Consider the following 285,881-nt stretch of genomic DNA (forward strand, 5'->3'; position numbering starts at 1 on the left):
TTTTAGAGAAAGTAAGAGTTCGAGAGATCCAATCTATTTGAAGGTTGTATTTTTTTAACCATGATAAACCTAAAATGATTAGATTAGAAGGAGATCTAATGATATTAAATACTACAAAGCTATTATGACCATTGATTATTACTTCTATAGGAAGGGTTTTGTGAGTAATATCTCCAGAAGACAATGGACGACCATCTATGACTTCTACATGAATATGTTTAGTTTTCTTTACTAAAGATATGCTATGTCTTTTAGTAAATTCTTCATCTAAGAAACACACTGAGGCTCCCAAATCTAACAAGGCAAAGGATTTGTAATATTTAGGTCTTAAAATAACATTTAATGTAAAACAAGGAGAAGACTCTGAGGAGAGAATAAGACCTTTATTAGATATTGTGCAAGGTTACAGCCGCGCGGTCTCTATTGTAGCTGGATAAACTCGTTTTTGAACATATTGTCTTCTTTCACAGCCATACTCCTCATTTTGTGGTTGCGTCGTTTCTTTGAACAATGTTAAACAGTGTGTTTTTATTCTCTACAATATAAATATAATCCTTCTTGATGACGACGAGTCTTTTCTTGCTCAATAAGAGGTTTGAAACGTACTGCATCAATTTACATATCCTATACTTCCGAATGTATGTATTGAAGAAGTGTTGATGTTGCCATCGAATTATAGTAATGTTGAGGTTCACTTGTACGGTTCTCAAATCAAAATTTAAAAAGACGATTGTCGCACTTCACAGCAAAGTCAATTGCTTGACTCAATGTTTGAGGATCAAGTAAGTTGAGCATTAATTTTTTTATCTCATATTGTAATCCGTAGAGAAATTGGCTAATAAGTGCAGCATCATCCCACTTGATATCAGTTGCAAGTTGTCAAAATTATGAAGCGTACAACGTTACTGATCGATTGCCTTGTAATAAAATATTGGTTGCAATACGAATTGCATCATGTTTTCCATATATTAATCGAAACTCCACCAGAAAAGCCTCTAGATTATCCAATATTGGATCTTGTCATTCAAAAAAAGATGAAAACCACGATAGTGCTGAACCTGAAAGAAGCATACCAATAAATCTAACTTGCGATCCTGGAGTTGGATAGCTTTGGAGTTGAAGTTCAATCACAAGTTACACTTGCTTGATAAATCCTCGAAACTTGGATCTGGTGCCATCAAACCTCTTGCGTAGGATAATTCTTGCTCCTCTAACACTGGAAGGGCATTCCACCATAGGAAAAAGGACATGGTTTGGTACAGATGTTGAAGCAGCTCCAACCATTTCTATATCTTCACTTCCTACTAATCTTGTTGCTCCTTGTGGTGGTAAATTGAGTTGATGCATCGCAAGCATTAACTCCCTCAATCGCTCTTGCATTTGTGCCATTGCACTCTTCATTTCAACAAGTTCTGCCATGATAATACTTAGAAAAGAGAAGATGTCTAATATCACTCAAGACAAATAGAAGAGAGGACTTGAGAACAAAGAAAATACTAAGGACAATATCAGTTTAGAAGAGGGTAATCCGTAACTTCTAATATGTTTATATCTTATCAAGAAAAAGGGATAATCTACTCTTAATGAAGATTAGACAAAGCTTTGATATTGTAGGTGTACTCTTGTCAATCTGTTAAGGACAAGAACTCGATGAAAAAACAATTCAGATAAGTGAGCCTTCACTCAAAGAAAGATAACAAAATATAAATAAATAAGTATGTATATTGAAAGAGAAATTGGAATGGCTATTGCCAAAAGACAAGAATACTAGAGACCCTTGAAACTAAACTGGAAGCAAGAAAGGAGTTGACAAGAGTGAAGAAGGCTTCACTTTTGTCTCTATATATACTATCTAACTAGGGGCTACGTTATCGTATTACGTGATTTCTTGCTCGAGAACGCATCAAGTGTGTGGCTGTAGAAGGTAGTATGGAGATTCGCTAATATTCAAGCAGTCTATCAGTTTTTTGATTGTTGAAATATAGACGATTGCAAGAATATGCCGTAAATCTATACGGATGTCCTTTGACTGCTCGCCAAAATCCTTATTGTCCCAGCCGATAGATCTCTAGACGTTACAGAGAACCCCAAACAACCCGATCTACTAATCTCCGATGCCGCTTTATACTCACGACCTTGTATCCACTGACTGTCTTATTAGATTAACCCAAAAATTATCATTCACTCCGCATACGCAATCCTATAGATATTCTTTTAATTCTTCAATTACAGACGTAACTTTGATTTCACAAAACAGTCAAGAGTAATCACACCCACTTCATTAAAACCTCAATTCACCAGTACAACATATCGACTATTCAGCAACGATTGCCTCAGTCTTCTCAAAACCCTATGAAGAAAAAAAAAACCCCAATTCTCTGTCTTTTTTCTCTCTCTCTCTCTCCTCCCTCCCCCCCCCCCCTCTCCTCCCCCGAAGCATGAAGCTAGCTCTCCAACCCTTAAAACTTTGATTCTCCTCCCTTCATTTCTTAACCTATCCTCCCCTTTAAACCTAATTCTCTCCTCTTTCAAATCCTAGCCTCTGAATTTCTTCAATCTTCCGTCTTTGATCCGGAATTGGCTCCACCGTCAGAGCTTTCTTCTCCATTTTTTGCCTTTTAAAAGGTTCTTTTTTCGGAAACAATGTTCCCTGAAATAGCACAGAGAACAGGACAGCCTAAAACGGAATCGAAACCCCTATAATCGGGACCACATTGAGTCACCCAACCAAATCAGGTCTCATATTGGCTAAGAGGCCCATAATAAGACATGGATGTTCCTGTAATTGGATCAAATTGGTCCTTCATGTCAGGCTCGCTCAGTCATCGATTTAGTCCTTTCGATTCTATTGACTCCCACTATTGGACTCGAACGGAGTATTTCGTTACTGGTAAGTATGCCCTGACCGACTGTGACGGGGTCTCTGAAACTGGCCCTTGAATATTGGCACTGGAATCGATCGTTGCTTCCAATATTCGAGGTAACTGAACATTAATAAAAGTCCCCTTTCTTTATATTTTCACGGTATACTCGTGTTACAACACGACAATGTGGCGACGTTTTATAAGACTTCCAATAAGTGTTGACTTTGTAGAACACATGCTTTGACTTACAAGGCAAGCTTTTCTACGTGTGGACCACATAGTTAGCTTGTTCTTCAAGCTAAGAACATATGTGGCACATGGTCAACTTGTTGACCACGTTTCTAATCCAAAAAGTCAATTAAAGAAACCTATGAAGTCAAAGCAACATCTATGAAGCTTCTAGGAAGCTTCAATATCAAATACTATAGAATTAATTTACTTTTACCTACTTTTATTTACTTCTACTTATTTTTATATATAATTACTAGCTTACATGAGTATGTCCGTGAGAGCAATGCTATTTTGTTTTAAAATACAAGTTGTTATTAATTGAAGTTGTATTCTATAAATTAATAAGTACATATCAAATTTAGAAGAGAGATATTTTCTTCCTTAATTGGATATTTTTATTTTATTTTATAGCCAATTTATATTTTAGTCCATATATGAAAGATTTTAAAGAGTTTAAAGTATTTATTTTATTTATTTATTTATCTTTTTAAAAAAAACAAAATATTATATAATAAAAATAATTTTTAATAAATGCTACATAATATTTAAATCTTCAAAATTTTGGAATGGCTACTTGTCCACTTAGATCTAAATGTAGTAGCTCAAGATATTACAAGGCTCAAAAAATAAAAAAAATTGGAATTTTTGTAATAGTTTGTTTGTTGTAAAGGCAAGTTGAATATACATGAGTTAGAATGTACTAAGTGGTAGTTCTATAACGGCTATTTATTGAGCTAATTATTTCAATCTTTGTATATTAATATAGCTAAGATAGTAATGCCATTGTTACAAAAATATTATATAAGAGACCAAACAAGAAGTTGAATAGAAGAATTTCAACAAAAATATTTACAAGAACTTGATTAAACTAGATGACTATAAGATTAACAATAAGAGAAATGAGCTAGAGCTCTAAGAGATGTGTTGTTGAGACTAAGGATCTCTTTAGCTTCAACTCTAATATATAGTAAGTATTAAGAAGCTTCTTGAGAAGTTTTCATATTGCTTGAAGATGAAGCAACTCTAAGAAGCTTCTTAGACAACTTCTTTAATCTTCCTAGAACTTTATAAAATCTATTAGAATATTCTAAAAATCTTTTAAAATAATCTAAAATATTTTTAAAATATTCCTAAAATCTTCTAATTGAATGTATATAATATTATCTCTCCTTCTAACTTTGAATTCTATAAGGAGCATTGGTTCCATATTTAATTTCTTCATTATATATAATATCCTAGCAATAACTTCATAAAAAGATCATCTTAAAATAGATTTAGATTTTTGAAGATAGCATTGATAAAATTCTTGCATCTTTTCGAATGCATTAATTAGATTTTTTTTCTAGTTCTTACACATGCTCATTGATATTGTAGTTTCACCAATAAATAAAATATTCTAACTTATCTCTTCTTTGCTAAGAATCAAGGCTCTTTTCTACTTCATATTTTATATATTTCCTTTATTTCAATGCAAGGTGGTGATGGTTGTATTCTTTATAGAATAGTTGATTTTGTATAAGCCTCTAAGAGATAAATATAAAAGATTAGATGTATCTTCATAGATGTGGGTAATTTCAACCAATAAACCACTATTAATTAGCTTTTGAATACAAAATGGCTATAATATTTGATAGTTTAACTTATTGTAAGACTGAAGGATTGTGATATTTTTTCAAAGAAGCCATATTTTATCTTCAACTTGAAAAGTAAGTAATTATTTTCTAAATTTATCTAAAAATGATTTATAAGAATCTTGAGCTATTTGTAAATAAAGCTTCAAAGTTGTGTAGAGCTATGACAATTATTTTGTAAGATCTTCAGTTGCTAGATTTTCATCTTTTGATATACCTAATAAATCAAGCTTCAAATGATAACCTTAATTGGCATAAAATGATATTTTTTGAATCAAAGTATAAAAAATATTATTATAAGAAAACTTTGCCAAAGATAAATATCAGGTTCAATCATCTTATTGATAGTTAATAATACATTCCAAATACTATTCCAAAACTTGATTGATTTGTTTTGTTTGATCATTTATTTGAAGATAAAAAGTAAAGAAAAATTTGATATCCATCTTTAATAATTCAAAAAAAGATTTTTAAAACTATAATATAAATTGAGGTCCTCAATTAGAAATGATGTCATCAAATAGGCCATAATGTAAATATATATTATCAAAAAAGAACCTTACCATTTCTTCTCCAAAAAATTTCTTTTTGCATAAGACAAAATGTTCATCTTTGTAAGTCAATCAACAATAACGTAGATAGTATCAAATATAGCTGATGGTAGCAAATCAGTGATAAAATCCATTAACGTTGAAGATTACAGACGCTTCAAGATTGATAGTGGTTGTAGAAGTCTACAAAGATAGGGGAATTCTTAGGTTTTGAATACATTTCACACACTGGAGCAAAGTCTTTCATGATCTTCTATATTTAAGATAATTAGAAATCTTGAGAGATAAGCTCTAATGTTTTATTAAATCCAAAATATTGTGTAGCTAAAAAATCATGAAAAGTTTAAAGAATACAAAGTTGCATCGATTTTCTTAAAAAATATAGATAATTTTAAAAATATAAAAGATCTTCTACAAATTTGAACTTATTATTATCAAAGCATTATTTGATATTATAAACTAATGAGTTCTTAATTCATGATGTATAAATTTATTTAAGAAAAATTGAATTAACAAGTGTAATTATAGAAGTAATACACAAATGAAATTATCCTAGCTTCAAAAGAGTGGTACATTGTTCATCAAATGCTGCTTCTCCAGTCTTTGGAATAAGATATGATCTCTTTGATAAAGCATTTGATAATTCTTGCTTCTTTTTTAGTTGATATATAATCAAAAAATCAAAAAAAGATAATGATTTATTATAATGAGCTTGGTGGCAATTCAAAACTTAAATTGATATGAAATACTTCAAATTTTTATCATATGTATATACAATCATAGGATATATAGTACCTTCCAATAAATTATGCTATTCTTAGAAAGTATCTATAATTATAAGAAGTTCTTTATTACGAATCTCATAATTAATTTCCATAGCTTAAAACTTTTTAGTATAAAAGGCGATTGAATAGAGCTTTCTATTTTTTCCTATCTACAATAATACAACTTCTAATGCAAAGTCAAAAGCATCAGTTCTCAAATACAAGGCATTTATGAAATCTAAATACATTAAGATTAGATTTGTAGTAAAAATTACCTTCAAAACTTGAAAAGTCTTTTGTGCTTGAAGTCTCTATTTTAATTTATCTTTAAAGGTCAATTAAGTGAGAAGAACATCAACTTTAGAGTAATTCTTCATAAATATCTAATAGAAATTAATAAATTTAAAGAAACATTATACATCATGTATTATCTTAAGATTTGATTATTCTACTATGTCTTGAACTTTCTTTGGATCCATCAATAGGCCTTTATCAGATATAATGTATTCAAGAAATTCTACTTTTGATTATTGGAATACACAATTTTTTAATTTGATATATAACTATGCATTCTAAACTTTTATAAGACTAACTGCACATGTTCTTTATATTCTTTAAGAAACTTAGAATAAATTAAGATATCATCAAGTTAACAAAGAATAAACTTGTTTAAGAATTTTAAAAAAATATTATTCATTAAATATTGGAATATAGTTAGAATAATTGTCAATCCAAAAGGCATAACATTATATTCAAAATATTTGTATTATATCCAAAATAGTATCTTCTATTTATTTCTTTTTTTAATTCATACCAAATTATATGCTCCATAGAGATCTATTTTAATATAGATCTTAGCTTTACTAAGTTACTCCAAAAGCCTTCATATCAACAATAATGGATAATTATTAATATATTGAGGCCACAATAATCAACACACATTTGCATAGATCCATCTTTTTTCTTCACAAAAAAATATTGGTGCATTTGCTAGAGATTTGGAATATTGAATAAAGTTCTTTATAAGATTTTCATTGATATAATCCTTCAATGCTAAAATCTCATTCTGTAATAGATTGTAGATTAGGCCAAATGGTAGTTGAAGATCTTTTTGAAGATTAATGGCACAATCATATGGTTGATGCTCTCACAATATGTCATCATTTTTTTTTTCAAAGACATCTTGAAACTCTTTATATTGCTTTGGAATAGCTATTAGTAAGCTGGTTTCTTCATGAGCTAGAGCTATATAAATAATAGATGATATTTCTTTCTTAGATTTTTTTATAAAAGCCCTTGCTCTTAAAAATAAAGACTTTATTGTTGATGACTTCTTGATATGTTTTGCTTAAAAGAATTCTATAGGAAATTCAATCTTATGACACTTCAAATCTATAAATGGATTATATCTTTTTGATTACAAAAATTATAGAATGATAAAATTGGATGAAATTCTAATAATATTCAATACTATTTTTTTTAATATGGCCTTCAAATGATATTTCTAGTAGTATGATTTCATGAGTAACATTGCCTAAAGATAAAGGTCGACTATTTATTACTTCTATATATACAATTTTTGACTTTTGTACCTAAAAAATCTTATGAAGTTTGAAAAAAATTTCATGTAAAAAATAAGAATATGCTTCTAAATTGAATAAAATATTTGTTTGAAATTTTTGTAGACCAATAGATAAAGATATAATAAAACAACAAGCAAGTTGAATAGAGAGTGACCTTGATGAAATTGAAGTATTGAAATTTTCAGCCACATGGTCCCTATTGTAATTAGGCCTCTTTATTTTCCTAAATAATTACATTCCTAATTCTAATTGTATATTGTTTATTTGGATAATTTTTAGATTTACAACCTTTTATAATACAATATAGATATAAGCCTTTTTCAAATCAATGATTCTTTTCTTTTACTATGAGTGGTTTGAATTGTATTGCATCAATTTGCATATCTTTAGGTCTATAGTATAGAAGTAATATATTGGTTGAAGCAATGAAGTAGAAATTTTTAATGTATTTTTTTATTAAAATCTACAAGCATTGGTCTTGATGATGATGAAATAATCAATTATTACTTTTCATAGCTTGATTGATAGCTTCATTGATCATTTGAGGATTAGGTAATGATAGTAATAAGTCTTTTACATCATTCCTTAGTTTCTAATAGAATTTGCTTATAAGAGTTTGTTCATCCCAATTGATGTTATAAGCCAATTGCCTAAAATTAAATATATAAATTGATGTACAATATGACCCTTGATGTAATGAATGAATCTTTGTTGTTGTTCATCTAACCTTATTATGCTCTCCAAATGCCTTTGCAAATACTTCTAAGAAAGCTTCAAAGTTGCTTAAGATTGGAGATTTCTTTTCAAATAATAAAATAAACTAAAAAAAATCTTATTCTATCAACAAGATTCTAACTAAATCAACTCGTGACTCTTTTGTTGGATAGTACTCAAGTTGTAGAAAATTTATCAATGAAATTTGGATAATAAATCCTTGGAACTTCAAGCATGTGCCATCAAATTTTTTAAGATTAATCTGAGGCTCTTTATATTATTAAATAGGTAAATTATTTTTGTTAAGATACAAGTGCCACCACTTCTTTAGATATAGAAGTATAAGAAAGTGGTTGCATGACAAGCTAATCTGCTCTAAGTTTTGCATGATTATAAAATCTTATAACAAATCCTTCAATTTTAGCAATTCTATAAGGTGAAGCATTATTGTATTATAATTTGGCTCTCATATGAAAATAATGCATATGTATATTCAATATAAAATTTATTATACAATATAGTGAGTGCCATATTATTAGATTTTAGTTGGTTATAAAATGTCATTAGATTGTTATTCTAAAGTAGTTAATTTAAAAAGATTATTATTGAAATTAATTTTATATTAATAATAGTTTTTATATATATAGAGCTATCTTTATTAGGCATAAGTGACTCTTAAAATCTTATTTTATTACTTTTATTTGATGTTTAGGACACATATTATATAAAAATTATTAAAAAAAGATTAAAAAAAGATTTTTATATAAAAAAGAATAGTTAAGTCAATTCTATAGATGAATGGAGATGGATGATAAAAATCTCCATTCCTATTGGCCAAAAGTCATGCCAAATAGGCTTCAAGGAGGTTGCTTAAGGCCTTATTAAGAATTAAGGTTATTCTTTTGATACCATTCAAATACCAAAGGTTAAGATTATCAAGTTTTGGATTTTGGGTATGGTTTTGGTAAAATTTTGTGTGATTTGGAGTTTCTATGAAAGAAATATAGGCACTCAAAATTAAGGTGTCAATTTTTTACCTACTATCATTTTTTGGGGCATAATGCATGCATATAAAGGGTTTTGAAGATCGGATTGTGTAATTAAAAAGTTGGTTTAAAGGGCTATAATTTGCATGCAAAAAATAAAAGATTTGGAATTGATATGGAAGAGCAATAATTCCTTGAATATAATACTTTCAAATTGAAATTAAGCATAAATGCTACATTATTTAGAAATTTTAAAAAAACTAAATTATTGAATCAAGAGATATAAAATTATAAAATTTGGAAAAAAAAAATCTCTCATGAGAGAAAATATTTAAAAAAAGGTTTTATTATAATTTGAGCATTTTATGCAAAATAAAAAGGATTTTTGGGAGCCAAGACTTCATATATATATATATATATATATATATATATATATTAAAGATGGAGATCTGGAGCTATAACAAAATTATGATATATAGATGAATATTTAAAAAAATATTATGGATTTTTTTTAAAAAAATTATTGAAAATATAACTTATTGGAAAATGTTTAGTTATGATTTGGTATAGTAAAGGATATTAGGAAATTTCTAGATGCTCTAGAACACCTTATATACAAACTTATTAAATATAAAAGATTTTTACTAATAAAGTATCTTTAGATATTGTTATATTTATGTATCTTTTATAATAAAAATATATTATTTAAAGATACCTAGTATATTTTCAAATTATAAATTATGCCATATGACAACATTCAGTGTATTTATAATAACATCTAACTTGAACTTAGGAGACTCAACTATACTAATATTTTTACCTCTAGCCATCCTAAAAAAAAAAAAATTAAAAATTCTAAAACAATATCAATTTAGAAGAGAATACTTTGCAACCTCTAAAGTACTTAGATGTCTTCAAGAAGAGGAATAATCTACTCTCTATCAAAAAAATCAAGCTCTAATATTGATAAGAAGGTAGTTTTAACAAACTATCACAAATATATTATATATATGACCAAACATGAAGCTGAATCAAAAAGTTTCAATATAAAAGCTAAAAAAAACTTGATTAAACCAGATGAATATAAGATCAATACTAAGAAAGTGAATTAGAGCTCTAAGACATATATTATCAAGATTGAGGATTTTTTTAGCTTTGATTCTTATATATACTAAATATTAAAAAACTTTTCAAGAAGTTTCCATGTTGCTTGAAAATGAGGCAACCTTAAGAAGCATCACAAGAAGTTTTTATCTTCCTTGAAGATAAAACAATCCTAGAAAGCTTCTTGAATAATTTTTTTAAATTCTCTTAGAACTTTTTAAAATTTTCTAGAATATTTTAAAAATATTTTAAAAACTTTTAAGAATCTTTTAAAAATACTTCTAAAATCTTTTGAAATCTTTTAGAACCTAATAAAATATTTTAAAAATATTCTTAGAATTTTCTTGTTTGATGTCCATAATAGCTAGTAGTCAATAACATAACTCAAATATTATTCTAAAACTTCATTTATCTATTCTATTTGTCCATCAATTTTAAAAAGTAAAGCAAAAAATAGTTTTAGATCTACATTTAAAATTTTAAAAAAAAAAATTCTAAAATCTTGATACAAATTGAGTCTCTCTATTTAATATAAAATCCTTTACTAACCTATGATAGTCATAGATGTTATCAAGAAAAAACTTTGTTGTTTCTTTATTTGTAATAGATTTTGTACATAGTATATAATATGCCATTTTGGTGAAATAATCCAGTATTATAAATATACGGTCATAAAAATCTAAGACTGGAAGATCTATGATAAAAGACCATGGTTGTATTAAAATAGGTAATAATTAAAAAAAATTATAAGATTGATGACAAGGAATTTTTGATCTTCAACAAATGTCAAATGATTGAATAAAGTCTTTAACTACGTTCTATATTTGAGGCCACCAAAAATCTTTAGATATTAGCTCTGAAGACTTATTGTATCCAAATTGTTATACAATTGGAAAATCATAACGAGCCTAAAAAACATACAATTGTGCTTTATTTTTTGTAATATATAATTACCTTTCAAAAAAAAGTAGATTATTTTTGAACTCAAACTTAGAAATATGAAAAGACTTAAAAAAATTATTATTAATATCATAAATAAGAGAATTAGAAGACATACTTAATTGAACTTACTTAAAAAAGATTAATTCAATAATTAATGTTGATTTTATTACTCAAAGATGAAAATACTTTGATTTTAAGAAAATTATTCTTTTATATTCAAAATCTATATTTTTTTCTTTTAGTAGAAGATAAATATATATAAAAAGAAAATTTGATAAATCTTGTAATATTTTTTACTTAATAAATGATTTTAAAATCAAAACTTAACAAAGACATATTCTAGTAGGTTTGGCAATAATTCAAAACATATATCAATATAAAATATTTAAGATTCTTGTAATCCATATATGTAATGATTGGATTAAAAGTGCCATCTAGATAATGATATTATTCTCAAAATGAATCTACAATTTGAATATGTTCTTTATTGTGGATCTTGTAATTGGTCTTGATTGTTAAAAAAATTTTGGAATGGAAAGTTATTAGATGGAATTTTTTATCTATTCTACTTTAATAATAATATTACATCTAAAGCAAAGCCCAATGCATTTTTTTCTAAAAAGAATGTCTTAGAGAAGTTGATATAATATAGGATTGATGTAGAAATAAAAGATTTTTTTAAAACTTTAAAAGATGCTTTAGCTTCCATGCTCCACTTAAGTTTATCTTTACATGTCAGATGTATAAGAAGAGCTACAACTTGAGAAAATTTCTTAATAAAAATATGATAATAATTGATAAATTATAAAAAAATATTATATATTTTTTACTATTTTTAGAATCTTCTAATTATAATAGTTTGAATCCTCTTAGAATCTATCATTAAGTTACCATTTGAAATGATATATCCTAAGAAATCAACTTGAGTAGTATAAAATACATATTTTTCCATCTTGGCATATAGTCCTATATATCTAAGGTTTTATAATACACAACAAACATAAAGTTCATGTTCTTTTTTATTCTTAGAATAAATTAAAATATCATTTAGATAATAAATAAAAAAATCATTAAGAAATTATCAAAAAATATCATTTATTAGATGTTAAAAAGCAATTGGTATATTTATGAGTCCAAAAAGCATGAAATTGTATTTGAAATATCTATACCTAGTTTGAAATAAAATCTTTCATTCATCTATTTTTTTAAATGCTCCTCATAGATTTATTTTTGTATACTTTTTTGTTTAATTGAATTGATCAATAAGTTCTAAAATTAAAGAAAAAAATTACTTATTCTTAATGGTGATCTTGTTGAATCTTTAATAGTTCACACACATTTGCATAGATGTATCTCATTTCTTTACAAATAAGATAGAAGCTCTTGCTAGAGATTTAGAATAGCATATGAAGTTCTTAGCCAAGTTCTTATCAATATATTCCTTTATTGCAACTAACTTGTTTTGTGATAAGCTATAGATTGATCTAAATGGTGATTGAGCTTCTTCTTGAAGATCAATTGAATAAACATAGGAATAATATTTTCAAAGAATATTTGCATTTTTCTTCTCAAAAACATATTGATGATCTAGATTTTGGCTTTGAGTATTACTAGAAATCTTTCCACAATAAAAAAATGGATGTAGTTTATATAACAAAAAATGATCTTTCTTTTGTAGCATACATGAAAGTTCTTGCACCTATCAATAAAGATTTGGTTGTATTCGATTTATAGATTTTTATTTGATTTTTAGAATTTTGAATTAAATTATAAGAAAAATCAAGTTTTTAAGATATCTAGTATATTTAAAGGTTATATTTTTTTAGCCACAATAATCCTAAAATAATTAAATTAAAAGAAAATTTAATCATATTAAATATTATTAAACTATTATGATTTTTAGTTGTTACATTCAAAAAAATAAGTTTATAGATGATATCTCCAGAAGACAATGAATGAATATCTATAATTTCTATGTACATGGATTTATTTTTCTTAACTAAAAATATTTTTTGCTTTTTAATGAAATCTTTGTTTATAAAACAAACTAAGGCTCTTAAATCTAATAAAGCAAAAACTTTGTGATTTTTTGGTCCTAAACAAACTTCTATTGTAAAACAAGGTGAAGAATCTAATAAAAGAATATATCCTTTACTATGTGTTATACAAGATTCTAGCTGCATAATTCCTATTAAAGCTTAAAAAACTTATTTTTTAACATATTGTCATCTTTGACAACCATGCTCTTCATTTTGTAGTTAGGTTTTTTTTTTAAACAATGTTGAATAATATACTTAGGTTTCCTTCAATATAAGCACAAAATTTTCTAATAATGTTGAATTTTTTTTTATTCAATAAGAGATTTGAAATATATTAAGTCATAGATTTTGGCCTTGAGGAATAAACTTTTGAAAACTTAAAAGTTATTGCTATAACTTGACTTGTACCTCTTCAACCAAACCTTTTTTCTTACCATCTTTCAAAGAGTTGATTATTGCATGCAATAGCTTGAGCAATAAATTGTAAATAAGGCTTTAGAATTTAGTAGCATATGGTGGCTAAATGTGATCATTGTTGAAAGGATAGAAATTTGGTCTTTATTAACATTTCTTAATTATTTTCTCTAAATATGGCTGTAAATACTTTTAAGAATGGATTTAGATCATTAAAGAGTCTTGAATCATTTTCCATCAAATGTGAAAACTGAAAAAAAAAAAAAAAAAAAAAAAAAATGATAGAAATGCATATATAAATCTAATTGGAGTAAATCCATCAAGATATTGAGAATGTTGCAATCTTATATAAAGCTTTACTTATTGTAGAAATTCTCAAAACTTTGATCATGTATAATTATTATTACCTCCCTTACACTCATAGTAATAAGATTTCTTAGATTAAGTTGTAAATTTAATCTACTTGCTTCTGTCAATTATAAAACTTTTTAGTATAAACTTTAAATTTTATTATTGATTTATTCTATAGGTATAGAAATAATACTTCCATGATTGACATTAAAAATATGTGAAATTTCCATCTTAAGAGTGTTGACAAGCTTAGCAATATTTGCAATAGTTGCAAATCTATTTTCATTTTGGTGAAGAATGGCACTTATAATTATTTCTTTTATTATCAATTCAATCATGTTATAGAATTACTACTATAAAAAAAAGTTACTGTATTTTTAATTTGATATTGTCAGCTGAAATATGTTCAATAATCCGATTCTTTGGCACCTCCTGAAGTCCACAACATGCCAACAAACCATGAATCCTTTACTCACAAGTTATTTTAAAGGACAATTTTACAATTGCTCAAATCATAAACTTCGACATTTCTCTACACTGTACTAGTAAAGACCCATCATCTCCATGCAGGAAACAATGCTCAAAACATAAACAAACTTCTTCACAACATGAGTAAGTGAGCTTCTCCTTATGTACACTGCAAAGGTATGACTGGAAATAAGCACTGCACGCAAACAATGAGCTTAAACAAACTGCGATGGTGGTGGTGTTGCTGCTGGAGGCCTAGAGACAAAGACAAGTATTAGCATGAGGACATTGCTAAATGCACAGCTAGCCTTACTGGATCACTCTTTAGCTACAGGAGCAACCGCAGCAGCATCTTCTCCGCCATCTACTTCGTCGTCTTCGTCTTATGCTGTTCCCCCACCCATGTTTGACCCATACCGAAATTTGCAACTGCCTGGCATACCTGTGTCTTCCTCCCTCGCCCTTTCCACATCACTGTTACAAGCTGCAGGCTCACTTGAAGCTTTGTCGTATTTGCAACGAACAAAGACAGGAACCCACAGCCCCGCAAGCGTAACGCAGTCTGCACATGTCCAAAGCCCTAAAAACTTTGATGTATCGAAAAGGAATTGCAATGACCACAACAGCAGACGGGCAAGGCAATCACATGGTACTAAAACCTCCGGAATAGGAGAGGATTTTGGAGAGGAAATGCCTTCGGAATCCAGAAAATACCCTTCCCCGCATGAACATGATGATTTCAATCGCAAGAATGTTGAGGATACAGCGTTGAACCTGGAGAAGATCGAGCATAGGGCGAAGGCGTCCATCGAGAAATTGAGGCATATTCTTCTTCGCGTCAAAACCAGATCACCGAAGGATTCAAGCTCTCCGACTGAGAGTCCTCGTGCGACGTGTGAAGATGGTATATTCTAATTTCCGTCATATGCCTACGAAATTAATTGATTGAGTACAACCGTTCGAGACAGTTATTGTGATAATTTGCATGACCATCTCCCGATGAATAGTTCGATAATATGTAAGTAACCGCAATTTCCATTTCTATTATTCCTCTCTTTTTCATAGGTCAAGAACAAACAATTGAAACATCAAATGGAGGCATTATTCAAAACAACACATGCTGTGGAACCCCGCCTCCTTCACTAGGAGTTGGCCAAAATGGAAATGAAACGAACTTGGAAAAATCGACGCCGAATGGACAAGAAATCAGAGCCCCAGCTCTTCAAAATCCTTACGATACACAATACGACGCAGTCACGTACACGAAATCAACAGTGAAGTTCAACAAGGACACGAACACGGGAATCGTGACGCTGGTGGCAACGGTGAAAGGGGATGTGTTGGACCCGAGCGAGTACATGAAGGAGAAGACCATCATCTTGGCGGCGCAGGCACTTTCCTGCGTGTGCGCATCACTGGAGGCCAAGGCCAGTAGCCTTTCTTCACCTCAGAGTACTACGGAGACAGACGGCTGCTCAACCAGGATGCGTCCGTGGCGCATGCCATCTTCAAGCCTTACAACGCCACGGACACCCACCGCTACTCCTCCGCCTCGCCCGACTGGGTCGCATACCAAGTGTGTGCCTAACTCTCAGTGCCTCTCGTGTGCCTGACTGTCTGATGCTTTGAGGCTCGTCTGTCTCCGTAGTACTCTGTCTTCTCTAGTGAGAAGGTTTTAGTCGTATAGCCATCAGTGCCCCTTGTTTTCATTCTCCAAGTGTTTACACACATACCTAGAATTGAGTAATATGGATGACTTTTTGTGCACTTTTTACAGTGTTTTTGTAGATGAAGAGCTTGATGGGTGTTAATATTATTATTATGGGATGTGTTATTTTATTTTGAAAAAAGGACTGGAGTTTTGTTGGAAGGTGATTTGTTGTGAGGTTGATGGTTTAGTGCGTGATTTGTGGTGTAGTTAGGACTATTTTTGGACACAGATATGGTTCCTCCCGCAGTGATGCGCCAGAATGTTCAAGTGGGAGGCATTTTATTTGTTTTGGGAACAGTGATTCATTTTGTGCCCAACGTCAAAACATTAACTCGTGTAGGCCCTCAGGTTCTAGTTTACTCCCAAAGTAAATAAAGCATATCTCTTTAAAAGTATCATTCTGGTCTCTTTTCATTACATGAATAAAAAATTTAATTTTAAAAATCTTGAACTCAAATGTGATGTATTGCATTGTAAAAGCCACAAACTACCACATCAATTGTCAAAAGTTGATTCCAAGACTGGCTTTCAAGCTCATATCCAATGTCTAGTATAAAATTCTATGCTCATAATTGAGAAGAAGATTTTCTTCCATGTTATAGCCGACTCAAAAAAATCATTTCTTTTGTGGGTGAAAAATGTTTTTGTACTATTTACAGTTTATTTGTTTCCAGACTATATCAAAAATATAACTTTAAAAATGTTTTTATTTTTCTCTGATAGGAATGGGGTGCAGAATCATCAGTATATTTGGTAAGTAATGTTCATGTGTTGGATGCTCTTGTGGGATCCATTCCACGAGAAAGAAGATATTTCATGGAAGGCTTACATTGGGTGTGGCATGGAAAGCGGTGCCCAATGCTATTGGACCACCCTCATGGTAGTGTAGGAAATGAAAAACTTCATCCCATGTGGAACCCTAGGAGCTCTTCAAGGGGTGTTCAAGTACAACTCACAATTCATCTCTCATCTTCTTACTCTTCTTTTTCCAACACATATATATATATATATATATATATGATTTCAACGAACAAAAAGAAAAAGCATCACATAATTACCTTTTAAGTGTAATCTTGTGTATGTGTTGCATAATTTGATAGAAAACATTCTCAAAAAATGCTAGTATATGAAGATATATTTTTATGCTCATAGTATGTATTTGTACAATTTCAACTTTTTATTTTTATTTTTTGGGGATTCTTTGAAATAATTTTGAGCAGTTCAAAAGAATGGATAAACTGTGATTATGTATTGATGTTTAGATAATGGGTGAACAATGCAGAAAGTATCGCTCAAGACAATAGTGGCACTTCAAGGTTTAGAAATGTCCATCTTACAAGAAAAGCTTGGATCCCATCTCTCTGTGGAAGAGATGGAGAAAATATTGCATAGGCGAGATCAGGTGGTAAATTATTTCCACACCATTTCCAAAAATATACCAGCTCTTATTGTTTGATCATCTATACATTATCTTAATTTTTTGGATTTTCATTTTCATTTTTATTTCAATAATATAGTCCTCATAAATTGCAAGATGAGGTTTGGATTAACTTGATAGCACAAATGGTGCCTTCAATCCTTTGAATTTTCATTCTTCATATATAAATTTGTCCATACATGTCTCATTTGAGGATCAAATTCATATCTTAAATAAATTTCAAACAAAAAATTTACATTCCATATGTTTTGGAATTAAATGTATGTATTATAATAAAATTCTAAAACCTTTCAAACACTGTCTCTTATTTTGCAATCAGCACTAATAAAAATAATAAAAATAATAATGAGAGAGTGCTAATGTTGCAAATGTAACCAAAAAAATCAATATCTTCAGTCGATATTTAAAAAATGTACATATTTATTTACTAAGTTTACAAGAATTGTGCTCAATTATGATCAAGATTACAAAATGCATTGTCACTATCCGGAATAGAAATTCAAACCTAAAAACTGAACCTATTATTTTGTAATTTAATAAACGCCTTTAATCAGTTGGTTGATAAGATGATGTGGCTATTCAGACACATTGTGCCTTTTCAACATAGAACTTCATTGGTTGCAATGAAATGTGCCCCATTAAGATCTTTATTCTCATGTTTCCAACTCATTCTTTGCCCTAAAACACCTCTTTGGTGTGGTGACGACAAAAGAGCTTTTCTTTTGACCTAATTTCAACCTAAAGAATTGGTATATGCTCTCAAATCTTTAGCTTTACAAATAAGTTAAAATATTCAAGAATACCATTAATTGAATCAATTCTAAGTCTGTATCACTTATGCAATCTAAGTGCGTATTACTTGCGGAAATATTAACAAGAGCAATTGCAAAACGGGGGCAACAATATGTGCTTCATGACTTGACAAAAGGAAAAATATTCCTTCATGTATTAATGTGGTTGTTCAAATGTTTATGTTGATTGTGGAAGTTTCTAAATCAAAAATGTAAAGGTTATTTCATCTAAAATAGAGGAAATTGTAATTCACTTAAGGAATATTCTATAAAAATATGTTTTAAGAAATAAGTAAAAAAATTATGTTTTCAAATTGGAGATAATTTTTTTTTAAAAAAAAACATCATTTTGACTAGAAAAGAGAAAAGAAAAGAAGGTGGAACAATATGTGGAATAACAAATCTTGGCATCTATAAGCTATATTATTGAGCTCAATAATATTAAAATTAATTTAATTCTCTCTCTCTCTCTCTCTCTCTCGATATATATATATATATATATATATATATTCACCCGATTGGAGGCGATTTATAAAATTTATGCTGTGACAAAAGAACGAAGAAATATTTTAAAACTGGTGAAAGAAGAAACTCGAAACAGAGGAGGAACGGGAACGGGAACGGGATAGGGAACGAGAAATAAAATAAAAAATAAAATAAAAAATTGGCCACAGATGCATCCATGTGGCTATGATCGAATTCAACCCAACAGCAACGTTCCCATGTCTGTTCCCATCGCACCACCAGAACCTTCTCCGCCCGGGGTCATGCACTCCCGCCACGGTCATGAGGTGTGGCCGCCCATGGGCACCTCATCACCGTGTAGATTCATCGCCCAGGGCAGTAGTGGAGCCGCCACGGGATTGGGTCCGCGTGCGGTGTCGGTGCGGCCACCGCGAAAGCGGCCTCGCCTGGCCCGTTGGAACGCGGCGCCATACCTCCCGCGTCGGTCGCTGGAGGCCATGGCCACCGGGCAGGGAGCCTCGCCTCGATACGGCGACGAAGGCACCGCGGACGTCATCCTTATGCTCAGGCCCCTCCAAGGGCCCCCTCTACCGCCACTCTTGCTGCATTCGCAAGCGTTGCGACGCAGCGAGTTTTTCGAAGCTCGCTTGAGTGAGAGGTGGTCGGTGATGAGCCAAGGCCAGCCGTTAGAAATCACCTTGGATAAGTGCGTCAATCCGAGCACCTATGTCCGATGCTTACAGCTGCTGTATGTCCCCAATCGTATCAAGCACACAGCATTTGACGACGTGCAAGATGCGCTCGGGATCCTGGAAGTGGCGGCCGAGTTGTTGTTCCATGACTGCGTGGGCGCGTGCATGCGGTACTTGGAAGCCGTTCCTTGGACGGTCGAGAACGAGACGGCGATCCGTGAATGCGTCGCGAGCCTGCACTTGCAATCGTCCCCAGATCTGGCAGCCAGGTTGTGTGCGCCCGAGGGAGCCATGCGGAAGCCAGTCGACGTGATGAAGGACGTGCTTGGAGAGCTTCTGGCTTTGGTTACGAATGGTGCGCCTTCGAAAGCGCGCGATATCACGGAGCGTGTGCTTCTTGCCAATGTCCACCCTTCTGCGTCGTCTGCCTTCGGTGGAGTTAATGAACTGGCCTTGCTTAAAGAGTTCCAGGGGAATTTGGGTCAATTGAAATCTCAATTGCGGAAGTTTGCGAACTTCTTTTCCTGGAATGCTCATCAGGTGATTTGTTTTGAATTTATGTTTATATTTACTTTTCATTACTAAATGAATTCAAAATTTATTTCACTTTCCAGGATACTGTTATTTCGAAACATGCAAATTGATACCATATGATCTCACAGACTATTTGAAACATATATAAGATGATACACTGGAGTTACTTTTGATGTTTATCTAGAATATGAATACTATTTATAAGATGTTTGCACACATATACTGATTCTTTTCATGTATTCAATGTTTGCTATCATTTCATCCTATTTGTACTACAGGTCTATTTTTATTACAATTCACTCTATATGTACATTACTGTCACAACTATGTTAAAATTTCATGGTTAAGGCACTAAGTTCTTTTTTCCACTTCGAATATGAATTAAATACTTACGTCCGGTTCACATTGCACAAATCAACAGGTGACCCTTGCCTGTTCAGCATTGAGATGGCTAATTGATGAGTTGTTCTCTCTTCAAATTGCCGACATGTCCATAAAGATATTCTCTGAAGAGCAAGAGCTTGCCCAACTAATGGTTTCAAGAGTATATCAAAACCCTTTCACAGAGACTTTGTTTCAAATTTTGGTCCGTATGTTGCAAGCTCTTCACAAAGGAGAGGTCATTGCACCTAGAAGTGTGCGATTAGCCCTCATCTCAACATGGTTGCCTATTATCGCAAAGCTCGGCAACGATCACAACGACAATTTTGGGAGAACCTACGAGATACGACGGAACGTTGAGCTGAGTTTTGGTGCGGTGGTTGAAACACTTCCTATGCTGGACCAAGAAGCCGTGTTCAAAATATGGGTTGGAGCGTGTTTGAAATGTCGTAAGGCATGGCCAGATTTGAGCGATGCTTTTGATGCTTGGTGCAGTAAGCTTCGAGCCGCTCAACGCGAAAGCGACTTAGAATTGGGTACAGCGCCGTTGATATCCGAGGTGTGTTCATCGTGAGAATATGTCCATCAAAACAAATGCGAATAAATAATAAAAATAAATAGTTAACTTTCTTGGTAGGGGTTGTATGATTTTGTGTGGTACATTACTAATGGTATAAGTATGGTGTAGCTTATAGCTTCAGTTTATTAGTCTTTGTAAGAAAACATTGAAGAAGTTGATGAGATTAAGAAAAGAACTTTAGAATTAGACAAATAGTTGTCTTATCAGATCATTTCTTCAGGAAGAAATATTTTGATGTTTAAAAGATAACAAAAAATGAATGTAAATGTTCTAAGAGCCTTGTCTTGAAGTTACAGGATAACTCTTATTACATACCTTTGATAGTGCCACACTTTTCTCTATCTTCCTATTCTATCTTCCCATTGCAACTCTTTTCTACTTTTATTTTTAGTTTTTTTCTTGTGTTTTTGTTTTCTTTTATTTTATTTTATTTTAACAAAAAAATAAGATATACCCAATGCATTAATAAATAAATAAATAAATACTTGGAGGTGGAACTAAGAATACTATGAATATAGAATAGCTACTAAAGCAAGTTCATTTATACTTTTGTATATGATCACATCACACTAAGGTATTTTAGAGTTTTATTTAATTACTTTATCATTTCCAGAATCAATTATGCATTTGTCATCCCTGAGTTATGCCATCTCTTTAATAGAAAAGACTCATGTTGTAGATGCTTTGTTAATTTTTTTCAACAAATTTCCAAAAAAAATTGTCCATATTTAATAAGACCTTTTCAAACTAAGCTTCTAGTTTGGATTGTACTCCATACTTCATTTTTAAAGACAAATTGGTTTTTTTGATATCCAAATAGTCCATAGACAAAGATCCTTAAATAAGGACCATATCTTACAAAAATATTTGAAAGTAAAGAGAAGAATTTTAGGAAAAATAGTTTATTGCCAAGTAAAGGATTTCTATGGGCCTCAATCCAAAGAATTGGATGTCAGTTTATATAAGAGAGAGGTGACCCAATTCCATATATTACAAGCTTGATGACACTCCCAAAACTTATAAAGAATAGATTTGGGTATTTAGAGTTGACACATAACATAGTAAATATAAATAATAGGATTGAGTTTTAATTTCAAGTATTAGCCGCTATAGCTTTGTGCTACATAAGCCAAATAAACAGAACCTTTTTATAGAAACAATGATAAGATTAAATATCTTCTTAATAAAATGAAATATTTCAGTTACATACTACTATTAGGAAAAGATGTATTGTTTATAAGTAACATTGTTATGTTCTTTGCATCTTTGTTTATGTTGAATTTCTTTCTCTTAAACTCCATCTTCTACACTGAAAACCGAGGTTTAAGAATACTGAAACAATGTAAGGTGGTAGGCTTGTTTAGTAGAAAGATTATAAAGCAAAAAACCAAAAAGATTAATCATCAAAAAAAGGATAAGTTCAATTTTGCATCTCATAGTCTTCATTTGAAAAATAAAAGTTTGTTTTCTAAAAATTGTAGAAATAGAATTTATATATTTTTTACTTTTTACTCTTGAAAAGTTTTAGTATATTTTGTAAAATTATTATAATTCTGTACGAGGATTCAAAGAAGCTCTACAATGACATGGACAATTCCAAGAGGTACCAACATTCAAAATTTGACATTTACTGTGTTCTAATTTGATAAAGCACATGATGCAATTTTGAAATATGATTCTTTTATTAATTTAATATAATAATTATATATCAAAATGGTTGAAATTGTCGTGATGAACTATTTAGGTAAATGTTTTAGAGTTGAATGTAGTAAAAAAATAAATTGAATACATTGACTTGGAATAAAATTTTAAACAGTTTTTCAAAGCTACCTGATAAGTACAAATTCCAGAAATAAATAATTAAATAAGATTTTTACAAAATTTGAGAACAAAAAAAAACAAAAAAAACAAAAACAAAAACAAAATGATATTGGATGACGATTGGATTGTGTGCTTTTATTGTGTGCTTTTATAGAGAATTAAATACAAGAACGGTCAATATGGCCATTTCTAATTATTTAGTGATTTTTTAAGAAAAGCACTAGATAATAATAATAGAAAATTAAAGAATAAATTTCTAATTAGTGCATGTCTTCACAAGAAAAAGAAAAAGAAAATCATATCTTTTAAAATTAAAAAACTAAATAAAAACATGTTATTGAGAAACCTTAACAAGTTTGAAACAATTTCAAATTATCAAAAGAGTGAAGAAGCCACCGGCGGAATGTTTGTGAAGCCTTACGACTCTGGATTCTACGAAGCTTACAAAGTGTTAGCCAGAATCAAGCCTGTTTTCCAGCCAGATTCGACTTCTAGGCACATAAAATTGAGCATTGAGGGCGATCATTTTGCCGAAGGCGAGAGTCTTTGGTCCGAAAGCATCTGAGGTTGTCGTCGTGAGTGCTAAACTGGTTTTGTGCGTTTTATTATCAGGGTGCGAAGCTAATTCCTGGTTGATTCGTCAAGATGGTGAGGGATAAAAAGCATCATGTCGTAGTTGAGGTAACAGTCGAGGCTACACGAACCGAAATGGAGAACGCCTGTTGTGACGAGGCTGTTATTCAAATGTTGTTCAGTAGCAATGCTTTTGTAGAGTATATTGGTGAGGTATAATCCTGTTTTCATCATTTTATCTACATTTGTGTTTACTCTAAAAGTTCGAAGTGTAAGTAGAGTCAAGATCATCTCTGTAAGACTGGTTTCACACCAGAATTGATGTGGTGGTGAAAACCAATCTTTATTTGTTTTTATTAGTAAGGCGGAAGCAGTTAAGTGTAGACACCCTCGCTATTTTTTTCCCCATAACAGAAGAGTTTCAGTTGTGTGATGGGTAGCTGCATTGTCAATAGAAGTTCAAATTTAAGTGGAAGCTGCTGCTGAGAACTAACACGGTGAAAGGTTGCCTGCTCCCTTCGTTCAGTGCAGTATTTACCCTCTATACTGTTAAATTTGCCCCTCGTGGCGTTGCTTCTTGTGGCAGTTGTCAATGCCTGGAATGGACATTAGTGGTGGTAATCTACCAATATATGTAGGGCAATTCCAAGCAAAATTGAAGGTGGTCACCTCCTCCTTGTTTGAAAGCTTCGTCTTGCTAATCAACTTGTTGTGTAGTGCCTATTTGACACTAGTTTGTGATTGTTCTCTGGTTTGACAATCACAATCTTCTACACCTATGTCAGTGGGGACAAGCTGAAATTTGTTGAGTCGGCCACAGGAGAGAGGGAAAGACTGAAGGACTCTGGTAGGTTCAAGAGCTGGTTTCAAGTTCTCTTTCGTTTTGTTGCTGTTGGCGTCTGATATCTGTCTTCCTGTTGGCGCTTGTTCGATTCTACAAAATCAGGATGTGAGTTGGAGATGTGGTAAATAGGTAGGCGGTATGTTTTGCTCTAAAGCTGGGCCTGGTGCAGGTTTTGGAGTACCAATGCTGCAGACAATTGGATACGTGTATGGGAGGCAGGATGCGAAAGAGCTTGGGAAGAGCGTTTACTCTCTGGGAGTGCCATTCGCGGCAGAGTGGTTTCGTAGCAAAGCCCATTCTATCGAAATCCATGTCACCGATGACTCAGGTTTTACTTTACAAATATAGTTTTGGCCGAAGACCATGTGCATTGAAAGAGAGATTAGCTTAGAGAACTCACATGATTGGTTACTAACGGGGATCTTGATGTCGTTATTGTTATTTTGAAAGTTCCATGTTTAAAGAAGGTTTTGGTGACTCGTGTTGAAATGGGCTTGGATTGGTTTCTTCGCCATAAATTCTGGGACAGTATACACCTCATTAAGCTATTTTGTTTGAAGCACGTTGAAGAAGCAAATGCAGTTTTTGTTCTATGATCAGCGCGAGTGTTTCGCCCCCACTTCAATTCCACTTAGAAGTGATGCGGTTCGCGTGCAGGTGCTATTCAGTCAATGCAGCTGAAAGAGTACATAGAAAACAAATCGAGGGTGCTCAGATGGAGCAGGAAGTCGAGGCGTTCCTCGAGTCCAACACAGATGCTGTTGTTAAGAATGCGTGCGAACTTAATGTTGAGATTTAGATGGGCAGAGTAGCTTTTCGAGTACTTCCAGAAGCCATTGCAGTGGACAGCCATATAGTTTAAAATTCGTTATAAGTTCTTCCCCTAAGTTTCTGGATGCGAGACGGCTGCAAGTGCCTTGGCAAATGCCTTGAGCTCCTCGAGTGCCTCGGCAAATATTTTCTTTTCACAAATGTTTTCTGTTTACAAACGTTTTCTGTTACCATGTATACATGTAAAGCATGAAATTTATAATCCATTCATACATGTAAAGCATTTAAAATAAAACATAAATCAACCATCTTTGAGCTTGAATAACTCTTTCTTCTGAAAGAACATCACAGTAGTGCAGATTTCGATTCCTTTCTTAAGTATTTCAACTATGTCTCTCATACTGTGCACAAAAAAAACACACACTGATACTCATGCCACGCCAGTATCCATTTCATTTCATCACCGAAACTTTCCATTCAAGATATGATAGCAAATTCTACTGCAAAGGCCTATCTCTACTGCGTAAACAGCTACTGCTGCGTCAAACTAAGTATAAACCTCCGAGAGTGAGCTCATTTCATACAAGATATTCCTGCAATTAGGACCAAAATTTAATACAACAAGGGCAAGATAGCAGTATTGTAATCTTGTCTGAGTAATAACCAGTTTTAAAAAGAATGAAAATCCTATCACTCTCTTTTTCTTGCCTTCGTCAATGATAATCTGTGTAAGAGTGATAATAAAATATACATAAAGAGTCGGGAAAACAATGATCTAGTCTTGAAGATGGCCGAACTCTTCCTTCCAACGCTGCGACGCCTCTTCAGGGGTTCGGAATTTCCAAATGTGAGGTTTTTGTTTCCCTCTTTCTTCCAGTATAACCTGTAAGAAAATTAGTCGCTTAGACTCATTTACAGCATCATGTAGGACAGATTTGGAGGGAAGTCTAGAATTATGAATCCAGTGATGGAATCTTGCCCCAATGCCCGCACAGGAAAATTTCAACAAAATGAACCCTAAGCTCTAATGCGTAATTCTTGGTTTAGGTGGTTTGGTTCGTTACTAAAGACCTTATACAATTCCATCAGATTCATACCTTGATCTCATCAGCCCGCTTAGTTTTGAGAGAGATGCAGTCGAATAGTTCGGACCATTTTCTGCGACAATTATCAAACGTACCCTCCCGATAATACTCCGTCATCTGGTACACAGGAGCTGCGCAACAGTCTCACGATTGTCAGAATGGAGGAAGAGCCGAAAATCAAAGAATAGATCTGAATCGGCAGCCAAGCATACGGTCACGATTCAACAAATAACGATACAGCTATTACACAGCAACCTTCCCATAACGTGTTCACAGATCCCTAAATTCTAGCCTTTTCCGCTGCTAATGTGTCTAACTTCACACAAGGGCTGAGATGAGATAGTGTGACCAAGTAAGGGACAGTGGGATGATACCGAGAAAGTCCTATATCATAAACGGGAAACCATCCATACACAAGCACTGTGAATTCTTACGACATAACTCCTCACAGCAAGTATACAATTAGCAGGTGTACATAACGTGCATCTAGCTGTGGCATTTGAATGAAAGGCAGAGAAAAACACGAATGTTTCCGGCAACGGACCCGACCGAACCGCTAAATCTTATTGCAACCTAATCGGCGAGGTTGAGTATCAAGAGAAAGAGACTCACAGTAACAGAACCAGAGAGAATCCAACTTGGACGTGCAGGAAACACGAGCAGGCTTGGACTCCTCATGCTGCTCCTGCTGTTGCTGCAATGGCAGCCCTGCTGACTGCATCATAGCCAGCAAATTCCTCGACAACCCAGCTGCGAAAATGCAACTATCGCTCTTCCCAAACCCTAAAACTGAAAATGCTCGCCTCATTTGTGTGAATACAAATTCGGCATTCCTTCTATGGCATCCAGACCCACCCACGAAGATGCTGGTTTACATCCAACTCTTTTCATCCCGAATTTGAACATTACATTATTAAATACAAAAACAAATATGGAAATCAATGTAATTCTTTGTTCTTACTTTCTTGTGAAGCAATCAATAATTTCTATTTGATTTTATTTATATTTTTAATTTCAAATATCTAAGTATCATATAATGAATGACCATAAACAAGAAAACTACATTCAAACTTCCATCCTTTACTACTACTTTATATAATCTATTTTATTTTTTAATCTTGCATCTTTGAGATTTTATACATAAAACAAAGAATTTAGAAATAATAAATTATTAAAGAGCCAAATCCAAGATACATATATATATGATTTAAAAATGATGATTATATATTTTTAATTTTTAATATAAGCTTAATATTAATATTTAAAATATTATATAAATATATTAACAAATTCTAAAGTTTAACATTATTGTTGGCTTTGAGATGGCATCTTTGTTTGATCATTTAATAAATTGTTAAGATAATATATCACAAGTTAAATATGTATATTTTTAAAACTAAAAATAATAGATTTTAACATCTTTAAATAAATATTTTAGTAAAAAGAAGATGTATAAAATTAATTTCTTAAACCTTAAAGAACAATTTTTTAAACTTTGAAGTAATACAAATTGAGGAAATCAATGTTTTTTTTATTTATACAATTTTTTCTTTAATTCTTATTCAACATGTGATTCAAATGTATTCTTTAGACATAGATTTCTTTTTGGTCATTTTGCCCTATTGTAATACAATCAATACTTTATTTTTTTAATTTTATTTTTAATTTTAAATATTAATTTAAATAAATGATATTTCTATCTAATGTTATTAAGAAACACTACTTTAAAATATATTATTTCCAAAGATTTACTAGAAGTATCTTATAAAATTCAAGTGCATAATTTTTTTACTATTTTCACCTTATTTAAGAAGTCAAATATATCTTAATATTAACACATGAGTTTATTTAGTTTGCAAATCATAATTAAAATATATTATTATGGAATAGTTGAATTGACAATAATATCAATACTTTCAACTAGCCATGAGTTCAAATGTAGAAGGATCTTTCCTGATTAAGCTCAATCTATGATTTGTTACACTATTTAGATAATTATATGTCCAAGGTATTATTGGATTTTGGAGTTACATGTTTGAAGGCATGTTATCAAGCTACTACAACATCATAGCTTCATACTAGACATGCTAGGAAGAAAATTGTGCTTGAATCACATACTATCTTTTTTGTAACAAATTTGTAGTCAAAATAGTGGTTGTTCTCCATTCTTTAATATCCAATATTTATGAAAGTCATTGACATTGAATGCTTAATTTTGCTAAAAATAACTCCAGATTTTGTAAGCGCAAAGAAGCCCCCAAATGTGCATATAGAATTAAAAAGAGGCATCCAAAGGATCTTCATCACTAACTTAGTTTGCCTTCAAATACCACTTGAGTACATTCATTTTTGCAAAAGTTGAAACTTTAGTAATAATATTGCAAAAGAAAGAAACATTTAGTATGTAACAAATCCACAACTTATTAAAATCTATCTTTTTTGTTATTTCCTTGACCTAATTCTATATACTTAGTCAAGCCATTGGCATGGCACGCATAGATTGCTAGTCAAAACTTGTAAGTATTATTTGATATTTGCATGTGTCTCATCTACCTTTGAAGTTATTGCATTGCCAAAATGTATGTCACAGTTTCACCAAGCACATACAAAGTCTTATTTCAACTAAATACATTTTTGTTTGATATAGACCACTACACAATACCCTGCAAATTATATTTGGAGTTATTGTCAATTGTTGTAGAATACTTCTTTGGTCTTTGATTGCACCATACTAATCCAACATTTTAAAAAAGCATGCCATACTTTGTTGGTGGTAAAATGGCTTTGATTGTTGCTTAAAACATTCTTTTTGATGTGCCACATGCAAAGAAGCAGCGGAGCATTTGAAAATATGACAACAAAAGCAAGTATCAAGGCCAATTCACAATTCTAGATGTCTCTACATACAAGATTGCAATTTGATGCATAACTCACTTGTAATCCTCTTATTTTTTAACTACACAAATACAAACCATGAGGAAGAAGTAGTGTTACAAGTTGTCATGCCAATTACATAGACCGGTGGCATTTTGAACTTGTTGGTATTATGTATAGTCAATCAATAATACCACATTATTCTTTTTGATCACCTCAATTGATAATTTTTTTACAAAAAAAAAGATGAGTGATTCAACCAATTTTGTCATATTTTAGTGATGTATGTATTTGTCACATTCCAACTCTTCAAGAACGGCTTGAATTTGTATCTTGCCATTCAAAATTTGTTGCTTAATTTTTGCATCCATTTTATATATAATTCAAGTAGTTGCTACAATGCTTATATTTTGTTTTGGAAAGGTTGTCAAGATCTCAACTAGTCAAATTTCTAATGCCAACATTTGTCAAACTTGTTCTAGCTTCTTTGCAACATGTTAGCAACATATGAAATGTCCAAACATCACCTACAAAGCATTGTGGTTGTGATTTCTATTTCTTACTACTAGTTACTATAAATTGAGAGTTTTTTGTTGCAAATGAATTGAAAAGGACAATGAATTAAATGACTATTTATATATCATAGGCACATGTTTTTTGTCAAATTAAGGCAATTTTGATAGTGCCAATATTTATCATAGGCTTCATGACTTCCAAATTGATTTGCAACAAGAAGATGAAGTAGCATTGTTATTGTTAGAAAGAGAATACCATTGGCAAAGTGCTACCTTCAAAAGTACAAACAAGAAGTTGTAGAAGAGCAAGCAGTGCAAGAAGCTCACCATAACAAGTATCAACATGTACTTGATTCAAATAAAATTAGTTAACTAAATCAAGTAAGAATATTAAATTGATATTTGCTATCCAACTTTCAAAAATTATGCAAGTAGTTACTTGCCATTAAGATTGTTGGATTAAATAAAAAGAATCTTAAATTTTAAGAATAATATATACTTTAATTGGAATACTTACTAAATTATCTACAAAAATACTTTTTTAAATAAATTATAATCTCTACCATACACTAACAATATGTGGCATAAGGTAGATGAGAATTACATATTCAATACTACAAACTAAATGTCAAAAGGTGACATCATCAAGTAATTTAGCACAATATGGTAAGCAATGTGGCACGTAAGAAAGATAGTATAATCATATATGATTCACAATTACATTTAAAAAACCTAGATTAAAATAAAGTAGTGGGCAACTTTAATAACTCTAATAGCTTCTCAAATAAGGTGCAAGTAGTGAAAAAATAGTTACATAAAATACATGAAGTTCTTCCAATAAATCTTTAGAAATAATATATTTTGGAATGATACTAGTAAAAACATGAGGTGGAAGTATCATTTTTATAATTTAAAATTTTATTTAATAAAATATATCTTTTATATCAAATAAAAGTATTATAATTTATTTAATTAAAGTTTAATAATTTTTTTTAATACAATACATATTGTCAAGAATCAATTTTATTTACAAAAATTAAAATCTTTTAGTAATTCTTGTATTTTTAAAATATCACTAATGCTTATCATATAAAAAATAAATATTTTTTTATAAAATATAAATCACAACACATATATATATATATATATATATATATATATATATTCTATTCTATTTCTTTATAATAAGCTAAACAATCAAATTATGTTCTATTACATATTTTTTTGTTGATTAAATTTAAATACTACTTACAATTTATTGATTATTACAGTAAAAAAAAATCTAAAAATTGAAAAATATATATTAAATTAAAAACATATAAAATAATATTTAAAAGTTTATATAAATATTTGTTAAATTTATGATTTATTTTATATTTCTTAAAGTATATTATATTTTTATTAAATTTTAATAATAATAGATATATTTTGATAATTTTTAATTTTAATTATTTTAATATATTTATTAAAATATTAATAAATATAAATTTTGAAGGTGTGTATTTTTCTAAATAATTTAGTAGCTGAATATATTTATGTTTCTCTACACCAACTTAAAAAGAATACACCATCCAAATTATAAGATGAATTTAAATACCGTTAGAACCAATTCATAATTTAGAAGAAAAAAAAATTCAAGGAATATATTATTTATAAAAAATTGCTAATAAATTTATTTAATATTTATGTGTAGATATTATCTTGTTTTTTCATTATTGATCTTCAGAGTTTTATGTACCAATAAGTTGATTTCTTCTTACCTTTTATTCTTCTAAGTTGTCACTCTGTCAAACATAAGGCTACTTCTAAACATTAAAAGAAGAATTTCTTTTTTCTTGTATCTTTAGTGTTGTTGCTCACAAATCTTTTGAAAAAGATCAATCTATCTTTGCTTAATTTCTAATCAATATTTGTCTTCAACTAGCATAATTTAATATCAATAGCTCCATTGAAATATTTTTATTTTTATTATAACCTAAAATTTTAATTTAATACAAATTCAATGCATTTAATTATATATATTTGTTACCTTTCATCTCCTTATATTTTTAATTCAAGAATCAAATATAATCTATTTTAAATCTTTAGGTTCAATATAAATATGATTCTTATTTGTATTAATCATAGAAATACTATTTCAATCAAATCTTCAACTAGAATCAAATCTCTTTACTTAACTGTATGAATCTCTAAGAAATCTAATGTAATAAAAACTTGTCTCATGTACCCAAGAAAAAAAAAATACACTCAGAAATTTTATCTTTCACAAAATATTAAAACGTGAATATTTTAAAATATTATATTTCACAAAAAGAATTTTTGCCTTGCAATGCACTCAATAATTTCCTTCTTCTTTGCTAATGATTTTTACGTTTTTATATTTCTTTATATATATTCTTTAGGTTTCTAAGTACTTTTTTCTTAAATCCTATTTAGTTGTTGATATCCACCTCATGTTAGTATTAATACCAATTCAACTAAGTAGATTCAAATCTATTGGTTGTTTTAACTCATTTAAGTTAAATCTTTCAAAATTCTCTTAGTTGGAAAAATTATCATGTTAACATTTGACATTAAAATGCCATGCTAGTATAATATTTTTATCTTTGAAAATAAATAAATAAATAAAATATATTTGTAAATGGATGAAAATTATTATAGACTCAAAAACTTAACAATAAAAAATTGCTATTCTATGCATTTGCTACGAATACTTTTTGAATAACTAAATGAAGGTAAGATCTGTACAGAAATAGATTCATAAGAAACATACATTGTGGTATATATTTTTTAAATGCATAAATAAAGAGGAATGTTATTTAGGGGAATGTTAAAGTGACCCAGGTTTTTGTTAAATTGACCCACGCTCCCCGTTCCCCACGTTCCCAGCCCCTCGTCCTCTGTCCCCACCTCCCCCCGTCTAAGGGCCTCTCGCGGGGCAGCCACAGAGCCTCGGAGTCCCGCTCATGGGACCCCGCAAGGCCACTATCACACCGTGTGATAGTATGGGGTATGCCTCTTGTCGCAAACTGCCGCGAACTGTGAGTTCAATTGAGCTAGTGTGCTTCTGAATTCTGTCAAATTTCTAAGCGTCTGGGGAATCGCGCCAGTGATGTGGTTGTTCGTCATGTTCAGCGTCACCAAGCTGACGATGTCCCCGAGTGCCGTTAGAATCTCCCATGTCAACTCATCGCTACTGACCCTATTCCTTGAGAAATCATGAGCTTCGGTGAGTCCGGAAGTTGCCCACTGACTCTTTTCCTGGAGAAAACATGAGCTTCAGTGAGCCCGAAAGTTGCCCACTGAGCTTATTGAAGGCGACATCGAGAACCTCGAGCTTGGTGCAGTTTTTCAGGGACGTCGGAATGGAGCCATTGATCCCGACGTTAGGAAAATTCATTGTGCCAAGGTTTTTCAACTGGCCGAAGGATTCTGGGATAGTTCTTGAAAAATCATTCCCGCCCAGATCCAACTTCTTCAGGGTGTTGAGAATGTTTAGAATGACACAAGAGTAATAGTAAGTCACACACACACGAGTAGTAGTAAGTCATACACACACAAGGGTTTCTAAGGAGAGAGAGCTTCACACACACACAAAAGTCTATTGATCTGGTTGTGTCTCGTACATAAGAAGAGAGAAGATAAGAGGATGAACAGTACTTCTCTACTAGACTCTAAATACTGTAGCTACAGTAATTACTATAGTCTACAGTAAACATTATAGAGAGCGTCAGTTACAATTAATGATCTCAACACTCCTCCTCGCTCATCATAATATTTACATAATATAAAATTTATATAGATTTATGATCTATACTTTTCTGTGATCTTGTAAGATCAAGAATTGTTGCCTCATTAAAACCTTATCTAGGAAAACCTTATTTTATTTAAGGACAAAACCATAGATGAAGGAAAAAGAGTACAACATGATTTTTTTTAATTATTTAAAGAGCTTATTAAATTTCTTATTCAAGAAAAGCAAGTCGCTTCATACCAATGCCATAAGTAAGTCGACGATGATTGCTTAATGGGAGAGCTTTGGTGAAGAGATCAGCAAGGTTATTTGTAGATTCAATTTTCTTAATTATAAGTACTTGATCAGTAATCAAGTCATGAGTATAACTAAAATACTTTGGATCAATATGCTTTGTCCTATCGCCTTTAATGAAACCAACTTGCATCTGTGCAATACAAGTACTATTATCTTCATGCAAGATAGTTGGAGAATCATCATATGAAAATCCACAGGTTGTTTGAATGAATTTATCAATTGTTCACAACCAAATACATTCTCGAGATGCTTCATGTAAGGCAATAATTTCTGCCTGGTTGGATGAAGTTGCAGCTATTGTTTGTTTCACTGATTTCCATGATATTGCGGCTCCATGTCTTAAAAATACATATCCTGTTTGAGATTTAGCTGTTGCAATATCAGATTTATATCATGCATCACAATATCCAACCAATTTTGGATCTGCAGATTTTGTGTAATATAAGCCCAAGTCTTTAGTACCTTTTAAATAATATAATAAATGTTTGATGCCATTCCAATGTTGTAGTATTGGACGTGCACTATGTCTTGCAAGAACACTAACTGCAAATGCAATATCTGGTCTTATAGATGTAGCTAAATACAAAAGTGCTCCAACTGCTGTGAGGTATGGATAGTGGTCTCCCAATATTTCCTCCTCCTCCTCGCATGGACGGTATGAATCATGACCATTATGACCACGTTCAACCATTGGTGTGGACAATGGATAAGCATCATTCATTTTAAATCTTTGCAAAATTCGTCTAATATACGTTAGTTGGTAGAGAAAAATGCTACCATCTGTAAGATGCATAATCTGAAGAGCAATGCAGAAAGTTATTTTTCCTAGCATTTTCATCTCAAATTCACGTATAAGTAAGTTTGTAGCTGTAACACATGCAGATGTAGTGCCCACTAAGTTAAGATCATCAACATATACATCGATGATCACAAAACCAGTTTTATCTCGTTTGATAAACAAACAAGGTATTAATGGATCACTTATAAAATTATTTTTAATTAAATAATCTCGAAGATGTTGATACCACATTCATCCGGATTATTTTAAGCCATACAAGGCGTTACATAATTTAATACCATGATATTTTCCTAGAGCGGGTTGATTTGGAATTCCTGTTTCTAAGCCAGGTGGAACTTTCATATAAATATTTGTATCAAGAGAACCATATAGATATGCAGTAACTACATCCATCAAATGCATCTCAAGGGTGGCATGAACTGTCATTCCAATAATATATCGAAATGTAATTGAATCCATGACTGGAGAATATGTGGATTCATAATCAATGCCAAATCGTTGAGAAAATCCTTGAGTAACAAGACGAGTTTTATAGCATGTTATTTGGCCTTGAGCATCTCGCTTGCATATTAATACCATTTTATATCCCACAGGGCGAGATGTAAGAGTGTCTACAATTGGACCAAAGACTTTTCTCTTACGTAGAGAGGCATACTCTTCCTCAATAGCAGTTTTTCATTTTGACCAATTAGAGCGATGCATTGTCTCTTCAATGGTTTGAGGTTCAGGATCGTCTTCCTCGTAAGAAAGGGCTTCTATAATCATATATGCAAATGATTCATCTACCATAATGGATGGTCTATCCCAAATATCATCTGTAGCACAATACAAAATAGATAATTCTTTACTCAACTTGTTCTTATTCCTTCCACTTCCAAGATTGTTTTTCATAGGAATTGAAGGTACATTATGCATGGATATATCATCATGAATTGGTAGTCTTGCAAGATGAGTGGCAATTTCTTGAGAAATAATACCAAGATTAGTCAATTTTATAGCTTTCTTCTTATGTGATTGCTTAACTGATCCACGAGTTCTTTTAGTTGTTGTTGTTATAATTTGAGGTATTGTAGTCAATGGCATTGCAATCTGAGCAAGTGCATTTTGAGCCTCATTAATAGGAACTCTTGTAATTCTAGGTGCATCATTGAAGCCATCAAGTGTTTCATTCGTGATTCGTTTTAAATGCAAAATCTTAGCAACTTCAGTTTCTGCCAAAGATGTCCTAGGATCAGGATTCATTGTAAATGTTTCTGGTGCTTCAAATATGAGTACTTTATTTCTTTGTTGATTGGATACTCTTCCTTGAAGAGATGGGAATACAGTTTCTTCAAAACGGCAATTTTACAAACGTGCACGTAATAATGTGCCAGTTGATGGATCAACAATACGAATAATGCTTGGTGAATCAAAACCAACATATATGTCTTCTTGTCGATGAGCTCCAATGGTACGCCATTGAGGTTTTGGTATTGGAATCCAAGTACGGCAACCAAATACTTGTAAGTGAGATACATTTGGAACATGACCCGAAATGAGCTCATGTGGTGAAATAGTTTCAAGAGAAGAAGGGCGGAGGCATATTAATGCTACAACATGTAAAACTGCATGACCCCACATAGATGAAGGTAGATTTGCGTGAAGGAGGAGTGGCCGCATAATGAGTTGTATACGCTTTATAAATGAATCTGCAAGTCCATTTTGAGCATGTTCATATGGAACACAATATGTCAATTCGATTCCTGTTGCAGTACAATAGTCTTCAAAAGACTTTGATGCAAATTCTTTTGCATTATCCATATACAATGTTTTTATAGGATAATCAGGAAAATGTGCCCGAAAGCGAATAAGCATAGATATAAGATTGGCAAACACCATGTTTCGAGTTGATAATAATGAAACATATGATTGTTTACCTGATGTATCAACAAGGACCAAAAAATAACGAAATGGTCCTGATATTGGATTAATAGGACCACAAATATCACCATGCAATCTTTCAAGCATTGGTGGTAATTCTTGTGGAAGTTTCCAAATTGAAGGTCGAGTAATCATTTTACCTTGGACACATGCACGACATAATTCCATAGAGTCTACATCTACAGGCTTTAAATTGTGCCCAGTTATACATCGAATGATCTTTCTAAATAATGTGGATCTTGGATGTCCCAATCGTCCATGCCAGAGAGAAACACGACTCTCTGAGATAGATGATGCAAAATTAAATATAATGGGAGGCCGAATTGCAATTCGGTATAAACCATTTTCTGTAGCAAAAGCTTTTTCAACAATTTCATGATTCTTTGCAAGGACCAAAACTTCTTTTCTATTTAAAGTGACGGTCGAGAGGTGATAACCATTAATACGTACATCTCGGTAGGTGATCAGACTTCGAGGTGTTGAGGGTGCAAACATCCCATGTTTACATTTTATGATGGAACCCGCAGGTAATTTTACCATCACTGTGCCCTCTTGGAAACAAAACGCATTTGCTCCAGCCATAGTCATCATATTTTTAGTTTGTCAAGTTGAAGATTTTTCAATAAAAAATCGTCTATCTCGCAAGATAGTATGTGTTGTTGCAGAATCAATGAGCGCATCATTTGATTCATCATTAGAGGTTCTATCAGTCATATAAGCCTCTAAGTCATCAACACCAATTGAATCCATGGACGCATCCATGGTATGAACTTCACGAACCTCAGCTCGTAATTTCTTATTTTCTTGGAATATTTTAATAAAATATTTTGAAATACGGCACACATGTGCTAAATGTCCAATCATTCCACACTTATGGTAAGAACGCATCTCTGATTTTTATTTTCTACTATAATTAATAGTAAAACGTTTATTCTTTCCATATGGATAGAAATGGTCTTGACTATGACTACCTTGATACTTATAAGCACGTTTCCCATGTTTATATAATTTCTTCTTAAACTTTGAAATATTAAGTGCATGAGATTCAGGAACTGTAGTTCCAATAGGACGAGCTTCTGCATTGCGCAAGAGTAATTCATTTTGCTTCTCCACAAGAAGTAGATAGGACATGAGATTAGAATGACTCTGAAATTTCATGTTCCTGTGTTGTTGTGCAAGTACAGCAAATGCAAGAGGAAATGTAGAGAGAGTTTTCTCAATCATTTCTTCTTCGGATATGCTTTGTCTTTATAATCGTAATTGTGAGACAATACTATACATTTCACTATTGAAAGCATTTAAGTTTGGAAAATCCAAGACACGTAAATGTGTCCAATTATGACGTGCACGTGGAAGAAAAATGATCTTTTGATGATCGAACTTAGATTTAGGATTCTTCCAAAGTTCTATAAGATCTTCCATTTCCAAATATTGATGTTGTAATGCAGGTACAAGATGACGACGAAGGAGAAGAAGTGCTTTCCAACGAATAGCAAGAGATATAGAAATATTTGTTGTAGGAGATTCTTCAAACATAATGGCATCCGAGAGTTGTTCTGCAAATAAATTTGTTTTTGCCATTTTTGCCCATAATAGATAATTGTTTCCATCCACAATCAATGGTGGAAATAAAAGAGCTTGAAAATGTTGGGATGCACTGATAATAGTAGGAACCATAGTAGAAGCAGTTGAAGATGTTGAAGCACTCATTATAAATAAATCTATAAAAAAAATACAAGATCAAGTAGAAAAGTTGAGTAAAACGTACCTTAAAATATAAAGTCAAATAAAATGATAAACTTGAACTTGAAAAAAACTAAAATATATATATATATATATAAATATATATATATATATATATATTTGAAGGAGAAAGAGTTGTAGATTAAAGCAGCAGAACAGCAATAAAATGGCGGCAGCAGGTAGCGGTAGGGCGGCAGCGGCGGGCAGCGGCGGCTGGTAACGGCGGGCAATGGTGGGCGGCAGCGACGGCGGCGGCGTTAGAGCGGCGACGGCGACGGGCGGCAGCGGCGAATTCGGCGTCTGTTCGGCGTCTGCTCGGCGGCAGTTCGGCGTCTGTTTGGCGGAGCAGGGAGCAAGCAGAGGGTGGAGTTGGGCTGGATCAAGTATTCAGAGCAAGCAAAGCAGAGAGTGGAACAAGTGCTCTAAACAAGCAGCAAGAAGAACAAGATCCTGACCCGATCCTGACCCAGACACTAAGCAAGGGTAGCAAAGAGTCAAAGACTAGAGCAAAAAAAATTATGATAGTGTGTAGAAGAGAATCGTGATAACCTGTTGAGAATGTTTAGCAATGTATTTCAAAAGCTCCCCCGGAATAAGCCCGCTGAAATTGCAAGCTCTCCAGATTGACCAATTTGCCGATTTCGGACAAAGATGGTGCTTTTGAATCCGATTTCACACAGGGAAACATTCGTGACTTGACCGAGACTGTTCCAAGTGATTCCTACCCACGAGCATGGAGAGGACGCCGAGGGGTTCTAGTCGGGGAACATCTCTGGGGAGAAGTTGGTGATGCTTGCTTTAAAATTAAGCAGCGCTTTCAAGTCTGTCTTGCTTGACTGGGCGGAGGCATGGGGACACAATGATGCAAGGGCAATGACAAGTAGAATGACAAGTATCGGAATGAGGATGGGAACAAGGCGACTGGGGCCGGTGGCAAGGAGAAGCTGGAGAAGAAAAAGAGCGCCGCAAGTGCAGGCGTGGATGAGACGAAGTAGGCGGTTTCCTCGCGCGCCAACAATGTCAAGGCCGGTACCGCAAGTGGGATCAACTGGATCAAGCAGAAGGTCCAGAAAAAACCCCAGCAGCTCGAGCCCTGGACTCCTCCTCGTGTTATCCACCACGGAGATTCCAAATTGAAGTATGACATTCTCGGCCAGGATCACGTGAAGCTCGAGTATTAATTCAGTTGATTTGGAGCGTTTCTGAGGGCAAACGTGTCTGTGGATGATGGAGATGACGGATTTCCGACTGCCGAAGGTGTATCGAACCGATCCATCTACCGCACTTGAACATTGAAATAGTTAATTGTTTCAATGTTTGTAGTTCAAAATCAACATGAAGATTGTTACTTAAGACTTTTAATTTTAAAAAAATAGATGGTAAGAGACAATAAATATAGTATTAGAACCATTAAATAGAATCTTTGTGGTTGGTAATATAATTAGAAGTGGAAGTTGTACTTAATGGTATTTCAAATGTATCATTTGTGGTTATGAATGCACCAATGAAGATAAAACAATATAGTAATCTTCTTGTCTAAGTATAAGAATTTATAATTGGCTTAAAAGACAAATTATCTAATGTAGTGCAAAGCAAAGATTACAGTTTGTAACAAAGATTATTTTTGAATCTTGATCTATATCAACTTATATAACAACTTAATCTCTCTCTGTAAAACTTGTCTTTAAGATTAGAAGTAATATTATAAATATATTTGTTATCTAAGTAAATAGATGTAAATAACATGAAATAGAAATAGGTTCAAATTTCTTACATATTATCTTAGAAACAGCTTCTTTAAATATATATATATATATATATATATATTCTTTTAAATATGTTACATAGCTACAAAAACTTTTTGAAGAAGTTTCCTATCTTTAAAAAATTAACATAAAAGCATCTCACAATTAGGATGTTTAATATATAATCTTTGTTGTTCTTAAGAACCTTTCACATTACTTTATTGTTAGCTAGTATATATGAAAGTAAGATTAGAATCATCTTCAATCTTATTAAGATTTTTCTCATATTCATATTTCAATTCAAGTTTCTCAAGTTTCTTTGAATTTAGTCATAGTCACTCAAGTTAACTTCTTCCCCACATCTACACATCTTCTTCACTTACTTCTTTTTTTTAGTGGTGTATACAATTTAGATTTATAAATGCCAAGTGGAAAAAAGTAATACACTTAAACTTTGAGTCTTAAAATTTCAACCACAATATTAATTTATGCCATGTGCATTATGTCATGTCATCATTTCATAGAATAGACCACCTTGTTAAAACACCTTTAAAAGAACCTTGACCTTTGCTTCTGGTGATGACATGGTACTGAATTCCCTGGCAGAGTAAGTGGCATGCTATTGCACATGCTGCTGCAACTGCTACTTTGACGAGGAACGAAGAATGACTCGAGATTTAAGATCAGATTGTGCAAGAGCGTAACAGAGCGGAGAGATCGTCATCACAGGTATCTGTACATTGCGACAGGCCTGGAGATCGATACAAAACCACTATCCAAGCAATGGCTCAATGAAACATGAACGAGTATTCGTCTGCTCAACTATCAGACACTTTCGTAATAACCAGTTCGCAGAACAGCTCTAGGACCCGTGAAGAATGTTAGCAAAAGCAATCAAATATGCTGGTATTCAAAGTCAAACCATATTGAGCAGACATCGAACTTCATTGTAATTTGGAACTTTCCCACCTATAATCACTGCACCTAATTCTCCAGTAGGCTGTTCTAGTTTTCAACCTCATGCTTAGCACCCCAAGAATTGAAGAGGTGACTAAACATCCACTTAAAGTTGCCGCCTTTGCTACAATATCCCTATCTTGAATAATGTGAATAATGTCCACTATTTACCTGCATAGAGATCAAAAATAGATGTGATCTATGTCTCCTCAAACTTTCAAAAACTCTCCGATAAGAGCCAGAGTTGCTGAGTGCTTGTAGAAATGCAACAAGCATCAGCTCCAAAAGAAAACTGCTTCAAACACTGGCAACACAGAACACAACCCAGACGATTACTTGATAGACACTACGACAGAAACGTTAAATCCTCAGGGCACTTCGGCCCACAACTAGAAAACAGTTTCGTAAAATTTCAGCAACTCCTTATGACCTCGTTCAGCTTTCTACTGTAGCGTTGGTTCAAAATTAAAAAATTATTAGAAACTCAACTACTAAAACTTGATGCACACATCAAAACCAACTAACACACACACACACACACCCCTCCCCCCCCCCAAAAAATATATATATATATATAATAATAATAATAATAATAATAATAAAAAAGAGGAGAAAAAGGAAGGATAGAGAAAGAGAAATATTATTTCCTCGGAGTAGCACTCACCACGACAACTTCACGGAGAAGCAACGGTCCGCGAAGAGCTTCTCTCGGCTTCGAAACCATACAAAGCATTTTTACCCAACATCTAATCTGGTTTAAACCACCAGAAAAGTCTTGAAAAGACCTGGCGTCATCCACTGCCTTCAGCAACAGCTGGCTCAGGCTCTGCATATTCTTCCCCAGAAAACTCTTCAATAAGTTGTCGTTGCCTCTGTGTGATATTTCTGTTTTAGATTCAGCCAACCCTCAAAATCAGTTTTCGCCACAAATAATTAGTAGAAAGGAAACCGAACAATAATTAAGAGCATGCGATCAGCAATTGAAACTGAGGGTTGAATTACATACGTAGGTATAGTCACGTTAATTAGCACGTATTGGTCACCATAGTGTCTCGAATTCAAAACTTTTACACCTGCCCAAAATATGCAGAGGTCAGTCTAACAGGAAACTGCCAAGAAAATCTATCACATCCCCAAATAGCAGTAGATAACAGAAACAGACAAAACTTTTACCAGTAAATTACACCAATATTAATCAGAATTCATCATCCAGCACTAGCACAGGATACCTTTGCCCCTCATAACTTGCTTGTGTCCTGGCTGTGTACCTGGCCGAATCTGCAAAACGAGAACCACAACTAGCATGAATGAGATGCTGAAGAAATTTACCAAACTGCAGACTCAAACTTCGTTCAATCTTTTGCACATCAGCCTATGTACAATACGACAGGAACATGATGAAAATAAAGAAATGAAAATGAAAATTCCCAGTACCAATAAAAATTAGGAAAAAACAGAGGGTAAAGACAGCTAACCTTAAGTAACACATCGCCAGTCAACGTAGGGACTTGAACTGAACCACCCAAGATAGCATGAGTGAAAGAAATTGGAACATCCACATAAAGGTTTGCTCCTTCTCTTCTGAACACCTTGTCAGGTTGTACCTTCGCAAGATCAAAGTGATTTATTAACTGTCTTTAGAGACGACGCTTCAGGGGCTATATTTAAACTCTTCATTCTGTCAAACTCGTTTCACATAGAAGATAAAAAAAAGTAAAAGAAAAAGTACTCGATGCTTACTCTAATTTGCAACATAAGATTCCCAGGTCGGCCACCTTTGGGTCCCTCTCCACCCTCCCCATGCACTTTCAAAGTTGTGCCACTTTCCACTCCTGATACCCAAGACAATTACCGTACCAAAGTTACGCCAAATTTTCATCGTATCACTGAATAGGATAGAGATGAAAACGAAAGCAACCTACGACGTAGACTACTAAATCACTTTGCCATACTCAAATAACTACATAGGTTAGTCTTTGAAAGATCCAGATTATTCTCTATAATAAATAAAATCAGGCTAAACTAAGAGTGTTTATAATGAGCTTACCCGCAGGAATATCTACTCTGACTTCTCTGTGTCCCTTGACAACTCCGGCCCCATCGCAGTTACGACAATGATCCTACACAAGGTACCCAATTCAACAAGATACGACCAATACATATACAGTAACAAGAAATACCACCTGGCTCAAAATGAACGTTAGTTCTGTACACCTAATTCATCCGAAAAGATAGTAAAGATGACCTGTAAAAACCTCATTAGAATTATTTTTAACAAGCAATATATTAACTGTTATACAGTTAGTACCTTGACCATCTGACCAGAACCACCACATTTTGAGCAAGTTGATTCAAAGGCGAAGAAGGCTTGCTGCATCACAACCTGCACATGTAAGGTAAGGACAATGATCCCTCTGTAAAAGCAGCGTCCGAAACAACACGTCTGATCAGAGGAACTTCCAACACTCTTTGGTAATGATAACCTACTCCTCAGTTCATTCAAAACAACGTTACAATTATAGCATGGCGTAGATTTCGTAAAAGCTTTCTAACAAGAGTACATGCGACACAGATACTTGAATATGCATTTCACAGGAACTCACTCTGCCACGCCCTCTGCAAGTTTTACATGTCTGGGGTTTCACTCCTGGGGGCAAACCACTTCCACCTGCAGAAACCGTGACCCAATCAAAGAATAAAACCAGAGGTTATGTTATATACAAGATCGTCAGAACTCTCGAGAAAGACACAACCATGTACATTCAGGGCTGACGTAGTGTTAAATGAAGTACCAATACATCAACTAACAGCAAGTATCTTAATCCGGCAAGGAGGTAACATTTAGTCATTGGCAGAAAGTAAGCAGTCCATGTTGAGTCATGTGTAAACAGAATTATTACACTTTTCATAACAAAGGTAACGACTAAATTGGGACTTCAGATGTGGAAGCAGCAACAACAAGGACAGGAAAACGACAGAACAACTTAGAGTTCAAGTAAGAAAAATCACAGTGACTTACTGCATGGTTGACATCGCACAGTTGTCTGAAAATTCACCGCTTTCGAACAACCTTGGACAGCCTCTCGGAAAGTCAGATCCAACTGAACCTGACAGGACCAAGAAAAAACCACTGTCAGCGATGTCAAATTTCGTTTTCGAAAATGAACAACACTAACGTATCACGAACAAAGAAGATCATGTTAGTAATAGCACATAGCGGGAATGGTGCTTCAAGTCACTTTTGTCTCAACTATATAGAAAAGCAGAACGCTAACCTGTACATGAGGTCGACTCTCCCTGCCTCCTCCAAATATTCCATTAAACATCTGTCCACGGGCAACATCCAATGATCACATTATATGAATCAGTAAGAAAATGGAACACTGAGCTTGCATACAACAAAACACGCTGTACTTCCGGGTAAAGGCATCGCTTACTACTAGGTAAATACACGAATCAGCTGCAACATTACCTCGTCCATGCCTCCGCCAAAAGCATCACCAAAGATGGTTTCATCGAACCCTCCAAATCCGGCACCCCCACCGGGAGCACCCCCCGCAGCTGCTTGCTCAAATGCATCGTGCCCAACCTGAGGTAGCAGAGGGCGAGACTCAAAAGATACTCAAGAGCAGAGAGTGAGTACCAAACTAGTATGGATGAGATTCGAGTCAATGGCCAGAACATGAAATGTGGAAACAACAATACCGAAGAACAAATATTTGAAAGTAAGTATTTGAGTTAACTATATGAACAATCCCAGCAAGACTGAATCCAACAAAATTATAATGTACAGATTCCCAGTTATGAAAAGATGAAAATGAAAAAGAAAACTCACTTGATCATACATGGCTCGTTTCTCATCATCCTTCAAAACCTACAAAGTTGCAAGAAATACTGCATCAGTTAAATGAGATTTTTCAAGGAGAGTACGCACAGAAGTCTAAACGAATGTAAAATCAATCTTACCTAGAATGTGACTGAAACAAATTGCAAGTCTAGATCAGGATCTTTTTTCCCACTAAAATTTTATTTCATCACGTACTGCGTCAACTAAGAAGTCCCTGTATCCACGATGTCATACACGTTTCATGTCAAATCTGCTCACTAAATACATGACAACAAAGTTGAAACCTCGTATGCTTGTTGTATTTCTTGAAATTTCCTCTCCGCTTCAGCATTTCCTTTGTTCACATCTGGATGCCACCGTTTTGCCAACTGCAGCAAAGAAAATTCAAATACAACAAACATTTAAATACTTGCAAATTATAGTCAAGAAAGGAGATCTTCCTTTCAAAAAGAATACGAGTATATGGAAAGGTCCTGGTTTATCTACTTCAAATTAAAAAGATATCACCCATTCCGCACCAGGAAGGATTATGGCAGTAACTATTACTAGCGTCCTGTTAAGGATAGGTACCTCATAATACGCAGATTTGATCTCCTTCGGATTTGCACCTCTTTGCAACCCTAATGTTTCATAAAAGTTCTGCCGAGCCATATGTTGAACACCTGCAGCCCTCAAACACGTATATTTGCATAAATAGTAAACTATGCATTACTACAGTTAGATTCTGATGTCGTAAAATAATAGTTGTTGAAGTGCACTTTTTGACCCAAAACACAGTGAACGAAAAGAAGTCAATAGATCCTACGGAGGGGATAAATCCATGAGAGAATCTGAAGAGGACACCTTACTGTAATTTAATTCCAGTGTTATACCTGTTGCATGAAAGCCTCGCCTGCCAGTCGTCTGAAGCCATTCGTCACCGATCCGGACACCATAGGAATGATTGCAACCACCTGAGAAATCAATATAGCAATGACTTAATTCTAAGATCCACTTCCAGCTCCAAACCCTGGAATTTTGATTGCACGTAACGCTATTTCTTATTACAAAAAAATATTTAAAAATTAAAATCAGAATAATGGTTTGTATTGTACGAAGATACTGACGCGACATATTTTCACAGGATTGATTATGATAACATTTCTATGAAACGTTACACGAAAATACTGAACTCCACGAGCTCGAGAGCATCAATAATATTCAGCTGGTAAAACAATGGCCACTACCAGTCAAAAATTTTAAGATCCTCTGTCATGTTGAAGTCCTATCAACTACTGCGATAAACTCAAGCGAGAAGTGCCAGCTACACACGCACTCATGAACACGCAATAATAATCTTAAAAAAATCTGCACCTGAATGTCCATGCAGCGCACCTGCTCCGGCACGAAAAAATTGATCTCGAGAGAGAAAATGAGCTTCCCTCGTCAAAAAATTAAATGACGATTCATTGCGCAACTCTTCCTGCACAGACCAGGTATTAGATTAAAGGCCTCACCCAAAAAATACCGCGAATGGATCAAAAGCACAACCACTCTGCAGTGCAACTCGTACCTTGTGCACAAATCCTACTGCAAACAGAATAACGCGCAAATACCTCGAAAACTACTTCAATTATGCACAATCGCCAAAATTCCAGATGAAAACTCAACGAATTTGAAGCCTTCTGGCCAAATCGTTCAGAAAAATGAACCAGCAGCACACCAAAACCAGCACCCTACAATCGGGAATGATAATGTAATGATGTAGTTTCAAGCTTTTGAACAAAATTGCCACACCTTAAATTTCCTAAACGACACGAATCACACGAACACAACCATCAAAAAATCCATGGAACTCAAACCGTGCCCTCTCTTCCTCTCAGCGACAACACTCTTGCCCAGGTCCAAAACACACCATCCCTGCAGCGCGACCCAAAAACCCTAATTCCAAATGCCCTGCACGGAAAAACCCAGTTCCACTTGCAACCCACGAATTCGCACGTACAGGGAAGGCAGCAGCGGGGCGAGCAGGCGCAAGCAATGAGCGGCGGAGCAACTTCAGCGTGAGGTGGCGAGGTATACGCGCCATGCTAATGACCCACCACAGCTCTCACTCAAAACTCACAATGCTGGCGGCTGCTTGACTCCAAGAATGTCCTGGTAGTTCGCCCTTCTGCCCTTCCACCCCCTCGCCGGGTAATCTCCTGCGCAGTAGATTCTCACTGCAGGAAAAAAAAATTGCCGATTCATGCGCTTCCCAGCGCAAGATATGACCGAAGCACTGGGGTGGGAGACGAAAACTGAAGGAGGGTACCGTTGAATGGAGTGAGTAGTCCAGGAGATTGGTGGAGAAGAGCTTGCAATGCAATGGCTGAGTGAGTAAGTGGCTGCGAAGCTGATCGATTCTTCGCGGCGTGCCTTTCCCAGTTTCGTTGCATTCCATTTCCTTACTTCCTTCGCTGCGTGTTGTCGGAGGCGCCTCCTCTCGCGCGCCGCGCTTCCCTCTGCCCTCCCTTCCGAAACTGCGATCCTTTCTTCTACTTTTACTTTTACTTTCTGTTTTGTGTTCTCATTTACTTTTCTCTTTTTCTTTTTCTTTTTTCCCTTACGGCTTTGTTTGAATTGGATTCCTTTCTCCGGACCTTTGCCTGCAATGTTGAGAAGCAATATTTAAGAATGTTGAGACTACTTAAGATGCTCGGATGGTTCACAAGAAGACAAAAGAAGGATCATGAATCAAAACATTAACGTGATTAATCATCACTAAAAGATAGAATGGGTTTAATTTCTTTTAAATGCAAATCCTTTTGCAAATCTAAAAGTTTGTCATCCAAAAATCATAGAGTTTTTCTTTTCTTTTCTTTTCTTTTTATTATTTTTAATCTTTAAATATCTTAAGAATATTTTAAAATAAACCTGTAGAAGCTTTTAAAGAAGCTTTTAAGAAGATGTGAAATATTCTAAGATAAACCAAAATTTTAAAGTTTAAACATTTAATGTCACCTAATTTAATAGAATACTTACTAACTTTTTTAGATATGGTACTTTTGGTTAATTCTTATAATATATGTATATATATATATATATATATATATATATGAATATTATAGCATTAGAATCTCTTGATTTATTTTGAAAGTAATATATTCAAGCAATAAAATCTCAAAGAGATTAATTGTTGAATAAATTTGTTTTTAAAAATAACATCACAACAAAATAAGAATAAGAACTTACTAAGAGTAATAATTGTGAGTAGATAAGACTATATAAAATAATATAATATATTAAATAAATAATCTTTTAAAATAAAAACATTAACTTCTTATTATTTATTGGAAGTTTTTAATTGGTCTTCTTATTCTAATTAATTATTATTAGATATTTATAAATAAAATATATATATATATATATATATATATATAATTTATCAAAAATTTTAGAATACCAAAGATAATGCATTAAATTTGTATGAAATATTCATGATTAATTTAATAGAATTATAAATATTATTCTAACATGTTTAAAAAAGAGGCTTAAAATTATTTAAATTAGTTTATAACATTGGCAATTATATCTTGATTTTACCAAAGATCCTTGTAAATATATTTCTTTATTTACTATTATTCTTACTATATAAAAAATATGCAATCTATTCCTATTAGGAGCTTTCAATAGTATATAACTAAAAACAATGCCATCAAAGAAGATCATACTGCTTGGCAATAATAGAAGTACATGATATATAAGGAATAATTTAAAATTATGTAATATAAAGAATTTAATATTTTTTTAATATGTATTATATTTGAGCTATTTTTGTCCATTGATAGTTCTAGTCTAAAGTAGGTTTGAAAGAATATTAGACTTTTTTGAAGGAGTTATATAGTTTTCAATATTATATTATATTTCTATCTTCTTTTTTCAACCATTTATTCTAATTAATTATGAAAATAGACAATCAAGTCAAAAAATAATTAAATAATAATATACTTTAATTTTTTTAATATATATTCAATAATTTTAATTTTGTTTATCTTGGTAATTTTGAAATAATAATAAAATCTATACTACATGTCTTTTTAGAATATACTACAATTACAATAAGTATGTTGATGTACTAAATTACAAGCCTTAAAAATTAAGACCCAATTGAGACCTTTGTCTACAACTTCAATAATATCTGCAAAGTTCTAATTTTAAGAAAAATTTAAAATTATTGCAATTATTAATAAAATGAAAACCATATACATTGGTATCTGCTTAGAAGAAAAATACTTAGGAGAAAAAAATGGATAAGAGCATTGTCTCATTTTTTTTTGTGCTTATCCATGTTTTTCATGAATTAGTAAGAGAAAAGTCTAGTTAGGGTCAATACTCCATTATGAATAAGTACTACTTCAATCAATACAATGCATAACACATCTCATTAATAACAACTTTTTGCTCCTCTATGCAAATGCCATTGTTCTCAATCACTAGTGGGCCAAGCTTGTACTTAGAAGCCCATACTAATATTTGAAAAGATTGCAAGATGATGCTTGAGCAAAAGTTAGGAGTTGTATTGGAGTAAATATTGCCATTGTACAAAATAAAAATAAAATTGCAACTTTGAGCTTAAAATAGGCAATGCCACTATCAACAATAACACACTATAGCTTCTTGAGCTTTATTGATAATAAACTTCCAAAGACGTGGAGAATGGTGTAGTGTTTGGTTATGAGAAATGTCTATGTGAGAAAAAAGCTTTTCCTTGTCCCAAAGAATTTCTCTTAACCAAATACCACTTTATGTAAAACCAATAATCATACTTGTTATATATTATTCTAAGTTCACATTAAATATAATACATTAAAAAATACACTTAATTTAATTTAATCTAAAGAAATTTTCTAAACATAAATTAGAGTTTTAGATTCTTACAGACATGTCACATAGTTATTGAATCTTGTCCTATAAGTTTCTTACTTTTACAAAGCCAAACTTGACACTCATACTTCAAGTTTTATAATATTTGACAAGCTTCTATAAGGCCTTTTTGGTAGCTAATATATCTGTAGATAAGAATCATGCTATCTTCAATCTTATTAATGCATTTCTTATATTCATGTTTTAATTTAAGATTTGATAATTTCTTTATATATAGCAATAGCCATTCTAAGTCTTTTTCTATTTTGAACTTTTTATTTTTAATTTTTTTTTCTTGATGTTTAATATAAGTATTATACCTTACATAAAATATAACAAAGGTATCTTAACCTAATAAATTCTAATGTGCATATTGATGCAGTTGGAGTTGTTAATAATACAAATAGCTTGATGGTGTTGGTGATGAGGCACCTTAATGCTTGTACAACTTCCAATTTTTTTTTTAGCAACATAGAGCATCCTTTTCTATTTTTTTTTTTATTTTTATTCATGTCTTATTAGTTTGTTGATTGTATCAAAAGTTTGTGCACAAATGCATGATATCAAGAAATATAAATTGAAGTGGATTACTAACAAGCAGTCCATGTATATTATCACATTTTTACCCAATTATTTTTATGTTGTCAAAATCACTATGAGAGTGCATTAGCAATATTTATTATATATATCTAATTTTTCTATAGGTTGTTGTAGTGACTAGTTGATGCACATAAATTATTCTTAAAATATCTAGACATTTCTTACATGTAGAGGATTTTAAGATTTATATGTTTGTATCATCCATGGAGGAGCAAATATATTTTAGATAATGCTCAACGTAAGACTTCAAACCATTTGATGTTTTTGTCGAATTATTGATGGTGTAGACTTGCCTTTCAAATGAAATTTAAATTATGTTGTCTATACTTTTTGTGTGTATATGAACTAATTTTATTATTTTTTTGCAACATCAAAGATGAGAGTTGGAAATTGTATTACCTCAACATTGTTTATTTTTGTTTTGTTTTGTTTTGTTTTTTTTTTTTTTTGTAAATGGAGATGGTTGTATTGAAGGTTGTTGATGGATATGATACTATGCTACACAAGTGAATATGATTGCATACAATACTATTGAATATGGTTCCAAAATTTGACTTTAGTACATCCTAGAATGACTTAGCTCAATTTTTGCTTTTTCATGGTTAAACTTTAGGAGTAATTCCTTGGACAAAATTAACTAATTTTTTGCATATTTTCAGTGACAACAACACATGATCAACTAGTTTAATATTATAAAATCTCCAGGCAAGCTTATTATGTTAAAATTAACACGATTCATAAAAAATAATCCTCAAATAGATTAGATAATTTAAGGTATTAATTTTTTTTCTTACCTTATTTAAAATAAAATAAAATAATTAATTTTATAACTAAAAACTTAAGCGTCTATTTGTAGAACCCAAGGCATTTGTGCAAGCCCCAACAGAAGGGGATCATCCACTCCTAACAAAACACCACAACTCAGAACAACTTTGGCCACCAGTCCACGTCGACGGTGCCGCAGCTCCAACAGTGAATACAAACAGCCGTCAACAACAGCTGCAATATTGCCAGAGAACAACACCAAGTTCACAAAGGACCGAGCAGCAACACGAATAGGAGCTCTAGCAGCGGAACTCGGCACTATGGAAGTTTCCTGCGAGAAGAAGAAGAAGAAAAAAAAAAACACTAGAACCAGTGTATTTCGTCGACACCACCACGACGCCACTGAATTCTCACGCAAACAAGACGACAAGTACACCGGAATGAAGACGATGGTGGACTTGCAGCGACGTCAAGCCGCACCGCCACGGAAACATCAACGAGAGGAAAAAATAGAAAGAAATTTTGTCGACCATTACCAGTGGTCGGCGGCGCAACAATAGAACAGTAGCAGCAAACAGAGGATTCGATGCTTCCACCGCGAAACCACTAGCGAAAGAGAAACACACGAAGCCGCCGCAACCCCCGCTCGGAGAAAGACTTCTTAGCGTGCACACTGCATCTAACCACCGAAAAGACCAACACCAGTGAACGGCATAGCGTCAACCACCACCGACGACGCGATTCAAAACAAAACAATAATGCGAGGAAGAAAAAACAAGGGACGGCGCAAAAACAATCCGCCTCACGCCACACGACAAGAATAACAGAGAGCGAGAGGGAGAAAATCCCAGAGCACACAAAAACTCAAACCACATTCCACGACTCCGAGGAATCTGAATCTTCTTAGCCGCAGCCGTCATCCTTGGAAGACAAAGACTTATTTACTCTGCAACCTCTTCCTCCTTTTGAATATCCTTCTCCATTGCCACGACATCCCCGTTTCACAAAACCTACCGCAGACCATCACAAGCGAGCAATTAAAAACGGACGATGGAGGAGGGTTGTCAAGGGCGAACAAAATCATGTCCACCAAGATAGCCTTGTCCGCAGCATCCTTCTCACTGTCCGGCGCGTCAATCAGATTCACGCCCGTTCTCTGGCATCATTCGCAAACCTTCTTGGGAAAGCGATTAATATCACCGTACACAGAGAACATAGTGACAACTCCAACATGAGGGTGCTCCCGCAAAGTAATCCTGATATTGCCAGCAACACAACATTCACTTCCCTTGACATAGGACAATTTTCAATATCCCACTGAATAACTACAGGACACGAATTGGGATTCACCGGAGCTGCAGCTCGAATCTGTTGCTGCATGATATTCGCTCGAGCAATTGCAGCACTGTCCGTCCCCGGTGTCTGTCTAGACGGCGTCAAAGATCGAGAATAAGTCGCCATTGTGTAATGCAGAAGCTCCGACAGAGTGATATGAAAGCCCCCTTGATATGATTCCAGCAAGAATTACCAGTTGGTTCAAAAGTTCGGGACATTTACTATGCACCGAACCCACCAAATAACCGACACACGGAGTGATCAATTAATCCCACTTTCACCTGTTATACATGTTGACGGGTATATTCAGAGCAAATCATCTCTGGTCTAAGAGACAGAAAGAGGAGCGAAATTCTCATTTTTCAGAGAAGCAGAACGAATGGCAGGTTGGGTTCAAATGAGCAACAAACACGAAAATAAGTTTCTCTTGGCACAAGATCAAACATCGGCGCATGATCTTAAGTAACGATGACTCGTACGAAGAGGGAATAGAGAAACCACAGTGACAACAGCGCAAAAATGTGTGAACAAGGAAACATCGACCCAACATGCAGAAGTTTTGCCCAGCAAAAGTACCATAACAACACATGATAGTAGTGAAACAGGTAACGCTAGCAAATATCGAAAAAGAGACGCCTGTCTAAAAAGAATGAGTTACATAGTTATTCACAATCAACTGAGAAATAATCACCAAAAGTTGGTAAAGATCGCACCCAAGCTTCTGGTTGGTTTCCTCTAGGGAGAATTCATAAAAAGCAAGCGTCTCCATATACCAGATCCCAACTACGCAAAATTGTACCAAAATCCAAAAATTGAAATTGAAAATAAAAAACAAACAAACAAACAGCTCGGAACTCTTTCCCCAACTCACCGATCGCACCAAGACTTCCAAACGCCCAACACAAACCATTCAAACCCATAACAAACCCACCAACTGCATTCACTAATTAATTCCCACTCAATCATCACTCTGATTCCATAGAATTCGACTCTAACATCCTCTTCGATACCCTTAATCGACCTACATCTCTGATCTCCGAGCATCATGGTTACCGTTGGACCCCCTGATGAAACGCTTCAAAAACTCATTAACCAACCTTATCTCACACACATTTTTCTGAAGAATCTTGCGGATTTTTTTGTTTCATCCTATTTGCTGATTCTCCCCTAGCGTACGATTGATTAAACAGTTGGAGTTGCAATGAAGATACTTATTTGATCAGCTTCGAGGATTATTGGTGGGGTCTATGCACCTTTAATACAGATGAGCCTAGATGTCATTGCACTCGAATCTTTTCACGTCATCGCTGCTGGCCTGGTGGTTTCTGTTGTCTGCCATCAGGAATAGAAATGAGCACAATTGGTTTCGATGACCGCAAAAACGGCACGTCACAGATATAGTATCCCTTCCTCTCCAGCTGAATGATTTCTCCACGCTGTAAGTTCCGCATGTTAGAGTCTCCAACTGCAGCAGATTCAATGCGGGTTACAGGATTGAGGACAGACACGAAGTCGTCATTCTCCTCTAGCTTTTTCTTGACGATGAGGTGGTCTAAGTCGACGAGAGTCAGGGGAACCAGCTCTGAAGTCTTAGGAAGCCACGTCAATTTTAGTTTCGTGGTCTTCACTGATCCCTCAACATGAAATTCTCCCTGAAGACGAGTAATAAGACCATATTGGTCGCGTTCAATTTTCCTGATGAAACAATTACCCCAGTCCATAAGAGTAACTTCCTCTCCCTCAGACACAGCAGTGGCATCTGCATGATCGAGCCATATTTTCTTTGTGAAAACGGTGGCCTTCTTTCCGGCAGGCACATACTTCTTGTGACGCAGGATTACCCGAGTGAAAGGAGTCTCCGGACCATTGCTTGGATCAAGCAGAACTTTACCCTCGGAAAGAACAGCTGTGTGCCTAGGACAAACAGGGTCGATAATCTTCTTGTTGATATTCCACAGCTTGTCCCACTCCATTAAGTTCAGATTCTTTGATGCACCCTGTAATGCACAAAGTGAACACACTTGCTTGAGAACCACTACTGTTAAAATCAAATTAGAGTATCAACGAAGGAGAGTTAATAACACGCGATGTAATAAGTTTTCGCAAATGCAGCACCTGAGATAAGATAAATTGCTTGAGAGCCTCGATTGTGAGTCCCCTACGGATAATGCCTTGAACAATCGGAAAACGAGGATCGTACCGACCTTCCACTCGCCCATTGTCCACGAACCACTGTAACTTGCGCTTGCTAAGAAGAGTATATACGAAAATAAGACGGCTGAAATCCCATACATGAACCTTCCTTAGTTGCATGTCTTCCAGGACTCTGGTCATTCCGATCATGGTACTCACTTGACCGAAGGGCATGAGTAACACCTTCAATGCTGTCCACGAAAGGGCATGCGAAGTCATATGTGGGGTAGACCTTGTACTTAGAACCCACACGGTGGTGAGGAGTCGGATTGCAGTGGTAGTAAACAGGGTCTCGCAGAGATGCATTAGGGTTACTCATGTCCATCTTAGCACGAACACAACACTGAACACCTCTTGTTGAGCCAGCAATCATTTCCTTCCAAAGCTTCAGGTTCTCCTCAACAGTTTGGTTTCGATACTTCGACTCAATCATAGCTTCCCTCTCTAGCTGCATTTGCTCCCGCTCTGTGTCACTCACATATGCTTTCCCCTCCTTGATCAACTTTTCACATCTCCATAAGCTGTGGAAAGTAATCAGAGGTGTACGTTATCACATCGCCCTTCACGCCTAACGTGTCCAGATCTTGCAAGATACTCTCTACAAACTCATCCTTCTCTTTCGCCGGATTTGTGTCATCGAACCGAATAATAAGCCGTCCTTTGTACTTTTGAGCGAAAAATTGGTTCAGAAGAACTGCCTCAGCATGCCCGATGTGAAGGTAACCACTTGGCTCGGGCGGAAACCGTGTGCATACTTTACCCATCTCTGCACCAGGCAAATCCACTTCAAATGAGCCATCCACCGTCTCCTTTGCCTCAGCAGAAACCGCTGTAGCAGAGCTGGACTTCGAAACCTCTGGAGCGGGCTTTCCCGCGCCACGCGAAGGCAGGACATTCGCAATCGCAGGATACTGCACAAGAATGCAATTGTACCATTGTACAAGATTCGGGAATTTGGCAGACTTTCTGAAACTTTCCCATCTCGGCCCTGCCTTTGCTAGGTAAGCAACAATGGTAATATCTGCTACAGTGAGATCATTGCCAACAAAGTAGGTGCGCAAGGAGAGGTAGTTGTTCGCATGCGCACAAGCCCCCTCGAACTCAGACCGCACACCAAAGCTAGATGCATAACTAAGCCACTCATCTACCTGCAAAACAACGAGGGTAAGGGTTTAGGGTTTGGTCCTTGACAAACTTCAGTGCAGCTCTAAACATAAACTTTCAACAATCCAACAAAAAATACATCGACAGGCGACCTTCAGCCCTTCAGATTTCCATGACCGACAATATGGTGCTCCAAGCAAGGCACTGCAGGATCTGTCATACCGAGCTTGAGTGGGACGGAGAACTGCGTCGGCTATGTGCAGTATACCCTCGTATCCGTGAAGACCCTTCGCCGCTCTCTAAACTGAACTGGGTGGGCCTTAAAATTGAACTGTAGCCAGAAACCTAACTCAACTACGGTACAATACACCACCACAATCAACAACCTTGCTTACTTACCTCAGAGGGGTTGCCAACAAGCGCATGACCTTCGCTACTCTTGAAAGTATCGATGATCAAACTCAGCAACTGCTTCACCTCAGCCATCGCTCCTATGTCTCGCTACACTCTCACGCCTTCAAAAAGTTCTGGAGCTTTAACTTACATGTAGCAGGTGATCTTGTGAATTCTAGGACTTGGGAAGCAAGGCAGAGGGAGAATCATCATCCATCCATCAGCATTCAATCTTTTATGTTTATATTCCCAATCAAGTTTGGGTGCAAATTTAAGCGTCAAAATATATGCTGCAAATCAAGTACAAGTTATTGGAAACACTCTAAACTCCGAATAAGCTTAACTACGCTCCGACAAGTTTAGTGGAATGTGATGTGGGTTCAAAACGAGCATATGTTCCATCACGTTCCAAAAAGTCTAGAACCTCCCCTCCTGACCCACAAATAACGGAGGAAGGTGAATCCAACACGGGGTGCCAACGACATCTCTTTGCTTTACATCAGACCATTTGTAACACTCCCAGGCCTCTTCATTCCTCTTGACCTTCATGTATCCAGCAAATACAATCGAAATTGCATCGGAATTTGTGAAATGGAGCGACTGCCGCGACTGAGCGGTTGTCGCAACACAAAGCTTAGATATGGGCGCCATACCTGCCATGGCCATGGGAAAGCTTCTTAATCCACGTCTCACTTCCTCCTTCCATTCCCCCTTCTATTTGTCTCCCTCAAGTTATTTTCCACAATGCTTCACAATCAGCTCTTCTTTCTGCACTTTTCAATTGAAAGGTGGCGCCCGGCTGATGCGCTTTGCTTCCAATGTGGTGACCGTAATGGGTGGATCTGTCGTGGAGAATCCTCGCAAGTTGTGTGGGCTGTTGGAATATAGGAAGGCAACCACAAAGCATCGTTAGTTTACGTAGGATAGATGACGTCAAGCAACCGCATCTATCTGGCCCCTGTAGTGAATCAATTCAGTTAATTGGAGTTAAAATTGTAAACTGACATTGTTCACAGAACTAATCAAATCATTTTTATGAATGGACTCCACTGTTTGTTTCAAGTTGTGTTCACTTTCATGGTATCAGAGCAAGGTAGCAAGTCCATAGTTCTTCCCGATAGTACCATGGCTAGAGGAAAATTCCAGTTGAGTATAGGGGAAGCCAATAAGCTAGAAGGAGAGAGTAATTATTATGTTTGGAATCTGAAAATGAAAGCACTTCTGCTTTGAGAGGATACGTGGCACATCGTAGAATCCAAAGTCATACCTGATTCTTTTCCTACTACGGTTAATGGTCAAGTTCTGAGTGAAGTAGTATTCAGAAAAACACAAACATAAGGCTCACGCAGGAATCCTCATGTCCATCAAAGATGAGCTCATAGACAGCGTAGCAGAAAAAACAGATCCTGCCGATGCCTGGGCAATGCTACAGAGCATGATTCAGAGTGGTGACCAATCGCAAATCCTCTTGTTAACAAATAAGCTTCATTCTATGCAACTGAAGGAAGGCGGAGATGTAGAAACATATCTGCGAAATGCGGGAGAGTTGCGCAATAAATTAGCTACCATCGGAGAAAAGATACCCAAAACAATGAAGATTAATATTGTCATGAACGGATTTCCCCGCACATTTGAAGGTTTGATTATGACCATTAACACCTTGTCAACTCTTCCGTCTTTGATCAAGTAGTTGGAAAAATAATCAACGAACATCACCAACTTCAACTACGAGCGTTGCAACTAGGCGATATCGCCGAGGAAGCACTTGTTGTCACTCAGTGATATCAACCACCATATGGAGGAAGAGGAAGCTACTCAAATTGCGGCCGGCTAGGACGCAACAACTTTTGTAGCAATATAAGTTATAATTCCACTATTGACAAGAAATCCAAATCTACTCTTTTGTCTGCGGCAAATGAGGGCATGTGGCCCGAAACTGTTTCCATCGGAAGGGACCACCAACTTCTCAATCAGTTAATTTAATGACAAAAGATTCAGATATTGAGATTTCAATTGAAGCCAATAGTCTCGAAGTAGATTTAGCAGAATTTCAGAACTCTACAGAATGGTATATGGATTCAGGCTGCAGCATTCATGTTACAGGACAGAAACAACTCTTCGAGCATGTCAAGCCTGTCGAAGAGAAAACAGTGGCCACCGCTGGAGGTGAGACTCACACAATCCTTGGACAAGGCAACATTCTGTTTAAAACCGGTAATGATGAAATAAAAGTTACCAATGTTTTCTATTCACCGTCTATCAAACAAAATCTAATATCAGTAGGTTCTCTCATTGATACGGGAAAAGTTGTAATGTTCATTGCGAGTCACGTATACATACTGGATAATATGTTCAGGGGGGAAGTTATCGCACTCCGGGAACGAGTCAACGTAATGGATTGTATTCATTTGGTGACTGCGAGCTATCAAATCAACAAATAAATTACACGACCGTAACTGATTTGTTGGAAGTGTGGCTGCAAAGGTACGAACATCTGAACTATTCTGCCACGTACCACTTATCACGTCAAAACCTTGTGAAAAGTTTACCCGCTCTACCGCACAACAAGATAGTATGCCATGAATGCTTGGCAGGGGGACAGCATTGCAGAACCTTTCCCAAATTTTCTAAAAACAAAGCTACGGAGATCAACGAGATCATCCATGCCAACCAAGTAGGGCCAATATATGTTACGTCTTTGAATACATCACGTTATTTTGTTGTTTTTCCTGATGATAAAACACGAAAAAGTTAGGTATATTTCATGAGATCAAAATCAGAAACATTCCTAAAGTTTAAGGTTTTTAAAACAATGACAGATGCGGCGGTTGGAAAGAAAATTAGAATTCTGCGAACTGACAGAGGAGGGAAATTTTTTTCACAATCCTTTGCCGATTTCTTGGAATTATATGGCATTAGACGACACTTGACTCAAGCAAAAACACCCGCCTAGAACGGGGTTGCTGCACGTCAGAATCGTTCATTGATTGAAAAGGCACGAAGCTTATTACATAAAAGCAGATTACCTATATTCCTTTGGATTGAACTAGTCAATACGGCAAATTACTTGAACCAAAGTCCTACATAGCCAAACAATGGCCTCACCCCAGTATACAAATATACAAAATACAAACCGTATGTGAGTCATCTCAGCATTATAGGCAATTTTGTATTTGTTCATGTTTGGAAGGATGATCGAAGGACACTAGATTCGAAAATTATCAAGTGCATTCTAGTTGGGTACTATGAACAAAGGTCTATCGTTTATACAATCCAACCAATAAAAAAATTATTGTGAGTCTAGATGTTAAGTAGAGTTGGCTACAAAACAGGTCACACCCTCTAGCAAACAAGATCTTGATATTTTCTATCTTTTTTCTACATCAATCTGAAATTCAGAATTAAGAAGAGCAAAGTCAACAAGAAGCAGAAAGTCAAGCATGGTACATTAAGAATATCAAATCTATTCAACTAAGGACACAAGCTCAATATTATCTCTTGACACAATACCATGAGCAAACAACAAAAAAGTCAATAAACCAAGAGTACATGTCATGGACATATACATTTATTCTAATAGTTACTTATATGATTAGGTAGAAGTACGTAAATATAGATTAATTTCATAAAGTCTTTTAGAGTAACTTCTTAGAAGCTTCGTAGATGGGGTTTTGCTTTAGATGTGTTTATAGGTTAGAAACTTGGCCAACAAGTGAACCATGTATTGATAGCTTGTGGAACAAGTTAATTCTGTATAATAGCTTGTGGAACAAGCTTACTACATGGCGCATACATAGATAACTTATTTTGCAAGTTAAAACATGTGGCTAACAAAGCCAACACATGAAACTATTCTTGTAAAATTAGTTCAGAGTCTATGGCAAGAAGTTGTACAGTTGAAAGAAACAAGTAGATCGACTTCACAACCAAATCCAAAGAGTTTTGCTTCTACAAATATGATGGGGATAAGGATTAATATGCTTGAGAAGTTTGATGGAACAAGATCAAAATTTCAAGGATTTTTGTAATAAATCAAATTCTATCTAAGGTTGCACTCTTTCCAATATCCCAATGGATTTATTCAAGTCAAATTCTAAGGTGTATTTCTATCACGAAGTGCTCTCTTTTAGTTTGCACCTTTAATAGAAAAAGAATTGCAATTCCTTTATGATTTGAATTCATTCTTTGAAGTATTTACAGCCACCTTCAGAGAAAGTGATTAAAAAAGAATGGCAGAGATCAAGCTCTTATTTTTATAGCAAAGATTATGGTCAGTCACCATATATACTGATGAATTCCAAAACCTTGCTTGCGATGTGGACTAGAATGACAAAACCCTTATTAATCATTTTTGATATGGATTAAAGAATAATGTAAAAAACTCGTTACTGACAATGCTAAAGATATAATCTTTGGAACAATTTATTGTTCAAGCCATTGCATGTGATAATCAATTATTTGAAAGATGTCAAGAACAAAGATATAGCTAGAAAGAAACAAATCAAATAATGTTGGTAACTCTTAAGTTTTCAAAAACTTATTTATGAAAGCCAGAACCAATGCAAATTGATATGGTACATTTTAAATCCCTCACATAGTAGGAAAAAAGTCGATGATGTCAAAAAGGCTTATACTTATATTATGGAGAAGCTAAACATATTGCTTAACATTATCTAAAGAAACAATGCAATTACAAAATGAGAAGCATGATTGCCAAAGAAGACAATGTATCGAAAAACAAGTTACTCCAACTCCAATAGGGACTGTGCGGTTGGAATCATGTACAACATCTAGCAAAGGTCTTATTCTCTCATCTGATCCTTCATCTTGTTTTACAATAGAAGTCTATTTTGGACCAAAAAAATACAAAATATTAGCCTTGTTGGATTCAAGAGCCTCAACCTATTTTATAAATGAAGACTATATCAAAAAATAAGATATATTTTTAATTAAGAAAATCAAACCTATGCATGTAGAAGTAATATATGGATGTTCATTATCTTTTGGGCATGTTACACATGAAACTATTCTTGTAAAATTAGCAATTAAAGGTCAGAATAGTTTATTAATATTTAATGTGATTAAATCTCCCTCTAATGTAGTCATTTTAGAATTATCATGATTAGAAAGATATAACTCTCAAATAGATTGGATTTCTTGTAATCTTGAATTTTTCCATAGTTTAGTCTAAGGTCTTGCTAGGCAAGTAGAAATCTATAAGTTTAGTATATCCAAACTCTTATTAGTAGGTGCAAAAGCTTTTACATATGCCACAAATGAAGGGCCATCTTTTGCTCTATATGCCATGCCCATTATTCATAGTGAGAAGATATCAAGTAGTCTTCCTTGCCAATATCAAGATTTATAGGACGTTTCTAAAAAGAAGAATACAAATATTCTTCTAAAGTATTGTCCTTATGATTGTACCAAAAATCTTCAAGAATGAATTCAACCACCATTTGGACCAATCTATAGCCTATCACAAAATGAATTAACTGCACTCAAAGAGTACAATAATGAGAACTTGGCTAAGAACTTTATATGCCATTCTAAATCTCTAGCTAGAGCTTCTATCTTATTTGTGAAAAAAAAGATGGATCTGTGCGGATATGTGTAGATTATCGAGGACTTAATAAGATCACCATCAAGAATATGTATCCTCTACTTTTGATTTTAGAATTTTTTGATCAATTAAATCAAGAAAAAATCTATACAAAAATAGATTTATGAAAAGCATATAACTTCATCCGCATCAAAGAATGAGATGAATGAAAGACTACTTTTAAAACTAGGTATGGACATGTTGAATATAATGTCATGACTTTTGGACTCATGAATGCATTAGCTACTTTTCAACATCTAATAAATGATGTCTTTTGTAAGTTTCTTGATGATTTTGTTGTCTATTATTTGAACAACATTTTAATCTATTCTAAGAATATAGAAGAGCATGAAGTTCATGTTCATTATATATTACAAAAACTAAGAGATATAAGATTATACGCAAAGATGGAAAAGTATGTATTCCATATTATTCAAGTTGACTTTTTGGGATATATGATTTCCACTGAAGGCCTTAAAATGGATCTAAAGAAGGTCCAAACCATCATAGATTAGAAGATCCCAAAAATAGTGAGAGATGTGTAATGTTTTTTGGGCTTTGTCAATTATTACCAAATCTTTATCAAGAACTTTTTTCAAGTTGCAGTCCTACTTACACGTTTGACTTATAAAGACAAACTTGAGTGGAATAAAGAAGCCAAAGCATTGTTTGTTGTTTTGAATAAAGAATTTACTTCTACACCAATTTTATATCACATCAATTTTTCTAAGACATTCTTTATGGAAATAGATGCATCAGACTTGGCATTAGGTGTAGTATTTTCATAAATGGGAACAGATAATAAACTCCATCTACTAGCTTTCTATTCTAGAAAATTTTCAGTAGTCAAGATTAATTATGAGATCCATGACAAAGAACTTCTTGCAATTGTAGATTCATTTCAAGAATGACATCATTATCTAGAAGGTGCTTCAAGTCCACTCACAATATATACAAATCACAAGAACCTTGAGTATTTTATGTTGGAACTTAGTTTGAATCATTGCCAAGCCTGTTGGAGCATGCCATTATCAAGATTTGATTTCAAGATCACATATTGACTTAAAAAATAACAAGGTTTATTAAATATTTTTTCTAGACGCTTTTAACTTATACCAAAAGAAGAAGACATATCTTTTAATTAACAAAGAACAATCTTCTTGAAGCCAAAGCATTTTCATCTTCAAGCAATGAAATCGACATTGACTTTTGATTCAACCTTTGTCAAACAAATTCAATCAAGTATGTTTTCTGATCTTTTTATTCATGATATTAAGAATCTTTCTTCTAAGTCTTATGATGTTTCAAAGTTAGAGTTCAAAAACAACCTACTCTATTTCAAAGAATACCTATATGTTCCAAAAAGAGAAGTACATTTATGTGTTCTTCAAGCATGTCATTACTTTCCAACAGCAGGATATTTTTGATATAATAAGACTTTAGAGCTTATATCCAAAGATTTTTAGTGGTTGCAAATGTAGAAGGTGGTAAAACACTTTGTTCAATCATGTGATGTTTGTTGAAGATCAAAAACTCCTTATCATTGATCCTATAGACTTCTCCAACCATTTTCTATATCCAAACAACCATGGTCTTCCATTTCTATGGATTTTATTACAAATCTTCTAAGTTCAAGTTTATATTAGTTTATATTTATAATTGTTGATCACTTCACTAAAATGGTATATTTTGTATTATGTACAAAATCTATTTTAAGTCAAGAAATAGCTAAGCTTTTCATTGACAATATCTATTACTATCATAGATTGTCAAAGTATATTGTATCAGATAGGGGGACTCAATTTGTATCAAGATTTTAGAAAATCCTATTTAAGATTCCAAAGGTAGATATAAAGCTCTTTTCAACTTTTCATCCTCAAATTGATAGACAAACGGAATAAGTGAATCAAGTTCTTGAGCAGTATTTGAAATATATCATCAATTATTATGAAGATGATTAGACAATTTTTTTGCCATTGGTAGAGTTTACATACATTCTTCTACTCAACAAACAATTTTTTTTGCTAATTATGGTTATCATCCTCGACTTGATACTTTTGACTTTTTAAAAGTTGTTAATCTTTTAGCAAAAGATTTGGCAAATCATTTGTCAGAGTTATATGCAACAATAAAGATACAATTAAAAAAAACTCAAGAATGACAAAAGACCAATGAAGATGCCTATTGCAAGAAGCAACAAAATTCAATGTGGATGATAAGGTATGATTACTTTATTGCAATATCAAGACTATTCGTCATTGTGATAAATTAGACTATCGTAGGCTGGGACTTTTTTGCTTTTGTGAACAAATCAAACCTATTGCTTATCGATTATATCTACCAAAGTCTATGAAGACTTCATTTATCTCTTTTTGAGCCATATAAGACAATGAATATCTTAAGAAGAAGACAAATGCCACCTCTTCCTATAGAAATTGATAATAATTAAAAATTTGAGGTGGAAGAAGTCTAAGTTTCAAAGCAACCTTGAAATATGTTAGAATATCTTATTCATTGGTATGGATATAATATTAGCAAATGCACATGGCAGCCAAAAAAGAATCTTATAAATGCAACAAAGAAGGTTGAGGCCTTTCATTAATGACATCCATCAAAATCAAGATGAAGAATAGTGAAGATCCATAAAAGATGATCACTACTCCTCGTGGAATTCATCTCTAGAAAGAAGGGTAATATCACGGACATATATATTTACCTCAATAATTACTTATATAATTAGGTAGAAGTAGGTAAATATTGATTAATTTCATAAAGTCTTTTAGAGAAGCTTTCTAAAAGCTTTATAGATGCAGTTTTGACTTTAGGTGTGTTTATACGTTAGAAACTTGGCCAATAAGTTAACCATGTATTGATAGCTTGTGAAACAAGATAACTACATGGCACATACATAGATAACTTGCTTTACAAGTTAAAACATATGGCTAGCAAAGTCAACACATATTGGAGGTCCTATAGAATATCGCCACATAGCTTTTAGTTTGAGATTATATATGGAGGCAAGAGTGAAGCCTTCTTCATTCTTGTCAACATCTTTCTAGTCTTTAGTCTTGTTGCAAGACTTTCTAGTCTTTTTATTTTTGGCAATAGCCATTTTAGTCCAATATTATATCATCTTTAAGTGACTATGTAATTCCTTTTAGTGACAAAAGAGTATATTGAGGATTTTTTTCTTCGAGATTCATGTCCTTGATAGTACAAGATCATTAGTTTTGACAAATTTTGTGAGTAGTTTGTAGATCAAACAAAAATTAAAAATTAAACAAGAACTTAAATGATTATATTTTATCAAACATATATATAGACTGAGAACCGCAATCTTATGAGAAAGTCATTTTATATCTAGATTGAAAATCTTCCATTCAGCAAGAAATTAATGCAATAAATAAAAATTATACATGAAAATTAGTCAAGAGACCACATAGTGTACACACTATCCACTCTTGGTGGATTTTAAAATCAAAATAAAACATACTAGTAAAAAATCTAAGCTAAAAGCACAAATAGTTGTCTTAGGTGATAAACAAGTATTTGAGATTGACTACTTCCCAATATTTTTATATTGAAAATAAGTTTTAAAATAATTTTAAGAAATTCGATTTGAAGGATGATTTTCTATATTATAAAAGATATTTATGTATTCTAAAAGGTTTAAGGTAATTATATGTATTTAAGCATAATATGATTTTTTGAGTACTAGGATATTTTGGATGTAACAAAATTTTAGACCTTATTTTAAAAGTTTTTTGGTAGCTTTAAATGTAAAATATTATCAAAGCATTTGTTTATTCTTGGGATACTTGATCTTTAGAAAACACTCCATATTTTTAATTATATATACTTTTTAAAACTTCTACTTATTTATAAATAATTTTTATCATTTTTTAAAATAACCTTTATAACAAATATTTTTAATTTTTTGCAAATCTTTTTTTATAATAGTAGATTTTTTAACCAAACTAATATATTTTGTGGCTTTTTAAAAATATAATTACTATTAAAGAAATAACTAAAAAAAGTTAGATAATATTTTTTGATATCATAGACTTCCAAGTAATATTATATTTATTTTACAACTATACTTTGAATCAAGGTTTTAGATTAGAAAATTCAACATATTTTAGGTCAATATTCAAAAAAAATCATTTTTTATAAAAAAATGGATAAATAAAAAGTATAAATTTAATATTTGAATAATATTTATACTATACCATCAACTATTATCAAGATACTTAGCCAACTTTCTTACCAATAATAAAAAAATTCATATAACAAGACAATACAACTTTTATTTAATAAACTTTATTTTTTGCTAACTATGAATATCATCCACAATTTAATATCTTTGTCTTTTCAAAAGTTACAAATTTTGTAACAAAAATATTGACAAGTAGAATGATAGATCTTAAGTCAACAATAAAGATACAACTAAATAAGGCTCAAGAACAACAAAAAAATAAGTAAATTTTGTTTTAAGATAAAACAACATCTATACAAAGTTGATAATAAGATATACTCTTACTTTGTTATATTATAAAGACTAATTGATCTTGTGATATGTTGTATTATCAATAACTTAGTCTTTTTGTTATTCAAAAATAAATAAATGCAAGAGTATGTTAATTATAATTTCCATAATCAATAATAGTTTTCTATATGTTCTATTCATTGCTATTAAATCTTATTCATTGATCAACATACTAAGAAGAGAACAATTGCCACTATTTTTTTTTTTATTGAAATAGATAATAATCAAGAGTTAAAAAAAAAAAAAAAAAAAAAAAACTTGGATTAAAGGCAGCATCAAAATAAATTGGAATATCTTATAAATTTGTGCAAATATGATATTAATAAACATATGTGAGAGCCATGTAATAATATTATATATATATGACCAAATTTGATTTGATTTGATTTTTTTTTACAACATGCAATGAATAAGAATTTAAGTCCTAAAGCAACTGAAGTAGTAAAAATATTCTTAATAAGAATAGCCATATTTATAGAGATTGAAGTGTATTTGAATTTAATAAACCATGAAGACATATTGCTCATAGCATGTAACCACGACTTACAATTTATAATCACCATTTGCAAAAACCCATGCAATTAAATTCTTTTAATAACCATCAATGATTTTTGTAAAATATTTTTTTCTTTGAATTTTCAATTTTCAATTTTTTTTTATAAAACATGAATATTTAAAACATATGATTAATATAAAATAAAATCGATTTTTTAATTGTACGATATAAAGCCATTTTGTACCCTTTTTTGTTACAGTGGCTCACTTTAAATATATATACACGTACACTTCCTATATTTTCTTCTTTAGAAAATCAACCAAAAGTTTTTGAAAACTTTCCATCATGTTCATAGAATCACACAGCAAGAGCAAAGTTTGACAATTCATACAAAAACAAGAACAAAACAAAAAAATGTTATTGTTAAATCTTAACAAGTCCGGAAATCTTAACAAGTCTGGAACGACCACAAACTACCAAAGGATTGCAACAAACAATAAAAAGGCCTGAAAACATGAGCTAAAAAATTTGACAACTTGAACCTGGGTCACAGGAAGCTCCACCCAAGTTCATAAAATTGAGTACGAAGACACCGAAGGGCAACAGAAAAACAGAAGAAAGAAAGAAAAGAAAAGAAAAAGAAAAAGAAAAATAGACAAACAAACGCTGCCCATTTTACCTCTGGAAGTAAACAAGTTGGAGGGAGCCCACAATCCAAAATCCAACGAAGGTAAGAACAGCAACAACAATAACAACAACAACTATGTCTCGGAATAAAACAGCCAGGAACAATAAGGACGCAACGTGGTCCGCCTCGCGGCGAGCATCCCCACGAGACAGCAGGGAGATTGAGAAGCTCACCGATGAAAACAAACACACACACACTAATGGAGGAATGAATGGGTGGTGAGATGAATGAAGAGAGAATCTTCTTAATCCACCCAACACCTAACTCCTGATGCTAATTTTACCATTGCTAATACCGCGCTTGTATCAAGGAAAGCTTCATAACTTTATGACAGGTGGTGATGTCTGCAGTTCTCTCACTCAGTGCATATGTAGAAGGAGCGTGCCCCTGGGTTTGATCTTCCACTAGTTTCGCTTCCCGGCATAGGGAGCTTGTTGCGTAACAAGTCTGTCTGTGGAACTCGGGTGGGGGGAACTGTAGTAGCCAGCTAAAGGTTGCAGTTTTGCGCACGAGTGTGTGGGTTTTTTTGTTTTTTCTTCAGTTAGGAAGCTTCCATCGTCGTGGTGAGTGCTGAACTGGTCCGGTGGTTGCGCGTGGGTGGTTACGCGTTCGCTGGTCGGTGGATTGTTTTGTGCTTGATGGCCTGGGAGGGGGCAGGTGTGATTGCGCGATGCAGTGGAGAGAGAGAGAGAGAGAGAGAGAGAGAGATATGCTGTTGATAACTCGGGTTGTGTGTGTGTTTTTTTTCTGTGCTCTGATTGACGATGTGTGCGGGGTTTTTAGCTTGTCCACTGTCGGCTGAAGTGTTATTTAGTCGTGGGTTTGTAGCGAGCTGCAACTTCTAGTCCGAATCTTGGTCCTGAGTGGGTTGTAGTGGTTTTAACTGCGTTCCAGGTAATGATTTGGATTCGTCTTTGAGGAGTGTTAGTGCTCGCGTTTGCAAACTGGCATCTGGAGTCCTTTTGCGTTAAAGAGTTTGAAGTTGGTAAATTTGGAAACGAGCAAGCCAACACCGACGCATCACACCTAACTCTAGGCCTTGGATTAGGGCATACTGTGATTGAGCGTGGTCTTCAAACATTGACGCATGTATGCTGTGTATTTCCAGGGTGCGAAGCTAGAATTGGAGTTCATCTAAAAGTTGGTTGATTCGTCAAGATGGTGAAGGATAAGGAGTACTATAATGTTCTCGGAGTATCACCCGAGGCTACACCGGCCGAAATCAAAAAAGCCTATTATGTGAAGGTTGTTTCCAACGTCTTTGTATTCTCTTGTAAAGCGGTTTTCTAGTATGCAATGTTCTTGACCCTTAATATTCCTGTGCAATGCCCATTAAGAAACGGACATATCTCACTATCTTGTAGACAACTATAGTCGTTGTCAAATGATTGTCAAGTTTACTTTCTCGTGTGACATGTAGAAATCCAGAAGGATTCAAGTCTGTATTTTTTACCAGTTTTTCGTTGTTCGTCTTGGAACAGGCAAGACTGGTGCATCCCGATAAGAATCCCAACAATCCTGAAGCTGCTAAGAACTTCCAGGTATTTTCCAACGCAAACAATATCGAATTGTGAGACTATGCATACAATACCAAATTATACTGTGGCGAAAGTTGTGGATACTGTCAAAGGGGCAGGTTCAAATACTTTTGCTTGAAAGATATCATGGCAGTGTAGCTAAGAGCTGAGAGTTTTCAGTGCACCTGATTCTTCAAATTATGAGCATTTGAAGCCAATCCACAAACAAGTCTTTTGATGCAGAAGTCAATTATCGGAGTATTATCTGAAATGGCCCACCGGGGATTCCTTCAAATTATGGTTTCTAGTGATGTTAACTGACGAGACTCTTGTCTATTGTAGATCTTGGGTGAGGCATACCAAATCCTCAGTGACCCAGAGAAAAGAGCGTCTTACGACAAGCTTGGGAAAGTGGGCGTGTCTCAGTACGTTCCTCTTCAATAAACAATCGCTCCTACCATAATTAAAAAAATTGAACTAGAACGATTTTCTGATGCCAACTGTCAAATTAATATCGTGCCGCACTCAGTGATAATCACGTGTAGCCATTGGCAGTGCATGACCTGAATTCTTGCATTCTGGAATAATGTAGGTCTTGGTTTGACGCCCCTGGCTGCAATTTCTGTATGAAAAGTGGGATAATGTTGTGAGCTTAGCGGGGCTTTTGGTGTGTTGCAGAGAGGCGATGGTAGATCCAGCAGCAATTTTTGGCATGCTGTTTGGTAGCGATGCTTTTGAAGAGTATATTGGTCAGGTATAATCTTATTCTCATCATGTTATCTCAATCTGTGTGTGCTCTAGGAGTTCACAATATAAGTAGGGTGAAGCTCATCTGGAAAAGACTGGTTTGGCGTAAGATTTGATGTGGTATTACAAATGAATCTTCCTTGTTCTTGATTTTCTAAGCCGAAGCAGTTGAGTGAAGACACCCTCACTCTTTTCCCCTATAACAGAAGAGTTTGAGTTGTGTAATGGTTATCTGCATTGCACATAAAAGTAAATCGAGATTTAGTAGAAGCTTGCGCTGTACTGATTGTTTGCCCCTCGTGGTGTTGCTTCTTGCGGCAGTTGGCAATCGCGGCAATGACTGGAATGGAAATGGGTGGTGGTAGTCAACCGGTAGATGTAGGGCAACTCCAAGCTAAGTTTAAGGTGATTACCTACTTCTTGTTTGAAAGCTTCGTCTTGCTTATCAACGGGTTGTGTAGTGCCAAGTTGACAATAGTGTGTGATTGTTCTCTGGTTTGACAATCGCAGTCTTCTTCAACAACATTCGTTCGGTTTGTGTCTTATGCAGGGGATTCAAAAAGAGAGAGAGGATAAGCTTGTCCAGAATTTGCTTCAGCGACTTGAAACCTATGTCAGTGGGGACAAGCTGGAATTTGTCGAGCGGGCCACAAAAGAGAGGGAAAGGCTTAAAGAGAATTGTAAGTTCAAGAGCTGGTGTTAAATACTCTTTATATTAGTTGCTGTTGGCGTCTGTCATCTGTCTCCATGCTACGCTTGGTCAATTCTACGAAATCAGAATGTGAGTTGGAAATGTGGTAAATAGTGACGTGGGTCTGGTGCAGCTTTTGGAGAACCCATGTTGCAGACAATTGGATATGTGTATCAGAGGCAAGCTGCTAAAGAGCTTGGGAAGAACGTTTACTTCTTGGGAGTGCCATTCTTGACGGAGTGGTTTCGTAGCAAAGGCCATTTCATCAAATCTCATGTTACCGCTGCCTCAGGTTTTAATTTACAACCCTACTTTAGACCTAGGATTGTGTGTATTGAAGGAGATATTAGCTTAGAGAACTCATGTGATTGGAATGAAACGGGGCTTTTATTGCATTTGCTATTTTGAAAGTTCCGTGTTTACACAAGGTTTTTGTGACTCTTGTTGAAATGAGCTTGGTTTGGTTTCTTCGTCATAAATTCTTGAATAGTGCACATCTCATTAACCAATTTTCTGCGAGGCACGTTGAAGACGCAAGTGCAGTTTTTGTTCGATGATCAGTACGAGTGTTAGGCCCCCACTTCAACATCACCTAAAATGTTGCGGTTCGCGTGCAGGTGCTGTTCATTTAATGCAGTTACAAACGAACTTGAAAAGACAAATTGAGGAAGGAAAGATGGAGCAGGGAGTCGAGGCGTATCTTGAATCTAACAAAGATGTGATGGTTGATAATTTGTGGAAGCTTAATGTAGCTGATATCGAGAATACGCTTACACGCGTATGCCAACGGGTACCTACTTGCCTCAAGCACCGCTTATCAAGTTTATGTGTATGATGGATGCAGCGGGTTTTAATTGATGTGGTGAGTACTTTTAAAGCGGAGTAGTCTGATGGGATACAAGCTGAAAGAAATGGGCACTTCTCTGCCTCCGCTAAATTGCGCAATTCCATCAATTTACCAACCGTGTAAATCTCATTATCAAATGAGAATACTGACTTCTCATTTATGTGCGCAGGTTTTGCACGATCCACTTGTACCCAGGGAGGTTGCCCTGAACCGTGCAAAGGCGCTCAAGAAGTTGGGAGCAATTTTTCAGGTGAGTGAGAATACTCGGATCAGATGATTTCTGCAATCGAGCCGATCTATCTATTCGGTGCCAGTGATAATTTTAGTCAACAGGGGAATATGGAAGCTGTTCAAATCTTATCTTGGGTCGATATTACGAACAGGTTTAACCATTCGGCACATATTGTATTCTCGAATGGTTCAAATTGTTCCCTGTTTGAGTGCGGCAAGATGTGTGAATGTGGCTACAATCTCCAAACTGTAGTTCGTCGAAGTATTTAACACAAGTTCTGTTCTTGCTGATTAAAAATCGTGTGTGAGCAGGGGTCAAAGCCGCAAAAACTTGTTGCTCAAACAGGAGATCAGAGTGGTTCCCCAAGGACTGTCAATAGTCCTCCCGGTGATCATGCAGACAATACAAGATCTTATTCCAAGTTCTTTTCCAAACCTTCTGGATATGCTTCCACTACGAATCCCAGCTTGAATACTTGGGTACGTCATTAGACTTGGCGTGTACTCCGCACCACAGCTTGCCTCTTGAATTTTTGAATGACTCAAATTTGCACTTGATTTGTATTACTCTTTTTAGGTCATAAATCGATTGATTATTACACGTGTTTTTGTCTCTTTTGCATCAGCCTACCCCAGCAGCTCCTGCAGGAGTGAAGCCTGGACCATCGTCTGGAGCGGGACCTCTTTGAGTCTACGTAGTGTTCTGTAATCTTGTTGGTAGAGGTACTGTGAATAATTTTAACGTTTTATTAAACTCAGATTATTCAGTTTGGGCTAAAAATCAAGGCGTTCTGTAGAAGCATGACGCATGTACTCTGTAAACATATGCATTTCTATTACCTGGTTCACTCCTTTGTCTTATCTTTGTCGTATCCGAGGGTCACACTTAAGCAGTAAAGACGACTATTTTTGTGAAGAATTTTTTTGTCGAGATGCATGCGAGGAGTAATCGCAAAGTCAGAACGTGATTTAGGCGACAGCCATACTGTATTCTGTTATTGATGATATACGAGTTTGTATGCTCAACGTCATATAAGATGTGTAATAATGCAAGCACCACTGTCTTCAGCTCTAATTTTTGCAGTTACGCTGCCCATGTCGTTTCTATATCAAATGGCTTGTGAAGTCGGAGTTTTTGTGTTGTAAAATTGCGTTGCTTGGCCATACTCATTCCTTCCCATCGTCGTCAATTGTACTATCCATCTCTCCATTCAACATTCAAACCCTTCACGTTCTAAACCTCCGGAATCGTTTATGTAGAAACACATGCACAACCAGATCATACTTTTGGATTATTTGTTGACCATTCTCATGTTCAAAATCTCCACAAGCTTCTGCAAATGGAGATTGGACCGCATATCGCAACCGCGTAGAGACCTTCTGGCGCCAATTGTAAACGAGTCCAGCAGAAGGGAGTGTAGTTCACCTTTTATGTGAGGTGATTGTTGTTAAACACGTGGTGGGTTTGGTCCCCTTCACATTTTGCCCACCGCTTTCTCTCCTGCACCGCACCTTTTGCCAAACTTGAGGCCGGATATAAAGCTACGAGAATGACTATTTCAATCAATCCCCAGCAGGCAGTTCCATGAGCTCGTTTACAGTTCCCGGTATTCATTGTGTATTACTGCGCGTCCCACATATTGATTCAGGTGGGTAGGTTTTACCATCTCTTCGCCTTTGCTCCACCTCAGTTTTTGTTTCGTCGCCCTATTCGTCCATGTGGTTGCATTTTGTTCCACACTCCAATTTGTTGGAATTAAAATTTAGCGACCATCTGTGCATTGAGTTGTCTCTTGCCTTTGCAAATTAGAAGAATGTTTTGAACGAATTCTGGTTCAGTGTTGAATTATGCTGGACGGGGAAGGAAATTAGTGGTAAACCTAAGAAGCAATATAGGTGTTTACTCTGCGCGTTTGATTCGAGCGTCCATTCTGCAGGCAGCGATTGCACCATTGCATTGCACCACGTAAATTGAGTTGAGTCGAACCAAGGGGGGAAGGAATGGAGACGATGCAGTGCGCAACTGCGACGACAACGGGCATTGGGAGCCTGTTACTCCGCGGAGCTGCTAAAGGTAGGTCTTCGCGTTCACGAGGGAACCACATGCGAGTGGTGATGAGGAGCGGCACTACAGCCAATAGCAATCGTCTCTCGTTGCTGCAGGCTCTTTCTCAAACGGCTGCTGTGCAGTCTCAACGCTGTAAGCTCTTCTCCTCTGTTACTTTCTACATTTCTTGCGAACATACTCTACCTCGCACGGGTGGGGTGGGAATAGCGATATGCAGAGGTGATTTACCCAAATTTGCAGCCAGTTTGCTTCTGAATCTGATCCTTCTCTGGTTCTCAAACAGCTCTACAGAGCCTGATTTCGGATATTACTAAATACGTCAATCCCCAAATGTCTAAGGACGCAAGGAACTTGGAGGAGGCTCTGATGAGTGGTAAGCAGCTACACAACGCTTCATAATGGTTTCCTGGCTTTTTTAGTTGGTGTTGCTGTGAAGCACGTACTAATTAAAAAAATTCTTCAAGTTGCGGCTCCTATTATACAACTTATCTCGTAATAATTGGCTTTGTAGTTATTTATCTGCTTGCCTTTATTTCGAAACCATAATCTGTAACAAATCGTCAACCTTTGTAATTTCATTATCTTATTTATCTATCTTGAGATCCCGTGGGCTTTGTTCCAGTGCCTGATTTGGAGACCATACCCTATGATCTCGTTCGGCGTGAAGCAGACTATGAAATCCGAGATGTTAGGGTAAACCATCATCGCTTCCCAAAAGTGGTTCTACATCGTTGCCTCACCTATAACAATCTTCTTCTTCTTCTTTTTTAATAATATGACCGGGGATTAATTTGATAAGGAAGAAGCTCGTAAATTAGTATTGTGTTGACGGGGGATTTCTGGTGCATGTGCTCGGGGTGATTCTGGTCAGCCACATGTAGTCGCCGAGACAACAATGTCTGGGCGTAGTGGCTTTGATTTCGCCAGCTCTGGTCAAGCCTTCAACACACTCGCGGCTTATCTCTTTGGCAAGGTATAGATACATTTGAAGTAGCTTACCCTTAAATGAGTAATACCTTCTTCATGTGAATTCCTGGAACTGCAAGATAACTCTATTGACTCAATGTTGATTTTGGAGTAATAAAATTCTACAAGTGGTAAGAATTCAAAGTAATTGTCAAGTTCGGCAGTTTATTTTCCCAAGCATGTTGATAAGTATAGTTGTATAACGCAGAATTCAAGGCGGTCCGAGATGTCAATGACAACACCTGTGATTACGAACAGAGGTCAGTCGAGAGGAGAGAAAATGGAAATGACCACTCCTGTGATTCAACAGGTACAAATAAATCCAGAATTTCAAACCATTCACTTCATGTATCAATTCCACTTCACCTGCAGATAGAAGCTGAAAAAGTTTGATGGTAGTCGGCACTGCAGTAGGGCAAACGAGGGTAATGAGGATTGATGGTGAGGATGTGTAGAGGGGCTCAGGAGACGAGCAATGGCGAATGTCCTTTGTGTTACCAGCCAAGTACAACAACGACGCGCCAGTGCCAGAGGATTTATCAGTGTCCATTCGCAACATTCCAGGGAAGAAAGTAGCAGTGATGGTATTTTCAGGATTCGTAACAGACGATGAAGTCAAGCGGCGGGAGCAAGCATTGCGCAGGGCACTGCTCAAGGATCCAGTGGTGCGTGTCAAAGCTAATGCACAGCCCGAAGTGGCGCAGGTACTAGAGCTTTCAAATTTTCTAATACCTCATTTCGACTCTGCGACACTGTTGTTTTGTTTCGTTATTTTTATTTTTGTTCTCTAAATTGTTTTATGTTCATTGATGCTTTTGCCTTGAGTGAGTGATTGTGGATGCTAATATAAGTTTTGTGGGTGATGTTACAGTACAACCCTCCATTCACCTTGCCATTCATGAGGCGCAACGAATTGGCTCTGGAGATTGAAGACGTGTTCACCATCAATGTGGCCTCACAGTGAAGATAATGTTCAGGTGTGATTATTACTGATGTTTCATTAAGCAACGTTGTACAAGATCGGATACCCCTTGCACCAAGTAAGCTAATTTTGTTTTTAGTGTAAAATTCTAGCGAGAAGTTTGAGCTGCACGCGCTTTTTTATTGCTGCCTCCTATGTATTATATCCACAGTTCAAAACAGTTTGCCTAATGTTAACCAAATGTTTTTGGGTCATTTCTTGTGAGGTTCGCAACGCTGCTCTGAAATTCTAAGTTATTTTTATGTGTTGGTTGGGAATGAGGTGTAGGTCTTTCAGTTTCTCATTTCACACACATGGTCATATTGACTTGCTGGAAAGGCATTAAAAAAAAAAATGGATGATAAGAATGCGGAAGCTTTCATCCCTTGTTGCAATCTCCAATAGTCAAAAATATGTGCTCGTTGATTTAATAGATTGATATGGTTTTCAATAGTTAAACAAGTGTGATATCAATATTGAAAAACACTGATAAAATGTTCATCAGTTACCAATGCTCAACGGTACACACAAAAAAATTCAATAGATATTAGAAGATTGCAATAATTCATTTTTATTTCATATGGTTTGGAGTTATTTCGGAAGCTGCAATGATACAATCGGTTTTCAAATTAAATGTACAAACGATAGCTATTAAAGAAATCCAATAATCAATTCTATTCCATACTAAAAGAATAAGTTAATATTAATATTAAAAATAAAAATAAAATTGTATAAAATGTTTTGAGTATTACAAATAAAATACTAATTACATCATATCCCACAAATAAATTGCCACTTTATTCTTCAGTATTCAAAATGCCCTTGTTTACAAAATCAACCATGTAAATTGTTATTACATCAAGTTCTGTACACAGTCTTGGATTACTTTCGAGTCAAATCCTTAACCAAAAAGGTATGAACTTTGAAATCATCACATGTAGTAAAAGCCCCAATTGTAATGAAATGACATTATTTGCCCACAAGAATGAGCACTGGTGTTGTAAGCAAATACAACAGATTAAGATTCTCATTCGTTTTGATGTTCTCATGTAAATGTCACCGTAACTCTAGGTCTTCTTACATGATGTAAAAACGTGATCAGAATACAAATTGTGCAATTCGAATTGTATATATAAGGTTGCACGATTCATTGATAATGATCACATGTTCAGTACGTAATCTCTGCGTTAATATACAGAATAACATAAAAATTGCTAATTCCCAAAATAATTTGATGAGTCAGCACGACATAAAAATTATTTAGTTTAAGTTGTTAATGAATAAATTAAATCCACACATTAATTTAATCGTATGTACATTACGTGTAGATCAATCAGAGCTGCAACATGCAAGTCGCTCTTCATAAACAAGGATAGAACAATGATGCAACACTGCTCGACAATTGTATCGCCTTGCTCGAATGTCTACCACCTTCATTGACAGCTATGGAATGAACTAGAAGAACATGCGTGAAACGGGTCCCTTTGCAAGGCCAAGGCGAACCTCCATGCTTTCATGCATATCTCGAGGGACGAATGTGTCCGACTCCTTCGGATCTGGAAGAAAACGAGACCTCCGGTCAGAACAATGCAAAGAAAGCATACTTGACGATAGAGTATGAAAATTTGTGGACCATTCATTCGAGGTACTAACCGAGGTATTAGACTTATAAGCGCTGTTAAAATAAAGAATTTGAAAAAACTCTATACACCTGAAACAACGCGGCTTCCAAAGTTACAAGGGTGGAAAGAAATACCCACCATTCAAAAAGTCTTCGAATCCAAATTCGTCTAATTCTCCAGTCAAAGACTCAAGACCAAGCATAGACGAAGGAATAAGGCCAGTTGGGCGTTGGAATCTGTGCAAGCAAAACACATATTTGATCCGAAGCTGAAATATGAAACTTTATAAGATATTTTCATGCTTGATTTCACAGACGAGGTTGTAATTTACGGTTAAACTAATCACTTATATAGGAAATTATAATAAACCAAAGAAAAGTGTTGCGTAACACGAGCAGAGTGCTCAACGCAGAAAACCTTTTTTTTTGTTAGCTGCAAGTGAAGTTTCTTACCGTGTGAGAATTTGACGTTCAATATCCATCTTCATGGGAAACGCTGAACCATAAGCCCTCTCAAGCAAGGTACGCTTCGTCTGTGCCTGCATGGCTTTAGACTTCACGATACAGCACACATAAACTTCAGTCAAAACTTCGACACATCTCGAAACTCTAAAACTTTGGGATAACTGCAATCCTCACACCTTCGACACAAGCGAAATTGGTACAAAAGACATAACAGACCTATGAGAAACATATAACTATGTCATCTGTAACATCACACAAAAATAAGTAATTGACATTATTGAATTTTGCCGATTATGTCGGTGCGCTACAGAACCCCTCAATCTTGATAACGCCCCAAGCTTGCCCTAAACTTAATCAAAATCAGGTATACTATCAGGAGCTTAGCTGATCGAAACTTCTCCTTTCCAGTATTCATCCGTTAGCCATATTAGTACAAAGATCATTCCCTATACCAAAAAAAGGCAACCAAACAAAGCTCCCGATCTCCATATCCACCATGATCAGTCACCGCAACTCTCGACTAGACACGATGAAAAATTCCAGCTCAGGTGTCGATATCTTACACTCCGCTGAATGACCTCCACGGGGTGGACGGGCAACACATCACTCTTGAACGCAGGCAACCCGTGTCGCAGGGAATCGTGCGATCCAAGCACATCATGTGGCAACTGAATTCCGTCCTGCAACAACCACGACACGCAATCCGAACTCAATCAATACAACTACGCCAAATTTCCAAATCATCCGAAAAAGAAAACAACCTCCCGCAATTCGAAAACATCAGTAATGATGTACGCCAGACATCGATCAACCTACACATGACCAGCAATGGAAAAGGCCCCAAACATCACAAAGCCACACTGGAGAGCCCCAAGCGTAGGAAGCGAGTTGGCGAAGACACACACACACCATGACTGATATCAAATCGGGTGACGAGCAAGCAGCGCTGCTAGCTGTGAAATCAAGGAATAGTGCGAGGGCAGGGGAGGAGCTCTGCGCAACAACAACAGCGATGGCTAAGGCTTCACAACAAACTCTGCAGAGAGAGGGAGCGAGTGATTGAGAGATAGCAAAATTAGGGTTTGAAGGCTCGGACTCCTATGACCGTGACCGCGGGGTCTCCATCACAAGCCATTCACAGGAAGAGTCGGGCTTGGGTCCCCAGTGGAAGTCTCCTGAAGCTTTGTGAGCTGAGTGCTCCACAAGCAAGCAAGCAAGCACCATTTTAACACTCATTTCATCTGTATTTATGTCCAAGTTTACTTTTTTATTTACTTATAGATTTTAAAAAATTTGGAGGTTTGTATTTAGAACAGAAATATTGTATGTATATATATATATATATATATATATATATAAGTAAATTTGATGCACATCAAAGAGTTAGAAGTTTTTTGTAAAATTAAAGCTTGTGTCACTTTATTAATGTTCTTTTTATAAGTTTGAATCCGAAGAATGTTGTAATAGTATTTAATTTTATAATACTAGGGCAAAGAATTCAAATTTGGGTTGAAAAAGTCTTGATTTGGGCAAAGTGATGCTTATGTTGGGGTGGTAATGAAAAAAATGCCCATCTTGAACAAATTTTTATTTGATTGATTATCTCAATACATATATATATATATATATATATATATATATATATGTATAATTTTTTTTTCTTTTTTCTTTTTCTTTTTTTCATTGTTGTTGAACAAGTTTTTTTATGGTTAACACGTGAACACTTTATCAACAGTGCCAAGTATTTAAGTGTATAGGATGAGAAAATTTGTCCTAATATTAAGTTTATTGAAGTCAAATTAACCAAGAACTTGTGACTTAATTTGGATGTAGTTTGGGTCGTTTGTATGTATTTACAACAACAAATATTAATAGTGGTCCTCTGTAAATGTTACTCATAGTCCATCTTCTTGGATTCAAAGTCAATGTACTTTGTAGACTTTCAGTATTTATGAATTTCCCATATGAGCTAAGTCCCATTGTAAGTCACTTTTGTAATCGTTTTGACCTCGATTGTTTACTTCGCTCTAAAAATCATTTGGACATTGTGGAAAATATTATCTGGTAATGACACACCTATCCAGAGAATTTTCATGTGTCGATTAAATGATAACACTCATTGAAATCCCATTCAATATTTGAATTTGAAGTATGCATTATGTATGTATGTATATATATATATATATATATGTATATACATACACACTTCAGAATCACTTTTTGCATATTATAATTTTTTGGAGGAAATACGACCATAAAACATATCAATATAAAATACAAATAGATATTAAAGTTTTAAATGGAGGTACTGCACACAGACATGTACCAATTCAATCGCACTTTTCCCAAGTAGTACATTTCAATGCCAGTGTACTTGTTAGGACATACATTATCAGTTTCTACACTTGTTATTGTTTACGCATTCTCAAAAGTATATGTGTTTACATATAGAAAACAAAATCATGACAGAAAAGAACTCATGCTGCATTTAATATTTTTATAATACATTGTTAAAATTTTAACTATACATGTGTAAATATTTTTTCATTATTAAAGTCTAAACTATAGTTTTCTTGTCATAATTTCTCATAGTAATTGTGATGTTAAAATTGAAGGAGGATAAATTAAGATTAACATTTTCTTTTGGGTAAAATCAACAGTCAACAATACTTTATTAATGATATTTTATGAAACATTGCTAGTTTCACATACATTTTTTTGCAACTCACCACGGTTCAAACCTATAAGATATATTTTGAATCTATACTCCTTTTTCTGTTTTTCTTCTTACTTAGTTTCATTTGTATACTCTCTATGTTTCTCTCTCTGTATATACATCATTAATTTTGTAAGTGAGCTTGTTATTTTTATTTTTATTTTTCAATGATGTTTACAGTGTTTCTGTAGCATTAACAAATGTAAGATGAGTAAAAACAGATTTTTATGATTCTAAATCATAAAGTTAGCAATGTTGTTCTCCATCAAATGAATTGCATTGTGACCCACTATTGTATATCATAGCACTACGCATCAATAACTTGCTCCAACATACCAGCCCCTTAATCTACATCTGCTTTTTCCATACAGTAGATAATACAAATCCAGTGTTTCCGTAGATATCCGAGAGGATGCCAACGATTCCCGTCAATCGAGCATTTGTCCGTCCATCTCTCCGTACATATGTTCCTCCGTCCGTCCGTTATTTCGTTCGTTCGTTGGTCATGCTTAGAGGGGCGTGGCGGGCAAGCAGAGGCGGCAGCCATACTGCTACTGGCTCGTTCGCAATCTCACACTCGTCGTCGTCGTCGTCGTTGTGCACGCCCATTCACAGACATTAGCAGCACTGGCAGCAGCAGCAGCTGAAGCAGAGCTCTAGGGCCTTGAAACCACCAGCAGTCACGCAGATCTTACTCATCTTCGGAGCCAGTTGCGAGGGGCTGCATTCGTCACGAGGTAGGTAGGCAGGCCTTCTGCTCATGGATTTCTCTTCTCTCGCTTTGGTCGTGTTGGATTTTGAAGTGGCTGCACGGAGCACAGCTTTTCTGCACGCATTTTCAGGGAGTTTGAAGCGGGAAATTGGACTTCGGGATTGCAATTTTGCATTATTTACGCTAATTTGGTGTTGGGGGGGGGGGTATTTTTAACATGGTACGGTTGTAGTAGTTTGTGGATTTTTAGTTCAGTGGTTTATTGGTGTTGAGGTGGTATGACTTACTGTTTTATTTTTTTTGGTGTGGGGGTTTGAGTAGTAGAGCAAAATGTTGAGTGTAGTGGGTGTGACGCCTCGTTGTGGATTTTCCGCCACGACCGTCAGCTTCAGGAGGAGCGGGAAGAATGCTAGGGATATTGTGCCGAGCTCGCAAAGTTTCTTCTCTGGGAGCGGCCACTTAGCGATTGTAGGATTTGGGGTGCAAAGTGATAATGGTGTGGAATTGTGGACGGAGAGAACGAATGTGAAGACAGGGAGCATCCGAGGTGCGTTGTTTCCATTTTTACAAAAGAAGAAGAATAAAGAAGAGGTGAAGAAAGAGCTCCTGGATGCCATAGCTCCTTTGGATAGAGGCGCGGAGGCGAGTGACGAAGAAATTGATCGTGTAGACAAGGTGTGTGGATAACAGATTGCCGAAGTGTTTAGAATTTCTCGGAAGTGGAAATTACGTCGGGGAATGTGAATGTGATTGTTGTCGAGAGAGAGAGAGAGAGAGAGAGAGAGAGAGAGAGAGAGAGCTAGATAGGTCACCTCTATGGATATTCATTTGTATGTAAATCCGACCATAGATTGCTTCTTCTAGCATTTCAGCAAAAATTACAGCAGATTAGAGAAGAATTTGAGTCCTTCCTGAGACCCTTTTGATGATCCAGCCGTGAGTGTATTCTTAAGTTGTATGATATCGTCTTGAGCAATATGTTGGTGGGTATAGATTGCTCGGGAACTGGAAGCTTTAAACCCAACGAAGGAGCCTCTTAAGTCGCCGCTTCTGAATGGGAAATGGAAATTGATTTACACAACTTCTGCTAGCATTTTGAAGAAGAACGTAAGTTTTTTTTGAATTCTGTTTTCATGTATGGGTCTGGCATTTTTATTAGATGTTTGTTGCATTCTGTATACTTTTTTCTAGTTAGAAACGTTAATTTTTCCTGCTCAACTCGCAGAGATTACCAAGGATTTCTCCTGAAAACAATTTGATTGAGTAGGAATGTTATTTTCAAAAGCGCTGAAGATTTCTTATCCTGAATGTTTGCAGCGACCTAACCTTCTGAGACCCAATGGCGCCATCTACCAGGCCATTAATGCAGACACGTTGAGAGCACAGAACTTACAAACGTGGCCCTTTTTCAACCAAGTAAGTTTAAGAAGCAAGAAGACCACATGCATGAAAGTTATTTTAAGCTTAATTTTGCAATTAACTTCATGTAAATCTCAATCCCCATATCTAATTGCTCCGGCTACAATCTGGATATGAATCTGAATTGTGCACGACGTCAGCTTTGACTTTGGAACCAGGCATGAGAAAAATAACTTTAACATAGCAGTTGTAGAAACGATTAGCTCAACTACAATTTCTTATGCAGGTCACAGCAAACTTAGATCCTGTCAATTCCAAGAAAGTAATCGTGAACTTTGATTTCTTCAAAATTGCTGGATTGGTGAGTATAATCCTCGCTGTTCATGCTTGTTTATTTACCTGCACTCAAGTTGTTGCTTAGCAGAGCGCAACTTCCATGAACAAATACTTGGATTTTCTGTGTTGATAGAGGTCACTGAATTTTCCTAAACATGATTTGTTGCAGATTAGTGTTAAGGCTCCGGGGCGTGCTCGAGGAGAACTTGAGATCACGTATTTAGATGAGGAATTGCGGTAAGTTTACAGCAAGTTGGCTCAAGTTTTATCATTGAGATGAATGTACCTTATCCCTGGATTCTATTATCCTTCAACTATCGTGTGATGAGTGGTCCAAACTTTATATACTTGCGTTATTTCCATCTTTTGCAACGATCTCACCGATATGAATTTCTAACTGGTTTTTTGATTGGATTCTGGATGCAACAGTGTCTCACGGGGGGATAAAGGAAATTTGTTTGTGCTCATCATGGACGACCCCAGCTACAGAGTTCCTGTTTGAATTTCAGGTCAACGATTCCCCTCCACCCTTACACATAGATTGCAAGGTCCTAGATTCTTGTATTATGACGTGCCAGCACTCTGTCAACTCACCCGCAAGAACGGATGGTTCGGGTGAAGAGCCAAATTCTGTAAATTTTGTTTCAGTTTGTTCCGTTCTACCAGCGTGAATAGGGTGTGAAAATCTAGAGTTAGTGGTTTATGTACATCCGTGACCTTTGTATTCACTGTGTTTCTTGAAGGAAGTAAAATAGAGGATTGAATTCTGTTTGGGCACCAGACCAGCATAAGCTTAACATTGCCAAACAACATGAATGAGAGGGCTGTATCGTCATTGAAGTCAATCACTCTTTAGGAAACTGTCCTACGACCCTTTTGACAAACAAATATCCAGTTTTAAAACTGGGACCCAACATGATGCTCAACATGGGTGTGACGCCTTGTTGTGTAGAGCAACTGAAAGTGGCAATTGTAATCAAACTTGGCACAATCTGGGAATGACATCTGTTTTCGACTTTGTAGTCGTACTGTTGATCTTCGACACTTCTACTCTGATGCACCTGTAGTGTAATGCTTGAACAGCGACCATTATTCCCTAGAACGACGAACTTATTCGTTAACCTAGAGTGAAGACTTCCAAGGTCAAGGATTTGCTTCAAATGGCGAGTCTTGGTATTTGGAAAAGTACTCACGAAACAGGATAATTCACTTGAAATTCTACCGAATTTTACCTCTTTCGGTTCTGCTCATATTAAAGAACTAGACACCCAATGAAAATGAATACGTGTGCCCCTGGCATGATGGAGTGCAGGGTCCAATGAAAACCTCACCGTAACCGTCAAAAAAATCGCATCCCTAAGTGCCTCCCCCTTGGCCATGAAGCGACTGATTCTACATGGAACACGTCCACAGCCTCACGGACCAATTCCGCGTGGAACACGACGGTAGACTGGGCGACCAGCCCTAGTTCGACGCACAGTTCGGCTGATGCGAAGCCCTAGCGCTCCCTCTATAGCTTTTCGAGGCTTCTCCCCTCTCGTTTTCTTCCATATCTATACATCTCTCTGTGCGGCGCAGTCACGATTTGGTGGTACTTGTCACATTGACTCCTTTGCTTTTTGCTTCTGTGTGATCTGTGTCGAGGTTTTTTTGTTCTCAGGAAAGATGATTTACGACGTGAACTCCGCTTTGTTCCGGTCCTTTTTGAGCCAGAAGGGCGCTGCGGACAAGCGCAAGCCTGATATTCAGCAGTCGGGCAACCAACAGCGGGCGCCCAAGGCGAACGAAAACAAGCCTGTAATGAACGAGTGATCGCCAACTCACAGTGGATCCTTGTCTCCCTGATGGCGAGGAGGCGGCGGAAGGAGTGATCTGTTTTGAGCGTTCTGGAAAGATGGAGAACTTACTCGGCATCATTATTAGGGTTTCTCATAGCCTTTTAACAATGGATGGTGGGGTAGGCTAGTGCTGCAGGCGGTCTTGCGAGAGAAATACGTGTCTTGGTATTTTGGTATTGTCTTGCAGAAGAGCGGAGATGATGGGTGCTTCGTTCCTAATTACGAAATGTTCATCTTGTCAGTAGCAGGGGTATTCCATGATACTGGGTTGCACATTGCATACTGCCGACGGCAGATGCTTCACCGGAAACAGTTGCTTCTTAGACGTTACTGTGGTATTCAATCAAGAGTAATCCATGGTCTCTTCCTGGAGTGGAATATAATAACCTATGGAGTTCTCCGCCCATTTCGGTGTTCAGTCTGAGTTCTGTGCTGCGTCCATTTGCAAGAAGTGTCTCCAGGCCCTTTGTTTCTTCGTCTTGAGCCGTCGTCACAATCTCTCTTGTATGAGCACTCCTTATCCTACCAGAAGATGGGAAGCTGTTATCAACGTTCACAGGGTCGTAAGCCAACCAACGTTCAGCTGAAGATGACTCGTTTCTTTTGGTTGCTTTTGGTATGTGCATAAATTCGAATCTAAAATCCAGAAGTTCAACATTTAAGTTTCAATTCAAACTCTCTAAGTCCCCCTTTAAAAATGATGGTTTTCATCAGTTGAATGAAGTGTTTCGCTGCACTAATAATTCTCTCGAAAATGAGTTGCACACATATATTACTATTGTTTGTTGTGGTGGATTCTCAATCTAAGATCCCGCAACATAGTAATACTGTTCATCAATATAACACATTCTATGAAATTGTCATTTGGAACACAAAAATAGCAAAAGACTTCATGAATGTCACCTAGAGCACTAAAATAATTTGTTATGAAATTGTTGTAAAAGTTACTTGTAATGCAAAAAATTATTCAACACTACATAAGTACCACAACCAACTCTCAATTCTTTTATGGCACCAACTAATGGCACCAACTAATCTTGAATTTGTTTTTTTTCATTGACAAATCTATCATTGAGAAATATATATATATATATATATATATATATTAGATTCTATAATCATAGAATCTCATTTCTATTGCATAGAAACTTTTAATATCTAAATTTTTCTAAAGTAGTCTTAGATACAAAGAAAATTAATTTGCATTATCTTTTCACATCCTCATAAACTAATTTTGATAGTCTTTCATTTCTTAATATGTGTTAATTTTTTTTACAATAGCAATCTACAAACTTAAATTAATATCATGGCACATAAATCTTTCATCTCAGCTAAATAATAAACTATAAGTTTTTTTTATCTTATAAAAGGATGTCAATATGTAGTATAAAGTTGTCAACATAATTAATTCTATTTGGTATAAATACCTTCAACCAATTGATGATATAGCTTAGATAGTTAGAATAGAAAAAATGAATTCTATTCTTTACAAAAGAGTCACCTATTGAACTAGTGGTTGTTTGCAATGTTGGTTTTTCATTCTATCTATATCTCTACCTCTTCTTCCTCTTTTCATATTCTCTTTTTGTCTACAAGGAAATTTTAAAGATTTGAACATTAGAATAGCTATTTGGAGCTAATATTGTGATGATTTTTTAATAACAAAAAAGTTTAAATACATCAAATATAACTTATAGATGTATAACTTATACATCATATTAATTTGTTAAAAAAATAAATCAAATTTTTTATCCATAATACTTAATTATTACTTATATATATATATATATATATATATATATATATGATAAAGTGATCCAAATTTTTAATAAATTGATCTACATGTTTAAACCATCATTGTGCCTTTTCAATCCTATTCTCATTGTTGTATGGTATGATTTACAATCTGAGAATACATGGGATATCTAACTATAGAGAGTTTAGTTTTAACTTATTGTCTTAGCTCAAATAAGTGATTTATTCCACTTTTCACTTACATACAAAACCTTGGCTCCCAAAAATCCCTTCATTTTGCGTAAAAATTCAAAATATAGTAAAATCTTTTCAATATATATATATTTTGTAAAAGATTTTTTTTCCATCAAACTTTATAATCTTATATCTCTTGATCCAATTGTTTAGATTCTCTCAAATTTTTATATAAAGTAGCTATTATCCTTAAGCTTAACTACAAAAAAAATGAACTATAAATTTGCTATTGATCTATTGGCATCTTAGAAACCTTAGCATGTGCTCCAAACCCTAACTTATAAGCACCTGAGTACTATTTTCTTAATATCTCAAAAATCCAAAATTCAAATGCTACAAAATTTGTGCACAAAGTTTATTAATATGATTATACACATTTTTAAAATTTTTTAGCCAAAATCTTATCAAATTGCTCAAAACAAAACCATTAATAAATCGGATCACTTATTGCCCTGAGATTGCAAGTATTGACTTCAACTTCCAATAACTCCCTTATCTCAGTTTAGAATTCATTAGATAATATGCAAAAAGTATAGCCAAATAAATATTGTTTCTAACCCCAGTTGTTGATCTTTCATTGCTTTCCAAACGCACATATTATGTCCAAATGTTAGGGACATAGTCCTTAGAACCTTCTAGAGACAAGTTTCTAGAACCTTCTAGAGACAAGCTTCTAGAACCTTCTAGAAGCAAGTCTTTGGAACCTTCTAGAAGCTTCTTAGTTGGTAGAAGATGTTAGGGACATAGTCCTTAGAACCTTCTAGAGATAAGTTTCTAGAACCTTCTAGAAGCAAGTCTCTGGAACCTTCTAGAAACTTCCTAATTGGTAGAAGTTGCTTGAGAAGCTTCCTAAATAGGAGTATATATTGGAATCGAGGTTGAAGAGTTCTTCAGTCTCGACAACACATCTCTTGGAGCTCTAGCTCACCTCTCTGGTGTTGTTCTTGTATTCATTTGATTAATCTAGTTCTTGCCAGTTCTTCTTGAATTTCTTGTTGGATCTCAAGTCTGTATTTCTGTGTCCGTGACAATTTGTTGAGATTGAACTCACCTCAGATATCAGAGCTAGTTTCTTCTTTGTTAGAGTGTGGATTACCCCTCTGCTTGGAAGTATACTAGCATTTTAGAGGTTGCGGATTACCCTCTTCTAAACTGATACTTCTTTTGTTACAATATTGGAGTCTTATTCTTCTTGGAGAGAGTGGATTATCCCTTTTCTTGAAGCTCTTAAGGCATTTTAGAGGTTGCGGAGTACCCTCCTCTAAACCAATATTGTCTTCTTATAAAGTCATTTCTGTCCTTCTCTTAGAATGGTCGGTGGCCAAGACATTAGTATGACGGAAAGTTCAGAGTCCAAATTAGATGCTATCATGAATGTCCTCGCTACGTTATCGCAAAGAACTGGTGAGATTGAAGGAGTCGTGGCAAGGCTTCATAATGATGGAGCATCTAGGATGGCACAATCTAGGTTGCACCAGCCTCAAACTTCTGCACTTGAAGAAGCAAATTTACCTCAGGTTCGACAAGTACCGCTGGTTCTACAACATAAAGAACCCCGAGTTAGCCTTCCGGATAAGTTCGATGGTACGCATTTCAAGTTTCGAGGATTCGTCAACCAAATCAGGTTGATAACAGTTTTATAGCCCGAACGCTATCCAATAGAGGAATCACATGTTGGGCTTGTTGGAACCTTACTTACAGGACAAGCTCTATTATGGTTCGCTCCTTTGTTTGAGAAACGATCGTCTATACTAAACAACTTTGAAACCTTTTTGGAGGCATTTGCGGAAGCATTTGGTGAACACAACAAGATTTGATGGGCTACAACAAAGATCCGGTCACTACGACAAGGAATGCGTTCTACATCAGTCTATGCATTGGACTTCAGGCAATTAACATGCGACATCAATTGGGACGAAGAAGCATTGATGAGTCAATTCTATTGGGGTTTAAGGGACGATGTAAAGGATTTACTGTTAACTCTTCCTGATTTGCAAACGCTCAATGAAGCTATTAGCCAAGCTGTGAAGTACGATAACCGCCTTTTTTAACGTCGCCAAGACCAACGTTCAAGACAACATACGGTTCGCCACACCCCAACTATGTCGGCAAGCAGCATGAATTCACATTCAGAGGTAGAAGATATGTAAATTGATGCGGTACGTGTCAAATCTCTTACTCTAGAAGAAAAAAAGCGGCGTATGGAGGAAGGTCTATGCTTATATTGTGGTGAAGAAGGCCACAAAGTTGGAAACTGTCCCAAGAAGCAAAATCGACGTATTATCAAGACTAGGGGCGCGTTTATTCAGGAAAACGAGGATGCCCAGCCACAATAGGAACCGTGCGGCTGGACAGTGAAATATCGCAACAACAACCAGGTTCCTTTCTTTCCGTTCAACCTGCCCTTTGTTTTACAATCCCTTTGCTTATTGGCCCTCAAAAACTGAAAACCTTAGCATTATTAGATTTAGGAGCATCTGCTTGTTTTGTAGACGAAGAATTTGTAAAGCATCATAAGATCTTTTTAGTACAAAAATCCAAACCTGTCCATGTTGAGGTCATAGATGGGCGACCTATATTATCTGGTAGTGTCACCCATGAATCAGAACCTATAGAAGTGACGTTTAAGGACCATAGTAGTTATATTATTTTTAATATTATTAGAACCCCATCAAATCCTATTATTCTTGGTCTTTCTTGGTTGAAAAAGCATAACCCATCCATAGATTGGAAGTTACGGAAGATGACCTTTTCCACAAAACCACCCAAGAGCAAGCTTAGTAGAAAACCCCGAATAAAGAAATCCTTATTTATTGGAGCAAGAGCGTTTATAAGATCGTCCAAGGAAGACACATCGTTTGTCATTTATGCGGCTCCAACTATCGAGGAGAAGATCTTGACAGCAAGTATACCGGAGCAATATAAGGATTTTAAAGACGTGTTTCAAAAGAAAAATGCTGACATGCTACCAGAACACAGACCATATGATTGCACCATAGATTTACAGGAAGGAGCTCAACCGCCTTTTGGCCCAATCTACAATCTATCGCAGACGGAGTTGGCAGAGTTGCGGAAGTACATCGACGAGAATCTAGCCAAGAACTTCATCCGTCATTCAAAATCGTCAGCTGGAGCACCCATCTTATTTGTGAAGAAGAAAGATGGCTCATTGCGAATGTGCGTGGACTATCGAGGCCTCAACAAGGTAACAAAGAAGAATCGTTATCCGTTATCCTTGATTTCTGGTCTCTTAGAACAACTTGGACGTGCAAGGATCTTTACAAAAATTGATCTAAGAGGAGCTTACAACCTCGTACGAATCAAGGAAGGAGATGAGTGGAAGACAGCGTTCCGTACAAGGTATGGCTATTTTGAGTATAATGTCATGCCCTTTGGTCTTACCAATACTCCAGCGGTCTTTCAACATATGATGAATGACATTTTTTGAGAGTACCTTGACGATTTTGTTGTCATCTATTTGGATGATATTTTGATATTCTCCAAAAATGAGGAAGACCATGAAAAATATGTTCGTTTGGTCTTGGAAAAACTATGCGAGTGAGGACTATATGCCAAGTTGGAGAATTGTTTATTTCACTAAATAGAGATGGAGTTTTTGGGATTTGTTGCGACTACGAAAGGCTTGAAGATGGACCCCAAGAAGGTGGAAGCAATCGTGTCCTGGGAGGTTCCGAAGACGGTTAGAGACGTACAATGTTTTCTTGATTTTGCCAACTTCTATCGGATCTTTATCAAGCATTACTCTCAAGTTGCTGCTCCTCTCTTTCGGTTGACATGCAAGGATAAGTTAGAATGGGGACCTCTAGCAGAGAAGGCATTTCAAGACCTGAAGATCGCATTTACTATGGCTCCAATCTTGGTACATTCAGACTTTACAAAGGCCTTTTATTTAGAAACTGATGCTTCGGATTTTATTTTGAAAGCTGTACTTTCACAAATGGGAGAAGACAAGAAGCTCCATTCGGTTGCATTCTATTCTCGAAAGTTCTCTGTTGTTGAAATCAATTATGAGATCCACGATAAGGAACTTCTTGCTATAGTAGATTCTTTCCAAGAATGGCGTCACTTTCTTGAAGGAGCTACACATCTAGTGACGATATATACAGATCATAAGAATTTGGAGTATTTCATGTCAGCTCGAGTTCTAAATCGACGTCAAGCTCGGTGGAGTATGTTGTTATCTAGGTTTGATTTTGTTATCACTTATCGACTTGGAAAGCAGCAAGGACTATCTGATGCCTTATCGAGGAGATCGTATCTTGTACCAAAGGCTGGAGAAGCATCGTTTGATCAACAATATACGACATTATTGAAGCCAGAGCATTTTCAGCTTTGCGCTACTATTGTGCCAATTGATGCTGACTTCCTGAATCAGGTACGTGCCATGACCATTGAAGATTTAGTAGCCATTGATATTAAGCAGCGTGCCAATGACGACAAGTTCAAGGTGGAGGGAGATCTTTTATACTTTGAGGAGCGGTTATATATCCCAAAAGGACCAGCACGACTCCGAGTTCTTCAATCTCGCCATGATTTTTCAACTGCGGGACATTTTGGATTCAACAAGACCTTGGAGCTGATTTCTTGAGATTTTTGGTGGCCCCAAATGTGGAAGGATGTGAAAGATTTTGTCCTCTCTTGCAACATCTGTTCAAGATCCAAGAATCCTCGGCATCGCCCTTATAGACTCCTACAGCCATTGCCGATTCCACGTCGACCATGGTCTTCAATTTCCATGGACTTCATCACGGACTTGCCATCATCGAACTCATTTGACAGCATCTTTGTCCTGGTAGATCGACTTACAAAAATGACACACTTTGTCCCTTGCAAGAAAACATCGTCCAGTGAAGTCACAGCAAGGCTCTTTCTCGATAATGTGTATCGATATCATGGACTACCAGATGATATCGTATCAGATCGAGGAACCCAATTCGTATCAAAGTTTTGGAGATCTCTCTTTGAGATACTGAAGGTGGATATCAAGCTTTCTTCGACTTTTCATCCTCAAACTGATGGCCAAACGGAACGAGTGAACTAAGTCTTGGAATAATACTTACGATGCAGCATCAACTATCAGCAAGACGATTGGACTGCATATCTACCGCTAGCCGAGTTTGCACATAACAACACCCTCCATGCGTCGACTCAATACACACCATTCTTTTCTAACTATGGATATCATCCGAAGCTTGATTTATTGAGTCCATCATTAAATAACAATCCAGCAGCTGAAGGATTTGCGAAACAACTATCAGAGCTTCAAAATACGTTGAAGCTTCAATTACAATCCGCTTAAGAATCCTATAAGGCGTCTGCAGATAGATTTCGGAATCAAGCACCTACTTTCAAAATTGGAGATAAAGCATGGCTTCTTCGACGGAATATCAAGACCAAGAGACCATGTGACAAGTTGGACTATCGAAGATTGGGACCATTTATCATCCAGAAGCAAATCAATCCAGTGGCGTACCGTCTGGAATTACCGGCTTCTATGAAGGTACATTCAGTCTTTCATGTTTTTTTGTTGGAGTCTTATCGAGAGTCATCTGTTTCTGGAAGAGTGCAATGTCCGCCACCTAGTATTGAGATCGAGAACCACGAGGAATACGAGGTTGAAAAGGTACTGGATTCACGGCGAAAGTGGGGCAAGTTGGAGTATCTTATTCATTGGTGCAGTTATGACATTAATGAGCGAACGTGGAAGCCAGCTAAAAATCTCGCCAATGCGCCGCAAAAGGTATAGGAGTTTCATCAACAACATCCTCATAAACCTAAGTCGGTTCGACGATAGCTTCTTTCTGAAGCTTGTTCACCCAAGAATATAAGAAAGGGGGAGAGCACCACCAAAATTTGCAGTTGATGTAGTTATTTTCTCCAAGATAAAATAGAATTTTTTCAGTAGCCATAGTTTGGTCTTCTGATATGGATAGCCAAGAGATAGATACTATGCCAGTCAGATTATCTCAACCGACTAGCTCACGAAGGCGACCCCGAGATGAAGAACCACCTGCACCATGACGACGATGGAGGATACCAAGTAACCGATCATTGGTGATTGTATTTGAGTCCAAGCCTGCTTATGATGGTCAGCCAGAAGGCATATTTGCAGGACAATTTCACAATGAAGACACGGAAGTTCATGCTTGGTCAGAAGTTGAAGGAGTGGGCCACTACCTTTGGCTTCAAGGGCCGATAAATCACTTACTTTGTGAACAATAGTTGGAGTTCATAGCAGATGTTATGTGACAAATCTTCATTTTCTTGCGTTGGTACTGATTGATAACAACATTGCTTCTCAGAGACCTCGAAGCTAAAGGATGGAGTGATGATAGGAACATAGTCCTTAGAACCTTCTAGAGACAAGTTTCTAGAACCTTCTAGAAGCAAGTCTTTGGAACCTTCTAGAAGCTTCTTAGTTGGTAGAAGATGTTAGGAACATAATCTTTAGAACCTTCTAGAGATAAGTTTCTAGAACCTTCTAGAAGCAAGTCTCTGGAACCTTCTAGAAACTTCATAATTGGTAGAAGTTGCTTGAGAAGCTTCCAAAATAGGAGTATATATTGGAATCGAGGCTGAAGAATTCTTCAATCTCGACAATACATCTCTTCGAGCTCTAGCTCACCTCTCTGGTATTGTTCTTGTATTCATCTAATTAATCTAGTTCTTGCCAGTTCTTCTTGAACTTCTTGTTAGATCTCAAGTCTGTATTTCTGTGTCCGTGACACCAAAAGAGTGATAGTAGTTACAAAATTCATATCCTAACTTTGAGCACCTATATCTTTCTAATAAAAACTCCAAATTATCCAAAATTTATATCCAAACCATAGCCAAAATCCTAAACTTACTAATATTAGCCTCTAAAGTTCGAATTGCTTTGAAAGAGTAATCCAAATTCCTTATAAGGCCTCGGATAGCCTCCTTGAAGTCCATTGGATATGATTTTTGGCCAATAGGAATGGAGATTTTTATCATCCATCTCCATTCATCCATATGGATGCCCCAACTTCTCTTTTTGCTACTGTTGAGAATGTTTAGAAAGACACAAGAGTAATAGTAAGTCATACATACACACAAGAGTAGTAGTAAATCATACACACAAGAGGGTTTCTAAGGAGAGAAAACATCACACACACAAATCTATTGATATGCTTGTGTCTCGTACACAAGAAGAAAAAAGAGGAGAGGATAAATAATACTTCTCTACTAGACTCTAAATACTGTAGCTATGGTAATTACTGTAGTCTACAGTAAATATTATGAAGAGCGTTGGCTACATTTAATGATCTCAATACTCCTCCTCGCTCATCATAATATTTACATAATATAAATTTTTTATAGAATTATGATCTATACTTTTCTGTGATCTTGCAAGATCAACAATTGTTGCCTCATTAAAACCTTATTTAAGAAAAGTTTATTTTATTTAAAGACAAAACTATAGATGAAAAAAAAAGAGTACAACATTATTTTTTTTAATTATTTAAAGAGCTCATTAACTTTCTTATTCAAGAAAAAGAAGTCGCCTCATACCAATGCCATAAGTAAGTCGACGATGGTTGCTTAATGGGAGAGCTTTGGTGAAGAGATCAGCAAGGTTATTTGTAGATTCAATTTTCTTAATTATAAGTACTTGATTAGTAATCAAGTCATGAGTATAACTAAAATATTTTAGATCAATATGCTTTGTTCTGTCACCTTTAATGAAACCAACTTGCATCTATGCAATACAAGCACTATTATCTTCATGCAAGATAGTTGGAGAATCATCATATGAAAATCCATAGGTTGTTTGAATGAATTTATCAATTGATCGCAACCAAATATATTCTTGAGATGCTTCATGTAAGGCAATAATTTCTACATGGTTGGATGAAGTTGCAGTTATTATTTTTTTCATTGATTTCGATGATATTGTTGCTCCATATTTTAAAAATACATATCCTTTTTGAAATTTAGCTATTGCAATATCAGATTTATATCCTGCATTACAATATCCAACCAATTTTGGATTTACGGATTTTGTGTAGTATAATCTCAAGTCTTCAGTACCTTTTAAATAACGTAATAAATATTTGATGCCATTCCAATGTCGTAGTGTTGGATGTACATTATGTCTTGCAAGAATACTAACTCCAAATGCAATATCTGGTCTCATAGATGTAGCTAAATACAAAAGTGCTTCAATCGCTGCGAGGTATGGATACTGGTCTCCCAATATTTCCTCCTCCTCTTCCTCGCATGGATAGTATGGATCAGGACCATCACGACCATGTCCAACCATTGGTGTGGACAATGGATAAGCATCAATCATATTAAATCTTTGCAAGATTTATCTAATATACGTTAGTTGGTAGAATAAAATGCTACCATCTGTTAGATGCATTATCTGAAGACCAATGCAGAAAGTTATTTTTCCTAGCATTTTCATCTCAAATTCATGTATAAGTAGGTTTGTAGCTGTAACACATATAGATGTAGTGCCTACTAGGTTAAGATCATCAACATATACAGTAATGATCACAAAACCAATTTTATCTCCTTTGATAAATAAACAAGAAAATAGTAGATCACTTATAAAATTATTTGAAAATAAATAATCTCAAAGACGTTGATACTACATGCATCCAGATTGTTTTAAACTATACAAGGCCTTACATAATTTAATACCACGATATTTTCCTAGAGCGGGTCGATTTGAAGTTCCTGTTTCTAAGCCAAGTGGAACTTTTATATAAATATTTGCATCAAGAGAATCATATAGATATGTAGTTACTACATCCATCAGATGCATCTCAAGGGTGGCATGAATTGTCATTCCAATAATATATCGAAATGTAATTGAATCCATGACAGGCGAATATGTAGATTCATAATCAATGCCAAATCGTTGAGTAAATCCTTGAGCAACAAGACGAGCTTTATAGCAGGTTATTTAGCTTTGAGCATCTCGCTTGCATATTAACACCATTTTATATCCCATAGGGCAAGATGAAAGAGTGTCTATAATTGGACCAAAGACTTTTCTCTTATGCAAAGAGGCATAGTCCTCCTCAACAGCAATTTTCTATTTTGACCAATCAGAGCGACGCATTGCCTCTTTGATGGTTTGAGGTTCAGGATTGCCTTCTTCTCAAGAAAGGGCTTCTATAATCATATTTGCAAATGATTCATCTACCGTAATAGATGGTCTATCCCAAATATCATCTATAGCACAATACCTAATAGATAATTCTTTATTCAACTTGTTCTTATTCTTTCCAATTCCAAGATTATTTTTCATAGGAATTGAAGGTATATTATGCATAGATATATCATCATGAATTGATAGTCTCGCAAGATGAGTGGCAATTTCTTGAGAAATAATACCAAGTTTAGTCAATTTTATAGCTTTCTTCTTACGTGGTTGCTTATCTGGTCCACGAGTTCTTTTAGTTGTTGTTGCTATAACTTGAAGTAATGTAGTCAATGACACTGCAATCTGAGCAGGTGCATTCTGAGCCTCATTATTAAGAACGCTTGTAATTCTAGGTGCATCATTGAAGCCATCAGGTCATTCATCTACAATCTGTTTTAGATACAAAAACTTAGCAACTTCAGTTTCTGCCAAAGACGTCATAGGATCAAGATGCATTGTAAACGTTTCTGGTGCTTCAAATATGAGTACTTTATTTCTTTGTTGATTGGATATTCCTCCTTGAAGAGATGGAAATATATTTTCTTCAAAATAGTAATTTTACAAATGTGCACGTAATAATGTTCAAGTTAACGGATCAATAATACAAATAATGCTTGGTGAATCAAAACCAACATATATGCTTTCTTATTGATGAGCTCCAATAGTACGCTGTTGAGGTTCTGGTACTGGAATCTAAGCACGGCAATCAAATACTTGTAAGTGAGATATATTTGGAACTCGACCCAAAATGAGCTCATGTGGTGACACAATTTCAAGAGAAGAAGGACGAAGGCGTATTAATGCTATAGCATGTAAAACTGCATGACTTCATAAAAATGCAGGTAGATTTGCATGAAGGAGGAGTGGTCGGATAATGAATTGTATATGCTTTATAAATGACTCTGTAAGTCCATTTTGAGCATATTTATATGGAACACAATATGTCAACTCGATTCCTGTTGCAGTACAATAGTCTTCAAAAGACTTTGATGCAAATTCTTTTGCATTATCCATATATAATGTTTTTATAGGATAATCACGAAAATATGCCCAAAAATGAATAAGCATAGATATAAGATTGGCAAACAGCATGTTTTGAGTTGATAATAATGAAACATGTGATTGTTTATCTGATGCATCAACAAGGATCAAAATATAATAAAATGGTCTTAATATTGGATTAATAGGACTACAAATATCACCATACAATCTTTCAATCATTGGTGGTAATTCTTGTGGAAGTCTCTAAATTGAAGGCCGAGTAATCATTTTACTTGCATGCATGCACGACATAATTCCATAGAATCTATATTTGCAGGCTTTTAATTGTGCCTAGTTATACATGGAATGATCTTTCTAAATAATGTGGATCCTAGATGTCGCAATCGTTCGTGCCAGAAACACAACTCTCTAAGATAGATGATGCAAAATTAAATATAATGGGGGGCCGAAACACAATTTGGTATAAACCATTTTTTGTAGCAAAAGCTTTTTCAACAACTTTATGATTCTTTGCAAGAACCAAAACCTCTTTTCTATTTAAAGTGGCGGTCGAGAGGTGATAACCATTAGTATGCATATCTCGATAGCTGATCAGACTTCGAAGTGCTGAGGGTGCAAATATCACATGTTTATATTTTATGATGGAATTCGCAGGTAATTTTACCATTGTTGTACCCTCTTAGAAACTAAACACATTTGTTCCAACCATGGTCATCATATTTTTAGTTTACCAAGTTGAAGATTGTTCAATAAAAAATCGTCTATCTCTCAAGATAGTATGTGTTGTTACAGAATCATTGAGTACATCATTTGATTCATCATTAGAGGTTCTATCATTCATATAAGCCTCTAAGTCATCAACACCAATTGAATCCATGGATGCATCCACGATATGAACTTCACGAGCCTCAGCTCGTAATTTCTTATTTTCTTAGAATATTATAATAAAATATTTTGAAATAAGGCACGCATGTGCTAAATATCCAATCATTCAATACTTATAGCAAGAATGCATCTCTAATTTTTGTTTTCTACTATAATTAATAGTAAATGTTTATTCTTTCTATATAGATAGAAATGGTCTTGACTATGACTACCTTGATACTTATGAGCATGTTTTTCATGTTTATATAATTTCTTCTTAGACTTTGAAATATTAAATGCATGAGATTCTAAAACTTTAGTTCCAATAGGAGGAGCTTCCGCATTGCGCCAGAGTAGCTCATTTTGCTTCTTAGCTAGAACTAGATAGGACATGAGATCAAAATGACTCTAAAATTTCATGTTCTTGTATTGTTGTGTAAGCACAGCCGATACATGAGGAAATATAAAGAGAGTTTTTTCAATCATTTCTTCTCCAGAAATGCTTTGTCGATATAATTGTAATTGTGAAAAAATACTATATATTTTATTATTGAAAGCATTTAAATTTAGAAAATCCAAGATACGTAAATGTGTCCAATTAAAACATGCACATGGAAGAAAAATGGTCTTTTGATGATCAAACCTTGATATAAGATTCTTCCAAAGTTCTTCATGATCTTCTATTGCTAAATATTGATGTTATAATACAGGTATAAGATGACGACAAAGGAAAAGAAGTGCTTTCCAACAAATAGCACGAGATATAAAAATACTTGTTGTAGGAGATTCTTCAAATATATTGACATCCAAGAGTTGTTCTGCAAATAAATTTGCTTTTTCTATTTTTGCCCATAATAGATAATTGTTTCCATCCACAGTCAATGGTGGAAATAAAAGAGCTTGAAAATGTTGGGATGCACTAGTAATAGTTGGAACCATAGAAGAAGCAGTTGAAGATGTTGAAGCACTCATTATAAATAAATCTGTAAAGAAATTCAAAATCAAGTAGAAAAGTTGAGTAAAACGTACCTTAAAATATAAAGTCAAATAAAATCATAAACTTGAACTTGAAAAAAAATATATATATATATATATATATATATATATATATATATATATATATATATATATATATATATATATATATATATATATATTTTAAGGAGATTGTAGATTAAGGGGCAAAATAGCAATAAGATGGCGTAACAAGTAGTGGTAGGGTGGTAGCAATAGGGCGACAGGGTAGCAACGGCAGGTGGCGATGGTCAACGACATGCAACGGCAATGGTGGTAGCGACGTTAGGGCAACGGTGGTGGCAAGCGGCAGCATCAACAGTGATAGGGTGGTAGCAGCGACAATGGCGGGTTCGGCGATTGTTTGGCGATAGAAGAGGCGGGGCGCAAAGAGCAAGCTGGGGTGGAGTTGAGCTAGATCAAGTATTCTATGCAAGTAGGGTAGAGAATGGAACAAGTGTTCTAAGCAAGCTAATGTGTGAGGGGCCAGTAAGAAGAACAAGATCATGAGATAGACATTGAGAAAGTGTAGCAATAGGTTTGAAGAGTCAAAGACTAGAGCAAAAAATTGTAATAGTGTATAGAAGAGAGTCATGCTGATAACATATTGAGAATATTTCAAAAGATACAAAAGTAATAGTAAGTCATACATACAAACAAGAGTAGTAGTAAGTCATACACACAAGAGGATTTCTAAGAAGAGAGAGCTTCACACACACAAATCTATAGATCTGTTTGTGTCTCGTATACAAGAAGAGAAAAGAGGAGAGGATAAATAGTACTTCTCCACTAGACTCTAAATACTGTAGTTATGGTAATTACTATAGTCTATAGTAAATATTACGGATAACATGAGCTACATTTAATGATCTCAACAGCTACCAAGACTCTTTTTCAACCCTTTTTCTAATAAGTTGTATATAATTTATGTCCTATACATCAAATAAAAGAAACAAAATAAGATTTAAAGAGTCACCAATGTCTAATAAAGGTGGCTCTAAATATATAAAACTATTATCAATATAAAATCAACTTCAATAATAGTCCTTTTAAACTAACCATTTTAAAGTAGTAACCTAACGATATTTTGTAATTAACTAAAATCTAAGAATGTTAATTTTACCATATTATATAGTAAATTATATATTAAATATTTATAAGCATTATTTTTACATAGTAACCAAATCACAACACAACACCATTTCCAATTGTTCACATGTTCTCAACCATCGCCCCCATTCTTGAAGTTCTCAATCCTATGCCCTTGTCCCTATTAACAATTGAGAATGGAAAATGGATGAGAACATAGATGGGAGCTACAAAGATGCAATGATGGCTAAGATAGAATAGATTGCTTTAGTAAAAACTTATATTTTTTATCATTTTCTATAAATATATGTATATATATATATATATATATATATATATATATAGCTTTTATATATTTCACAATTTTTCTTAGCTAAAATATATTAAAAAAAATATAATTAATCAATAGTAATTATAAAAATAAAATAGATTAATATTAATTTTTTAAATTATATATTTTAAATATTATGAATATATATATATATATATATATATATATATATATATATGATTTAGACTTTTACTAATTGATCCATATGTCTAAACCATCATTGTATTCTTCCTTGCCTAATTCTTATCTCCATTTCTTCTATTCTTAGCTCTTGCCTTTGTTTCCCTCATTTTTTTTTTATTTCTAGCCTTTGTCTCTAGTTTCCAATCTTGAGCCCTCTAATCCCTATCTTTACTTTGGCAATATTATTATATAGAATTCATGCATGCCCTATCAAGATTACTTGAGATTGTCTTCCAACAATGGTAAAAACAATGCAATCTTGTATAATATTCTAAGTTTTTTTTTTTTTTTTTTTTTTTTTTTTCTTTGTTAGAATTTCACAAGTCTATAAAGATGTATTATTTATTTTTAGATCATGGATTATGAGAGCCAAGATTTTTGTATACTAATACTTAATCTAGAGTTTGGATATGTATAAGTTTTATAAGCAAAGGCAAAGAATATTGTGGACATCCTTGAAATAAGCTTTGTTTTAAAAAAAAATACAAATCATGTTGCATGAAGGAGAGAAGCCAATGAAAAGAGGACAAGTTCCCTTAGACGTGAAACATGTTAAGCAATTTTTTTCCCTCTTCTAGTATTTAGTTGGAATTCATCTTCATTAATTGACATAGTGGTTTTTACGGCCTCAAATTAAGTCTATCCTAAAATCAAACATTTTTTAATAAAAACAACATCCATACAATTGAATAAAGTTGTTTTCTTTTTTATTAAAAATATCAACAAAAGTAAAAAATAGCCAAAACATACACTGAAAGAAGAATCCAAGAAAAAAAACAAAGGAGAAGAAGATGAGGATCCTTAGAAAGAGCTCAAAGAACTACCTATAAATAAGTTTGAAGCACAAAACATGCTAATACAGAATATTTTCTTTAACACTTGTGGCTATGGAAAAGAATTCTTTCTTAGACACATACCTCGTCACTTTGGCTTTGAATAATAAGGTGCAAGGGATCAAGATGAGGTACAAGGGGCTAAAAATAAAAAGAACAATGGTAGGAATTGAGAATTAGGAGAATTGAGGACAAAAAAGTGAAATGGTTTAGAGGGGTTGGTTGATATAGTAAAAACTTGGATCATTTTAACGTTTCCATATATGTTTATATATATATATATATATATATATTTATATATTTGATTTTTTTCTTCTTTTGTTAATTTGATGTAAGAATTTGGTGGTTAATATGTGGTTAAACAAGTTTTTCAAGATGCCTTTGCAAACAAAAAAATATTTCAAATTTAATGGTTTTTTGTAACATAAGCAAATACAAGCTTTTACATACTGGTTTTAAGACTACCAGTCCATTACAAAAATATAGATGTGGTGCACCAAAAAAAAAATGACATTTTTTTAGATTTTTTTAGATTTTTTTTTTTTTTTTTTTTTTGTACATTTTTTTTAATAATTTTTTATTTAACCAAAAAACCATACCTTAATGATTCCATCGTGGTAGCATGTTCTCCTTTGTAGTCCTTAAGTTATTTACTCAACTACACTATTTTTGCCCCTCATCTAACATGCATATTAATAAATACTTAAAATTTAGTAATAAGTCCAAAGAATGGAGAAATTTCCATTCATCATTCAAAACTAGAACAAATAAATTAATAATTAGGGCAAAGTTAGATTATCAGAAATCTAAAATTTTTTTAAGAATGTCTCAATTCAATCACCAACACTTACCCCTCCCAAGGAGATTCATACACTCCACATGAAAGTTTTGGGTAATGGTGGTTATCTAGGCAGCCTCGGTTAGCAGCCATGGCCACACTCACAAACAGAATACACACAATCCACATTGCAACCAGTAGACATCAGAACTGGAATTCAACCGACAACTTGCCATAGAACAACCACTTGATCTCGATTCAGGCAACGCACTTCATGAACGGACTGAAGTACTAAAATCAACAATAGTCATCACTTTACATTAGTAGTAATGGAATTCAGGGATTCCTGTTTGAGACCTTACATTGTGGGGGTCCCTCCAGGGGAAGAGGGAGAGGGCTGCGCCAGCTAAGGACGTAGTGCAATACCAAGGCGACGCTCGCGGGTCCGGGCAGCAAGCTGTCGGATGGACCCGCACCCGAAAAAAATTAGATTAATATCATGAGGCTCGATGAGCCTCGTATCAGATATTAAACTGATAAGAACAGATACTACACTTGATCTTAGCCAAAAGGCCGAGAAAGGTATACTTCGTGAGTGAGACCCCACTGTACTTATACTCTGAAGTGCTCCCGCTCTTCTGCATAGGATATGGAACAATCTGCCGCCACCGCCCCACAAAATCTGTTCGCTTGAGGCAGTTCAATCTCAGTAGAATCAGTTGGTGTATCGTGCGGAGGAAGCTTTTTAGGGTTAATGCTATTAAGAAACAACAGAGTTTTAGAAAGTGACGAAGATACGGATTGCTGAACTGAAACACAATTCCTGGAGAGGCACTGACCGTGTTGGTGTTGTGTTCAACAACAGAAGCATCGCTCTTCCCTTCGGAGTTCAAGCTCACTGAACTAGGCGGACTTCGTTGAAATTAGTATGATGATTTCAAACGGAGTGTTCATTTTCTCTACATCTGTTTGAAATGCGGGGTTTCTCAGAAAAGCTACATGTTTGGTAGGCTGTGATGATTCACGTATCAACCTCACCACGAGGAGTTTCCTGCACGATTGCAATTCAACAAATGAGAGCGTGCTTGAATTTGGGCCAACAAGTTGCTTAACAATCGTAGAGAAGAACTAAAACAAAACGAAGCGAAACAAAATTAAGTAAAGAAATCGAGTTACACGTTGCCCATTCCTTGCGAGGGGATGAACGAAACTGGTACTACTGAGCTATCGGGATACCCATGATGCGGCCCTCTTGAGATATGCTAACCATGAGTGGCAGAAATTGTGCGATTCCAACAATCGGCACGCATTTGAAATTAGCCTTCCATCGGTAAATTGAACTAAAATCGGAAGCACCGTCCCTTCAGAGATTATCAATGCTAATCACACTCTATGTTAAAATACACATCATCTATAAAATAGGAGAAAATCTCATACCAGTTAGCAGCAGTAAATGTAAACAGGACAAGCGGCACAAATCGGCTTTCCACCTTTGGGTCCCGCTGAATACCTCGATTGTAAATTGTGACTGTAAAAACCTTGAGGATTGGGAAGAGACGGTCGCACTCTAAGATTCGAGCTTTCCTTCGATATCACAAAGCTAGATATTGCGAAGTGTTCTTACGCAGATGAACGCGCTGGGAATATCCCAAGCTCATTGCACAATGTTGTCTGAAACAAGTGCTGTCAGCTTAAGTGGTTGTCCTTTCTTCCAATGACGCCGAGACCGAAGGAGTTGAGTTCTCACTGGCGCCAGGAAGGAACTCATTACGGGCGGGAGCCTCCCAAACCGAAGCAACCCAACTGAAAACTCTCGCAGTGAACACCCTGCTCAGCACTACGACATCCAGCGGCTTACCAAGGACCCATTTTAGTTGGCTTCTCTCATATACAGAAATGTACCCAGTCAAGTCCAAAGGATTCGACAAAAGCTGATTAGATGTAGTGTACATGGACGTGATTCAGTCTCTATCTTCTTTCTCTCAGTCTAATGTGTTGTGAAATATCTCGTTTGTATTTGTGTCGAGTGTGTGTCACATCTTCCTATGGCACCTGTTCTGACTAGGCTGTGTCGACTACCTAAAATTGATTTTAAATGAGTTTCTCAGTTATTTAAAAAACCGTTTGTGGGTAAATTGGTGAATATCTCGAACAGTAGATCAAAGTTCTTACGTGCTTGAACCAAATCAACCGACAGAAGTCTCGATATTCCAAACATTCCGTCGGCTTTTACATTGACATGTTTCTATAATGCATCGGGATAATCTCATGATTTTCCGAAACTTTTGATGAGTGAAAAAATATTTTTATTTCCTTTCCACTGCAAGATGAAAAGAAGCACAAGCAACTTCAGTTCAGTTAGTTAAATTCTACAAAGCATACAGTCTTTGTGCCTACTGATTTTGTGTATGGGTTTTGTTTATTTCTTATTAGTTTTCTTGATTATATTCTTCATACAGCATGTATTGATCAAGTAAAATCTTCTATGCCATTTTTTAATCCTTTTTCGTAATTTTGAGTTATGAGTTTTGTACTAAATTTCATGCTGTCTTTAATTGTGCACACAGTAAGGTAATAAAGTTACAACCGTGGAACAACTTTTGTTCCAACAAATGTTATAAATTAAGCAAGGGATATTAAGTAAGAGTTATAAATTATGCGGGGGCATGATTGTATTTATATTTTTTTCCATTCTTAAATTGCCCAGGTGAAAACTTTAATTCACAATGGAATGCATACAAAAGCAGACATCAAATATGTTATATGAAATTGATGAAATTTTGTTGATGTGAAGAAACCTGTAATATGTCATAAGCCATGAAAAATAGGAGTAAATATTAGAAATTTTATATGTTTATTATTATTTCGGCTGTAATAAAGACTGAGGAAAATGCATCAATGTATTGTAGACATTCAATTATGATTTCTTATTATAAACTGTTGATTTTAAGGTTTACTATTTTAAAATATATTTTATTGTATTATATAAAATTGTAATCAAGTCAAAATCTTTTTTTAAACAACTATTAAAACTCTAATTCAATATTATAAAAGTGGAACTTCTTTTCTCTGATTTGGTAGTTCGAACTCAATTCCTTTGTGGGTGATGTAAATGTTGTCATCGTCGATGAGCTGCATCGAGAAGCGGCTGTTCACTTGCAAATTCATCACTGGAACTGGTGATACTAGTGTTCGGCTTGAATACAGCCATGTATGTGCACACCAGAAAAAACACATAAGATCCTTCAATTCGGTTAATTTAAAGATGTCGGTTCCGAGAGCAAGGCTTTGCTGCAGCCATTAAGAATAGGCTTTGCTGCTTTTAACTTTTACGCATCTGCTACAAAGGGTGACGCAAAGCACATGCTTGGGTTCTAAAGAAGTACTCCTCGATTCCTCCCAAAAAAAACGCGTATCTGGGATTCAGACCTTTTCGGTATGTTTTTATTTATTTGTTTAATTATTTTTATGGACCTTTTCCGTATGTTTGACACCTCATTGTTCACCGTGCTTTTGATGTAGCGTGTCTCGAGTTTGTTTATTACATAGTGCCTTGTTAAAAGCGTTTCGGTTTGTCGTTGTGATATTTCTGTGGGATGTTCCACTTCAAAGTGTCTGTTGTGGTCGTTTTATTTTAACTAGATAGTGATGCCAGGAGCGAGCTGCTTGTGTGTTGTTGGCGCAGTGTCAAGCAGCACGGGTTAGAAGCTTTTGGCGGACGCGTCTATGTTCGGCAATAGAGTGGCGCCGTGCGGATTGATGCTGCTCGCCAAAATGGTTCTCATGTCCTCTAGTGTGATCAGTGCGTCCTCGCGGTGCGGTACGGCCTGCGAGCTTGCAATTTAGCAGTGTGATCTACCCCCCCCCCCCTTTTAGCAGAAGTAAGTTGTGCCGTATTGTATGTTAACTTTGGACATGGCGTTTCGTTTGCCCTCCGCAGTCATGGATTTGTGTTTTCTAACTGTGTAATTGTTCTTGCCCTGATTCTGATGGTGAGTAATTGTTTGTGAGTTTTTGTTTTAAGGTTTTGTTCGCCGAGTGGCCTTATTCTCCGGTTCTTGGTAATTTCTTAGGAATTGGCAGATACTGATGGTTCGCTACTGATCTTTGGTGTAGGCTGGAGATTGTCTCTAACCGACCGTAACACGTCCGCAGTCCCGGCCAGAGTTCTTGATGGGCGCAAATTTTGTCTTTTGTTGCTGCTTGCAAGTCGGTAACCTGATGAACTTACACCTGGACTTATTCCGACAAGGGGCGCTCCAGGGGGTGTAGACGCCCTCAGCAGTAAGGCAAGGGGGCTCATTCGACAGGAGATTTTCTCGTGAGTAGGCGGAGAGGTAGCAGATGTAGCAGGAAGTGGAGAGCTGAAGGCGCCCTTTCAAACTTCGTTTCTAATTTGTCGCTGGCGCATGATTGGAGTAGGTGGGTAGAGCTACGGGATTGGGTGATAGCCAAGGATTGAGCAGTGGCTTAGAAACGAGTTAATAGATTTGGATGGATGCAGACGGGGGATTTTTTGCAGCTACTGTGCAAGGCGGAGGGCGCTCCTCACAAGGTGTAATGTGCAAGTGCTATGCATGCTGAATGCTGGTAACATGCAAGTGCTACGCATCTCTCAGTTACATGTGGGCATGGTAATCGCTTTCAACAAGAAAATAGGCGATTACAAAAAAGAAGATCCACTCGGAAGCAGTTCTTCAACTGCTTCTTCAATTGAGGACTTCAACCAGTAACAAGAGGAGTTCTGCTGCTGACCGACCTGAAGATGAGGACATCTTCTCTCCAAGCAGGAGGGAGAGAGTCGCAGAGGAAATCCTATGCAACACATCAAAGGAGATTGTGAAAAGAAGTCGAGGAAGTTCGAGCATCCACTGTATTGGACAAAATTACAGAGTGGTAGATTCGAAGCTTGGAAAAGATTCAGTGGAGTTAGTGTCGTAAGTGGAGGTGTAAGTTTCTCGAAGGATTCTAGCCTAAGGGGATCTCTTAAGGAGCTTGTATGAGGCGGATATAAGACCCTAAGCAACCATGCTTAAACGGTTGGCTTTTCTCAAACGGGTTTCTCTTTGAGTGACAGCAAATTATCTCTCCATAATCCATAAGGTAAAGAAGAGTAGTGAGGCAAGGCAGGTCTCAGTTAAACAGTTAAAGGATTCAACGGCCGAGATAAGTCTCACGAGAGCACAAGTTCTTGCGACCCGCAATTAGAGATGCGGATTTTCTAAGTTGTTTGTTAAGAGAAATTGGTAGAAACTTGAGGGCGAAATGCATATGAACGTGAGAAGGAGGTAGTATCCCATCTCATTATTTATATTATAAAGATCTCAAAGTTTCAAAAGTGAAACATGGACCATGCAAGGAAGAAAGCCCTCACGTTGTTTGGATCTGTAGTGCATTCAAGGAGAAAAGAGAATGAATTCTATTTATCAAGTGAAGATGCCTTTGAGAAGGTAGCTACTATATCAATGAGGACATTGACCTCCTCATAGTCTAGGAGGGTATAAGGGTCTGAAGAGGTAGACCCTTGCACTTGCAAAGATCGCATGAGAGTTGAGAGCTACCTAACGCCCAATGGATGCTTAAAGCATGGTGGCAAAAGGAGAGGTTGGGAGGGCCACCTTTCTAGACTCAAGGTGACTTTTATGTGGAGGTGTGAAGGAAGTCACGAAACCTCTTAAATATCTCAGGTACTGGGTGCCCAAGTGGTGCATAAGACCTAACTCTAGATCACTTGAGTACCGAAGTGATTAAATAGTCCTAGGAAGTGAGTGGAGAGGAGAGGGTCTCGTCAGCCCATTCTAGTGAGTAGCTCCAAATGATGACCTCGAGTTGAGGAGAGACAATCTACAACTTGCGACGCATTTCTTCAAAGAAGGATACAATGCGAGACGACTGAAGTTGTCCCATTTGGTAAGACAACTCGACGTTGAGAGCGTCATGGCGGCCTTAGATGCTGACCCTAGTTAGGGCTCAATGTAACTCACCTTGAAGGGAGTTTGGGATTGGCTGCTCATTCTCCTCAGCTCAGAGTCAGATGTACTCGATGGATTGCAAAGAGAGCAAGAGCGCTAGTTTGTTTCCGCAATGTTAGTCCTATCAAGAGTCCAACGTTGTCTTCCTGAGGTTTTCAGGTAAGTGAAGATGCCCTGTAGCGAGGCAACGTTACATAAATAAAGTGTTTGCTTGTGAAAAAGGACAGTTTGTGCTTGCCTGGTTGGGTACAAGAGCATAGAGATGATGTCGAGGTGTCCTATCATGAAAAATATGTGTTTTATTTGTGAGGGCCGGATAAGTTTTCTTTTGGAGTTATATAAGGTACTTGTGGAAAAATGAATCATCACTAAAGGAATAAGCTCAGGGAGAAAGAGAGACTTAGACTTGTCAAAGAATTTTGTGCGGATTTCCTTCAGAAGCTTCTAGTTATTTTTATTGACTGGATTGATCATAACAGGAATGATGAGGAATATGGTCATGCGGAATGATTTGTTTTCTATTTTGAAAGTGCTCATGATTTGTTTACTAGAATGTGCTACTTTGGAATATATAGGCATTTCGTTTGAAACTTTTCTTAGCTCGGTAAGAATTACTTGAATACATTGTGAGATAATGAGAATGGAAAGTGTATAGATGATTTGTGATCTTGATAGTTATGAATGAATGTAGAAATGAATATCGCAATGTTGGCACAATGTATGCAATGACAAAAACTTTGAAACATATTTGTTGGTAGAAATGTGTACTAACAACCTAGATATATATACTTGTATTGTAGGAAATTGCTAGCACCTGGGAAGATGTAATAGTGGATGTGTTGGGAAGAGGACTTCCAATATTTTCTATCAAAATATATTTTCTATCTGATTTTAGTTTATCGGGGGATAATGTGAACTTGTCCCCTGATATTCTATGTGAGCAAATATTCTGTGTGAGCAAATATGTGAGATAAAGACGCTTCAACAGCTTCATATTGAGTTATATGAAATTTCCAATCCTGAAGTTATAGCAACAAAAGGAGTTGTGAGCAATTCGTTTGTGAGCTCTTCGTCGAAAAATATCTTTTCCCTGCACTAACACCAAATCCAGAGACTGGTTACCTTAAAATGGAATCAATGAAAAGATTACATCTTCTATTTGATACACTCTATTCTTCGTCCAGTGAGGAAGTAAAATATATTTTTTTTACTCGTACAGAGAAATGTTGCAAAGAAATACAACTATCAGCGTAATATCCATTTTCTTCAGTCCACAATATCTACCTATTTTGAACGCGTTAAAGCATAACAGATATATCACCCATAACATTTTTAAACATCCACTGTCTTTGCTTTGGATATCTTTTCAAGAGGAATGGACGGTACCGTTGATAAAATTAATTATCCATAACTATTGGGTGACAAACGTTGATATTATTCCCTTTGCAGCGGCATTGAAGGAAAAGGTAGATGAAATATTAAACAAAAACAGGCGTGTAATCAAAGCTGGAAACTATGTTCAAGCGTCGTCATGTAAGCTATTTCTGTGCGGCGCCCCAAGAGCAGGTAATATGCTTCACACATGCTGGACTGGTAGGCAAACAGTGTTCGTAATCAACTTTTCAGTTACAATCAAACATGAATTATCAATTATAAGTGTGAGATTTCTAATATTTTATTACTTCACACTGGAGTTAAAAATTGCACGTCATCAATGTGTGTAATAATTTCATGAAGTAAAGTAGAACACTTGTAATATAGTCAATGTGAATGTAAATCCGATTATGGACGTATGATTTGTGTGAATAGTTGTTACATGTGGCATCTTAAGCCAAGAACTGTAAATTGAAATTGTACATGATTTTAGAATTTTATCATTATTACAAAATATCATCATCTAAAAACCTTTTTACCAAAAATATGAAAATAATAACTTTCAAATAACAAGTGCATGCAAGTAAAATGTAGCTTAAAGTGCACAACAAAATATTATTTATTTGAAGATTTCAAGTTGAATGATATCTAATCTTGTGTATGAAATAAAACAAACATCAATTTCTAAGTGACCTTTTATATTATATTTAAATAGGTTCTAAGAATTATAAGGAAAATAAAATAATATCTTGCTTAAACTTTGTTGCATTTGTTTTTACATCAAAATTCAATAATACAAAGTTGATCATTTGCATCTTACAAGAAAAATAACTATTTAAAAATATTAAAAAACGAAGAAAGTCATTTGTGCAAAATAATTTTTTTTACATCTTTCTTATAATATGTCAAAATGAATGAATATTACTTCAAAAAGAATTGAAGAAAGAATCATAGAAGTGGAAGTGGTTTCATTGCACTTTGGATTACTCAAACTCTCAATTTGGAACATGGACAAAAGCCCCATTTGCCTATGGTATTTACTCATGTTGATTGGTTGCCAAAATGTACAAACATTGAATAATATGTGAAGGAAATGCTAGTAAGTGTAAAGAGCATATTTTCAAATTCCTTTGAATTCTCTTTAATGGAACATTTTATAACCAGCAATGTTATAAAAATGGTTGAACCATTAGTAGAATGTATTATGAGTGATGTACCATCAAAGATTCAAATAAACATCTAAAATTTATGAAGGAAGTGTTCAAATAGAGGAAGAATTTTCTTTTAAAAAAATCAAATTCTTTGAAATACATCATAAAGAAGAAAGAGTTCATTGAAATATATCTCCAAATTAAATCAAGAAAATTAGAGATTCTTCATTTAATTCCAAAAGAAATATATGATATATGTGAAGTAGTGGGCGCATCATTTTCTTCATAGATTTGAAAGATGTTATTGTAATAGATCCAAATTAATTTGGTTTGAAAGTAATTGGATTTATTTTTAGCATAAATTATGAGTGCTTAGATGTAATAATAAGATACCTTATTATAAATGTAAAGGGATATGTGGAGAGAGAAAGTCTCAAATTAATGCTTTAAAAGTCATTCAATGAAAGAAAGAATGTCTTTAAGAAGAATCCAAAAGAGATGTCTAGTGAAGAAATTGAAGATGTTATATGCATTATGATAAGGATGAATATATGTTACAAAGAATATTGTGGTGCAGAGGCAAATATTAGGAGAATATTCATTCTAGCAATCTTTAGAGATGAAAAGGATATTGTATATGATGGCAAGTATGAATTGATATAGAATAAAATAGCAACTTCACCATGTCAATTTATAATTCACATTGGTCATTGCCTTGAATATGAAGATAGAAGGCGGATATTTTTTACATAAGGTTTTTTTCCTTGTATACAGGTAAAATGTCTAACTTTTGTAATATTCAATAGAATGATATTTTTCTTTTTTTCAAATTAAAATATATAAATTGAGCTTTTGTGAAGATAATTATTTTGCAATTATATTACCACTTTTTATATTAAAACCCTCTATACATGTTGGTATGGTATGTGGTTTTGGAGAGAAGATTTGGCTTGAATTATAATTTTTATATAAAGAAGAATTTGATAAAATTTACTAAAAATAGTATAAAATTCTAATAAAATATAGTGGCAATATAAATTATGTAATGCTCATTGGTCATATTGATGGCTATATTTATGTTATGGTACAATCCACCAAAGATTTTACAAAGACTCTCTAATTCATGAAAGATGAGATAATCAAGGATATCCATAAACTATGTACTTCAACAACATTTGGTTGTCAAGATGTAATACTGTATAAAATCACAATAAGACCTACATGCATAGAAGAGCTTTGATTGTGCAAGGATAGAAAAAATATATCCATTATTGAAGCTAAATTAATTGAAAAAATATTTTTGAAGGCCGAATTTAAAAATTATATGCACCAATGGCCCAAGAATCCTTGGGATTTTTATGATGAACATAGAAACAATGTGGTAACCATGTTAGGTGATATAGTGTAGAAAGAAAAGATTATGAATAGATGCCATGTAAATATGGAAACTATATTAATGGTTTTGAAGCTTGAAGAACAAGATGAAATATCTAAGATTGAATATAGTACAAACTTAAATCAAATAGAAATGTTATATGAAGGAGCAACTTACAAGGTTCATAGCTTTAAGAACAAAGAATTCACAAGAAGTATATTCAATCAAATGGGACAATCAAAGGTGGAGATAGTATTGAATGAAATTAGAGAATCAAACAAAAAAATAATGGAGTTGATAAGTAAAAAGACAAATGAAGTTGTGGAGAAGGTTAACAAGTATACAGATGAGAAGCTGAATGATATGTAATGCAAATTATTGTTAGAGATCTCAAAAAGTACTACTAGAATAATTAACCATTCAAGTCAAACACAACAACATGAAGTGCATGCATATGTGTATGTTACCACAAGTGACTTAAGTATGGAAGAAAGGTTGATTACTAGCTTGGTATGAGAATTGAAATTAGTGCATTGCATATGATGTGTGAACACAAAGAAAAGATACATACAATCAAGAGATAAAATGGTATCGCTTTATGTATGGAGAATGAAATTTTGCATGGAACTTGTCCATATATAATTTAGGGATTGAGGACCATGACCATGCTAATGAAAGTGAGTATGTATAGAATAGCAAGTCCAAATATATTGGAAAAAGAAGGTATGTTATGCCAAGAAATTAATCTTTTAGAATTGAAGGGCTCTAAGTTAAGAACATTTCATCAATGGCTAGTAAATTTCTTCAAAGATAAAGATCTTCAAGACATATTTGGCTTAAAAAGGGTTGTGTATTCAAAAGAATCAATGAATTTGTATAATTGTGTAATGAGCATATTGATGAAGGATGTAAAAAAAGAACATTAGAGCAGTGTTCAATAAGGCCTTAAATTAGATATAATATATAATTAGTATATATCTAAGTGAACACATAAGTAGAATATATATGGGTTATTATTTTGAAGATGGTTAGTTGTGAATCACTAATTGATTGTTATATATATATATATATATACACACACACACATATATACATATATATATATATATATATATATATATATATATCCATACAATAAAAATATTTTGATTTTAAAATTTATAAAAAGATTTTTTAGTATGTAGAAAATTTCTTTCAATTCAATTCTATTTTATTTTGTTGTCAATTTATACAAAAACTAATTGATATTTGCAACAATATATACTACATGTATTTAGAACATAATGGCTTCTATTAGAATTATATATAAATTATTGGATTTTGATAAGCTTAGACATATATTGGCATATTTTGTTGTGTCTTACATTGTATGTAAAAAATAAAAACTTTTAAGCAAGGGTGCTTTTATTTATTTATTTTTGTTGTATTTACAAACAGAGATGATTGGATTTTTATGCAAATTAAATATATTTTCATCACTTATTACATATTTATAATGATTATATAAAGCATATTGTGATAATTATGTAATAGTCAAATAATTTCATAATATATTAACCTTAAAAAATAAATAATTGGTTGTTCTTGCATATTAAAAACTTTCTTATCACTTTGTAGAGAACCCTAGAGATTGTAGGACTGAAGACATAAGTAAGAAGATTAGACTAGTCTCCCTCTTTATATTGCTTGTAAGTCTTGATGAGGATCAAATCCTTACTCTTATAATTAAAGAAATCTTGATGTAAATTTTGATTGGCCTATAAAAGTGGCAATAAATAAAATATACTTAATTTTAAGTGTGCAATTCTTTTGGTTGTTACATTTTTCTTGTTTTTTTGTTTTTTCTTTGTTCAAACTTATTTCTAAATAAGAAATTCTTAAGTATTGCTATCTTATATTTTGAATTGAGCATAAAATTTATTTTCATAAGAATGGATACAATCATAATATTTGATGTATTTCTAATCTTATAGACTTATTTTATATTCTTTTATACAAAGATAGTAAGTAATTTTTATGAGTAATCTTATATACTTATATTTCTTGTCATATAAGGTTTTTACAAATTGACATTGTTATACTTATCATGTTTGAGTTAATTGGACTTTAAAAATAAATCAATAAATCCATTTTATTTTATTTTTGATGTATTTTGTTGTATATAACAATAATATATTATATAATTTAGCATATCCATATTAAATATCAAATGCTTTTAAAAGGTATCTATAAAAGAAATAAATTAAAAAATTAAGGTAAAACATACTTGTTTATATGCATGAAAATTTTCTTAGTTTTTGGTATATTCACACTTTAAAGAATTAAGTGATATTGATAAATAATATAACGTCTTATTGTAATATAAAATGTAAGTAATTAAATACTTATTACTATCTTAAATCTTAAAAGATAATACATATAAGCATTTATAATTAATATCAAACTTATAATGTATAATATAATATTCTCTAATTACCATTCTTCAAATTAAACATTTTTTATTTATTGCTCATATAATGTTTAAATAAAAATTAATAATAAATAAGTACCAATTTAAATACAACCTCAAATTTATGTTGTAATAGATTGTTTAGTAGTCAAAAAGTAATTAGAAATAAAGGTAAACAAATCAAGTGTTAATTTGGTTTATTGTAGTAAATAAGATTGTTAGCTCTTAAAATGTATAAAAGTAAATTGAAAGACATCCAATGGATTAGAGAGATATTATTATATAGTAAGTAGATTATTTGTATTTTGAATATTAGAAATATAAATTAAAAACCATCCAATGGTTGAAAGGACCATTCATGGATGAATTCTATCTATATCTATAAGTTGAATTACATGTAAATAAAAAGTAGTAGACATGAGGTACTATCTAGTTGCACATTATTGTATGTGCACTTCTTGAGTTTTAAATACTTGGTATTTCTTATAATTATTATTATTCTTTATTTTTTTATACATAGAATCTCAACATTATTAATTTAATTTCTATTCTTATTGTAAAAATTATATTATAGATTATTCATAAATAAATAAACAAATAAAAACCTAAAAGAAGACAATTATACTAAAAATTATAGACTACAATTTTGTTTTACAAAGAATATACCAGAAAGCAAATAAAAAATTTAAAAAATGGTTCTTCTTATCCAAATAAATTGCAATCAAAGAACATCATTAATCAATTTAAACTTGTACACAAACTATTGGAATTAAAATACTGGTAGGAATTCTATCTATAATTAAAATAAGATGTGAAATAAACATGTTACTATTGTAGATTACAAGTTAGTTGAAGTCACAGAACCTTAAATCTGAGATACGATTTGACAGCAATTTTATTTTTTATTTTATTAACCATCACACTCACACTGATGCATAACCAAGTTCAAAGTGGTTGATATAAAGTCATTAAAATCAAAAACAATCGCAAAGCGTACAAATATGTGATTGTTGATCGCTGCTCTGATTGACAACAAATTAAAAGCTCATCTTATTCTTCCAGAGCCAATCTGTTACATTTAAATTCATGAACATTTAACTATTATTTTACCTCTGGACATAATCATGAAAAAATAAAAATAAATGAATTGGAAAATGACAAGATTCTTTGATGACAAAATCTAAAATGTCAATCACTAACAAACCGTTATTGCTAGGTAGGCGCACGTGAAAAGAGCAAGAGTAACAGGGCTGAATCCAACAGATGGGGAAGTAGAATTTTTGTCATTATAAAAGCATTTCCATAGTGCAAAAAGATGCAAAACTGCATGCATGCTCTTCAGCAGTCCTACCCTTAACTTGTAAGGTTCATGATGGCACTAACAATATCTCCATCTGTTGCCTTAAGGGCCCGGACAGCCTTCGCACGAGAAACTCCTGCTTGTGTCATTACCAACTCAATGTCCTTAGGCTCCACACCTGCCTCATCTACCTCACCATCATCTTCAGCCCCGACGACAGAAGAGGGGTCAACCTTAGATTCTACGTTTGCCACCTCTGGTACCTTGAACTGCTCAGCTGCTTGGCTCTGCAGCTGCGAACTCAAATCCTCGATCTTGGCCTCTCCAAAGATGATATGGGTGTCAGAGGCAGGGCTCTTGAATACATCGGGCTTAGAGATCACAAAAAGAATCTGCGAATTCCAAAACAAAAGAAAGCATAAGCCACAGGTGAAAATCTATTGCTGGATAACTCAAACTATTATTGCACAATTCAAGCAGAATTGAAGTTAAAAACTAGGCGTCTCAAGACTGAGCACTAAAACTCAAAAGAAAGAGATTGAAAGAGACCCTCCACTAACCCTACGACTTCATGTTTTCACCCTAAACGATGTGGGAACAGAACAAACCTCAGCGACACAAACGAGGTTATAAATTCCGGTCGTGCAAAATCCTTGGGAAAGTACGCAAAAATATATTCCAGACAACATCCACGATGCGAGAAGCAAGGTTCACGAGGTAAAAAAGAAATAAACAGATGATAAAGGACTGTCAGAATATACATTCTTGCTTTTCTTGATTGTCACCCTTGTGACACCAGTCACAGGCTTCATACCCAGCTTTTGCATGGCCTTCCTGCTCTTCTTCTCACCACGACTCTGCTTTGACTTTCCTCCTTCAGTAAGACCATCCTCTCCGTCAGCAACTTCATCATCTTCGTCCTCATCCTCATCTTCGTCATCATCATCCTTCCCGTCTTCAATGATGGGGTCATCCGACTGTATGGATAAGTTATGTCAAGGTGTCAACACACTTACCTCAAAAATTGAAATTGCATAGTCTTGTTCGTTGTAAGCGATTATAAATAATGATTGTATATTCTGAGGATTCAGACTGGTACATATCATGAAAACACTCGAATAAACACGGACTACAGACCTAATGGAGAAAACTTGTTTATGCAGCCACTAACTAATAACTAACAACCTAAGAGCGACACATGTTACAGAGTATGTACAGTCCCACTAGCTGGTACGTTGACTTTATTCCTCATTGATGATTGGCACCAAGCCAACTCCACATGCTCAATGTGACATCCGTCGACACGTCCAATTGAGTGTGACCACGCTATATCTTAACTGGTAACCACCAATTTCCGATAATTCAATCGTAAAATGCAAATTACGATTGAAAATGATGTATGCATATTCGGATATAATTTTCAGAATTCAACACTACAAAACCCCGCCGCGCCACAACCTACTTTGAATCTGGGCCTCATGCCACTCGCTTCTCTGACGAACCTAAAAGTTGGGGACCGAGGTTCAATCCATACTCCCTTAATAAAAGGAAACACGGAGAAGGGCATGCACGTGAATGCATGGTTGGTTCTCGTCTATGTACAATGCCAGTAGAGATTCAAGGTTTCTGGCATGACAGCGCAATCTTATCCAACACCAAAGATGTAGCGAACTCTAAACAAAGCTTTACCGAGCAATCATCAGCCTCTCAACTCTTAAGCTCAACACTACCGGTTCCATCACGAAAATTGATGAAAGCTCAACTGAGCACAATAACCATACGCCGACACAGACCAAATCCCAATGAAAAGCCCAAGCAAAAATCCGCTGAGGCTGACACAAGCTCACATAAACCTTATCACTGAAAAATAGGAAACACGCCTAAAATTTTATACATTTCAGGAAGAAATACTCCAACCAGCCGAGAGCTATGTTTCACAGAGAAGGAAGCCACGGTTTCACAGGACACAAATCAAGGCCCAGAGCGTACGTGAAGCTTCTGTTGCTCGAGCTCGGTGGCGAGTTCCTCGGCGGACTGGGCCGTCATTGCGGAGGGGTGGCGAAGGGCAGGAGACGCTCTCCGACGACGACGACGACGACGACGACGACGAACTTGAAGGAGCTCAGGATCTTTCACGGCGCAGCAACAAAGAGTGAGAGAGAGAAACTACTTCGGGACTGTGAGGACGTTTTAGGGTTTCGGAAACGCCCTCCTGCCTTCGCAGGGTTTAGCCCAATCTCGACCGTCCGATCCCGCATCCATCGATTGCATCGTAGCCGCCCACCATTCCTATTCGAAGTTTCGAGGAAGCCTTCGGTCTTCATGGTGTCTAGGGTTGTGGAGTTTCCCATTTTGTTGGTTCATGTGCATTCATGAAGTGAGTTGGGCTCAATGTTGTTTATACACCCATTTGGTCATTTTGTGTATGAATTGAGATGAATAAGTTGGACAAGTATTTGATGCATAGTTCATTTTTGTTATGCTTGCAAAGGCTATAGTGAAAATAGGTCATATTATAGTTGTTGATTTTTATTTTTTGTTTTTTGTTTTGTGTGTGATGAAAAGGATAAAATAGAAATAACATAAAGTTACATGTGTTTTTAGCTTCCAATAAAATAAAATAAAATAGAAAAATTTAATAGTACTGGTTGAAATAAAAACCTTTCTTGACTTTATTTCTATACTTGAATTTTATAATTTAATTTGCATTGAAGTACACTTCACTAACAAAACAAGAATGTTGTTATCAACTTTTTGAATAAAGAATTGTTTGTGTGTTTATTAATTAACGAGATGTATTCAATAATTTTATTACAATGATTTTATGTAATAGTGAGATTTTTGCAGTACATGATCTTATAATTTTGAAAATAAATAATTTGGATATGATTTTTAACAAATAAATAAATAAAATAAATGACGTGATGTTTTTTATAAGATTTATTTTACTAGAACAGATACAAGCTCGTTAAGATAGGGACAAGATTAGCAAGGCTGAGCTTAACGTTATACTATTAAAAAATAAACGAGTCTTATTTTAACACACAGAATTTTTGGTTCTTCTTAATAAAAATTTGTGTCAACTTTGGTTTCTATTCCATGCTTCTTACAACTTGAGCGTTTTGAATTAAATGGACTTTTCAACTACATGTTTAAAAACAAAAAGAAAAGTCACAGACCAAATAATGAAGTGATGCAAATACTATTACCTTTGCTGTTATAATAATAATAATAATAATAATATTTCTAATCACCCTTACAATTTAACTAGTTTTCTTAAATCTGATTTGATAATCAGTTTTGAATTTGTTTTCACAGGATGAGAGGAAAAAAAAAAAAAAAAAAAAAAAAAAAAACTGAAAACTGAAAACTGAAAACTGAAAATCTATTATTATTTGTATTATGAATTATTTTTCTATTATATATATATATATATATATATATATATACTGTGTGTGTGTGTGTAATGCGGAAAGGAAACATTTGTATTTAAAGAGTATTATAAAACAGAAAGTAAAATTTGAGATCTAAAGTGCATCTAAAAGAGAAACAATAAACAAATGAACTAACTAATTAACAAAAGTAAAGCTGTGATGACCATGAAGTGGAGTGGTGTGAAGCTAATGAATAGAAGTGGACTAAAAAGTGCCACCACAAATGCATCTGAATATTAATTCAAACTTAACACAAAAATTTGAAACAAAAGATGACTATACTTTCTATTTTGCTTCAAGTAAATTGTCCTTGTTTCAATGGCCTAAGGGGACTTCATTTTAAAAGAAAATTGTGAAATTTTAATCAAATGAAACATGCTTCTTGGGTCTTTTTCTTTACTTTGAGGTTGAGGATTCACATGCTTTTTTCATCCTTCCTGCTTTTGTCACTGTTCAACTGTTTTTACCTTACCTTCATTTTTCATTTTTTATTTTTTAATTCATAAATTGGTTTTCAAAAACGAGTACGATTTTATTCAACACATGGTAATGAATGTTGTACCACATACAATAATCTTTAGAGAACTTACTTTTGTATAGAGACTGAAACTTGTTTGACGTAAGTTATGCAATTTCAGCCTCAAACTTGATGTGTCATGACCTTTGTTAAGTTATCTATACACAACACAAAATTTTGTTTCAAAATCATGATATGTACATGCTCACCCTTAAAAAATGTTCTAAATGTTCTAAGTTATCAATATTAAGAATACAAGGAGTTTTACCTGTTGGAAAAGTTAATTAATTCTTATAAGTTGTTCTACAAGGTTACAATTAGTCAAATTTTAAAACTTGGGCTTTTGCGATTGATTTTTCCTTCCATGTTCTTCATTTTTCTTTCTGATATATAATAAAACAACATCAGAACTTGGAACCCTTTGCTTGTATATTTGATGTCATATCAAATCAAATCAAATCACATTTTTTTCTATACATATATATATATATATATATAATGACATCAAATACACAAAAAAAAATAATGTGTTTTTTATGATTTAAAAAATATTATTTATCATGAACTACAAAAATGAAAGACATGAATTACATGAATTAGCAATAAAACTTAATAATTAAACAATAGCTTCGAATATTCAAACTTTCAAAAAGAAAAAGAAAAAAAAAAAAAAAAAAAAAAAAAAAAAAACCTTTCCAATGAAAAAGAAAACAAATTGAAACATAAAACCTAATTTTTTTGAAAAGTAATTTTGATAAATGTATGAATGAATATGAAAGAAGAAAAAAAAATTCAAATAAAAGAATCATAACACTAACATTAAAAGAAAAGAAAAGAAAAGAAAGACTACCTTGATGAGCTCTTCTTGTTGTTGTAAGATTTCTAGTTTCTTCTTATGTTCTTCCAACTCAAGCTCTGTTGCTTTAGTTGATACATCCACCGAGGCAATGACATTATCTGGAAGAGATGACAATGTGGCTTCCATTGCACCCAATGAACTAATCTTCCCCACCACCAAAAAAGCCCTTCACAACACAACACAACACAACACACCACAATAAATAAATAATAATAAAAAATAAACAACAAAACAACAAATAAAAACCCAAGCAAATACCTTAGCTGGTTTTGGGATCATATATATATATATATATACATACAGTATAATACAAGTTAGAACAATTACATGCATTATATATATATATATATATATAATGCAAGAGAGAGAGAGAGAACTTGTGTAATTGTTCTAACTTGTATTATTGATAAAATACAATTTGTAAAGAGGAAGAAGAGATGGTCACCTCGAGAGAATAAGGAGAGAAGAAGGGACTTCATGAGTGAGAGACAACTCCAGCCAATCCCGCAGCTGCCTTCCTTACCACCATTATTAATTGAAACCAATCCTTGTTGGAATGATACAAATGAACCAAATATGGGTTGTTTGCATATCATATATAAAAAATATAAATAAATATAAAAGAATCATGAACCCACAAATTTAATAACTATTTGTTATTTTGGAAAAAATCGTATATTTGTATATTCTTTCATTCCTAAATTACATGGGGAGTTGAATTTATAATTTTTTGAGTATATGTGTGTGTGTGTATATATATATATATATATATATATATGTGTGTGTGTGTGTGTGTGTATGTGTGTTTTCAAAGTTTAATATTCATTTCAAACCTTACCTGGGTATGCATGTTGTCAATGGATTGAATACCCAGCATTCCTCTATCTCTGCAGGCTAATCTTAACTCTGCTTCTGAGAGTGAATCAATCCCTTCTTTCTCAATTGCCTCATCATCCTTTTTAATTCTGCTTCATGTGGTTACACTATAAACAACAAAAATTAAAACAATAGCAGTAATAATAGTAATAATAATAGCAATAATACACATCTATAAGAATAATAAAAGAATAAAAGAAAATGTGTACTTCTATTTTGATGAGTTTTGGTGGTAGCATGAAAAAGCGAATGGAGAATTTTGTTTGAAAATTGGATAAGATGAACATTACTCAAGAAGTTTATTGCGGAGGCTAAAGCGCAAATAGGCATTGGTGCCATATGGTTGAATATTAATATATTTGCACATGCTAAGAAGACGTGGCCTGTATTTCCACCATTACATGAAATTTTAAATTTTAATCGTTTATTTAAAGGTGACATTATGTTGCTAATTGCCAATTTTCCAATATAGAATATGATTTATTATTATTATTATTATTATTATTTGTTATTTGTTTTTGCATACCTACTAATGTTGTCAAGTGTTAATTCATCTTTGAAGAGCTTAGCAAATGCAATTATTTCTTTGTTTGACACATCTCCTCCTTTATGAACCTAAAAGTACATGGGACACATAAAAATTAATATTAACATGTTTCCACTTAAGTTTATATACCATCAGACATGTGGTATTTGTTAAGTTTTATTTCTATTTTTTCTATCAGAAAATTTTTTTACATAGTTTTAAATGTTCTTTTGTACGAAAAAATGTTAAAATAAAATGATAAACTATAACACATGTACAATCCACCTTGTTCATGAAACTTTCTAATTCACTTGCATTGCGCCGAAGCTCTTCACTTGGAGATTTTTTCAATTCTTGGGCCATTTCTTGAACAGTTTCTTTGAGAAATTTTGCATATTGCACTTGAGCAACTAATTTTGTGTTTGCATTTTCCTTTACCTCACAAAAATCACACACTAAAAAAATTAAAAGAAATAGTGCTAAAACATAAAATAAAAAAAATAAAAAAGCTCCTCATGTTCATAATACATGTACAAATTAGGTATAGTAAAAGAATATTATCTCTTCAAAATAGTGCACTTAAGTAAAAAATAAAAATAAGAATGAAAAATAAAATTAATAAAAAACTTGAAAATCTCATTACTTGCTCTTTGTTTTTGTCTCGGAATGTGGAAGGAAGCATAGTGGGAAATATTTTTAATAAAAAAGGCAGCAAAAGTTCCATGAAGGGTACTATAACAATGACCATAAATGGAACTAGCCGGAAAATATCGGCTATAGTGCGCTTTAATTGAGCCCTCTCCCTTCTACTCAATTTTCTTCCTCCGGCCAATCTATAAAGTAACCGAGCCGATATTTTCAAATCGGCCCATAAAAGCTTTCCACCAATCCAATAATGTTGCAACTCAAGCTTAATAATTCTTTTCCATCCACCAATTTTTGTATTCCAATCTTCTCTATTCCAATAATTTTAGAAAAAAATAGCAACAAAAACATCATTATTTAGAAGAAGAAGAAGAAGAAGAAGAAAAAAAATAAAAAAATGATATATATATATATATATATATATATATATGAATTTTATGAATTGAAATATGATAGATTATGGATTTTTTTCTCAACTCACTTATTCATAGATAAAAGTCTTTTTGTGGTAGGACCAATTTTGTACAAAATATGTCCAATGTTGCTTGCTAGTTTAGAAATTTTTTGTGGCCAACTCTCAAGTTTCCTTACTTGCATTTCTTCATGGATTTTTTTCACTTGGGCTTTTAAACTTTCAAGTTGTGCTGCAGCTTGTATTGCATCATCACTTGAGGGTTTTTTCGCTCTTGTAATATCTCTTGATTTTTCAATACCCTTTTTAGCATCTTCATCCTTATTTCCTTGTACATTTGTTTGATCGTCTTTTGGTTCAACTCTTGTGCAATAACCATAATAATGGATTTGAAATGTTTTGTTTGCTTTGATTCTAAAGCTTAAATCTTTGTACCCATATCTATTAATTAATGCATGCACATTAAATTTATTCATCTTGAGTAATTCCTCGCTTGCACACAATAGATTGTATTTAGAATATTGTTTTCTACAAACTAGTTCATTGAGTTTGTAGTGGTTTTGATTTGTGTTATCATCACGATCATCATCTTGGTTCACTTCCAAATTAGGTCGAATAAAATTTTGATCACAAAATGAATTTAAACGAAAGGATTCTCTCACTTCAAACGGTGATTTTTTCCAATTACTATCTCGTTGTTTGAACAAAAAATTGACCTTGCAATCTTTTGTTTTGAAAGGGTTTTGTTTAGTCAAAATGATGGCGGATTCTCTTGGCTTGAAAAAGAACCATTTGAAAAGGTGATAAGAGATGATTTGACTTGAATTTTTTAAGTGGGATTGTCCAAATTTTGAGTGTGGAAATGGGAGGGAAAAAGTATCAAAAAATTGCTTAGAGTGTAGTAAGAAATGTTGCTGAAATGATCTTTGAAAAATTCTATGTTGGCTGAATACCATTGTGTTCAGCAATTGCATTATATGCAATCTATTTAAATAATTGTATTTTACATGTTAAGATGTCTAATGTTTGATTGCTAAAGGGCAATATTTTCATCTTACAAGAATATGTATACATAATATATCATATCACATTGATGAAATCATTCTAAGAAATACCTATGCTATAAAACAAGATTCAAAATTTGAAACTAGAATTAGCATAATTGCCTGTAAGAAAAAAGAAAAAAATGTGAATACACAGGTAGTGAAAGATGCTGACTAGCATAGCATGTAAAATACTTGTTACTTTATTATCATGCTAGTTATTATTATTATTATTCATGTTGATGAATGTGGGGTGCAAATAATTTTTAAAATCTCATTATGAAGTGAATTGTTGCATGTAAACTCATATAGTGTGAAATCACATGCAACAATACTATTTTTATTTTCAAACACATTCACATGGTCTTAAAAATAAAATACGTATTTCATACAAATTAATGATATTTCGGATGCAATTAATTGATGAAATGGGCTTTATGGAAGACATGGAAGTCTAACTGTAATCTTATACGAATTGTTGCATCAACAAAAATGTCAAACTTTTAAGATACCTATCATACTAATTATTTGTGTATAAGGTACTAATATATATTGAAATTTAACACCTTCTCTATGATTAGTTCTGTTTCACTAGTTTGTAGTGGGACTTTAAATCATATATTTATTTTCTGCTTTTGATCCTGCTAAAGCATTCACAAATTGTGTTCTGGCTCTAAATTTTATGCACTGGTTTTATTCTTTCACATGCACATGATAATATATATATATATATATATATATATATTTGTTAAAAGCTGGTATTTTATGATTCTTCAAAAATTCTTTGCTATAAAGAAATAAGATAAAATTTTGGATTTTATTTATTTTTATTCAAATAAATACTTCATTATATGCAATATCAAAAAGGATTCAAGATCTTTTATAATAAAATAAGTACCATGTATAAAACATTGTATAACATGAGTTATTATTTTATGAATAAAAAACAAAATGAGTTTACATGAATTACAGAGTAATTGAGAAAATATTAAATTGAGTTCATTTCAGAAAACTATTTACTTCAATAATAATAAAAGGAAAAGATGATTATTAAAAACAGTTATTTGGTTTAATAAAATCAACATGAAATAATTCTTAATATTCTTAAGATAATAGAAACAATTCTTTTTACACCTTTATTACCAATATCATTTCTACAAATACGTTGCTTGATTCCTCATTGAGATAATTATATTCATTTTGAAAAAATCATCAAATCGGTTAAATTATTTTTGTTTTTCTTCTTCAAAAAAATCATTGGTGAAGTTGAGCAACTTTCGTATTCTCTCACTTTTTCAACTTCACCAATGATTTTTTTGAAGAAGAAAAACAAAAATAATTTAACCGATTTAATATTGAAATCTTCAACCAAAATATTCTTCAACCAAAATATTGAAGTCTCACATGAAATGACATAAGTTGTTTAACTTGTAAAATTTAACATGACACCATTTTAAATTTACAAGTGACGTTTATTGTATCAACCCAATCTCTTAAATCAGTTTTATTATTATTATTATTATTATTATCACTTAAATACTATTTAGGCCACTATTAAAACTCTTTAAAAATGCAAAAAGAATATTTCTCAAGGCTTCGACACTAACAAACGTCCCAAGACAAGCCAACCACTCTACCCGGTATTGAATCAATTGATACCCCCTGACCAGATACCTGTCCCCAAACTTGATCACATCGATTGAAGCCTGCGTCACAACAATATACCCGGGTTTGCGAAGCTTGTACCCATATCATCGATTGAAGCCCGCGTCAGAACCATATACCTGGGTTCGCGAAACGTATGCCCAACCTGAGAACGTGACCAGTATACCCGGATTCGCGAAGCTTGTACCCATATATGAGAACTTGGGCCCTATACCCGGGTCGCTTAACTTATACCCGCGTCTGAGAACGGGTCCAGTATACTCCGAACATGAATGAGCAAAAAAACTGAAATGTCATCCATCTGTCCCAGAGTGTGAGGACCTCAGAAATCATTCGTTGTACGGATGGATGAGACTTCGGGGGTGCGTTGTTGGCTTTGTTACAGCAGCAGCTCTTTTCTTGTGCACGGGCTATCACTTGTCCCTCCCTCGAGACTCGATCAGAATCTCCCGCTGCTCGCCCAAATTTTGCACGATTGTGTTGCAATCTGTTACCAAGCCGTGCAGGAACTGCTCAACTAGGTTTCGCGAAGATGATGGAATCCTCGCCGTTTCTGAGGAACTCCTCGTCCATCCGGCAACCCAAGTACGATCGCACCACGTTGCACAACGTTAGCGATGGGCGGCAGCTCTTTCTCGGCGTGGATGTGGGCACTGGCAGCGCTCGAGCAGGTTGGCGATTCGGAATTTCGGATAAAAGACCTCGACATTGATTTGGGTTTTTGGAGAGTGTGCGGGGATTAGTTGGGTTATATCTTTAAGTTGTGATGATGTGGGTGGGTTTGTTTTTAGTTGAATTTGGGAGAATGGGAGGACTGTTGTTTTTGAGAGTTGGTTTAGGCGAGTAGTAATTCGGTGGGAAAATATTATGGTTCAGTGCTGAGGTTTTTGAGCTTGGGTTGTGGGATTCCTAGTCAGATGCATTGCAATGGTGGCTGAGGAGTCGTCTATTTGGAGTGTTAGGACGCTGAATTGGTGACTTGTGAGATTTTCTGGAATGTTTAGAAGGTAGCTATTTGAAAATTTACGGTTCCTTGTTGGCACATGTATTTTCGTCTTCGGATCGGTCTTGTAGGATTTAGTATTGGTCTAGAATCGTGAGCTGTAGTGACCGTCCTTCAATTTGGAGTTATTTGGCACATTTTGCAGCTAGGTTCATTGCGGTATAAGTAGTAAAGTTAAAACCTAAAATATTGTGAGCTCAAAGTGTTCTTTGCTGGAAGCAGTGGTTCATAATTGTTGGCATGTGTATTGGCCTTGTATGAACTGGTGCAACATAATCGCTGAGACAAGTTGTGAGCTGCAATTAAGTTTCAATCGGTAGTTGAACAGTTGAACAGTTCACGTAACTTGTCTTCTTAAACTAGGTGAATTTGTGAATGGCTTTGGATCGAACTGCCAAGATCCTTCATGGTTAATAGTGTGTTCTAGTAGCCTTTTGAAATGAAGTCGCTGTGCTGATCTTTGTTGAAATAGATGCGTATTACCCTTTAACATGATCGATTTCTTTGACATCCGCAATGTGTGTTCTATTTTGCTGTTTCTGTGTGTTGAAATGGTCAGAATGCATTCAGATCGATCTTAGTACCTAAACTGTGGTGCCGCAGATTGCACTGCTTGAAGGCGACAGTTACTTTCCACGCAACGATGATACATGCACGTCGAACAGGGCCGTTCGGCAAGATATTGTATCATAGCTGTGTCTGCTTTTGGCAATAGTTCTTTAGTAATCAACTCCCAGAGTGTAACGACATATGATAGTACCTGCAGGGGTGTTTGATGGAGAGGGGAAATTAGTGGGGACTGCAAACAGCCCTATTCAAATTTGGAAGGATGGGAAATTCGTCGAGCAGTCCTCCACGGACATCTGGCTAGCTATCTGCACCGCAGTAAAGTCAGTATGCGCAAAGTATCGTCTTAACGATTATGACATTTGTGGCATTGGATTTTCAGCTACTTGTTCCCTTGGTAAGTTCGTGCTTACCAGAATTGCCCAACGACGTTGGATTGTATTGCAAGGGGCATGTGACATCCAGCTGCATGGGATTGCAGTGTAATGTGATGAGGATCCGCGGTGTGCTCTTTTTAGCAAGTCTTAAAAGCATCATTGTTTTGACCTCAGCATGTTTCAAACTGGTGCCAATAGTTTTGATTTTGATTTGTTCTGTTTATTTTTTTCTCTTTTTTAATGTATGCAGTTTAGATTAGCGCTCGTTTTCTGTTACAAACACTCTCCAGTGTTGGAAATTCCGAACATTGAGGTTAGAGGTTTTGAGTATCGGTCTGCTTTCTTTCACTAAAACCTTGTCGTGAATTCCATACAGTGGCGATAGGCACCGACGATTCGCCTGTATCAGTTTCAAAGACGGGTGATGCAAGGCGTAATGTGATCGTGTGGATGGACCATAGAGCGGAAGAGCAGGCAGAGCGTATTAATGCCTCTAAGTCTCCAGTTTTGCAGTTTGCAGGTGGTTCTCTGTCTCCCGAACATCAGGCACCCAAGGTAACAACCCTTTGCAAATTTCACAATACATTATTCTAGGCAAACGTGATCACTTAGCTGAATGTTGAGCTGCAACTGACTCGGTCTATTCTACAATTGAAGCTGCTTCTTAGAAGTGGTCGTTGGTACCCTCCACGTAATTGCAGCGAAAGTTAAAATAGATGGCTTTGAGAATTCCGCATTACATTTCTTGCCTTTTGGCTGGCTCAATGCAACACTTTTTGAGATTCTGCTGGAATGTTGGCACGAAGTTATCGTTCAGTTAATTTGAATTCTTGTTGACTTGCAGCTACTCTGGGTCAAAGAGAATCTAGAAGAATCCTGGGCCATAGCATTTCGTTGGATGGATTTGAGCGACTGGCTGACTTTTAGGTTTTAAAACAAGACTTTTGAGTTCTCTTTTCGAATGTCCATCTCGTTATCTGTGAAGCCATGTCCATGTCGTTATGTATTTTATATTGTCATAATGTAAAATAATATAACTCAATTTTTATTTCAGTTAGTTCATACGGAATTAAACATGAAATTAATGTGTGCTGAAGTAAAATTTACAACAGTTTGACAGTACTCATTTCCTAATTATGTGGCAGAGTGTCTTTGCATCGCTTCCTGTGCATCACAAAGAGTACTTGAAACATGAAAAGGTAGCGTTCATAAAACAAAAGGGGTTTGTTACAGGGCAACTGGCGACGATACTCGAAGTCTGTGTACAACAGTATGCAAATGGACCTACTTGGGGCATGCACATCTAGAACAGATGTCAAGTAAGGACTCAGTGGCAATGAAAGCTAGTGGATGGGACGATCTTTTCTGGCAAGAGATTGGCCTTGGTGACCTTGTTGAATCGGGGTACTCCACAATAGGTACTGCTATTTTTTCCTTGCTTTTCTCTTATATTTTCCCCTGACATGCTTATTGGTGGCACAATTTTATAATCAACATATTAGATCATTTATAATTTGCATTACACACAGCAATCTGGTTTCATGAAGTTGTGAATTTGTGTTGTAATCCTTGTCTGTGTTGGGTTATCTTGGTAGTCTGACTTGTGAGCTTGCATGCCTTTTAGGAAGGAACGTGGCTTTTCCTGGTCACCCGCTTGGACTTGGCCTCTCTCATTTGGCCGCCCAGGTAAGAGTTGAGTAAGGCAATGATACCCTTGCAAGCTCCATAAGCAAATAATCACGTTCTTTTGGTATGTCCATAACCAAAAGAACTGCCTAACATATACTGTGTCTTGTAGGAACTTGGTTTGAAGGAGGGAACACCAGTTGCGACATCCTTAATCGATGCTCATGCAGGTGGTATTGGAACTCTTGAGAGCATCCCAAGGAGCCCTGGAGCAGTATCGGGTGAATATTCTTACGAATCTAGCTAGTTAGTAGATAATAGTATGCACTCTCGATTTATGATGGGAAATTTGAGAAGTACTCTGCATCTATGCATGTGCAAAATCATACTTAGAAGTAAGTTCTACTAAGTATTGTATGTAGAGAGACCTGCGAGTTTTGGAAGTATGAATAATCAATTTTCATTAAAAACTAGACATAAAAGTATATCACAACCATCTTGGTCTAAAAGAATTGAAACACACTTCTCTATCATGAGTTAACCAAGTATTGTGCTGAGTAAGAAAGCATTTTTGGACGATCAATTTAATGTCCAGCCTTTGTATAGGCAGAGGTTTATGCATCACCTTGGACTGGACTCTAACAATGTGGAGGCTCGTATGGCTACTGAGGTCCTACTTAAATATTAATTTGCAGGTGCTAGTGATGGTACTGATGCTTTGTGTCAAAGAATGGTTCTGGTTTGCGGGACATCAACATGCCACATGGTTGTTTCACATGAGAGACATTTTATCCCTGGTGTCTGGGGTCCCTTCTGGTCAGGTATTTGTTTTATTAACCCCCTAGAGAGTTCGGAATTCCCTACATACAGCTTTTACACACCTGTCTTCATTAGAATTATATTTTTGTAGGATTCTGGACATCCCTCGGATTTCATTCGGCTTCTGGACTTTTTAGAGGCGCAGAGTTAATGAAAGTATGTCTTTGTATTTTACATTGCTGACGATCTGGATGAATACAGCTATGGTTCCTGAGTTGTGGCTTACGGAAGGAGGTCAGAGTGCGACTGGGGCGCTTCTGGATCACATTGTTGAGACCCATCCTGCTGCTCCTGCCCTTGCCAATCGAGCTGCTCACCAGAGTGAGATTTATCTTTAAACCAGTCCCAATGACTTCATAGCTCTACCCTTGCATTTGCTTCTTAAATGCAGACTCTCCCGAGGGGGGTGGTCGTTCTTCTGTTGAGTACGTCAGTTGCAATTGTTCTCCAGCATCCTTTCTGGAATTACTGGTAACAATCATCTCATTGTTTATGGATGGACTGCTTCGGGACAGAACTGTCAATCTACGATGCGTTGAATGGTATATTGGAGGACCTTGCAGCTGAAAAAAATCTGCCATTTCAAAGTGCCTTGACAAAAGACATTCATGTGTTACCTGATTTCAATGGAAACAGGTGTGAATCATCTCTTCTTTTGCTTCAATCTTTTTAATCTTTTCCATATTACTTAACAGTAAATGAAACTAGTAGTTTTCGGAAAACAATGTTTGGAATCCTGATTGTTGGTGTGTACAGATCCCCACTGGCAGACCCAAAATCAAGGGGAGTTGTAAGCGGCTTATCTTTGGATGCTAGTCCAGAGGATCTTGCTCTCCTTTATTTGGCAACAGTTCAAAGTATCGCTTATGGGACAAAACATTTAGTGGAACATTGCAATGCTCATGGGCTTAAGGTAGTTTTTTCGATCGAAATGATAGCATCATCTATGCATTTGCGCAGCCTGCTTTCATTCACGTGTTTTTGATCAACTCTTCTGATTGTATAGCCATCTTCTGAATGTAAAAGTATGAAAGTGGATGTGAATAACTGAAACTTTTTTTTGAGGAGTCTTATGCTCATGTTATTGCATTTTTCCTGGCAGATTGATACGTTGTTGGCCTGTGGTGGCCTCTCAAAGAACAAGTTGTACATTCAAGAGCATGCCAACATAGTAGGTACGATGTTTATCAAGTGGTGATCGTCTCTGAGATTGTTGTTTCAGTGGTGTTGATTACATCGATGTAACTGTGAAGAATTGTTTAGAGTCTCTCAAATCCCCTCCTGAGTACATAGATGCCAAGTAAATTAACTTCACTTGGTGTCAAGAAATATGTTAATCGCACCTGCCGAACAGCTATGTTACTTAAGAATTCCCTGTCATCTAACTCCCTGCAAGTTAGCCGATTCCTTTATTTTCTTTTAATTCTTGTAACGACAATCATGATGTAGAGAATTTAAAGCAGTGTTATGATTCCTAGTTGACTGGTGTACTTATCTTTTGAACCCTTTTTAGTGCAAACTCGTGCACATATATTTACCGCCCGAATTGAATTCAAAATCTTACGCTGGTTTATCATTTCAATGCGACAGGATTCCCAGTTGGATTGCCTAGGGAAAACGAGGCCGTTTTGCTTGGCGCAGCAGTGCTTGGAGCAGTAGCTGCTAAAAAGTACAGCAGCGTCAGAGATGCCATGGTTGCACTGAATGCCCCTGGTCTGGTGAGCGACAGATTTTGAAGTTTAATCCACACTCCCGAGTTGCAAACCTGGCTTGCTAAGTCATACATATTCTGAAGTGCGGTTCGACCTAATCAGCTCAGTTTTATTATTATCCTTGAAGCCAATCCCAATACTAAAATCCGAACGTTATACTTGTGGTGCTAGGTGGTGGAGCCTTCACAAGATGAGCGTGTCAAGAAGTACCACAATGCAAAGTACGAGATTTTTAGGTCACTCTATGAGCAGCAAGTCTCGTATCGGAAGACAATGGCAGAGGCTTTGACTTAACGGATAGCATTGTAGCAATCCAAACTCCCAGTTTGCCGTGTATAGCAAGTTGATGACCAGTGCTTCAGACGCAGGGGACAAGATCAACAGCGGTACTTGCTGCAATTGTATATTTGCTGATTACATGTTTGCCTTCCGTGTGTTTATGTGAGTCTCTCTCTCTCTCTCTCTCTCTCTCTCTCTCAGTTTGTGTGCGTCTGTGCCCAATTTTTTCTTTTGGAAGTTACTCTTGTGAAGTGAAATATATTTAGGATTAGAGATGAAAGATGAACCTTACTAAATTGTTTCAGCTTGTCATCATTTCAAGAGTGGTTACATCCAAACGTCTGCACCCAAACCATACCAACTTCCGTCCATCGACAGCAAATATAGCTTCTTTTTTTCTTTTTTTTTCCCTTTTTTTCCTTTTTTTCTTTTTCCCCTTTTTTTTCAGAAGTAATTATATACTTGAATGAATTGTTAATCACTTGAAACTACAATCTTTAAAATATATGTGCATTTTTATATACAAAAGGTTTATAATGTTGAGAGAGCTGCTTACTCTTGTGAAGCTGTTAAACTACAAGGAACGCCATAAGCTAAGTAATAGTTTTGATTTTACACTATGAAATGGAGGGTTAATGCAGTGGACTTTTCGTGCATACATGCTAATAATTATTGTACTCATTTAGGTTTGAAGCAAACATGGACTACCAGTTAATGTGGTGAATATATGTTTTCAGCTTGTGACATGTATGAATTATCCGTATGAAAACAATCTAATTACTCTACAAAAATATGGAAGTACGTTTCTGACAAAATTAGTTATTTCTGGAAAAAAGTACAATGTCATCCTCCTTTATATTTAATTCTGTTTTGGTCTTTTTTAATATTCACTACATGAGATAATAATAAAATAATATGATGTGTCTTTTTGCTACTAAGGATTAATCCTTACATAGGACAATATGAAAGATGAATACATAAAAGTAATGTTCATCCAAACAAGAAATTTGGATGATTTTGAAATGTTTTAATATATTTGTTAAATATGTTGCCAACTTGTAAACGAATGTAGTTCAAGTAGACCCCAAATATAAAATTAGTCTTAACAAAATCCAATTTTTTTGAAACAATATGACATAAGAAAATAAAGATTAACTATTGTCACCATGGAGATTTAACCTTAAGTCACACTTAAGCTATGTAAAGAGCTCTTTCAATTCATACTTTTGGCTTAATAAGTAAAGAGTATTATTTCAAGAAGCATTGGTGCCCCTGACCACCTACACACCCATTATCTGTAAGTTTAAGAGCAACAAACAACCAACAAATAGGGCACAATCTTTTACTCCAGAATCAACCCTATGGATAATAATTCTATTAGACGTCATTCATCTAGTGGTTGAGTTTGGAAGTTTACAGGTAGAATCCCCAAATAATGTACTCTTTATGATACTAAAATTGATTCACCAACTATTTGATTAGTCACTTAAGATTAGTAATATCTCGTCAAGAAACACACACACTATCCCAAGAAAGATGCCCAAAAGCTTTACAAAGCTTCGCGCAACGTTCGTCCATATGTCCCCGCCAATCATCCATCGCTGTTTTCATTCATTGCCGTCGCCGTCGCATCGCCGCCACAATCACACTTGCGGCGGTTTGCGACGTGGGCGACCAGCAGTCGTGCGACCGTTCGCAGTGTGATATGCCGTCAACGTTCACGACAAGGCTTGTAGGGCTAATGGCATCTTCGCTGTCCTTCTGTGAAGGCCGAGCTTCTGTAGCTAAGAAGCTAATGCCCTGCCCTGATATTGTGTTCTGAAGCTAGGAATCCGATCCCGCTGCAGGTATCTCTCATGAATTCATGAAGTATTTCCCTTTCATTTTGCTGCGAGGGCGTGCCGGCGATTGTTGAGCAGCTCGGTGCAGAATATGTGCGGAGATTCGGTTTGTGGCATGTTTTGTTGACTGAATTTGAGAGCATTTGGCAGCGTTTGTTTGTGGTTTGGTTTTTCTTCTCGAGATTCGAGCTTTTGGAGGCGTAGCATCAGTGTATGTGTTTCTTATTTTGTGTGTGTGTGTGGCGTTAGTGTCGATTTATCGCGTGTGTGGAACTCTTGTCCTCGCATCTTGAGGCGCTCTGTGTTTGGAATTCTCGGGTTCATAAGCAGTTTTACTTTTTTCACTTGAATTTCTAGATCGTTTTTATCATTCTTGTTACTTTTTGAACAGTTTCGGATGTCTTGAAACAGAATGCGAGTGACGTTTGACTGAAGTTGTTTTTTATTATTGAATATGGTATTGAAGTTTGGTGCGGTTGTGCTTGATAGATTGCAGAAGATTCCCCTTGAGTTGTCGAATCGATAGTGGAAGCAAATAAAGGGTTTCCTTATTTCCGAATTTGAATCCTTGGGAGTTTGTGAAGATCAGAGCGATGGGAATTCACGATGTACGAAACCTGGTTGCATTAGCAGGCACAGAGTCTACGGCTGGATCTGCTACAGGCGCAACAAATTATGAAAGCAGTGAGTATGGTCTTTGGATTGAAATTTTAATTAGAGGTCAATGACTTGGTTGCAGTTTTAGATTTTCCCGTTCGATATTATAACTGGATATTGTTAGGAGTTCGTTCAGAATGTCGATATATGTGCATCAAGAGCTTAAATTCATCTGTGTAGTACTTGCGGATTGAACCTACTTCTTTCAGAATGGTGTTTGAGACATGTAAAGCATCACTTCTGATCGCTTGTCGGGCCTCATTGTTCGAATCATCCCAAACTTATGTTTGTTTGAATCTGTTATAGATTTTTTCCCACTATTTCGTTTAATGGTTATCGGAGGCTTACCAAACAAATAGTGTACTAAGCAGAAAAATTACAGATTAGGCAACATGTGTTGAGTGATCTTCAGGTGCATTGCTCAAGAAGTAGTTTGTCAGCAAGGATTTATGATATTCTTCCTTTGCGTGCGGCTTCTGGATTCGAAAATCAACTATAGACGCTTTTGACCTAGTTGTGGTTCTTAACGGTGCGTCTACGCTGGTGTGTTAGTAATGTCTTGGAGCACCAAGAAGGTTTGGATTGAGGGTGCACGTGGTATGAGGAACCAACCATGTTGGTCCCAGTTGAATTCAGCTGTTAATAATCTGGAACCTTTCGGAAACTCTTGTAGATTTTTTGCCATTGATGCATCTAGCAGCCTTAAGATTTTGTTTATAGAATTTCTCCTACCACGATATTGTAATTGAATTAAGTGTTTCATGTGTGCTGCTTTCACAATGTTTTAAGAGAATTAAACGTGCTGCTACAATAATTCTAAAAAAAACTTCAACTGCTGTTCTGTTGTTCTAATAAGAGGTTTTCAATCTCTTTTTCTCTTCGTTATAGTTAAAGGAATCGTAGACGTTGAAATCGCCAGTTCTGCAGGTATGACCTTATGGTGAAAAGTAGATTTATCAACGAAGAAAGCGTTTCAACATGCACATAAGTGTGCAAAATGAGGCAAAGAAGGGAATGAAAAGACTTAAAAAGAAAAGAAAAAAGAGAGGGCAAGTTAACGTTCGCCCAAACGAATCCACTTGTCTCAAACAGAGCAAGTGTGATATAGTCATAGGCAATATTCTGCAAATGGTTTTTACTAATGTATACTAATGTATACTAATGAAGACTTTCATTACTTCTATCTCTATTTCCTTTTTATAACTTCTGGTTCATTTCATTCAAGGTCATAGTTCTAGTTTTATACATGACATGCGGCTATAACTTCCTACGTTTTCTTGTTGAGTGTGTAAGTGAAACTATATTCGTAAACCGGTATGGTTTTGGACAAATTTATGCTATCGGTAGTTTGGACTTAATTGCTCATCTCCCAGGACTGAGCTGATTGATGTTGAATGATAGAGGTTATATTTAAAAAATGTTAGCATTTGTGTATTTTGCTTGTTGAAGTGAATGTCCTTGAATGTACTTTCTTCTCCTTGGACTTGGGTCGTCCCTGTGAAATATTGGTTTTTCGAGTTCACCTATCAGTTTATTTTGATACTGATTTCCCTTTCGCATGATGTTTAGCACAACCAGCCGACAATGGATATCAGATTCCACCGGAAGAGATCAGGAAAATTGTAGATGCACCTCCAACCCCTACCCTCATGTTTTCTCCAACGAAAAAGACGATTCTTTTCTTACAGCGACGGTCGTTAGCACCCCTGTCGGACATAGCAAGGCCAGAGCTTAAGCTGGGTGGCATGCGCATCGATCCCGAGTACAACACAAAGAGTCGGATGTGAGTATATTTTCTTGCGAAGTTATTGGCATCGACGATTCCCTTTTGATTCTTTCGTGTGTATGAATTTTATTACGATTCTGAAACTGGTCTTGTGCGACTTTTCTTGATTTTCGTGGGTCAAAGCTCTTATACAGGTCCTTCTATACAGGCATTCATATTCGCAAGGTGCTTAGTGACAATAACATAGGCGAGGACCTCGTCATGACTGGAGTTCCGGAAGGGTCTAGAATCAATTATTGTTCCTGGTAAGGTTGCTTGTTAGTCTCTGTCACTGTAGTTTCCTCGTGTTTTACAAGCTTTTCGCATAGATTAGAGTCTTTTGTTTATCGCTAGTCTATTTCTACTCGTATCGATTAACTTTTAATTGGCGGAATGTGTTTGCTGAAGGTCACCAGATGGCCGTTACTTTGCGTTCAGTGTTCGAGAACCGGATCAGGTTAAGAATGCTGTCCTGGTCCTGATGTAATGTACACATATAGTGATACTCTCAAACAACCCCGCAACATAACAGGAGAGTGAAGTTGGAGAAGATACTCATTATTTGTGGATTACATACTAGGTTTAAGTTGCAACTTGTGTGTAGGTCTGATGAAATTGACACCTTTACTTGATCACTATCAGAAACGTATATTCTAAACGTCCTTTGTTTGTTCTAATTACTTTCAGGGCGAAGGTCCAGTGACGTTGCCCAGTCTCTGGGTTGCGGATGCTGAAACCGGGAAGGCGAGGCAGCTCCTTGGTGCCCCTGAATATGCGCTCAACACCGTCCTTGACCAGTTAAATCCTTGGACACTGGTATTTTTTTCTGCATATTTTATGTCTGCAACGCATCTGTTAAGCAGCGTCAGCTGAAACTGATGAGGCTTACGGACATCTCTCTCATTGTGCAGCTTTTCTTGGATTGATGATACTCGTCTTGTGGTATGCACTATCCCTCAAGGTCGAGGTGCACCTCCCAAGAAACCCCCAACTCCGTTTGGTCCAAAGATTCAATCGAACGAAGGGCAGGCTGTGATGCAAAATCGTACATATCAGGACTTGTTGAAGGATTCTCATGATGAGAACTTGTTTGAATATTATGCAACGTCGCAGATAGTGATTGTCTCTATAGATGGACAAGCACTACCAATTGGGCCACCAGCTTTATATTGTGATGTTGAAGCTTCCCCTGATGGTCATTTTCTACTGGTTCGATACCTTCATCGGCCATTTTCGTTTATTGTACATCTCGCTAGATTTCCTAAAAAGATTGAGGTATGGCGACCGAGTGGGGAGATTGTAAAAGAAGTATGTGATTTGCCGCTTGCGGAGGATATTCCAATCTCTTTTGATAGTGCAAGGAAGGGTCGCCGCTCAGTCAATTGGCGAAATGATAAGCTGGCCACTCTCTATTGGTAAGCCAATAATCATCGCTCAGCACAGTTTCATTCTCTGCTTTCGTGCTTACGGAGTTCGTGATAGAAAGCTGATCAAAATGTCGTCAGAAGCCACTTCGAACGCATGGTTGTTTAAAATGATTGTTGATACTACTAGGGTGGAAGCACAAGATGGAGGTGATCCCAAAAATGAGGTGTCGCCCAGAGATATTGTGTACACTGAGCCAGCAGAAGGAGGGTTTCCTCAAGTGATCGCAGAGACTGATCTTCGTTTCCAGTACATTTGCTCAACACTAATTTATAACACTTTCTCGATTACTCCCCAACATCCTCTACATTGCATTGTTATTCTACTCATTAAGCAACATAGAAATGTGCAGGTTGTAAAGTTGTCTCATATCGTATAGAAAATGGAAATGTGCAGAGGCATTTGTTGGATGGACGATGATCTTGCGTTACTTTACGATGGTTGGTACAAGACTAGAAAGACTCGCACTTGGGTTATTACTCCTGGTAATCCAGAGAAGGAGAAACATATCTTGTTTGATCGATCTACTGAGGATGTGTATGGAGACCCTGGCAGTCCGAAGCGCCGCCAATCAAGTTTGGGAACATACGTGCTAGCTCAAGTTAGGAATTCAGCTGGTAATAAGTGCTTACTGCTGGATGGCCGTGGCGCGACTCCTGAAGGAAATATTCCATTCCTGGACCTCCTTGATATGTAAGAACCTAGCTTCCTGTGGTTTTAATTAAGTTAATACATTCACAATCATGCTTGGTGGCTTCGCATTAACTTCTATGAACGACCTGAAGAGTGTAATTTACTCTACTGCTCTTTGAGGACCATCTCATCTTGATCTGAATCAAAGTTGGCTTCCCCATACAAGTAAAGGACCTGCCTTGAATATCTTACTCACATTTTTATGCCAGAGAAACTGGAGAGAAGGAGCGCATTTGGCAGAGTGTGAAAGAGAAGTATTACGAAACGTTGGCCCTCTTAATGGCTCCGAAAGGTGACGAAGTTTTGACTCTCGACAATTTCAAAATCGTTATAGCAAGAGAGTCCCAAACAGAACCGCACCAGTTCTATTTTGTCTGTTGGCCCGCGAAAACGGAGACCAGAATTACCAACTTTCCTCACCCTTATCCCCAACTAAAAGATCTGAACAAGGAGATAATACGTTATGCGAGGTCTGATGGTGTCCAACTGACTGCAACTTTGTACACACCACCCGGCTTTGATTCAGCTAAAGGCAAACTTCCATTGCTAATGTGGGCATATCCTCGAGAATTTAAAAGCAAAGATAACGCGAGCCAAATGAGGGGTTCTCCGTTCTCCTTCGCTGGCATAAATTCTACTTCTCCGCTTCTGTGGCTAGCTAGAGGGTGAGGAATTTCGACCGAAAGTATTTTCTTGTGAAGCCTTCAGGCCATTCTCTTGTGAATCAGTGTATTAAAACCTGTTCTTGGGTAACGTTTTACAGTATATCAATAGGAGTATCGGATGTATTCTTAGCTTTAGAGACTATCATTATTGGTCTACATGACGTAATAACTGCTAAAACACATGAAACGCGCAGATTTGCTATTCTTGATGGGCCAACAATGCCAATTATTGGTGAAGGTGACGAAGAGCCCAATGAAAGGTGTGCAGAACATAATTCACGTCCATTTTTTGGTGTAGTGTACATTTCAGATACTGGTCATACATATGATTTTCGCGAGTATATGGTTTCGTCATTTAAGTGTGTGGTGGTAATGACGACTCTTGGATTACGCAGGTGTACGTCGAAGTGATTGATTTTTCTTTTTGGCTTTAAGTTAATTTTTCCATGGAACAATGATCCTAAGTTTTAGCTTCTCACAGGTATGTTGAGCAGCTGGTGGCGAGTGCAAAAGCTGCCGTTGACGAAGTTGTCAGGCGCGGGGTATGTCTTGATGGATTTTGTTCTCAGAACTGTGCTTGTGCTGTGGATTGAAAATCCTAACGTTTGAAATGATTGGCCTCTGCAACTTCCATTCCGCCAAATTCGAGCTATTTTTCAGTCGATCTCTGAGCGTCTTATCATTAATTACTTGCTTTATAACTTGCAGGTAGCTGATCCAAACAAGATTGCGGTGGGAGGACATTCTTATGGAGCCTTCATGACAGCCAATCTTTTGATTCATGCCTCAGATTTATTTGCCTGTGGAATAGCTCGATCTGGAGCTTACAACAGAACCTTGACACCTTTCGGTTTTCAGGTCTGTTCTCTAATTCTCTTGTCCAAGTGACCTTAAAAGTTGCTCTTGCGTTTTAAAGCTCGTGTAATTTGAATTCTGAAATTTCGGAGTATTTTGAAGCATTGTATGCTTGAGCCATATCTAAGCAATGTTACCATCTTATTTGTTTTAGGCAGAAGAGAGAACTCTCTGGGAGGCACAGAAGACCTACATCGAGATGAGCCCATATATGTATGCGAATCGCGTCAAAAAACCCCTTCTTCTAATTCATGGAGACGAGGATAATAATTCTGGCACAATGACCATGCAGGTATGCCTCACAACTGTAGCTATTTTTTGAAACACTTGAAGAGCTCACTATTCTTTTTTGGGCATTGCTCTACTTTAGAGCCTGTTGGTGGAGGGTGAATGCATGTAATAGTTGAAAATTCTATCAAAAGTGTTAAAAATTTGAAATGATGTTGAAACTGACATTTCTATTGCTTGCCAGTCGGAGCGATTCTTTAGTGCATTGAAGGGACACGGAGCGCTTACGAGGCTAGTTCTTCTGCCACTTGAGAGTCATGGTTATCAGGGGCGTGAGAGTGTGATGCATTGCTTGTGGGAAATGGACCGCTGGTTACAACTGCATTGTGTGAATGCCACGGGAAACGCGTCAGCTTCAGATAATGCAGAAGCAAACCCTGCAGTGACCTCTTCAGGCGCAGTTGGAGAGAGTGCCAATGAGAATGATCCATTCGCGAGACCGTCCACGCGTGGATTCGCAGCTTTATCATCCTTGTAACAAAATGACTCAGCTTAATAAATCAAATATGGCGACATGATTTGATCTAGCATCACCCAGTTTCAACATCTTTCTATAATGTAATGTCATGAATCTGTTAACTGGTTGTCTCTTTCCAACATTTCCATGAGTGTGCTTTGGAATGCCAGTCGCTAGGATTCCTAGTTTGATGGATGACAGTCAGTCCTACGTACCCAATTCAGAGCATCTTGTGCGTGATGGCAATGAACCGGTTCCTTTTCGTCTTATCAGAGATTATTTACTTTTACATAGGTGCTCTGGTTAATCTGGAACCCAAATGCTGAATGCACCCTTTATTCTGCAACATTTCACAAAACATTTCAAGCTGATTCGGTTTTATCTTATCAGTACCAAGAAGCTGACTTTTCTATTTTTGTTATTTTGGTATTCTCTATGTATACGCTAGTTAGGACAAAAAAGAGTTTGCTATTGTGGTGGGAATAATGAAATGATTTGGCATGACAATGGAAACAAACAGAAGAAATTTTAATCTGGAATTCAATAAATGAAGTAGCTACCAATTTAATTCTAAATATATGAACTAAACCCTTTTGAAACAAATCTTGGTAGATACATTAATAAATTTTAAAACTTTAGTTATAAAAATAAAATAAACTATATATATTTATATATATATATATATATATATTTATGTCTTTGGTACAAGAATAATATTGGAAGTATTTTGCAAATACATGCATCTTTGATTATTATATATAACAAATGTTTATATGACAAATGTTGCTTCTTGTTAAAAAAGAGTCCAATATTGATAAGAAATTATCTTAACTATATTAGTTCTGAAGTATATTAACTTATTCCATTTCAAGATATATTATTGGATGTGGATCTTCAATTGTTTGTGTAACCAACCTAATAAATATTGCAAAATAATTTTATGCTACTGTCTGTGTTTTTAAAGACATAACTAGAAGCTTTGAAATATTCTTCAAGTGTATTGAAGTTTTCACCACCAACTAACATATAAATTTAATTCTTAATACATATTAGGATATCATACTTACAACAAATGCAAGAATCTAACATTACATTAATCAAAAACCCTATTGCAACCTTCCATTAAATACCATTTATTTATTCTCAAATCTAGTCAAAATTCTCTTCCATAAGTATTATTAATGTAGTATTGACATTGAGATGACTCATACTATTTACTATTATTTTTGTAATACAATATAGTGACAATAGTTAGTTTGTAATAATAATGCAGTTGATGTAATTGTTTATAAATTCAACTTCTAATCAAAAATATAATTTATTAATCTTACTGAAAATATATCTCTCTTAAGTTTAAACCTTGAGTTACTCCAACTTTGTTATGGTAGTATTTAATTTAATTAAATTATCTTCATAAAGATTTAATCTATTTATTTTTTTTTTCAATGCTATACAAAAAGTAGTGTATATAAAGAAAAAAAATTAAAAGACATATATATATATATATATATATATATATATTCTAAAATTTTATTACGTTGTAAAATAAAAAAGAAAATATTTTTTTTACAAAAATATAATTTAAGGAGATATTTCTCTTTTTACTATCTTTAATATGATTAAAAAGTAATCTACAGTATGGCCTATCCAAGGATGAATACCAAGAGCATGAATTTTTTTTAAGTACTAAAAAGAATAAATAACTAACATCTTCACCACAATTATTTAGAATTCTTTTGTAGAATAATATTATATAAATGAATATTTTACTCATTCTAAAAAGAGTTGTATAAATTTATTTATTTATATTTAGTTTACAAAATAAATATTCAAATATATAAAAAAAATTACACCAACATCTTGTTTATTTTTATTTTCATCATTCACAAGAGAATTGTTGCTCTATCCAAGATTTTACAGCAGACACAAAATATTCCCAGTCCTTGTATTAAGTTTTTACACGACGAAACTAAGGCATAAAGGAGGCATTCAGACTGGCACAATTGAAACTGGAAACGACGGTCTTCCCAGTTCACAGACATGGAGGCCCTTCCCTCCATGAAAGCTTAGAAAGCATCGCTCAACGTTGCCGAGAATGCAACGCACCCGTGGCCAGAAAGAGAGGCTGTCGTCTTCATTGCACACGAGAGCAGCGACCTCGTGGTTTATGCATCCTCTACGACCACACAGCATTTAGAACTGAATGCAATCTGGTTTTGCGATTTACTCTTACCTGTTCTGTGCCGCTTGCCCTATTCGCTCTGATCATTAAATTGTAATTTTTAGCTGGCTTTCGAGGAGTGCCGTGCGTGCACAGCTTAAGTAAAAGAACATGCCTGTTGTATTTGTAGACGTTGACGATGTGATGTCGGTTGTTGTTTACCAGTCGAGCAGGAGCAAAGATGCAGACCCTGACCCTGTGGAATGTGATGCCAGGAAAACGTTGTGGCGCGATTTCTTGGTGATACAGAGTGTTCTGTGATGAGCACTTCTTCTTGTTTGGATCAACTCGTGGCTCGGTCAACTAGACTGGTGAAGGCGTTCATTCGGAATTGCTCAGCGGTTGGGACTCTTACGCGATGTTTATTAGTGACTGCTCTGCTTCGTATACTGGAGAGGAACTCTTGGTCATTGCGAGTGGTTCCCTAGAGATTGTTCTTTCACGATTATGTAAGTTGTTGGCATTTCTGGTGAAGATTCTGGAGTGGTCTTCCTCATTGGTGATCTGCACCAGAAGCCTGTTGTCCACCATCCTGTTTTATGAAGCACAATAAGCCTCGGCATCTTCATCGCCCAACTTATACCAGCTTGAAACCGAAGTTCCGGAAAACCGCAAATGACCAGACAAATGTTGCGGCGCATACCATCAAGGACTTCTCCTTGAGGTGAATTTCCAGCTCATTAAGAAACTGTGTCACAGGCTTCGGGAGATCCATACGGCTGTTACCCTCTAAGAAATCCCTTCTTGGCTTTTTATAAAGGGGCAATTGATTTCCAATTTTAATTCGGAAACTGCTCCCTCAGTTGGTAATGTTGTAATGGGAAGGTGATCTGCTCAACTTCCGTTTGCACTACCAGACACCATAAGGATACTGCAGTACTATAGAAATTAATCAGACAATCAAACGTATGTCTTCTCTTTGGAACAATACGTATGCCATGACTTGTCTGCTCAAATGCTTACACGAACATTAGCGACATTTCCAGAGGAAAACGCCAATCAATGTTGCAGACCACTGCATACGGCCGCGTGTTGTTGAATAGCAAATAGAGGGCAACAATGAAGCTTCTTCAAAACTTAGATTCACATCACAAGTCTACTCAACCATATTCGAAGATATTAACTCTGCCGTTTGCGTCACACCTTGTTCAAAAAAGACAAAAAAAAAAAAAAAAAAAAAAAAAACGAAACAAAATCAACGTCACTAGTTCGACGGTGAAAAAAAAGAAGAAAGAAAAAAAGACCTATAGCTTCACCATCAATGTCACGAATGATTAGAAACGGAGCAAAAAGAATAAGCACAGGCACAGTTCGTACAGAAAACGAAACCTCTCGTTCAGAATAGTAGACAATCGTGGTTTGTGCAAGATCATTACCACAATTTTCTCAAGGTGCGAGCAAAGACTCAAGAAGTATATTCCACGATCACAGCGCCATCGGAGACGGATTGAGACAAAAGGCACGGGACCACAACAGCAAGTGCACCGCCGCTTCTGCAAGACCAACTAGTCGGGTAGAAAGAATATATATATGTTGCAATCTGCAAAAGGTTTCAAAAAGATTTGAAAAAGCAGAGCGAGGCAAAGGTGGTGGTTGGCGCGGGGGGTAGGGAGTATGTGAGATGTGTGTGTGTGTGTGATGAACGGCAACCCGCCTCTTCGGGTTCCAAGGGTTATCGCCGATTCAGAGTGTGCACCGAGGGGGTTCAGTTTTTCTTACAAGGAATGAATAATATTGTAATTTAGAATTTCTGTTGGTTCCATCTATCTCAAGAGGTGGTTTTTAGAAAAAGTTGAGAAGTTATATTAAAAATTGCTGAAACAACTGCTAAGGAAAACAGAAATATATATATATATATATATATATATATATAATTTTTTTAGAATGCAGATATTTGTTGACATGTGTAGATTTGTAATAAAAAATGGTTCAGTCTATTTAGGTTTTTCTCACTTTGTACTGTATTTAAAAGCAAAGACTATTTAAAGGAGGGCTTTTCTTTACCACACAAAGGATCTTTGTAAGGCTTTTGAACTGTTGAGATTATTAAATATAGCTGGTGCTCTCCATAATATTTATTATAGAATATAGTAAATACTATAGCTACAGTATTTAGAGTATTTATCCTCTCCTCTCTTTCTCTTCTTGTATTACCACTACATCCCAAGATTTTCAAGCTCTTTTATTTCTACCATTGACTGTGGATGGAAACAATTATCTATTATGGGCAAAAATGGCAAAAGCAAATTTATTTGCAGAACAATTCTCGGATGCCATTATGTTTGAAGAATCTCCTATAATAAGTATTTCTATACCTCCTGCTATTCGTTGGAAAGCACTTCTTCTCCTTCGTCGTCATCTTGTACATGCATTATAACATCAATATTTAGAAATGGAAGATCCTGCAGAACTTTGGAAGAATCTTAAATCTAGGTTTGATCATGAAAAGACCATTTTTCTTCCATGTGCATGTCATAATTGGACACATTTACATGTCTTGGATTTTTAAAATTTAAATGCTTTCAATAGTGAAATGTATAGTATTGTCTCACAATTACGATTATGTGGACAAAGCATTTCTGAAGAAGAAATGATTGAAAAAACTCTCTCTACATTTCCTCATGTATCTACTGTGCTTGCACAACAATACAAGAATATGAAATTTTAGAGTTATTCTGATCTCATGTCCTATCTATTTCTTGCGGAGAAGCAAAACGAGCTACTCTTGTGCAATGCGGAAGCTCGTCCTATTGTAACTACAGTTCTAGAATCTCATGCATTTAATATTTCAAAGTCTAAGAAGAAATTATATAAACATGGGAAACATTCTCATAAGTATCAAGGTAGTCATAGTCAAGACCATCTCTACCCATATGGAAAGAATAAATATTATACTATTAATTATAGTAAAAAATAAAAATGAGAGATGTATTCTTGCCAAAAGTGTGGAATGATTGGACATTTAGTACATGCGTGTCGTACTTCAGAATATCTTATTAAAATGTTCCAAGAAAATAAGAAATTACGAGCTGAGGCTCGTGAAGTTCATACCATGGATGTCTCCATGGATTCAATTGGTGTTGATGACTTACAGGCTTATATGAATGATAGAACCTCTAATGATGAATCAAATGATGCATTCATTGATTCTACAACAACACATACTATCTTGCGAGATAGACGATTTTTTATTGAAAAATCTTCAACTTGGCAAACTAAAAATATGATCACTATGGCTGGATCAAATGCATTTTGTTTCCAAGAGGGCACAACGATGGTAAAATTACCTACGGTTTCCATCATAAAATGTAAACATGGGATGTTTGCACCCTCAACACCTCGGAGTCTGATGAGCTACCGAGATGTGCATATTAATGGTTATCACCTCTTGACCGCCACTTTAAATAGAAAAGAGGTTTTGGTTCTTGCAAAGAACCATAAAGTTATTGAAAAAGCTTTTGCTACAGAAAATGGTTTATATCGAATTATGATTCGGCCTCCCATTATATTTAATTTTGCATAATCTATCTCAAAGAGTCGTGTTTCTCTTTGGCATGGACGATTGGGACATCTAGGATCCACATTATTTAGAAAGATCATTCCATGTATAACTAGGCACAATTTAAAACCTGTAGATGTAGACTCTATGGAATTATGTCGTGCATGCATGCAAGGTAAAATGATTACTCGGCCTTCAATTTGGAAACTTCCACAAGAATTACCACTAATGCTTGAAAGATTGCATGGTGATATTTGTGGTCCTATTAATCCAATATCAGGACCATTTCATTATTTTTTGATCCTTATTCATGCATCAAGTAAACAATCACATGTTTCATTATTATCAATTCGAAACATAGTGTTTGCCAATCTTATATCTATGCTTATTTGCTTTCGGGCATATTTTCCTGATTATCCTATAAAAACATTGCGTATGGATAATGCAAAAGAATTTGCATCAAAGTCTTTTCAAGACTATTGTATTGCAACAGGAATCGAGTTGACATATTGTGTTCCATATGAACATGCTCAAAATGGACTTGCAGAGTCATTTATAAAGCATGTACAACTCATTATTCGGCCACTCCTCCTTCACGCAAATCTACCTGCATCTATGTGGGATCATGGAGTTTTACATGCAGCAACATTAATACGCCTCTGTCTTCTTCTCTTGAAATCGTTTCACCACATGAGCTCATTTTGGGTCGTGTTCCAAATGTATCTCACTTACGAGTATTTAATTGCCATGCTTGGATTCCAATACCAGAACCTCAACGGCGTACCATTGGAGCTCATAGGTAAGAAGACATATATGTTGGTTTTGATTCACCAAGCATTATTCGTATTGTTGATCTATCAACTAGTACATTATTACGTGCATGTTTACAAAATTGCCATTTTGAAGAAAATATATTTCCATCTCTTTAAGGAAGAGTATCCAAACAACAAAGAAATAAAGTACTCATATTTGAAGTACCAGAAATGTTTACAATGCATCCTGATCCTAGGACATCTTTGGTAGAAACTGAAGTTGCTAAGATTTTGCATCTAAAACGGATTGCAGATGAAACACTTGATGGCTTCAATGATGCACCTAGAATTACAAGAGTTCTTGTTAATGAGGCTCAAAATGCACCTGCTCAGATTGCAGTGCCATTGACTACAATACTTCAAGTTATAACAACAACAACTAAAAGAACTCGTGGACCAGATAAACAACCATGTAAGAAAAAAGCTATAAAATTGACTAATCCGAGTATTATTTCTCAAGAAATTGCCACTCATCTTACGGGACTATCAATTCATGATGATATATCCATGCATAATGTACCTTCAATTCCTATGAAAAACAATCTTGGAATTGGAAGGAATAAGAACAAGTTGAGTAAAGAATTATCTATTCTGTATTATGCTACAGATGATATTTGGGACAGACCATCTATTACTATAGATGAATCATTTTCATATATGATTATAGAAGTCCTTTCTTGCGAAGAAGATAATCTTGACCTCAAACCATGGAGGAGGCGATGTGTCGCTCTGATTGGTCAAAATAGAAAATTACTATTGAGGAGGAGTATGCCTATTTGCGTAAGAGGAAAGTCTTTGGTCCAATTTTAGATACTCTTACATCTCACCTTGTGGAATATAAAATGATATTAATATGCAAGCGAGATGATTAAGGCCAAATAATCCGCTATAAAGCTCGTCTTGTTGCTCAAAGATTTACTCAATAATTTGGTATTGATTATGAATTCACATATTCTCCAGTCATGGATTCAATTACATTTTGATATATTATTGGAATGACAATTCATGCCACCCTTGAGATGCATCTGATGGATGTAGTAACTGCATATCTATATGGTTCTCTTGATGCAAATATTTATATGAAAGTTCCACTTGATTTAGAAACAAGAACTTCAAATCGACTCGCTCTTGGAAAATATCGTGGTATTAAATTATGTAAGGCCTTATATGGTTTAAAACAATCTGGATGCCTGTGGTATCAACGTCTTCGAGATTATTTAATTACAAATAATTTTATAAGTGATCCATTAATTCCTTTTTTGTTTATCAAATGAGATAAAATTGGTTTTGTGATTATCGCTGTATATGTTGATGATCTTAACCTAGTGGGCACTACATCTGCATGTGTTACAGCTACAAACCTACTTATACATGAATTTGAGATGAAAATGCTAGGGAAAATAACTTTCTATATTGATCTTCAGATTAGGCATGTAACAGATCGTAGCATTTTTCTCTATCAACTAATGTTGTCGTATTACGTGTTATCTTGCTTGAGAACGAGCCGTGTATCTGGCTGTAAGAGGTAGTATGGTGTTTTGTTAGTACTCAAGCAGTCTATCGGGTTCTTGACTACCCAAATATAATCTATATCGGATTGCAATATAAAAGCTTAATTCCAAAATGAAACGCCTAGAGACCCTATATAACTTCAATCTCTTTTGTTATTTTTATTTTTATTTTATTTATTTTATGTTTTTTATTTTATCTTTATCGTTAATTATCTTAATCCTAGACCTTGAACTTCGGCAAGCTGTGACCCTCAATTTGTCCTTCCGACTTGTTATGAAACATCTATCGCTAGTGTCTCTGCAAGTCCTTTCGAATGCTCAAGAAGTTCCAGTTCAACCTCGCTTACAGATTGTGAGGCTATGTTGCAATCTACACCGATGTCCCTTGGCCGCTTGCTGATATTCCTCTTATCCCTGTCGGGAGGTCTCCAATTATTATAGAAACCCTAAACAACCTCAAATTGCCAACTTCCAATACCTCTTTAAACTGTTGGCAGATATCCTCTATCCGTATAGTTAGATTAACACAATCACGCATGCATTCAGCATACTCAACCTTCTAGACAACTCTGAATTTCAACCACAGAAGTATCTCCCATTCCATCAATAATCAAGAGTATCAGCCTTTTCTCCCTTCCGGAAAAATCCAGTTCACCAATATAACACTGACTTTCAGCAACCATCCTCTCAGTCTCTCCAAAATCCTATATAAAAAAAAACCCCAATTCTCTATCTTTTTTCAAAAGCATGAAGCTAGCTCTGCGACCTAAAACTCCGATTCTGTGTCTTTTTTCGAAAGCATGAAGCTAGCTCTCCGACCTAAAATCCCAATTCTCTAAAAGAAAAAAAAAAAAAAACCATTTTTTAACCTACCCTCCTCTTTTACCCTGAGAAGATCTTATTCTTTTGCCTTGGACTCCCCAAATTGGAATAGCCGACCTCACTTTCTCCCCCCCAAATTTCACCTTTAAGAGATCCTTTTACAAAAAGGACGTTTCCGGAACGGCACAAAGAACGAAACAGCCTGAAATGGAATCGAAGCCCCATAATTGGACCGCATTGGGTTGCCTGACCAAGTCAGGTCTCATACTAGGTAAGAGGCCCATAATAGGACTTGGATTAGATGTCTTCTGAAATTAGATCCAATTGGCTCTTCAAACCAGGCTCACCCGACGTTGAATTGATCCTTTCTCTTCCTACTGACTCCCGTTACTGGAATCGAACGGAGCATTTCATTATTGGTGAGTATGCTCCGGCTGACTGTAACGGGTTGATTGAACCTGGCCTCTCAATATTTGTACTGGAATTGGCCGCCGCTTCTAACATCTAAGGTGACTAAATATTAATAAATCTTCTTCATTTATATTTTCATCATATAGATGTGTTACAATACGACATCCATCCCCTCTGAACCTGTACATCCTCCGATATGCACCAATTAACCTTGTTGTCGTTTGATTCATAATATGTTCTCCAAATCTTCGTCTAGTCCATCTTCATCGTCTCTGCTATCCAATCAATTTCATCTTCTCATTGCGGAATATCTATGTCTTCATTAAGGTTTTCTATATTTATTTCTGCATATCTTTGTTTAAACAATTTCACTCTCTTCCCTGCAATTGGCATTTTTAACCTTGTGCCATCTAACTCCCACAATGAGTAACTCACATTATCATGAACAGTTGTTACCACATATGGTCCAAACCAACATTTTAAAAACTTCCGTAAAGTGATATATTGGTTGTCCAGACTACTATCATAAACAAGTACCCAATCACCTTCTTCAATTGCTTTAGGTCTCAATTGATGTTGCTTATCAAATCGTGCCTTGTTTTGTAACCTTGCTCTTTTTAACCTTTCCAATGCTATCTGCACATCTTCCAATCTTTGCTCCAATTGTCAAATCCTAATAGTGAGAAGTTCTTCTCTTGTCAATCCATCTTCCTATGGTAGCATACTCCAAGTAAGTACCTTTTTTTTAATTGGCATAATTGGTTTTCGACCTGTCATAAGTTCTACTGGCATATATCCTATCACCGAACTATGTGTTGTTCGATTAGTCCATAATACAAATGACAAAAGTTGTGGCCACTCTCTAACTTTCCCATTACAAGCTTTAACTAATGCTTTCACAATCGGTGGGTGACCACGTTCGCTTTTTGCATTCCCTTTCGGATTATAAGCAGTAGTCAGTGATAGTTTAACTCCACATCTTTCAAAGAACTTACGAGCTTCTTGTGCATTTAATTCTCCACGATCTACAGTGATAGTTTAACTCCACATCTTTCAAAGAACTTACGAGCTTCTTGTGCATTTAATTCTCCACGATCTACAGTGATTTTTCCTACTTATCTGTAGCGGCAAATGACATCTTCAAGCAAAAACCTACAAATCCCCTCAGTAGATTTTATCTTCAATGCTCTTCTTTCTACTTGATTTGATAAATCTTCATGAGCTAAGACCAAATATCTCATCTGCCATAACCCAACTGGCATAATAACCAAATCAACAACCCATTTAAAATGAATAGCCAGAGGATATGTAGGATGAAGACCATCTCGATGTCGGATATTAGAATACGATTGACAAATTTCACATGACTCTATAAATGAAAGCACATCTTGATACATATTTTTCCACCAATATCGTTTCTTGAGTTTAGCAAAAGTAGTCCAGATTCTTCTATGCCTTGTCCATAAACTATCGTGAAACTCCTTTAATAATTTTAGTTTTTCTTCCTCTTTGCCTATCACTCATTGTGGCATCCCAATTCTTTTCTTCGGTCTCTTCCATAAGAATCCATCTCGAAGCAAAAATCCATATGCTTTTTTTCTTATTTTTTTGAATTTTTCTGTAGACCAATTTCCCTGCTTAGTCAAAGTATTCAAGTAATGATCAATATCCAATAATTCTCCTTCATAAGATTCTTCAAGAAATAGCTTATCTTCTCTGTTGAGATTTGATATTGAATAGAATTTCAATCTGACGTCATCAATGTCTTCAACCATTTTGTCCTCCCTCTTGTATCTTGCTCGAGATAGCATGTCTGCTACTAAATTGTCCTTCCCAGTAATATGCTTAAATTCCGGATTTAGTGACTTAATATAAGCAATCCATCTCAATATTGCAATATCTGGCGTTGAACAGTTAGTAATCATTCCAAGCAATGGTAAGCAATCTGTTTCAATTACTACTACTATCCCAATCAAATAGTCCCTTTCAGCTTTCATAGCCGAAACAACTCCCCAAAGTTTTCTTTTGACTTGCAAATATGCACGCTGACGAATACTTAAAACTTTAGCTCCAAATCGAACTACAAATCTATTCTCACTTGAATCATCTTGACCCACAGTCCATCCAATGGCAATTGGACTAGTGTCCATAGTAAGAATCATTGGTCTATTGCACTTATAATCAACCTTCCTCAATATTGGAGGTGACATCAATAATTTCTTCAATCTTTACATTGCCTGAATATGCCTTTCTTTCCATTTAAATCGATAGCCCTTGCATAACAGTTCATATAATGGATCCGCTATGTGAGCATAATGAGGGATCCAAATTCGATAAAATACACATGCACCTAAAAACCTGCGAACTTCTGTTAAAGAATCACAATCTTCTTTCATCCTTCCAATTGCATCAACTTTAATCAGATTTGGTTTTCTTCCATAAGATCCACATAAATATCCAACAATCACAACCTCTTGTACTCCAAATACGGACTTCATACCCGATAATGTAAGATGAATTTCTCTAAGTCGAGTTCAAATCTTTTCACAATCTTATATATGATCAACAACATATTTGCGATACCCCCTCTTATCTAAAGTTTCATCCTTGTCTCCTTCTCTGCACCCTTTTATATGAACATCATCCAAAAAAGGCATAGTCTTCTCCGGAATAAAATCTCTCAATACCTTATTCATCCCATTCATCATATGCACAACTTAGTTGGTCGCGCCTTGAGGAATAGTATACATTCTAACCAATCTAAGTGGTGTCCTCATCGTTGTCATATCTCTACTTCGTTTGGCAAGTTGAAATTGATCATAACCTGAATACAAGTCACCCATTGAATAGATCACCCTTCTTGCAAACGCCTCAACAAATTCATCCACAATAGGTCCAATTCGTGCATTCTTGACAGTTAATGCATTCACCGGTTGCATATCTTGAATAAAACGTAGTGACCTATTCTTCTTAGGTACTGTAAACCATCGACTAGAATACGGTGCAAATGAGGGTTCCAATATTTTCATCTTCATCTTTTCTTTTAATAGTTCCACCAATTTAGGTAAATGTGCCTTCGGTACTGGAATTGGTCTTAGATTCCAATGTACATGTGGTATAGTGAAGATAACCATAGATGTTATAATATTCGGATCCTCACATCCAATTTCATAAGATTTGAAGGCAAATGATCTACCTTGTTTAGCCAACATCTTTTTGAAGCAAGTAATTTCCTCCAGCAATAAAGAACCATCAGAACCAATCTTCAATTCTTCAAAAGTCTCTTTAGTAAACTGATGTCCAATACTCATTGGATCTCTTAAATTTGCTTCTTTTGATGCTTCTCTTATTTATTCCTTAGAATCTTCTAGTAATGGTCCGGTAATAGGCTTTATCTTCTTATCTGCCATTTTATATCTCGTCCTATAGTGACTTCTGGTGCTTGAAAAGATTCAAGTATGGTATAAACCTCTCTTGAATGAATCTCAACAATCTTATCATTATCCCCTAACCCAATAGATGTAATCAATTCCAATGAATCTTCTAGTCCATTTTCTTCATAAACACCTAAAATCCTCTCATCATCTTGTAATGTACCTAACTTGCGTAATTCTCCTTCAATATTATATAATTTTTTTCTTTCTTTTCTTTTAAAATCATCAAATTTTTTATACATAATATTTCCATTCTCCAAAATACCAATAAAACTCGCATCAAAGGTACCTTCATCTCGCGAGAGTATCTCCTCTTTTGTACCTCCATAATCTCGCTTTATAGTGGTACCTCCCCAAAATCCTTAAATCCTTCAACAATCTTTGGCAATGGTTTCTCCCTCAACCTATCTCGATTCCGTTCATGGATAGGAGGTACTGTTAGAAATTGTACAGCTTTCCTCCCATCCTCGCTACGTACCCTTGCATAAACAGAACCATCGTCAAGTACTTTTGTTTCCATCCGTGTTGCCGTAATATAAGGTTGATCTAAAATCAACGGATAAGACATTGTATCTTAAACAAAGAAATGTTGCTCCTTCGGAACATCCTCAATCCGAATTTTGACATCTGGACAAGCTCCATATAATTTGCCCCATGTGTTATTAGCTGCTCGTATTGCCCATCCATGTTCCATATCAATTGGCCATTTTTGCTTCTTATAAAGATCTTTAGATATAAGATTTATTTCAGAACCATGGTCGACTAAAGGAACAATTGGTTCTTCTATATCTCCTACTTTCACCAATACCTCAATAGTTGCCCTTGTCCAATGCTTTCGAGTATAATGGCTCAAAGTTTCCATTTCCTTATCACTATAATCTTCGAAATGTACTCGTTGATTATACCCATTCTTTTCATTTATTTGGTTGCTTGTAACCAATATCAACCTCTTCTTCATCTTTATATATTCTTGCATCAATGGCATGACTCATTCCAATTTCGTCCATTAATTACCTCTTTCGCTTAATGCTGTCAATGATAACATCATGAAACTCCTTCTTTGCAATTTCCAAAACTTCTTTCAATGTGAATTCTACCTTAGCATTTAATATACGTTCTTTCAACACCCCTTTCAAATTTGTTGCCGCTTCAATGTCAGAAAGTAGCTTATAAGCAATTGATTTGCCCTAATCTTTTGTCTCCCTTGTTTTTTCTTCCAACGATGCTGAGGTATCCTTTATAGGCAATTCTTGTGAAGCTGCCTCTCGAGCCTTGTCTCCTCGAGTTTGCCTCTTAGAAGAATTTCCTTCTCTCGTATCATCAAAATTTCCTCGTCTCTTTTCTTTCATCAAAGCTCCATGTTGGCTCTTAGCAATATATGCATGAACTGAAAGAGACTCAACAAGATCCTCTCAACCTGTTGCACCTTGTATTATAGCTGCAGTCTTCAATTATGCTTCTCGAGGTAATTTCCCTTCTTGCATTGTAGAAACAGCAGAAGCCCAAAACTCACTAGTTTCCGTACTTCCACCAATTTCATCATCTACTCTAGCACCATAACTTGCACTTTCTCGTGCTATTGTTTCATGCTCTTTTAAGTAATCTTGAACCAATGCTCTCATTCCTCCCTTGCCAAAATTGGTTTGAAGAAGATCCTCCCTATCTTTTAATGCTATCTTCCCATCTTTTCAGCAAATAATTCCTTGCTGTATCATATTATTAAATTCATTGCAATCTTTCCTAGTGTGTGAAGCGTCATCACACCAAATGCATCTTTGTACATATCCTTGTTTTGAAACATTCTTCAAATTATTTGTAGAAGTATTCTCTTCAAGTCTTGCCAATTTGATTTCAAGATCTCGCATTCCTCGTATAATTTCTTCCATTCCCATATCTACTTTCTTTGATAAGGATATCGAAGGTTGAATTGTAGGCATTGTTGGTGGTGTTGTACGTACTGGAGCTTTGGGTGCTTATATTATTTTCGGAATATTGCTCCTATCCTTCCTCCTTTCTCTTTTTGTAAGCAACCCCACCGCATCTTTAACGTTCTTCCACTTTGTTGTCAATCCTTCATCTTCTTCTTTGTCTTCAAGAAGGAGTTCCAATTTCCCTTGCAATTCTCCATCAGCAACTTGAAGAAATAGATCAACTTTGTTTGGTTCCAATGTCAATTTTTCTACCTTCGATAATTGAGAATATTGCCTCTCAAATTCCCTTAGTAGCTCTATTACTTGCAAATTCTTATTAGGTCGTTCAATCCATTCCAAAAACAGCTTCTTAGTAACGCGATCAACATCTTCCAAGAAATATTTGTCTTTCAATGTATGTAAAAAAACCTCCCATGAATTCCCATAACGATCTGTAATTGATATAATATGGTCTCTTATCTCCAGTATCGTGGCAAGTCTAAATAATTCAACCATTTTCTTCTCAAAAATCCAATTTAATTCTATTTCACGAACATAACATCTTAAATACCTTGAAATATTCCTCCCATCAAATTGATCAATTTTATTGATCACTGCTTGCAATGCTTTGGTTGCCAAAGCTTCTTTTCGATCATTGCTTTGCTGTTGCTGCATTGATAATTAGAAGGCTTGAAACATACTAGCAATAGATGGATCCATGTGCATACCTTGTTCTTTAGAAGAATCCCCACCAGAAACTCCTCCAAAAGATCCTTCAAAATTTTTATTTTCATTCTCCATAAAAATAAAAATAAAATCAAACGAAATCCAATACCTTCCACCTCAAGCTTTCACATCGAGTTTACCACTTATATCGTATTACGTGCTATCTTGCTTGAGAATGCATCGAATGTCTGGCTGTAGGAAGTAGTATGGTGTTTCGTTAGTACTCTAGCAGTCTATCGGGTTCTTGACTACCCAAATATAATCTATATCGGATTGCAATGTAAAAGCTTAATTCCAATATAAAATGCCTAGAGATCCTATATAACTTCAATCTCTTTTGTTATTTTTATTTTATTTTATTTATTTTATGTTTTTTTATTTTATCTTTATCATTAATTACCTTAATCCTAGACCTTGAACTTTGGCAAGCTGTGATCCTCAATTTGTCCTTCCGACTTGTTGTGAAACATCTATCGCTAGTGTCTCTGCAAGTCCTTTCGAATGCTCAAGAAGTTCCAGTTCAACCTCGCTTACAGATTGTGAGGCTATGTTGCAATCTACACCGATGTTCCTTGGCCGCTTGCTGATATTCCTCTTATCCCTGTCGGGAGGTCTCCAATTATCATAGAAACCCTAAACAACCTCAAATTGCCAACTTCCAATACCTCTTTAAACTGTTGGTAGATATCCTCTATCCGTATAGTTAGATTAACACAATCACGCATGCATTCAGCATACTCAACCTTCTAGACAACTCTGAATTTCAACCACAGAAGTATCTTCCATTCCATCAACAATCAAGAGTACCAGCCTTTTCTCCCTTCTGGAAAAATCCAGTTCACCAATATAACACTGACTTTCAACAACCATCCTCTCAGTCTCTCCAAAATCCTATATAAAAAAAAAACCCCAATTCTCCATCTTTTTTTGAAAGCATGAAGCTAGCTCTCCGACTTAAAACCCCCATTCTGTGTCTTTTTTCGAAAGCATGAAGCTAGCTCTCCGACCTAAAATCCCAATTCTCTAAAAGAAAAAAAAAAAAAAACCATTTTTTAACCTACCCTCCTCTTTTACCCTGAGAAGATCTTATTCTTTTGCCTTGGACTCCTCGAAGTAGAACAGCCGACCTCGCTTTCTCCCCCCCAAATTTCACATTTAAGAGATCCTTTTACAAAAAGGACGTTTCCGGAACGGCACAAAGAACAGAACAGCCTTAAATGGAATCGAAGCCCCGTAATTGGACCGCATTGGATTGCTCGACCAAGTCAAGTCTCATACTAGATAAGAGGCCCGTAATAGGACTTAGATTAGATGTCTTCTGAAATTGGATTCAATTGGCTCTTCGAACCAGGCTCATCCGACGTTGAATTGATCCTTTCTCTTCCTGCTGACTCCCGTTACTGGAATCGAACGGAGCATTTTGTTATTGGTGAATATGCCCCGGTTGACTGTAACGGGGTGATTGAACCCGGCCTCTCAATATTTGCACTGAAATTGACTGCCGCTTCTAACATCTAAGGTGACTAAATATTAATAAATCTTCTTCATTTATATTTTCATCATATAGATGTGTTACAATATGATAACGTATATTAGACGGATCTTGTGAAGATTTAATATGATTGATGCTTATTCATTGTCCACACCAATGGTTGGATGTGGTTGTGATGGTCATGATCCATACCGTCCATGCGAAGAGGAGGAGGAAATATTGGGAGACCAATATCCATACCTTGCAGCGATTGGAGCACTTTTGTATTTAGCTACATCTACAAGACCAGATATTACATTTGGAGTTAGTGTTCTTGCAAGACATAGTACACGTCCAAGACTACGACATTAGAATGGCATCAAATATTTATTACGTTATTTAAAAGATACTAAAGACTTCGGATTATACTACACACAATCCATAGATCCAAAATTGGTTGGATATTGTGATGCAGGATATAAATCTGATATTGCAATAGCTAAATTTCAAATAGGATATGTATTCTTAAGACATGGAGCTGCAATATCATAGAAATCAGTGAAACAAACAATACTTGCAACTTCATCCAACCATGCAAAAATTATTGCCTTATATGAAGCATCTCAAGAATGTATTTGGTTGCGATCAATTGATAAATTCATTCAAACAATATGTGGATTTTCATATGATGATTCTCCAACTATCTTGCATGAAGATAAAAGTGCTTGTATTGCACAGATGCAAGTTAGTTTCATTAAAGGTGACAGGACAAAGCATATTGATCCAAAGTATTTTAGTTATATCCATGACTTGATTACTGATCAAACACTTATAATTAAGAAAATTGAATCTACAAATAACCTTGTTGATGTCTTCACCAAAGCTCTCCCATTAAGCAACTATCATCAACTTACTTATGGCATTAGTATGCGGCAACTTGCTCTTCTTGAATAAGAAAGTTAATGAGCTCTTTAAATAATTAAAGAAAAAGATGTTGTACTCTTTTTCCTTCATCTATGGTTTTGTCCTTAAATAAAATAAGGTTTTCTTAGATAAGGTTTTAATAAGGCAATAATTGTTGATCTTCCAAGATCACAGAAATGTATAGATCATAATTCTATAAAAATTTTATATTATGTAAATATTATGATGAGCGAGGAAGAGTGTTGAGATCATTAAATATAGCTGATGCTCTCTATAATATTTATTGTAGAATGTAATAAATACTATAGCTACATTATTTAGAGTCTAGTAGAGAAGTACTGATTATCTTCTCTCCTTGTTCTCTTCTTGTATACGAGACACAACTAGATCAATAGATTTTTATGTGTGAAGCTCTCTCTCCCTAGAAACCCTCTTGTGTGTATGACTTACTACTACTCTTGTGTGTGTATGACTTACTACTACTCTTGTGTGTGTGTATGACTTACTATTACTCTTATGTCTTTCTAAACATTCTCAACATGAACCATGGCTTTTCAAGGTAGGCTTATAGATATAAAGTCCTCCTAACTTTAAAAGAACTATGATGGTTACTAAGATGTGTATACACATACATGGATCTATGCTTTAAATTTGAATATATATTTTATATTCATAACCATTTTTCTATATATATTTCAATTAATTTGTAAGATAATTATTTTCTATGTAATAAGATAACATTAAATCTATAATTAGAAATTAAAATATTAATATCGATATTAATATTTATTTAAATTTTTAGTCATTAATATGCTATTTTTAAACTAGTTACTTATTTCTCTTTAATATTTTTCAATTTGTAATTAAAATTTTATTAATACTATTCATGTTTAATAAGTATAGAGAACATTTATGTCATATTTGTTTTATTAAAACCTATAATTATGATAAAAATTAATTTAAAAGCTATTAATTGATATGGTATGTATTTTACTCTTTATTAGTGTTACTACCAAAATTTAGCAAATTTGTATATTTTTAATCTTATATATGTCACAAATATAATAAAAAGAAGCATCTTGAAATTTTTCTATTTTTATTAATTATTATCTATTATATTATAAGATTTTAGTTTTTTTAACAATAGTGGCCATTTTTTTTTAATATTATAAACATAAATCTATTATTGTACAATATCTCATCATGGTACTATTTTTATTTATGATCTAATTAGAATTTTAAATACTATTATTTATTATCCAAATCACATCATAGTATATTTTATTTTTGAAGATTATCTTCAATATAATAATATGCATTTCTTAATTTATCTTATTTATTTAAAAATTTAGGCAATTTTTAAAAATACATTCATCTTATCAATTCAATAGTGTGTAGAAGTTAAAGATAATGATATATTAATGCTAACCATTATAACACATTAGGATCCTATTACAACTTAGAGAAATAAAAAATGAATTTTTATTTTTTATTTTTTATATATTACCCTTTGTACTAATTTAGATCTATTGCAATCACATTTATCAAACACGTGACAAATATTTGCAAAAAAAATTAAGAACTGTAGTTGCCACTGAATTTTGAGTTTCAAAGGATTAGAAGCTGTGCATACATATTTTTATAAAATTTCAGAAGTTTGAATTATTGATATAAGAAACTTGTGTATCATTAAATTATTAATTAAAAGCAAACATTTATTTATTTATTCTGAACTTTATGGAATTTCGGAGTACAATTTGCAAGTTTTCTGTTTAGAATAATTTAATCTTAAAATACATGAAATACATATTTCAAAAAACTACAACACAATATGAACTTCAAGCACTTGACATTTACAATAAAATAGATGAGTATGTTTTAGTGATTCTTATTATCTTATCCTGTCTTGAGAGATGATCTGATGTAATGCCCATCTCATTTAAAAGACTCCTATTCATATCAAAGGAGTGGAAGTGCATTGATAAAGTACAACAAAACATGAATTAAAAAATAAATCACGAGTTTAAATGTAAAATACACAAGACCACTTTAATTAAAAGTATAAACAAGAACAAAGGAGTTACCAAAGCACACACTCATTAGAAGCAACAAGTTTGTTTAATCACTCCAAGAGTATCAATTGTTCAGAAAGCTACTGTTTCCTTCGAAATGATTGAAATGGAACAAAGTAGTGATTTATTGAGATTAACATATTCTGCAGACACATGTGTAATGTTTACTTATCTTAATCAAAGCTGTATTTTAAAACAACCTCAGAAAAGATCAAACAAGAAGCTTCTGAGATTGGATGGGTGATATTCAAATAGTTTTACAAAAATGTGTCCATTCAAATCACATAGTCAATGAAGACTAAAAAGATAGACTAGAAGAAGGGATGTGTGTTTAGACTATTTGAAATAATTATTATTTACCAAATAAACAATAATAAAAGTTGAATAAAAACCTATGATAGTTAAAAATATTAAATCCACAATCAATTGATATTTTTAGCCTTAAAGGAGTCAAAATATTTAAAATTGATATAGTAGGGTTTTAATATTATAAGTGTGTAATACATTTTATATTATAATAAATTAAAATAATTTATCCAAATATGGCTCAAAGGTAAAGTTAAAAAAGTAGAGTATTGATCCCCATATCTCTTGCTTATTAAGCTAGCGCTTTACTATGTGAGTTGAAATCTGCATATTGGTTAAAAAGTATAACATACATTAATATGTTGTATGCTTTTTGTGGGCATGACATCCTTGATGTGGTTGTTATACTTTGTAACACAATATCCCACTTGAATTGGGACTTTTTTTCATAGCGACTATATTTGTGGCCAACTAGCATTATAGCCATACTATAATTGTAGCTATTATGTTGATATTTTATAGCTGCATATTCGAACTAGGCCATTGTATGTTAGTACATACTTTCTAAGTTATACCTCTACCTATACTTTTTAAGCCATAGTTCTGGTTTTAATATCTAAAGTATCATTGACCTACTTGTGGTACTCCTTAATTGTATATCTTTTTGCAATTCTATTGTTCCCTCTAATAGATACATCCAAGCTATTTAGGATAGGAAGAGTACATCTATGAGTTTAAAAAAGTCTATAACATTGACATCATTATAGACTAATGTTACAAAGATTTGGAGCAAAGTGTGCATATTATTTCTTGAAAACATGTGATTAGTATATTGATAGAATCATTATCAAAGTATTGGTGTTATACTTTGGAGCTCATTTTGTCTTTGAGAGTTATTTTGTCAATGTTTCTTATAATAAAGGTTTCTCTCATTGTTGTTATTTTTATTTGATAGAGAATTCCTTTACTATCCAATTACTAAATTCTCTATGCCTAGGTGGTAGTTTTTAATTGTGCCATTTGTCAATAGTCTACTAATACAAATATCTCTTTAATGGCAGTTCTTAGCATTAGATGTGGAATTGGCTTTGATTCATCATTGTTTTGTCAAGAATTTATGGCCAATTTTGCTAAAAAGAATTGAAGAAGAGGCAGTAATTTCTAGATGAGAGGATTACAACTTGCAAAGATTGAGTATTCTATCCAAATCATAGTGAATAGTGATGCCTTTTGATTGTGGTTCTTAGAGGATTTGCAATATAATTCTTTTCAAGCCTCTTATCCCATCTAAAATGTTGTCTTCTAAGCTTTGAAAAAAATTTCGCCAATATGAAATGAATCTCTATCCTTATCTTTTTATATTTGTATTGTTGGTGTGAAATTAATATCTTCTATTAATATTGTTAGATTTAAAGTACCATTTAGTACATTATTCTAGTTATTGATGTGATTTAGTAAGGCTAATCATCAAAGAATATTGTATTTCTTTCACATTGGACATACATATACAATCTCAAAATGCATATTAAATTATTACGTTTTCTTTCAAATTGCATAGCTTATAGTGTGGATTTATATCAATGATGCTTCTTTAATAGCCAATTGAGATGCCTTTTGTCAAGGTGAACCATCTCATATATTTAGATGTCTCTTAGAAAGTGGACCCTCTTGTATGACCATTATATGAGTCTATTATCTTTATTAAATCCTCACATTCTTCTTTCTAAATCTACTAACTATGGATTGCCATGAATTGGTTGCTTAAAGATTTCATTGCAATATTTTGGCAGGAAGGGAGTAGGCATGTCAGCACATTTTTTTAAGCTTTGATATGCTTTGCCATAGTAGAGAGCCGATTTGTAGTAACATGCATATTGCTACTTATCATCTAGTACTTACTAGGATGCCACGTATTGTAATACTTGATGCATGTTATTTCTATTCTATGTTGTATTAAGACTTTCTAAGATTCTAATGTTGATGTGAAACTACAAGTTACTAAGTTGGCTAGAAAGGCTTTCATTTGGGTAGGTGAATCTTACCTACTTAATAACAAGCATCCAACCTATAAGCAAGAGTTTTTTGAGGCTCTATTTAACTAGGTGTTATTTGAGCTATTGCAATATCTTATTGCAGTCTTCACCTACTAATTTGTAGCTAATAGAAAAGTTAAGATATTTAATAGCTTATTCTTTGGTTTTCTAAATTATGTTTTTTTTTTTTTTTTTTTTTTTAAATAATAATTTTTTTATTATCATGTCTATTCATTTAGAATTTTCCATATAACATACATTTTATACCAATTTTCTTTGGCTTCAAATACTTTATAGAATCTACGTAATATTGCCATTATTCTTGTGAGATTTTTTGGATTACTAGTGGGGTGTAGGACCATGTCATCAATAAATATTTGATTGTTGATTGTAGAACCATTTGGCAGTTAAAGTCCTTATATATTCCATGTTGTAACTTTAAGCATATATCTAAGAATGTCAGTTGTAAATGAATATAATATAGTACCAAGGGGCATCCTTGACATATAAATCTTTCTAAAATGAAGGTGGATCTTTGTTGTTTATTGATTGTGATTGTAGCTGCCACATCTCAATTGAAGGCCATGAACATATTGATTCAGATAGATGAAAATCCTATCTAGGCTAATGTTACTATTAGAAATGTCCAATTGATATAATTATAGGCCTTTTTAAAATCTAGTAACATTATGATCAATTCTTAGTTATTTTCTTTGGCCTACTCTATTGCATTTAATGTTAGATACTTATTGTCAAAAAATGCACTCCCCTTTGATAAATCTGGTTTATAATATGTATATCCAATAGAAGAGGTTTGAAAATAAAATATTTCTTAAATTTTTCGCAATAATTTTGTAAATTATACTTACAAGAAAGTTGGTCTATAGTCAGTGATGACGGCGTAATCATTAGGTTTTTATATTAAGGTTATCTTGCTAGTATTGAGCTTTCTAAGTAGAACTTTGTTTATTATTACTTCTTAAACAAAGTGAAATATATCTGCTTAGATTTTTTGCCAATAGAATTATAGAAACTCTATTGAGATGATGTCAATTTCAAGTCGAGAGGCCTTTTACTACCTTGGTAACTTCTTGCATATTGATTGGTTTTTTTTCAGTTCTTGGTTCCATTTGTGTGTCACTTGTTTTAAGACATTTGAGAGACAATTGGCTTAGGCGGCTTTATTATTGTTTACTATTGCATCTTGACTATACAAAATTTGTTGTGCATAATAGACCATATTTGATTGATGGGTTAAGATTCTACTTTGGTCGTTGAATTCGTAAATTCTTGTGTTTTTGTTTCTCTCACTAAAATGATAAAAAAAATCCACATTATATTGATCTATGACTCTAGTCTACTTTGGAGCTAAAGAATCAAACTATTTTATTAATTGGACTTGGTGGATTGCCTACAACTTTGTTTTAGCTGCATTGAGTGCTTTTGTACAACTATATTGTTTCAATTCTGCTTTAGGTGTAGTTTAGCCATAAATATTTTTTCTATCTATAATTGGTAAGTTATTCTCAATTCTTTCTTCCACTTAGTTCCTTCCTATGCATCACACTCTTTGATTGCATGTAGGACTACTAAGATTTTAGCCACCCACATTTGATTTTGTTGTTATTGTTGTATTGCAGCAATCCATGCTTGGATTAAAATCTCTTTGCCATGTTCAATGTGAAGTTGTTGCTTGTCAAAGTATTGTGTGTGGACAAAGGCAAAGCTTCATTGTTTTACCTTCAAAAATATGGCTAAATGATCCAATATCAAGTTTTGTATCAACCAAATGTCCACCATACCACCTTTTTCTTACAACTCTCTTATGATATATGATCTATCTATCTTCATAGCCACCATAGTGGGGTGTTGATACATGTTATCCCAAGTGTATTATTTTTGGTTCATGTAGCAAAATTCTTCCAGATTGAATGTCTTGTAATCCAAGTTGTACAATTAAGTTTGTCCAAGCTTTGTTCTCTCTCATACCCTGTCCCATGGTGGGTCATCCCCCTATTTTATCTGCTAGGACCTCTATGAAGTTGAAGCATTCAATCATAATCCATTTAGCCTTCGGGAGAGGGTAGTTAGCTATCTTTTGCCATAAGCTAGCTCGCTGTCCAGTACAGCTATACTAGTAGATATTAAGAATTCTTATTTTTTATTTGGCTTGAATTATGTATGTTAGGAATTGAGCTCTTTCTTGCACACTGACCCCGTGTTCACATATATTGCTTGTGATTTTTGGCGAGGTAATCATTGTAGTCCCTCCTGCGGAGCTATCCTTATGTGCTGAGTAAGTGCCTTCATTCTACAGAACTGCTCCATTCAGAAAATTCATCTGATCGGTTCTTTCAAGGCATTCTGCTAGTGTTAACCGTACTTCCTGTAGAAGTAATATATCAGGTTGTGGTTGAATAGATTGGAATAGTTCTTGTATCTCTCGGCGTTTGCGCACGCCTTCTAGTCCTCTGCCGAGGCACTGGATATTGTAAGAAGCAACTGTGAGCTGCTTGGACATCAATGGATGTTTATCGCTCGTGCACGGCTCCCAAAATTGATTCAAATGTAGTGTTGGGGTCTAGGTTGGCATTGATTGGGGCAGCGGCATAAGTTATTGATTGTTTTTGGATTATGTCACGGTGCAGGCGCCATTCCTCCAATGTTATTGCTTGTATTTTTTGCAACAATGGTTCCGTGGAGTCTCTCTCGCTTTTGAGTGGAAGTTGTTTCCAGTGTGTCCCATTGGTTCTTCTGATCTGATCTTAGTTATGGTTGGGTTGTAGGGGTAAGTGTGTACTATTCCATGCTTGTGTTGTTTTTGTTCGTAGATGTGCACGGTATCCACAATGCATCCGTCCATTGGTGAAGTCGGTTATTACCACTATTACGGTTGATAATCTCGCTTCTAAGTGCTTGCATTGCTATGTTGGTCATGTGTACACGTGCACCTGCAAAAGTCCACTGTGTTTCTCCTTTCATTTGTTATATGCTCGCAGTGCAGAGATGTGATTCATGGCCGTTCTGGATTTCTATTGATATTTCAATGGGCCGATCATAGACTTTGCGAATTAAGATCGGTGTAATGCTGCCATTTGTGGGTGTTATTTCCTTGTACTCCTAGCGCGAACCAAAGGTTGGGGTGTATTTTTGAGGTGCTATATCCCACTGCTCCCTGTGGTGATTCGGGGTGTACGGGTTTGGGAGATGTTTTCTTCTCCTGTCATGTCAATCGTGTGTTGGCCATAAGTCCTCTGTGCGGTCTGTCCTGTGTGTATTGTGAGGTTTCTCTCGATCATTCCGTGTTGTGTGGGGTTGTTGGATCCGTTCGTCTGTTGTCTGTTCTATTAGTTGGGGATCCTTGAGTGCATGACTTGTCTTGTGTTGATTTGGAGACTGCAGTTACGCACTTGGTGGGATGTACTGCGAAATTGGCTATATTGAGTGGGGGGACCACTGTATTTGATGTGGTACTCGGTGCGATCTCCTCCTTGTAGTCGGGAATGTTCACCTTGGATGGTAGGGCGTCACTGTCTGATACAAGAATGCAAACACGTGGTCTCGCCGCCATGTCTCGGTATTGGTTTTCTGTGACTATCCTTATTACCTTTGCAAATTGATTAACTATTTCTACTAGAATTTGTGGTGTTTGCAGTAATGTGGGGAGTCCATGTATCTGCACCCACATTGGATTTATCAGTCGTGTATCACCGTCGGCTTCCGTTTTAGGGTTGAAGTTTGGACGCCAAGGGGTGAAGAAGATTTCATTTAGTTTGATGTGATGTTGTTTGGCAAGTGTATGCATCCTGCCCTCTTCCTCTGCGAATATTACTTTGAAGAAACCTCCGCCAAGCATGGATAATGATTCGAAGGACCAATAGAGCGTATGCTGGGCCAAGTCTCGGAGTACTTTGGGACCTAAATTGCAGTGTACGTGGCCAATCACAGCTTGACTGCGCATTCAGGCGGCTCCTTCTTGTAGGACTTGAAAAGTGTTGTTGGATAGTTTAACAGTTTTGATACTTTCTTGCGCTGGTTGAGAGCCTTCTATTTGTGTGGATCAATGCCACTAGCTGTCAGGAGGGTCTCCACTTACGGTTTTATTTTTTGTAGTATTCTCCGTAGTTCTCCTTCTACTGTCGATTTGTGGGCGAGTCCTAGATGTGGGTTAGCCCTGATATAATGCACTGTTTCCTCCCATTGTGTCTGTACTAGGTGTCTAAGGTTTTGTGGTAATTGTGACGCAAATCTTTGTGTCACTGTTTCCAGGTCTGGATCCCTAAAGATAGATAATTCCTTCGTGATGGGGTCCAGGTGTGCCTGATGGGTTGTCTTAGACTTGGGAGACTTTTGGTGTGTTGATTGTGTGCTTTGTGTTGGCATGGTCTCCAATGCTAAGGTATTAGACTGAGGAAGGTCCACTTTGAGATGGCCGTCTAATGTAGTTTGGGTTGCCCCTTCCTCGGGTCTTTTTGTTGCCATGATGCCCCCGTGATGTAACTCGGATACCCTTTGCGTGTTGCACCTGTTTATATGAGACCGAGTAATGGTTGCAATAGGATGCTGTGTGATTGTATCATCAAAGTTTGAAGGTTCTAGATGATAAATTTGCAGCTGTGTGCCCCCGAGTTATCCTTGCGATATTGGTTCCTTTGCTGCTGAACTCCTTCGCCGCCGTCTTCCTCGTGCGAGGGTGCTCGTTCGCAATTATGTCTATCGTTTTTTTTGTTTCGCCGCTTTACTGGGTCCAGCCTGTCTGTGGGCTTGTGAGTCTCTATTTGTAATTTTCCTTACAACGATGAGCTCTGCTAAATTCAGGGGTAAACAATTGTTTGGCTCTGTATTCGCTCTAGTCCACACCTTGAGCTCTCGTTATAGCCATTTCAAAAAATTTGAAATTTTGATTAAATCTAAACTTTGATCTTTGCTCTCGCTCTACCATCTGAGCTACATCTCCGTATGAAATCAACTGCTCCAAATTTAATTATAAAATATTATTCAACATGATATGAGTGGCGGTTGCCTAGCAGATCCTTAACGCGCTCCCTCTCTCGCTCCGAGATTTTGAGCACCGTGATTATCAGATGAATCAGAAGTGAAAAAAGAAGAAGAGTTTGTTGGGTCTCGGCACACCAATCTCCATGAATTGAAACGCGGAGGATCTTACTGTCGTCATTCTTGCACTCACTGAGAGCTTGTGATGGGTGAGTGGGCATCATTTTCAGTTTTGGAAATGCTTGCAGGGCCTGGTTACTGAATAGACTTGCCGATACCCGAACAGCGGACATCGCTGGCATGGTTACGAAGTTGTTCTCACAGGACAGCAACTTCGTCGCTACGCCTAACAAAACGAAAGACCAGTGACTACGAATTTTAGTTCATCTAACTGCAGGCTCCTACGAGAACACGGTCAGGCGTTCCGTGTATGCTCAGTGCTTCAGGGAAGATGCTGCTGCTGCTGCTGCGTCGACGACATGAATGTCATTCAGTGCAAGATTCCTGTTGGAACACTTGTTGTCTCAAATCCCCATTTGTGAGCCCCACATCGGTGGGGCTCACACCCCACGTAGAGCAAAGCTATGAATTCTAGACTGCAATAGAAGAGTGTCAGACTGGATGTCCAGAGCCGCAAGCAAGCACTGGACCATCCGGTTCTGCTATCTGTCTGATCGAAGCAGGTTGTGATTCAACCAAGCGAGGCCTGCTCCATCGATGGCCGAGCTCTTGAAAATGGGGGATGCACCGATGCTCCGATGCGTCAGTAACCCGAAGTTCGACAAAACTGCTCGTATCGCACAGCAATTCATGCCACACAATGGAATGTTGTAGAGTTATAATCCTCGTTTTTTCTACGAAACTGGAGTTGTAACTTCCAAATCAGTGGCACCGAACTCAGTTTTCAGTACTTCCTTAAACTAAAATCTCTCCACAACATGCAATTTTTCGAAACATGTTTGTCATTTAAAATGGAACAAATTCCTAAACTTAAAATAGATTTCAACTATCTACGTTGCATTCTGGTTTGATTCATCTGTCACATTAGATTTTCTAAATTTGGTTATTGTTCATAATAAGTATGAAACACATCATTTGGTGTCAATGTGCAGATTTATTAGTTCGGTGTCTTGTCTAAAGCTCTTACTTTTACCATGAAATTTGAAGGATTAGAACAAATGTGATTAAAATTTAATAAGGAAATGGAAACATTGGAGGTCGACAAAGTTAATTAAAGACACTTGCACATGGATTTCATGAGGTGGGATACATGAATAATTAGTGTTTCACTTTGTGGGTTGTAGGAAGATTTCATGTACTTTATGATGAAGCTTGAGCCACATTCAAGTTGAATTCATATAAATTTGCTATAATATGGTATGAGGTAAAGTCATTCTTTATCTATATTCAAATGTATAATAACATGGGGAATAAAATTGCAAATAAAGATGATGGATTCACATGTTAGATGAGAATTTTGCATGGTGAACTCTGAAATTATTGATTTACGGTTGTGATGCAATTCAATAAAAGCGCAAAGATCTTTGATTGATATTTAATGTTCATGGTATCTCTTGATACTTAAACATGATTTGGTTATTAACTTTGCTTAAGTTTTCTATTGGAATTTTGGATTTCTTTGATTTTATGCTTTTGAAGAATAGACCTTAAGCTTCATATACACAAGTATCAAACTTATTGTGGATAACAGCAAAGGAAAGTACCATGTCATTTTCAACAATATGCTTAAAACATCAACACAATTATTTTCCTTATATTATTAAAAAAAATCAATAATTTTTTACAAAATATGAAATGTGTTTAAAGAATTTAATGTAGGAACTGTAATTTTACTGCAAAGTAAGAAATAAATAGTTTTAAATTTATTAAAATGAATTAAATCTTTTAATTCATAATTTTTTTTATAAGTTTACAAATGTAATCAATTTACTTTAGCGATTTAAAATTTAAGCTTTTTTTTAGGTACTATTTTATTGCATAGGATACAATAAATTAGTTTTCATCAACTAGTTTAAAATTGTAAAAACCAAAAATCTTAATTATAGGATCTTTACAGGTTAATATTTGCAATTTTTATTCAATTATTTTTTATTTTATTAATTATTTAAAAATGCATATGCATATATACATGTGTTTGTAGATTTGTATATAGTGAAATAAAGTTTTTACAATCTTTATGTTTTTGAACATAGATTTCTCTAATAATCAAAACATATATTCAAAACATAATTTTTGACTTCATTTTCTTTATATCATATATCATAATATTTTTTTTTAATTATTGGCAGCCATTTTAAAACAAATCTTGAATATATATATATATATATATATATATATATATACTTAAAATATTCAAAATTTATTTTTATTACAGTTTCAACAAACAAATTAACTCTAAATCTACTTTTATTTGAATTATTGTATGTAATTAATATATATATATATATATATATATATATATATGTGTGTGTGTGTGTATTTTAATTGAAACAGATAAATAGAGACAGATAAATAGAGACAGATAAATAGATGATACAAGCTCATATAAGGATGATATGTAAATAGATGATACAAGCTCATTAAGTTCAAGCAATTTAGATTGAAAAAATGAAAATGAAATCACGCAATGTTAGATTAGTTAACAATCAATCAAAATCATCGATAAATACAAATTTCAAAAAACTTATATTTCATAATATTCTTATTACATCAAACTGTAAAAAATTCATGTAGCTGTGTGGAAAACTAATATGAGTAATAAACTTGTGATTTTTATTTTTATCAAAACTAACAAATCGAGATGTGGAAATTCTACCGAAACTCACCACAGAACATTGATGGGCACCTCCCAACAAGTTATTGCACTTTCATCAAACACCCAAGTATTCCTTATCAACACTCAAATTGACACCATCAAGTCCAAGGTTGATCAATCCTGAATTTCATGCTCGTCTTCTATTATCACATATCATTCATATCTTTCTCATGCACCGTTTCAATATGATTTGAAGTTTCTGCACCACTCCATCGCATGTACCACAATATTTGACAGCAATAGTAGAAACATGGTGTCACAGCATTCACACTTCTTAAGGAAAAGCTCTACGTCGAATCAGGCTGAACCAGAGCAAGTAACCTCGAAGCCTAAACTGATAGGCATTCATGCAAATTCACGATCAGTTTCTAGACATTCAGTGTGTGAGTCGAGCAGCAAAACCAGTTAAACATACACGAGACAGGAAAACAGTTTTATTCCTGGAAGTTGAGAACAAGGCCAAGGACTCGAAGAGGGTGTGCATGAGGAAAACTAACAGACCTAAAAAACGGACTATGACTCTGGACTATGCATTCTCAGTTTGTGAATGTGAATCAGTTGCTTCGAGCTCTTAATAGACCGAGGGTACCCCGAGCACCGTCCCATCGGTGCTGTTGATGCTCACGATGACGCGGTCCATCCGAATCTCGGTTGTGTAAACTGGTGAGCCCTTGGGGCTGTATATAACAGTCACACCGAGATAATCTGACTTGATTTTCGCAATCGCTGCGGTGTAGAAGGTGCCGGTCAGCTCCGGCCAACCTGGAACCAACCCTGTAGTATGGGTGGCACACAACGAGGGTCAGATAATCAGTCGTGACCTCACATTACAGAAACCAAGTTCATCGAAGGGGTTTAGTGTTGATCTGATCTCGGTCCACAACTAGGATTGACTTGATTCTGCGTACAGGGATGACATGACCCAACTGAAGTGATGATTCCCTGGTTGATGCACAGGTGCCACTGGTTTAATGCAGATCGAGTATGTTGTGCTTGAACTATTCTGACAACTGCTACAAAATCAGACCCGACGACGAGATTAGGGGAAAGAGGTGAATTACGGTTAGGATGCCAGACCCCACGTCGAGGGATCTCGTACGTGGTGCTGCCGTCTGTGTAGAGCCAAATATCGGCGGGGCTGCCGATGTTGGCAGGCCTGGATCCACCGGGGTGCTGCACGTACACATTCTGAACAAACCCGCTGGACTCCAACGCGGCCTTTGCCACTTCCCAGTCCTCATGAAGAAGCTCAGGCCACGCGTCCTTGTCTCGACCTGCAACCACATCGACACTCTCGTAACAAACCACCAATTTTACCCATTGTAGCTGCACCTGCAGCCACCGTCTAGACCCCACGTCAGTTTAGCAATGCAACACACATGCCTAGTATGCATGCAATGCTGATCAACGGTACCTGTATTCTAGCCCGACACCCCAATTCCTTAATTACAATAACCACAAACAAGTTCACTGGCATTGGATTCAAAGTTTGGGATCGAAGTGGCACCCGAAGGAATGGTAAGGGCAGTGACTGGCACATCCCAGATTAACATCGCGGAGGCTAACACGAAAGCAAGCAAAGCTCCAGGCATTCTCACCATCTTGCTCAAAACGAAAGACTGAAAGCTAGAGGTGGCGAGCGAGGTGAGAAGAACCCAAAAGTGAGCGAGCAATCGTTTGTGCGATGGAGAGGGAGCCACACGAAGAATGATGCAGGGAGAACGGAATTTGTAAGCAGAGCGTGAGTGAGGGGTAGGTGCAGCGGCCTCATCTGGCCAGCTATTCGGGCTCTACGGCATTATCTGAAGGCTTTCAGGTTTCATGCTTCAGGGCATTCTGTGTGGCCGCTGCGGCCATTGCGTCGCTGGTTGCGGCTCTTGGCCTTTGTCATTGCTGCTGCTGCTGCTGCCGCCTCTGCTCCTGCTCCGGCGCCATGCTTTCTTACTCCTCAGCAAGGGGAAGTTCAATTCCTTAACAAATCTTAAACTTCAACATTACTGGTTTCATTGAATATGTTTCTTAGCTCGTGTGGTTGTACTACACACAATTTTATTTTTATTTTTATCGTGAGTGTTAGCATTGCGATGTTTTGTGTTGGCATTACGTAGAGCCTGCTTAAGAATAAAAAATGGATGTAGCATTGTTGATTACGGCATATTGAGAGCTGTTTTCTTAGCGGAAAAATTATTTGATGGTGAGAGATAAATGCTCTTTTGGGCATCATTCTCAAGAAGATAGTCTGTTGTTTAAGAAATTGAAAGACAAAGTACACTAATTTGTGACATCAATTCATCGATTTAGATAAATGTAAGAAGAGTTGTTTGTCTTCATTCATTTGAGTTTTGAAATACAGTAACGTATTTCGTCCAGTCATTCAGCTGTTTTTATGCTTTGTAATTTTTAAAGACTCAATTACAAATTAATCATATAATATACAATTATTTTATCTACATCTTCATACACACACATAAACAAGCTTTTTTAATTGTGTTAGAATGTAAGGTTTTGAATTCTGAAAATGAACAAAAATAACAACATTCCCGCAGATACATACAAATTACAAAAACTGTCTTCTAAGACATTAAAAATCGAAATTAAAGTTAAAAATGATGCAATTCTTTTAAATATAACTATAAAAAACAAGGATCAATTTTCTATTATTTATGAAAATTTCGCAAAAATAAAATAAAATAAAAACAACAATGTCGTCATGGCTATTATTTGAAAAAAAGAAGAAAAGAAGGATAGTTCCAGAAGGACGGTCTTGAAGGTAGCAGAGGATAATCCATGTGAGAGCTCACAACCTCCATTGAAACCACCACAAGCACAACACAAAAGAAGACGGACAGAAAGTAAAAAGATAGAGAAAAAAAAAAGAAAAAAAAAGAAAAAAAAAAAAAGAAGGGCAGAACGAAGACAAAAGGAAGAAGAAACGATGCTTATTTGAGATGAGGCACGAAGACGGCAGAGCTGATCATAAATCTAGCACCCCAAAGTTCTTATTTTACACCCCAACTCCCACCATTGTATTGCCTTCTACCTGCCATGACTGATTCACACTTGGGCAAGAGAGACTCTCGACCCAAATGGGAGCGAGACTCATTCCTCACCTCCCTGGTTCTGCTCAAGCAGAGAAAATCTGATTCTACTCACGCTTCTGGTCACAATGCGTGTTCCAACATGTCATTCGCGTTCGAGACCGAGAGAAAGCAGGGCCCATATCTGCGGTGGAATCTACCACAAAACCTTGAGCTTGCTTCATGGATTTTCAGGGATGAGGGGAAAAAGAGATTCAATGAGAATGGGGAAATGGGAAGTCTCTCGCCCGCTTCAACGATGGAAACTGTTGGCTTTCTTCAAGTCGAGTGCAGCGCCTTCTTTCAGCATGTCGCTAGCATCAGTCTCCATTCCGAGCTTGCCGAGAGCTGCTGCTTGCATGTAGAAAGCGGTCGGCCACTCGGGGTGCACGTACTGGGCTTGCATAGCATCACGCAAGGCTGCTTCGGCTTGGTCGCTAAGTAAGTAAGCTAGACTTCGACGAGCGAAAACGGTGGGCGAAGTCATAGTGCCTACATCGACAAACTGAAACCAGCCCCTCACATTGTCATGAAAAAAAAATTGAGACAGGAACACGAGAAATTGATTGGTGCTTGACAAGCTTATCGAAGTTTGCGACACTCCAGTACTCGGGCGAGAACGAACCTGCGTGTAGCAATCAATGGCCATCTTGAAGTCCTTGTCACGGAATGCCATATCTCCCTTCTTCCTAGAATTCAGCATGTCCTGCATCTGCTTTGTCCACACTTGGAAGGAAAGCTGCAACGTGATGCGCATCGTGCACAACAAGAGGATGTGAAAATCTTTCTCACAACCCCAGAGACTATGGTGTAACTTCCAGCATGAATCATCTTCAGTAACTGGAAATGCGTATTACTTGTACAGAGAACCTCAGAGATACCAAGTACAAGAGTCAAATGTGTTCGAGCAGCGCACCTCATTCTCTGCACCTTCATCATCTTTATAGCCAGTTTTCACGAGAATTTCGTGCACCGCTGTGTGATCATTTCGAGCAATCGCCTCGCCCAGTGGTGACAACGGAAGAGGGGGAGAAGCTCGACGATCTCCTCTTTGGATACCCATCAACGTGTACGAAGGGATTTGCTACACACAATCGTTCAGTAGTTTCCATTGATTATTGCCACGCAGGACAAAAGCTAAACCCGTGAGCATCCTCATTCCTTCCTGAGCACATTACTCGTCAAACACTGCTGGACTATCACTGAAATCAGTAGACAGAACATGCAACTCTTTCTTTTATTATTCTTCTACAACGTCTCTTCCAGAAGCCAGAAGCAGATTACTTTTTTTAGGTTAAATAAAACAGCAATACCTTAATCAAGGAAGCCCACATTCAAAGAATTCCGCAAAGTTGAATTTTAATTGTAACAAACTAGATCACGGTAACAGCCTACCTCTGTTCGACGCTGCAGAGGAGTGAGTGCACTAACAAGCATCTTCGCATTCGGGCGCTCTCGAGGTTCAAATTGCAAACAGCGAGATGCGAGTCGAACCAACTCTGTGCCGTCATCATTTGGGAACTGTCCTCCAAAGGACGAATCCATGAGCAGGATCATATTCTTGCCACGAATTAAGTCCAGAGCCTGCATTATGAAACCGTCAGTAGCTGGAAGCAACTTTCGTTCGGAAATCAGTTGAATTAAAGAGATTTTTTTTGTATGAGTACCAAAGTTCTTTTTTGTAACAGTGCGCTTCTGTCATTATATCTTTGCTCACTTCATTAAGTCAGAATAGTACAATCACAGTCACTTATGATTTCCAGCAGCGGAGAAAAATAATAAGTCAATGTATTTTTACGAGGTGCTCTTACTTGGCTAGGAGGTATATGCTTCCCACTCAACAAATCCAGCAGAACCGTTCCGTAGCTGTAAATGACACTTTCAGGCGTCACCCTCCCTGCAAACCCTCTTATGACATTTGTCACGTACCAAAGAGAAGCATGCATACATTATGCATGCATACATTTAACATAATAGAAATTGCTAATTTCCAGGTTGCTCAAATATTCGATCCAGAAAGAGGGAAACCGTGGGATACCTGTTCTTAAGTACTCAGGAGGAGTGTAAGCCAGATTGGTGCTGTAGCTTTTCCCATCTCTGCTGTTCTTCATGAGCCCAAAACAGGAGAGACGTGGGTCTCCATCCTGATAAATTGCAGATAACCATAAATAAACTAACCGTTTTCTAGACTTTAGTTAACATCCACATACCAAGCAGAGCTAGTTCAAAGGAAAAACCACAAAAATAAAAAAGGAGATGTGCTGGGACCACCCAAGCTCATTCTTCTTTGGAATATAGAGACCGAGGAGTAAGACTCGTAACAATGACTTGGTCGAATTCATTCTCGTGTCTCACAAAAAGAGATACCTGATCAAACAGGACGCGGTAGGCATTGAGATCATGGTACAAACGTAGATTACTATTGGCACAATGATCTAAAGCCTGTGCAATATACAAAGAAACTCGCAACCGCATCGCCCATTGCATTGGCTGCTTTTCCCCTGTAGAATTATCGGCCACACAAGTCTAAGATCAAATGACAAAACAAATCCCAGTATCTTTGTAACAAGAGAATATGGAAAATCAACAAACTTCATCATCCACCAGGAAAGGTAAAGATGCACCTCATCTAAGAACAAATGACCTGAAAATGTTAGCGCAAAACACTTCTTACAGAATAGAATCATCATTGAAAGACAGAAAAGGTTATCTTGTTATCAGACCTCCCATACAGCAAAGATGTCACTTACAGTGGAACAAATGCTTTGCGAGAGTGTCATTTGGCATATACTCCGCGACAAGAAGACGCTCATCACCCTCACAGCAGTACCCAATTAGATTCACCAATCTTTCGTGCCGAACTTGGCCCACCTTCCATGCTTCATCCTGCAAACCCTCCATCCAAACGCTTCAAATAAAACTCACAGCGAAAAGAATGTAACTCACTAACCTTGGAAGCATGGTGACTGCACGTACCTATAACCCTTGTCATAAATTATAATGATATTAAACACAAACTCAAGGATAAGAGGATCTAAGAGACGCGATCAATTAACGTAATGGCAATCCATTTTATGCTAGGACAATCTCATCGCGTAGAATCCCCTAGAATAGCAAAGAGTGATCACTTGGATTGTTCAGGAGAAAGTGTGGGTACCGCAAAGCCTTTGGCATCAGGCCAGGCAGCCTTAGGGAAGCGTTTGATGGCAATGAAACGTTTTTGATCCAACCTGCCTTTATACACAAAATTAGGTGCTTTCTCTCCACTTTCTGAAACTATCTGATCACTGCTAAAGGAATTGGTGGCCGCTCTCAATGACTCCAAAGTGAATTCTCTGAACGCTGGAACTTCTTCTGGTTCAACTCGTCGTCCGTTCTCTGCGCCTACAGTGCAATGATTATGTCAGATCCTACGTCGCCACGCCCAATTCACCTTAGCGACGGTATGACGGTTTACAGCAGGGTCAAAGACCAAAATTCTCAAAAAAAGAAACCCGTATCTGCCGACAGTAGTACTGACAAACAAAATTTTTTGTACCCTGAATAAACAGTGACAGACTGCTGTGTCAAGGACGCCAATCCAGTGAAAAAATAACTTCTAATTTGTGTTCGTTAAGTACTGACGAAACTGTTGGTGATGCCAAAGCCACATGAAAGACCTTCCGAGACAAAACGACAAAGAAGAGCAAGAATGATTGTTGTTCATAACCTGAATTAATATGATCTACTTCTGGAATTGCTGGAGTGGACACAGGGGCCTCGAAGTGCTTCGACCACAAGCACCCCATTCTCTCCCCCTGAACTCAAATCTGATCAACCAACCAAAGCCCTTTCTCATCGGTTCACAAGCATCACCACCTTGTACACCACAGTGCTCTCATCTTCAATGAGCTATCATGCCGAACAATGCAACATTCACAAACAAACTTCTAGAAGCGACTGGCCGCTTAAACCTTGTCCACGCTTCCCTGCTTCAAAAACCCAGAACACATGCACGAAAATAAATGGCTATGCAAGGTTGTTTTACTAACAGTTCAAGTAAGAGCGCCTCCCAGAAAGAAATAGGAAGATTGTTTCAAGAGGATACGTTTTGCAAACCATTGAAGCAAACCTGTAACAAACCTGAGACGCTAGAAACTCATTTGAACTGTGACAATTAAAGAATGTACCCGTTGCCTTTTCAAGTTCAAAGAGAGCTTCTTCTTATTCTTCTTCTTCCTCCTCCTCCTCCTCCTCCTCCTCTGCTTGCGCTGTCTTTCACTCTCTTTCTCAAATCCTGTTCCACCTTCCACCTCCAACTTGTGACTCGGAAACAGATTGAAGAGTTCCGAACAATACGTCTGAGGAGGAAGATAAGACGCTTCTTATCAGAACTGCAACAATGTGAGCAAGAGCAAGCATCTTGACCTAGTCTACTCTTGGTCTACTCTCTGTCTGTGATGATAATCCAAAGGGCATCGCCGATCAAAACTGGTCTAGACTGAAGAGGGCACAAGCTCGACTGTGCAGCGTAACTGGCCATGGCGTGAGCGTATCCTCGAAAACCCATATTTCTTCTCCCTCTCACTCTCCCCCACCCTCCTGCATGTGCTTAACTAGTCTGCTGTACGTGGTACTGACCGACAGTGCCACTATTGCAACGACTTAGAAACACCGACAGCATGGAAACGCGACAACGGCCGAGAAAAAGTGAATTAAAGGAGCAAAGACAAATATATGTCAAGGAGGACGGCGAGGCATGGCAGTCAGACAGGAAAACCCACCGGGTGATGACACTACGAATCTGCGATTGTTTCCCTCTCCAGCAACTGCACCACCAACAGCACCAGGGGTCTTGTCCCTCCCATTTGGCAACACACGACGACGAGCCTCAGCAGCAGCAGGTGCAGCCTTTCCTGGACCCAGGCAGCAGCAGCATCCAGGTGGGGATTGACACAGCCAGCTTCTGCTTTCTGCTGCAGCGCCTCGGGAGCTGCGCATTGCCAACTCGAAAGCAACCTGAGGAGCGAGAGATGAAGCAGGGAGGCAGCATGGGTAAAAGGGGGGGATGGATGCGAGGCAGCACCAGGAGATGTACCCACTGTGCGAAGCAGAAGCAGCAGCCCTGACAGTCCACACTCCTTAGCCCCCACACGTGCAAACCCCCTCTCTGCCTGCGGCCCTGTCTTCCTTCCCTCCCCCCTCTCCCTCGCATCCTCTACCCCCTCGTACACCATCACTACCACCAACAACACCAACAACAACTGCAACACCCGCAGCTGCAGCAACAACAACAACAACACTACCACCCATCGCCTAGTTGACGCAGAGTTGCACGCCTTCCTCACCAAAAGCCTCGTAGTGTGAACTGCATGCATGGTCCAGCTCTCAATCTAGCTCGCAATTCTCGCCTTTTCCTTCACCGCTATGTCTCACTGTCCCACTCCTGCTCCACATCCACACTTCGCAATCACTGTAATCTGTCGCAAATTATTATTATTCTCTTTTTTGCTTCTTCACTGCTTTCAACAACAAGGAAGGATCTGGTTTCTTAACGATGAACTCCATGTTTTGGGTTTCTGCTTTGATTGTTCGGTGGAATTGTTTTCCCCTAAACCTGGATCGAAACCATGGAAAGAGTTGTTGGAAAAGCTCGATTTTGAAGAACTGAGTTAGTCAAATGAGTGTAAAAATGAAGGGTTTTGGGATGAAATTTAATGGCCTTTGAGTTGGGAGTTGTGAAATGAATATACCATCACATACAGAATATACATTCATATCCCTACAATTTAGAACATTTCCAATTTCTCAGTATTAAAAATAAAATAAAATAAAATAAGTTCATCATAGTAAAGAAATTGAACAAGTTGAATAGTACTGAATTGATAAAATAATATAAATATATATATATATATATATATATATATGTATGGCTCACAATCAAATAAAACATTCCAATTTTATTTCACTGTATGATTGCAATGGAATTTGCACAAAATTGTAGAATTTTGTATATATATATATCAAAGAATGTTTTTTCAATGTGTATGTATATATGTCTCTAAGAATACATTACAAGCTTATTTCGTAAAAATTAATCACACTGGTAAAAATAGTATAGGCATCAGTAATAGAGTATAGGTTAGTATCATAGAATATTTAACTCAAAAGTCAATTTTTTCAAAAAGAAGAAATTCTAAGCATATAAAGTAGTACATAAAATGTAAAAAAAAAAAAAAAAAAAAAAAAAAAAAAACCATAACATAGAACATGAAAATAAAATATAAAACTTTACAGAGATTACAATTATTTTTGTAATTTTAAATAATTTAGTGTGAAGCTAAAAAAATTATGCAGTTAATGTGAATATTTTACTACTACCAGAATAAAATCTAAGAAAATTTATGATACTACATTCATTGATAACTTCAACTTCAAATCCAAGCAATTTTTACATATCAAAACTATTCAAATGTAATTCATACAAAATTAGTCACCATTAAAACAATAATCTCTTCGACCATCACACAATACACTGCATATCTTAAACTTTCTAAACACTATTCACTCGCTTGCTCAAGAGCAGGTAAAAATTTTCATTTCTATTTAAAGTTGTGAAAAAAGGACACAACAAACCATAAAAAAGACTCAGAAAAAATGGGTCCACAAGACTCAACGAGTTCGTTAGACGCCGCGCCGCAGACGCGCGTTCGCGTGAAGGTCGCCGATGCCGCTTGCCGTTACTGGACGTCCCTGAGCGTCACTCGGCGTCACTAGGCGGTTCCTCACGGCCTTCTCGGAGGTGGACCTCGACGCCGACCTTGTGCGCTCAGATTTTAGCCACAGCGCAGTTCATGTGCGGGTTGTGCTTGTTGCGCGTGACCAGCAATGCGAACGCCGTGTGGATAGGATTCTTACTCAGAGTGGGTCCAGCTATTTTTCCTCGGCGCCAGAAGGCTGCAGCCTGTCCGGAGCCGAGCTGACGACGAGGGGAAGTGACCATCGTGGTTGCAAGGATCGGTGTGTGTGCCGGAGCATCGAAAACGACGCATGATCGTATCCTTAGCCTGGTTTTGAAGCGTAGCTCCCCGTTTGACTCGTGCCTGTGCTTGGATGTGGACCGGCTCCCCCAGTCTCCCCATGTTACAGCTCCTCGAAGCGTGACTCGTGAGTGTGCCACCAGACGATTGGTATGGTTTTGTCTTCGGGTTGGCGCGTCAGTTGGTCGCAAAGTCAATGGGCGAGTGAGACGTCGGCATCTGATTGCGAGAACGGGGATCGTGGAGATACCCTCTGATGGGTCACTTCATGATGGTTCATTACAGGCGATTCCAATGCCAGGTCGCTTGTGTAGCAGTCTGAAGATTCATAGTAAGCTCGCCAATTGGTTGTAAAATAATCGTGTTTGCTCTCCTGCTCTTCCATTCTCTGATATGTCTTCTGTGCTCTATCTCAACGTTAAAATGCAAAAAAACTCCTTTTGGTAGGTTTGTAATGCAGAGGAGTCGGTGCTTGCTCGTTTTGGTGAAGCTTTTTGATGGTCCATGAATGCGACAGTAGCTCCTAAACCATTGCCGTGTGGTCGAACTCCTAAATCTAGGATAAATTTCGGTACAGGTGTGTTTATTTTTTCAAAATTACTCAACCTAATGGTGCGCGGGTTTTGAGCTCACCGATTAGGAGTGTTGACAGAAAGCAGCAGTCCGGGAGCTCCTTGGTAATGAATCACATTGTGAGCTCCATCCCTCCTGTGGAGGATTTCGATTACGATGCGGTGCTCAATACTCACGCACGGGGTGCAAAGAGAAGTTGGATGTCAAGGTTGCGCTTGTGTGCGTGTATGTGTTACTTCTCGGTGGTCTTTTCAATCCTGGCCGCAGCGCTCTCGACACAATTCGTCAGGTGAGACAGCAACTGCGAGGGCAGGAATAGTTCCATTTCGAGAGTTCACGTTGCAGAAAGATGTCAAGCAGTTACGAAAGCCAATGCACACGTAGAATCTACAGTGCAAGGAATCGCAACTAGGTCAAACAACCCTCAACGTCGACGAGGAACTAAGCAACGTCAGCGAGCTGGTCTTGTTTTCCTGTGAAATCTTGTAACATACCTGGTTACATCTGGGAAAGAAGTAACTGTAGTGCAAATAACCTGGTGCGATTTGTCCAGCTTTGCTTAAACATACTCCAAAATCACAAGTCTAGGCTTGTAGCCAAATCATCCGAAGAAAATGAACATGTTCAAGCGGCGGGAAGAAGCTGCCAGGTGACAGATCAGCTGGAATCGCCTTTCAATTCAATCTTTTCCATTGCATAAGAAATCATGCTCAAGTTTCTACTTCCATGAACTCGTAATCCAAATCTGTGATCAATTTTTTGTGTAAAAGTGAATAAAATGAGACAATATAACACACTGGGTCTAGCGCACTTAGACTAAATACTATTACACCTTCACCATTACCTTCACCCTCATGCTTTCAATAGAGGAGATGGCGGCTTAACATTGTCCCTGATGACATCTTTCCAAGCTTTCTCAAGCATAATGAGGAATTGCTTTAGGATCCTGAAGTGTTTAAGAGGGTCGGAATCATTCTTTGCTGCTTCGTTACCGTAGAAATATCTGTTGGTGTCCCTCACTGCTTGCAGAGCTTCGCCAAGCTCCTCCTGAGCTGCTTCTACGTCTGCACCGGCATCCTTGATGAACTTCTCCATTGTCTCTTGGAAAGTATCCTTACTAAGATCAATAGATCGTCTTCTTACGCTTGTTCCTGGTTCTGTTTTCGTATACTTCCCTTCTCGAACTTGAGACTTGATTTCCTGGAGGCCTTTGGCCAGGTCGTGAACCGATTGCTGCAGCAAATTCAAGTCGAAGCCGCCTGCCTCGCTTACTGCGGATAGTTCCGCAGGCAACCCCATGATCATTCCCATACGCATTCTTTCAGGCGCATATTGATCGTCATGCATCTTCATGGCTGCTTCCATGCTTGCAGAGAAATCAGAGGAGCGTGGAGAATCCGCAGCCTTGAAGGAGACATGCCCGTCCCCATCGTTGCCAGACAATCGAGCTAACCGAGCAATTTCTGATTTATTAATCTCTGCCACGACAAAATGAAGCAGCGTTGTTTTGTTGTCGACTCCTTTCACGTCAGCAAGTTTCAGAAGAGAGTCCAGTTTGAAAGCTTGAGCGTCACCTCGAAACGTACCCATATTGAGGCGGTTTCCAGTTTTCAACACTGCTTCTAGAAGTTTTCGGAATACCCGGCTTTCCTTGAGGTCTTTGCAAGCAGCCTTCACAACAATCACAAGTAAAAATGTTGATTTCCAATGACAACTTCCATGGACACATGGATTGAACAAACTTACCCAAATCTAGAACAGCTAATGATCAATTCGTCACAGATATAGTGGCTTAGATCAATGAAAGAAACGGGATGCACGTCTACCTTCAGTGTTTGAAGAGTCTCCTGAACAGTTTGAAGCTCTTCCTTGTACCTGGCTTTGTAAAGCATCGATTCCAATCTCAACCATGCGTTGGGTACGCTCTGGAGGGCATACATGAAACGATCAGAAGGACTTAGACGCCCCTGGTCTCCCTCAAATTCCTGCAATTTCTTCTTCTCTTCCTCTGAAGGGGCTGCCTTGACCAGGATCTCGAGAATTTCACCACTTAGGCCTTCGCCTGCAAGGATTTGAAGCATAGTGATCATCAACGCTCAGAGCATCAGTTTTGTAGCTCAGAGTTAGGAGTTGTGCTACATTCGTTCAAGCATAGGCTACAAAGGACCAGAGAGCAGGCATATTTGCACTCAATTCAGTAAAATGGGTGATGCAACGATTTGCGACGACAATGTTAAGGGGACTAGTAATTTTTTCAGCAAGAGCTTACCCTCAAGTAAAGCTTCACAGACTTCATTCCTTGTTAGACTCAACGCACGAAGTTGAATACCAAAATTGTGAGCCTTCTTTGGATCGAGTATTCCCTCATGGCCCTTTCCGAAGAATGAAGCCATTTTCATTGATGCTTTAGTAGTACCCGTCTTCTGAATTCCAAACATGGTCTCCAGTGTAACCGGATCAAGCCTGGACACACAACACCAACCTTGTCAACATCCGCTCTGATTGGTGATTCTGGCTAGTTCACAAATGGTAGGAAACCCAAATCATAAAACAATGTTAAGTCGTCGAGGGTCCTTTGAAGCGCTTAGACGCCGCAAGCCGCAAGCCGCAAAAAGAATCAAAACTTGAGTGAGGATTCAAGCATATGGATATGTGAGGCTTACTCAAATGACTGGTTCAACTCGCGCCACACAACGTCTTTCTCTGGGGTGGCCTTCACTTTGTCCCAGTGGAGAGGCTTCAACTGCTTTGGAGGTTCTCGATGTGGGAAATCCTCTGAGAAAGATGTCGGCAGGATGCTATCTCTTCCACCAGGAAATGAATTACGAGGGGGTCTATCTGCCGGTGGGGGTGGAGTTGCGGGGTTTTTGCCACCAGGAAGCGGAGGCGGGGGTGGAGGTGGAGGCAAGAGCTCGGAATTTTTTATTTCGTGAGGGCGTACAGCAACTTGGCTTCCAGGATGGGGAGTGAGTGGGAATGGAGGGGATTTACCACTCGGAGACAGACCTTTTTTTATTCCAGGCAGAGGCGGCGGTGGAGGTGGTGGAGGTGGTGGTGGTGATGGTGTTTGCAGAGGAGTAGAAGAATCCTCCTTTGCGGGTAAATCACCACCACGGGTGAAGGAGTCCGATGCTTTGGTGTTGTCTGACCACCTTCTTGACCCTTTCCCTTCACCAGTTTTTTCAACAGATTTAGATGGGCGAATGGAGCCGTCACGTCCCAGTTCATGTGACAATGGAGATGTTGGTGTAGACCAGCCTCCACTATTCGAATCGTCGTCTTCACCATTTGCTGAAAACTGCTGCATGTAGTTCCGCAACTTTGGCAACGCAGTCTCCGGAATCTCTGAGACTATTTCTGGCCGAGCTGCACCGATTGGTGGAGCAGGCAAGGGACGCGGCCCTGGGGTTGGAACACTTATGAAACTCGACTTGATCGGAGCATCGGGTTTCTTGTGTTTCGACCCCATGGAATTTCGTTGCCAACCAACTGGATATGGATCCATAGCATTGTTGAACTTAGGTTTCTGGCCACGGTGATTAGGCTGAGGTTGGGTGGCACTTGCGCTGCCAAGTTCTTCAAACTCTGCTCGGATTTTTAGAACCAATGACGCCTGAGATTTGAGATCGCTCTTTTGAGCAACTTTGAAATCTCCAACCTCGTGTTGAGTTGCCTCTGGTACAATCACAGCTGCACTTGAATGCCGGGGTTGGTCTAATTCCAAGGGAGAAGGCGATGGCTTGACTGGTATATCGTTGGAGCCGGACATCCCTCCCTCCCTAGTTCCAAATGCTCCACCATCGAGTCCCATTTTTGAAAAGGGAGGCATGGTGGGATACCGAAACAAACTGCTACGCGCTGCATCTGAAAATCGCGCTTCTGTCAAGTTGTTATCGTACAAGTTTGAATAGCTAGGGTTAAACGTCATCCCAGCATGCGACAGTATTGTGTCCAGGTCATGGTTCGGTTTCTTTACGTCGTCACCGAGCTCACTACCAACCTTCGAGGTGGGTCGAGATTGTAAACCTAGTAGCCTCTTGGACACTGAATGGATGTTGTCTTTCAAAGATGGGTTTGCCGCAGGAGCATGAACTGGAAGAGATTCACCACCATACAAGCCCGACTGATCCGATTCTAATTTCCCAAGACGTGAGACCGAATAGGCAAGAGGTCTCTCGTCGTTGGCCAAGCTTTTCCGTTTCAAGCGCTCGCGATAAATGCAGAATGCAATCAAGGCTATAATAAGTGTTGCAACGACGCTCACGACAACAGCAATAACTATGGTTGACACCGGAGTTCGTCGACTTACGACCTGCGCAGAGGGAGATGGAACCTGGAGCAAGTTTCTTAATAACAATGGCTTAGCTACCATTGAACCTGCCGTGTTCACCATCTGCAACCACAAGAACAGAGGAAGTGTAACGAGAGAGTTCAAATCAACTGTACACTCGTGAGGTCATATCCTTCCGTGAGAATTTGCCGAAAAACAGCACAGTCCATGCTCGCAACCACGAAAATGTATTGCAAAACTAACCCGGTGGAATGGAAAATTACAGCACAAGTCCTTAATTACGATTCTCGACTTCAAAAAACTGCCACACAACTTTCATTTCATTACCTGAAATTGCCTTACTTCGCCCACATAATATACGTTGTCCAGTGATGCTGTTGTCACCTCTTCACTGTTTTTTTCTGTAGATTCTTTGTTAGGTTCTCCATCAAACCCTCGCGTTCGAAGGCTTCGAGCATATCCCCGAAGGCGAAATGGATCCTTGATGGTGTTGAGCACTCGTTTGTCCACGCCATTCGCATTCATGGATGCGTGAGAAAAGCACGAAATCCATTCTGTCTGTTCTCCCGCAGAGAGAGTGAAGAGCAAGTGACAGGAAAAGAGAAGCAACAACTTGGAGAGCTTAACCCTTTCTTTCGATCCCACCCATTCCATCTCCACATGCGAGGCCTGTCGTTCCTATCAAATTCAATCCACCAATTCATTGCGACCTCTGGTGTGAACTTTGCTCAGGCCTCAGGGCTGTAGTATGTCGGGACCATACCACTCGCTAAAAAGTTCTACTCTGTGGTAACTCTACCCGTGAACCCAGTTGGCGCTTCCAAAACGGAGCCCGTTTCCAAAATCCTTTTCAGAGGTCTAATCTGGAGCACGACTCAAGCAACCTACAGCACCAATTATGTCGTTCCTAACAACTTCAGCACCATCGCTCTTCCCTCAATGCTCACAGCACACACAACTCGTCAGCGTAGTCTTCCACAAGCTAGAAGCTCCTTTCACAATCCAACATGGAGGTAGACTGACCTGTCATCCGCGAACAAAGGATGTCCTTTATCACAAAACCCGCCGTCACCCAGCTCGAATCCACCACTAAACGATCCAACACCATGGAAGTCAATCAGCCAAAGAGTAGCAGCAAGACAAGGAAAGATCAAACGACACCATCAGCGCCGAAAAGCCTAGACTCCCTCGACACAAACCTGGTGGGATCAGGGGTCACACAAGCAACCAATTCTCCTTCTCGCAAACAAAAAAAAAAAAAAAAAAAAAAAAAAAAATCTCCTTTTTTCTGTACACTGAAACTGAACCAACTGATCGTCAATCACTCAGACAGCACGAAAGGCTCGTGCACCCGAGCGTGTCGCCGAGACCATCTCCCGAGGGACCGAAACCGGCAATTCCAAGCTTCCACATGGCCGATCGCGGAAGCGATAATAGAACCCGATGATAGTAGAAACCCACCACCGATACAAGCCAAAGTGGATATCTAACCTGCCAGATGGCGTGACTCGCTCTGGAAACGACACTTGTGACCAGTCGTCACGAAAGCTACTCACGGCTCCGGAGAGCATCCCACTTCGCACAGCTAGGTGTGGTGCCATCTCGACTCCGTCCCAGAAAGCTCGCATTCTCCGCATCAAAGGATTCTTCCGGGATTGTTCGGAGATTTTTCCGGGATTGTTCCGGTTCCAGTGCAAATCCCTCGGTGGGTCGATCGGCGACGCCTACACAAGTGAACTGAGACTGAGCACAAGTGTCGATGCGAAGTGCGCCGCACTTGCTTCGATGTTCTCTTTTCTCTTTTGTTGTTGCTGCTTTTGTTTTTGAGTTTCGATTGCTGAGGTGGCGTTGAGTCTGCTTACGTGGCTGTGAACTCCCACGATGGCAGACACCGTGGCAATCCACGATTTTCTTTCACTTGTATATATAATGATTTTTATTATTATTGTATTATTTTTTGATGCGAGGGCTCTGTTTTTGATGTATTAGCGGATGGATGAATAGGTTGATGTATTAGCGGATGGATGAATAGGTCGATGTATTAGCGGATGGATGAATAGGTTGATGTATTAGCGGATGGATGAATAGGTTGATGTATTAGCGGATGGATGAATAGGTTGATGTATTAGCGGATGGATGAATAGGTCGATGTATTAGCGGATGGATGAATAGGTTGATGTATTAGCGGATGGATGAATAGGTTGATGTATTAGCGGATGGATGAATAGGTTGATGTATTAGCGGATGGATGAATAGGTTGATGTATTAGCGGATGGATGAATAGGTTGATGTATTAGCGGATGGATGAATGTGTAGAGATAAGTTCCTCTTGATTAACAAATAAATAAAAGGTGATGTATGAGTGAATGTCTTTGTATTTATTTCTTTGTTGGTGTTTTGTGTGTGAATACAACTGTTTATTTTTAATAATCAAATTGTAGTGTGTATGAGGAGTAGAGTATATTTATATGCATGTGAGGCGTGGCTTTTTCTCTTGATTTTTTGTTGGGTTTTGTACATGTGTTTTTATTTCAATCAAAAGCTTCTCTGGTTGAAGAATTATGTTTTGGTGATGAAGATTAGTGAGTGTGTGTAATTATGTATTGTATTTTTATTATCATTATTATTCTTTTTTGTTTTAGGTTTTTTTGTTGATTTAGTACTGCATCTTGTTAAATAGGTATAAATTGTGTTGCCTTCATAATTGGGACGACTTGCAGTTTTGTGGCTTTTGTATTAAGTGTTTCTTGATTTTTCAAAAGATAAAATGGGTTGAAACTAGTATTTTCAACTTGGTTGAATGAACTCTGTGTATAATATTGAATACTTAAGCTATTGTTGCAATATTTTTGTACCTTGTGTTATCATAATTGCAATAAAAACAGATTAATATATCCAAATAATGTAACTCAACAAATCAAAAAGTACCAGTAAATAAATTATATTCAAAGTACAAAAAAATAATGAATCTATTTAGAATGTCCCATGCATAAGAGAACCATTTTAATGCAAAGTATTTTAATTGGTATAACTATTGCTTGGGAAGGTGGTTCATACTTTAATAGAAAATCAATATATGTAAATCTGAACATTCGGAATTGAATCTAAAAAAATCATACAAATCATGTTGGCAATCATTTAAATATGTGCTTTTTAATATTACAATGTGATTTTTAAAACAGAAAAAAATTGCACTACATGTTTTAAGCTGATATAATTTATATGATTTTTTTAGATATTTTATATGATTTTTGGTACCAGTTCAAATAGAAACACTTTATTAGTTAAACTTAATATATATAGAACGACAGTCTTCGAGATATGCATTGTTGGATTTGCTCTGAACTGACGAAAATAGGATCGGATCAACTACGTTCGAAATTGAGTCTTGATTGTATTCAAAGCTATGGATACACTATGCTCACACGCGAATGTAAGACAGAGGCCCATGGGAGTCAATCTAATTATTGACGTGCTCCAAGAATGTGTAATTCTTAGGCCTGTCCTTTCTATAAAAGTAAGTAGCTGTTCCCCTCTTTGTGTATGCCTCGATATGACGCACTCTAGACAGACCATGTTGTAGTGATGGATGGGCAAAGTATCCTTTCGTCAAAATTTCAGAATTCGGTTTACAATCATAGTCTAGTGATTGTAAGTTCGTCAACACAAGGGGTCGGCATTCGTAATGCCCTTTTGATACACCTTTTAGCTCATCTAGCAACTCCTGAGCAGTTTGATCAACCTGAAAAGTTACCATTAAGTTCTATGAGACACAGACGGCAAAACCAACCGCATTTGTACGAAATTAGAAATCAAGTGTCTCAAATTGTGGCATTTTAAATACGAGATGCAGCGATTCTAGAGTACAGGTAACCTTTCACTTGAAGTCCTGACGAAGGGATATTAAACAGGAATGAGACTTGAAAAGGATCGCAAACAAGTGGATACAACTCTTTCGTCTTTGCAACGCCGATGAACTGGGCTTGATCCTCTCCAACTGCATCCTCAATTCACCAGTATTAAAGAACCCCTACTTCAAGGTACCGACAAACGCCAAAGAGTAAGGCGGATTGGCGATGTGCATACGCATCATAGCGCTGCCAGGCGACCTTCAATCTCGACATGAGAAGCCGGAGGAGGCTTCACCAAGGAACGAGGGGAGATGAGAACTGGAAATGAGGGAAGTTGGGATAAAAATGGGAACAGAAGGAGCTGGGTTTGGAACAAGGGGGATCAGAATGAGAGTTGGGAATGGAGGTTGAGAGTAGAGAGAGGTTGAGATGAAGGCCATGATTGTAATGATGGTTTTTGGAGATGATCTATTTTTTTTAATGATGGTTAGAATAAGGTAGATAAATTTAGTAAAAAGGTGGCTGACTTTAACATTCTCTTATATATATATATATATATATTCATTCATATTTTGAAAAAAAACATGTAATTGATTAATAATATTATTAGAAGATTGAATTAGTATGGTTTGTATAAATTATATTTAATCATAATATTTAAATAAAATTATTTATATATAATGTTTTAATTAATAAACTTTATAATATTTACCAATTTTATTTAAACATTCCAAAAAATGTCTATTATAATAAAAATATATGATTATATTTATTTATTTATATTTTAACCACTAAAATTATTATAGTTGAATTATTATAAGACTCAAGCTATAAGCACATCCAAAGTTATTACACATACATGTCATACTGTTGTATACACATCCAAAAAACATAAAGGCTTATAATTAGTTGGGTATTTTTATGTAGATCTTGTCATCTAATACAACCATAAGGAGGATTAAAAAGGGCTATAGCCCTTCTTTTGGTGGTTCTATTGACCCAATAGTGGGTTGAATCAAGGGATAGAACTCCTTAAAGAAAATTTGAAATCCACACCTTGTATTGGCAAATTTTTGTTGATTTTTACTCCACTATATTACACATTAGAAACACAAATATTAAGAAGTTTGTTGTTGGTTTGGAAAAATACAAAGCTTCTTACTGCAGAGATTTTTGTTGCTTATGTATATTTAAATTAGTTTCTATTCTCTTTTTTGCATTAGTTTATATTAAGTTATTAAAAAAATCTTCACTTGCATCTAATCTAACCTATTTCATTTTGGACTAGTATTATTCAATGTAAGATCAACAAAATAATTTAAAACTTTTTGAAATAGATTACATATTTCATCACTTCTTTATATTCCATATTTCAAAGTAATTGATGATTTAAATTGTTTATAGCAAAAAAATTACCAAAACTAATTTTCTTATCATTGCTTTTTCTTCACAATCCTACTCCTTATGAAAATCAAATTATGACTCCTCAAAGTTGCTATCCTTGACTTGAAATCTTGTTGGACCCTCTTTGCTTTAGCACTATTTTTTTCTTTGACTTGATTAGTTAATGCCTTCATCTTTTTCATAAAAATTGATAAACTTATTTTAAAGAATTTTCTAAAAATTTGCTTCAATCAAAGACTCCAATAAATTACAATAGATTTTTTTTAAGATCTAAATTTTTTCTCTTTATTAACCAAAATAAAATATACAATAATAATAACAACCTTCACTTTGAGCTTCTTCTTCCTCCCTTAAGCCACTTTGATACCTTAAAATATTACTAAGAGGATTATAAGATAAGAATCTACCACAAATGGTCTACTTTATCTTTATAAGTCACCAAAAGAATTCCAAGATGAGAATCCACCATATGTGGTCTATCTTATCTTTTTCTTTATCCTTAAAAACATCATTAAGAAGACTTCAAGATAAAAATCCATCACATATGGTCTACCTTATTTTTATCTCCATCCTCAAAAATATCATCAAAAAAACTCTCAAATAAGAATCTATTCCTTGTAGTCTACCACATCTTTATCTTCATTTTCAATAATATCACCAAGAAAAATCTAAGATGAAAATCCATCACATATAGTTTATCTAATTTTTATTCTTATCTTATCATCTTTTTGATTATCAATCTTATGGCATATTTTTTTAACAAACAAACAAGTATATGAACTATAAAAATAAACTACTAACATCAATCTAATTGTATATCTTAGGTAGGCACAATACACATAAATACCTACCATTTAATTATTAGATGGCCTACATCATGACATTACACCCAATTTTGCATCTTCTCTTAATACAATAAGAATACGTGTGTGTTAATGTCATAGTTTAATTCTACCATCTATCTTATTTTTATCAAAGCAATAATCTTTAAGGGATAATGTTAAAGATCATTAAACATGAATTGCTTCTTACTTGGAAAGATTTGAAGAAAAGACCTATAATGAAATATGAATAAGATATTCGTATTATTGATGCAAAAAAATAGCTAATAAGAGCCATATTTGAAAAGTTTCTAGAAATTTCTAGAATTAGGACTAGATTGGTAGTTCATGTAGGATCTACTATAAAATATTCTAAAAAGGACTTAAGGCGGTTATTTAAGTAGAGGCCACAATTAAGAACATTTTAGTAAGTTTGAAGATGATTAGATAAAGTATAAATAGAATTGGCTAAGGCCATTTGGATATCTAGTTAGATATAGCTTCAATCCTTTTCTCTTAATAAAGTTTTATTTTACACTTTTTCATTCAATTCTATTTTATTTTCTTTTACTCTATTCTACCTTTTATATTCTATTTTTTTTAGTTCTATTCAATTTTATTTTAGTCTGCACTATCCTACGTTGTGATGAGATTTACATTACTATAGATTCGAAGGATTTTAGATCTTAGAAATAATATAGTCCCATTCTATTGATATTAGAGCAAGTGTTAGTTTATTCTTTGATAGTTTGTTCATAGTCATCATCTAGGTAGAGGTCAATTATTGTAGTTATATTAGGTACTATTTAAGACTACCACAAGCTACTTGTAAAAAATATATTGGAAAGAAAGAAAGTATTACAGTAATAGAGTTGAATAAGGAAATTGCAACATGAGAGATATGGTGAAGCAATCCTAAATGGAAACTTAGATACAACGCTTTTTAGGTCAGATAGCTACTTTGCAAAGACAAATAAAAGCCTTTAGGACAAAAGAGTCAATATTTTCTAGACTAAAATTAAGTAAGTCCAATACATACTTTAAAACTTAAAAGTAAGAAGATATATGCTAATGGCTCTTCAATATGCAACAATATTTTCAAGTATTTGGAACAAATACCACTAAAGAAATTATATATGCTATTAGCTATTTGAGAAGTAGAGCAACCATTTGGTGACAACATCAAGTTCAAAGCTATAGAGCTCAAGGTGGATTTTGTAACTCTGAAGAGTTTTGAACAAAGTTTAGGAGTCAAATTCCAATTAATCAATGTAAAAAAGATAGCATGTAATTAATTGACTAATATTACACAATCCAAGTCAATGCCACTATCTAATACTATGGCACAACAACCAATGCTAATGTAAATTGATGCCCCATAAAGATCACTAATATTATAGAGAAGACAAATATTGGTGCAAAAAGGATTATATTTATATTTTTAGGTATTAGGCCACTAAATGAGAGGTTGTTCAAAACTTTAAAATTTTGGCACCAATAAATTAAGACAAGTTCACAAACTTGAGACTCACCAAGTCAATAATGAAATGAAATAAGAAAATAAGTCTTTCTAATAAAGGTATCAAAGGCCAATATTATGAATAGTTGTAATCTCTCAAAGAAAAATGGCATGGCCTTAAACAACTATCAAAAATATTGATTGGTATATCTAACAAATAGATTAAGAGCACAACCATAATGATGGCTTATAGATTGTTATTCCATAAAAAATTACATCTTGATTGAGATTGTCAATCAATTTGGGATTAAAACCAAGGTCATCAAAAGAAGGAGTATATACCTAGCAAATGACCATGAAAATGTATTAAATGAGACATAAAGAAGAAACCTTGAGCTTGAGTGACATCTATGCTTTAAGAAAGAAGGTTGAGGTAATAAAGCTGAAATATGATATTATTCTTGATATGTTGTGGCTAAAAGTAGAAAATAAGCAAATTGATTAACTAGAAAAGATGATCTCCTTTAAAGATAGTAGATGTAAGATAACTCTTCATACCTCCACATCAAATGAGATAAAAAAAAATAAACTATAATTAAAGACTTATTTGTACAGATGATCTTTATAAAGAAGCAAATAGAATATAAACAATCAATTAATATGGTGGTTTTAAATCTTACATTAGTGATAAGAAAGACAATCAAAGAAATAAATTAGGTAGAACAACTCACATATGAAAATTGAGATATTTTTCCAACTTAATTAGTAGCGTGCCCCTCATCAAAGTGGCTCTTTCCAAATAGAACTATTGTCTAGGACCAAACCAGCAAGTTTGTCAATTTATTGTCTAGTACTAAATGAACTTGAAGAGTTGTAAAAGAAATTAGACAAATTCTTGAAAAAAGGCCTCATTTGAAAAAGCATGTCACTATAAAAAGTACTTATTCTCTTTGTATTCAAAAAAGATAGTTATCATGAATATATACATGTAAATTAATAATTATCTATATGATTTAGATAAAAATAGATTAATTCCATAATATCTTCTATGGAAGCTTTCTAAGAGCTTCATAGATGCTACTTTGATTTTATAGGTATCTATAATTGACTTTTTAGATTAGAAACATGGTCAACAAGTTGGCTATGTACCGCACATATTGGTAGCTTAAAGAACAAGCTAACTATGTAGGCCACATATAGAAAACTTGTCTTATAAGCTAAGGTATGTGTCTTGCAAAGTCAGCACATATTAAAGGTCTTATAGAACATTGCCTCATAGCTCATAGATAGATAGTATATATAGAAGCAAGAGTGAAGCCCTCTTTACTCTTGTCAAATTCTTTCTTGCTTTTAGTCTAGATTTAAGACTCTCTAATTTCTTTGTCTTTTGATAATAGCTATTCCAGTTTCTTTTTAATATACATACTACTTTATTACTATTTTATCACTTTTTTATTAATACAAATTTTCTAGGTTTATACATCTTCTTCTAGTTCATGTCTTTGATAGATTGACAAGAATATACTTACAATATTAGAGCTTTGTCTTTTTTTGATTAAGAGTGGATTAATTCTTTTTCTTGATAAGACATAAGCATATTAGAAGTTTTGGATTACCTTCTTTTAAAGTAATATTGTTCTTAGTATCTTCTTTATTTTTAAGTCCCCTCTTTTGTTTGTCTTGAGAAATATTAGTCATTTATTTTTTAAATATTATCATGACAGAGCTTGTTGAAATGAAGAGTGCAATGATACAAATGCAAGAGCAATTGAAGGAATTAATGCTTGCGATGCATCAACTCAATTTACCACCACAAAAAGCAACAAGAATGGTAGGAAGTGATGATATAAATATGATTGAAGCTACTTCAACATCTATACTTAATCATCTCCTTTCTCCTATAGCAAAACATCCTTCTGATACTAGAGAACCAAGAGTTACCTTACTTGAGAAGTTTGATGATATAAGATCCAATTTTAGAGGATTTATCAATTAAGTATAATTTTTGATTGAACTTCAATTTCAAAGCTATCCAATTCAAAGATCACAAGTTAAATTCATTAATACACTTCTTTTAGGTTCAATATTATCATGATTTTTATCTTTTCTTGAATGACGAGATCCAATATTAAATGATTTGGAGGCTTTTTTAGAAAAATTTTGATCCATATATAGAAAACATGATACAACTTGTATTGCAACCAACATGATCTATATTTTATGACAAGGTAATCGATCTGTAACATTATATGCTTTACAATTTTGACAACTTGTAATTGATATCAAGTGATATGATGCTGCACTTATTAGCCAATTTCTCTATGGATTATAATATGAGGTAAAGAAATTGATGCTCAATATATGTGATCCTCAAACATTGAATCAGGTAATTGACTTTGCTATGAACTGTGACAATTGACTTTTCAAATTTTGATTTGAGACTCAGATAAGTAAGCCTTAATATTACTATAATTCAATGGCAATATCAATGCTTCCTCAATACATACATTAAGAAGTAGAGGATATGCAAATTGATGCAGTATGTTTCAAACCTTTTACTGAGCAAGAAAAGACTCGTCGCCATAAAGAAGGATTGTGCTTATATTGTGGAGAATCTAAGTACACTGCTCAACATTGTCCAAAGAAGCAATGCAATTATAAAATGAAGAGTATGAATGTCAAAAAAGATAATATATTAGAAAACAAGTTTATCCAACCACAATAGAGACCATTGTCATATTATGTGTTGTCTTATTTGGGAATACATCGAGTACCTAGTTGTGGAAGGTGATGTTGTGTTTTACAAGTATCCAAGAAAATTTAATAGATTTCATCCAAATAAAAAGAATATAATCCAAATTTTAATTCAAAAGTGCTAAAAAATACTTCTTTTAGTAGCTTCAATTATGCATAAATCCTAGTTATCTTGTTACTTTCATATTTAAGCAATTTAAATTTTTCTTGTAAGTCCTAAGACTAATCACTGAGCTTTGATAAGTTATAACTTCTAATATGACTATCCACTTGATGTGAAATTTTGCATGCAATTGTCAATATAAATCTTTTATATGCTTAAGAATTTTTAGTCCAATCCAACTTACAAATTGTGAAAAAACCTCCAAAAATTGCACTAATGTGACTTGGCTGCCAACTTGAAAGGTGATGTAGAAGTTCCAGCGGTGATTTTTTCTTCTCCAACTATTAACTTTGACTAAAAATTGATGTATAGCTTGATCTTCAAGTCTTCCAATACTATACAAAATTTCACCTTGATTTAACTAGTAGATCTTTAGATATTGTAGAAACTCTATTTAATCCAAAACTGCCAACTTTCGAAACCCTCTTATGTTAAAAACTAGATATCTCTAAACCACCTCATTAGAAGAATAAATTTTTTTTTGTACACTTAGCACACTCAACAATCCAGATAGTACCAAATTTTGAATTATAGATGTTACACCAATTGCACAAACTAGCCAAAAGTACTAGCTCTAATTGTATTATATAAGATCCAAATCACCAATATAAATCCTGAATTTGAATAATAATTGTAAAGTCCTCACAAATCCTACAAAAATAAGCCTAATTCCTTTGAAAAGAGCTTGAAGCTAACTCTCTAATCCTTATTGCCAATCTCTCAAAATCATCCATAGGTCATTATTTTTGTGATTAGAGGCCTAATTTTGATCCTATCTTATAAATAATCAAACTCCAAGTATCAATGTAACCTATCCTAAGGATTTTTTAGACCAATCCTATCCTCAAATTAACCATAATATCAACCATTTACCTCTTTTATCTTAATTTTATCAATTTATGGTCTTTTTAAGGTAGTAAAAAAGCTTCTATATCCTAGAAGGTAAAAATATTAACTAACTTTTATCTACTTTCTATTAAGACAAGAAAATAGGCTAAGAGGCTTTCATAAAAGCCTTATCAAAATATGTTGAATTCTCGTTGAACTAAGATAATAGAATATCAATTAAAAAATCATTTTTAGTCATATTTTTATTATATAGTCGTATTACAACATGACATCATGCAGCTAGAACCTTATACAATACCTAATGAAGGTCTTATTCTCTCCTCAGAATCCTTTCTTTGTTTTACATTAAATATTATTTTAGGACCTATATATTACAAAGCCTCTATCTTGTTAGATTCAAGAGCCTTAGCCTATTTCTTAGATGAAGAATTTGCTAAAAGACTTAATATATCTTTAATAAAGAAAACTAAAGCTGTTCATATAGAAGTCATAGATGGTCGCCAATTATCTTCTGGAGATGTTACTCATACAATCTTTTGTATAGAAGTAATAACCAATGGTCATAATAGCTTTGTGGTATTTAATATCATTAGATCTTTCTCTAATCTAATTATTTTAGATTTATCGTGGTTAAAAAAATACAATCCATGAGTAGATTGAATTTCTTATACTTTTGAATTTTCTAAAAATATAATTAAGAGTGTAGTTAATGAAGTAAAAAATTACAAGTGTAGTATAATTAAACCTATATTTGTAGGTATAAGACCTCTTTTGCATGTTGCAAAAGAATGATCACCTTGTGTCATTTATGCCACATCCATTTCTAATGCTGTAAAGACTTTAAGTGATATTCCAAGTCAATATTAGGATTTTCAAGATGTATTTGAGAAAAAAAATGAAAATACTCTTTCAGAACATTATTCCTATTTTTATTCAATTGACCTTCAAGAAAGAATATAACTACCATTTGGACCAATCTATAATTTTTTTCAAAATGAGTTGGCCAAACTCAAGGAGTATATTGAAGAAAATCTAGCCAAGAAATTCATACGCCATTCCAAATCTCCAGTAAGACCTTCAATTCTATTTGTGAAGAAAAAAGATGGATCATTACAGATGTGTGTTGATTATTGAAGAGTCAACAAGATCACCATCAAGAAAAAGTAGCCACTACCTTTAATATTTGGACTTCTTGATCATTTGAATCAAGGTAAGATCTATACAAAAATAGATCTACAAAGAGTATTCAATTTGCTACACATCAAAGAAGGAGATGAATGAAAGATTGCATTTTGAACCAGGTACAGATATTTTGAATATAATGTCATGCCTTTTGGACTTATAAATGCACCAACAACTTTTCAATATCTTATGAATAATGTTTTTTGAGAGTTTTTGGATGATTTTGTTGTCTATTATCTAGATGACATCTTGATCTATTCTAAGAATGCAGAAAAATATGAAATTCATATTCATCATGTATTACAAAAATCAAGAAATGAAGGACTCTATGCTAAGATAGAAAAATCTATATTCTATACTAAGCAAGTTGACTTTTTAGGTTACATCATTTCAAACGATGGACTTATGATGGATCCTAAGAAAATTCAAACTATTATAGATTGAAAGATCTCAATAATGATCCGAGATGTCCAATATTTTTTGAAATTTGTTAATTACTATTACATCTTCATTAAGAACTCTTCTCAAATTTTACCTCCACTTATACATTTGGCTTGTAAAAACAAACTTCAATGGAATTAAGAAGTGAAAGTAGCATTTGAAGCTTTAAAGACAGCTTTTATTTTTGCACTAATCTTGTATTGCATTGACTTCTCTAAAGTATTCTTCATAAAAATAGATACATCGAACTGTGCTTTGAGTGTGATATTATCACAAATAGAAATAAATGATAAAATTCATCTAATAATTTTTCATTCCAAAAAATTTTCAGTAATTGAGATTAATTTTGAGTTCCACAATAAAGAGCTTCTTGTAATTATGGATTCTTTTCAAGAATGACATCATTATTTAGAAGGCGCTTCTAGTCCAATCACCGTGTATATGGATCACAAGAACCTTAAATATTTCATGTTAGCTTGTGTTTTGAATCGTTGCTAGGCTTTTTGGAGCATGTCTTTATCAAGATTTGAATTCAAAAACTTATCGGCTAAAAAAGTAATAAATTTTGTCCAATTCTTTTTTTAGACGTCCTAATCTTGCACTTAAAGAAGGAGATGTAGTTTTTGATCAACAAAAGACAATTTTATTTAAGTTAGAATAATTTTATCTTCAAGAATTGGAATCAACATTAACTATTGATTCAATTTTTTTCAAACAAATTCAATCAAGTATGTCTTTTGATCCTCTTATTAATGATATCAAGAATACTTCTTCTAAAACTTATAATACTTCTAAGTTTGAGTTCAAAAAAAACTTACTTTATTTTGAAAGATGCTTATATGTGCCAAAAGTAGAAGCATATTTGTGTATTCTTTATACACATCACTACTTTCTAGCAAGAGGATATATTGAATAAAATAAGACTTCGGAGCTAATATCTAGATATTTTTTGTGGCCACAAATGTGGAAGGCTATAAAAGACTTTTTTCAATCGTGTGACATTTGTTCAAGGTCAAAAACTCCTTAGAATCAACCTTATAGACTTCTTCAACTATTATCTATTCGAGAATAATTATGGTCTTTTATTTCTATGGATTTTATTATAGATCTTTCAATCTTAGGATTATATAATTCTATATTTGTGATAGCTGATCATTTTATAAAAATGACATATTTTGTACTATGCATAAAATCTATCATAGGTTAAGAGAATGCCAAGCTTTTTGCTGACAATATCTATGGATATTATAGATTGTCAAAAGATATTATATTGGATAGGAGGACTCGATTTGTATCAAGATTTTGGAGAACTCTTTTTAAGATTTTAAAGGTTGACATAAAACTTTCGTTGGCCTTTCATCCTCAAATTGATGGATAAACAAAGCACGTAAACCAAGTTTTAGAGCAATACTTAAGATGTACTATCAATTATCAACAAGACAATTGGAAAACCTTCATGTCATTGATAGAATTTGCTTATAATAATATGATGCATTCTTATATATAAGAAAGATTTTTTTTTACCAATTATGATTACCATCTATAATTTGATACTTTTGACTTTTTAAAAGTTGATAATCTTATGGCAAAAGGTTTGACTTTAAAAAGATTTTTAAAAGATGGAAAATCAACAACTAGCAGATTCAATTCAAGAGCTTTCATTTGCGGACTTATTAGATAAGATATTGTGATTGTCACAACCTTCAAGATAATAAAATCAAGATAAAGAATGACATATCTTTCCTCAAGAATGACATATCTTTCCTCAAATAGATGGTGAGATACAAAATTTTTGGTATCACAACCATGGAAGAGACTTCCAATATTTGGTGATTTTATTAGAAGTAGGAATAATTCTTGATGGTATTTCAAATATTTTATTGAAAGAAGTTACAAAGGCATCAACAATGACCAAATAACAGGGTAGATTCTTGCCTTGGTATAGGATACTATTGATGGCTAAGAAGGCCTATCAACTATCTTCAAAGAAAGTAAAGATTTGAGTATGTGGCAAATACATTTTGTCACATCTTGAATCTCCTCAATATATGAAGACTAGTCTTTCTGGAACTTATTCCTAGATGGGAAGATAATGTCATAAATATATACATATAAACCAATAATTATTTATATGATTTAAATAAAAATAGACAAAAATTAATTAATTCCATAATATCTTGTACAAAAGCTTTTTAAAAGCTTCATAGATGCTACTTTGACTTTATAAGTATCTATAGTTGACTTTTTAGGTTAAAAATGTGGTTGACAAGTTGGCCATGTATCACACATATTGGTAATTTGAAGAACAAGTTAAGTATATGGCCCATATATAAAAAACTTGTCTTATAAGCTAAGGCATATGTCTTGCAAAGTCAATCCATATTAAAGGTCCTATAGAATATTGCCATATAGCTCCTAGTTAGATAATATATATAGAGGCAAGAGTGAAGCCTTCTTTATTCTTGTTAACTCAATTCTTACTTCTAGTCTAAATTTAAGAGTCTTTAGTTTCTTTATCTTTTGGCAATAGCCATTCTAATTTCTTTTTAATATACATACTACTTTGTTATTATTTTGACACTTCTCTTTTATTATGGATTTTTTAGGTTTATGCATCTTCTTCCAATTCGTATCTTTAAAAATAGTGGACTTTTGCTTTGCATCAATTATTGAAGCTTTAACAAGTAGACTATCAAGAATGCATATCCACTTCAAGCATGGATGATCTTTTTGATCAACTTTAAGATGCAACCATCTTTAGGAAATTGGACAATTGAAGTAGCTATTAGCAGATACCTATTGCAAGAGAAGATATAGAAAAGATGGCCTTTTATACACACTATGGATATTTTGAATGGCTTATTTTATTTTTAAGCCTCACTAATATTCCAGCCTCTTTCATAGATCACATAAATAGATTGTTTTGAAATCTTTTAAATAAGTATGTAGTTATCTTCATTAATGATATCCTAGTCTATAATAAAATTCTTCAGAAGTATGAGCAACATCTCTAGGAAGTATTCTAGATATGCATACTTCAAGAGAGACATAATATTCTAATATTTTGACATCTAAGACATGAAAAGATTCTAAAATGGATTTCAAAGATATGATTTTGGGCAAGTTTGGATGATAATATTTGAAATTTTGTACATTCTGCCAAGTCATGCCAATATAACAAAGTACGCAACGCAACATCTTTTGGACTATTGCAGCCTATTCCACTATGTATGGCATGTTAAGAGCAGGTGACTATAGTTCTCATTATGTGTTTGTCAAAGACGCCTCACAATCATACCATAGTTGTTGCCTTTGTGGATCAACTCTTGAAGCAAATTTACTTAGCTAAAATGTGCTTTGATATAGATGCCTCAACACTTGTATAGATCTTCTTCAATATTATCTTTCATCACCATGGATTATTTTATATCATCGTTTTAAATTGAAATCCATGCTTTATGAGAAGTTTCTGAAAGGCTTTATTCAAGCTATTAGACACATGGCTTGCCATGTCTATAGTCTTCCATCCTCAAATATATGGATAAATAGAGCATGTAAATTAGATGAAATAGAACTAGTCTAACTCAAAAATCCAAGTTCCTTTCAATCCACAACAACATAAGGCCTCCCTACAAAATATGACAAAATAAATCAGAATAAAATTCAACAAAAGTAAACAAAATATGATATAAAAGATAAAATTGAGCAAACTAAAACAAAATAGAACAATTCTAAATAAAAAGATGAAGAACCAAATTTTATTAAGAAAAAAGGTCTAAAGCCATACTTGACCAGATGTCCCAAAAGGTCTTGGCCAGATCTCTTTATATCTTGTCTTATCACCTTAGACTTTCTAAAATGTTCTTAGGTAGTAGAATCTATCTAGATAACCACCTTAAGTTTCTTTTTAGAGGATTCTATGGTAGGCCTTACTTGAATAATCACCCTAAGCTTTCTTTTAGAAGATTCTATGATAGATTCTATCTAAACAATTATCCTAAATTCTTTCTAGAATGTTCTACAATAGATCTTACGTGATCTATTCACCTAATTTCAATTCTAGAAACTTCCATGGTTTTAATTATCTATGTAATTATCTTATCTGTTATAGTTAATCTCCCTCCACTAATACAAAACATCCTCATTTCACTCCAAATGGTATCTCTAAATTATCTCTTGGCAATAGATGAGGTTTTGTGTAAGTTTCCATGTTATATTAGGAATGGGATAACCTTTCCAAAGAACTTTGGACTAAAATTATAGACATCTATTATTACAACAAAAGTAGCGATGCTCCAAAATGATGTCCACTTCATATTCTTGTTGGTCATCAACTACAACTGGTGGTGGTGGTGGTTGTTGTCGATCTGAAATGTCCTTTGGGTCAGTATGAAATTCCCCCATTGTTGGATTGTTGGTGTCAATGGAAAAATGGAGAGTTGTTTGCATAATTGGATGCTGACTAGTATTAAGAAAAAATTGTGAATGATTGGTACTTTTTTGAATACTATCATTATAAGAAAACTTCAGGGATGTCAAGTATTCATCCCAATCATTATGATGAACCACCATAAATGCTCTCAACATATCGTCGATGGTCTGATTTGCATACTTTGTTTGCCCATTTGTTTGAGAATGGAAGATTGTAGACATGGTAAGTCATGTGCCTAGTAGATTGAATAAGACTTGCTAATTTTTTTTACAAAGAATGGATCTCAATTTGAAATGGAGACACAACGTAATCTATGGTGATAAAAGACGCTATCAAAGAAGACTTGTACAAATATTGACACATCAACATTCAAGTGCATTTCAACCAAGTGAAGTTACTTTAAGAATTAATCTACAAAGGTAACAATCTCGATATAATTATCAAGCATCTACGGCAAACACGTCATTAGATCCATAGTCACTTATTTCCAATGTATCGTGGATAGCAAAATTAGATGTAATAATCTAGGAGATGCTGTGTTGCATACTTTGTTATGTTGACATGGCTTGCACAAGTGTACAAAGGCTCAAATATCATGATCCAAACGTGTCCAAAAGTATGTTCTTGAGATCCGTTCTAAGATCTTTTCTTGTCCTAGATGTCCAGATATTGGGATATCATGTCCCTCTTGAAGTATGCACATTTGAAGTTTAACATTGTTGGGTACATAAATTTGCTTCTTAAAATAGAACAAGCCTTTACTAAGAGTGTAATCTTAATATTGTTTATTATCCACCTTCAATCAATCACTAATCATCTTGAAATAAGCATCCTCTTGTGTAGCTTCCTTCCATTTTGCATCTTTAATTAGATCTAAAATGATACTACCAATGGTAGCAACTTTTGCCTTATCTTTCGATTTGTCCTTCAAGTTTGGTTTCCATAATAAACTATCTCACACAATATGTTGTTGCCCTTCGTTGTACTCAAGCTAGATATTATAAAGCTACAATTATTCTTTCCAATGATGATGCCACAATTTCATATTTTTCAAATACAAATCATGTAGCAAGAGTTGATGGTCAATCCAAATAACCACTAGGTTCTCCAATAGATAGTATTGCCACACTTTTGTAGCATGTACAATTGCTAAATGCTCCCAATCGTGTGTAGAGTAGTTGTGCTCTATCCTTTTGAGCTTGCGTGATTCATATGCCACAAATTGAAGGTCCCTATTAAAGTCTTATTGAAGGACCCTTCCAATAGCAAAGTCGAAAGCATCAATGTCAAGCATACAGGGGAGATTAAGATCATATGGTTGCAATATTGGAGCAATAATCAATACCTCCAACTTATTTAAGGCATTTTACGGCTCTAGTTTTTATTCAAATGGGGCATCCTTCTCCAATAGGTTTATCAATGAAGCAACAAAGTAAGCAAATTGCCAAACAAAATATTAATAATATCTAGTAAAGCCTAAAAATAAACAAACTTCAAAAACATCTTTAAAAATTGGTCAATCCTCTATTACTTTTATCTTATCTTGTTCCATATGCACATCTTTAGAAGACACCACATGCCATAAAAAAGTGACTTTTAACTTCTAAAGTTTACATTTTGATTACTTATAATAAAAGTGATTATCTTATAATCGACATAGTACCTCTTATAGGTGTTGCTCATACTCTTGAGGGATTTTATAATATACGAGGATATCATCAATAAAGATGACTACATACTTGTCTAAAAGATCTTGAAACAATCTATTCATGTGATCCATAAAAGAAGCTAGAGCATTGGTGAGACAAAAGAATAAAACCAGCCATTCAAAATATCCATAGTACATACAAAATACTATCTTTTTTGCATCCTCTCTTGCAATAGGTGTTTGTTAATAGTCACTCCAAAGATCTAATTTATTAAACATGGTTCTACTTTAAAGTTGGTCAAGAAGATCATCCATGTATGGAAGTGAATATGTATTTTTAACAATCTGCTTATTAAGACCTCGATAGTCGATGCAAAGGCAAAGTCCACCATCTTTCTTAGGTGCAAAGAGTATATGTACTCCCCATGGTGACGTACTTTCTTGAATGAAGTCTTTTTCCAAGAATTTATTTAATGTCTTTCATAATTCTTCAAGTTCTTTTGGTGCTAAGTATTAAATTGATTTACTTGCTGGTATAGCTTCAAGCAATAGTTCTATTTGTAAGAGGGCACCTCGATCAAGAGGTACGTCACTAGGTAGATCAATTAGAAAGACATCTTCATATTTTTGTATGAATTGCTCTGCTTGCTCTATTCCTTTGACTATCTTTCCCACCACTGACATAAGATTTGGAACCTCTATATGTACTAGTTACTTATGTTGTAGTTGCTTCTTCATAAAGGTCGTCCCTACGAGTAAGTCTTTGATTATAAATTATCTTTTTTCTTTATTTGATGTAGAGGTGCAAAGCGTCACTTTGCATCTTCCATCTTTAAAAGAGATTGTCCTTGCTATCCAATCAACTTGCTTATTTCGTAATTCCAGCCATAGCATACCAAAGATAACATCATATCTTAGCTTTGTTATCTTGAATCTTTCTCTTAAGATATAGGTATCCGTCAATCTCAAGGTTTCTTCTTCACATGTTTCACCTAATACATTCTCTCGATCATCTGTAAGGTATATACTTCCTCTTTTAATTTCCTTGGTTTTAATTCTAAGCCGATTGGCAATTTCAATTGAGATGTAATTTATTATAGAACCACAATCTACAAGCACTTGACATGGTTGTCTTTTTAGTAGTTCCATTAGAAGCACCAATTAATTCTTTTTATAGTTGTCTAATGCTATACCATTTGTCTTTGAAAAACAATACCTATTCCTAGTACTTGTCTCCGGCGCCTTTACTAGAAAGCTTCATTTTTTTGCTCTGACTCATTATCGACTTGATGAGTTTTGAGACTGTGAACTTGCCTTGTCTTACTAGTACTTGGACTTTGACGTTGTAGACAACCTCCAACATAATGGTCTAATTTCCTACGATAAAAATACAATCCTTTTTGCACCAATATTTGTCATCTTTGTAGTGTCAATGATCCTTGTAAGGCATCAATCTCTATTGGCATTGATTGTTGTATTGTAATATTAGATAGTAGCATAGGACTTTGTGTTATAGGTCATGCTCCACAATTTTTGAAAATTATAGCATCGATCCTCTCTATAATCCAAATTTCCTCTTTAAATGTTTATGGATTCTTTAGCTTTACTTCTTGCTAGACTCCAAATTTCAACTCTTATAAGAATCAATCCATCATGCTCATCTTTGAAATATTATCAATTTGGAGATATAAGGACTTAAATCGGGAGACATAATCTTGCAGTGACTTAACTTGTGTAAGATTTGCCAAGTGATTGCATACTATCTTCTCCGCATTGATAGGTAAGAATTGATTCCTAAACTTGGTCTAAAACTCCTCTTAGTCACAAAATCCACCTTGAGCTCCATAACTTTGAATTTGATGTTGCCACTAAATAGATGCTGCATCTTTCAAATAGCTGGCTGTATATATAATTCCTTCAATGGTATTTGTCTCAAAGAGTTGGAGGTATTGTTGCATATTAAAGAACCATTGACATATCTCTTCTTTTCTTGAAGTTCTATACTATGTACTAGGCTTGCTCAATTTCAACCTAGTAGATGTTGATTCTCTTATCCTTAAGGCTTCTATTTGTCCTTGTAAAGTAGATATCTAGCCTAAAAGGTGTTATATTTGAGCTTCTATCTGGGATTGTTCTTCTATATCTCCTATACCATAATTTCTCTATTGGACTCTACTATTGTAATACTTTCTCACCTTTCAATTGATTTTTTAAGAGTAGCTTGTAATAGCCTCAACACAATATCTAGTGTGACCACAACAATTGACCTTGGACTAAATGATGACTATTGACACAATACCAAAAGTAAAAAATCTAATACTTGCTCTAATACCAATGAAACAGGACTAGACTAACTCAAAAGCCCAAGATCCTTCCAATTTACAACAACATAAGGCCTCACAAAATAGGACAAAATAAACTAAAACAAAACTAAATGAAACTAAACAAAATAGGACATGAAAGACAAAATTGAGCAAAGAGAAATAGAATAGAATAGATTTAAATGAAAAGATGCAAAACCAAACTAAGAGAAAGGATTTGAAGCCATACTTGACTGGATGCCCCATTAGGCCTTGGCCTATCTTATTTATACCTCATCCTATCATCCTAAAATTTCTAGAATATTTTTAAGTGATAGGCCCTACCTAAATAATCACCTTAAATTCATTTTTTAGAAGGTTCTATGATAGGCCTTACTTAGATAACTACCCTAAGCTTTCTTTTAGAAGATTTTATTGTGGATTTAGGATGGTTATCAATAATCCAACAATGGAAGAGTTTATACAATGGCTTACAATGGCTTACAATGACCTTGCAGGATGTATAATACTACCTTTTTACTACACAAAATTGATAGAAGCAATATGTGGATAATCATTGGTAATATAAGTCCTTTTGAAAGAATGACTAGGTGTTACTTTTCAATGCTAACTTTCTACTTGTTACATCAATCCAAATCAGTAAGTTGGCACTTTGGTGGCTTGGATATTTCTACATTTTTGAAGTCATTTTTGATGTTGCATATCGCCTCAAGCTTCCGCCACATATTCAAGTCTATTTGATCTTCCATATTTTGAAACTTAAAGAATTTTATATTGAGCCAAGGTGCTCTTTGGACCAATACCAACTACCACCACCACCATTGCTTGTGATTGATGACTAATAAGAGTATGAAATAGATAGCATTTTAGAGCATTCCTATCTTCTCCATAGCAATGGACATCCACAATTTTAGTACAAAGTCCTTTAGAAAGATTATTTCATCCACGAGGCAATATAGGAACTAGTACAAAACCTCATCTATTATCAAGAAACAATTTAAAGATACCATTGACAGCAAAATGATGACAATTTGCATTAGTGAAGGAAGATTAATTATAATGGGATATAGATAAGATATTTATATTATTGATGTATAAAAATAGGTAGTTAGAGCTATATTTAAAAAGTTTCTAAAATTGAAGCTAGTTTGATGGTCTATGTAGGATCCACCATGAAACATTCTAAAAAAGATTTACAAATGTTATCTAAGTAGAACTCATCATTAAAAACATTCTAGAAAGAATTTACAAATGTTATCTAAGTAGAGCCCATTATTAAGAATATTCTAAAAAGTTCCAAGATGGTCGGACAAAGTATAAATAGGACTAGCCAAGGCCATTTGAGTATCCAATCTTGTATGGCTTTAGTCCTATTTTTTTTAGTAAAGTTTGATTTTGTACTTTTTTTTCCAATTTTGTTCTATTCTCTTTTATTCTATTTTGCCTTTTATATTCTATTATGTTTAGTTTTGTTTAGTTTTATTTTTATCCATGCTATACTATGTTGTGATGAGATTTATATTGCTATGGATTAAAAGGATTTTAGATCTTAGAAATAATCCAGTCTTATTTCAAGAGCAACTTCTTAAATTGAATCCAAGCTTTGCTAATATTACATATTCAAAGATAGAATGTTTTTTTTCTTATAGAACAAACTTAAAGCAATGGCCATTAGAATTTCAAAACATTAGACAAAAATGTGAGTTGAGAGAGTTGAAAAGGACACAAAATAGCTCAAGGTCTTTAGAAGATTCTAGTCCTTAAGATGCAAAACAAAAGAGTATTTTGGAAAGAACATATAATGGTCCATGCTTTTTAAGTTTTGGTGATTCAAAGTATAGTATTAATTGTGGCCAGAACCAAAGTCACAGCAAATTGCTCTCTTTACAATTCTATAGTGAATACCTCAATCAAATGGATAATGGAATACCTACATATATAAAATGAACATCAATATATTTGATTATGAACATTCAATACAAAAAATAAAGATATACTCATATATGACACAATTGCCATCAAGTTTTGTTGTTGTAGTATAATGACCAACTTTCAGCTGATCATAAACTTAGAATTTGAATTTGAATTTCTAATGTCCTTTATCAAAGAAAAAATTATAGAAATATTTAGACATCATACATATGATGAAGAGTTTGATCAATGCAAGAAAGTCTCTAATATAGATATTGCTACAAATCCTAATAACTACACAATATTTAGTTCTTAAAATATATTAGTCATCTAATCTAAGGAATCATCCATCATCATCATCAATTTATATACAAATAAAAAAAAATATGTATCATTGGTTTCTGAAAGCCATTGTACTAGATCCAAAATTTGCTTATAAAAGTTCAATTTTTTTAAAGAATTTATGAACTTGTTTTAGCATATATATAAATTTTTGGATTTCATTCAAATAGATTATACTTATAATACATGCATTCTATGGCAAAGGTCACACAATTACTAAAGTATCAATTCTTATTTGTCCAAGTGACAAAGAAAATTTTCTTATGTACATTAATTCATGTATTTTTTATGTAGTCAATTGCTTTGGAAAAATTGACATTCTAGGTCTCTACAAAGATAGTCTATTGTACTTCAAACTTGTCCTTAAAATGCATAAATACTACTAACTATCAGCTTTGCAAAAGTTCTTGTCATTGCTTATTTTTAAAGTCTTGCTTATAATTTTTTATAATATTCTTGTCAATATATTATAGACATAGAAGAATAGTTATATATAAAAAGATTTTTTTAATTACATTGATTAAAGCCAATTCACAATCCTTAAGAAATGTGCTAGGCAAAAATACTTCAATACACAATTGTTTGATTCCTTTAAGTGCAATCCAATAAGATCCAACTTCCTCCAAGACCATAAAGATAAGTGTCACTATACAAGAATTATTGAAAGTTGTGTGCCCAACAATATGGAAAAGTGACATTCAATAATTGTTAATCTTATAGATAGCATTGATCAACAATACTTTTTGATTCATATAAATAAGACTAATTAAAATAGGATGAATAAAAAAAATATGTCATTGTTCTACTATTTATTGTTTTGTGTGATACTTGGTATCCTTTGCCAATAAAGTTATCAAGCAAAACTTCAAGTGGTGTATATCCATTAAGCAATGTCTTGGTAAACATTTGATGTGTATTATAGATTATCTTTTGTACAACAACAAATATTTTATCTTGTTGGCACATTGATGTCAAAACCTCATGTAAACAAACATTTCCAAGCAACAAGCGCATGTGCTTTTGTAACCATCATTGTAGTGATAATAATATTATATATGGATATCTTTTTTTGAGTGCTTAATCACAATGGCATAGTCTCAATTTGTTGACTAGATTTGGATGTCTTTGATAAATTCTTCTCATGAATTATATATTTTTTTTAATTTAGTAGATGAAGGCTCATTATGAAAGAAAAAAAGCTAGCAAGAGAAAGAAAGAGAGAAAGAAGAAAAGGTATAAGGAAGTTAAAACAAAATTTAAATTCAAATGTAATGCAAACATTATTGATTGGTAATTTTGAGATTGTATATGCTACTTAAGTAGTAACTCTACATTATCAAATATAATGGACAACAACCAAAACTTAGAAATAAATCATATGACATGAGATTACATAAAATAATCATTTACAAAAATTATTCTATATGTATGTGTATACGTATGTATGTAAGTGAAAGAGAGATTTCTATATCAAAAATAGAACTCACTTGGCATATGAATTAGTATAGTATTTGTATTTGCTACACAAAAGACATATGTTGTACTTCAGATTATTTATTATATAAAATACCTACAAAAAAATATCACCTACATGCAAAGTATCTTTATAAGATTATTTTATTTTGAATTATATTATTTATTGTGCTACTTGCTATACTCATTTTTGTCTCAATATAATAATGTATTGTTAAAAGTTGTATTGTTGTGTACTTTCTTCCTTCTCTTAAAGGTGTATGCAATGTTGTTTCTTGTATGGTTTTTTTGCATTATTAATACCTCAATCTTTGTTTAGAAATACCAAGCTTCGTCTATTCACACCATACATCATTTGCAATATTTTAATATTTTCTTTTCAATTATTAGCCCTCCTATATTACGTCACACTAAGGATTCCAAGATGTTGAAATTAGAAATGCAACTATTGGAAGGAAGAAAGTTGATTGAGTTAGATAAGGCATCACTAACTTTCTTTAAGATCAAGGAGAAAATAAAAAACTATGACATTACCAAGAATTAATATGTAAATATCTTACATAGAGGCAAATATGTCTCTCTCGACAATGATATCTAGCTCAAAAAACTACAAGAAGTTGATGGTGTACACTACACTTATTTTAGATAAGACAATGAATGGCCTTGGAATCTCTTCTATTATAAGAGCATATTCATTGTAGATGAAAAATATCTAACCTATTATTTAGATTCTAGATGATCTTCTAGTGCTTTTTATCGTTATTTTTTTAAAAAAAATTATAAATTTCTCTCAATTACTACTTATGTATCACCTCTATTTTTTGGCAAGTAACCTAATTCAAATTTCTCTTATTTATAAAGTAGAAGTGTAAATACTTTCACTAAAATCAAAACTCTTCAAGAAAGTTGTTTAAATATTGAACAAATAATTAACATCAATTAAGCATATAAAGATGGATAAATTTGTTGTGTCATTGTATAATCCAACTCCATGCTTCAAGTCTCCTTGAAGGCAATCTCTTTGGTGAAGATAAAAAAAAGGTGGCAGAGTTGAATTATGAGACTAGCATCCACTTTTACTATGTTGAGAGAAAATATGGGATTAAATATAGTAAAAGTCAATAAAAAGTATGGTGTGTAAAGATCATTAAATATAGTAGGTGCTCTCTATAATATTTATTGTAGAATATAATAAAATATTATAATTACAGTATTTAGAGTCTAGTGGAGAAGTACTATTTATCCTCTCCCCTTGTTCTCTTCTTGTATATGAGACACAACCAAATTTTTATGTGTGAAGCTCTCTCTCCTTAGAAAATCTCTTATCTGTATGACTTACTATTACTCTTATGTGTGTGTATGACTTATTAATATTCTTGTATCTTTCTAAACATTTTCAACACGTTATTAGCACAACTCTCTTCTACATACTATAACAATTTTTTTGCTCTAGTCTTTGACTCTTCAAACCTGCTACCCTTGCTAAGTGTCTACCTCATGATCTTGATCTTCTTGTTGGCTCTTCTTACATTAGCTGCTAGCTTAGATTACTTGTTCCACTCTCTTCTTTGCTTGCTTAGAATACTTGATCCAACCCAACTCCACCCCAGCTTGCTCCTTGCTCCCTACTGTGTCCCACGCTTGCTATCGAACAGACGCCAAGCTACCGCCAAACTAGCCACTATTGTCGCTGCCATGCTGTCGTCGTTGACGCTGTCGCTCGCAGCCGTCACCGCCCTAATACTGCCCTAATGCGGCCTTAACGCCACCCTAATGCCATTGCTACCCGCCGCTGCTACCCTGCTGTCCTACTGCTGCCTCCCTCCCGCTGCCTCCTGCCACCATCTTATTGCTGTTCTACTACCTTAATCTACAACCTCCTTAAAAAAAAAAAAAAAAAAAAAAAAAAAAAAAAAAAAAAAAAAAAAAAAACTAAATAAATAAAATAAAATTATATATTTTTATTTTTTCAAGTTCAAGTTTATCATTTTATTTGACATTATATTTTAAGGTACATTTTACTCAACTTTTCTACTTAATCTTGTATTTTTTTTATAGATTTATTTATAATGAATGCTTCAACATCTTCAACTACTTCTACTATGGTTCCAACTATTACTAGTATATCCCAACATTTTCAAGCTCTTTTATTTCCACCATTGATTGTGGATGGAAACAATTATCTATTATGGGCAAAAATGGCAAAAGCAAATTTATTTGTAGAACAACTCTCGGATGCCATTATGTTTCAAGAATCTCCTACAATAAGTATTTCTATACCTCCTGCTATTCGTTAAAAAGCACTTCTTCTCCTTTGTCGTCATCTTATACCTGCATTACAACATCAATATTTGGAAATGGAAGATCCTACAGAACTTTAGAAGAATCTTAAATCTAGGTTTGATCATCAAAAGACCATTTTTCTTCCACGTGTACGTTATAATTGGACACATTTACATGTTTTGGATTTTCAAATTTTAAATGCTTTCAATCGTGAAATGTATAGTATTGTTTCACAATTACGATTATGTGGACAAAGCATTTCTGAAGAAGAAATGATTGAGAAAACTCTCTCTACATTTCCTCATGTATCTGCTGTGCTTGTACAACAATATAGGAACATGAAATTTTAGAGTCATTTTGATCTCATGTCCTATCTACTTCTTGCGAAGAAGTAAAATGAACTACTCTTGCGCAATGCAAAAGCTCGTCCTATTGGAACTACAGTTCAAGAATTTCATGCACTTAATATTTCAAAGTCTAAGAAGAAATTATATAAACATAGAAAACATGCTCATAAGTATCAGGGTAGTCATAGTCAAGACCATTTCTACCCATATGGAAAGAATAAACATTCTACTATTAATTATAGTAGAAAAAAAAAATAGAGATGTATTCTTGCTATAAGTGTGGAATGATTGGATATTTAGTACATGCATACCGTACTTCAAAATATTTTATTAAAATGTTCCAAGAAAATAAGAAATTACGAGTTGAGGCTCGTGAAGTTCATACCATGGATGCGTCTATGGATTCAATTGGTGTTGATGACTTAGAAGCTTATATGAATGTTAAAACCTCTAATGATGAATCAAATGATGTACTCATTGATTCTGCAACAACACATATTATCTTGCGAGATAGATGATTTTTTATTGAAAAATCTTTAATTTGGCAAACTAAAAATATGATGACCATGGCTAGAGCAAATGCGTTTTGTTTCCAAGAGGGCACAATGATGGTAAAATTACTTGCAAATTCCATCATAAAATGTAAACATATGATGTTTGTACCCTCAATACCTTAGAGTCTGATGAGCTACCGAAATGTGCATATTAATGGTTATCACCTCTTCACTGCCACTTTAAATAGAAAAGAGGTTTTGGTTCTTGCAAAGAACCATAAAGTTGTTGAAAAAGCTTTTGCTACAAAAAATGGTTTTTACCAAATTGTGATTCGACCTCCCATTATATTTAATTTTGCATCATCTATCTCAGAGAGTTGTATTTCTCTCTGGCATAGACAATTGGAATATCTAGGATCCACATTATTAAGAAAGATCATTCCATGTATAATTGGATACAATTTAAAGCTTGTAGGTGTAGACTCTATGAAATTATGTTGTGTATGCGTGCAAGATAAAATGATTACTTCGCCTTTAATTTGAAAACTTCCACAAGAATTACCACCAATGCTTGAAAGATTGCATGGTGATATTTGTGGTCCTATTAATCCAATATTAGGACCATTTCGTTATTTTTTGGTCCTTATTGATGCATCAAATAAACAATCACATGTTTCATTATTATCAACTCGAAACATGGTGTTTGCCAATCTTATATCTATGCTTATTAGCTTTCGGGCACATTTTCTAGATTATCCTATAAAAACATTGCGTATGAATAATGCAAAAGAATTCGCATCAAAATCTTTTAAAGACTATTGTATTGCAACAGGAACCGAGTTGACATATTGTGTTCCATATGAACATGCTCAAAATGGACTTACAGAGTCATTTATAAAGCGTATACAATTCATTACCCGACCACTCCTCCTTTACGCAAATCTACCTGCATCTATGAGGAGTCATGCACTTTTACATGCTGTAGCATTAATATGCCTCTGCCTTTCTTCTCTTGAAATTGTTTCACCATATGAGCTCATTTCGGATCATGTTCCACATATATCTCACTTACAAGTATTTGGTTGCCATGCTTGGATTCCAAAACCAAAACCTCAATGGCGTACCATTAGAACTCATCGACAAGAAGGCATATATGTTGGTTTTGATTCACCAAGCATTATTTGTATTGTTGATCTATCAAGTGGCACATTATTACGTGCACGTTTGTAAAATTGCCGTTTTGAAGAAAATATATTCTCATCTCTTCAAGGAGGAGTATCCAATCAACAAAGAAATAAAGTATTCATATTTGAAGCACCAAAAACGTTTACAATGAATCTCGATCCTAGGACATCTTTGATAGAAACTGAAGTTGCTAAGATTTTGTATTTAAAATTGATCGCAGATGAAATACTTGATGGCTTCAATGATGCACCTAGAATAACAAGAGTTCCTATTAATGAGGCTCAGAATGCACCTGCTCAGATTGTAGTGCCATTGACTACAATACCTCAAGTTATAACAACAACAATTGAAAGAACTCGTGGACTAGATAAGCAACCACGTAAGAAGAAAGCTATAAAATTGACTAATCTTGATATTATTTCTCAAGAAATTGCCACACATCTTGAAGGACTATCAATTCATGATGATATATCCATGCATAATGTACCTTCAATTCCTATGAAAAAAAATCTTGGAATTGGAAGGAATAAAAATAAGTTGAGTAAAGAATTATCTATTCAATATTGTGCTACAGATGATATTTGAGACAGACCATCTATTATGGTAGATGAATCATTTGCATATATGATTATAGAAGCCCTTTCTTGTAAGGAAGACGATCCTCAACCTCAAACCATCAAAGAGGCGATACGTCGCTCAAATTGGTCAAAATAGAATACTGTTATTGAGGAGGAATATGCCTCTTTGCGTAAGAGAAAAGTCTTTGGTCCAATTGTAGATACTCTTACATCTCACCCTGTGGAATATAAAATGGTATTAATATGTAAACAAGATGCTTAAGGCCAAATAATCCACTATAAAGCTCATCTTGTTGCTCTAGGATTTACTCAACGATTTGGCATTAATTATGAATCCACATATTCTCCAATCATGGATTCAATTACATTTCGATATATTATTAGAATAACAGTTTATGCCACCCTTGAGATGCATCTGATAGATGTAGTAATTGCATATCTATATGGTTCTCTTGATGCAAATATTTATATAAAAGTTCTACCTGGCTTAAAAACAAGAATTTCAAATTGACCCTTTGTCATATGGCATGATTTGCTATTTGGGAATACACTAGGTATCTAGCTGTAGAGAGTGTAACTTAAACCTTTATATGAATCTTGTGTTAGCCTCCCAAAAATCCTTTATTTTGCATAAAACTCAAAATATAACAAAACCCCTTCAAAACATATTTTTCCCCCAAAGGATTTTTTTGTCCCTAACTTTAGAAAATCATAACTCTTGATCTAATCATTCAACTTGTCTCAAATTTACAAGATAGTTAGAATTTATCCTTAAATTTTATCACAAAAAACACCAACTGCAAATTCACTCGTGAACTTTTGGCATCTAAGAAACCCTAGCAAATACTCTAAACCCTAATTTACAAGCACCCGAACACTATTTTCTTAATATTTCAAGAATCCAATACTCAAATGTCATAAAACTTATGCACAAAGTTTACTAACATAAAATTACACATTCTTTGAAATTTTGAGCCAAAACCTTGTCAAATTGCTCAAGATATAGCTCAAGAGACAACCACTAGCAAATCGGGTTACTTACTACCCTTAGATTGCATGCGCTAACTTCAAAATCCAATAACTCCTTCACTTCAACTTGAAATCCAATAAGTAATATAAAGTGTAGCCACAAAAGTGCTCTCTCTAGTCAAGGTCGCCGATCCTCAATTGCTATTCGTATGCATGTGTTATGCCAAAAAGAGTGACAGTAGCTTCCAAATCAACACCTTAACTTTGAGCGCTTGTATCTCCTTCATATAAACTCCAAACTATACAAAACTTGCACCAAAACCATAGCCAAAAACCTAAACCTTGTGACCCAAGCCTTCAAAACTCGAATGGCCTCGAGAAACTAGCCCTAATCCCTAATATGGCCTTAGGCAGCCTCCTTAAAGCCTATTGGTCATGATTTTTGACCAATAGGAATGGAGATTTTCATCATTCATCTCCATTCATCTATATTGTGCCTTAATTACTCCTTTTGCTACCAAAACCCTTCTTCAATGCTTTTTCTTATAAGATTTACATAATTTTTTCTAAATACCAAATAAAAGAACCAAAATAAGTTTTCAAAGGTCACCAATGTCTAATAAAGGTGACTCTAAATATTTAGAAGTTACTATCAACCAAAACCAATCTTAAAAGCCACTTTCAAAAGGAAATTAAAGTTATACAAATTCTATAGTAATCTTTTTAAACAACCTCTTAAGAAAGTAATAATCAAATTATATTCTACAACCAACTAAAATCTATTAACATGGCTTTCACCATGTTACTTAATAAATTATATATTAAGTATATAATTACATTATGTTCATATAGTAGCCGAACCACAACACGATACTGCTCTAGAAAAATATCGTGGTATTAAATTATGTAAGGCCTTGTATGGTTTAAAACAATCCAGACGCATGTGGTATCTTCAAGATTATTTAATTAAAAATAATTTTATAAGTGATCCACTAATCCCTTGTTTGTTTATCAAACGAGATATAACTGATTTTGTGAACATCACTGTATATGTTGATGATCTTAAGGTAGTGGGCACTACATTTGCATGTGTTACAGCTACAAACCTACTTATACGTGAATTTGAGATGAAAATGGTAGGAAAAATAACTTTCTACATTGGAATTCACATTATGCATCTAACAGATGCTAGCATTTTTCTCTACTAACTAACATATATTAGACAAATCTTGCGAAGATTTAATATGATTGATGCTTATCCATTGTCCACACCAATGGTTGGACGTGGTCGTGATGGTCATGATCCATACCGTCCATGCGAGGAGGAGAAGGAAATATTAGGAGACCAATATCCATACCTCGTAGCGATTGGAGCACTTTTGTATTTAATTACATCTACAAGACCAGATATTACATTTTTAGTTAGTGTTCTTGCAAGACATAGTGCACGTCCACGACTACGACATTGGAATGGCATCAAACATTTATTATGTTATTTAAAAGGTACTGAAGACTTGGGATTATACTACACACAATCTGCAGATCCAAAATTGGTTGGAGATTGTGATGTAGGATATAAATCTGATATTGCAACAGCTAAATTTCAAACAGGATATGTATTCTTAAGACATGAAGCTGCAATATCATGGAAATCAATGAAACAAACAATAACTGCAACTTCATCCAACCATGCAAAAATTATTGCCTTGTATGAAGCATCTCAAGAATATATTTGGTTGTGATCAATTGATAAATTCATTCAAACAATATGTGGATTTTCATATGATGATTCTCCAACTATCTTGAATGAAGATAATAGTGCTTGTATTGCACAGATGCAAGTTGGTTTCATTAAAGGTGACAGGACAAAGCATATTGATCCGAAGTATTTTAGTTATATCCATGACTTGATTACTGATCAAGTACTTATAATTAAGAAAATTGAATCTACAAATAACCTTACTGATCTCTTCACCAAAGCTCTCCCATTAAGCAACCATCGTCGACTTACTTATGGCATTGGTATGCGGCGACTTGCTCTTCTTGAATAAGAAAGTTAATGAACTCTTTACATAATTAAAGAAAATGATGTTGTACTCTTTTTCCTTCATCTATGGTTTTGTCCTTAAATAAAATAAGGTTTTCCTAGATAAGGTTTTAATGAGGCAACAATTGTTGATCTTGCAAGATCACAGAAAAGTATAGATCATAATTCTATACAAATTTTATATTATGTAAATATTATGATGAGCGAGGAAGAGTATTGAAATCACTAAATATAGCTAGCGCTCTCCATAATATTTACTGTAGAATACAATAAATACTATAGCTATAGTATTTAGAGTCTAGTGGAGAAGTACTATTTATCCTCTCCCCTTGTTCTCTTCTTGTATATGAGACACAACCAGATTTTTATGTGTGAAGCTCTCTCTCCTTAAAAACCCTCTTGTATGTGACTTACTACTACTCTTGTTTGTGTGTGACTTACTATTACTCTTGTGTCTTTCTAAACATTCTCAACATGTGCAATGAAAATTGGCAAAAACATTGCCAATACAATGTGTAAATTTCAAATTTTCTTCCAAGTTCTAAATTCGAAATCTACTCTTTATGTATCTTCTTTATTCAAGTCATATATCGAAATTAGAAGTTAATCCTTAGTGCCACAGCCACAGTCTTCATGTAAATAAAACTGCAGATAACTGATTTCATAATAATAAAATCCAACATAAACTTTAAAATGAACACATATCATCAGACAGACAGGAGGTTAAAAACCAAATATCACCTTCGGATTAAAATTGTGCCATATGTAAAGCTTTTTCAATACTCAATAGTACCACCATCAATTAATTAAAAAATACATTCTTTAATCAACAAGTTCGAAAGGATTCAAAATATGCTGATAGTATTAACTGAATAAACATGCATTTCAAGTAAGTATTCAGAGGGCTCAACCAAAAACGGCAACTAAGGTTTTTTCTTTCCAAATACTTATGTATGCCAAGTGCACTCGCAGAAGCCGTGCTGTTCTCCCGTCTCCTGTTCTGACGAGTTCATCAAAACTCTTACCAAAATGGTCCATTGCTTCTGTGTCCATCAAGTAGGTTGGTTAATCAACCCAAAACTTAATCTGAAGTTTACTACCAGCACCCAACTAATGATACTCGGCTCCAGTGCCAGTTGCGTATATCACACCTTACATGAGCTGGCACACAACTGTCTACCTTAAGAGAGCACAAGCTAGAAAAACCTACAAATCCTGTCCGCATCCGCATCTACTCTTTTAAAAACTCAGGAAAACCCAAAATACTTTATATGGTTAAAACTTGGCCTCACATACCACTCTTTACCTATTACTGCGGTGAACTGAAGTTTGGGACAGGTGGTGTCCTTGTGGCAACTGGCTATAACCCCAGTTAGGATATGGCTGTGTGACATGGTCAGTCCTGGCGTCCGACCTGTACATAGAGGTCGGAGGATAGAACATTTGAGGGTAAGGAGGATAAACTGGATAGAATGCAGGACTGACCATACCCGGGCCTCGACCACTGTAGTTAAAATCCCGAACTTCTCCTTGAGCTCCGTTTGAACCATACCCCGCTGGAGATTGATGAGTATGTAAAGGAAATGGTCGGGGACCAGTTCCGGGCCCCATGTGGTCATGACCAGAGTCTACAAAATACGGTCTCTGACCCCCTGGAACTGGGGAAATTACCCCTCTACCTTCTGCTCGAAGATATTCTCCGTGTAAAGCCCATCCGGAATAATCTTCATAACCCTGATATGCATTGACGTCTTGCCTTGAGAAATTCATTCCTCGATTGTAGTTGGAATACACACTTTGATGTAGATGCGCAGCCGAAAAACCATTCACAGGGTCTGGACCAACATACGGTGGTGCGTCTGAAATTGGATTCATCCAGCCGTGAACTGCTTTCAGTTGCTTTTCCACTGGCTGCACCAAAGGCTCTTCGGATGTTCTCTTCAAAGATTTAATCCCAAATAGCGTATGTTTCATTTCTCGTATCTGAGAAGGACTCCCTGCAGACGCATTGAGGTGAGCGACTGTATCTCGAAAAGATTGGTGAATGACGTCAAATTCTTTTTCCCGTACAGCACGTGCACAGTTTTGGGACCTCTCCGCAAAATCCTCCACCTGGATAAGGAACACCATAAGACTTCAGGAAGTACTACTAGACAAAGATAAGCTGGAACATTTATGATAATCATAAGTGGCAAAACGCTGCAGCGCTCTGGTAGAGATAGCGATTTGAACTCTACAATACCAGAAAACATCACTAATGTGAGAATAATGTGGGTATAATGACATCGATCCGCTTGACCTATCTACGAACTAGTTGTCAGATCTCGAGTAGTAATGTGAGACTGCGATACCACCGATATGTTCCATGACTACTGCGAGTCTTCAGAAATAATGTGCTCTATGCTGATCATTCTGTTCGGTGTACTCACCGACATGCAACCAAGGTGGTTCTTCGCCCATACTTTGGAGATCCATTTTCCTTCATACACACTAGCACAAAGACCTTGTTCCCACAGGCTCTCGACAGCCAAAAACTGCTTAGCAGAAAATTATCGGGTTAGCCAGCCTGTAACTCTCTAAGTTGAACAACAAATCTTAAAACGCTCTAAAATAAACTAGGAGTGACTCACACTTAGTACAACGCATGGAAAAAGCAAATCATCACTGCTAAAATATAAAAACTGAGAGAATCATTACCCTCGAGGACGGATCGAGGATAAGATTCTATGAACCACGACGTATGACGATAGTATTCAGTGTTTCAATAACCAACCTTCGTGAAGAAAGAACCAAACAGCTGGCCCAAAGTCTCCTTGTTGTCTCTGCCAAAGCCACTCTTCACATAATGGGCCACTCGTTCCCCGACAGCTGCAATGCAATTTTCTGTTTCCCGCAGAAACAACCCTGCTCTAAGCCACCCACGCATATCATGCGTCAATACCTCATCGAAATTCTCTACGTGACAACCTCAGAGCAAGACAAGCATGGGAAACTGATTCACTAAATTCCACATGGAGACTAGAGGAAGAGATCTACCTTCTAAAAGGGCGGAAAAGGAGGGAAGAATGGGTGGTGAACGTGTCTGCATTGACAAGGCCTTGTTTAGTAGTTGATACAAAACGACTAGAGGCTCAAAAAAGAATTAAAACAATAACTTCAACAAGTACCTAAATAAGATGCCAGGACAACATTCCACATGGTGATTGTACAAATACTCGCTATTGAAGATGCAGAGACATACCTGTAAATGAAATGCGGCCAGAAAGATTATTGAAAGAGAATTCAGCGTGCCTTTCTTTGAGTCATTCACATTGTAAGCTTTTGCCCATGCCTTAAGCTGTCAAACAACGAAGAACGTAAAATTCATCGGCAGTCCGGTAAAGGAATCACATGGATTTTAACCTCCGCTAAGTTTTCCATAGACAGAAAGCATCAGCAGATGCCTTGTGCCTTGCCTTACAGCATGCACTACAAGTTTCCAAATGTAAAATGTATTCTGAGATCGATAAAACCTCGCAAAAAAAGAGGATTTCAATTCTTCTACACTTGGCACTTATAATACAACCCTTGGCCATTCTACAACAAACATACGGGAGAAAAGTGTTAAGTTTATAAAGCAGCTCACCAAGAAACAGAGCTGCCGATACCTAAGATCGATCTTGGTGAAGATGCCTATCAATTCAGATTTTAGAACCCCATCCATATTCTCCATGGAGACATCACACTCGATGTTTGTGTGGACCTCCACAAATTTTACCACAGGAACTGCCGCTTTCATTACTGGTTCAATTTTGCGAACAGTAAGCCTTGTCATCCCATTTCTGCCTGGAAGGCACCATCACAACACTAAGCAGCTACATACGTGTACAAATCAACAAACATCGGTATTTAAAATTACGCATCTGTCGTTTTACTCAGGCACAAAAGAAAAAAGAAGATAAAAGAAAAATCGCTTTTCTAAACAAAAATTTAAAATTTCAATATTTGAAAATATGAATGAACATGAGAGTGGCAGGAGCACCATGATGAAGAGTGTGGAGTGCTCGCGTCAACTTTCTCAGCATCGCAATTTTGTCGCCCCGCGAGCGATCAACTGGTGAGTAGCTCATGTTGAGGGAGAGATCTAGATCACTTGAACCTGTGTATAAGTCCATCACAAAAGATCCAAACACTCTAATATGGCTTCCTGCACAACAAGCAGGACGAACACGTTACATCTGTAACAATGTGAGGAAACCCTAAAAAGAAAAATTCTCAAGCAGATTATGTCTGTCGAAGAGTTTTGTGCGTCACTGACAGAAAAAAAACGTTTCAATTCTAAATGATACTCAATAAGTTTCAGAGTGACCTGCAATCATACTCAAATCTGCTGTGGAACTATTTGTTGAGGGCTTTCAAATGCTAGCTGCACTCTTGGACATCACAGCACTAAAAAAAATGTAAATGCCACATACCTTGGATTCTTTGTTTTACGAAAGTATCCACGAATTGAACAACGTTGCGACGGTCGGCTCTCTGCTCCTTGGTCGGTTGAAGAACCGTGTACACATCCTCCAGCACACGGTCTACCAGTCTTCTGCTCTCCGGATCCCATTGTAACGTATTCTCTCGTGATTTCTCCAATTGTAAAGCTCTCTCATACATCACTGAAGGAAACAGATGAACACGATAAACTGATGTACGACGTATGAGACAAACAACAGCCCTCATCACTCGAGAGACGAGCTCTTCGTAGTCTATTTTAAAGCAAATCTCCCCGTTTTAGTGATAAACACAAGGGTAGGTTGAGCCTCGAGCAGAAAAAATCTCATTCACGCTTTTTCACGACGGTAAGTGAACACGAAAAGCGTATCCCATGATAGGCAAGAACTCAAGGATGCTTCAGGTCTATCAGTCTCTTGATAATAAGACTCGGTGCACAAGAGAACGCTTAAGGTAGAGAAAAAAATATACGAGAAGACAAACAGAAGCTTCTAACCATGTGAAGGTGGCGGTACGACAACACGGCACTCGGGCAAGAAAAACTCTTCCTGACCATCGTCCTCACAATCTTGTCTATTGTCAAGACGACTCTCCTTCAGAAAGCTCTCCTTCCCTACTTCGCCTTGGGACTTCATCACCCCTGGCCTACATCGAGAAAGGACAGACAACTTCAGATTACAAGAGAATTAGACTCGGATCATCGTTAGGGATGCCTCATCTCACACGAACAATATGCATTGTGCCCTGATAAGTAAGAAATACACTGACAATATCAACTCCTATATGCTTTCAATACAAAAGATCAATGTGCTTCATATTTAAGTGCCGGTGGGGCTGCCAAAAAAACTGGCTCACACAAATGAAGGTGAATCATTCTTTATTTTCCTACTGAATCCAACGCCCTTGCTAAACAAGCATCTATACACAATGACATGAGGAACCCTTGACGAACAAGACCTTCCAGTGAACTTTGGCAATAAAAACACTTTCTGTAAACAAATCTGTTGCAGCTGGTTCCCGGATCACGGGAATTTAAAAAGCTCTCCTTTCAGCCCGTTTTCCAACCCAAGGGGTTCCCAAGGTAGTGAATATTAAGTAATTGAGGATCCGCAGCAGTAAAGATTTTCAAATACCCATTTGGCGATCCACTGGCGAGAAACTACTCAACGTCAACCAAACAAAGGTCCTGATAACGCGTCTATCTTACAACTCAGAAATAAGAGGTGTCACAAGTCACCTACTGCATAGCACTAGCAATCCTCGCTTGCTGAAGATCCATCAAGCCAACACATCATTATCCTTGCTCTACCGACACCACCACCACCATCACCGGGCTGTCCGCATTGTTGCAAATCCAAACCCTAGTTTCAATCAAACCCCAAATCCTTCTCCAACGCTACATGTCAATACGGCTGTCCAGCACCTCCTCTACAAAATTACCGACACGCATCCAATAGAGAATGTCGGGCAAGATGCCGAGAAGGCCGTGGGCGACGCACTGACAAGGCAACGTAAAGCGCACACTTCCATAGCGCTTCGCGTAATAACTAATCCTTCTCGAAAGACGGATTGCATAAGCCGCGAACGCCGAACGCCTCCCCGGCTTCACTCCACTCCACTCCACTCCCGCAAAGTCTCTTTCACAGACACTTCGTGCACACTTCACCGGCCTGATCCTATCACCGACGCCAGATGCACAAACAAACCGGGCGGCCTGTTTGAAAGAAAGCAACCGATAAGAGGCAGAATAAAAAGGCGCCTATTCGAAGGCTTCGACAGTAACAAGGCCTGGCCTGGCAACTAAACCCGCAGGCAACGCAGCTAAGCTCCCCAAGGTCACACAAGAGAGAGCACAAGCATGGGAGCAGTAGCAGTATCAAGGATTGATTATTCCTACGTCATCCGGCACACCACCCTGCCCCGGTGCACTCTCTCTCGCCCTGTCTCCTCTTGCTTTCTCTCTGTGACTGGTGAGCACGACGACGACGACGAATAGAATTGGATTGAATTGAATTGAATTGAATGTGAATGATGTGGACTTAGAGAGCGCCGCCAATCCACGATTGGTCATCATTATCAATTGATCTCTCTGTCTGTCTATCTCTCTGTCTGTCTGTCTCTCTGGCTTGGTGTTCGTTGTAATCAATCAATCCCTGCTGTTTGTTTCCTTGCTTACTTTAGGGCCTCCCTCCACCCCCACTTCCTTCCTTCCTCCGTCGTCATCGTCATCGTCGTTATCGTCGTCGTAGTCGTCGTGCGCAGCAGCAGCAGCAACAGTGGCCGGCTGGTCGTGTAGAGAGGAGGTATCGGCGATGGCGATTTGGTCCCAGAAGAAGAAGAAGGCCCACCCATCATCATCCAACACACATCCCCCACGCCCCCCCTAATTCAGACTGTGTGTGTCTTCTATTTAGGGAGCCTGCCCGTCCGATCTCGGGTCCCGTGCGCACCCCACCCCCTATACCCGACCCCATGGGGTCCAGCATGGCATGGATACCCTGCCACCGTGTGTCCACCTGTGCTGTCCTGTCCGCCACGTCCGTCCGTGGTGCACCCTTCGGCTTATTCTGAAATTGGGGGTTGGTTATCAACGAGCCTGGATTAAGATAATAGAGAGGGATGAGGGATGGGGATTGAGGGGGACTATTAATCATGGAATGGCACATGTGTTCACCCGCTTCTAGAAAATCAAATAAAATGTAATTGAACACTCACTTACTCACTCATTCACTCACTCACATTTATATATTCTTTGTGTTCCAAATCACAATGCATGCTCAAAAATATTGTGTTTTCTCTTGTGAAAGGTCACCACTCACTCTTAAGTAGGTTGGAGGCTTTTATATATATATATATATATATATATATATAATTAAATAAATAAAAATCAATTACTCCTCTCTATCTCTCTCCAATAATTGCAATCGTGATAATTGTTCTCTTTTTTTGTTGCGGTCTTTTTCTAGCATTTTCACCACAACTATTCAAATCTATTATAGTGTGAGATTTAGAGATTTTTATATTATATTGTGTGAATAATATGTATATACATTATTATTATTGTTATTATTATTATCATTAATATTAATGATAAGCTTATATTATTATTGTTATCATTAATATTAATATTAACCTTTGCAATTTGATGTGTGATAATGTAAGTAAGTTCAAATATTCATTGTAAGGCTTTATTGGTTACTGTTTTTTTTTTTTTTTTTTTTTTTTTTCGCAAATGCTTTTGTTGTATTCAACTTTTTAGGGAAAATAAAAAAAAAAAAAGTAAAAATAAAATAAAAAACCAATACTTTGAACAATGACCCATGTGGTCAACATTAGATTTTTGAAACTATCCTTGTTTGAAACAATGTAAATTATTCATTTTATATTTTCTATTGATTATCAACATTTATTTAGGAAATCATTAGGTGAACACTCTCTTTTACTACATAGATATTTCCATGCCATGCACCCCCACATACACATAATAAAATTCTTTTTTCCACTAAAAACTCTAGGAATAATTTATGATAAAAAAAATTGTGTGCAATTGCTCACGAATTTATTTTATTTTATTTTATTTGACTTATAAAAAAAAAAGCATCATATTGTATCTGATGTATTTTACATAGACTTTAAAGAGCTTGTCAATTTTATTTATGAATTTTTTATTGTAAATATATCCTTATAATTTTTAGTGCAAATGAAAATTTTGTTATGTTTATGTGGAGGTGTGTGGCAAAAGGTGCCCACGCAATAAAAGGAAGGTGTCTACATAGTAAAAAAGGAGTGTCCACCTAACAGTTCCCTTAATTTAATACCAAAAATACATTTGGCTTGACTTCTTATTCATTTTTAAGAATCGTTTGAGCTACACAACAATTCTAACAACTAGATATAATTTTAAAATTAGCTCAACGGTATTTTTAAAATTGGCATACCCATCCATTTATTTCTATCTACAAAAATAGAGTTCTTTGGAGTTCAACAGATAACATCAGCATCCAAAAATATATTGTGGAACTGGCTGATATGTGTGAGTGTGTGTGTATAGATATATTTATGCAAATCAATTGAAACCAATAAATTTCAACACTATTTTATATGAGTACAGATATGGAATCTAAAATTAGAAATATTTAAAAAATAAACATTCTAACATTCCAATTTTTATTCTATTCTGTAAGGAATTAATGTAATATAATAATAAGTATGCAAAAAAAAAGTGAAATAATATATAAAAAAACATATGTATTGATTAAATTTTTCCTTGAAATTAAGTAGGAAAGTAGCCAAAAGGTAAGAATGCTCCATTAGATGCTCTAAGTCTCTCAGGTAAATCAATTCTTTAAAATAAAATAAACTATACTGAAAGTCGAAATGCAGAAAGAAAGCGCGATGAATGCGATTGTTCCTCACATTGAATCATTTTTATTTATTTTGATAAATACATCTAAGAAGAATCCTCAAATGTTTTTTAAAGAAGTGAACGAACATTTCACTGAGAACTGTAAGGGGAGCCAGATTCAACACCAAAACCTATAAAATATAGAAACTTGGTATTAATACACGCTTACCTCATCATCCATCTACATTGATTAGAAATCGCAACCAAAACTTCATGTTATCTTTTAATAGAATTTTATTGAAGAAATTCAACCAACACTTGTAATCTAGTCATACAATTGCTTGATCAACTTTTAAGCAAGGCCAGATAGTGTTTCAACCTACAATGGTCTAATAAGGGTTCTTCTTTCAACACCCCAAAAGTCTTAAAAAAGAAAAAAAAGAAGAAAAGCTTTGAGCAAATTCAATTAAAACAAGTCGAAACCTGATGGTAAACCATTAGAAACGTCTGTAATGGAAAATTTTCTTTCATGGGTTTCATGCAAAATTCCATTTTGTACACTTATTCACATGCACACACATCCACACAAACATACACTTTGATTATGAAATGATATCTGGGTTCAACATTAGGTTAGTGAGAGAAGAAAGTCAAAAGGGCAGAGTATAATGCCACTTTTGCTAGTTTAGGACTTGAAAGCCTTTGCCTCACAGACACCAGCTCCCGTGTGTGCTGCGGTCAACAGATGTCCAAACTGGCTTGGAAAGAGACGGGTGGAGAATCCAGCCACTTCATTCCGATCGAAGTACAAATGACAAATCTAACAGTTAGTATCAATCTCACAGTCAACTTTTCCTGGAAATCCTAAACAATCACAAGTCCATCCACATTTACACATATAGATTTTCACGGGGTACACATGTGATGATACTGCATGCCTGTAGGATTCAAACAGGAAGATCATGTTTGTAGCCTGTACCAGAGCAGGTCGGAGACTGAGCATCGTCTCATCAACAAGTAGAGCCTACGGGACCATACGTGCTGTCCCACTAGTGAGAATGTACTACAGCACTGGGGATATGAGAGCCACCTGAAGAGATCGTTTCGCAGGAAGGACCAACTTAAAGCCCCACTTGCTGGTACTTGGTACTAACACAAGTAGCATTCAGTTGTGTAGCCATGCTATCAGAGTGTGTCAATCCAACCTCCAGATCTGTTGCGTTGTTGACGTTGAAGACTTGGGAATCTGTAGATAGATCTTCAAGGGGAACCCACTCAATCAGCTCCAGTAGAAGCTAGCGGCGCATGCAGTTCCTTTGATTGCAGCGAAACCAAGGATGTGACCAGGCACTGGAACTGCACGTTCTGATACTGACGGTGCTGGGAATCCTCTTAGGAAGAAACTGAAGCACTTCAACTTTCAAACGGAGTGGTGACTTCGCAAGAGCATTTGTTAGTCAGAAGAGGTGAGAAAAGACTCATCACTTTAACATAGTTTTAATAATTAAGAAGGAATAGAAAAGAATGGAAGAGAAGAACTAACTTGGAATTCCTAGCTCACAAGTTTAGCTCGTGCTGGAAAAAGTAACCGTTTATCACTTGATCTTCTGGAAACTTTCAACGCAAAAGTAACTACCGATTTCATCAGCTACACAAGTAGGCTTTGAAGATATGCACCACTTTCTGAAATTTGGATCGCCTTGTACCTCTGCATGGTGAAGGCGATTGCCTCGATAACTGGTAAAGGCTCTATGCTTGATATTTCGTAGAATACGTGGATGGTACCTGTTCTATGCAACACGTATTCTACTTCCCTCGATCCTGAGATAGCCCTGCAAAAAATTCGTGGTTACTTTGTTGTTCACAGCACTGACAAAGGCCTCACATGATCACCTAAAATTTTGTAATAAAACTTCCGTTAAAGCATGCAGTTACAAAAACTCATACACGCAAGAATCAAATTGTAGGATGATTGTGTGATGAGCTCTAAAAAAGTTGAAATGTGAGGAAATGCTCACCGCCATAGTGGAGTACGATGATCTCTGGATCGACTTCAAGAGCCGCATCTGCAATCAACTACATGCGGCGCACACTGTTTTCCTATGGAACTGCCGTTCTTGCCCCAATAGAGCCAGTCGTGGTGAGACCCATATGTGCAGCCTGGATGTCGGCTTCAGCCATTCCTATCGTGTGCTATTCTTGTGCATCAAAAGCACAGGGAATTTGGAGAAAACTCATTTCATGTCCTCGTCGAATCAATGCGACTTTCACACTGCAAACATTCGTGCATTTAAAGCATTAAATTAAATCATCAACATGCAACGATAGCAGGCACTTAAAAAAAAAGAAAAACTAACCTTATAGCCTCATTGATACTGAGCGAAACGACTATTTCAACCACTGCGCACATGTCGCAAGCTCGGATACACTCAATGAAAGTAGAGGACTAGAGGAATCACTTAACATAGAATGCAACTAAGACAATGTCAGAGAAATGTCAGGGCAATGTCAGGGCAAGCTTTGCCAAGTTCAAGTTCACGACCTTCATGATGCGCTTAAGACCATGAAAGAAAATAGGTCAATTATCCAAGTTAAGCACCTGTAGCCCATGCCACTTCTTCCAGCTTTTGGCTGAAATAGCAATCAACGAGACCAATCATGGAATTTTTTTGATTATGACCGTTAAAGCCCAGTCGCTCCAGTGTGATCAAAATTTGGTTCATGCGGCGCATAGAGTCTCATGCACACACTCCTGCAAGCACTGGGACTCTTCTCACCACCTTCACCTCAATGGCCACTTTTAGAATCAATGTCCACAACAATCATCATCGGCAGTTACCAGTCAAATCCAGAAAAACAAAATTGTCAAGGTCAGATAGATCGACGGGATTGCTCACAGAAAGGACGAGGCATACATAGACGTACAGATAAGACCTCTGATGCCATATCGACCACCACGGCAACTCATTTTGTAGGCATGATTCTGTCCAATTACCTACGGCCAGCCATTCGAAACTGTCCAGAATTGTAGATGACTATCAAATCTGCACTCCCTTCTTCAAACTTGGCAGAAATTCCAGTTTCAGCTGCCGAACTTGTTATTATAAGAACTCCAGATATTTCATTCTTCAGTTTTAGAATTAAATTAGCCCGAGTTCTTAATAATTCTATAGAAAAACGAACAAAAATGAGGACACGGATGTTTGATATTAGTGCAATCGTCTGCATTACACCTGGTTTCAAATCGATATAGATAGAACTGCTACTTTTTGAACACCCAAACAGATGCCTCAAGAGCTCAATAAGGTTTTCCAACACGTTCAAAGCTTCACAAAGAATCGAACAGAATAGCTTTAGTCCAATCCTCTCTCTGACGAAAGAGCTTCATGTGTACATCCAGGAAACCCAAAGAAATTCACCATCATGTTATTGTTTACAATCGATTGATAAACCCAAGAACAGCAGACCTGCTTTGGTTCATGAATAATGAGTTAGGCCCCTGACGAGTTTGGACTTTATGGTCTACATATTGAAAGGTGAGGGAATGGAAACGTACATTTACTGCGAAATACCATTAGCACGGGGCAGTTCCATAAACTTCTGATCGTTGATATGATAACGCAGCATTTGACCTGATTACAAGTCAAGTAAATGTGTTTGATGACAAGACGGCCTTGGAAATAGAACCAATGTTAGGAACAACTTTGATTCATTCTACAGCTGAAAATGAGCACATCTAAAATCCACTCCAACAGGACACGTGAGTAAGAATCAATCCCATGCTAGAAACCATCACACAGCCTCAACAATCACTGAAGAACTTTGAGCTGCTTCTCAACTTCCAACTCGAGACCAAACTCGATCTTATGACTTCCATTAAAAGTTTGTCAAGCTGAGAAGAACTTACTCCGTTCGGGAGTCTGCAGATTAGATTCTCTAATTCCTCCAACAATCCACCTGTTGCTTCAGGGTTGAAAAAAGGCTTGCCTCTCAGAATTCAGGGCTGACTCGCAGAGAAGCAGTAAAGTGATTATAAGTTATATGATATTAGTTTCGCAACTCCTCGATTCTCTTCAGGTGTTGTCCGCATCAGGAATAAAAAAAAACCACTACAAACAGCTCCTCAGTTCAACAGACCTTCAAGAAACTTAATTATTCTGAGAGCAAGTAGTACTTCGTAACGCAATCTGCGTTAAAACTCTGCAGGCTCTCTCGCTCTCTCTTGCAAATCGCTCATCAAAACTCATATGTTTTTATATTTTTATAGCAAAAAATGTGACTTCTTTTAATTTATAGAAAAAAAAATTAGAAAAAAATGTATATGATACTATCTAAACTTCTTACACTACTAAACAAAATTGAGTTTAATAAAAATTATGTATATCTTTGTTATAGAGAGTCTAAAAATATTACTTAATAATTTTTATAAAATAGTATAATTACAAAGAAAAAAATCTATATATATATATATATATATATATATATTATAATTATGTATTTTATTTTGTTTATCTTATATATATTTGAAGTATGCTACATATGTTTTCTATTTAATGAATGACTCCATAAAGGTTCTAAGAGGAGGTGTAGGTAACATTATTACAACACAATATGCTAATGATTTAATAAATATTTGGAATATTCTTTAAATAGTTATTAGGGATTTTTAGTAGTTCTAATACTTAATTTGAGAGAACTAAAATTGTATTTATATTAAATAAAATCTTAATCTATATATATATATATATATATATATATATATATAATTTTTTAAAAAAAAACTAATTTTATTTTCATGTATGATTTAATGTTTATTCTTAGTATTTGGTATTAAAGCATAATTAAAATGATACAATGGTGGCAAAGAACTCAAATAAAAATTTTAACCAAAGAAGTTTGAAAAAAAGCTACTTATATGTATATGTATATATATATATATATATATATATATACTTGTGTGTGTGTGTGTGTGTTGGTTTTTCTAGTTGGATAATTGAAGTAAATAAATAGCTTTTCGATATTCTTTCGTGATTATTTACCTTCAAACATTTAATGTTAATTCGTTCAGTTACTTATTTCAACTTAAGAGGTATATGGGCTAAGAATCTTTCTAATAAATTTTTGATAAAATTAGCGACACTATCCAGGTTCCAATGTTAGTTACAAAAATGTCTTACAAACATTGCTATTGTTTGACTTACAATCAGCTTGGATAGATGACAAAAAACTCTTTAATTCACTGACACATCAGTGTTTGTATTTTATCACAGTACTAAGAATAGCGAAGACTTTTTCATTTTCAAACGTGATTTATAAATTTTTAACTACAATGTTTACTTCTGAAAAACATTTATCAAACTTGAATGTTTTCCATGACATATCTTCACGAATAAAAGATCTGTGAAGAACAGCCAACAGACAATTGCTACTTTTCATTGTGGTGAAAAACTTTCCAAACACAAGTTAAACGCAAATCTCAATGACACTTTTTCATAGTGAAATTTAATGCACTAGTGTTAGTAGTTTGGTTGAAAGCTCACAGTAGGAAATGGAGCACGTTTTGGGATCGAGATGAAACACCTGCAAAGTGAATATTCCAGGTACGGCCACTATAGAATCGGAAACAAGGGAACAAAGTTCGAAGCGAAGAAGCATTTTGCAGGTCTTCAAGCCAATTACGACAGACAACTAATTGCTTAGACAGCTTTTGGACATCCTCCCAACAAACTCAACGTGGTCCCTTGCATTTCATCATCTGAATCCATTAATGAGGCGTAGGTGCCTGGTTCAAGAGACAAGTTTACAATAGGATAAAGTCCTCTACCAAAAACTCATACAAGACGACCGCTGATTATGGACATGCAGAGCTTTCTGATCATGTAGGGACACGGCATGTTGACTGATTTTATGCTTTTGAACTGATTGCTAGCCACGAACCTACATACTGGAGGTTGTCAACATTGTACTCGATGCACAAGAAGCAATTTTCGCTAGTGCTACATGTTCAGACCCTCGACCCTTCTGTCGACATCCTCATACCCTTGCTTCTTCAGAAGATCCAACAGTGCGGTAGCCTTTCGTTTGGCGCGGTTTGTAGCTTCCCGTGAAGTAGCTAAAGCAGTCAAAAGCTCAGCAGCATTCGTCTCTCTCGCTTGCTTTGCATACTCAGGATCGTACGAGCATAACGCCAACAAGATTGAAGCTGCGTTCTCTTTGTTTCGTGGCGACTCAGACTGGATGATCTTCAGCCATATAGGGGTGGGTCCGACTGCACTGATAACGGAGCGGCCGTCGGGATGCGTGGCCAAGATAGCCAGGATTGCCAAGGCTTCATCCAGCATGGTAACCGGTTGCTCTTCGAGAAGTTTCATGAGAGGAGGTACCACTCCAGCCTGCACTGCGCGAGATTTGTTTCCCTGAAAGATGGAGAGGTTGAACAGCGCAGTTGCAGCGTCCTTCTTGCCTCGTGATGTTCCGTCATAAAGTAGTGCAACCAGGGCAGGAATAGCGCCGGAGCCTCCAATTGTGACCTTGTTTGCATCCACCAGGGAGAGGCTGAAGAGCGTGGCTGCAGCGTTTTCCCGGGCGTCCATGCAGCCGCTTTTCAAAACCTCGACGATGGGTTCTATCGCACCTGTGAACTAATCACATATTTTTTTTAACAATCTCCATGAACAGCAGATGATTGAATGATACTAAATCAAACAAGTGGGCGCGACAAATACCCATCAAAATTAATACCCTCCAGTTGATTGACCTAATACCTGCAGTCATGATCCGTCCTTTGTTGCTTTCGTTGATCGACAAATTTAAGAGCGCTGTCACAGAGTGTTCCTGAGTCTTCTGGTCAGGTGAATGTAGTAATCTAACCAAGAGAGGGATGGCCCCTTGTTCAGCAATGAAGCTACGGTGATCGACATTTTTCTTCGCCCGCAGACGGAGGTCATAGGCAGCATTCCTTTGTACCTCGGATAAGGGACTTGATAACTTTTTGACAAGCTCGTCGATAGCAGCTTTGTCTTCTGGTGAGCACTGAGAGCCCTTCGCTCGTTTTTTGGGCATTTCTACACCATATAGTGTACACCATTCGGCGATAACACTGCGAAGAACATGATTGGGTGTCAAGTGGGTATGGGGTAGGGACAAGCCTGTTTTTGGACAAGTCTTTTTCCCACTATCCAGCCATTTCTGGATACATAAACGCTCGAATGTCTGCAGCACCCACATTGACTTAGAGTACGATTAAGATTCCCGAAAGCGTGAAGTAATGGAGGCATCAGAGCTCACACAATTTGAAAACCTCAAATAGAAACTGCAAAGGAATAAAAAAATAAATAAATAAATAAAAATAAATAAAAACACAGTTGCTTTTTTTTCTATGTCTCCAACCCATAGAGCACTCACGGATTGCTTACAACTGGGTTATCAGTCAGGAAAAGATCTGGATTTCTGGAAGGTCTTCCTAAAGAGTAATTCTAATATAGATTTCTTCTAATTGTAACTGCCGATGGTCAACATCGTTTCACAACGAGAAAAAACAATGATGCACACATATAAAATTGGATATACAAGGGTTTCACTAACCTGGCCAGTCGCAATAATAACAGGGTCTCTCATGAGATCCAGAGAAATAGGACACTTAAAATCATCTGGAATATTTAGTACTCCTTTGTCTATTCCTGCGTCGGGAGAAGCAGGTTGCATGCTAGCCTTCTCCACGCCAGCCCTCTGCGCTATTTGCAGCTTTTTCAATTCAGGACCGTCTTGCTCTAGTTCTTCACTAGGAAAGAGGCTTCTTAAATCATTCAGAAGTGCATAGAGCTGGTCAAATCCTCGCTCATTGATTGGAATTCCATCCAAAGCCCATGTGGAGCTTGGAACACCTTCATGTAAGCCCATGTAGAACTTCATCCCATCTAAAGCTTGTAACTCTTTCATCAATGCTCTTGCCGTGTCAAACTTGAACATATCAGCCAACCCCTTCAGTTTATCTTTCGAGCAGTCATGAGTTTCACTCAATACTGAAAGTAATTCACTATTCAAATGTGCGTCAAGGGGATCTTCCAGGCTCTTCGATCTTTGAAATTGATTGCGCACAAGATCAACCTAGAGAACTTAGAAGAATGAGAATGATAATCACAGAGAAATTGTAAACTTTCTGTACGGTCACGAACACTCTCGTTTGCTAGAGACTGAGGTACTTCACAAAAATTCAGAAGTGCAAACATGGCGACAGCCGGATTATAAAAACATTAATTCACTCTTATGACTTACCTGCTCTCTCACTTCATCTGAAATGTCAAGAGAAAGCGGCTTGTTTAATGCTTGTCGAAATGCTGCAGCCAGCAGTAAAAATTGCTTTGCCACTTCTTGTTGCTCCAAGACCTATTACGGAAAAATACCAAGAGGGGCTTAATACAATATTACTAACACGCATAGGCCTACACGCGTTTTCTTTAAAAGACAACAAATTACTGCAGGTAAGACAGGATAAGGGAATAAAGTTGCTAATAAGAAATGTCTGAACATATAGCAGCCCACAACTTTGCGTAGACAAAGCCAGATGAGAACAGCAAAAGTTAAGTTTCCCCATGGTTTCCATTTCCATCCGTGCAGTATTAGTCTGTAAAGAAAAAAGCCCACCAGATAAAGTTTACTTCCTGTGTTGCACAAGAGCAGTAAGATCTTGGCATTGTTGAGAGCTGCCTCCAAGGCGTTGAAGCATGCTAAGTCTTCTTCAGAAATGGTTAGTTTCAAGTCTCTGACTTCCTCAAATAGTGGGATAAGCAGCTTCACACGCCTGATGAGGGTGGAGCACTCCTTTTTATGGGTCTTAAAATCTCCAATCGAGGTTATAAAAGTGCAAATCTCAAGTACCCTTTGCATTAAAGAGTACAAAGAACTTTCAGCCATTGCGATTTCCCACAATTGGTGATGAGCCAAATCTCACTCGGCTATCTAGAATGGATTGTTTGCGGTCTCAACTGGATAATACATAGGGTGTATTGTGTCATCGGACAACCAGGTAACTGGTGTCTCTCATAGAAAAGAATATGCGTTTCCAACTACAAGAAAGTTGCAACTTCTAAACACTTGCATATCCTATGAACCACCCTGCTTGAATCATCACTTATGTTTTTCAATTTTGAAAGTAGAGGATTCCACAATGCTGTAAAAGTGCCCAGAGAAATCTGTAAATTTACCCGACAACTGCACCGTCTTCGCAAAGTTTCCGTTCTTCAATATCAATTCTCCCATGACCATGCAAACAGCTGCAGACAATCCACAGAATCTTAGGCATCGGAATAAACAAGAAGACCTGTTCACATCCCAGTTTCAAGTCATCGATTATAGAAAACATGCAGACCAATATCAACAAGCGATACACAACCAAAGATAACAAGTTGTGAAACTGCGAGAAACACATTAAATCTTAAAGGTTACAACGTGCAGTTCGACAAATATGAGCATCAGCTGTAGTAAAACCTGAATCAAGCTTTTGAATACAGAGGCATGCTTGCATAAAACCTATTAGTAGCTGCGTACTTTGACCGATGAATAAGACTAAGGATGATAATTAACATAACCCCAAGGGTCAACGAAAACCAACATAGGTTGGACGAATTGGTTACTGAGGAACAGCCTGACAATAGCTGATAAGATAAATAAAAAGTCGATTTTAATTTTATTTATTTATTTGAAGCTGGATATATAGCCTCCTAATGATGCGTGGGGGTTATATTCAAATTCGCGAAATTAAAACCTGCAAAATATTCCAATCAACCGCGCAAAATGGCACCGACAATGCAACTCCAACACAAGTCGGCACGAAGGCATCACACTAAGGCTTCAAGGCTACACCGTAAATAAATCCAACATACTTATTTGCGGAGGCAGGTCAAGAATTTACAGCTGTGATGGAAGTCAAAGGATCCAACCGTCATCGACACGAGTCAACGCTCGACGAGTTTCGACCATCACGAAAGCACATGCGTAGAAACTCTCTTTCTCTTTAATCACTACCAGCGACGGAGAAACTTATAATTGGTGCAAGCATTTTCTTTAGGCGATTACTTTTGGAGTTGTGGGCGTTGCACTGCAACAGCCGTCAGAGAGGCAGTGAGCGATCACAGCCGGAGGATTTACACCGTCTTTCAGAGTCGTTCTAAGTTATCAGCAGGAAGACTAACGACCAGTCAAGTACAGACATGATTTCTGTTTTGCAGAGAACGATGATGGAAGTCGAATGACTCCAATTTAGAAGTCTTTCATTATACAAGAGACAGAATTATGCGACATACCTACTAAAAAGAGAGGAGACTAGGAGCACACAGGATACTAGGCTGAGCACCCTCACAACTCAAATCGTTTCTCTAAGGCAGCTGCACTCATTCACGAGAATCTGATTGAGTGAAGGACCGGTGCAAGAGGGCAAGAAGGATCGAGAAAGTCGGTAAGCAATGACAAAGCTTTACTTCTAAGAAGACTAAAACGACACCAAAAGTGAATGCAAATCATCAGAGACGAACCCGCCTTGAAACTGTCCTCACATTTGTTTACATCCCTCGCCGTAAAACAAAATCCACTTAGGTACTAAATTCGAAGGAATTTAGAGATCCTAATTCTGTCGTCAAAGCTTCGTTCCACATAATCTCGCTCTCATAATCTCCCCATTCGCACCATAGCTATATTCAACCAAACCCCTAAAGTCAAGCAGGTTCTAATGTCAATCAAGGGCACCATCCTGTGAGCCTACAGACCTTTCTATACGATTTTTCTCAAATATCAGCCGCCACGCAAGCAAGCCATCACACCAAGTCACGCGGAATACTCAGCAACTCTACAGATCATCCCACAATCCTGACAGACCCAGCAGCAGTACTGCCATCACCAAACGAGAACAATCAAACCTTGCGCCCGTAGCCCGCAATTTCATGTCTATGCGGCCAGTTTTCCTCTCCTCTCCAAAAAAATTCCCTACCTCCTGCACTTTCATGGGAGAGGAAAAACATAAAAATAAAAAAAAATAAAAACACTCAGCACACCATGCAGACGGTCTTGTACCCTAAAATCCTTACCATCACCATCACCATCACCACCAATCTACCCCAAATCCCAACCACCAACAGCTCGCGCGCGTCTTTGAATTTCACAGACTAATCCAGCACTTGACCCCCATATTTGTCACCCGCTCATACTCTGAAAAAGTCGAGATATATGACACAATACACGACATAGACACTGCGCGATGTATTACAACTTCGACAAACCGACACTGGAAGGAATACAGGACCTTACATCAGGCTCATTTCCGAGCGTGAAGAGTCGCCCAAGAAACTTTAGAAAAGAAGGGAGATCTGGCAGGATTCAAATTCGCGATGCATAGCGTTGCTAAAACCGAACGCAATACTCTGATAGTATCAGAAGTTACCAAAACGCGAGGAGGGACTTCCTGCATCAGTCAGATAGTTTTTGAACCTCGACAGCTGAGGTGCTTGTGAACATTATTCAATATTGGGTGCACAGCAGCCTCTGGAGGTGGCAGGCCCTATTTTATTTTTTGTGAGTTTTACTTTCATCAACTTTTTGCAGGTTTACGATTGCGTCAATGTGTGACGATCAATGTACTGTATTGCAAATGGGCCCGGCAGATGAAGGGTGGGTGATTGTACCATCTATGCCAGTTGGTGGCTGGTTCCTGTGTGGAGGACTGGGGGTCAAGTACCTAGACCCTGCGTTGCTTGGATGGTACCCCAGCGTCTTGAGAGTGAGACTCACCTCGTCACCGAAGTCGTTGACGGAAAGCTGGAAACACTTGCATATCCCCTTATTAAATTCCTCTGTGAAGGTTCCGACTACTTTTTTTTTTGTGGAGAATATTTTGCGATTGATAATCCCCCCAGTGCATTGCAGTACGTGCAGGACGTACATCGCAAAAGACGAGGTCCAGAGGCTCTGAGCGTCCCACCACATGGCTGAGAATGAACTGTGTCGCAGAGATGGGTTGTGAAGGCAGGGGAGACATGCAGTGGGGCTGGTGGATGTGAATCTTTTGCACACATCCACGAGAAGAAAAATTCTCAAACAGGTATAGAAACATAATGCGATCGGTGTTTGACCAAGGCTGTATACTTTTGAAGCAGGGGTTTCGAATATATGTAATGAATGGTGAGGGGGTAAATGGACACCAGCGTTGCGCGTCTCTAGTTCCACCAACCAAGAACAAATAAGTCGACCTGACAAGCACAGGGAGAGGGAATACGTTTAGATAGAACCAGTCGATTTCGTATGGGCTCCTCAGGTTCACGACACGTCTCTGATGTTGTGGAATGGAGTAGGTCACGGGCACAATCTCATCGCGAGGGTTGCAGTTCGCAGAAGAGTCTTTTATAGTAATCTGCAGGAAATTGTATTAACTTTTTTGTACATCGAGTTTTTGGTTATACAAATTCTATTGGAGCCGCTCTTGCGCTGCCTCAGCTGGAGCCTATGCGTCTGCACGGACCCCAATGCGAAGGATAGCTGGCTGATGCTTTTATGAGACCTCAGCTAGCCCCGATACTTCACGCAATGAACCTTTCGAGAAGATGAGAGAGACCTCTGCGGCGCTGGACTGTGTGGATTAATTATCAAGTTGGATAATCAGACCGTCGTTGCAGTGTGGTTTAGAGTTAATATCATTGCAACATACAGCCACTTGAACGCAGTTTCAACCTTATTCCTCTTGAAAGTACGAGCTGCTGATTGCATAGAGATACGTGGAATACTGAACCTCATTAACTTTGGTATTCCCGAGGCAATCCATTTCACGACATAATTGGAACAGTACCTAGGCACTTAATTCCTGGAAGCGAAGTGTCAAATGAAGAGTGTGCAAGGAACTTGAGAATGTTTTTTTCCGTGGCGTGAGTAAAGCCGAATGCTGAAACAAAGTTCATATTTAATTTTGTTGCAGATTCCATGTATAAGGTTACATTCGTTGTGAAGTACTGCAACTATTATTTTATGCTACTGCGAAGGTGCATAAAACCTACCTACGATCCATGTTGAGTTCGACAGAAGAGACAGAGAAGCTGCCGAATAACTATCTGCTACCTGGGGATGCAAGTCTGTAGACCATCTGGTCATCCTGCAAACCGTACAAGCATTATTTGCCTTACCAGTTAAGACGCACAGACGATTGGTCATCAACCATTCTTCGTATTCCCAATATCTCCCAAGTCTGTGTGATGTGATCTTGCGTGTGTTTGTTCCACATCGTTTCTGCCGTAACCTATGAAGTTTCGACACAATAAAATCGATAAGCTTTTCAGTCACTTGCCGAACTTAACAGGTCAGGATTTCTTGATACTCTGGCACAAACACCTTAGTATCTCTCACAGATCCCTGTTACGAAGTCTCTTACAAAAAAGACTGCAATGATGTTTTCCCATCACTGAGCTTCCATCCCTGATGTCATACTGGTACAGTCAACGACGTTTTCGCGAATATGCTACGATGCAAAAAGACGGTGTAGAAACTGGAAATGCTGCAAAGGACTGATCAGGAACACTTATCAAGTGGAGGCACGGCATGTGCAATTCGGTTGTGCCAGATGTCTAAGGAATTTGGCTGATTTTGAGAATTGTAACTGCAGACTTTTCTAGTTCTTAAATCACAATTCTTCCAGACAGGAAGCACCCATCATCTACCTCTCTACACAAATTTCTCCTGGAAGACACTGCAAGAATGAGTGGACAAAAGTGCAGGACTCGTGAAACACTTTGAAGAGAGCACTTGTGTAGGAATCAATTTCGTTGTAGAAACTTTTTGCTACTTCCTGTTGACCCGTTGTAGCTTCAAGTGTTGGATGTTCACAGGCGAGTCTCCTCTTCACAACTGTAGTAATCGTAGAAACAGAGAAAAAGAGTTGAAGAGCTAACAGAATGCATTACTCGCTTGAACAGATGCTTGGTTTCGATTGATGTTCTCAGAAGTTAACTCAAAAAAAAAACTTGAAAAAAGAGACTGAAATTGCCACCTCATGTTCGTTGGTTAAAAATGTTGGAGGTTCCGAGCATCCAACTGTTTGCTCTATGTCAGCTATACTACCTGCACACAGGAATACACATTCTGTTTACGTTCAATTTACATTTTGATGCCTATTATGCCGGTTAGTGGAACCAGGAGCGAATATAAATACATACATATATAGTTTTGTTAAAAAAAAATTTAAGACATCGGAATCTGGTGCATGTTTCGCAAAATTGAATATCAAAGAATTCCACGAGAGACATTTATGGTACGAAGGCCTAGATACACTTTTACGTAAAACTATGCAGCTTAATTATTCCCTCAGAAACAGGTACCAGCTATTTCAGATGAATGGGTGGCAGATGATGACTTGTTGGCTGCCTTCTACACCGTTTACAGTAAAAGTAATCACAATCACTTTCTGCAGGCGAACCACCTTACCCTACCTTACAGTGAAAAGCAAGAGAATATTCTAGACAACTACTGAGTAGGTGAGATATCCAGGCAAAAGCTTCGAGAATAATCCTTGCGGGGCTTTGAATAAAATGGTTAACAACAATGGTTGATGTCAAGTTGATGATTACTTGGAGGCATTCTACTTTATCAATTAGCCTTGGGTGCTTTGCTTGACAAACTCTCCAGCGATTGATCGATTTCTTGCTCCGTCATACCATCCAGCTCTACACTTCTCTCCACACCATTATCTGCACATTAAAGGTCACACCATTGTCACAAAATTTCGCCAAAATAACTGAAGCTCGGGAAGGTTTTACAAAATGGGAGCTTAGTTCTACACTAGAGCACACATGATCTCCAGCACTGATCCCAAACGTCGACATTGGAGCATGAAACTGGCTCTAATTGACTATCAAATGCGGAGGAGGGGTTTAGAGCAATACGAACCCAAAGGCGAGGCTGCACGCAACTGCACTCGCGGATCAGGATGGGCATCGTTGGGTTCAGAGCTTTCAAGTCAGCATAGTTCCTCTGAATAAATTTCCTGGCATCCATACAATAGAGGTTACAAACCAATGCTCTCACAATTTACTAAGCCATGGATGAGTAGCCTCAATCGAAGCATAAAAACCTACACTTCAGTGCACTGCAAGCTTGCCGTCAACCCAAAATCATTGTTATCCACACTCCCAGAGGTGAAACCCTAAATCCGAATTCAGAATGGTAGTAAACCGTTTTCATTGTTTAAGCGATCGGAAAACCAAGAATATTGGAGAAGGGATCCAGAAACAAGCTGCAAACCCAAGTGAAACAACATTAGAATGAGCCGTAGTGAGACCTAGTGACAGTGGACGCAGGCGAGGTCTGGCAGCAATGAATCCGAAGCTCTTGCGCCACCTGCGACAACCTCCCCCGCCAAGACATGGTGATCGCTTCTTCAATCTCTCTTCTAAACCCCCACAAACAGAAATCGATGACCCAACTCCACAAATCCTTCGCCGAACTACAAAAAGAAAATAATAATAAAAAAAAAAAAAAAAAAAAAAAAAAACGGGAATTCTCTGCAGCAGCGGTGAAGCCCACTCTGTCCTTTGAAGACAAGGGAGCACAAGCTGCCATTGTGATGGATGAAATTACTCCATCATCCATTCGTCCTATACTGTTTTTTTTTATCTATTTCAAAATTTCATGGATGTTGGAAAGCACTAATGAAATTAATTTTGATGTGCTTGTATGTGTCTATGTCCCACCCGCATTATTTGGGAACTTAGCCATAAATGCAAAGTAGTAGGAATAAGAAAATTCTAGTGAAAACAATCTCTTACATAGCATTGATGAGCGGAGATGAGTGAAGAGAATAGTTGAGTTGGTAAATGAGACATGTATGGCATTTAAAATGTGTTGGAGAATGCAAAGTGATATCCAATCCTATATATTAAAAAAGAAAAAGAAATAGCCTAAAATAAGTAAATAAATAAAAGATACAAATCACTAGAAAGAATCACAGTTATTTGGTATGACATATCTTGCAATTGTTTAAAAGGAATGTCTTGTAGATAAAAATCAGACAATGTTTATATTACATTATTGTCTTTTAATATAAATACATCACCATCATGCAAAAAACAAGTATGCAATTGTCTAAAGTTGATAGAAAAGATTTAAAAAAATCTTATCTATATTTATATCTTTCTTACTTTGCTTTTTACAATGTTTATACCCAATCATTTGGCAACTTCAAACACTTATGCAAGTCTTCAAGTTAGTTCACAGCCTCTTATTCAACCTTTTCAAAAAATAAGATTATATGCAAATCCTTGTGTTTTGTTTTTATTTTTATTATCTCCCATTCTATTCCTTAGATAAAACTTGAGTATTTGAACAAGTTCTTAAAGAAGTATTTGATTCCTCCTCTCAATCCTACTATTCAAAACACTTTTATTAGTTTTCAAGTTAGTCTCTAATTCTCCATTTCATTCTTTCTAAGACTCCATATGTCTTTGTTAATTTCTTCTACTAGTACTCAATTTTTCAATAAAATTCTTATTTTAAATCATTTTTGTTTTTTTTTAAATCTTGTAGTAGGTTCTAACTCTTTAGTTTCTTATTTTTTTTTTCCAATTTTACTATAACTATAAATTTCTAATTAGATTTTAAATAATAATGATAATTAATTATATTTTTTTTATTGATGTAATTCTTTTGATCTAACTATTTTTAAAGTTACTTTTAATATATATATATATATATATATATATATATATATATATATATATATTAGTAATTCTAAGTTTGAAATTAAGTCATCTAATTAGATTTTGTTCTTTTATTTCATTATTGTTGCCACTAACAATTACTAGTCAAATTATTAAATTAGATATGAAATGCCACTTTAAATTTTAATATAGAAAAAAAAAAACCATATTATTTTAATTCTTTAATAATTTGAAATATAGAGTTATTACAAATTAATATTTTATATGTTAATCTATATAATATCAAAATTATAATTTAAAAATATCATATTATGCTTAAAATACCATGTGGTTATATATCAAAGACATGAATTTCAAAGAACCAAAATCTCAATATACTCTTCTATTATTCAAAAAAAATAAATATTTATTTAAAACTAATATGGTTTTAAAACTAGAATGGCTATTGCTTAAGACAATAAGACTAAAAAGTCTTGAAATAAGATTAAGGACTAAAAAAGCATTGGCAAGAATGAAGAAAGCTTTACTCTTGCTTTTGTATATACTATCAACTAAGAGCTATGTAGATACATCCTATAGGACTTCTAACATGTGTCCAATTTGCAAGACACATGTCTTAACTTACAAGGTAAGTTTCTTTTTTGTATGCTCTTATGATGTAACATAGCTAATAAAAGAAAGAAAGAAGAAAGCATTATATTATAGGAGATCTTATTTTAAAATATAATAGAAAATTATCTTTAAAATATAGATAATAGACAAAAAGATAGTAAAATTAAAAGATGTTAATGTTGTCCTTTTGTAAAATATGCTTCTACTTATTTTGTAGAACTATAAATAAGGCAAAATAAAGTAGATTAAAAAATTAAATAATATAGACATATGTAGGAAGGAGTTGAGAGTAGATTTTAGTAAATTTATCTTAAGAAGCTAAGAAATGATACCCAAAGAAGCCTAATTGTCAATCTAGGTCAAATCAGATGGTAAGGCACAAAACTATGACCTATGGTGACTCTAAGGTTCTAATATAGATCAAAGAGTGGAATTTCAGAGCAAACTTGATGAAAAAAATTTGGGCATGGATTCATGTCAGTTGAATCAATATTGAGTTTTTGGAGGATTTTCATAGTGATGTTCTTAGTTGATTTAGATTTAAAAAAATACAAATATGTATACAAATTTAAGAATTTCTTAAGTTTTGTAGTATATAGATAAGTGAATTTTGGGCAATGTGTTGGTGTACTAGTTATAAATGTGTGTGCAAATTTTGAGGTCAATTGAACAATTAGATCAAAGTGTGTGAAGGTTTTTGTAGGTTTTTGAAGGTCTTAAAAATTGGAGTTCGAGGGTTAGTGAGTATTTCTAAGTTCTTCAGTAATTTATCAATTGGATTGAAATTAAATATTTTTGTATGGATACTAGACTCAATTTTCAAAATTTTAGATGAAGTTTGGAAGCAATTTAATAGTTTAAGAAGGAAATATTAGTACTAAAAGTTTAGTATTTGGATTGAAGTAGGAGGCTGCTTAACACCTGATTGGATTATCTTGTATTTCTTTTAATTGGTAAGTAGAATTGATTTCATCTTTCTTGAGCTTGTTTTTAACTAAGATATTAAAAAGTATGCAAATTTTGAGTTGATATCAATGATTTGATCATTAATTGTTGAGGTTCCAATTTTCTATAGGAACTAGTTTAGGATTTGTTTATGATTTGATTAGCGCTTCAGATTTGGTCTAGGATTTGGTTAGAATTAGGATTTTCTTGAGATTTTGTTTAGAAGTTGTCTATATAGCTTTTAAGAAGCTTTTCATAAGATAATATTAAATCTACATACATTAATTTTTTATTTAGTATTTTTTATTTAGGTAAATTTGTATGTCTGTAATATTGTTCATCTTTCTAGGAATGAGTTCCACAAGGAATTGGCATCATATGTTGAAGAAGTCCACATTGTGGCAAATTGTGTTTGCCACATACTCTAATCTTTGTTTCTTTTGAAGGAGGTTGATAAGTTCTCTCAACCATCAATAATGTCTCATTTTAAGGCAAATAAACCACCCTATTATTTGGTTGTTGTTGAGGCTTTCATAACTTCCTTCAAATTAAATATTTGTAAGACTATCAAGAGTCATTTCTACCTCTAATAAAATTACCAAACATTTGGAATCTCTTACAAGGTTGTGATACCAAATATGTTGTATCTTGCCATCTATTTGAAGAAGAATTTATTTTTCTTAAAGATCTTCATTTCAATTATATTGTCTTGAAAGCTATGACAATTGCAATGTATTGTTTGATAAGACAAAAAATGATAGCTCTTGAGTTAAATCTAATGGTTTTTAGTATTCTATTTCCTTAGCACCACAAATATACATAAACTATAAATAAGAATAGAAGGTAAAATGTAATTTTTTTTGAACTGCATTTCTTTAAGAGCAAAGATTTGTTATTATTCATCTTGGTTTTAATGGATGACGTCAATAAAAATCATCAACCTTCTTTACTATATTTATAAAATTCATATAATTGAGTAATTCATAATAGCAATAGATATTATAAAAAAAATAAAACTTGATTGTTTCTTCACCAATGATAGATTTTGTACATAGTACAAAATGTGCCATCTTGATAAAATGATCTGTTATTATAAATATAGAATCATGCAAATCTAAGTTTGAAAGATTCTTAATAAAATCCTTACAAACAAAAGACCATGGTTGTTTCAAAATAAATAATGGTTGAAGAAGTCAATAAGGTGGATGATGAAGAGTTTTTAATTTTGAACAAACATCAGATGATTGTATAAAGTCTTTGACTACTTTTTATATTTGAGGACACCAAAAATTTCTCAATATTAGCTCCAAAGTCTTATGTAAAAAATACCCGATTGTTGAAAAATTACAATGAACTATCACGGACATAGAAATACAAGCTCGAGATCTAACAAGAAATTCAAGAAGAACACGCAAGAACTAGATTAATCAGATGAATACAAGAACAACACCACAGAGGTGAGTTAGAGCTCTAAGAGATGTGTTGTCGAGACTGAAGAACTCTTCAGCCTCGATTCCAATATATACTCCTATTTAAGAAGCTTCTCAAGCAACTTCCACCAACTAGAAAGCTTCTCAAGCGACTTTCACCAACTAGGAAGCTTCTCAAGCAACTTCCACCAACTAAGAAGCTTCTCAAGCAACTTCCACCAACTAGGAAGCTTCTCAAGTAACTTCCACCAACTAGGAAGCTTCTAGAAGGTTCCAGAGACTTGCTTCTAGAAGATTCTAGAAACTTGTCTCTAGAAGGTTCTAAGGACTATGTCCCTAACATCACCCCCTTGTTTAGCTTCGAGGTCTCTGAGAAGAAATATTATTGAAAATCAATATCAATGTAAGAAAATAAAAACCTGTGGAATAACGTCTGCTATAAACTCCAACTGTTGTTCACTAGGCAAGTGGTTCATCGGTCCTTGAAGCCAATAGTAGAGGCCCTCGCCTTCTACTTCTGACCAAGCATGAACTTCCGTGTCTTCATTGTGAAATTATCTTGCAAACAGGCCTTTTGGTTGACCATCATAAGCAGGCTCGAATTCAAATACAATCACCAGTGATCGATTACTCGATATCCTCCGTCGTCATCATGATATAGGCGGTTTTTCATGTTGGGGTTGCCTTCATGAGCTAGTCGATTGAGATAATCTGACTAGCATAGTATCTATCTCTTGGCTATCCATATCAGAAGGCTATTGAAAAAATTCTACTTTATCAACTATGAGTTTTGGTCGTGCTCTCTTTTTTTTTTGATATTCTTGAACGAGCAAGCTTCAGAAGCAAACTATCGTCGAACCGGCTTAGGTTTATGAGGATGTTGTAGATGAAAATCTTATATCTTTTGTGGCGCATTGGCAAGATATTCAGTTGGTTCTCACGTTCATTCATTAATATTATAGCCACACCAATGAATAAGATACTCCAACTTGCCTCACCTTTGCCGTGAATCCAACACCTTTTCGACCTCGTATTCCTTGTGGTTCTCGATTTCAATACTAGGTGGTAGACATTGCACTCTTTCAGGAAAGGACGACTCTTGATAAGGCTCCAACAGAGAAACATGAAAGACTGGATGTATCTTCATAGAAGCCGGTAATTCCAGACGGTATGCCACAGGATTGATTTGCTTCTGGATGATAAATGGTCCCAATCTTCGATAGTCCTACTTATCACATGGTCGCTTGGTCTTGATATTCCATCGAAGAAGCCATGCTTTATCTCTAATTTTGAAAGTAGGTGCTTGATTCCGAAATCTATCTATAGACGCCTTGTAAGATTCTTGAGCGGATTGTAATTGAAGCTTCAACGTATTTTGAAGCTCTAATAGTTGCTTTGCAAATCCTTCAGCTGTTGGATTGTTATTTGTTGACGGACTCAATAAATCAAGCTTCGGATGATACCCATATTTAGCAAAGAATGATGTGTATTGAGTCGATGCATGGAGGGTGTTGTTATATGCAAACTCGGCTAGCGACAGATATGCGGTCTAATCGTCTTACTGATAGTTGATGTTGCATCGTAAGTATTGTTCCAAGACTTGGTTTACCCGTTCCGTTTGGCCGTCAGTTTGAGGATCTAAAGCCGAAGAAAGCTTGATATCCACCTTCAGTATTTCAAAAAGAAATCTCCAAAACTTTGATACGAACTGGGTTCCTCAATTTGATACGATATCAACTGGTAGTCCATGATATCGATACACATTATCGAGAATGAGCCTTGCTCTGACTTCACTAGACTATGTCTTCTTGGAAGGAATAAAGTGTGCCATCTTTGTAAGTTGATCTACCACGACAAAGTTGCTGTCAAATGAGTTCGATGATGGCAGGTCCATGATAAAGTCCATAGAAACTGAAGACCATGGTCGGCATGGAATCGACAATGGTTGTAGAAGTCCATAAGAGCGATGTCGAGGATTCTTGAATCTTGAACAAATATCATAGGAGAGGACAAAATCTTTCACATCCTTCCACATTTGAGGCCACCAAAAATCTCGAGACATAAGCTCCAAGGTCTTGTTGAATCCAAAATGTCTCGCAGCTGGAAAATTGTGGCGAGATTGAAAAACTCGGAGTCGTGCTAGTCCTTTTCGAATATACAACAGCTCCTCAAAGTATAAAAGATCTCCCTCCACCTTGAACTTGTCGTCATTGATACGCTGCTTGATATCAATGGCTACTGGATCTTCAATGATTACGGCACATACCTGGTTCAGGAAGTCAGCATCAATTGGCACAATAGTAGCGCAAAGCCAAAATTGCTCTAGCTTCAACAACGTCATACATTGTTGATCAAATGCTGCTTCTCCAACCTTTGGTATAAGATACAATCTCCTCGATAAGGCATCGGATAGTTCTTGCTGCTTTCCAGGTCGATAAGTGATAACAAAATTGAATCAAGAGAGCAACATACTCCACCGAGCTTGACGTCGATGTAGAACTCGAGCCGACATGAAATACTCCAAATTCTTGTGATCAGTGTATATGGTCACTCGGTGTGTAGCTCCTTCAAAAAAGTCATGCCATTCTTGGAAAGAATCCACTATAGTAAGAAGTTCTTTATCATGGATCTCATAATTGATTTCAGCAGCAGAGAACTTTCGAGAATAAAATGCAACCGGATAGAGCTTCTTGTCTTCTCCCATTTGTAAAAGTACAGCTCCCAAAGCAAAATCCACAGCATCAGTTTCTAAATAGAAGGCCTTTGTAAAGTCTGGATGTACTAAGATTGGAGCCGTAGTAAATGCCATCTTTAGGTCTTGAAATGCCTTCTCCGCTAGAGGTCCCCATTCCAGCTTGTCCTTGCATGTCAATTGAGTGAGAGGAGCAGCAACTTGAGAGTAATTCTTGATGAAGATTCGATAGAAGTTAGCAAAGCCAAGAAAGCATTGTACGTCTCTAACCGTCTTCGGAACCTCCCATGACACGATTGCTTCCACCTTCTTAGGGTCCATCTTCAAGCCTTCCGTAGTCACAACAAATCCCAGAAACTCCATCTCTATTTGGTGAAATAAACACTTCACCAACTTGACATATAGTCCTCGCTCGCGTAGTTTCTCCAAGACCAAACGAACATGCTTTTCATGCTCTTCCTCATTTTTGGAGAATATCAGAATATCATCCAAGTAGATGACAACAAAATCGTCAAGGTGCTCCCAAAAAATGTCATTCATCATATGTTGGAAGACTGCTGGAGCATTGGTAAGACCAAAAGGCATGACATTATATTCAAAATGGCCATACCTTATACGGAACGCTATCTTCCACTCATCTCCTTCCTTGATTCCTACGAGGTTATAAGCTCTCCTTAGATCAATTTTTATAAAGATCCTTGCACATCCAAGTTGTTCTAAGAAACCAGAAATCAAGGGTAACAGGTAATGATTCTTCTTTGTTATCTTGTTGAGGCCTCGATAGTCCACGCACATCCGCAACGAGCCATCTTTCTTCTTCACAAATAAGATGGGTGCCCCAGTTGACGATTTTGAATGACGGATGAAGTTCTTGGCTAGATTCTTGTCAATGTACTTTCGTAACTCTGCCAACTCTATCTGTGATAGTTTGTAGATTGGGCCAAAAGGCGGTTGTTCTCCTTCCTGCAAGTCTATGGCGCAATCATATGGTCAGTGTTCCGGTAGCATGTCAGCATTCTTCTTTTGAAACACATCTTTAAAATCCTTATATTGCTCCGGTATACTTGTTGTCGAGATCTTCTCCCCGGTAGTTGGAGCCGCATAAATGAAAAATGGTGTGCCTTCCTTGGATGATCTTACAAACGCTTTTGCTCCAATGAATAAGAATTTTTCTATTCGAGGTTTTCTACTAGGCTTGATCTTGGATGATTTTGTGAGAAAGGTCATCTTCCTCAACCTCCAATCTATGGATGGATTATGCTTTTCCAACCAGGAAAGACCAAGAATAATAGGATTTGATGGGGTTCTAATAACATTGAAAATAATATCGCTACTATGGCCCTTTAACGTCACTTCTATAGGTTTTGATTCATGGGTGATACTACCAGATAATAAAGGTCGCCCATCTATGACCTTAATGTGAATAGGTTTGGATTTTTGCACTAAAGGGATCTTATGACGCTTCGTAAATTCTTTGTCTAAGAAACAAGCAGATGCTCCTGAATCTAATAATACTAAGGTTCTCAGTTTTTGAGGGCCAATAAACAAAGGGATTGTAAAACAAAGGGCGAGTTGAGCAGAAAGAAAGGAACCTGGTTGTTGTTGCGATATTTTACTGTCTTGCCGCACGGTTCCTATTGTGACTGGGCATCCTCATTTTCCTGATCAAACATGCCTCTGGTCTTGACAATGCGTCGATTTTCTTTCTTAGGACAGTTTCCAACTTTGTGGCCTTCTTCATCGCAATATAAGCATAGACCTTCCTCCATACGCCGCTTTTTTTCTTCTAGAGTAAGGGATTGGACATGAACCGCATCAATTTGCATGTCTTCTATCTCCGAATGTGAATTTACGTTGTTTGTCGACATAGTTGGGGCATGACAAACCATATGTTGTCTTGAACGTTGATCTTGGTAACATTGGAATAGGCGATTATCACACTTCACGGCTTGGCTAATAACTTTGTTGAGCGTTCGCGGATCAGGAAGAGTTAACAGCAAATCCTTCACATCATCCCTTAAACTCCAATAGAATTGACTCATCAATGCTTCTTTGTCCCAATTGATGTCGCATGCTAGTTGCCTGAAGTCCGATGCATAGACTGATGTAGAGTGCATCCCTTGTCGTAGTGACTGGATCTTTCTTGTAGCCCATCGAACCTTGTCGTATTCACCAAATGCTTCCGCAAACGCCTCCAAAAAGGTTTCAAAGTTGTTTAGTATGGACGATTGTTTTTCAAACAAAGGAACAAACTATGATAGAGCTTGTTTTATAAGTAAGGTTCTAACAAGCCTAACACGTGATTCCTCCGTTGGATAGAGTTTGGACTGTAAAACTATTATCAACCTGATTTGATTGACGAATCCTCGAAACTTGGAATGCGTACCATCAAACTTGTCTGAAAGGCTAACTCGGGGCTCCTTATGTTGTAGAACTAACGGTGCTTATTGAACCTGAGGCAAAGTTGCTTCTCCAAGTATAGAAGTTTGAGGCTGGTGCAACCTAGATTGTGCCATCCCAGATGCTCCATCATTATGAAGCCTTGCCACAACTCCTTCAATTTCTATAATTCTTTGTGATAACGTAGCTAGGGCATTCATGATAGCATTCAACTTGGACTCCGAACTTTCCATCATATTAATGTCTTGGCCTCCAGCCATTCTAAGAGAAGGACAGAAATGACTCTACAAGAAGATAATATTGGTTTAGAGGAAGGTACTCTGCAACCTCTAAAATGCCTTAAGAGTTTCAAGAAAAGGGGTAATCTACTCTCTCTAAGAAGAATAAGACTCCAATATTGTAACAAAAGAAGTATCAGTTTAGAGGAAGATAATTCGCAACCTCTAAAATGCTAGTACACTTCCAAGTAGAGGGGTAATCCACACTCTAACGAGGAAGAAACTAACTCTGATATCTGAGGTGAGTTGAGTCTTGACAAACTGTCATGGACACAGAAATACAAGCTCGAGATCTAACAAGAAGTTCAAGAAGAACTGGCAAGAACTAGATTAATCAGATGAATACAAGAACATTACTAGAGAGGTGAGCTAGAGCTCCATGAAATGTGTTGTCAAAACTAAAGAACTCTTCAGCCTCGATTCTAATATATACTCCTATTTAGGAAGCTTCTCAAGCAACTTCTATCAACTAGGAAGCTTCTTAAGTGACTTCCACCAACTACGAAGCTTCTCAAATAACTTCCACCAACTAAGAAGCTTCTCAAGCAACTTCTACCAATTAGAAAGCTTTTCAAGCAACTTCCACCAACTAGGAAGCTTCTCAAGCGACTTCTATCAATTAGAAAGCTTCTCAAGTAACTTCCACCAACTAAGAAGCTTCTCAAGCAACTTCCACCAACTAAGAAGCTTTTCAAGCAACTTCTACAAACTAGGAAGCTTCTCAAGCATGAACTTGAAGAATATGTAATTGTTCTTTGCCTTCTGGAATATATAATTATTTCTCAAAATAGAATAGATTATTCTTAAATTCAAATCTAAAAGGCTCATGTGACTTATTAAAATTATTTATAATATCATCAATAAGAGGATCAAAGGACATATTCAATTGAATTAACTTTAGAAAGATTGAATCAATAGTCAATATTGATTTATTGCTCAAAGTTGAAAATACTATGGCTTCAAGAAAATTCTTCTTTGTTGATCAAAAGCTTCATGTCCTTTTTTAACAACAAGATAAGAACATGTAAAAAATGCATTTGACAAATCTTGTTGTTTTTGAAGTCAATAAGTGATCTTAAAATCAAATCTTTATAAAGACATGTGTTAGGGACATAGTCCTTAGAACCTTCTAGAGACAAGTTTCTAGAACCTTCTAGAAGTAAGTCTTTGAAACCTTCTAGAAGCTTCCTAGTTGATAGAAGTTGCTTGAGAAGCTTCCTAAATAGGAGTATATATTAGAATCGAGGCTGAAGAGTTCTTTAGTTTTGACAACACATTTCATGGAGCTCTAGCTCACCTCTCTAGTAATGTTCTTGTATTCATCTGATTAATCTAGTTCTTGCCAGTTCTTCTTGAACTTCTTGTTAGATCTCGAGCTTGTATTTCTGTGTCCATGACAGTTTGTCAAGATTCAACTCACCTCAGATATCAGAGTTAGTTTCTTCCTCGTTAGAGTGTAGATTACCCTTCTACTTGGAAGTGTACTAGCATTTTAGAGGTTGCGAATTATCTTCCTCTAAACTGATACTTCTTTTGTTACAATATTGGAGTCTTATTCTTCTTAGAGAGAGTAGATTACCCCTTTTCTTGAAACTCTTAAGGCATTTTAGAGGTTGCAGAGTACCTTCCTCTAAACCAATATTATCTTCTTGTAGAGTCATTTCTGTCCTTCTCTTAGAATGGCTGGAGGCCAAGACATTAATATGATGGAAAGTTCGGAGTCCAAGTTGAATGCTATCATGAATGCCCTAGCTACGTTATCACAAAGAATTATAGAAATTGAAGGAGTTGTGGCAAGGCTTCATAATGATGGAGCATCTGGGATGGCACAATCTAGGTTGCACCAGCCTCAAACTTCTATACTTGGAGAAGCAACTTTGCCTCAGGTTCAATAAGCACCGTTAGTTCTACAACATAAGGAGCCCCGAGTTAGCCTTTCAGACAAGTTTGATGGTACGCATTCCAAGTTTCGAGGATTCGTCAATCAAATCAGGTTGATAATAGTTTTACAGTCCAAACTCTATCCAACGGAGGAATCACGTGTTAGGCTTGTTAGAACCTTACTTATAAAACAAGCTCTATCATAGTTTGTTCCTTTGTTTGAAAAACAATCGTCCATACTAAACAACTTTGAAACCTTTTTGGAGGCGTTTGCGGAAGCATTTGGTGAATACGACAAGGTTCGATGGGCTACAAGAAAGATCCAGTCACTACGACAAGGGATGCACTCTACATCAGTCTATGCATCGGACTTCAGGCAACTAGCATGCGACATCAATTGGGACAAAGAAGCATTGATGAGTCAATTCTATTGGAGTTTAAGGGATGATGTGAAGGATTTGCTGTTAACTCTTCCTGATCCGCGAACGCTCAACAAAGTTATTAGCCAAGCTGTGAAGTGTGATAATCGCCTATTCCAATGTTACCAAGATCAACGTTCAAGACAACATATGGTTTGTCATGCCCCAACTATGTCGACAAACGACGTAAATTCACATTCGGAGATAGAAGACATGCAAATTGATGCGGTTCATGTCCAATCCCTTACTCTAGAAGAAAAAAAGCGGCGTATGGAGGAAGGTCTATGCTTATATTGCGATGAAGAAGGCCACAAAGTTGGAAATTGCTCCAAGAAGCAAAATTGACGTATTGTGAGGACTAGGGGTACGTTATCGTATTACGTGCTTTCTTGCTTGAGAACGCATTGGGCGTCTGGCTATAGAAGGTAGTATGGAGATTCACTAATATTCAAGCAGTTTATCTATTTTTTATTGTTGGAATATAAACAACTACAAGAATATACCGTTAATCTATACGGATGTCCTTCGACTGCTCGTCGAAATCTTTTTCGCCCCAGCCAGTAGGTCTCTAGACATTATAGGGAACTCTGAATAACCCAAACTGCTAATCTTTGATACCGCTTTATACTCACGATCTACTATCCACTGACTGTCTCGTTAGATTAATCCAATAAATTTCATTCACTCTGCATACTCAATCCTATAGACACCCTTTTAATCCTTCAATCACAGACGTAACCTCGATTTCACAAAACAGTGAAGAGTAATCACACCCACTTCATTAAAACCATGATTCACCAACACAGCACTTACTTCAGCAACGATTGCCTCAGTCTTCCCAAAACCCTATGAAGAAAAAAAAACCCAATTCTCTGTCTTTTTTCCCCGTTCCGAAGCATGAAGCTAACTCTCCAATCCTTCTAAAAACCTTATTCTCCCCCTTTAACCCTAAATCTCTCCTCTTTCAAACCCTAGCCTCTGAATTTCTTCAATCTTCCGTCTTGGATCCGGAATTGGCTCCGCCGTTAGAGCTTTCTCTTCCGTTTTTATCTTTAAGAAGATCCGGAATTAGCTCCCACCGTCAGAGCTTTCTCCTCCATTTTTATCTTTAAGAGATCTTTTTACCAAAAGCACGTTCTCAGAATGGCACAAAGGACCTAACAGCTTGAAACGAAATCGAAGCCCCGTAATCGGGACAACATTGAGTCGCCCGACCAATTCAGGTCTCATATTGGCTAAGAGGCCCGTAATAAGACCTGGATGTTCTCGTAATTGGTCTGCATTGGATTACCCGACCAGGTCAGGTCTCATATTGGGTAAGAGGACCCGGATAAGATGTCTTGAAATTGGATCCAATTGGCTCTTCGAACCAGGCTCACCCATCGTTGAATTGGTCCTTTCTCTTTCTGTTGACTCTCGTTATTGGAATCGAACGGAGCATTTCAGTATGCCCCAACTGACTGTAATGGGCTGACTGAATCTAGCCTCTCAGTATTTGTACTGGAATTGGTCGTTGCTCCCAATATTCGAGGTAACTGAACATTAATAAAAGTCCCCTTTCTTTATATTTTCACGGTATACTCGTGTTACAACACGACATCCACCCCCTCTGAACCTGTGCATCCTCCGGTATGCACCAATTTACCCAATTGCTGTGTGATTTATAATATATTCTCTATGTCTTTGTCCAGTTCGTCTTCGTCACCTTCATTATCCAAATCACTTTCATCTTCTTGCTGCATATCCAACTTGCGTAATTCTCCTTCAATATCATATAATCTCTTTTTTTTCTTTTCTTTTAAAATCATCAACTTTCTTATACATAATATCTCCATTCTCCAAAATACCAATAAAACTCGCATCAAAAGCACCTTCATCTCGTGAGAGTACCTCCTCTTTTGTACCTCCATAATCTCGCTTTATAGTGGTACCTCCCCAAAATCCTTAAATCCTTCAACAATCTTTGGCAATGGTTTCTCCCTCAACCTATTTCGATTCCATTCATGGTTAGGAGGTACTATTAGAAATAGTACAACTTTCCTCCCATCTTCGCTCCAAACGCTTGCATAAGCAGAACCATCGTCAAATACTTTTGTTTCCATCCGTGTTGCCGTAATATAAGATTGTCCTAAAATCAATGGATAAGACGTTGTATCTTGCATTGGGTTGCCTGACCAGGTCAGGTCTCATATTGGGTAAGAGGACCCGGATTGGATGTCTTGAAATTGGATCCAATTGGCTCTTCGAACCAAGCTCACCCGTCATTGAATTGGTCCTTTCCTTTTCTGCTGACTCCCGTTATTGGAATCGAACGGAGCATTTCAGTATGCCCCGGTTGACTATAACGACGTCGTATTACGTGCTTTTCTGCTCGAGAACGCGCCGGACATCTGGCTGTAGAAGGTAGTATGGAGATTTGCCAATAGTCAAGCAGTCTATCAGTTTTTGATTGTTGGAATATAAACGACTGCAAAAATACACCGTAAATCTATACGGATGCCGTTCGACTGCTCGTCAAAGTCCTTTTTGCCCCAGCCGGTAGATCTCTAGACGTTACAGAGAACCCCGAATAATCCAATTTGCTAATCTCCGATACCGCTTTATACTCACGATCTTGTATCCACTGATTGTCTTGTTAGATTAACCCAATAAATTTCATTCACTCCGCATACTCAATCCTATAGATACCCTTTTAATTCTTCATCACGGACGTAACTCGATTTCACAAAACAATCGAGAGTAATCAAATCCACTTTATTAGAAATCTCGATTCACCATTACAACACTGACTTCATCAACGATTGCCTTAGACTTCCCAAAACCCTATGAAGAAAAAAAATCCAATTCTCTGTCTTTTTTTCCCTCCCGAAGCATGAAGCTCGCTCTCTGATCCTTTTCAAAAAAAAAAACCCAAAAAAAAACTTATTCTCTCCCCTTTCAAACCCTAGCCACTGAATTTTTTCAATCTTCCGTCTTGGATCCGAAATTGGCTCCGCCGTCAGAGCTTGGATCTCAAATTGGTTCTCGCCGTCAGAGCTTTCTCCTCCGTTTTTACCTTTAAGAGATCCTTTTACCGAAAGGACGTTCCCGAAACGGCACAAAAGATGGAACAGCTTGAAACGGAATCAAAACCCCTATAATCGGGACCACATTGAGTCGCCCGACCAATTCAGGTCTCATATTGGCTAAGATGCCCGTAGTAAGACCTGGATGTTCCCGTAGTTGGACCGCATTGGGTTGCCCGACCAATTCAGGTCTCATACTGGGTAAGAAGACCTGGATTGGATGTCTTGAAATTGGATCCAATTGGCTCTTCGAACCAGGCTCACCCGTCATTGAATTGGTCCTTTCCCTTTCTGCTGACTCCCATTATTGGAATCGAACGGAGCATTTCAGTATGTCCGGTTGACTGTAACGGGGTGATTGACCCTGGCCTCCCAGTATTTGCACTGGAATTGGTCGTTGCTCCCAATATTCGAGGTAACTGAACATTAATAAAAGTCCTCTTTCTTTATATTTTCACAGTATACTCGTGTTACAACACGACAACGTTTGTTCAAGAAAACAAGGATGCCCAGCCACAATAGAAACCGTGCGGTTGGACAGTGAAATATTACAACATCAACTAAGTTCCTTTCTTTCCGCTCAACCTGCCTTTTGCTTTACAATCTCTTTGCTTATTGGCCCTCAAAAACTGAGAACCTTAGCATTATTAGATTCAGGAGCATCTGCTTCTTAGACAAAGAATTTGCAAAGTATCATAAGATCCCTTTAGTATAAAAATCCAAACCTGTTCATGTTGGGGTCATAGATGGACGACCTTTATTGTCTGGTAGTATCACTTATGAAATAGAACCTATAGAAGTGACGTTTAAGGGCCATAGTAGCGATATTATTTTCAATATTATTAGAACCCCATCAAATCCTATTATTTTTGGTCTTTCCTGGTTGGAAAAGCATAACCCATCCATAGATTGGAGGTTGCGGAAGATGACCTTTGCCACCAAACCACCCAAGAGCAAGCCTAGTAGAAAACCCCGAATAGAGAAATCCTTATTCATTGGAGCAAGAGCATTTAAAAGATCGTCCAAGGAAGGCACACCATTTGTTATTTATGCGGCTCCAACTACCGGAGAGAAGATCTCGACAACAAGTATACCGAACCAATATAAGGATTTTAAAGACATCTTTCAAAAGAAGAATGCCGACATGCTACCGGAACACCGACCATATGATTGCGCCATAGACTTGTAGGAAGGAGAACAACCGCCTTTTGGCCCAATCTACAATCTATCGTAGATGGAGTTGGCGGAGTTGCGAAAGTACATCGACAAGAATCTAGCCAAGAACTTCATCCGTCATTCGAAATCGTCAGCTAGAGCACCCATCTTATTTGTGAAGAAGAAAGATGGCTTGTTGCGGATGTGCATGGACTATCGAGGCCTCAACAAGGTAACAAAGAAGAATCGTTATCCGTTATCCTTGATTTCTGGTCTCTTAGAACAACTTGGACGTGCAAGGATCTGTACAAGAATTGATCTAAGGAGAGCTTATAACCTCGTACGAATCAAAGAAGGAGATGAGTGGAAGACAACGTTTCGTACAAGGTATGGCCATTTTGAATATAATGACATGCCCTTTGGTCTTACCAATGCTCCAGCGATCTTTCAACATATGATGAATGACATTTTCCGAGAGCACCTTGACGATTTTGTTGTCATCTATTTGGATGATATTTTGATATACTCCAAAAACGAGGAAGAGCATGAAAAGCATGTTCGTTTGGTCTTGGAGAAACTACGCGAGCGAGGACTATATGTCAAGTTGGTGAAGTGTTTATTTCACCAAATAGAGATGGAGTTTCTGGGATTCGTTGCGACTACAGAAGGCTTGAAGATGGACCCCAAGAAGGTGGAAGCAATCGTGTCATGGGAGGTTTCAAAGACGGTTAGAGACGTACAATACTTCCTTGATTTTGCCAACTTCTATCAGATCTTCATCAAGAATTACTCTCAAGTTGCTACTCCTCTCACTCGGTTGACATGCAAGGATAAGCTGGAATGGAGATCTCTAGCGGAGAAGGCATTTCAAGACCTGAAGACCGTATTTACTACGGCTCCAATCTTGATACATCCAGACTTTACAAAGGCCTTTTATTTAGAAATTGATGCTTCGGATTTTGCTTTAGGAGCTGTACTTTCACAAATGGGAGAAGACAAGAAGCTCCATCCAGTTGCATTCTATTCTCGAAATTTCTCTGCTACTGAAATCAATTATGAGATCCACGATAAGGAACTTCTTGCTATAGTGGATTCTTTCCAAGAATGGCGTCACTCTCTTGAAGGAGCTACACACCCAGTGATCGTATACACAGATTATAAGAATTTGGAGTATTTCATGTCGGCTCAAGTTTTAAATCGACGTCAAGCTCGGTGGAGTATGTTGCTATCTAAGTTCGATTTTGTTATCACTTATCGACTTGGAAAGCAGCAAGGACTATCTGATGCCTTATGAAAGAGATCGTATCTTGTACCAAAGGCTGGAGAAGCAGCATTTGATCAACAATGTACGACATTGTTGAAGCCAGAGCATTTTCAGCTTTGCGCTACTATTGTGCCAATTGATGCTGACTTCCTGAATCAGATACATGCCGTGACCATTGAAGATTCAGTAGCCATTCATATTAAGCACCGTGCCAATGACGACAAGTTCAAGGTGGAGGGAGATCTTTTATACTTTAAGGAGTGATTATATATCCCAAAAGGACTAGCACGACTCCGAGTTCTTCAATCTCGCCACAATTTTCCAACTGCGGAACATTTTAGATTCAACAAGACCTTGGAGCTTATTTCTCGAGATTTTTGGTAGCCTCAAATGTGGAAGGATGTAAAAGATTTTGTCCTCTCCTGCAACATTTGTTCAAGATCCAAGAATCCTCAACATCACCCTTATGGACTTCTACAGCCATTGCTGATTCCACGTCGACCAAGGTCTTCAATTTCCATGGACTTCATCATGGACCTGCCATCATCGAACTCATTTGACAACATCTTTGTCGTGGTAGATCGACTTACAAAGATAGTGCACTTTGTCCCTTACAAAAAGACATCATCCAGTGAAGTGATAGCAAGGCTCTTTCTCGATAATGTATATCGATATCATGGACTAGCAGATGATATCGTATTAGATCGAGGAACCCAGTTCGTATCCAAGTTTTGGAGATCTTTCTTTGAGATACTGAAGGTGGATATCAAGCTTTCTTCGGCTTTTCATCCTCAAACTGAAGGCCAAACGGAACAGATGAACCAAGTCTTGGAACAATACTTACAATGTAGCATCAACTATCAACAAGACGATTGGACCACATATCTGTCGCTAACCGAGTTTGCATATAACAACACCTTCTATGCATCGATTCAATACACACCATTCTTTTCCAACTATGGGTATCATCCGAAGCTTGATTTATTGAGTCCATCAATAAATAACAATCCAGCAGTTGAAGGATTTACGAAACAACTATCAGAGCTTCAAACTACGTTGAAGCTTCAATTACAATCCGCTCAAAAATCCTACAAGGCGTTTGTAGATAGATTTCAGAATCAAGCACCTACTTTCAAAATTGGAGATAAAGCATGGCTTCTTCGACGAAATATCAAGACCAAGTGACCATGTGATAAGTTGGACTATCGAAGATTGGGACCATTTATCATCCAGAAGCAAATCAATCTAGTGGCATATCGTCTGGAATTACCGACCTTTATGAAGGTACATTCAGTCTTTCATGTTTCTCTATTGGAGCCTTATCAAGAGTCGTCTTTTCCTGCAAGAGTGCAATGTCCGCCACTTAGTGTTGAGATCGAGAACCGCGAGGAATACGAGGTCGAAAAGGTACTAGATTCACAGCAAAGGTGGGACAAGTTGGAGTATCTTGTTCATTGGTGCGGCTATGACATTAATGAGCAAACGTGGGAGCCAGTTGAAAATCTCGCCAATGCACCGCAAAAGGTACAGGAGTTTCATCAACAACATCTTCATAAACCTAAGCCGGTTCGACGATAGCTTCCTTCTGAAGCTTGCTCATCCAAGAATATAAGAAAAGGGGAGAGCACCACCAAAATTTGTAGTTGATGTAGTTATTTTCTCCAAGATAAAATAGAATTTTTTCAATAGCCATAGTTTGGTCTTCTGATATGGATAGCCAAGAGATAGATATTATGCCAGTCAGATTATCTCAACCGACTAGCTCACGAAGGCAATCTCGAGATGAAGAACCGCCTACACCATGACAACGACGCAGGATATTGAGTAACCGATCACAGGTGATTGTATTTGAGTCCGAGCCTGCTTACGATGGTTAGCTAGAAGGCGTGTTTACAAGATAATTTCACAATAAGGACATAGAAGTTCATGCTTGGTCAGAAGTTGAAGGAGTCAGCCACTACCGTTGGCTTCAAGGGCCGATGAACCACTTGCCTCGTGAACAACAATTGGAGTTCATAGCAGACGTTATGCGACAGATCTTCATTTTCTTGCGTTGGTACTCATTAATAACAACATTGCTTCTCAGAGACCTCGAAGCTAAAGCAGGAGGTGATGTTAGGGACATAGTCCTTAGAACCTTCTAGAGACAAGTTTCTAGAACCTTCTAGAAGCAAGTCTCTGGAACCTTCTAGAAGCTTCTTAGTTGGTAGAAGATGTTAGGGATATAGTCCTTTGAACCTTCTAGAGATAAGTTTCTAGAACCTTCTAGAGATAAGTTTCTAGAACCTTCTAGAAGCAAGTCTCTGGAACCTTCTAGAAGCTTCCTAAACATGAGTATATATTGGAATCGAGGCTGAAGAATTCTTCAGTCTCGACAACACATCTCTTAGAGCTCTAGCTCACCTCTCTGGTGTTGTTCTTGTATTCATCTGATTAATCTAGTTCTTGCCTGTTCTTCTTGAACTTCTTGTTAGATCTCGAGTCTGTATTTCTGTGTCCGTGACAACACGCTCCAACGAGCTTGGCAACTATTTAGAATACGTATCAATGTGAAGTACTTGAGGTTCTTATGATCCATATGTATAGTAACTAGATTAGTAGCGTCTTTTAGAGAGTAATGCCATTCTTAAAATGAATCCATGATTGCAAGAAATTTTTTATTGTAAATCTCATATATTTACTTTAAAAATAAAAAAAACTATCAATATCATTATTATTCAAATTTAAAGAAGCAAAAAGATGTAGAATGATTTTTTAAAACTAGTAATATGATTTTAATATGATTTTCCAGCCATACAAGTACAATCTAAATTATATATACATCATAGAAAAACTTAGCTACTAAATCCTATTATTATATCTAAGACACAAGCAACTTAATAAACACTTATTAATCAAGAATTAATATAATTTAATGATTTATAGTGTCAATCAAGACATCATTTCCAAACCCTTCAATCTTACCCAAAGAATACGATTCAAAAACTCCACCTTTCCAAATCCATGTCGAATCAAACTAAAATTGGAGGCTGCTAAGTCCCATTTTATCTTGAATAAGTTGCGGGTTCACGTGGAAGGCCATTGAATTTTATGCTTTCAACTGCATTTGCGACATTTTAGGGTTTCGAACATTGTTTTTGGTGGTGGTGGTGTTGTTGTTGTTCCAGCTCCAGTATCCGTGTCGGAATTGCGTGCGAAATGCGGAGGCCATGATTTACCTGAAGGTCGCAGGGTGATCGCGAGGTGAGCTTGGGCCACACTGCGCCAAGCGGAATCTCTCCAGTGTCGAAGGTCTAGACTAGTTATCCTGCTGGTGCTGGATCGACATTGCGGATATGAATGCTTTGCAAGCATACACCGGCTGAGCTTGGCAGCGATGGCGCTCCAGTGGATCCAGAAGCCTCTATTAGCACAATTTTCTATTCATTCTTCCCATGCATCCGCTGTACGCGAGCGCCTATCTTCGCAATCCGGTTTAGCGAATTTCTCTTTTTCCCACAAACCATGTAGCATTCCTTTAACGCCGTCTGGGAGATTGAGTGGGCGGGTTGGAAGGTCTAGGTTGAAAATGGGGTTTGGGGATTCGAAATTGACGGATCGTTCTTTCTCGTTGAAATCCTCCACTCATGAAGAGGCTGTACTGGATCAAACAGACAGAATGACTCTCAGGAAGCTTCTGAATGAAGCGAGAGTGTCACCCCTTTCCACCGAGGGCGACCTAGACGTTGAAATCACTGGAATACAGCAAGATTCACGGCTCGTTGCTCCTGGAGACTTGTTTGTATGCGTGAAAGGGCTGAAGTCTGATGGGCACCAGTTTGCTATCCAAGCCATCGAGAAAGGCGCTGTGGCAATCATTTCCCTCATGGAAGTGTCACTAACTGAAGGGTTGAAGGCTGCTGTGATTGTCGAGGATACAAGCGTTATACTCTCTGCACTCGCCGGTACTAAAATCTCCTCCTAGTATTCATCCCTATCAAACTCTGTTACGCTTCTGGAAGGTTTATGTTTCAGTGTTAAACCTCCTCTTTTGGATATGTCATGTTCTACTCAGGTGTAATTTACGGACATCCTTCGAAGAAACTATCTGTGGTAGGGATCACAGGAACAAATGGCAAGACCACTACTTCATATCTCCTCCAGAGTTTGTACGAAGCTATGGGGTTGCAAGTAGGACTGCTAGGTACTATACAGTATTATATCGGCGGCAAGAATAAGCTTGAGGCGGACCATACGACACCTGAAGCTCTCAACTTACAGAATCTCATGGCCAGTATGGTGCAGAATGGAACTGAAGTGTGCATTATGGAGGTCTCCTCGCACGGCCTGGTTCTCGGGCGATGTGAGGATATAGAATTTGATGTAGCGGTGTTCACTAATCTTACCCGGGATCATATGGATTTCCACAAGACGGAGGAGGAGTATAGAAGGGCGAAAGGTCTACTGTTTGCAAAAATGGTTGATCCCGAGCGGCAAAGAAAGGTTGTGAACATTGATGATCCTAATGTCTCATACTTTGTATCCCAAGGGAACCAAGATGTTCCAGTTGTCACTTTTGGAATGGGAGACAAGAGTGCAGATGTGTACCCTCTTGCGGTGAAGCTGTCACTGGTTGAGTCCGAGGTTCTGGTGCGGACTCCCCAGGGGGATGTTGAAATTTCCTCGAGGCTGCTAGGGCGGCACAATGTGTACAATATCCTCACTGCTGTCGCAGTTGGTGAGTTACTTTCCTCTCAACTGATTCTTATGGTTCTGCAGTAATTTTAATTATTTAAGACTTCAGATGTCTTGTGACGTTTTATTTAGAAAATTTGTGGCAGTCTTGAAATTGAAATGCGCTGTAAGATTCTTACACGACTTTTCAAAAAGACTGCATGTACGAAAAGACCAAGAGTGATACATTATTTGTTCCATTTTAACTCTTGGCGTTTTTGGATTGGAGTAGCAAGTAAAGTACGTGTTTTCAACTTGAGTATTCGTGTGTAGGTATTGCTGTTGGGGCGCCTTTAGAGGATATTGTTCGGGGTATCGAAGCAGTGGATGCTGTGCCAGGAAGGTGTGAACTGATCGATGAAGGCCAAACGTTTGCTGTGCTTGTCGACTATGCACATACCCCTGATGCTGTCGCTAGGCTGTTGGACACCGTCCGAGAATGTGGTCCAAAGAGGATCATCACAGGTGCATTTTTCTCTCCGTGGATGAGCTTCTTTACAACGAGTTTTTGTATCATTTTAGAGTAAATCAAGTTTTTTCAGATTTTGCTACAATTTTTCAAATAACAAATTGTCACATCTTTTCTCGCTTTGTGGGGTTGTAGTGCTGGGATGTGGGGGCGATCGAGATAAAGGCAAACGGCCAATTATGGCCAAGATTGCTGCAGATAAGAGCGATGTATGTATCATCACATCTGATAACCCGAGAACTGAAAAACCATGTAAGCATTCATTCACCATTAGTCACTGTTATTACCATGGACTTATCAAGTCTGTCTGAAGAAAAGGTTTCATGTTTTTTGTTCTGCAATATATCTACCTGACTTTCTCTTGTGTGAGGTTTAATGTCTGCAGTGGATATTATAGATGATATGTTAGCTGGTGTGGGGTGGTCTATGGAACAATACTGCAAGTGGGAAGAGGACAGTTCTTATCCACTTCTTCCGAATGGTCACAGACTTTTTTGTCAAGAAATCCGTTCAAAAGCAATCCGTGCTGCTGTGGCCATGGCAGAAGAAGGTGATGCAGTGGTGAGTTTCATATTTCCTTTTTAGTGTTGTAACCTTTCGTTTCTTCTCACATCTATGGGGAACCCCAGAACTACTTCTTAATCGGTTTCGTTGTACTTTTTTTTCTTGAATGTCCTTTTCTTAATATTCAACCTATGACTGGAGGGAAGGTCGCACGATTCTCCTGGTTGATTAGACTGTTTCAGAATTGACATTCTTGTAATTATTTGGTTACTGTGAATTCCTGCTTGTGCCCACTCAGCGCATAAAACCATATGTTGCAGGTGATAGCTGGGAAAGGTCATGAGACTTATCAAATAATAGGAGAGATCAAAGGGCACTTTGATGATCGAGAGGAATGTCGGGAGGCTTTGCGACTTAGAAAATGATCTACGCGCTGCTGAGGTTGACTCTGGTTTACATGAAGGTACAGTAGTTTCCTCTGTTGTTGCTTGTGTTTGAAGGTTTTCTTAACCCCTTGGATACATTTAGTAATTTATTTTTACGTGCATTAAATGATACTTTGTGACCACTTTATATATTGACAACAGGACTCCTGAAAGCTACTGAGAAACTATTAGAGTTTCGGTACAATGTCCCGCATTCAGAAGCTGTTGTAGGGCACAAATAAATCACCTTTTTCGGTGGATGGTTTCACCCCACTGAGCGGATTCAAATAGTTCCTCCATGTGAGTTCCATTTCACACGATCAAATTCATATGCTGCGCTGCAAGCTTCTCGTGAAAATGTAAATGTCTTCTTTTTTAAAAAATTTAAAGAAGAATTACAGGTTCAAGCGTTCTATGGCGCATTCTGTTGAAATACAAGAAAAGCAATCTATAAGGTGTTACAATGATACTGATTTAGGCTTTACAATCTTATCATGGTGGGTATGCAGATGATTAAAGCCGTCTTTTATCTACACTCTATTGCTCGTCAGTAACCATTTCGTAGAGCTTGGAGACATGCTTTACATGGTTGGTCTGCTGCCGTGTTCTACCATTCTGTCCGTGGAGGTGAATATTAGTTTAGTTAAGCTGTTTTGGAAGAAGTGTTTACTGTCGGGTTCCAAGATAGAATGTATCTGCAGTTTGATTGGCGCATTCCACCTCGGCAGACATGCAACTAGCGTGAAACAGTTTGAATGTAAACTTGGTGAATAGTAATCTTTCGTTCTTGTTACTTGCGATTCATCCATTATGGTCGTGTCTCATATCCAAAAATGGGCAGTACCAATGTGAATACAATTGAGTTTATTGAAGTAAGAGTAATTCTTTTATAGTACAATAGTCATCACCAAGTAAAACTTATTACTGCTAAACTCCAATTCTAGATAATGCTATTTTAATAATGTAATTAGGATTTGTAGAACTTATAGCTTGTAACATACACTTTCAAATCTTGTGAAAAAAATTGAGATAAGTGAGATACTATGGTGAGAGTACTTACAAGGTTATTGTAGTTGGAATTGATAGAACATATTAAAGCTTTGATGAAAGAATTGAATGTGCTACAAGTTTTTATATTGAACTTATGGTTATTGATTGGTGCTTCTTTGTATGATGAGTGCCACTCAAAAGCTATAAGCTCAATATTAAAACTTTGTGTAACTTTACAAAGAAGCACCATGTATAATGTGTGTAATGGTTAAATTTTTTATATAATTTTTTTCTAAATTTAGTATTTTTGGAAGAACAAAGAAAAACATAAGAAGCAACTTCAAGTGAATACAAGATATCTTCATGTAAATAAGAGCAATATGAAGTTATGACATCATTTGATGTTCATCTTTCCTTTGTTACTAAAGCTAATGCGCCATTATATAATTGTTTGTCTTCTAGTATAGATGATGGTGGAGTCTTATTACAAAAAAAAAGTTTGAGGTTGAAAAGCAAGAAAAAGTGCAATCAATAGCAAATCAAACATCACATGATTATAAATAAATGTTAAAGAAGTCACAAAAGATATATGTTGTTTAAAATGGATATAGATTAAAACTCTATTGAATATAGATGAATTGTGAGAAGCAAATTAAGGGCTATTTTAAAGCAAAGCATAGAAGCTTCAAACAAGTAGAAGAAGTATAGAAATATCTAAAAGACAACTAAAGTATATTGGATATTTTAGACTTCTATTATATATGAATTTTGTGTGATTGAAGAGCTTTATAAATAAGTCTACTTGTTGTTTTTAGATTCAAATAAAATTCACTTGAACCATTTTTTCTTTAATTTTTTTTTAAATATTATCTTATTGGATTTTAAAATATTTGGTTTATACATGCATGCTAAGATTTTTTACTACGAAAATGCAACTAATATTATTATAGAAAATAGATGTTGATTATCGAAATCTAATCTAGATTTTTTTGAAGAGATAACAAAGATAGATAATATTAGACTTTGTTTCTAATAATATTCTATATTTAGCTTCTATCAATAAAAAAAACTAGAATAATTTGTATTGTGCAAGACTATGTGATTGGAGCATCTCTAAATTTGCATGTAATGCCTAAAGTTCAATGTTTGAAATTTGAATCCTCTATCTAATTGATATTGATATAGATAATCAAATTATAAGGATTGTATGTTGGATAGAAAATTCTATAATCTAAATTATCTTTTAGGTATTTAAAAATGTTTTTAGTTGAAATGAGACATTCTAATTGTAGATTTGTGAAGTATACAGAGACATAATTGTTTACAAATTATATGTTCTATTTGGTGATTATTGCATGTAATAATCTATCAGTAAAATTTTATTATGTCTTAAGATGGATATAAGGTGAATTATAATTTTTTTATAATTTAATATTGAGATTTATGGAGACTAATATTGGAATTTAATTGGTCATATAAAATTAATTTAAATTTTTTTAAATATAAATTTTGTGATATATAAAAAATTTCTATAGAATTGTGTAAGAGCTAAATTCTAAGATAATACTTAGCATTACCCAAGACCATCATTTTAAAGGTACCTATCATGCTTTTCTTAAGTTGGATGTATTGATTATTATTTCTTGCTATAAAAATGTTGTCTATATAAAAAATCATAATAATTTATTAATTTTTATATAATATGAAATATAAACTAAAGTCTTTTTTGCCATAAAGTAATCCAAATTAATATAAAAAAATGTATCAATTTAATTATATCATTCTCCAAATGCTTGTCAAATCTTGTATAGAACTTTAGATAATTTGCAGATTTTTCTAGCATTAGCAAAATCAAGGAATATGATCATGTCATGTAAACAAAGATTTTTACACACAATACATTGAGTCCTATAAACGAGTCACAAAGTATGTAATCTAAATCAAATACAAATATATAATCAACAGACTCTCAAGAAAATTTTAGAAATCTATATAAAACTAAATCAAGCTATCTTTTATACCACAAAGGGAGAATCTAAGAATATAAGAGTAAAAATAAGAAAAATCCTAAAGCTTTTTTTAAATAGCTAAATCACAATAGCCAAGCAAATCCTAACAATAAGGTTTCCTACTTTCAAAATCACTCACAAGACTTGACTTGATAAGAATGTCAAGTCAAGGATTTTTTTCTGCCTAAATGTTTAAATCTTAGTTGACATTAATAAAATTAATTAATGAATGAAACTATCAATGGATAAAAATCACTAACCAAACTAAACTACATACATTTGATAGGATTTGGCACTTGATATCATATCATATGAAAATTATGTAAACTTCTTCAATTAAAAGTTTATTTAAAAAATAAAGATGAAGTTAAAATATTGTAGTTTTTATTTTTGAGGGCATTTAGAAAAATAATATTTTAAATGGCTTTTTAACAAATATTATAAGCAAAAAAATTTAAAAATAGTTATCTTTGATTTATTTGTTATCTTTTTCAATAACTTAGAATTTCAATTTTTCAATGTTTTCCAATCGTCTAGTTTTTGCTTTTAAAAATCAACATAATATAGATAGGTATTTTTTCTTTGAAAATATAATTAATAAATTCTTATCTTTAATTTGTAATGATGGAATTGATTTTTTTTTCTATCAAAAAATTTTAAATTGCAAGTTTTATTACTTTAATAAAGTTTTTGTTAATAAAAAAGTTAATATTGAGAAGTAAGTTTTTTCTTTTTTATTTTTTGAAAAAATAAAATAAAATAAAATAAAATGGTCTTTAAACTTGTAGCTAGAAAAATTGATTTAATGAAAGAATTTGAAGTGTATTTAATCAAGAGTGGAAGAAATTGATCAAGAAATATCTAAAAGAAGATATACAATATTTGAGTTGGAAGAAATAGAAGAAGATAATATAATTAGTGATGAGAGAATTGGAAGTTTTGAAGGTAGAGAAGGTAGTGAATTTATTTTCGAAGGTGACTTGACATAAAGAAGATGAATTAGCTGATGATTGTATTGATCTAATTTTAGATTGGCAATAAAAAAGTCAAATAGTTTAAAAAAATATAGATGCATAGGTTAAAACATGATGATAGCTTATTTTTGTTTTATTAAACACTATATTACAAATGATATATATATATTTTTTGAATGAAATAAAAACTTTGTAGGCTTTAGATTGGCCATTGTAATCAAAAAAATAATATGTAAATTTACTATTGACCTTAGAATTTAGATGTTTTAGAATATGAATGTGACAAAGTAAATTATAAATTTTTAAGTAATTTGTAAGACGATCCTACAAATCATTGGTCTTAGTTATCAACTAAATTTTAGTCAAGTGATATGTTACAACTTTTGATGATCTCATGAAAGCTACTTTTAATTAAAATAAAGGAAGGAGAGAAAATTAAGAATTATCTCAGTACTATTGAAGATATGAAGGATTAGATGTCTTTCATCAAATAAGATCTTTGAAATACAACTGTTATTTACCTAGTGCTCAACAAATTAGCCCACATCTATGACACCACAATCTCTATCATCTCTAACATAAAAAAAAAACTTTCTTATTTTGATGCCTTAAATGCAAAGTTGGTTGTTGCTTTGAATGTTGCATCAAATGGAGCTTACAAGCTTGTAACTTAGAGAAGAAGATTTAGAGACACTAATCATATGAATTCAAAAACACAAAGTCAACAAGAACTCATATTCAACTTTCAAGCAGGGTAATAAAAAATCACAAAAAGTTTTATATCTTAAGTTCATATATTATTTCTATGATCAAAAGGCCATTTTTTTTATAAATTTTATAAACAAAAAATATTGATTTAATAAGAAACGCAAGAAAGATGTGGCTATTGCTGAAAAAGATAATAATAGTAAATATAAGGATCTAAAAATCTCTCTTGTGGAAATCATAAAGTTATTGGATCAAGATGAATTGTGTTTGGATTTTAGTGCTTCCACTAATATTATTTGCAACAAGAATAAAATAAATCTTATTTATAAAAATAACTTAGGAAGAAAAATTTAAGAATTGGAAATAAACTTCATTAAATTTAAGCTATAAAAAAGACTATAATTTCACCAAAGATAGATAAATAAAATTTATAATATTTTTTACATTCTTAGCATTATCAAAAGTTTCATATCTTTAGGTGGATTTTTTGATAGAAGGAATGTAGTCTTATTTACAAATTTACAATGCTTAGTGTAGAACAACCTATAAAAATAACATTTGTCAGCTATACGAACAAGAAAAAAGTCCAACAAATTTCACAAAATTGTATCAAAAAGTAAGACAAATGTGATAATAATATGTTGTCAAACTTTACAATTAAGACATACCAAATACATTTAAGATTCTAAGGTCTTTAAATCTATTTTTTAATCATATTAAACTTAAGCATTATAATATACCAAATGTAGTCAAATATGTAAAATTGCTTATTTTATATGAAAATAATATCAAGTTAAATTATTAAAAAAATATAATATTATGAAAGATATAAGCTTATTTAATCTATTAGATAATGATTTAAAGCTTAAGTGTTAGAATAAATCTGAAATAGTTAAAGATGTAAGGTTTATAAATCTATTTAAAAAAAATATTAAATTTAAATACATAATAAATTTTTTAAAGTCAAAAATATAAAATTTTTTTATTTTATTTAATAGTGATATTATACTATATCACCAAAATATATGAAGTGTAGTCAAAATTATAAAATTATTTAGTTTATAAGACAATAATGAGAAGGTTGAATATTAGAATATACCAAGTGTAGTTAAAGATATAAGATTGTTTAATTCATTTAGAAATAGTATTTAATTAGAACACCAACATATTTTAGGTATAATCAAAGATGTAAAATTTCCTAGTTCATTTGGCAATGATGTCAAGCTTAAGCACCAAGACCTTTTAACTATAGTAAGAGATATAAGGTTACTTATTTCATTTGGCAATAATATAAAGCTTGAGCAATCAAATATATCATGCTAAGTCAAAGATATAAGGTTGCCTACTTCATTTGCTAATTATGTTAAGTTAAAAAACTCATGTCTATTCAATTTATGAATTGGTTGTTTATTCATATTACAGATTTTTGTACCTTTGTATTTTGCTTCAACTTCAATAATTATGTAATCCATATCTTGTAGTTGATCTTAGATACTTAAAATTCCTTTATTATCTATCTTTATCATTGACTTTTAAATTAATGTATCTAATATATAATTCATATCTTCTTCCAATTCTTCTTCTTTGTTTTTAGTCCATATTTGTAATATTCTTTCTTTCAATATGCCTTATAGATATACATCATTAAATATATATATATATATATATATATATATATATATCAAAAAACATTTTTTTTTCAATATTATTTAAATTATCAAAGCTTATTTTTATTCCAAATCTTATGGTCACTATTATATTTATTTCCACCTAAATCTCTTTCTTTTTTTTAATCTTTGAAAAGCTCACTTCTAATATTTCAACCTTTTTTGTCTCCTTAAAATACACCTATCACTTTTGAAACCAAGCCATTACAATCTTTTACAATTTTTTTACTCACTGCAACAAATTCATTATCTAACTTTTTTTGGCATCTTAATAAATAACTATTGAACAACTTTAAACATGAAACTTCATCAAGTTCTTCAATATTTATTTTGTGAATCATCATAGCATATTGATCCATTGATTTTCAATCTCAAGTAATCACAATCAATGTGCTACAATTATTAGTATATAAAATATCTATAAACATAATTTCAATTTGACTTTGGTCCTTTATATTATCAAAGACCAAAATGATCTGAAATTTTCAATAAAAAATTATTTTAATATTTCTTATGCTTCATCTAAAATTTTAGGTTTTTTTTCAACTTTTAGTTGTTTTAATATGTTGCAAAAAATTTAATAGCTATTACTATTATTTTGAGCAATTTCAACAAAACATAGAGCATTATACATGTGCTTTACATCAATAATTGTAGCCTTTATTGTTATGGTCTTTCCTATTTCACCCATGCCAACAAGACATATTACCTTTATATTTTTTAAATATAGTGATTTTATTTGGAATAAACATTATTTTTTATCCAATAAATTTTCTTTAGATATATCAACTTGCTTGTAATTAAAAATATAAAATTTAATGACTTTAAATTTATATAAGTTCTATTTTAATTTAATTTGAAGCAAAAAACTAAATATTTTTTAGTAATTAATTATCATTATGGCATAATTTATTTGTATAAAAATTATATTAAAATAATCAAATTAAATCTATACTTATTATATATTGAGTATTTACAAGATCTTTACTGTTAACAATCTATTGTAGGTTTTTTTTTTAATGTATGTTTTGGTTTATATTGTTTCAAGTTCTACAAAAATGATAATAGATTATTTAAACAATACTCAACTAGAATCTTCTTCTTTAATATGATGAATCTTATACAAATATTTGCAAAATTTGAGTAATATGAAGTATTCCAATTCCAACACTCTTCGATGAGCTTCTTCAATTCATGATAATTTGAAGAAAGCTTTGGTCTTTCATATTTTTGTATTCTTTCCAATGTCTCTCTTTTCAAGAAAACACCATCAATTGGATCTCTTTTTGAAAGAATCTTAGAACACACTATTGCAAATGAAAAAACATATACTTCATAAAGATACATCTTTGTGCTTTCAAATGTATTCTTTAATGCCTATAGATCTATGTATTGTATACTACCATGGGCATTATTGTTTTTTCTAACTTTTGGATACCTTCTAACATTTATCTTAGATATGCCAAAATCCACTAATTTTATCGTAGCATGTTGAATAAGATTTTTCAACATTTTATCGTTGATAATATTAACTAATACATTTTTAGGCTTTAAACCTCAATGAATATTTTACATATCATGCAAATAGCACATGTCTTTTGCAATTTCATAAATAATATCAATAGTAAATATAAATGACATTGATTTTTTTCTATTTTAACATATCATCTAACTTATTTGCATTAATTTTATTTTCAAATGTAATTCTTTATTTAAATTATATTCTTTAATTATTTATCTACTTTTATTATTTTTAAAATTTATAACAAAAACATATTTGATTATGTTATGGTAGCTTAGACTAGCTAGAATGTTCAATTCTTTGATATAAAATTTATTGTAAACATCCAACTTTTTAATTGTACACAAAACTCCCCACAACTTATATTTATAAACTTTTCCATAACTTCCTTCACTTAAGCATTGCATGATTTACAAAGGTTTCATATTCATTGAAATTTCTATTACATCTAATTTTCCATCTTCTATATTACACACATCCTTCAATCTTTGCAATAAATAATTTGCTAATCCAAAGTATTCTAAGTTATCATCTCCAATTTCATGATTCAACTTGTCACATAAGCTTTTTTTATCATCTTCCGCTTCATCAAAAGTAGCAACATCAAAGATAAGAAATGAGAAACCTTCAAATTCTTTTGGATTTTTCTTCAAAGGTATTTTAATTTCTACATCATAAGAGCACATTAAATTTCCAATCAATTCTAAAAAATTCTCTTCATTATTCATTTAAAAATAAGTACTTGGCATCAATTACTTTCTCCATAATTCTTTACTGATAAGCCAATTTTCTTCACTATAAGAAATAATTCACAAAATACAAGTCCACACTTCAAATCTTTGTTGCTATAAGTTATTAAATGTTGATATATATATATATATATATATATATATAACAAAATATAGTTTCTTGCAAATACTTATACATTAATTTCTATTCAATATATTTTTTTTATCTTTAGCATATTCTTTTTCTCCAATATATTCTTTAAAATTTCACATTGTCTCTAAATGTTTCTAATAATCTCGTGCATCTTTATTAAAGTGCCTATATCTTCAATATGACCATCATAATAGTTCAAATTTTTAAAAAATTATTCTTTTTAAAAAGTCTTCATAAATCTCCAAACTATGACCAAATACTTGATAAATAATTCCAAGAGATTTGTCATATTGTGATATACTAATATGCACAATTATTCAAATGCTTTCCTATAATTGCACAACCAACACAATACATTAGCTTTATTTTATATCCATATTATTCATTGTTATAAATTTTAATAAGTAAAACTATGATCTTCTTTTACAACATTCTAAAGAATGAGTTAAGACTTCAAACATATTTTAAAACAATTACATTTCTCAAAATATTCACCAAATAATCTTTATAATCTTCGTCTACCACATTCTTCTCAAACCTCTTGTTATATTATCTATCTTCTATCTCATGTGACACCTCCAAAATTTTAAATCAATCACACAATCACATAGAAAAATAACATGGATCTATGATCTTTGAAATTGGAGCTACAAAAGTAATATTTAATACAATCACAAAAGAATAATATTAGCCAAAAACTATCCTAATATAATGTTATACAAACTAAAATCAAATTAAACAATCCATCTATATAAATCTATATAACAATAGTCTAATAAACTTATTTTTTTTCTACATGCAAGTTTTGCAATGATTATACTCTTTCTTTACGCATTATGAAATCCATCACAATCTTAGTTACAAAACAATCAAACATCACAATAATTGAAAATTTAACAAATTAGATATGTAATCATATAAATAAGAAATTAAATATGTTAATAAATTAGTATGAAAATGGTTTTTAAATATTATTTTTTGAATAAAATCTTCTAGCATCATTCCAAAATTAAAAAATCAACCATAATACTACAAAATCTAATAAATGAATTGGATAAATTACAATAATAAGCATAATATCTTATTACAACCACAAAAAATAATATATTACAAAATGCAACATTTGACTATGATATAATATATACCAAAATTAAATATTTATCTCCTTCAAAATTTCATAGAATATCAATACAACAAACTACTTTTTTCTACAAAAATTCTTTAAAAACTATATTCTTGCATCATAGATCATATACAATGCACCAATTTCTTATTGCAAAACTTCATAACATCCTTATAATCCTACAATTCCGTAAGCATTTGCAATGTATCAAAATTCTTCACAAATTTAGTACACCCAAGTCAATTCCAATTGTAGCAAGAAATAGATGATTGTAATTTCAACATATAAAAGATAAGCACTCAAATAAAATATTTATATATGAATTTTAAGATCCCACATGTGTAGCACATCCCTCTCCTCCCATGCTACGCCAAGAGGCAATTTAGATCAAAAGAGACTTTTGATTTGTCATGATCTTGAAAATATAAGAAACTTAAAAACGCAAAGAATTCAAGAACATAAGACAAGGGATCAAGATGGAGGGTAGAAATAATATTCTAAAGGTTGTACATCTTGGCCTTCAAAGAATTCAACTACTTTTTAATGAACTATGCAACCAATTTGTTCAAATCCTCTTCCTTATTTCTACCTCACCTTAACTTCTATAACATTTCTTTGACTAATTTAAAATCCTTCATGCGATGATGGACAATAACTTGACATAGCACAAATACTAACATTGACAACAATGACAAAGAAAAGGAGAAGCAAGTGTTGAAAGCATAGGCATGAGAGAATGAACAAAATCATACAATCAAAGCAAACCTTGTTATGAGAGCAAACCATATAAGTTGCTATTACAATAGCATCAAGTAATCACAAGTAACAAAAACAATGGTGATTAAAAATAAGATGAAAGTAAAAGTTGAGAACAATGGCAAATGAGACAAGCTAAACAACAAAAAATAAAAAAGTACCCACTACAAAGTATCATCAACAAAGAAGATCTTGAGGAACAAGATGATAATAACAAAGTGATGCTAACCTAAAGGAAGAGGATCTTGAGGACCAAGAAGACAATAACAAAATCTGATGCTAACCTAAAAGACAATGACACGATCTTAGATGGACCAAGAAGAAGATGAAGATGACAATAATAAGGTATTTGGTGGACCAAGAGGTACTATCTATCTTCAAGATTGACAAAAAAAATTACTTTCTAAATTCATGACAAAGTTCCACATTCAAAGCACAACACAACTACAAGATTGGCAATGAAAAAACAAACAAACAAGCCCCAAACACCAAACAGTATTACAATCAACTCCAAATGATCAAGAGCAAAAATGATCCACAAATGAGAATTCATCCATTAATAATATTCATCCAAAGAAGTGTCATCTGTGATTAGGTATTCATCCAAATTGGATCATCCACACTCAGTTCATCCCACACTTAACCGAACTTCCACAACTATGTGTTTTAATGCACAACCACCTTCGCTCATCAGCACTAACAAATCGGTACTATATTTCGAACACCTTCACAACACGGATTCTGAACAACGTTGCCTCTCCTCAATTGTCGTTAGGGACTCAAACCGTCAAGTTACTTGCTCAATTGTTCGCTGTCACAGTCGCATCTCCAAATTTAACCACTGATTTCTGCTATTAAGACCCAGATCGCCAGCGAACTCACGTCTGACTACCAATTGCAGAACATCAATTCTCCCATTTAACAATACCTGCCAACACGCCCAGTGCACCGAGAGTGCCAACTGAAGGCGACGACGATGATAGGAAACTCAGCGATAGTCGAAGAAGAACGAAGCCGAACAACAGTCGGAGAAGAACAAGCACAGCAACAAGAAAGAAAACGAAGACAAGCGCCGAATTAAGTCGACCAGCACCTTACGAAGCACACCCGCATGGCTCGCCCTCTGACTAAGGACCAACTGATGCAGAACGGAAACCAGATCACGTCCTCTGACATAGACCAAAAAGAGCTTCCGCAGCCTCTCGAGGAACAAAAACTCAGCAGAAAACGAGAATTAGGACACCAGCCTTGACCGCAACACACTCCGAAGCAGGACTGCCACAGACAATAAATAATACAACAAAAAGTAGAAAAGCCTGGAACGGCGCTGCAGAAGCGCCTTGAATGACGACCAGCCCCCCTCGACCGGAACAGTAACGCGAAGAAAAAACCAGATTTCTCACCAACTGCAGGACCGCGAGGAAGAGAATACAAAACCAACGTCGCAACACTAGGAGCGTCGACCACCGGAACGACAACAGGAGAAACGTAACAAAACCAAGATTGCAGCAACACCGCCGCCGTCACCACAACATACCGCACCGGAACAGCAACAATCCTGGCACCCAAAAATACGGAGCTCCCTACAACAAAAACCCGCGAAAAACCAAGAGAATAGGGCCGCCAGACGAAGCCCCCCTAGAAAACTTCTCTTCCCGAGGGATGTGGACGGCAGCTCGCATCGACGGCGCTCTGTGATCGAAACCACATCTCAAAACAGCAGCTCCTCATCCTCTGCGGCACCGGGATGAATTCGTCCACATTGTCCATCTCTTCATGATGTTCATGTTCTCCGGCTTCTGCAACATACAATCTATGAATATATGCACGATGAAGTATCCATGAAGATAGTGAAAGCTGACCTCGACGCAAAGACTAAGAGAAATTCTACCATTTAAAACTACCTCTGAATTTCTGTCTCCAAGACGACGAATGTGTACCTACTTGTGTAACAAATTGATACCGTGACCGCGTCGTGGAGGAGTTCCTGGCTAGCTAAAAATCATCTCATTGTTATGAATTTTCCGTGTTTTTGGGTCTCGTATGGAGTGTCCATCATACATGTACCTCAGTTTCGCACTGGAATATTTATGGCTTTGTCATAGCTGGGCAGACAGCATGGAAACGGCGATGGACTTTGTGTTGTATTCTGGAGTTGGCATCACGGTCAGTTGTTTCCTTTGTGTGAACCTTTCAATTCTGAAACAGTGATTGTCTTTGTGTTAGCCTACATTTGGAATTGTTCAGAATTAGGATGGAATTAGGATGGAATTAGGATGGAATTAGGATATGCTGCTCAGCTCGTGGGAGGGCACAATATGCCCCGCCATCGTGCAGCAGGGGATGTCCTCCTGGATGAACGCCCATCTAACCAGGTGCCTGACCTTGCAAGAAAGGATTTGCTGGAATCGGCGACTCCAGCAAATCGCCGATCTTTTATTCACACCATCATTAACTATCACCGGAGCGATGGTGTATCCTATAAGAACTTAGTAAGCCAGGCAATAAATGCAATTACCACGCTAATGCGGTTGGGATAAAACACAGTGTACTTATAGTCCTTTTTTTGGAGTGTTTATCTTTTGCAACACCAGGACCAACACTTTTGTGCAGATGTTGTGTATTGTTGATTGAACTTCAGGAACAGAACACCTTCCTGCCTCTTGGGAATCCAATCCAGAGTTAAGTTTGAGATTCTTGAGTTCACACGATGGGAGAGTAGACAATCTGTTCATTATTTTTTTTGGTACCCAATGTGTTGAATGCAGTCATGTGTGGTGAAGTTTCAGGATATGCCATTTATCCTTTATCCTTATTTACTACAATGTGTAGGACAGTCCTTATCTCGACGCTCGCTTGAGAAGGATGCATGGTTTTTGCAAATGAATCAGAAATGCAAGGAGCACACCGTTGCAGATTTTGATTTCCCTGGTCTGATTGTTCGCACTAATCTTCCCCATAAGACTTGCCAATGACGCACTTAACCAAGATAAATTTATTTAGTCTTCCCCTCGGTTCCTTGATCTGCGAGTCGTGTCCAGTATTGTGTGCAATCACGGAGTTGTGGTTCACAAGATTCAGCTCAACAGAGAGCACGCAGGACTGGTATTATTTAATGCTCAAGACGACGTTCAAGGATGCATTTCCTGTAAAGTTGCACTTACATGATCAGGGAGCTCTCTTAAACCATGCAACGAATGTACTTGGAGTTAACCAGTCGTGCGAATTCTGAAGATGCATGAATATACTGATGTTAATCTTTGGGTTTGTGGTTCCAAGGGTGGCGATGGTTACCTCCTCTGATCCTTGCAAATAATCCTGTAACTATTGTGCAAGTTGATGAAAGAGGATGGAGTTGACGATCACATTCTGAAGCCGCTGTCTCTTTTTACATTGAGCTTGCTCCAGGATAGTTGTTCTGGTGTTGGCAAAAGGATGCACTGCCAATATAAGGATGAGGGTTTTGCTTTGTAAGAATCCTAAACCCTAAAACCTGGATCTTCAAGGGCTACATAGAATCCAACTTGGCTGATACTTGTTTTCCATAGATGCAGCGACGTTCATTCATAGTTTGATCGTTCTGATGTTGGATTTGCTGTGTAGGAAGTGCAGATAAAATGTGATGGAATTTTTTTAAATAGAATCGGTGAATACCGATCTTTACCTTTCAAGGTTTTGAGGCTGCGCTTGAGACACGCATCGGCATTGTTTTGTTGAATCATACAACACTCTTCAGGATCTGCTGTTCATGTGGTTATTCTTGGTGTATCAAGATCTATGCGGAAAAAAATTGTACACTTGAATATTGATTACAAGAAATTCATAAAGTGGTTCAAAAAATAAATTCAAAAAGTTTATTCATGGTTGTGTTATAAGATTAAATTTTTGATTAATTGAGTTTTTTTCACTTTCGCCGTTGTATGAACGGTTTTCACCTTAAGTTTATGTCAACGTGAAAGACCCTGATGTTTTATATTTGTATCAATTGATCATGATTTTTTAGTATTTTAATACAATAATAGAAAAAATACTGAGAAAGTAGCAATTATGTTGATTGCTTTTTTTAATTATTAGATAATTCATTTAAATCATTTTACAACTTCATCTTACATTTTTTTTTAATTTGGTGTTATTTCAAAAATTCAAAGAGAAAATTTTCTATTAGAAGATTTTAATGTGCTTATCAGGATTTAAGAAAAAGACAAAGATGTTCACCAATATTATCATATTTTCCTCTTTTTCCTTGCTATTTCTGATATATCATAAATTTAGTAAAAACAAGATATAATCTTTTTGTTTTCTTTAAGTATTCTTCAATTTCTATTGACTTGCTTGAGCCAAATTTTTTGAAATGACCATTTTTAATTTGTGTGCGATTTTCTTTTCTTTTCTTTTTCTATTTCTTCAATCACTTTTGTATCAAATATTTACATTCATTCAAAAACCACAAAAACCAAATTCTTAAATAATACTGCTTTTAATTTTTATGCATACAAAGACATGAATTGAATTTTATTTTCAAACACATATATTTAGAATTTTAGCTTCATTTTTCACACACATCTAGGGTTCAAAAGTGATACATAGAATTATATTTGAAAATAATAATAATAAAAATAGAAAAATTGGTAGCATTCATCAAAACTTTATTTATACCATTTTATTTTATTTTTGCTATAGTACACTCATTAGTAGTCATATTCCACATGTGTCTTTCTTGCATTATAAAGCCCTTTGTGATGTGCAACTTGAATATATTTTTCATCTCAATTAGTTTTAAAAAAGAATTTATTAATTATTTTACTAGTTCTTTTTTTCTTTTTTTCCTTTTGCTCTTAGTGGATTTGTTATTCTTCACATTTTTATGACTTCCTTCCTTGTTATGTTATGTTTTTTATGCACTAATTTATTCTAAACAACTTAACTTGATATTGTACTCATTGCTATTGTTATGCAATTTTAAAAAAGTCAAATTATATATATGTAATTTGACTTTATATATATATATATATATATATATGTATATTATAATTCTCTCTACATCAACAACTGTAATAAAAAAAAATAATAAATAAATAAATAAATCTTTACATATTGTTGAGCTTCAACATGTGCCCTTTTAAAAAGTTTAGCAATAATTTTTAGAAATTGTATATTATATATTTAATTAATTTTTTTCTTAAAACTATTTCCTTTAAGAAATATTAAAACACTCTATAATAATATAACTATAAGATACAAAAAAATAATGTTAACTGCCACCCCTGTCGTAATAAATCATAAAATATATTTTCTTTTCTTTTTGTGTAGTCAATTTTTTAAATTTTTATCTCTTTTAATAGTTTGAATATAAAACCTGGTCTTGTTTAGGAAATTCTTAAAGCTGGGACTTGTTTATTTATATGTTTATTTATTTAGTTAAATACTCTGCAAGGTGTTCAAATCCCATGGATTTTACCATAAACAAAGCAATAAACAGTGAAACAAAGGTCAATTTCTGCATACATTCTTGGTTGCAAATTTTGAAATTTTGTTCATACCAATCTTATATATATATATATATATATAATTATTGTTGTTATAATCCATCTTTCCTCTTTTCTTCTTTTTTTTCTCTTAAAATATATTATATTCATAAGTTTTCTTGTTTCCTTTCCTTCTTCTTCTTCTTCTTCTTCTATTCTGTACACGTTCCTATGTACTTAAATTGTTTTCTCATTCTATTTTGCATAAGACCCCCTTTTTCAAGACGCATTGAAGACAAGTGTGTGGGGGGGGGGGATAAGTACATCAGCCTTTATTTTTTTATTGGGTGTGTGTGTCCTTCTCGCAATTCCCAGGTCCTATTTTCTATTTTATATTATATAGAAGCGTATCTTTCATTCATCCTCTTCCTCATTTATTATTATTTATCGTTCTTATTATGTACCTTAGAATGATTGATTTGATAGTTTCTGATTGATGGATGGAAACACTGATGATTATTTTTTCGTATGTATGTATATTCACCTCTGCTAAACATGTTGAATATTGAAAACAATAGTTGTAAGTTGAAAGGATTGTATTGTAGAAACCAATGTCAAGAGTAGAAGTATTCCTCACAACGAATATCCAAAGAAGAATGTAGACATTGTATTCTACACAGTTTTTGATATCCTAAACCATCAAAACATAGACACAAATCTTCTTTGCTACAAGTTTCATTTCTTTTCCGTTTTTCATTTATTTATATTTAATTTGATCAAACAGCTTAATTACATTTACTTTTAACAAATTTAAAAATCCGTTGTCTCTCCTTAGTTCACATGCACTTAAAGTACACAATCAAGCATAATAAACCATAATCAAGCAGAAATTCCAAAACTTTGAACTTGGAAAATTTCAGGCAATTTCATGCAATAACAATGAAACAATGTGAGTGATTTATATTTCCAATACAACCTTCGAATTGAGTGTTTTTTAAAGATTTTGTTTGAATAGTAGTTGAATTCAAAGTTCAAAATCACACACACACACACACATATATGTATATATACGTACATACAGTAAAATAAATGTCACATAATAACTGGGTGTCAAATCATCATCAGTCAAGTGAAATCAAGCAGGCAAGTAATAATGCACCAGCGCAGGATATAATCCAGCGTTGAACAGATCGAACAGCATTGGAAGAGAAGGCAAATCAACAATCACAAAACACAAAAACTCCACACACATCTTATCATCAAGTTGCTCCGAGAGAAAGCAACACGAACGACGCTCACACACCTCAAATCTCCATATAGAGTCGGGTAAAATCATGCAACACATTCATTCGGAAGTTCATCCTACGAACAATCCCATCACCCAAACTCTACAAATTTCAAGTTCACTCATTTCAGACAGCACCCATGTCGACAAAATCTGAGCTTTGGAGAGAGGGAACATTAAAGAAAGTGTAAGGAAGATGTTTGTGGAATTAAAGTTTGATAACTAACATATACATTGGAACACTGATAACGTTGGTTTTGGTTGTTACAGAAGGAGCACTTGGCGTGCACCCGGACATAAAAAAATAAATAAAAAAAAGCTGCTGCAGCTGCTGCTACTCATACAAATTATCACAAATCGTCGCATCTCCAGAGTAAAGTAATTTGTTTATGAGAATCTCCTGACAAAACTGCCACAAGCGAGAGAGTGGAGAGACCAGAAGGAGAAGGAGGAAAACAACAACACCAGCGTCGCCGTAGCAACGAAATGTGGATGTCTAGAACTCGGTGGGGACGGGCTGGTGGCCCTCAGGAGCAGCCGGGGACATGAATACGCCGTCGTAGATGAGCGCCGCGAGGGCAGCGCCGATGAAAGGCCCCACCCAGTACACCCAGTGGTTGGTGAAATCCCAGGCCACCACGGCGGGGCCGAAGGAGCGCCCTGGGTTCATCGACGCGCCGGAGAACGGCGCCCCGACGAAGATCTGAGCGAGCACCGTGAAGCCGATTGCGAGAGGCGCGATCACTCCCACGGTTCCCTTCTTCGGATCCACAGCAGTCGCGAACACCACGAACACTAGAGTGAAGGTAAGCACGATCTCCATCAGTGTTGCGCTCCACGTCGTCATGCCTGCTCCGATTGCGTGCCGGGCGAGGTCTTCACCGGTTGTCACGATTTTCAACACCCAGGCACCTGCTCACACACACACGCACAAACACACAATTTCTTCGTTCATTAGCAATGACAAAGCGCTAACTGTCTTCGCTACGTCGTGTTTTCGAGCTGTGAACTCGCACCTCGAGCGTTTTAGTGCTACTCCTGGGTTGATTCTAGACACAATCCTTCTGTTTGTGCATGTGACTGGGATGAATTTAAAAGGCTACGCGGAGTTAGGCAACTGATCGTTCGCTGTATCTGATGTCAAGTGCAGAAAGAGCCTCAGTCGGAGTCCAGAGCATTGCCTCCAGTGGGCTAACCTAATGCTATCTTACACGACCACCAAATTCGTTCAATGGATGATTGTAATAAGAAGTGAAATCCTTGACCGAGAAGTTTTTAGCTGCTCGGAAGCAGCGAAACGGACTTAGTCGAATACTTCTTGTAAGTTGATGTGAAGAGGACACCTAAAACCAATCGCAATGGACAGAATTATACATAATGGATTTGGTTAGTTACGGGAGTGAATCGACGAAGCATTACCTGCAACGGCACCCAAGAGCTGAGCAATCCAGTAGAGCACAAGCCTGATGATGGTGATCTTGCCCGCAAGGGCGAGGCCCAGCGACACAGCAGGGTTGACATGCCCTCCGCTGATGTTCGCCGTCGCGGCGACCAGGATTGCAATGGCCAAACCATGAGCGATGGCGATGATGAGCAAACCTCCCGCTTCCAAGTCACCCACATGGATCTTCTCGTAGGACATCACCGATCCCACACCGATGAACACAAACAGAAACAGGGAGATGAACTCAGCCAACGCGCCCTTGAGCGCGTCCGGGCTGGAGACCTCATCAGCTTCACCGAAAGCAACCTTCATGATGGGAATGGGTTTATTTCGCAACTCCGCTGGCTGCTGCTGCTGCAACTAGGCTCTGCAAATCTACAGCAAGCACTGCTACCCTCACACAAATGCTGCAGCCCCAGCAAAAAGTCGAATGCTACGAAGGTGAGCCCCGCTGCAGGAGGAGGAGGAGCAGCCTGGAGGTTGAACCGAGATGAGAGAGACTAGATTGACATGTGATGGAGCTCTCCAGCAGCTCTTATACACCAGGATGACGATGCGCCTACTTGTGCACACTGCAAATCCGTCCCAGAAAAATTATTCGAATTTCCATAGCTTCCGGGTGGCGTAATGAAACTCCTCACCTTTCGGCTCTGGAGGTCCGACAGCTTCCGGTGCTTTTGTCGATTATGAAGCACAGAAAAGAGTGAAGTTAAAAGAAAGAAAGAAAACAAAAATAAAAATAAAACTGGGAAAGAAAACAGGTTAGCTGACGAGGTTGGGGGTGGGTTTGTAGCGGAGCTAAGATTGTGAATATAGTACTGATAGTCAATGCACACACTTCAAGAAGAAGGGAAAAAAAAAAAAAAAAACAAAAAACAAAAACAAAAACCTTCATCACGGAACTGTTGGAAAACCACAGTAATTGTTGACCCACAGTGGCCCTGGTTTGTTCGACGCATCGCAGCGGGAAGATTCTTCTCCTGCGGCAGCAGCGGCACCGAAATTCACCCCCTCTCTCTCACCTGC

General features: G+C 35.6%; 22 protein-coding genes, 7 long non-coding RNA genes, 1 other non-coding gene and 2 pseudogenes across 74 annotated transcripts; 13 read left to right on the forward strand and 19 right to left on the reverse strand.

Annotated features, from left to right (window-relative positions):
- Window positions 1-14,621: 14,621 nt before the first annotated feature.
- LOC141044841 (uncharacterized) lies at window positions 14,622-16,142 on the reverse strand. The gene is made up of 2 exons (XR_012216571.2): window positions 16,001-16,142; window positions 14,622-15,204 (listed from the first exon to the last, which is right to left on the reverse strand). It is a non-coding gene; the product is annotated as an uncharacterized LOC141044841 (long non-coding RNA).
- LOC141044840 (uncharacterized) lies at window positions 14,922-17,298 on the forward strand. 3 transcript variants are annotated; one of them, XR_016500180.1, is made up of 3 exons: window positions 14,922-15,546; window positions 15,708-16,689; window positions 17,077-17,298. XR_016500180.1 is itself a non-coding variant. In XM_073530641.2 (3 exons), the coding sequence occupies exons 1-3, from the start codon at window positions 14,922-14,924 to the stop codon at window positions 16,562-16,564; spliced, it is 1,140 nt and encodes a 379-aa protein (XP_073386742.1). In that variant the 3' UTR covers window positions 16,565-17,298. The 3 variants fall into 3 exon arrangements, 2 of the variants coding, with proteins under 2 accessions (XP_073386742.1, XP_073386741.2); XM_073530641.2 differs by having other exon boundaries at window positions 15,708-16,218; window positions 16,561-17,298; XM_073530640.2 differs by having other exon boundaries at window positions 15,708-16,218.
- A 1,958-nt stretch (window positions 17,299-19,256) lies between these two features.
- LOC141044331 (BTB/POZ domain-containing protein At3g05675-like) lies at window positions 19,257-21,563 on the forward strand. The gene is made up of 2 exons (XM_024507299.2): window positions 19,257-20,279; window positions 20,695-21,563. Exons 1-2 carry the CDS (start codon window positions 19,257-19,259, stop codon window positions 21,226-21,228), a joined length of 1,557 nt encoding a protein of 518 aa, XP_024363067.1. The 3' UTR covers window positions 21,229-21,563.
- A 147-nt stretch (window positions 21,564-21,710) lies between these two features.
- LOC112276197 (uncharacterized) lies at window positions 21,711-25,544 on the forward strand. Its single transcript, XM_024507304.3, has 4 exons — window positions 21,711-23,841; window positions 24,215-24,289; window positions 24,642-24,800; window positions 25,130-25,544. Exons 1-4 carry the CDS (start codon window positions 23,701-23,703, stop codon window positions 25,151-25,153), a joined length of 399 nt encoding a protein of 132 aa, XP_024363072.1. The 5' UTR covers window positions 21,711-23,700; the 3' UTR covers window positions 25,154-25,544.
- A 126-nt stretch (window positions 25,545-25,670) lies between these two features.
- LOC112276198 (uncharacterized) lies at window positions 25,671-27,160 on the reverse strand. Its single transcript, XM_024507305.3, has 3 exons — window positions 26,941-27,160; window positions 26,341-26,459; window positions 25,671-26,126 (listed from the first exon to the last, which is right to left on the reverse strand). The coding sequence occupies exons 1-3, from the start codon at window positions 27,134-27,136 to the stop codon at window positions 26,019-26,021; spliced, it is 423 nt and encodes a 140-aa protein (XP_024363073.1). The 5' UTR covers window positions 27,137-27,160; the 3' UTR covers window positions 25,671-26,018.
- A 13,694-nt stretch (window positions 27,161-40,854) lies between these two features.
- Window positions 40,855-47,240, reverse strand: LOC112275585 (uncharacterized). Of its 2 annotated transcripts, none has more exons than XM_024506066.3 (18): window positions 46,764-47,240; window positions 46,133-46,241; window positions 45,652-45,732; window positions 45,350-45,441; window positions 45,064-45,147; window positions 44,768-44,806; window positions 44,405-44,521; window positions 44,208-44,258; window positions 43,952-44,039; window positions 43,536-43,600; window positions 43,241-43,315; window positions 42,980-43,052; window positions 42,673-42,764; window positions 42,408-42,536; window positions 42,162-42,210; window positions 41,939-42,005; window positions 41,597-41,817; window positions 40,855-41,236 (listed from the first exon to the last, which is right to left on the reverse strand). In XM_024506066.3, the coding sequence occupies exons 1-17, from the start codon at window positions 46,845-46,847 to the stop codon at window positions 41,724-41,726; spliced, it is 1,389 nt and encodes a 462-aa protein (XP_024361834.1). In that variant the 5' UTR covers window positions 46,848-47,240; the 3' UTR covers window positions 40,855-41,236; window positions 41,597-41,723. The 2 variants fall into 2 exon arrangements, with proteins under 2 accessions (XP_024361834.1, XP_024361835.1); XM_024506067.2 differs by having other exon boundaries at window positions 46,154-46,241; window positions 46,764-47,155.
- A 5,916-nt stretch (window positions 47,241-53,156) lies between these two features.
- On the reverse strand, window positions 53,157-56,700 carry LOC112276238 (glutamate--tRNA ligase, cytoplasmic-like; annotated as a pseudogene). The gene is made up of 3 exons (XR_016500291.1): window positions 56,060-56,700; window positions 54,479-55,704; window positions 53,157-54,360 (listed from the first exon to the last, which is right to left on the reverse strand). The product of XR_016500291.1 is annotated as a glutamate--tRNA ligase, cytoplasmic-like (transcript).
- Window positions 56,701-67,685: 10,985 nt separating this feature from the next.
- Window positions 67,686-72,337, forward strand: LOC112275822 (chaperone protein dnaJ 10). 5 transcript variants are annotated; one of them, XM_090246775.1, is made up of 12 exons: window positions 67,686-67,719; window positions 68,494-68,630; window positions 68,867-68,926; window positions 69,245-69,327; window positions 69,581-69,656; window positions 69,971-70,054; window positions 70,200-70,329; window positions 70,474-70,632; window positions 70,958-71,130; window positions 71,357-71,437; window positions 71,731-71,898; window positions 72,045-72,337. In XM_090246775.1, exons 2-12 carry the CDS (start codon window positions 68,544-68,546, stop codon window positions 72,105-72,107), a joined length of 1,164 nt encoding a protein of 387 aa, XP_090102901.1. In that variant the 5' UTR covers window positions 67,686-67,719; window positions 68,494-68,543; the 3' UTR covers window positions 72,108-72,337. The 5 variants fall into 5 exon arrangements, with proteins under 5 accessions (XP_090102901.1, XP_024362263.1, XP_073386729.1 ...); XM_024506495.3 differs by lacking the exon at window positions 67,686-67,719 and adding an exon at window positions 67,796-68,279; XM_073530628.2 differs by lacking the exon at window positions 67,686-67,719 and adding an exon at window positions 67,796-68,000.
- A 658-nt stretch (window positions 72,338-72,995) lies between these two features.
- Window positions 72,996-75,977, forward strand: LOC112275823 (heme-binding-like protein At3g10130, chloroplastic). Of its 3 annotated transcripts, XM_024506499.3 has the most exons (9): window positions 72,996-73,067; window positions 73,356-73,618; window positions 73,770-73,859; window positions 74,109-74,179; window positions 74,358-74,459; window positions 74,661-74,762; window positions 74,908-75,156; window positions 75,324-75,429; window positions 75,702-75,977. In XM_024506499.3, the coding sequence occupies exons 2-8, from the start codon at window positions 73,420-73,422 to the stop codon at window positions 75,414-75,416; spliced, it is 906 nt and encodes a 301-aa protein (XP_024362267.1). In that variant the 5' UTR covers window positions 72,996-73,067; window positions 73,356-73,419; the 3' UTR covers window positions 75,417-75,429; window positions 75,702-75,977. The 3 variants fall into 3 exon arrangements, with proteins under 3 accessions (XP_024362267.1, XP_024362268.1, XP_024362265.1); XM_024506500.3 differs by lacking the exon at window positions 75,702-75,977 and having other exon boundaries at window positions 72,996-73,071; window positions 75,324-75,628; XM_024506497.3 differs by lacking the exon at window positions 75,702-75,977 and having other exon boundaries at window positions 75,324-75,628.
- Window positions 75,978-76,738: 761 nt separating this feature from the next.
- On the reverse strand, window positions 76,739-78,723 carry LOC112275824 (uncharacterized). Its single transcript, XM_090246592.1, has 6 exons — window positions 78,605-78,723; window positions 78,409-78,535; window positions 78,063-78,179; window positions 77,488-77,588; window positions 77,174-77,271; window positions 76,739-76,969 (listed from the first exon to the last, which is right to left on the reverse strand). Exons 1-6 carry the CDS (start codon window positions 78,721-78,723, stop codon window positions 76,869-76,871), a joined length of 663 nt encoding a protein of 220 aa, XP_090102718.1. The 3' UTR covers window positions 76,739-76,868.
- A 2,077-nt stretch (window positions 78,724-80,800) lies between these two features.
- On the forward strand, window positions 80,801-84,866 carry LOC112276023 (putative plastid-lipid-associated protein 4, chloroplastic). 4 transcript variants are annotated; one of them, XM_024506959.3, is made up of 7 exons: window positions 80,801-80,956; window positions 81,249-81,602; window positions 81,921-82,034; window positions 82,245-82,343; window positions 82,573-82,647; window positions 82,792-82,859; window positions 83,052-84,866. In XM_024506959.3, the coding sequence occupies exons 2-7, from the start codon at window positions 81,258-81,260 to the stop codon at window positions 83,122-83,124; spliced, it is 774 nt and encodes a 257-aa protein (XP_024362727.1). In that variant the 5' UTR covers window positions 80,801-80,956; window positions 81,249-81,257; the 3' UTR covers window positions 83,125-84,866. The 4 variants fall into 4 exon arrangements, with proteins under 4 accessions (XP_024362727.1, XP_024362729.1, XP_024362726.1 ...); XM_024506961.3 differs by having other exon boundaries at window positions 81,252-81,602; XM_024506958.3 differs by having other exon boundaries at window positions 80,801-80,952.
- On the forward strand, window positions 84,174-84,866 carry LOC112276025 (wound-induced basic protein pseudogene; annotated as a pseudogene). The gene has a single exon (XR_016500413.1). The product of XR_016500413.1 is annotated as a wound-induced basic protein pseudogene (transcript).
- Window positions 84,867-102,031: 17,165 nt separating this feature from the next.
- LOC149986530 (uncharacterized) lies at window positions 102,032-103,694 on the reverse strand. Its single transcript, XM_090246593.1, has 4 exons — window positions 103,462-103,694; window positions 103,180-103,326; window positions 102,582-102,793; window positions 102,032-102,424 (listed from the first exon to the last, which is right to left on the reverse strand). Exons 1-3 carry the CDS (start codon window positions 103,692-103,694, stop codon window positions 102,646-102,648), a joined length of 528 nt encoding a protein of 175 aa, XP_090102719.1. The 3' UTR covers window positions 102,032-102,424; window positions 102,582-102,645.
- LOC112276267 (U2 spliceosomal RNA) lies at window positions 102,135-102,328 on the reverse strand. The gene has a single exon (XR_002967955.1). It is a non-coding gene; the product is annotated as a U2 spliceosomal RNA (small nuclear RNA).
- Window positions 103,695-105,270: 1,576 nt separating the features above from the next.
- LOC112276166 (uncharacterized) lies at window positions 105,271-107,935 on the forward strand. The gene is made up of 2 exons (XR_002967941.3): window positions 105,271-105,623; window positions 105,859-107,935. It is a non-coding gene; the product is annotated as an uncharacterized LOC112276166 (long non-coding RNA).
- A 7,392-nt stretch (window positions 107,936-115,327) lies between these two features.
- LOC112276184 (nascent polypeptide-associated complex subunit alpha-like protein 1) lies at window positions 115,328-117,515 on the reverse strand. The gene is made up of 3 exons (XM_024507285.3): window positions 117,353-117,515; window positions 116,125-116,340; window positions 115,328-115,755 (listed from the first exon to the last, which is right to left on the reverse strand). Exons 1-3 carry the CDS (start codon window positions 117,407-117,409, stop codon window positions 115,417-115,419), a joined length of 612 nt encoding a protein of 203 aa, XP_024363053.1. The 5' UTR covers window positions 117,410-117,515; the 3' UTR covers window positions 115,328-115,416.
- Window positions 117,516-118,821: 1,306 nt separating this feature from the next.
- LOC112276183 (uncharacterized) lies at window positions 118,822-124,157 on the reverse strand. Of its 10 annotated transcripts, none has more exons than XM_090246778.1 (11): window positions 122,702-124,154; window positions 122,219-122,531; window positions 121,861-122,007; window positions 121,576-121,664; window positions 121,340-121,432; window positions 121,007-121,138; window positions 120,619-120,687; window positions 120,165-120,339; window positions 119,583-119,697; window positions 119,388-119,472; window positions 118,822-119,234 (listed from the first exon to the last, which is right to left on the reverse strand). In XM_090246778.1, the coding sequence occupies exons 1-9, from the start codon at window positions 123,604-123,606 to the stop codon at window positions 119,686-119,688; spliced, it is 1,935 nt and encodes a 644-aa protein (XP_090102904.1). In that variant the 5' UTR covers window positions 123,607-124,154; the 3' UTR covers window positions 118,822-119,234; window positions 119,388-119,472; window positions 119,583-119,685. The 10 variants fall into 10 exon arrangements, with proteins under 10 accessions (XP_090102904.1, XP_090102905.1, XP_090102906.1 ...); XM_090246779.1 differs by having other exon boundaries at window positions 118,822-119,246; XM_090246780.1 differs by having other exon boundaries at window positions 118,822-119,254.
- A 1,598-nt stretch (window positions 124,158-125,755) lies between these two features.
- Window positions 125,756-131,882, forward strand: LOC112276239 (uncharacterized). Of its 2 annotated transcripts, none has more exons than XM_090246462.1 (14): window positions 125,756-126,011; window positions 126,947-127,307; window positions 127,664-127,842; window positions 128,132-128,214; window positions 128,521-128,705; window positions 128,912-128,973; window positions 129,086-129,194; window positions 129,609-129,734; window positions 129,934-130,053; window positions 130,248-130,368; window positions 130,489-130,645; window positions 130,835-130,907; window positions 131,323-131,450; window positions 131,616-131,882. In XM_090246462.1, exons 2-14 carry the CDS (start codon window positions 127,094-127,096, stop codon window positions 131,736-131,738), a joined length of 1,680 nt encoding a protein of 559 aa, XP_090102588.1. In that variant the 5' UTR covers window positions 125,756-126,011; window positions 126,947-127,093; the 3' UTR covers window positions 131,739-131,882. The 2 variants fall into 2 exon arrangements, with proteins under 2 accessions (XP_090102588.1, XP_024363138.1); XM_024507370.3 differs by having other exon boundaries at window positions 127,110-127,307.
- A 1,568-nt stretch (window positions 131,883-133,450) lies between these two features.
- Window positions 133,451-140,442, forward strand: LOC112276044 (putative glutamyl endopeptidase, chloroplastic). Of its 7 annotated transcripts, none has more exons than XR_016500196.1 (15): window positions 133,451-133,570; window positions 134,054-134,248; window positions 135,791-136,004; window positions 136,142-136,252; window positions 136,395-136,443; window positions 136,674-136,783; window positions 136,898-137,401; window positions 137,541-137,660; window positions 137,808-138,104; window positions 138,314-138,769; window positions 138,964-139,029; window positions 139,251-139,311; window positions 139,478-139,627; window positions 139,783-139,916; window positions 140,097-140,442. XR_016500196.1 is itself a non-coding variant. In XM_024506999.3 (15 exons), the coding sequence occupies exons 2-15, from the start codon at window positions 134,158-134,160 to the stop codon at window positions 140,388-140,390; spliced, it is 2,661 nt and encodes an 886-aa protein (XP_024362767.1). In that variant the 5' UTR covers window positions 133,451-133,570; window positions 134,054-134,157; the 3' UTR covers window positions 140,391-140,442. The 7 variants fall into 7 exon arrangements, 6 of the variants coding, with proteins under 6 accessions (XP_024362767.1, XP_024362772.1, XP_090102572.1 ...); XM_024506999.3 differs by having other exon boundaries at window positions 139,779-139,916; XM_024507004.3 differs by having other exon boundaries at window positions 133,467-133,570; window positions 136,156-136,252; window positions 139,779-139,916.
- Window positions 140,443-142,216: 1,774 nt separating this feature from the next.
- On the reverse strand, window positions 142,217-144,281 carry LOC112275744 (uncharacterized). The gene is made up of 2 exons (XR_002967834.3): window positions 143,967-144,281; window positions 142,217-143,733 (listed from the first exon to the last, which is right to left on the reverse strand). It is a non-coding gene; the product is annotated as an uncharacterized LOC112275744 (long non-coding RNA).
- Window positions 144,282-170,770: 26,489 nt separating this feature from the next.
- LOC112275787 (uncharacterized) lies at window positions 170,771-172,139 on the reverse strand. The gene is made up of 3 exons (XM_024506427.3): window positions 171,860-172,139; window positions 171,414-171,626; window positions 170,771-171,126 (listed from the first exon to the last, which is right to left on the reverse strand). Exons 1-3 carry the CDS (start codon window positions 171,951-171,953, stop codon window positions 170,924-170,926), a joined length of 510 nt encoding a protein of 169 aa, XP_024362195.1. The 5' UTR covers window positions 171,954-172,139; the 3' UTR covers window positions 170,771-170,923.
- Window positions 172,140-173,275: 1,136 nt separating this feature from the next.
- Window positions 173,276-178,335, reverse strand: LOC112275529 (serine/threonine-protein kinase BSK1). Of its 3 annotated transcripts, none has more exons than XM_024505961.3 (12): window positions 178,193-178,335; window positions 177,599-177,769; window positions 177,139-177,400; window positions 176,587-176,807; window positions 176,180-176,315; window positions 175,797-175,930; window positions 175,468-175,573; window positions 175,241-175,326; window positions 174,825-175,013; window positions 174,346-174,513; window positions 174,055-174,168; window positions 173,276-173,934 (listed from the first exon to the last, which is right to left on the reverse strand). In XM_024505961.3, the coding sequence occupies exons 3-12, from the start codon at window positions 177,215-177,217 to the stop codon at window positions 173,683-173,685; spliced, it is 1,485 nt and encodes a 494-aa protein (XP_024361729.1). In that variant the 5' UTR covers window positions 177,218-177,400; window positions 177,599-177,769; window positions 178,193-178,335; the 3' UTR covers window positions 173,276-173,682. The 3 variants fall into 3 exon arrangements, with proteins under 3 accessions (XP_024361729.1, XP_090102936.1, XP_024361722.1); XM_090246810.1 differs by having other exon boundaries at window positions 176,587-176,813; XM_024505954.3 differs by lacking the exons at window positions 177,599-177,769; window positions 178,193-178,335 and adding an exon at window positions 177,552-177,567 and having other exon boundaries at window positions 176,587-176,813.
- A 1,912-nt stretch (window positions 178,336-180,247) lies between these two features.
- Window positions 180,248-183,326, forward strand: LOC149986531 (uncharacterized). The gene is made up of 2 exons (XR_016500427.1): window positions 180,248-180,779; window positions 181,101-183,326. It is a non-coding gene; the product is annotated as an uncharacterized LOC149986531 (long non-coding RNA).
- Window positions 181,681-185,966, reverse strand: LOC112275976 (uncharacterized). Its single transcript, XM_024506858.3, has 5 exons — window positions 185,640-185,966; window positions 183,685-185,414; window positions 183,291-183,484; window positions 182,848-183,083; window positions 181,681-182,692 (listed from the first exon to the last, which is right to left on the reverse strand). Exons 1-5 carry the CDS (start codon window positions 185,964-185,966, stop codon window positions 181,874-181,876), a joined length of 3,306 nt encoding a protein of 1,101 aa, XP_024362626.1. The 3' UTR covers window positions 181,681-181,873.
- Window positions 185,967-219,100: 33,134 nt separating this feature from the next.
- LOC112276050 (protein HESO1) lies at window positions 219,101-224,889 on the reverse strand. Of its 4 annotated transcripts, none has more exons than XM_024507009.3 (10): window positions 223,990-224,889; window positions 223,245-223,393; window positions 222,721-222,912; window positions 222,288-222,452; window positions 221,892-222,091; window positions 221,508-221,603; window positions 221,303-221,348; window positions 221,040-221,170; window positions 220,696-220,800; window positions 219,101-220,378 (listed from the first exon to the last, which is right to left on the reverse strand). In XM_024507009.3, exons 1-10 carry the CDS (start codon window positions 224,025-224,027, stop codon window positions 219,569-219,571), a joined length of 1,932 nt encoding a protein of 643 aa, XP_024362777.1. In that variant the 5' UTR covers window positions 224,028-224,889; the 3' UTR covers window positions 219,101-219,568. The 4 variants fall into 4 exon arrangements, with proteins under 4 accessions (XP_024362777.1, XP_024362778.1, XP_090102699.1 ...); XM_024507010.3 differs by having other exon boundaries at window positions 223,986-224,127; XM_090246573.1 differs by having other exon boundaries at window positions 223,245-223,416; window positions 223,990-224,125.
- Window positions 224,890-228,563: 3,674 nt separating this feature from the next.
- On the reverse strand, window positions 228,564-231,347 carry LOC141044854 (uncharacterized). Its single transcript, XR_012216588.2, has 3 exons — window positions 229,693-231,347; window positions 229,112-229,365; window positions 228,564-228,925 (listed from the first exon to the last, which is right to left on the reverse strand). It is a non-coding gene; the product is annotated as an uncharacterized LOC141044854 (long non-coding RNA).
- Window positions 231,348-232,830: 1,483 nt separating this feature from the next.
- On the reverse strand, window positions 232,831-238,585 carry LOC112276104 (U-box domain-containing protein 13). 9 transcript variants are annotated; one of them, XM_024507128.3, is made up of 7 exons: window positions 238,392-238,585; window positions 236,297-236,365; window positions 235,737-235,971; window positions 235,368-235,478; window positions 234,678-235,199; window positions 233,858-234,305; window positions 232,831-233,727 (listed from the first exon to the last, which is right to left on the reverse strand). In XM_024507128.3, the coding sequence occupies exons 1-7, from the start codon at window positions 238,400-238,402 to the stop codon at window positions 233,090-233,092; spliced, it is 2,034 nt and encodes a 677-aa protein (XP_024362896.1). In that variant the 5' UTR covers window positions 238,403-238,585; the 3' UTR covers window positions 232,831-233,089. The 9 variants fall into 9 exon arrangements, with proteins under 9 accessions (XP_024362896.1, XP_073386702.1, XP_024362895.1 ...); XM_073530601.2 differs by lacking the exon at window positions 238,392-238,585 and adding an exon at window positions 238,004-238,104; XM_024507127.3 differs by lacking the exon at window positions 238,392-238,585 and adding an exon at window positions 236,857-236,951.
- A 45-nt stretch (window positions 238,586-238,630) lies between these two features.
- LOC149986532 (uncharacterized) lies at window positions 238,631-240,489 on the forward strand. Its single transcript, XR_016500225.1, has 2 exons — window positions 238,631-239,181; window positions 240,049-240,489. It is a non-coding gene; the product is annotated as an uncharacterized LOC149986532 (long non-coding RNA).
- An 829-nt stretch (window positions 240,490-241,318) lies between these two features.
- On the reverse strand, window positions 241,319-242,594 carry LOC112276106 (NADH dehydrogenase [ubiquinone] 1 alpha subcomplex subunit 2). Its single transcript, XM_024507138.3, has 3 exons — window positions 242,401-242,594; window positions 242,010-242,106; window positions 241,319-241,810 (listed from the first exon to the last, which is right to left on the reverse strand). The coding sequence occupies exons 1-3, from the start codon at window positions 242,484-242,486 to the stop codon at window positions 241,787-241,789; spliced, it is 207 nt and encodes a 68-aa protein (XP_024362906.1). The 5' UTR covers window positions 242,487-242,594; the 3' UTR covers window positions 241,319-241,786.
- Window positions 242,595-263,008: 20,414 nt separating this feature from the next.
- LOC112276224 (UDP-N-acetylmuramoyl-L-alanyl-D-glutamate--2,6-diaminopimelate ligase MurE homolog, chloroplastic) lies at window positions 263,009-266,823 on the forward strand. Its single transcript, XM_024507347.2, has 8 exons — window positions 263,009-263,863; window positions 263,974-264,636; window positions 264,906-265,097; window positions 265,237-265,353; window positions 265,487-265,662; window positions 265,926-266,068; window positions 266,193-266,330; window positions 266,540-266,823. Exons 1-6 carry the CDS (start codon window positions 263,296-263,298, stop codon window positions 266,028-266,030), a joined length of 1,821 nt encoding a protein of 606 aa, XP_024363115.1. The 5' UTR covers window positions 263,009-263,295; the 3' UTR covers window positions 266,031-266,068; window positions 266,193-266,330; window positions 266,540-266,823.
- A 9,101-nt stretch (window positions 266,824-275,924) lies between these two features.
- LOC112275587 (uncharacterized) lies at window positions 275,925-278,899 on the reverse strand. Of its 2 annotated transcripts, none has more exons than XR_012216513.1 (2): window positions 278,566-278,899; window positions 275,925-278,460 (listed from the first exon to the last, which is right to left on the reverse strand). It is a non-coding gene; the product is annotated as an uncharacterized LOC112275587 (long non-coding RNA). The 2 variants fall into 2 exon arrangements; XR_002967765.3 differs by having other exon boundaries at window positions 278,606-278,875.
- A 4,688-nt stretch (window positions 278,900-283,587) lies between these two features.
- LOC112275855 (aquaporin TIP1-3) lies at window positions 283,588-285,351 on the reverse strand. Its single transcript, XM_024506537.3, has 2 exons — window positions 284,831-285,351; window positions 283,588-284,323 (listed from the first exon to the last, which is right to left on the reverse strand). Exons 1-2 carry the CDS (start codon window positions 285,165-285,167, stop codon window positions 283,908-283,910), a joined length of 753 nt encoding a protein of 250 aa, XP_024362305.1. The 5' UTR covers window positions 285,168-285,351; the 3' UTR covers window positions 283,588-283,907.
- Window positions 285,352-285,881: the final 530 nt, after the last annotated feature.

The sequence above is a fragment of the Physcomitrium patens genome, chromosome 23 (assembly GCF_059467195.1).
Source record: "Physcomitrium patens ecotype Gransden chromosome 23, ASM5946719v1, whole genome shotgun sequence".
NCBI classification, from domain to species: Eukaryota; Viridiplantae; Streptophyta; class Bryopsida; order Funariales; family Funariaceae; genus Physcomitrium; species Physcomitrium patens.

Bases quoted from the DNA above. Each gene is read 5' to 3' on its own strand.
- LOC112276104 (XM_073530601.2), bottom strand. From the start codon at position 238,089: ATGAAAGTGCAGGAGGTAGGGAATTTTTTTGGAGAGGAGAGGAAAACT. The intron at 236,366-238,003 runs GTTTGATTGTTC...GATTGTCTGCAG, and splicing joins TTGCGGGCTACGGGCGCAAG to CTGTTTGCATGGTCATGGGA. The intron at 235,479-235,736 runs GTGGGCTTTTTT...TTTCCGTAATAG, and splicing joins CAGGAAGTAAACTTTATCTG to GTCTTGGAGCAACAAGAAGT.
- LOC112276023 (XM_024506959.3), top strand. From the start codon at position 81,258: ATGTTGAGTGTAGTGGGTGTGACGCCTCGTTGTGGATTTTCCGCCACG. The intron at 82,035-82,244 runs GTAAGTTTTTTT...GAATGTTTGCAG, and splicing joins CTAGCATTTTGAAGAAGAAC to CGACCTAACCTTCTGAGACC. The intron at 82,860-83,051 runs GTAAGTTTACAG...TGGATGCAACAG, and splicing joins TATTTAGATGAGGAATTGCG to TGTCTCACGGGGGGATAAAG.
- LOC149986530 (XM_090246593.1), bottom strand. From the start codon at position 103,694: ATGTACACTACATCTAATCAGCTTTTGTCGAATCCTTTGGACTTGACT. The intron at 103,327-103,461 runs GTCATTGGAAGA...GTGATATCGAAG, and splicing joins TCAACTCCTTCGGTCTCGGC to GAAAGCTCGAATCTTAGAGT. The intron at 102,794-103,179 runs GTATGAGATTTT...GCAATCGTGCAG, and splicing joins ACATTTACTGCTGCTAACTG to GAAACTCCTCGTGGTGAGGT.
- LOC112276198 (XM_024507305.3), bottom strand. From the start codon at position 27,136: ATGAGGCGAGCATTTTCAGTTTTAGGGTTTGGGAAGAGCGATAGTTGC. The intron at 26,460-26,940 runs GTGAGTCTCTTT...ACTGTTGCGCAG, and splicing joins TTCTCTCTGGTTCTGTTACT to CTCCTGTGTACCAGATGACG. The intron at 26,127-26,340 runs GTATGAATCTGA...ATTTTCTTACAG, and splicing joins AGCGGGCTGATGAGATCAAG to GTTATACTGGAAGAAAGAGG.
- LOC141044331 (XM_024507299.2), top strand. From the start codon at position 19,257: ATGCATCCATGTGGCTATGATCGAATTCAACCCAACAGCAACGTTCCC. The intron at 20,280-20,694 runs GTGATTTGTTTT...ACAAATCAACAG, and splicing joins TTTCCTGGAATGCTCATCAG to GTGACCCTTGCCTGTTCAGC.
- LOC112275855 (XM_024506537.3), bottom strand. From the start codon at position 285,167: ATGAAGGTTGCTTTCGGTGAAGCTGATGAGGTCTCCAGCCCGGACGCG. The intron at 284,324-284,830 runs GTAATGCTTCGT...GTGTGTGAGCAG, and splicing joins GCTCTTGGGTGCCGTTGCAG to GTGCCTGGGTGTTGAAAATC.
- LOC112275585 (XM_024506066.3), bottom strand. From the start codon at position 46,847: ATGGCGCGTATACCTCGCCACCTCACGCTGAAGTTGCTCCGCCGCTCA. The intron at 44,807-45,063 runs GTTTCAACTTTG...GCAACTTTGTAG, and splicing joins AAATACAACAAGCATACGAG to GTTTTGAAGGATGATGAGAA. The intron at 44,522-44,767 runs GTGAGTTTTCTT...CTGCTACCTCAG, and splicing joins AACGAGCCATGTATGATCAA to GTTGGGCACGATGCATTTGA.
- LOC112276106 (XM_024507138.3), bottom strand. From the start codon at position 242,486: ATGTCTTGGCGGGGGAGGTTGTCGCAGGTGGCGCAAGAGCTTCGGATT. The intron at 242,107-242,400 runs GTCTCACTACGG...TATGGATGCCAG, and splicing joins CCTGCGTCCACTGTCACTAG to GAAATTTATTCAGAGGAACT. The intron at 241,811-242,009 runs GTTCGTATTGCT...TTTAATGTGCAG, and splicing joins GCGTGCAGCCTCGCCTTTGG to ATAATGGTGTGGAGAGAAGT.
- LOC112276239 (XM_024507370.3), top strand. From the start codon at position 125,873: ATGATGGAATCCTCGCCGTTTCTGAGGAACTCCTCGTCCATCCGGCAA. The intron at 128,215-128,520 runs GTTTTAAAACAA...GGTTTGTTACAG, and splicing joins AGCGACTGGCTGACTTTTAG to GGCAACTGGCGACGATACTC. The intron at 129,195-129,608 runs GTGAATATTCTT...ATTAATTTGCAG, and splicing joins GAGCCCTGGAGCAGTATCGG to GTGCTAGTGATGGTACTGAT.
- LOC112275787 (XM_024506427.3), bottom strand. From the start codon at position 171,953: ATGGTGAGAATGCCTGGAGCTTTGCTTGCTTTCGTGTTAGCCTCCGCG. The intron at 171,627-171,859 runs GTGCCACTTCGA...ATGTGGTTGCAG, and splicing joins TGCCCTTACCATTCCTTCGG to GTCGAGACAAGGACGCGTGG. The intron at 171,127-171,413 runs GTAATTCACCTC...CCCATACTACAG, and splicing joins TGGGGTCTGGCATCCTAACC to GGTTGGTTCCAGGTTGGCCG.
- LOC112276044 (XM_024506999.3), top strand. From the start codon at position 134,158: ATGGGAATTCACGATGTACGAAACCTGGTTGCATTAGCAGGCACAGAG. The intron at 136,005-136,141 runs GTGAGTATATTT...GCTCTTATACAG, and splicing joins TACAACACAAAGAGTCGGAT to GTCCTTCTATACAGGCATTC. The intron at 138,770-138,963 runs GTGAGGAATTTC...TGAAACGCGCAG, and splicing joins CTTCTGTGGCTAGCTAGAGG to ATTTGCTATTCTTGATGGGC.
- LOC112275529 (XM_090246810.1), bottom strand. From the start codon at position 177,217: ATGGGGTGCTTGTGGTCGAAGCACTTCGAGGCCCCTGTGTCCACTCCA. The intron at 175,931-176,179 runs GTAAGTGACATC...ATAATTCTACAG, and splicing joins CGCAAAGCATTTGTTCCACT to GGGAAAAGCAGCCAATGCAA. The intron at 174,514-174,824 runs GTAGGCTGTTAC...GATTGTGTGTAG, and splicing joins CTCTGCAGCGTCGAACAGAG to CAAATCCCTTCGTACACGTT.
- LOC112276224 (XM_024507347.2), top strand. From the start codon at position 263,296: ATGGCGCTCCAGTGGATCCAGAAGCCTCTATTAGCACAATTTTCTATT. The intron at 263,864-263,973 runs GTACTAAAATCT...TGTTCTACTCAG, and splicing joins TATACTCTCTGCACTCGCCG to GTGTAATTTACGGACATCCT. The intron at 265,098-265,236 runs GTGCATTTTTCT...GTGGGGTTGTAG, and splicing joins TCCAAAGAGGATCATCACAG to TGCTGGGATGTGGGGGCGAT.
- LOC112275976 (XM_024506858.3), bottom strand. From the start codon at position 185,966: ATGGAATGGGTGGGATCGAAAGAAAGGGTTAAGCTCTCCAAGTTGTTG. The intron at 185,415-185,639 runs GTAATGAAATGA...TTGTGGTTGCAG, and splicing joins GCGAAGTAAGGCAATTTCAG to ATGGTGAACACGGCAGGTTC. The intron at 183,084-183,290 runs GTAAGCTCTTGC...AAATCCTTGCAG, and splicing joins CTGTGAAGCTTTACTTGAGG to GCGAAGGCCTAAGTGGTGAA.
- LOC112276184 (XM_024507285.3), bottom strand. From the start codon at position 117,409: ATGACGGCCCAGTCCGCCGAGGAACTCGCCACCGAGCTCGAGCAACAG. The intron at 116,341-117,352 runs GTACGCTCTGGG...TTATCCATACAG, and splicing joins TCGAGCAACAGAAGCTTCAC to TCGGATGACCCCATCATTGA. The intron at 115,756-116,124 runs GTATATTCTGAC...TGGAATTCGCAG, and splicing joins CAATCAAGAAAAGCAAGAAT to ATTCTTTTTGTGATCTCTAA.
- LOC112275823 (XM_024506499.3), top strand. From the start codon at position 73,420: ATGGAGACGATGCAGTGCGCAACTGCGACGACAACGGGCATTGGGAGC. The intron at 73,619-73,769 runs GTAAGCTCTTCT...GTTCTCAAACAG, and splicing joins TGCTGTGCAGTCTCAACGCT to CTCTACAGAGCCTGATTTCG. The intron at 75,157-75,323 runs GTACTAGAGCTT...GTGATGTTACAG, and splicing joins CACAGCCCGAAGTGGCGCAG to TACAACCCTCCATTCACCTT.
- LOC112276050 (XM_024507009.3), bottom strand. From the start codon at position 224,027: ATGGATCTTCAGCAAGCGAGGATTGCTAGTGCTATGCA. The intron at 223,394-223,989 runs GTAGGTGACTTG...TTCTCGATGTAG, and splicing joins AGGATTGCTAGTGCTATGCA to GCCAGGGGTGATGAAGTCCC. The intron at 221,171-221,302 runs GTAGATCTCTTC...GGCTTAGAGCAG, and splicing joins CTTTTCCGCCCTTTTAGAAG to GGTTGTTTCTGCGGGAAACA.
- LOC112276183 (XM_090246778.1), bottom strand. From the start codon at position 123,606: ATGCAATTGCTGAACACAATGGTATTCAGCCAACATAGAATTTTTCAA. The intron at 122,532-122,701 runs GTGAGTTGAGAA...TTATTGGAATAG, and splicing joins AGACTTTTATCTATGAATAA to AGAAGATTGGAATACAAAAA. The intron at 121,665-121,860 runs GTGGATTGTACA...ATGTACTTTTAG, and splicing joins TAGAAAGTTTCATGAACAAG to GTTCATAAAGGAGGAGATGT.
- LOC141044840 (XM_073530640.2), top strand. From the start codon at position 14,922: ATGAGGACATTGCTAAATGCACAGCTAGCCTTACTGGATCACTCTTTA. The intron at 15,547-15,707 runs GTATATTCTAAT...TCTTTTTCATAG, and splicing joins TCGTGCGACGTGTGAAGATG to GTCAAGAACAAACAATTGAA. The intron at 16,219-17,076 runs GTGTGTGCCTAA...TTTCTCTGATAG, and splicing joins CCGACTGGGTCGCATACCAA to GAATGGGGTGCAGAATCATC.
- LOC112275824 (XM_090246592.1), bottom strand. From the start codon at position 78,723: ATGGTGCTTGCTTGCTTGCTTGTGGAGCACTCAGCTCACAAAGCTTCA. The intron at 77,589-78,062 runs GTAAGATATCGA...TGTATCGTGAAG, and splicing joins TGGAGGTCATTCAGCGGAGT to TCTAAAGCCATGCAGGCACA. The intron at 76,970-77,173 runs GTGGGTATTTCT...GTTTTCTTCCAG, and splicing joins ATTCGAAGACTTTTTGAATG to ATCCGAAGGAGTCGGACACA.
- LOC112275822 (XM_090246775.1), top strand. From the start codon at position 68,544: ATGGTGAAGGATAAGGAGTACTATAATGTTCTCGGAGTATCACCCGAG. The intron at 70,633-70,957 runs GTTTTAATTTAC...GTTCGCGTGCAG, and splicing joins TCATGTTACCGCTGCCTCAG to GTGCTGTTCATTTAATGCAG. The intron at 71,438-71,730 runs GTGAGTGAGAAT...GTGTGTGAGCAG, and splicing joins AGTTGGGAGCAATTTTTCAG to GGGTCAAAGCCGCAAAAACT.
- LOC112276197 (XM_024507304.3), top strand. From the start codon at position 23,701: ATGGTGAGGGATAAAAAGCATCATGTCGTAGTTGAGGTAACAGTCGAG. The intron at 23,842-24,214 runs GTATAATCCTGT...TTCTTGTGGCAG, and splicing joins TTGTAGAGTATATTGGTGAG to TTGTCAATGCCTGGAATGGA. The intron at 24,290-24,641 runs GTGGTCACCTCC...GGCCTGGTGCAG, and splicing joins AATTCCAAGCAAAATTGAAG to GTTTTGGAGTACCAATGCTG.